At 42.8% G+C, this 287,976-nt stretch overlaps 2 protein-coding genes across 6 annotated transcripts; both read right to left on the bottom strand.

The window, feature by feature from the left end:
• Positions 1-45,376: 45,376 nt before the first annotated feature.
• Positions 45,377-147,438, bottom strand: LOC121290735 (sorting nexin-9-like). 4 transcript variants are annotated; one of them, XM_041211588.1, is made up of 18 exons: positions 147,331-147,430; positions 142,169-142,252; positions 132,459-132,533; positions 111,456-111,539; positions 109,569-109,608; positions 94,031-94,118; positions 86,055-86,136; positions 83,775-83,900; positions 80,607-80,724; positions 75,721-75,851; positions 74,824-74,924; positions 74,276-74,376; positions 68,497-68,574; positions 59,771-59,847; positions 59,517-59,606; positions 49,735-49,849; positions 48,312-48,403; positions 45,377-45,587 (listed from the first exon to the last, which is right to left on the bottom strand). In XM_041211588.1, exons 1-18 carry the CDS (start codon positions 147,340-147,342, stop codon positions 45,543-45,545), a joined length of 1,539 nt encoding a protein of 512 aa, XP_041067522.1. In that variant the 5' UTR covers positions 147,343-147,430; the 3' UTR covers positions 45,377-45,542. The 4 variants fall into 4 exon arrangements, with proteins under 4 accessions (XP_041067522.1, XP_041067519.1, XP_041067520.1 ...); XM_041211585.1 differs by lacking the exon at positions 45,377-45,587 and adding an exon at positions 45,964-46,907 and having other exon boundaries at positions 147,331-147,437; XM_041211586.1 differs by lacking the exon at positions 45,377-45,587 and adding an exon at positions 45,964-46,907 and having other exon boundaries at positions 68,497-68,571.
• A 4,995-nt stretch (positions 147,439-152,433) lies between these two features.
• Positions 152,434-207,234, bottom strand: paxbp1 (PAX3 and PAX7 binding protein 1). 2 transcript variants are annotated; one of them, XM_041210756.1, is made up of 18 exons: positions 206,662-207,234; positions 199,959-200,084; positions 197,838-198,011; positions 197,146-197,361; positions 192,142-192,245; positions 191,259-191,479; positions 189,239-189,425; positions 179,224-179,347; positions 178,030-178,132; positions 177,053-177,168; positions 175,432-175,631; positions 174,040-174,187; positions 172,627-172,748; positions 171,475-171,551; positions 157,030-157,096; positions 156,039-156,185; positions 153,949-154,103; positions 152,434-153,037 (listed from the first exon to the last, which is right to left on the bottom strand). In XM_041210756.1, the coding sequence occupies exons 1-18, from the start codon at positions 207,113-207,115 to the stop codon at positions 152,920-152,922; spliced, it is 2,859 nt and encodes a 952-aa protein (XP_041066690.1). In that variant the 5' UTR covers positions 207,116-207,234; the 3' UTR covers positions 152,434-152,919. The 2 variants fall into 2 exon arrangements, with proteins under 2 accessions (XP_041066690.1, XP_041066691.1); XM_041210757.1 differs by lacking the exon at positions 156,039-156,185.
• Between the last annotated feature and the right edge of the window lie 80,742 nt (positions 207,235-287,976).

Below are 287,976 nucleotides of genomic sequence, written 5' to 3'. Positions count from 1 at the left end.
TTCCATTTGCCACTGATCAGCCCATCTGACCAGCCCATCTATATCCTTCTGTAATCTAAGGCTATTCTCCTCACTATTTATCACCCCACCAATTTCCGTGTCATCCGCAAACTCACTGATCAACCCTCCTACATTCAAGTCTAAATCATTTATATATATCACAAACAGCAAGGGACTCAACATCGATGCCTGTGGAACCCCACTGGACACAGGCATCCAGGCGCAAAAACACCCCTCAACCATCACCCTCTGCTTCCTGCCACTCAGCCAAGTCTGGATCCAATTTGCCAAATTGCCTTGGATCCCATCGGCTCTTACCTTCATTATCAGTCTCCCATGAGGGACCTTTTCAAAAGCCTTGCTGACGTCCAAGTAGACTATGTCAAATGCATTGCCCTCATCTACACACCTAGTTACCTCTTTGAAAAATTAAATCAAATTGGTCAGACATGACCTCCCCTTAACAAAACCATGCTGACTGTCCTTCATTAATCCCTGCCTCTCCAAGTGCAGATTAACTCTGTCCCTCAGAATTGCATCCAATAGTTTCCCCACCACTGAGGTTAGACTGACTGGCCTATAGTTTCCTGGCTTATCCCTTCCTCTCTTCTTGAATAACGGTATCACATTGGCTGTCCTCCAGTCCTCTGGCACCTCCCCTGTGGCCAGAGAGGTATTGAAAATTATTGCCAGTGCCCCTGCTATTTCCTCCCTTGCCTCACTCAGCAGCCTGGAACATTTCATCCGGGCCTGGAGATTTATCTACTATTAAGCCTGCCAGACCACTTAGAACTTCCTCCCTTTCTATGCTAATTTCTTCAATTATATCACAATCTTTCTGCCTGATTTCCATACCCACATCAACCCTCTCACTTGTGAACACCGACACAAAGTATTCATTTAGAACCCTACCTACGTCTTACGGCTCCTCACACAAATTACCACTACAGTCCTTAATGGGCCCTACTCTTTCCCTAGTTACCCTCTTACTCTTAATGTACTCGTAAAATAACTTTGGATTTTGCTTTATTTTACCTGCCAATGTTTCTCATGCTCCCTTTTTGCTCTCCTAATTTCCTTTTTAAGTTCCCCCCTACACATTCTATACTCCTCTAGAGCTTCTGCTGTTTTGAGCCCTTGGTATCTGCCATAAGCCTCCCTTTTTCTCTTTATCCAATCCTGTATATCCCTCGACATCCAGGTTCCACGGATTTGTTGGTCCCACCCTTTGTCTTTACTGGAATTTGTTGGCCCTGTACTCTCCCTATTTCCTTCATGAATGAGTTCCACTGCTCTGATGCAGATTTCCCTAAAAGTAGCTGCTCCCAGTTCAATTTGGCCAAATCATATCTGATCTTTTTAAAATCAGCCTTCCCCCAATTTAGAATTCTGATTTCTGGCCCATCTTTGTCCTTTTCCATATCAACCTTGAATCTAACGAAGTTATGATCACTATATGCAAAATGCTCCCCCAATGATACCTCTACCTCTTGGCCAGCTTCATTCCCTAAAATTAAGTCTAGGACCGCCCGCTCTCTTGTAGGACCTTCTATGTACTGGCTTGAAACGCTCTCCTGGATGCATTTTAAGAATTCTGCTCCCTCTAAACCTATCACACCATGACTAACGCAGTTAATGTTGGGGAAGTTGAAATCCCCCACTATTACTACCCTATTAATTTTACACTTCTCTGAAATTTGCCTACATATCTACTGTTCTATTTCACAGAGGAGAGTACAGGAGAGTAAAACAGCTAACGTTTTAGGTCACTGATCTTTCATCAGAATTCATTTGAAGCTTGTTCAGGATCAAATGTATTTTTGAAAAAAGACATTTACAACAGCACAGCATACAGATACTTTTTGGCACGGTTGCATGAAAAAGGGTTGGGAGATTAATATAGAACACTAGCACTTCAAAGGGGGTGAGGCAGAGGTATAATCCTATGGAACACTAGATTTCCTTTGCCACGCTATTGTGTTTTTGTACCATATATTCTCTCAGACTCCATGTAAACTGTCACTACCCTTAAATGGAACTCAACTCCTTAACTGATTGCAATTGAGAAGCCTTATGCTGCATTAAAGCAAAATACGGCAGATGCTGGAAATCTGAAACAAAAACAGAAAATGCTGGAAAAACTCAGCAGGTCTAACAGCATCTGTGGAGAGAAAAAAACAGAGTTAATGTTTCGAGTCCGTATGACACTTCTACAGAGCTAAAGAGAAGTAAAATGTGTCATGAAGCTATTAGCATATATAATATTTTGGAAAATATTTTCTTTTAAAATAGAGATTTAGTCTGCGGACATATCTTAATTGGATTAAAGCCAGCTAGTCTGGGTGCTTTGATTTTTACTAGTTTTGATATGTAAAGGAGATATCGAGTATTTACATTTTTTGAATAGAGCATTCAAGAAGTGGGGTGAATACTTGACGCCTTTCTAACAGCTACCAAGCAATGGGCAGAATTTTTCTGTCGGCGAGCTGGGGTCGGGGCCCGCTCGCCAACATAAAAATGACGCGGGCTGACGTTGGGAGGAACCCCCGACATCATCCCGCCCCATTTAAACATTAAGGAAGGCAGGCAGACAGCGCGATCAGCTGTCCGCCCGCAGACCTGTTAATGGCCAATTGAGGCTATTGACTGGATAATTAAGCCAATTAAAGGCCCTGCCAGTCCAACCTTAAGGTTGGCGGGCAGGCCAGGAGCCCCAGCGGGCTTCTGATAATACATGAAACCTCATCCACTGGCGGGATGAGGTTTCATGTCTGTTTTAAACACTTTAATAAAGTTCATGTGATATGACATCTCGTATGACATTGTCACATGAGGGGGACAGGTTAATAATTTTTTTATTTTTCTCTTTTTCAACTTATAAAAACTGTCAGCGCTCTCCCTGAGTCAGCACTTAGTCTCAGGGAGATGTATGCTCTATAGTGCGTATGCGCGAAAGAGTGCACTCTGACCACTGGAGAATCCCTCCCCCCCGTACAGGAAGCGCATAGCACTTCCTGTCGGGCAGCCCGCTGGACGGGCCTTAATTGGCCCACCAACTCAAAATGGCGGCGGGGCCTGTTTCGGAGGCGGAACGATCGGCTGCCCGCCCGCCGCTGAGCTGGTGGGACCTGCCCGCCCATCAAGGGCAAAATTCTGCCCAATATGTTTATATTACTAATAAAATTGGTACAATGAATAGGGTTTCATTGTTAAAAGGTAAAGTTCAAAGAGACTGATGAGACAATGAGAATTTGAATTCAATCAATGGTAGTAGGTATAACTTCAGTAGTTTTCGGGTGTGCAAGCAGAGGCAATATAAGGCAGCTGCAAGCCTCCAACTGGCTCCAGTGTGAAAAGAACCTCATTTTGAATTCGTAAGGTGAAAATGCTTTGCCTGGTGTTTGGTTAAGTCTATCGGTTGCTGTTGCCTTAATGGATATTAGTTTGGGAATTTGTTAAAAGTTATGTTGGTAGCAATTTGTAGCCATGTGTACATATATTTTAACCTGTGTAAATTAATAAAATGTTTCATTTAGTTTAATGTAAAACCTCGAGAACTAGGGATCTGATTCCTGAGTTTAGAGTCGCATCTCAAACAAAACATTTAAAATTATTGGTTATGACAGTTGTTTGAAGTTCCCCTCTTGGATTTTTAAAATAACTCCGCTTTACCAACTGCATCGGTCATAACAAATGTGATGAAATTTATACTGTTTAAGGGAGGTGGAGCAGGTGAAGCTGGATAGAAGGCCAGTGATAGATGGAGGCAAAGGAGAGGTTGCCAGAAATGTAAATGGAAAGCAATGAAGGCGAACAAGGCAAAAGAGATAAACAGAAATCCTGTTGGAGAGAAGAGCACTACTTCTTCAAGGCAGGAATTCCTGGAAGAGAAGTGGCAGTCAATTAAACACTAAGTGAACAGCCTTACACTACACTCTGGCTTATATGCCACATGCCTCCACATGATTCTTCTTTTTGTCTCCACAGGCATGTAAGCACTTCCAAAATCAAGATGGAAACTTTGGACTGATTTTATTTAAATAAGACGGATGAATGAGCTACCATACAGTGAAATATGCATTTCTGTACACTTCCTAAAACAAAAATACAATGACATCATTCGTTTTGTGTCTCTTTGGAGAAACTTAAGTGTGCGTATTTGATTGATGAGTTTCCCTATTACATTAGTGATTAAACATGAAATTAGTTATTTAGTTGTAAAGTGCTTTGGGACATTTCGAGGAACTGAAAGGTGCTATATAATTGCACATTGCTTTCCCTTCATGCAGAATTTGACCACAAGTCTAGTTGAGTGAGAAATTTCAATCTAACCTTATGATTCAATTGGTTTGTGCATTTGTATACATTCCTAAGTCTCTATTGATATATTTCTATCATATTTTGTTAGTTTTAATTGAAAAATGCAAAAGGAACATCATAACCTTTGAGCCATATGCATGATGTCAACTAAATTGCAGCTGTTTCAAAGTGTATCTTGTTCTTGACTAAAGTGTCAGGGCAATTATGTTAAAATATATTATTTTAAGAATTTATGATGCCACCGAGCAGACATTTCTTGATAAACTGATTGCCTTGATTGCCCTGTTTTCAATGATTAATAGTATGTATGTTTTGTTTGTTTATGCATATATAGAAAACTGCAGGATTAGATCTCCGGGCAGATTTAGGATGTATACTTGGATGTTTTATAATCCTAAATTTTGGCATGGAATTTACATCACATGTTTTAAGGCCTAAGGCACTGTTGGATCCAGTGTCCTGGTTTGTTGGAGCTAAAGGATCCAGGTTGCACGCTTGTTTCAGGGTGACTGAGTTGGTACCAAGGCAGAGAAGATCAGTAGACTGTTTTTAGAAGAAACACATTCTGTTTATTTACAAAAGGAACTCAGTAGCTACACTTGCGTGCTTACAACTCAAATCTCTGTCTTTCCTCTTCAGATTCTAACTCAAGACTACTGACTACAAAGGTAGCCCGCTGACACTGCATGCAGTTTCTCGCTAGGTTTTCTATTTCTCCATCCATCCCAGGCCACCAAAGACAGCTGTGTGCTATTGCCTTCATTCTGGAAATTCCGGGATTTGCACTAATTTCAGATAACAATGGCTTTCGTCCTTTTGGAGGAACAATAACCCTCGTGCTCCCCACAATAAGATATTCCTGGCTAGTTATTTCATATCTTCTCTGGAGGTATGGTTTCATTTAATCAGATTCTTGATCTTGTGACCAGCCATGAAGAACTTGATCTCACACTTTGGATAAGACTGGGTCTGGATTTGTCCAGACTGTAATCTGTCTAGCACATGTTGGTGATGAATCCAGGAAGTTCAATAATAAAACAAATTCTTGAGGAATTGGAATATCCTCATCTTTTACTTGCAGGGGTAAATGACAAAAACTGCACTGGTTGCATCACTCCCAGTTTTCCTAATCTGTCCAGTTAGAAATCTACTTTTTCCTGCATTGCATAAGGTACTGGTCTTGCCTTCATGAATCTTGGTGATGCCTCTGGATCTACATAAATTTTTGCTTGTAGCCCCTCAATCTTTCCAAGTTTGTCCTTGAAAACTGAGGCATATTTTTGTAGTAGCTCTGATAGCCCATTAGTCCTCAGTTGGAAGATTTCAGCCCATTCCAATTTAACTTCTTTCTACCAGTTTCATCTGAGAAGACTAGGTCCCTTGCCTGCTACTACCATTAAGGGAAATTTCACTGTTTGACCTCTGTAGTGTACTGTGACTTTACATATGCCCTTGACTCGTTCATCTTCTCCATTGTAGGTTTTCAATTTGGCATCAGTTTCTTCCAAATTTAGTTTACCTTTCCCATGATTCAGGTATTTAAAAGTATGCTCACCTATCAACGTTGTGGCTGCTCCAGTATTCACTGCCATTCTGATAGGCCTGTCATTCACTCTCATGGTTACATAGATAGCTTCTGTTCTTCCTATCTTTAAATTATATAATGAATAAATATCAGACTTTTCAATACTGTTAGTATCATTGGGTTTTTGCTTTTGTCAGAAAGTCTGCCTGATTCTATCTTTACAATGTCTCATAAGGTGCCCATTTCGATAACAGAAAGAAACATTCAATCTTCTTAAACTGTGATTCATTATAAGGTTGTCTGCTTCCACCTCTGTTGCCTTTATGCCATGTTTTTGTGCTGCTAAGTCATCTCTTTTAATTTGTCTACTGGCGGTGGCTGCGTCCCACTTCTGAGTAAAGCTTTGCACTCTCGCACTCTTTTTGGCTGATTCTCCCCACCCAACATGAAGGACGGTGCCATTCTGCACTCCCTGTATGGCTTTCGGGTCCCTCACTGTGCCTTCCATTGCCAGAGCGATTTCCAATACCTTCTGAAAATCCAGATTTGCTTCAAACAGTAGTCTCTTCTGAATTGCATCTTCATTTATACCACACGCCAAATGATCTCTAAACATATCATTGATAGATGCACCAAACTCGCAATATTCAGTTAACTGTTTCAGACTTGTCACATAACAAGAAACTGTCTCCCCCACGGCTCTATTCCTCGAGTTAAATTTGAATTATTGCATTGTCACCGATGGCTTGGGCTGGTAATGATTCTTTATGAGGTTCACTAAGTCATCAAAACTTTTCGAATCTGGGTGCCAACAAATTTCAAATTAATCCAAGATAAAAGCAAAAAACTGCGGATGCTGGAAATCCAAACCAAAAAATAAAAATAAAATTTAAAAATAAATAAATAAATAAATAAATATGAAAATAAAAATAAAATAAATAGAACTGTCGGCGTGACATTAGTCGTCTCAATTTCTCTGCTCCTCTCATCCACTCTAACCTGTCTCTATCTGAACTTGCTGCACTCCGTTCTCTCAGGTCCAACCCTGACATTGTCATCAAACCTGCTGACAAGGGTGGTGCTGTTGTTGTCTGGCGCACTGACCTCTACCTCGCAGAGGCTGGGCGTCAACTCGCAGACACTTGCTCCTACCTCCCCCTGGACCATGACCCCACCACTGAACATCAAGCCATTGTTTCCAGGACTGTTACTGACCTCATCTCCTCTGGAGATCTTCCTTCCACTGCTTCCAATCTCATAGTCTCACAACCTCGGACAGCCCACTTCTACCACCTACCCAAAATCCACAAACAGGACTGTCCCGGCAGACCGATCATGTCACCCTGTTCCTGCCCCACGGAACTCATTTCTTGCTACCTTGACTCCATTCTCTCTCCCCTTGTCCAGTCCCTTCCCACCTACATCTGCGATTCCTCTGACACCCTACATCATGTCAAGAATTTCCAGTTCCCTGGCCCCAACCGCCTCCTCTTCACCATGGACATCCAATCCCTCTACACCTCCCTCTCCCACCGGGATGGTCTGATGGCTCTCCGCTTCTTCCTCGAACAGAGGCCCGAACAATCCCCATCCACCACTACTCTCCTCCGTCTGGCTGAACTTGTTCTCACACTGAACAATTTCTCCTTAAACTCCTCTCACTTCTTCCAAATAAAAGGTGTGGCTATGGGTACCCACATGAGCCCCAGTTATGCCTGTCTTTTTATGGGGTATGTGGAACATTCCTTGTTCCAGTCCTACTCTGGTCCCCTCCCAGAACACCTTCTCCGGTACATCAATGATTGCTTCGGTGCTGCTTCATGCTCTCGACTGATCTGGAAAAATTTATTAATTTTGCTTCCAATTTCCATCCTTCTATCATTTTCACAAGGTCCATCTCTGACACTTCCCTTCCCTTCCTTGACCTCTCTGTCTCAATTTCTGGTGATAGACTGTCCACCAATATTCATCACAAGCCTACTGACTCCCATACCTACCTCGACTACAGCTCCTCACACCCCGCTCCCTGTAAGGACTCAATTCCATTCCCTCAGTGCCTCCGTCGTATCTGTTCCGATGATGCTACTTTCAAAAACAGTTCCTCTGATATGTCTTCCTTCTTCCTTAATCGAGGTTTTCCACCCACAGTGGTTGACAGGGCCCTCAACCGTGTCCGGCCCATCTCCTGCGCATCTGCCCTCACACCTTCTCCTCCCTCCCAGAACCATGATAGGGTCCCCCTTGTCCTCACTTCTCACCCCACCAGCCTCCGCATTCAAAGAATCATCCTCCACCATTTCCGCCAACTGCTGCATGATGCCACCACCAAACACATCTTCACACCCCTCGGCGGCATTCCGCAGGGATCGTTCCCTTCGGGACACCCTAGTCCACTCCTCCATCACCCCCTACACCTCAACCCCCTCCCACGGCACCTTCCCATGCAACCGCAGAAGGTGCAACAACTGCCCCTTTACTTCCCCACTCTTCACCATCCAAGGGCCCAAACACTTATTTCAAGTGAAGCAGCATTTCACTTGCACTTCCCTCAATTTAGTCTACTGCATTCGTTGCTCCCAATGTGGTTTCCTCTACATTGGCGAGACCAAACGTAGACTGGGTGACTGCTTTGCAGAACACATTCAGTCTGTCTGCAAGCATGACCCAGACCTCCCTGTCGCTTGCCATTTCAACACTCCACCCTGCTCTCATGCCCACATGTCCGTCCTTGGCCTGCTGCATTGCTCCAGTGAAGCTCAACGCAAACTGGAGGAACAGCACCTCATCTTCCGACTAGGCACTTTACAGCCTTCTGGATTGAATATTGAGTTCAACAGTTTTAGATCATGAACTCTCTCCTCCATCCCCACGCCCTTTCCGATCCCCCCGCCTTTTTTTCCAATAATTTATATAGATTTTTCTTTTCCCACTCATTTCCATTATTTTCAAATGTATTTCCATTCATTGTTTTATCTCTTCCTTTTAGCCTATTTCAATCTCTTCCCTTCACCCCACCCCACCCCCACCAGGGCTATCTGTACCTTCCTTGTCCTGCTTTCTACCCTTAATTAGCACATTCCTTAGATAATATCACCATCTTCAACACCTCTTGGTTCTTTTGTCTAAGACGTCTTTTGGCTTTCTCCACCTATCACTGGCCCTCTATCCAGCTCTACCACCACACACCGCCCCCCCAACACACCCACCACCCCCCACCCCCCCACACCCACACCAACTTAAACCAGCTTATATTTCACCTCTTTTCTATTTTTACTTAGTTCTGTTGAAGAGACATACGGTCTTGAAATGTATTCCTCTCCGCAGATGCTGCCAGACCTGCTGAGTTTTTCCAGGTATTTTTAATTTTGTTTCAAATTAATCCATATGTCTTACTCCCACACGTGGATAAGAGGATCACATGCTTCTTCTCCTCCCCCACAACATTGTTCACCTGGAAGAAGAACATGAGGCATTCAACATAATGAGACCAGTCGTCCAAGGTTGAATCGAAAGGCTCAACTCTTTCAAATTGTGGCATGCTCTAAGGGGATTGCTTTGACGTTCAGGAAGGAAATTTTTCTTTACTTACAACTACCTTGCGAGGTATAGCCCAATTTCAGTTCCTCTGATTTCCTTTGTTCTTTCTTGCTTTTTACCTCATCCTTTTGTGTCTTTTCTTGCTTTTTACTCTCATCACCAGTTTATTGGATCCATTGCCCTAGTTTTGTGGGGCTAGAGAATCTGGTTGCATGCTTGTTTTGGGGTGACCTAGCTGATACCAAGACAGAGAAGATCTGTAGACCGTTTTTAAAAGAAACATATTCTCTTTATTTACACAAGCAACTCAGCAGCTATACTTGTGTGCTTTCAACTCAAAACTCTGTCTTTATTCTTCAGACTCCAACTCAAGACTATTGGCTGCAGAGGGAGCCTGTGCTACTCTGCTATTGGGTACCAAGATCATGTGATCTTATATTACAACATTTATCTTAAAGGTATATCACACATTAGATTACTACAGGCACCCAAGTTGAAAGAAGTGATTCAGCGTTCACTTGTCAATCTCATTCAGAAAGTTATTGACATTTCACATTAGCTCAATGGATGATACTTTTCTGAGGTTGAGCGCAAAATATGCACAAGACCCAGAAAGAAGCAATCCTCTAATGGCAATATAAAGCAGCTGCAGCTAGGTCAAGGACACAATGTCCACCCTAATTGCTTCAACTACGCGTTAAATGCTCAGGTAAAGTGAAACTGAGAATAACAACAAATGATAAAGATCAAGAAGTTGGCAATCAACTGTGTTTAAAAGTAGGTTTTGCCAACCACCAGCTCTAGAAATCCTCAGAGATTTGCCTTCAGCTTGCACTTGGCTTTGCTAGACCTATGTCAGGAACTGAGAGTGTTTGCGTGGGCCTTGCATAGTACAAAGGCAGTACATAATTCATGATTCACCAGCAGTTACCAGAAGGCTGAATATTCTATGGGTGACATGAGTGACAGATTTCACAAGTGCTTAAAGGCAACACTGTTCTCAATCAATCAATCAATGCCTCTGGCACTGAGACAAAGCTTCTTCACTGACACAACCTTTCCCCTCATTCCAGGACCAGTTTCCAGAGATTCATGCATCAGCAATAAAGTAGGGCTACGTAAAATCCAAAATTTAGTAACTAAATTTGCTTTTTATAAATGAAATCTGCTATATGCTTTTCTGTTAAAATCATAAAGCACATGGTTGCATTTGGAGAAAGAGGGGAAGTGTGTGGTTATGTTTGGAACGGAAATGAAGAGAGTGTGTTTTCTATTTTGGGAAAGGAAATGGAAGAAGTTTATGGTCACATTTGAGAAAAGGAGGGGCCAAATGTATTACCACTTTTAGAAAAAGGAAGGAGCACGTAGATAACTGAGAAATGAAGGAGAGATAAGAATTGTATTGGTATATTTAGGTAAAGGAGAGGCAAAAACTACATGAGCTTGTTTGGGCAAGGTAGAAGGGGAAAAATGTGAGGTTAAGAATGGGGAAGTCAGAAAAACTGGTAAATGCTGGCCCTCTAAAGGCAGAGGGCTAGAAATTGGTGTGCCTCGTTTTTTGGATGTGGGCTTCAAGATTCACAACCTGCTCGAGCCCATGCAGATTGAGGTCGGAAAGATACAAATTTGGTGTAAACACCTCATCTGGATGATTGGAACATTGGCACAAACAGGTCCCGTGCTCTTTTCTGTACCTGCAAACTGCCCAGTCCCTCTGCACTCAGTGAGGCTGGGGGTAGAGGCGCAATGGGTGGGTGGCTTGTGCCATAAGAGCATTAAAAATAGGAGCAGAGGTAGACCATGCTGCCCATCGAGCCTGCTCCACCATTCAATACAATCTTGGCTGATGTCAGCTTCAATTCCACATTCCCACCCACTCCCCATATCCCTTGATTCCCTTAGAGACTAAAGATCTGTCTATCTCAGTCTTAAATTTGTTCAACAATAGAGCATACACAACTCTCTGGGATAGAGAATTCTAAAGATTCACTACCCTTTGAGAGAAGAAATTTCTCCTCATCTCAGTCCTAAATGATTGGCCCCTTATCCTGAGACTGTGCCCCCGTGTTCCAGATACCCCAGCCAGGGGAAACAATCTCTCAGTGTCTACCCTGTCAAATCCCTTCAGAAAATTATAGGTTTCAATGAGATCACCTCTCAATCTTCTAAACTCCAGAGAATAAAGACCCAAATTACTCAACCTCTCATTATAGGATAACCCTCTCATCCCAAGAATCAATCTAGTGAACCTTCACCATATTCCCTCCAATGCAAGTATATCCTTCCTTAAACATGGAGACCAAAGCTGCACACAGTACTCCGAGTGTGGTCTCACCAAAGCCCTGTACAACTGTAGCAAGACTCCTTTATTCTTGTACTCCAATCACCATTCAATAAAGGCTAACATGCTGTTTGCTTTCCAAATTGATTGCTAACTTTCAGCATTGCATGCTAACTTTCTGGGTTCCCTGTAGCAGTACACCCAAGTCTCTCTGAACATCAAGATTTACAAGTTTCATGGCTTTTTAAAAAAATTCTATTTTTCCATTCTTACGACCATAGTAAATAAGATCACACTTCCCCACATTATACTGCATCTGCTGTCTTGTTGCCCACTCACTTAACCTGCTAACTCTCTTTGCAGCCTCTTTGTGTTTGCCTTACAGCTTACATTCCCACCTCGCTTTGTGCTCTCACAGTGATGTTGTGCAGCCAGTCTGCTCAAAGACATGCTGTATCTTAAAATAAATCTGCGTAAAAATATTTCTGTAATGTAAATTATTGAAAAGTGACACCAAGGCCAACAGAGGGATATATGCAATTCTGGCAAGTAGGAGAAGAGTCACCATGGTTTAGTGGAGGAGGCCAAGAAGCCCTCAAGGACCAACCTTAGAAAGGAGTGGGAGTGAGTGACCAGGAAGATCAACTTATGCAGTCTGGGCCTGAGGACTTGATAGCACTTCAATAAGTGGTCTTATTAACTCACACGGGTGCTTAAGGTCTGTACACGCATCTTGACATTGCATATCAACACCAGCCTCTCATACTGCTGAATGTGCCACAGCCCAGCACAACTCCCTGGTACACAGGACTCGTGACTAACATCCAGTTGGTCTACCTCACACTCACACACTTATCAATGTTGCCAGTCTCACACCCACCTCTAAATGCCTTCACATACCTTCAGCTATACAGCAATGTTAGGTACATCACACAAGCATAATGCTGTGACCACTGACATTCTGCCTTCTCTCTCTTACAGGATAAAGTGGCATACAACAGAATAGAGCAGAGAGAAAACAGCCTGCATCTCCTGAGCCTTAAAGTTTTTTGCATCATGGGGCTGACTGTGACAGGGCCAGTGGCATTTAATGTCACTGAGAACATTGAGGATGATGGTACACTCCTGACACATGACCCTTCCCAGCTCACACTCATCCTGCTATCTAGCATGCTGATCAAACCATTGATGGTGTGACCATAGCCTTCTTACTTCCCACCTCAGCCTCCTTCCCTAATCCCAAACTTCCAATTCTGAGTTCCTGCTTTAAGACACCCAAGAACTGCTGCCTGCCCTGCCACAGCGCAGCCTTAAGAAAACGAAAGAGGGCAACACCACAGCATTAATGAAGAGGTCCCATTATTTGATCTGACACTTGCAGCCACGAGTGGGGAGGGGGGAGGTGGGGAGGTATTGGGTAAAGATCATTTTGTTTGCCAAATTATCGGAAGCTGAGTATTGTTACTGAGGACTCAGATGGGAACCTCAATGTATTTGCATACAGGAGAGTTCTGATGGACATGCACTGAGATGCTTGGTGTGTTGGCTGAACTACCAGAAAGCCTTGTGTCACTGTCAGGGAATAAGGAGGAGCCTGGTCCAATTTGCAGAGGGCATGGTGCAGAGCTTGCTGGCTCTGCAGCCTCTGCTCCATCTTTCTTTCCTGGTGTTGATCCAGAGGAACTGCTGCCCTCATACCTGTAGAAGTTTTGTTGGACAAGTACCTGTTTCTCTGTTTCCCCCATCCTGGCCATTCATAAATCTGTGGCAACACTCTCTGGCAAATCCAAGAATGCACAAAACACCTCCAAAATCACTCTAGATCTCTTCCAGAAAGGTTGCAATAGAAAAAGTTCCAGAAAAGTAACTTTCTGCAATTTGGATCCACGCACTTTAAATAACACTAATGCAAGGCCCAATTTACAGCTTCACCCTGAGTGAACAATGAAGAGGTTGTCAACACATTCATTGCCCAAATTTGGAATCCTGGTGTTACATCAGCTGCGTGGCCTCAAGGTAGCATCTTCTCAAGGTCTTCCAGCACACGCAGGGGATGCACCTAGGTGCGCCAATCTAATCGAACAATGCCAGCTGGGCCACATAGAGCATGGCTGACAGTGTGGGGCAGACAGGGAGACTTGTGCAGGAGGTAACTTCTTGCCCAGAATTTCTTTTTTTTGAATTCAGTTAATCAACTCATAACAATTTAGTTTAATAACTTTATTGGACAGTACTGTGAAATACAGAAAGTTAATATTTACCTGAATTTTCTGGGTTTTCACTCAAACTCATTTATGGAGGGAGGCGGTGGCATAGTGGTATTGTCAATGGACTGGTAATCCAGAGACCCAGGGTAATGCTCTGGGGACCCAGGTTTGAATACCACCATGGTGGAATTTGAATGCAATAAAAATCTTGAATTAAAAGTCTAACGATGACCATTAAACCATTGTCAATTGTCATAAAAACTCATTTGGTTCACCAATGTCCTGTAGAGAAGGAAATCTGTTGTCCTTACCTGGTCTAGCCTACATGTGATTCCAGATCCACAGTAATGTGATTGACTTTTAAATGCCCTCTGAAATGGCCTAGCCACTCAGTTATACTGCTAGTAAGTCAAAAAGGAATGAAACCGGACAGACCACCCAGCATCGACCTAAGCACCGGAAACGACAACAGCAAATTCAACCCTGTCGACCCTGCAACATCGTCCTTACTATCATCTGGGGGCCTGTGCCAAAATTGGGAGAGCTGTCTCACAGATTAGTCAAGCAACAGCCTGACACAGTCATACTCACGGAATCATAACTTACAGATCATGTCCCAGACACCAACATCACCATCCCCGGATATGTCCTATCCCACTGACAGGGCAGAGACATCCGAGGTGGCGGCACAGTGGTATACAGCTGGGGGTCGTTGCCCTGGGAGTACTCAACATTGACTCTGGACCCCATGAAGTCTAATGCCATCATGTCAAACATGGGCAAGAAAACCTCCAACTGTTTACCACGTACCACCATCCCTCAGCTGATGAATCAGTGTTCCTCCATGTTGAACACCACTAGGAGGAAGCACTGAGGATGGCTAGGGCACAGAATGTGACAGGTGTGGGTGGAGTCTGCTTCCAGCACAACGTTTTTAAACTTTGTGTAAAAAATCGTGGAAACCCGAGGTGTGCTGATTGCAATTTACACTTAAGATTCCATGGTCTTTTGCGCTAGTTAGGCGACATCGGAAGGATCGTGCTGAAAAAGCCAGGGCAATTGGGTGGAAACTTCAGGCTATAAATTATTTTTCATTTGTTTTTTTCAGGTGTTATGGGCTGCAGAATTTGTAGACTTTTTAAAAATTGTAAAGTATTGGGTTTTTTTTACAAAGGATAATTATGTTCCCCTTTGTTACTCCATATTCACCAATTATCTGCAGGGTCATGGATCCTCTTTCCACGTAACTGAAACAGAGGTGAGTCAGGATATTAAGTTACTTGCACAGTCACCACAGTTGTTATTCCATATTCACCAATTATCTGCAGGGTCATGAATCCTCTTTCCATGTAACTGAAACAGAGGTGAGTCAGGATATTAAGTTACTTGCACAGTCTCCACAGCTGTAACAAAGCTAGTATTTCTTGATAACTAACAGTTTTGCTGGTAAAAATTGTTTTGCATTCTAGGAAAATGCATAGCAGAACGACAACATACTAGTCCCTTTAACAGAATCTCACAGGCCTAGAGTAATTTTCCAGCACAGCAAAATGTCACTATAACACAACTAGAATAATTCATGATGTTACACAGGAGGACAAGGTTTGTAATATGTGCATTAATTTATGGACATGTCATTCCAGCTAACAATGCAGGTTATATTACAAATCATTTTTTAGAAATCAGTTTCACAGAGGATTTGTAAGAGCAGTCCCAAGGAACTGAGGACATTTCTTTAAATTATGGCTTTTGGCTAAAAGTGGAGGAAAGCTTCATCTTTAATAGAAGCCTGAGGGATTAATGGGACATGAAATTGACTAAGAGACAGAAAGCAGAGTTTAGTGGTGGACTGTTGTTTTTCAGGCTGGAGGTAAATGTGCAGTTGTGACCCCAGGGATTAGTACGAGAAACTTTGTTTTTTTTCTAAATATTAACTTGGGTTTGCAGGACATCAAACATAAGAACATAAGAAAAGAGAGATGGAGTTGGTCATTTGGCCCTTTGAGCCTGCTCTGACATTCAGGTTGATCATGGTTGATCTTTTCCCTCATCTCCATATTCCCACATTATCCCCATAGCCCTTAATTCTCTTAGTATCCAAAAATCTACACAATCGCAGAAGGAGGCCAGTTGGTTCATCATGTCTGTGCTGGGTCTCTTTAAGACCTACTCAAATCTTAGACCTACTAGTCCCACAGCCCTGTCTTTTCTCCATAGCCCTTCAAATATTTTTCTCCTCCAATAATTATCCGATGCCCCTCATGATTGAACCTGCTTCTACCATACTCTCACACAACACATTCCAGACCCTAACCACTGACTTTGTAAAGAAGTTTTCTTCATGTTGCCTTTGCTTCTTTTATCAATCACCTTAAATTGATTTTTGACCCTTCTGCCAATGGGAGCAGTTTCTCTCTATCTACTCTCTCTAGGCCTTTCATGATTTTGATCACCTCTATCAAATCTCATCTTAATATTCTCTAAGGAAAACAGTCCCAGCTTCGTCAAACTATTCACAAAACTGAAATCTTTCAATGCTAGAGCCATTCTTGTAAATCCATTCTGCACCCTGTCCAATGCCTTCACATCCTTCTGTCTTGAGTATATTAATTGACCGAGCATCCACAGCTCTCTGGAGTAGAGAATTCCAAATATTCACAATACTCTGATTAAGAAATTTCTCTTCATCTCAGTCCTAAATGCAGACTCCTTATTCAGAGACTGCATGACCCCATGATCTAGACTCTCCAGCCAGGAGATACATCATCTACATTGTCAAACCTCTTAAGAATTTTATATGGTTCACTTAGATCACTTCTCATTCTTCTAAATTTCAGGGAATATAGGCTTATCTTATTCAATCTCTCCTCATTGGACAATTCATTCATCCCAGGAACCAGTCTAGTGAATCTTCGCTGCACTCCCTCTACGGTAAGTATGTCCTTCCTTAGGTAATGAGGCAAAACTGCACATAGTACTCTAGGTGTGGCCTCACCAATGCCCTTTATAATTGTAATAAGACTTCTTTATTCTTACACTCCAATCCCTTTGCAACAAAAGCCAACTTACTATTTGCCTTCCTAATTGCTTGCTGTACCTGCATATTAACTCTCTGTGATTCATGCACAAGGACAGCCAGGTCCCTCTGAATGCCAATAATTCACAGTCTCTGACCACTTAATTTTTTTTATTACTAAAGTGGATAATTTCACAATATGGGTGTATTCTATCTACAATGTTCTTGGCCACTCACCTAACCTGTCTATATCCTTCTGCAACCTCTTTGTGTCCTCCCGGCTTCTTACTTTCCCACCTAATTTTGCATCATCAGCAAACATGGTTACATTACCCTCAGTCCCCTCATTTCATTCATTAATATAGGTTGTAAATTGATGCAGTACCTTGTTAGTTTCAGCTTACCAATCCAAAATGGCAAGTTCATTCCTGCTCTATTTTAGTCCATTAACCAATCCTCAATTCATACTAATATATTACCCCCAATCCTATGAATCCTAATTTCAAATGATGATACAGATGATACAGAACTCTGAATATAACAAGAAGTAATGAGAATAATAACAGACCTCAAGAAGACAGTGGTAGACTGGTGAAATGGACAGACCAATGGCCAATGCAATTTAATGTAGAGAAATGTGAAGTGATACATTTTGTTAGGAAGAATGAGGAAAGACAATATGAAGTAAATGGTACCAAGCAATGATTTCTTTTTAACATGCCATGCGGTTTTTAAAAATATTTAAAGGGCAGGAGTATTAAATGCCTTGACAGTTTGACAGTTCCTTTTGACAGTTCCTCTTGACACTTTTGACAATTCCTTTTGACATTTCTGACAGTTCATTTTGACACTTTTGACTGCTCTCTTCTCAGTTCTAATGAGCTTGAGAGTTCTAATGAGCTTATGCACTTTTTACGCACATTCATGTCTAAGTTTAACAATCCTGAAGGGCACTTGACCTCTCCCAAAGGACCTGACCTCCCCAGAAGTGTCCAAGGACAATATCCAAAAGGGTACCCTACCTTTCCAAAGGACTCAGCAAAGTTTAAACCTGCTCCTATCAGGTCTAATCTGCACACACTGTGGCTGGTGAAATCAGACATGACTGGAGGCAGCTGCTGTTTAATGGGGCAGTGCCTCCGTGAGCCATGGATGTGCAATTTGGAACCCACACCCATTACCCCTTGCCCCCCCCCACCCCCAAACCCCCCAAATCTGCGCTCCCATATTGGGAGTGAAAATTCAGGTCGCAATGTTGCAAGGCAGCACCACGCTTCACTAATGTCTCCCTAGGGATGAGGCTGTGGTTATAAGGGCCCACAGGGAGATCCTGCTCCTTGCAAATGGAACGAAGAAGAGAAGAAGGAGTGTGCGGAAGCACTGAGGAGGTGAGCAGTATGAGTGTGGTGCCACACTGCTGGATACAGTGCCATAAGAAGTTTAATGACCTAATCAGGGCAAGAAAGGTAAATAACATGACACATTTAAGTATATCCTGATGTGGGTCTTACCACAGCCCCCGTCACTCTGCCTTTTTTTCATTCATTCACGGGATATGGGCTTCGCTGGCTGGGCCAGCATTTATTGTCCATCCCTAGTTGCCCTTGAGAAGGTGGCGGTGAGCTGCCTTCTTGAATGCTGCAGTCCATATGGTGTAGGTACACCCACAGTGCTATTAGGAAAGGAGTTCCAGGATTTTGACTCAGCAACAGTGAAGGAACGTTGATATATTTCCAAGTCAGTATGGTGAGTGACTTGGAGGGGAACTTCCAGGTGGTGGTGTTTCCATCTCTCTGCTGCCCTTGTCCTTCTAGATGGTAGTGGTTGTGGGTTTGGAAGGTGCTGTCTAAGGAGTCATGGTGAATTCCTGCAGTGCATCTTGTTGATGGTACACACTGCTGCTACTGTATGTTGGTGGTGGAGGGAGTGAATGTTTGTGGATATGGTGTCAATCAAGCGGGCTGCTTTGTCCTGGGCGGTGTCGCTTCTTGAGCATTGTGGGAGCTGCACTCATTCAGGCAAGTTGGGAGTATTCTATCACATTCTTGACTTGTTCTTTGTCGATGGTGGACAGGATTTGGGGAGTCAGGAGGTGAGTTACTCATCACACAATAGATAGCCTCTGACTTGCTATTGTAGCCACAGAACTTACATGGTTAGTCCAGTTCAGTTTCAGGTCAATGGTAACCCCCCCAGGATGCTGATAGTGGGGAATTCAGTGATGGTAATGCCATTGAACATCAAGGGGCGATGGTTGGATTCTCTCTTGTTGGAGATGGTCATTGCCTGACATTTGTGGGGCACGAATGTTAATTGCCACTCGTCAGCCCAAGCTTGGATATTGCTGCAATTGCACATGGACTGCTTCAGTATCTGAGGAGTTTCGAATGGTGGTGAACATTGTGCAATCATCAGCAAACATCCCCACTTCTGCCCTAATGATGGAAGGAAGGTCATTGATGAAGCAGCTGAAGATGGTTGAGCTGAGGACACTACCCTGAGGAACTCCTGCAGTGATGTCCTGGAGCTGAGATGACAGACCTCCAACAACCACAATCAACTTCCTTTGTGCTAGGTATGACTCCAACCAGTGGAGAGTTTTCCCCCAGATTTCCATTGACTCCAGTTTTGTTAGGGCTCCTTGATGCCACACCCTGTCAAATGCAGCCTTGATATCAAGGGCAGTCACTCTCACCTCACCTCGGAAGTTTAGCTCTTTTGTACATGTTTGAACAAAGGCTGTAATGAGGTTAGGAGCTAAGTGGCCCTGGTGGATCCCTGCCAAAGGTCAAAAGAATTCACTGCTGTGCTGTGGCAGCTGGCAATGCTTGTCCACCTGGGCCACTTGTCAGAGGTCTTCTTCTTGGAAGCTGAAAATGTCAGTGAGCACCTGAGATGAAACTCTGAGCCTCCTGAGGCACTGGTGCTCAGTCGTGCTCAGAAAACTTATCCTTTGCCTGTAAACTATGGGCTGGGCCATGTTGTTGTTTATTTGCTTATCCCTTCTCTCGTGCAGAGTGCTATGAGGACAAGGTTGCTGCTGCTTCTGCTGATGCTGCTCACCTTGTTCCTCATCTGACGTCCAAGGTAAAGCTGCATGTGACTCCTATATTGAACTGAGGATTGGCAGCTTGAAAACGTAGATCAAACACGCTAAACCCCAAAGTAGTATAAATGACCTCTAACATAGTGGAAGTTACCTTGAAAGCAGTGAAAGCATGCTCTCAAACAAAAACTTTGAGCAATCATTTTTCACCCAGGTGAGGAAGTAGATATGAGGTATCAGAATTTAAAGGGTTTCTTGATGGTCGCTTGTTTAGCCTCCTCAAAACCTGTTGTCCTCTTGCCTTGATTTCCCTGATGACTTCCACTGAACCTGCTAAACTCATACACACATGCACAGTTTATTCAAAAATCTTTGTTAAAACAGCTGCTATTGGGGACTTTGCATATTGTCACAAACCCGTTTATTATAAGGTTATTTTTAGTTTGGAAATTGTTATTTTTCAGTGCAGGATAAATGAAAAATGCTCAGTCGATCGTGGTACTGTGTCTCACTTTAGTATTAAATGAAAGAGCATTTTAATATAAATGAAAGAGCACCTGGTCTGAGGGGCTGGCAGGCAGACCTGGGGCAGGGTTTTCCCTTCATTGGGCAGGCACAGCGGGGGGGCCTGGGAAGGGCCATGAAATGGACCATCACCCACGTTCGGGCTTCGACCGCGATTTCACGTTGACTGGCCAGTTAACGGCCAGCCAGCGTAAAACACGCGATGAGAGCCTCAGCGCTGCTGGGATGGGGGCGGGAGGAGCAGGAGCGCTGAAGTTTGCGCATGCCTTGGGGTGCGCTTACTGAAAGCTCCCTGAAGGCACAGAGCTACCTCCGGGAGCTGAAGAATTTTAAAATGAAAAATAAAGATTTTAAAAACAAGGGAAACATGCCCCCACGTATGACTGAATCACATGAACAGGGACACATTAAAAATGATGTTTCAAAATTTTTATTATTATTTTAAATTACCATTGGAAACCTCATCCTGCCCGTGGATGAGGTTTCCTCAAAAATGCAAAGGCCGTCTGGCCTATTTGTCACTGTAAGGTTGGATGGGCAGTGAAAAATAGGATTAAATTAATTGATTAATGGCCTTACTAGGCCTCTTAATTGTTGATGGGCACGCTGCCGACTCTCATGCATGCCCACCGACCAAAATATCACGCGAGTGCGTGATGACGTTGGGATGCTCGCCGGAGGTCATCGTGCACTATTTTACTCCCGTTTGGGTCGAGTACACGCCCGCCTGTGGAATGTAAAATTCTGCCCCTGGTGTCATGACAGATCAAAAGGAGATCCATGATATGTTAGTGAAGCCATGATGTCAGGTGTTAAAAGTTAAACAATGGGAGCCTTGTTAACCATCTCTTGAGGAGACGGTCTGTCTCTGAGGGTTTATATTATTCATGTAATTTCCTCAGATCAGAGAAGGTTTGAGGGTCACTGGTAAAGCAGGAATATATAAGAATATAAGAAATTGGAACAAGAGCGGACCATTTAGCCCCTCAAGCCTGTTCCGCCATTCAGTAAGGTCATGGCTGATCTTCTTGTATTTCAATTTCCACATTCCCATCTACCTCAATAACCTTTGATTCCCTTACCTAACAAGAATCTATCTACCACTACCTTAAAAATATTCAATGCCCAGCCTCCACCACCTTCTGAGGCAGAGAATTCCAAAGTCGCACAATCCTCAGAGAGAAAATATTTCTCCTCATCTCTGTCCTAAAAGGGTAACCACTAATTTTAAATCAGTGCCCCCTAGTTCTGGACTCACCCACAAGAGGAAACATCCTTTCGACGTCCACCTTGTCAAGGCCTTTCAGGATCCTGTAAACTTCAATCAAGTCACCCCTCACTCTTCTAAACTCCAATGGGAACAAGCCCAGTCTGTCCAACCTTTCCTCATAAGACAACCCACTCATTCCAAGTATCAATCTAGTAAACCACCTCTGAACCGCCTCCAATGCATTTACACCCTTCCTTAAATGAGGAGACCAAAATTGCACACAACATTTGAAGTGCAGTCCCACCAATGCCCCTTATAACCGAAACTGAAGGGTAGGTTTTAAAGTATCCATATACTTTTCAGATCAAAGGTGAAGTTTAAAAATAAGTTATTTGCATTTCTACCTGAGGACAGGCCATGTATGTCATATTGCCATGGAAATGGGTTGAGAGGAGAAGTTTCCTTTGTTTTAATATATCTCTGCTATTTTCACAATCTGGGAATTAGTCAGGCCTGGAACAGTCTATGAGAAAGTAGTCAGAGTCTGCAAGAAGCTGGGGACCAGGGCAGCAGAAAGCAGGGGATGTTTCTGTGGGACACTGAGTGAGGTGTAAATGGTGCCCATGCTTAGAATGAAAAGTCCAAATTTATATGAGAAATTAAAGATTGGCGGATTTGCCTAGTAAAGCCAGTGGAAGAGAATGGCAGGGGAATCCTCACAGAGAGAGAAAAAGAGAGGTAGTTCTAGAAGTAATTACAAGACTGAGAAATTAAGGAGAATTGGAGTGAAGCCCTTGGAGCTGAGATTCATATTGGTTTGGTTCCAGGAGAAGTGAATGGACACTCAAACAACTGTAATGTAAAAAGGGATTCTTGACTGAAATTAAAATTAGGAGGGGAGAGTTCCATCCGGAATTTTCTTTTAAAGTACTAGTGCTTACTAGTTATTGTGTTAAGTTAATAGTGCTTACTCTTGTCCTTGTATGTTAGAATAAAAGTTTTCATTTAAAATTTGTGGCATGGTCCTTTCAGTTAGTAACTGGGAGATTGAATTTCTTTTTAAAAGTTACCGCTCTCTACCAAGATCGTAACAATATTAGAATTTCTAACCCACCTGTCCCACATGGGTTTCCTATGTGCAGCTGATTGCACTGAGGTTAAAGGCAGAAGATGGCAGGTTGCTGCCAGCTTTCCAATACACTGGCAATTTCAGACCTTTTAACCAGCTGCCTCTCACAAACCCACTCACTTTCCTCCAAAGTGTACGAAAGCAAAGGCATTATGCTAAACTTTTGGAACACATGTTAGGTCCAACTTGAATATTCTGGGATAAGAGCAAAATACTGCGGATGCTGGAAATATGAAACAAAAACAAAAATTGCTGGAAAAACTCAGCAGGTCCGACAGCATCTGTGGAGAGGAAGACAGAGTTAACCTTTCAAGTCCTTATGACTCTTCATCAGAATATTCTGGGCACAATTTTAGGGAGGATGGCAAGGCCTTGGAGACAGTGCAGAGAGGATTTGCAAACATGCTAATAGTGATGTAGAACTTTAGTTATATAGAGAGACCAAGGGCAGAATTTTGTGGAGACAACAAGGTTCTCAGCCGCTGGCTGGAGAGCCACCAAGACCCCTACATCGTCTCATTTCAAGACAGCCTGCTGCATCTTTTGCCACTCAGGCACTTAACAGGCAAAAAGCAGACTTACCCTGAGATCAAGGACTCAGGGGCAGAGGCCTGAGGTCCCGCCCCCTGAGAGCTACCAGCCGATCAGAGGCTGGCAGCCCTTCTATTCCCAGCAGCGTTACTACGGAGGTGGTGGCTGCTGCCAGTATGACACCCACCTAAAGCCTCAGATCAAGAAGGGATCCAGTCACAGGTGAATGATGGTGGGAAGGGGATCGTGGCACTGGGATCACCAGGGAGGGGGAAAAGGGGAGGTTGCCAGCAATGGCAGGAGTGGCTCTCAGTGGATCCAGCCCCCTCATGATGCCAGGTCCCTTGATCGAGCACCAAGTGCCTTTGAACAAGGGATGCCACCTGGGAGCCTACAAGCAGGCCCGACAGGGTTTGGTGTCCTCCCTGCATGGCAAGCCACCTGTCCATTGCTGGGTTAATACCAATGGTGACGAGATGATGTGGGATGATGTTAAAAATGATTTCCCTTAAGAAACCCATGTTGATTTTCTGAATTAGGCTGCATTTGTCCATGTGACTATTAATTTTGTTCCAAATTATTGTTTCTAGGGGGAGAACTTTCCCGCCGTTGGGGGCGTTGTGCTGGGGGGGGGGGGGGGAGCACAGACCTGTTCGAGGAGCGCGCCGCCATTTTATTTGGGTGGTACAATTAAAGCCCGCCCAGCATGACGTGCACCCGGAAGCGCTAAGTGCTCCTTGCGTGGGTGGGGAGGGTTCCCTGAGTCAGGGCCTGTGCTCTTTTGCGCATGTGCATGCAGAATTCTCCCTGAGGCACAGATCTGCCTCAGGGAGATTAGTTTAAGTTCCCAAAATTTTAATAAAGAAAGGAAAAAATTTTAAGACACGTCCCCTCATGTGACAGTGTCACATGAGTTGGGACATGTCAATGAACATGAATGAAAAAATTTATTTAATTTATAAACCCTTCATGAAACCTCATCCCGCCTGTGGATGAGGTTCCATGAAAAATGCAAAGCCGCCTGGGCTCTTCGCCTGCCCACCGACATTAAGGTTGGACGGGCAGCTCAGTTTATTAGTTTTATTGTTATCTAAATGGCCTTAATAGGCCTTTCACAGTTCGGCGGGCACACAGCCGACTCGGTTGCACACCCGCCGAACTGAAAATCTAAATGACACATGATGGCATCGGGACACCCGCCCGACATCACCCTGCGTCATTTTACGCCTCGGAGAGTGGGCCCCACCCCCACTCGCCAAACCGAATACTTAGGCCTAGAAGTTTCCCCACCACCAAAGTTAAACTGGCTCGCCTGAAGATGCTGGACTTATCTTTACTCCCTTTTTTGAACAAGGGTGTAACATTTGCAATTCTCCTGTCCACCAGCCCTGACCCTGGAAATTGGATATGTACTTGCAGGGGAAGAATTTGCTGGGGAATGGGACTAATTGGAAAGCTCTTTCAAAGATCTGGCACAGGCATTATGGGCTGAATGGTCTCCTTCCTCGCTTTTCTTTTGTTGTAGGGGGTCGCCACAATGCTGATGGATTACCCTTCTCCATCGCCATTCATATCAGGGATCATTAAAAGCAGCCCCGTGTGCTGCTAACTCTCCCCATTGATCTGGGCTGGGGAACCAGCACCAATACAAATTGGCTTGCCTACGCCAGTGGCTAAATTCTTCCTTGGCCAAATCCTGAGAGTCGAACCTGGATCATTCTGGCTCAGGAGCAGACCCTGAGCCTGAGCCTCAAACAGAACTCTGTCTGAGTGGCCTCCTTCTGTGCTCTCTAATTCTATCTATCTGGTTTATTATACAAAACCTGAGAGTACTTGATTCTTACATGGAGTACAAAAAGCAGGAAAAAATTTATTATTTAGCAGCAATATTCTGATATTCCTTACCCTGGTGAACAAAGAAAAGTCTTTTTTGTTGGGAAAACAAAGGACGTAAACTATTTAATATTCAAAGCTTTCTGTTGTTGGCAGCAAAGACAAAATAACTGGTCACGTAAGTTTTAAAAACAATACATCAGTACATTACTATTGTAAATCTATGTGGATATTTTGTGGCAGTTCGTGATGTCTATGGTAATGTAATGGGTTTTTCTGGCAGGACATCCATTACTCTGAGAGAGAAATATCTGTTTCCCTATGAAAGAGTCAGGATTTCTCAGCCTGAGGTTAGCTAATGAGGAAGATTTCTTTTTGCTAAGATTAGTGAGGGGGTGTTGCACATGTGGTGGAGGAGTGGAAAGAACAGTATTTCATCCCATTCAGTCCAATTCAATTTCTCATCCATCAGAATAAAGAAACATGAAATATGGCCATAAAACCTTTTAATCTATCCAGCCCTCTGCATCAATCAGACTCTGGTCCAACCATTTTTCATTGTTTCTATTCTGAAACTATGCTGACTAATTCCCCCGAGCAAGGAATCAATCTGACTTGAATACTAAGTATGACGGATGTAAAATTCATAAGCTAGAGAGGATGTAAACAGCATTTAAGTTTGGTGGGGCGAGGGGTGGGGAGCCGTCAAGAATATTGCTCATATCTCAGCTCCACTGAGATTTTGCCTTATTATGACAAGACTTTTAAAGTACAGTGGAGGGGCCAAGGCCAGATCTTCCATCCACCCTAGTATTTCAAGGGGCTTCCCTGGGAACCTCCTTCCATTACTTCTTTGAAAGGCCTCAGTGAAACACATGCAGATATTGGTCATGGGATGGGTCTTTTTGATGCCTTCTATTTGCATCAAACCTTCACCACTGCAGCGTAATCAAATCCAAAGAAGGTCAACTGCCTTACAATAGTTGAAGTGGCACCAATGGGAACCAAAGGATTTTTAAAACAAAACATCATTGGACCGTGTCAGCCTCTGGAGTATCCCACTCCATCTTAGAAGGACAGATTGGCCCCAGCCAATGAAATGGACAATCAGGAACATCTATAGAACCATAGAAATGTTACAGCATAGAAAGAGGCCATTCAGCCCATCATGTCTGTGCCGGCCAAAAAAAATCTAGCTGCCTATTTTAATCCCACCTTTCACCACCTGGTCCTTAGCCTTGCAGGTTACAGCACTTTCGGTGCAGATCCAGGTGCTTTTTAAATGAGTCTGAGGGTTTCTGCTTCCACCACCAAACCAGGCAGTGAATTCCAAACACTCACCACCCTCTGGATGAAGAGATTTTTCATTATGTCCCCAATTTATCCCTCTACCAATCACCTTAAATCCAGATTGATACTTCCATTAAATTGAGCTTGTTTATTGTTTATTGTAAATTGAGCATAGACTTGTGTCTGATCCTGCTTTGCACCACATATGCACTTCATTGATTCACTCTTGTCGTTTGTCCCCTTGAGAATACACTTTGCGTTTTCAGGCTTTTATTTTCAGTTTTCTGATGGAAAGCATTGATTCTCCTTTGGATACTTGTACTTTTCTAATTCCTTTTCACCTGCTTTTTATAGTTTTGTTTTCAGAACTACCAAAGCAGTTTAAAGTGGTCTCACTGATGCTTGAGAGCGTTAATTTTGTCTCCTTGAAACTGCATTTGTTTTTTAAATTTTATCTTACACAGTCAAAGAATTTAAGTACTTAGCCAACAATTGTATTACATCAAGATATTTTCCAGAGAATTGACACCAGAATTTAAAAGTTGACATTTTAATTTATGTTTATACCACCACTTTCTGCTGATGTTAGAAGCTTGGATTTTGAAAAAAGAGGGCTTCCCCTTTTACCCTGTATTGTTGCTGTTAAAAACCCTCGAAAAATTTACCCCATGCTAATGAGGTGTATTTCAGTTTTTAACGGCATGCTAATCATAAACGCTTTTGAACACTGCAGCAATTCACAAGGGATCTTTCGACAGCACCTTCCAAACCCACAACCTCTATCACCTAAAAGGACAAGGGCACCAGGTACATGGGAATGCCACCAACTGCAACTTTTCCTCCAAGGCACCCACCATCCTAACTTGGAACTACATCGCCATTCCTTCACTGGATCAAATTTGGAACATCCTCTCTAACAGCACTGTGGGTGTACCTACACCACATGGACTGCAGCGATTCAAAAACGCAGCTCACCATCAGCCTCTCAAGGGCAATTAGGGATGGGCAATAAATGCTGGCCTAGCCAGCGATACCTACATCCATGAAAGAATAAAAAAAAGCTGCCTAGCTCTGGAACATTAACTTTAAATTTGTGTAATGTAAAATGTTTCTGTTGTGATAAAAAGCCCTTTTTTCATCTAATTGATTTTTCTTGAGGTTTGTTTATGATATTTCAGCATCTAATGTGTATGTCCCAATCTTTATTTCACTCTCCATTTTTATAAATTTATAAAATGTGTAGGATAATCAGTGCATTTTACTTCCTGATTTGCTGTCTGTTAGAATTCTTCATTGCTGCTTAACCTGCTTGATGACATCACTGTTGCCGGATGTCTGAAGATCCCTTGATTTAGATTAGTGTCGGGAAAGGTGAAATCCATGCCGCAGAGATTGTTAAATTTTTATGGGCAGCTTTCTTCAAGGTCAACGGTCAACGCCATCACTTCGCCGCTGTCCGTAAAATTCAGACCATTGAGCTTTGAAAGCTATAATTGCTGTGTTTTATTGGTAATGATTGGCTATTTGTGGGCGTGGCCTTTTCTGGCAAACTGAATGTTGAACCATCTTAAAAATCATGGAAAACACAAATGATAAGTTGTTCTGGGTGCTACTTTTTTATATTCCACATTCTTTTGCACTGATTCAGCTGATTCCTCCCAAATAGCTTAAACAAGTGGAAATTCTTATATTCATCAGCTGACCATGGGTGATGCCACATGTAATTTAGTGGTCATATAAGTCTATTTTCAGTTGAAAAATTACTACATAGAAATAAACTCTTCGCCATGATGGGAAGATGCAGGGAAGAATTTCTGTGTTGGCTAATTTTAGCTAAGTTGTCAAGAGGTTATTTGAGATTTTTCTTTGAATAGTAAACAGGAGAACAACTTAAACAAGAGGTTCCAAAACCTCTTTTTATGGTACTGGCAAATGTTGCTGCTTTTAGGAGTATCAGCCCAAACATCTGGAAAAACCACGTCAGGTACCCAAATGAAAATGGTTCTATTATTACTTATGTGTTTATAAGTCATAAAATTCAGAAATCTGATAAATGACAGATAAAAATATGCTAACTTTAGGGACCCCAGCGAATCAGTTTGACAATCTGTGGTTTAAACTTTCTCTCACTGCATTACCTGATCTTGACTGTAGGGGACATATGCAGCCTTGTGTACTGATAGATGTGAGAAAGGGACTTTTAACAGCTGTTGTAAAATCTCCAGGAAGCTGGTGAAGCTATGAGGATGCAATTCAATTTGAACATATTCCCATTGTTTCACATAAACATATTGAACTCCATTTTGTTGAAAACTTCGTAAGAGACACAGAACAGATTTAAAATTTTTATCTAAAAATTGGTGGGTATTACAACAACAACTTATATTTATATAGCACCTTTAACATATTGTTGAAAGAAAGATACATGTCTCAGCTTTTCATCTTGCACTCATCAGGACACTCGCAAGAATACCAAAAAAAAAATGAGGAAAACAACAATTTATACTGTATGTGAAGAGAGAGCTGATTGGTTGACAAGTGGTATTGCCATGGAGAATGCACCACTGATGGTGATTGAAAGTTAACTGCCAAGCATTGTTTGAAACTTAAACCAGGCAGCTTGACCCTGATTGGTCAAGGCATTGCCCTGAGGAATGAATCAGCAAATGTCTGTCACTTATTTTGTTTAGCTGAAGTGGGCACAATGTATGTACATGTTCTTTCTGTTTGCAAAGAACAGGGCCCCATTTATTATTACATGTAGCTTCTAGTACACACAAATGCACCACATTGTGAGCCCGACTGACAATTCTAAATTGGTTGTCAGTGTAATTCTTAGCACATTGATGTTGTCCAATCACGGATTCACATCTAATGTTGGACACAAGAGTGTCCTGATGAATGCAAGATGAAAAGCTTAGAGGTGCCTCTTTTTCCAGCAATACTCAAGTTCTGTGCTATCAAATGACTACCTTTAACATAATGAAATGTCTGAAAGGCTCTTCACAGGAACCTCATAAAAGCAAGTATATCATTGAGCTGGAGGTGTTAGATGGAGATGATCAAAAACTTGGTCAGACGTAGCTTTTGAGGAGCATCTTAAAGGAGGAAATCAAAGTAGAAAGGCAGAGAGGTGTAGAGAGGGAATTCCAGAGTGTGGGACCCAAGTAACTGAAAGCACCGCCACCAATGGTGGCTCGATTATAATTGGGAACGCCCAAGAGTTCAGAATTAGAGGAGCACAGAGAGTTGTGGGGCTGGAGGCGATTACAAAGATAGGGAGGGTCAAGATCATGGAGGGATTTAAAAATAAGGATGAGAATTAGCACAACAATAAGCTATTTCAGGGGCTCAATTACTCTATCCAAACCTTTAGTTTGAAATTATCAACATCCTGTCAATAAAATTCCAGATTCATTGCTATTAGTAATTTATATAAAAAAACGTATTTTATTGAAAGGTTTTAATTATCTGAAACTTTAAAGACCTTAGCAAAATGGAAAGGGGAAAATGAAAAATCATTTGATGGATTCTGCTCTCTCTTGCCAAAACCATTACCGATGTAATCAGTTTGAGTGTCTTGCCTTTGTTAATCCTCTTGGTAAAGGACCAGGGTGGGAGAGAGTGGGAAATCAGGTAAATAGAAATATTTGGGAGAGAAAGTCCAGGGACTTGCATTCTGGAAGGACGTGACTTAATGACAATGAGCAGTAGGGTTGGGTCGGGTGCAATTGGCCACCATGAGCACTGGGTTAGGAATCAATGAAGATTAATAAATTCATAAAAGTTATTACACATCAAACTTTGGGTGTTGTCAATTCTTCAGCTGGAGCTACCCACTTTATCCAATTCATTTCTTTGCTGTCCTCAAATCCTTTTCAGAAGAACTCGGCATCACCATCACCTCTCTCTTTCAGCTTTTCCATGTTACGTGGGGTCACCACAATGCTGGTTGATGACCCATCAAATGAACTTTAATTTTTTTGGATTTGGCAGGAGGTTTTGCAGCTGGATGCCCCTCTCACGGCTAACCCTCCCCATTTATTCGGGCTGGGGACCAGCACCCATACACATTGGCTTTCCTGCACCAGTGACCAGGCATTTTTGTGACCAACAAGACCTGGAGTGGGACACAAACCCAGGGCCCAACTCAGAGGCAGGAGAGCTACCGCTCAGGCTCCTAAGAGTTAATTGTTATCTGGGTGGGACAGGGTTCGAGGGGGTGGGAAATCTAGGAAATAGAAATATTTGGGAGAGAGAGTCCAGGGACATGCATTCAGGAAGGAGGTGACTTGATGACAATGGGCAGTGGGGTTGGGTTGTGTGCAATCGGGGACTGTGAGCACTGGGATAGGAATCGTTAAGGTGAGGGTAAGGGAATGAAGCTGAGGCCTCTGCTGAGGACCGATATTTCAGTGGCCAACATCCACTATAAATTGGCCGATTCCCACAGGTACACCCTGCCTACACTTCCTCATACTCTGCTTCCTGTAACAATCTGTCCAGGTGAAACAGTGATTCATTTGGATTTCTTTCAATTTAGTATACTTCATCCCCTGCTCACGATGCAGGCTTCTCCAAGGGGAACGAAAATTTGGGCAATCATTTTGTGGAATACTTCTGTTCAGCTCACAAGTGTGGCCCTAAACTTCGGCTTGCCTCTCAATTAAATTCTCCACCTTGCTCTCACTCGGGACTCTCTGTCCTTGGCCTTCTACTTTTTCCAAAGAAGCTCAACATAAGCTCATGGAACAGAACCTCACCTTTCAATTGGGGGCTTTACAGCCTTCTGACCTTAACATTGAGTTCAACAATTTCACACCATAACCCCTGCCTCTTTGGTTTTGGATGGCAGTTATTGAAAATGATTCTGCTTTCCCACTTCCACCTTCTCTAGACACATCCTTTGTTTCTTTACTTATCCCATTATCACCTGCTTTTTACCTCGCTCCAACCATTCCTTTTGTCATTTAATCATATCTGCCTTACACCTTCTTTTCTTTTAGCTTCCCCTACCCCTTTCCCCGCCTTGTTACTTGCTTTAAACCTGTCACATCTCTAACTATTTCCAGTTCTCCTGAACAGTTAACTCTCTTTCTCTCTCCTCTAGATGCTGCCTGACCTGCTGAGTCTTTCCAGCATTTTCTGTTTTTATTATAAAAAATTCCATATTTAATCACTCCTTTTTAAACTTTCTTCAAAATGCAACATCCTATTTACAGTATCACTATTTATTGTACACTTAGCTGTACAGAAATGTTCCAACCTTGAAGAAACAATGTCTTGTACAAATTCAACATCACCTCCCTGCTCTTTGCACACATGCCCATATATGTACAAAGGACGAATTTACCACCCCTTCAATGTTCTAGTTCAAGAAACTAAACATTACAAACAAATAATCAAGAAAGGTGACAAAAACAATTAAAAGTCAACATAAAAAAAAAATTCAGGCTTGCACATTGTGCCAAGCTATGTCCTTGTGCAGTTTTCTGGATGCTTCACTATGGTTTGCAATGTTGCCACCTAATTAGGATTGTTAACAAATTACATTCTTCTTTCTTCAGTATTAATCTTCCTGTGCTTTTCTATGTGTTCATTAGTATCATCTCACAGTAGAAGCTCATAAATAATGGAGGCAAGACTAGTTGGAGCAAAATTTCCTGCTTATTCTTTTTGTCTGTCATTCTACAATCACCTAGCTTAATTCCCATGTTCAAGTTTTTTTTTTAAATTATGGTTGTGGGGAGTGGTAAGAGGGAGAAGAAGAAATGAGCGCAAGGGGCAGCAGTGAGATTAAGGGATGGAGAAGCCTGGAAATATACTGCAAGACCAGATGTAGGAATATAGGATTGCACCAGACTCAACAATAGCTAGCAGTGGAGCAGCAAAGAGCCCAATCAGTGAAGCAGTAGACACTGGATATAAAAGCAAAATACTGCGGATGCTGGAAATAAGACCATAAGACATTGGGGCAGAAATTAGGTCATTCGGCCCATCAAGTCTGCTCCGCCATTCAGTCATGGCTGATAAGTTTCTCAACCCCATTCTCCTGCCTTCTCCCCGTAACCTTTGATCCCCTTACCAATCAAGAACCTATCTATCTCGGTCTTAAATACACTCAATGACCTGGCCTCCACAGCCTTCTGTGGCAATGAATTCCATAGATTCACCACTCTCTGGCTAAAGAAGTTTCTCCTCATCTCTGTTCTAAAAGTCTTCCCTTTACTCTGAGGCTGTGCCCTCGGGTCCTAATCTCTCCTACTAATGGAAACATCTTCCCCACGTCCATTCTATCCAGGCCTTTCAGTATTCTGTAAGTTTTAATCAGATCCCCCTCATCCTTCTAAACTCCATCGAGTATGGACCCAGAGTCCTCAAACATTCCTCATATGTTAAGCCTTCTAGAACAAAAACAAAAATAAAAATACCTGGAAAAACTCAGCAGGTCTGACAGCATCTGTGGAGAGGGATACAGTTGATGTTTCGAGTCCGTATGACCTTTCATCAGAACTAAGACATATAGAAATGAGATGAAATATAAGCTGTTGGGGGGGTGGTGGGACAGGTAGAGCTCGATAGGGGGCCATAGGGAGACTGGAGCAAAGCAAGATCCAAAAATCAATGGTACCTTGAAGTTAGGGTTGTTATCAAGGGGAAGGGGCAGGTGATATCTGGGTTTTGCAGATACAATGGAAAGGACAGAGAGAGGGGTCTAGGGACAGGATTTTCACCGGGTTATGTTGAAGTGCGGGCGTGCAAGAGGCATGCTTCCGATCAACGCTCCCAATTGGGGGTGCGCCACCATTTTACATGGGCGGGCCAATTAAGGCCCACCCAGTGTGACGTCTGCACGGAAGCACTATGCGCTCCCTGTACGGGCAGAGGGGGATTCCCTAAACCTGAGAGTACGCTCTTTCGCACATGCGCACAAAAGAGCACACTCATCTCCCTGAGGCTAAGTGCTGCCTCAGGGAGATCGCTCTACAATAAAAAATATCAAAAATAGAAAAAAAAATCCCTGACGTTAGTCGGGGCATGTCCATAACTTTTTAGAAAAATTTAATTAAATTTTTAAAAACCTACATGAAACCTCATCCCGTCTGTGGATGAGGTTTCATGCTTTTTTTGAAGCCCGCCAGGGTCCCTGGCCTGCCCGCCAACCTTAAGGTTGGATGGGCAGGTCCTTTAATTACTTCAATGACTTTGTCAATGGCCTCAATTTACCATTGACAGATCAGTGGGCGCACAGCTGATTTTGCTGTGCCCCCGCCTACCTGAAAATTTAAGTGGGGCGCAGTGACATCGGGAGTTCCGCCCGACATCACCGCGCGTCATTTTACGCGTCGGCCCAGCTCACTGACGGGAAAATCCTGCCTTAGGTGTTAAAGATATCAGAAAAGAGGAAGAGTTAGAAATTCATTGCTTGGCATTTCTAGCAGAAGGGCAGGTGGACAAAATACAGGACATAAAATGACTGACAAGTTCATAAGATTCTAGAGTCAGGTTTTTAGGCATGGCCATTGGAAAAGAAGCACAAACTCTTATTTATTTAGTGCACAGAGAAGGGGATTTTGTGACAAGCAAAATGGTGTCAGGCATAAAGATCGTTCCTTTCTAGTTGTAACAGACTGTAAACTGAAGTGGCATAAAGCCTTGGAAATATTAGCTGGAAAGCCCATATAAGAGAAAGCTGCACAGTGCTTTAATCCTGAGGCAGTTTGGCACTTGCCTCCTGGTTGTCCACACAAGTTCAGCATTGGTGTGACATAGAAAGTTATTGTTGCCTTCTGATTCTTTGGGAATGGGGAGTGAAGCCATCTCACTTGCTTTGTAAGAAACAATAATGGAAGGCAGCTTAATTAAATATATTTCCCCCATCTAACTCAGGTTTATTTATTTGTGTATAGTTGTTCTTTTTGATTATTACACATAATGAGAATGTGGGCTGTGTTATTTTACATGTTCTTAGTGGGTTCCAGAGTCTGCTTCCAGTTGCTTCCCAGGTTCTGGAAGGGTCTATAATTCTCCCATTCTATTGGGCTGACAGAAGAACCTTAGTCCTTGTCAAGACTTCTATCACCACAACTTTGTGATTGTTTGAACTTATTATTGACTTTAAGCTTGTTTTGAGTATCTAGCTGTACTTAGGTTTATTATTGTTGCAATGTTGTCACCTTGTGCATGTCGTAACGTTGATTGTTTTAGATATTTTTTTATTGTGCTTTCATTTGGGTTGCTTTCCTCTTATTGTAGTGGCTGCTCTGCAATTCAAAATTTTCAAAAAAAGAGTTTAAAAAATAGCATACGGAAAGGTTTATGATCAGTAATTCTTTTTCCTAAGTTCAAACCCGTCTATTTCGTTTTTGCAAAATGTAATTAGCGCTGTAGTTCTGCAGTTTGTGTCAAGTGAAAATGAATTAAGCTGAGATTGCATAGATGATGTGTGAAAAGGAAATGGATACTAAAACAGGGATGTCGATATCAAACTGGGGTATTGTAGCAGAGTGGTTCTGTACCGGACTATTAATCCTTAGGCAACTACCTAGAGGACAGAGGGGTGGATTTCAATTCCAGGATCCTGATCTGGATGCCGGGTTCATATTCGGGTCGGGAACTCAGAAGTGACTATGGCACAATCCTGGAAGAGATTTTCAAGGAAACAGCCAATTAAGAGGTCGAGGCTTTTGGGTGGGGGGTGGGTAGGCAGGCCTACCAGGAGAGGTGCATGCTGCCAATGTGGGTGGGAAAACAAGAGGTCACCTCAAGATGGAGGCACCCTCTGAAGACTTCAGAAAGTTTACAAATAAAATGTGGCCACAGCTATCAGGTCATCATTGTGGAAATGGTGATGGGGTGGGCACAAGGTAGGGGGGAATTAAAGGAGAAATTGCTGGTTGGTTGGCCTGCCACTGGCAGTCTTCCATCCATCTGCTGGGCTTCAGCCTCAGCGAGGGGCCCATCTGGAAAATTCTAAACGGTGTGTGAAGAGTGGCCTCAATTAGCATTTTTAATTGGCATTAATGGCTACTGGCCGCCCTCACGCCCCAGAAGCAGCCTTGAGGAACATGCCAGCAAAACGCCACACCAACTGAACACCGCACCAATACCGCCTCCAAACTTACCACCTTCAGAGAATAAAAATCCAGCCCATAAAATCAAATTCCACCACGACAACTAGGGCATTCAAATTCAGTTAATTAATCTGGATTAGTGACCATGAAATTACCAAAAAGTCGTAAAAACTCACCTGGCTCACTAAGGGAAGGAAGCTTGCTGTCCTTTACCTGATCTGTCTCATGGGTAACTCCAGACCCACAGCAATCTGGCGGACTCTTAACTGTCCTCGTAAACGGCCAAACAAGTCATGCAGTTGTCTCAGGAGCAATTAGAGATGGCTAATAAATGCTGGCCTGGTTAGCGACACTCATATACCATGAATGAATAATAAAAATGGGCAACACCATTGTTTCTGGTAAGCAATCTGAATATTAAAAAGGAAGTTCCATAAACTTGAATGTTATAGATTATAACAATCTAAAGTAAAGCTGAGAAGTAACAGATATTTTCTTCTGTAGCACAAAGTAATAACAAAAACACTGTAATGCGTAGCAAAAATATAAAACTTTATTAACGATACTCCAAACAAATTACAAACTGTTATATTTTCTGTCTTATTATTCTAGAATCACCAAATCATAGCTGAAACCAACAGAAAATATCACAAACATATTTAATCATTTTTGTTTTGTATGTTAATATTCTTCAAAATATTTACAATGAAGTACAACCAAGTGGTGAGTAAACAAAGCAACATATGTGGTAATAATAACAAAAATATTTTTAAATCAGTATTCTTGACTTTACATTGACCAATTTCCCCTTACACGTGAGCATTCTGAGCAGATTTTTTTCCTCCTCCATTAAGTCTGCCAGATTGCGCAGTTCCCCAGATAAAGAGGGAAGAAAGATATTTAATTTCCCACTCATGTTAAACTTCTGGAATGCAAATTGGCTATCAAGTCCCAAAGTGACTCAGAGGCAGAATGGGACAGACATTTCTTATTCCTCTTGGCTTTTGGTCTCAGGTTGGATCCTGATGCCCTATGAAGTCACTTTGCACTAATTCTACATTATTGTGTGAATGCACATTTAGGGCTCTGACTGAACCACTATGTGACTGAATGTTAAGAGATTTTCCACCCTTGCCCACTTCCAATGAAGAAGCTCTCTATCTTTATCCATTACAGCTCCATAATTGACTTAACATCACTCCCTCACCACCTAGTGGGCAGAATTTTCCATTCCAGGACTAAGTCCCGGGGCAGGGGCGGGAACTGAGGCTGTTACCTGCCACGAAAGCCGATGGGAATTCGCACCATACCGCACGGTGCTGGCCTCATTAATTATGCAGTTGAGGGTTTCTCAATGTTTTTCACGGCGGGGAGTGGGCTGGATGGCGTGTGCCCCACCGTCATATCCGGGCACCATACTTAAAAGCTGCCCAGGCATCTCACTTATCCACTGTTGAAGGAGGAGATGGCCCGCCGATCACAGGAATTCAGTGATGCGCCCTTGGAGGTCCTTCTCAATGCAGTGGAGGCCAAGAGGGCTGCTCTGTACGCCGAGGATGGAAGGGGGAGGCATGACCAATCCAGCACGGGAGGAAGTCTCCAGGGATGTCAGAGCCCAGAGCCTCCACCAGAGGCCTGCCCTGCAATGACGCAAATGGATAAAGGACCTCATCCACTCCGCCAGGACAGGTGAACCCTCAACTGCTCACACTCACCTTACTGAATGGTAGTGAGGACATTTGCCTCAGTGACAAGGGCAGCATCTGTGCGGCCCATGCATAAAAGAGCTACCCAACATTATAAGGTGATGCCTTATAGCTCCATTGCGGTCCATCTAGTCTGCAGGTGGAGAGGCCGCCCCAACCCTTCGACACACAGAGCTCAGATGCTGTCTGGGAGGGGAGACGGGGGTGGGGGTATTAGATGTTGAGGGCATCAGCAAGCACTGCTAATTGCACGCCTCTGTGAGCCTTATCCTTCTATCTGCATGGGCTCACTGCTCTGGAGGATGCTACCCCAGAACTCTTCTGGACAACCTGCAGTGTATCAATCACATGGCACACGATCCAGTGAGTTATTTTTAAGACTGTAAGCATGAGAAAGATATCTGAAAACCAATTGCTCTCAACCCCATCTTCTCTCTTTGCACAGGAAAAGTTGAGACACAACAGGAGAGAGAGAGAGAGAACGCGAGTGCAAGGCGCGAGAGAGGGAGAGATGGCCTGACCTCAAGAGCCTCACCGAATCTGAGGAGTGAGCAGCCCAGCTGGCTTTGAGGAACCAGACTGAGCCTGGGGTGATGGAGAGATTGGTGGGCAGTCTCCATTCAGTAAGGATCCATGCATGATGTAAGGGTCATGTCAAAGGCAGCTCATGCAATTACTCGCTCTCTCCTCTCTCACTTACAGGTGCCAGCAAAATGAGGGCAAGAGAACAAGAGGGGACCCAGTCCAGCAGTTCCTCCAGGCCACAGAGGACTGAGGGCATTGGGGAGGAGGAAGAAAGTACATCTGTAGAGGCACCACAGCAGTTAGCTGCACCCTCCACCAGTGCAGAGACACAACTTAATTAGTTCAGGCCGGGTCTCACATTCTGGTGGACATAACATGAACACATGTCCACAACAGGAAGAGGCAGAGTCAGCCAAGCTCACCGACAGTTGGGGCACTGCTGGGGAAGAGGCATCTTTGATGTCCAAGTCAGCTGACACGTGTAATAACTCAATGGAGCAGCAGGTTTGGTGAAGAACGCATAAACTTTATTTAGGAGACATGTAGAGGTGTTTGCACACTAGACACAATCTCGCATTGGAAGCCCCACCCACAGGATTACCCACACAATAAGCTTATTGGTCGAAGCCCCCGTAATTGCATCGCATGATGAGTGATTAACAGGGGGGAGGGACAATACATCAAATTATTACATTTCCTCTCCCTTTAAGTTTCTTACATTTACAATAAAAAAAACTGTCAGGAAAACCAGCAAACATTGATACAGTCTCTGGTGATTACAAAATCAAATTTTTGAAGAGCTCTGCATAGACGGTTAGAGCAATATAGCTCTACCGAAGAAGGTTCCTGAACAGAATTAATGGGATCTGGAGCTGCACTAGTAGATACATCATTGGAACTGGGTAGTTCTGTATTTGGAACTATCCGTACGGAATATCAGCTCTAGACGATCACACTCCTCAGAAGTCGGCGGTGAAACATCAATCACAGGTTGATCTTGTGTTCGTTGAGATGTTTCTCTAGCTTTAATATGATCGACGTGTTTACGTACAATTCTATCTTCGACTTGCACTTGAAAAGGTAATAGACCAGTCTCTGTAAAGATGGCTCCTGGAGTCAAACAGGGTCCATTTCCAAAATTACACATGTACACAGGGTCGCCTACACGGAACGTATGAGCCTTGCTGTCTAGATCGTGGTTCAATTTTTGATTATTCTGACTCTGTTACCTTCCCGTCTAGATTTGGAAACAGCAGGTGTAAATGTGTATGCAAATAACGTTTCATCAGTAACTCCGATGGTATTGAGCCCATAGTAGTATGTGCATTGTACAGTAATTTAGGAAAAACCTGGAAAGGTGAGACTCCAGGGTGCCTCCGGATAACTTCTTCATACCAGCTTTGAAAGTCTGGACAGCTCTTTCGGCGAGACCTTTGGATGAAGCTTGCCAGAGAGCGGGTCTTTATGTGCCGGATGCCGATCGGGTCTGTGAATCTTTGAAATTCCACACTGGTGAAAGCTGTTCCATTATCCAAAACAATAATCTCAGGTAAACCATATATACTGAAGGAATGACGCAGCTTTTCAATTGTTGCAGCTGAAGTTGGCATTTTCACTTTGTAGACATCAAGCCATTTTGAATGTGCATTGATAATTAATAGGAATATGGAGCCTAGAAATGGTTCCCCATAGTCAATATGCAGTCTAAACAAGGTTGACCAGGCCATTCCAAGGGGCGAAGAGGAGCTGAAACAGGTAGCTTCCGGTGTTGCTGGCAAAGGGAACAGTGTTTAAATATGCTCTCAATGTCACTGTCTATTCCTGGCCTCCAGACATAGCTACGTGCCAGCACCTTCATCTTCGATATGCCTGGGTGTGCACTGTGGAACTCTGCCAAGAGTGACTCTTTATTCTGTGATGAGACCATAACTCTTGAACCCCACAGCAAAATTCTGTCTTGACAACTCAGTTCAGTGTTTCTGGAATAAAATGGTTGTAAGTCATCAGGCACAAGCGTTCTTGGCTATCCTTGTAAAACAAAGTCTTTGACTTTTGACAGTACTGGGTCTCTGTTCCTCCAATTCTTGGTCTGTCTGGCACATACAGGTGATGAATCCAAGAAATTTAACAATAACATTAACTCTTGTGGAATGGTTGTATTGACAAGATGACTAAGCACAGCTTCATTGGCTATATGCGAGCCAAGGTGGTACATGAATGTGTACTCATAAGCCCAATAGCGTCAAAGCCCAACGTAGGATTCTCGCTGAAGCTATAGGCGGAATAGCTTTGTCTTCGTTGAACAAACCTGTCAGTGGCTTATGGTCAGACATAATTGTAAAATGTCATCTGTGTAGGTATTGGTGAAACTTCTTGACACCAAATACAACTGACTATCCTTCCTTTTCTAACTGAGTGTGGCCATCGTCAGCTTGGGAAAGTGTTCTAAAATGTTGCCAATGGATCTTTGAAGATCCGTCCTCCATTTGAAGTGATAGAACGGCTCCTACACCATAAGGAGAGGCATCACATGTCAACACTAGCTCTTTAGATGGGCCATAATGTACCAACAAGCATGATGACTGAAGCAGTTTCTTCACTGGTACGAAGGCTTCTTCTTGCTATGAACCACATGACCAGTGGTGGTTCTTCCTCAGCAACAAATGTAGTTGTGCCAGTACAGTGGGTAGATTAGGTAAAAAATGGCTATAGTAATTAATCACACCTAAGAAAGGTTTAAGCTTTGTCACATTAGAGGGTGATGGTGCATCTTTAGTTGCTTGGATCTTGTCTTTAACAGGACGCAACTCCATGGTGTCCACTCTGTGACCCAGGTAGTTTACCTCAGATGCCTGAAGTGTGCATTTTTCTTGCTTCAAACTCACACCTGCTTCCATAAATCTTCTCAGTGCTTCCTCAAGGTTGGTTAAGTGTCCAGCTTCAGTCAGTCCAGTGATGAGAACATCATCTGAGTACACAACCACACGTGGAAGACCCTGCAAGAGACTATCCATGGTTCGCTGAAGAATAGTGCATTCTGACAAAACTCCAAAAGGTAATCAGGTGTACAGGTAGATGCCTTTATGGGTATTAATTGTCATGTATTCTCTTGACATGCTATCCGATTCAAATTGTTGATAGGCATGACTCAGGTCTGGTTTTCTATATGACTTGTCTCCTGCTAACCTGGTGTACAAATCATTGATTCTAGAAATGGGGTGCTTGTCTAACTTTGCTGCTCTGTTATCTGTCAGTTTGTAGTCACCGCATAAACGCATAGTCTGGTCTGGCTTGATAACTGGGACTATGGATGCAGCACACTCAGAAAACTGGAGAGGCTGAATTATTCCCAGGTTTTCCAACCTGAACAACTCTGCTTCCACTTTTTCTTTTAGTAAGGCACTGGTCTGGCCCTGAAGAAATGTGGTGTTGCCTGGGGATCGATGTGCATTTTAGCTTGCATGCCCTTCAGTTTTCCCAATTCATCTTGAAAAACAGTGTCATATTTCTTCAAGAGCTCTGAAATTCCATCGAACTTCAAATGGAATATTTCTGACCAGTCAAATTTTATTTTCTGCAACCAATCTCGACCCATGATACAATACATCAGTAGTAGCAGCTTCAGCCTTTGCAGGATCAGTTTGATCGATCAGATTCATTTGTTGTTTTGCGGTTTGCCTATCCTTTGTTCTGCACTACCTGACCAGGTGTCCTTTCCTGTGGCAATAATTGCATTCTGCCTCTTTGAATCTACAAACGTCTGCTCCATGATTTCCTCCACATCCGTAGCAAATGTGTATCTTATTAGCTGACGTGTTACCATTAGATTTCCTAAGTCTTCACATAGTGGGCATAGAATCACATTTAAAAACAGTTCTGTTTTTCATGCCATGCGCAGGGATAGGTTGCCACCCAACATGGAGTACAGTGCCATTATCCACATGCTGCTAAGCCTGAGAGTCTTTTGTGGCACTTTTCATAGTGAGAGAAAGTTCCAGGGTGCGCTTGAAATCGATGTTGGATTCAGCTAGTAAGCGGTGCTGTATGGTGTCATTCTTGACTCCGCACACAAGTCTTCCTATAGCATATCATTCAAGGCATCCCCAAACTCTCAGTATTCAGTTAACTGTTTCAGATTCACCACAAAAAGTAGGAATGGATTCTCCCAGGGCACAAACTCTCGAATTATACTTGAAGCGCCGCATGATCACAGATGGTTTGGATTGAAAGTGTGACTTCACGAGTTCCACTAACTCACTGTATGACTTCAAACTGGGTGTGTTCAGGGCAGTCAGGTTTCGAATCATGTTATACATTTTGCTTCCACATGCACTCAGCAGGATAACTTTATGTTTTTCTTCAGCAGTAATCTCATTCACAACAAAATAGAACCCAAATTGCTCGATATGCTGACTCCAATCTTCAAAGTCAGCATCGTATGAATCGATTCTTCCAAACAACGGCATGACTGGTAATTATTGTTCAATTTCATTTTAGTCACATCCACCAGGGTGAAGTATGCAGCAGCAGCAGTTGGTTTTATCCCTGTCACCAAATGTAATAATTCGATGGAGCAGCAAGTTTGATGAAGAAAAGGCTAAACTTTATTTAGGAGGCATGTAGAGGTGCTTGCATGCTAGAGATGGTCTCCTGTTGGAAGCCCCGCCCACAGGATTACCCACGCAATAAGCCCACAGGATTACCCACGCAATAATTGAAGCCCCCATAATCACACCACATGATGAGTGATTGACAGGACAGAGGGTCAATACATCTAGTTACTGCACTGAGTCTCTGAGATGCACCTTCCATGAGATACTGGGGAAGCTGCTAGAAGGGAACATCAGGCAGAGGTGTCGGAGGCCCTCAACAGACTGGCACATGAGGCGGAGGAGTCTGTCCACCTGCTCTCTGATGAAGTGGTGCAGACATGTGTGTGCATCAAGGTCTCCATGGGGAGAGTGGTAGACATTATGGAGACCTAGTCCAGCAAAACGTCCAGTTTCTGCTGGAGATGCACACAGACCTGCACTCCATCACTGTAGCCATGGGTGAACTTCTGCAATGGCTACATGAGAGAGGGATGGGGCACCTCAACCTCCCTCCAAGATGCCCCTTACCCTCACTCCAGGTGCCCCTTCCCCCCAAGGAGTCAGGCAAGGGCCCTCAGGCGCACAAAGGATGCAAGCAGCTGTTGGATGCCCCTGGGACTTCCACTCCTGACTCTGAGGGTGACCAGCTCCTTCGAATCCCCCTCGCCTGTGACCCCTTCAGCTTCATCCTTTGTGACCTCAGAGGGAACAGCTGCCCTACAGCAGGAGAGCCAAAGTAAGCCAGGCTTGCAGGCCTCAGGTCTCCAGAAGACATCCACCAAGGTCATCCAAGACAACAGGACAAACTGGTCAGCAGGCTGCCTCCACCCCTGCTGTGGATTTTGAGGGAGCACATAGAAGCAGTGATGGGGAGCGAAAGATTAAGAAGTTTTGATGTCCCATGTGGTTGTATGGGTGCACTATGATTGTTAATTTTATGACATTTTTGTAAATATAGTCCACTTGCACTTCAATGTGAAGTGATTTGGTTTATTTGTGATGTAGTCCTTAAGCCTTTGCGTGCCCACCCACCCCCTCTGACCCTACCATCTTCCAAGGGACACCCCTGGCTGGATCTATGTTCCCTGAAGTCATGCATGTGCAGGGAGGCAAAGGTATTTGCGAGCCATGTGCAAGAAGTCTCCCGCGCATGCTGAGCCTATGCCATTCACACGATCAGGTGTCCCAAGGCCCTAGCATTGTAAATACTACATGCTGAGGCTCCCCTTCAGTTGTCCAGTTGAGCTGACCTGCATCTCCGCTCATCCCTGATGACCCAACTCCCATGCAGCATCTTGAGGCCTCCACCACAAGGCTCTGCATAGTTTGAAGCAGCCACGGTTGTCGTGACCTTCAAAGTCAAATTGAATACCTTAACCCACTCCCCCTGTCACCTACACCTTCCCAACTCTCCACCCCACCCACCCCCCCCCAATAACCACTAACCCCTCGGGTGCAACATTTAACATCCCAATAGTTACTCTTCAATCCTCACCCATCACCCACCATCCCACGCAGGTGAATGTTGAAGTCCCCTGTCTTCCCAAGGAACCCACCTCCTTGACAATAGATCTGCCCCTCCTCATTTTGCTAACCCCCAGAATCCACCTTTCCTTCCATATCCCCTTCAACAACCCTTAGCTCTCCTTCACCCACCTCATCCTTCCACCCTACCAACTCCCACTGCCCCCTTTAACCCTCACCATCTCTTCCTATTGCCAGTTCTCTGAGTTTGCCTCCCAGGACTCCCCAGTAACACTACAGGCCCCTGCCTCTTAATCCCTTTCCCTCCTCACCACCCCCCCACCCCGCCATGCTCATTCACATCTGCACAACCTTCCCATGCCTGTTCACACCTGCATAACCCCCCGCCCTCACTCCAACACGATCCCTCCCACTCTCCCACTCTATACCAGCTTACCTATTTAACGCCCTGCAGCATCTCCCTCTTTCCCTTACCACTCCCAGCCCCCTGCCCCCCTCACCTCTTTATTCCTTTCCTCCCAATCTAATCCCACCCCCCCCTCCACCATCACCAGCCAACAGTACCTCCTGCAGCCTTCCACCTGCAGCTTGAAGGTCCACCTCCTGGAAGTTGCTGCAGCTGGAGGATCCACATGGTTGAAGTTTCATCCAGCCACTGCTGAATATGGTGTTCCAGGGTCCACGGTCGCTGGAGGTATCCATCCCGATCTCAGCAGGCTGCCTTGGGCATTCTTCAGGTAAGTGCCAACATTTGCAACTCACTGGCGGCACGGGTAATTGGGCAGTGAGGGACGATTCCAGTCAGGCCTTCATCTACATCCCATTAACGGGATGCAAAACGGTTTCACACTGACCTCTGGTGGGAATGGTGACCTGACATAACGGATGGGAGCCCACGTTTCCACTATCATTCTACGCAGGTGGGGAACTAACTTATTGGCTCCCGCTGTATTGTTTCCCCACCGCCCCCTCCCCCCATCCACTATTAAACCTGCTGCCAGGGGGGCTCTGGAAAATTCTGCCCAGTGTTTCAGTTGAGCATGCAGTGGGGTCATTGACAACAAATGCCTCATCAAGGTGCTGTGACATTCCTGCTATGCCATCAATACAGATTTACACTTGATCACAATTTGGTCAGTAGGAACAACTTAAGGTATGCAATTCTTCAGGAAATTCCAAATTTAGCTAAACATTTAAGTTTTAAAAATTGAACTCTTAGCATATAGGGAAGTTACAAAATGTAAGCCTATTGCAGAAAACATACACATCAGAATTAAGTTTTGGGAGTATTTATGAAGATTCTGTGTTGCACACAAAGAGTTCTGATATAACAAACTTTATTTGTATTTCTCTCACCCCAACTTATTTCAGAAGCCAGCTATTTGCAGTTATGGGCAAGTGGAATGGGATCTTTCATTTTTGCTTCCCTCACTGTGTGACTTGCTTGGCACTTCTGGTGAAAAGCCTCAGAATATTCGGATCTATTTGTCTGGAAATGTTTTATCTATGCTACAGAGGTTCAATCCGCATTAGGAGAGCAGATAAAGAAATAATTATTGGAGCTGCAAACAATTCAATCAGTATTAAAATAGAAAATATAAATTAAGAATAATTGGAGCTGAAAGATGAAAAGGGCCTTGACAGAAAATTCACATACCAAATTATGAGAATAGCATTTTTTGAGAAGGCTAAGGGGTCCCATTGGAACTATTAAAATTCGAAACGAGCATAGGCTTCCCTCAGCTTATCTGTTATCTGAAAAAGAAATTTAAAAATTCAGATTAGAAATTTATTTGTTACTATTGAGTCTCCTGTTGCATTGCCAGGGGTTAAAATAGTGAAAGTAAAATTATCTTCCTCCCACTATGGCTTCGAGTCTTACGCTAATTTTTCTTGCCTTCTTCATTTTGTTTTTGTCTTCCATCCTTTCTGACAAATCCTCCCTCTCTCTGGTATACAATAAAATCTAGGACTTTAATGGCACTGGCAAGGCAATATTTTTATAGTTGCCCGAGGCCATTAAAGATCGGCCATTTAGTCTGGGCTGGAGTCACATGGGCACCAGATCATTAGAGATGGCAGGTACTTTTCCTGAAAGGCATTAACAAACCAGTTGTGTTTTATGACAATCTGACAGTTGCTTTGTATTTTATTTTTCTGGTCTCAGCTCAGAAATTCCCACATTTTATTAACTCAAGAACATAAGAAACAAGAGTAGGAGTAGACCATACAGCCCGTTGAGCCTGCCCCCCCCCCATTCAATATAGAATTCACCAGCATCTGACATCAATATACAACCCACAAACAAATGGTGGTGTCAAAAGATTCAAAAGGATGATCAAGGACGGTCAGAGAGCCAGTATGTCAGAGGGGAAAATGTTTGAACAATCCATTCATATCCTACTTCACACATTTTAATCCATCCCGCACACTCTGATCGGAAAGACTGGTTAAACATATAACAGGTCGAACATATGATAGGTCACATGCTGTTGAACATTCTTAAGTCATCACCACTATCCAACAAGACTGTCAGAGTTAATTCAGAGGAAATTGCTAAAGCGTACTTTGACAAGCGAACACACTCAAGGAGACCACGGTTTGAAGTTGGAGACTGGGTTCACATCAGATGGCCAAATTGTAACCACAAACTTGCATCATCTCTATCAAGGGCAAAGCAGATCAAATGGTTGCTTGGTACCAACAGTTATCTGCCAGATGACAAGCTTGATAGTGACCAGGCCAGAATATTTCAAGGACAGTGATCATGAGGATACATTCCCTTTTCTGATGAGTGACAGCAACATTGATAATTCTCCTCATCGATCTGATCATGCAGAATGACGACTTCAAATTTGTAGATCTCAGCGCCGTTATCAACAACGTCCAAATCTCAAAGAGTACTGCTGCACTTGGAGAAAACAGATATGCTGAACTCTGAGCTTGTTGTTTAGGATAGTTGAATTTAAGATAGGGTCTTTTAGTTTTGCAAGGGGGAAAAGATGCAGTATTCAGTCGTTTGGCGTTTTGATTGTGTGCATCTGTTAAATGTTCTCGGTGTGTTGTTGGTTGAGCCTAGGTGTGGTTCACAAAGAAACAGAAACTAAACTGAAAGCATGGGGCTGTAAGCATGAGAGCAGACATTTTAAAAGCACTGTAACGATAGGTAATGTTTAGACATAGAAATTGGTGTGTTACAGACAAGGGAGGAGATATAAACTTAATCCCCAAATTCCCTTGCCTTCTGTCTGTAGTGAGTGTGGTTTATTATTGAAAAGCTAGATGTATGTTTTTCTAAACTTCCATCAGTGTGTGGTCAGTTTAAAGGTACCAACAGCAGTCTTTTATGAGTTTACACAAAGACAATTATCTATTTTCACACTTACCCTGAAAGATCTAAACACTACATCAGTCACACACCACACAGTCAAGGGAGATACAATTAAAGAAGATGGTGCACTTCTACAAGTAGTAAACCAAAAGAATAGTTAACAGTCCATGGGTCTTTGCGAGTCCAGTGAAGAAGGATGCCTTTCCCACTCTTGAATTATAGTTCAGGTAAGTCCAGTTGGCTGAGGATCAGGTATCAGGATTACTTCTAAGAGAACAATGTTCAGCAGATCATGAAGTCAGGTACCATGGCTGTTTTATCAGGAGGTCCAATTCCTTTACAGGTGGACTCAGAGCTTTGGAATCAGGCTAAGAGGCTTTTGAAAAGACATTTAAGCCCTTCAGTTCTTAAAAGACAAATATCAAAAAGCCTTTTACTGCAGCTGATGTCTTATCAGTGTTATTCTGCAGACTGACACCCAGGTCTCTTCTGAGTGTTGGGATAAAAGAATTTCAATATCAGAAAACCAGTTTTAGTCAAGTTGTCAATGGCCATTGATGTACAATACAAGGTAGATTATGGTCTTTCACATTTAACATGCAAATAACTGATCTCTTAGCTTTCCTTTGTTACATTGCAAACCTAGAGACATAGAGTCTAAGAGTCCATTATCTTTGTTTAGGAGTAAGCTTCAAACAATGTCAGGTGTGAATTCCACAAAGGAGTGCTTTATCCATTCAAGGGGGAGAGCCCCAACCATTATGATTAACTTTGGAACTTTCTGGAAACTGTGCTAGAATTGCAAAGATCACCGACCAGCTTGGCAGCCATCTTAAAAGTTCATCAGTGTCCATTTTTAAATAAACTAAGGCAGGTCCAGAAGCTTCCATTCGAACACAGTACAAGTTTAAAGTTATGAATATAACATGCCTTTTTCTGGGCATGACATATGTCATCTCCGCTTATCACCAAAGGTATAAAACACAACACTGAGTTTGGAAAATAAATGACCCAATATCCCAACTTCTACTTCTCATGGCTGTTTATCTTTTTAAAGCCCGGAATATATTTCAGTCAATTTAAATACAGAAAGAGATACAAAATGTTCAATAGGATTGTGGAGTAGCCACATGGATTTTGGGGTTTACCTTGTTATACATCTGAACCTGTTCATACAGAAAATGTTGAATTGTTTCTTTGTAGTCATTAGTAAGTTCATGGTTAAAATGGTTGATTTCAGCTGCAATCACAAAAACAAACAAATGTACAGTTACCGAACTGAAGATTCTCAAAAACAGCTATTAACTGAAAATTTCTCATTTATAAATGTGAGTCTGTTAAGAGACAGCACTTGGAAAATGCAAGCATTTATAGCAACAGTCTCTTCTTTCTAGTGGTGCAGTATTCACAAAGAAATGAAGCAACCAATGATTCTTGTATACTGAGGCTAACGTAAAAGGTTAGATCCTTAAAGAGATGATTGATCACTATATTTACATGCAAACAGCTTTTTTTTCTGCTCTCTTTGTGCTTCAAAAGTGATAGTTGCTAACTTCATCAGGCAACATTGCTTGGGAAAATTCCTGCAATAGTCAATCTGATTAATCTCGGGCACATTCATTTTATAGGTTTATCTATGTGTTTGTTCAACTGCCATAAGAAGGTTTTGGGCTTGATAGCTTATTTTGGGTCTTTATCATCTGTTTCTAAGTTTCTAAGTAAAACAGAGAATTTGCCAATGTAGCAGAGAACAATCAGTGCAGTCTCCCAAAGGCAACAGTTAAAATAGGTTTAAATAAAACCAAAGAAAAATGAATTTTTGGAAGGAAATGGATGAAGGAGAGAACTGTCTGGAAGTGCATTATTAATTAAGAGGGATGGGGGAACCCTCTGTGGCAAAGTCATTAGTGCTTTCTCAGTCATTTCTATAGGACTGATTTCAACTCTGGGCGAGAAGTGGAGGTGTGGGGAAGCTGAAGGAAATGGGGAACCACCTTATCCACCCTGGAGCAGCCCCTATCTGACCCAACAATGGCTCCTGCCTGAAGCCAGCGGGACTGCTAGCAGATGGGGATCAAAATTGGTGAGTACTCAGAGTGCTGCTGGTGATCCAGAGTAAGGTAAGTAAGGATTTGAAGAGGGTTGTGGTAAACAGGAGAGGCCAAAGGTACTCTTGTAGAGCTAAGAGAAGGACTCTTGTTCTCTTGTTTCTCCTGACCCAAAAAAACCCAGTAAAAACAATTAGAAATCACTTGCTCAACTGTCCCAAGACCAGGATGTCTATTGTCACCAGTGTGTAACCATTGGGCCAGTGATTAAAATGGCATGTGAATCACAAATAAAATTAGTGGGAAGCAACTCTACCATTTGAATTAGGACTTCTAGGTTGGGCAAGTAAAAATGGTGGGGGATGGGAACATGATGCAAAGCCCCCTCCCCACAGTCCCCCATAACCACCAACTTTACCTACCTTCCCACCCGCTCCATTTCTGAAAGTTTGATGAGGGAATTAAAATTGGCTCTTAAGAATTAAATATCAAGAAATCCTAGAAGATTTGAAAGAGCTCATACCCTGTATGGCTGAAGACACGATTCTAGCTTTGAAAACTATGGCTTCTTTCTCTTTCACTGTGACTTTGTTGGCTTGAGAAAGCTTTTCATATTCATGAGCCTTTTCTATTGCTCCCTGAAAAGATAAAATGGCAAAATATTTTTTTTTCAATTGAAACAAGTCTGCAAAACAGCTTAGGGTTTTAAAAAGACGTATTCTTTAATTGACCTCATGGTCAAGGTTATAATTGGTGGTACTTAAAAATAGGAAACAATAATTGTCTGCATTAAAGTCAGGTAACAATAATTTTGAAGATGACGGTAAATCCTAGTGCATTTGTGGAAAGCCAGCCTTTGTCCCTGTTAGAAGAACAGGGTGTAGTAGTGGGCTCCACAACCTCTCCTGAGATCTGAACTGATCACAGATAAAAACATTGCCCCAGTCTGAGATCTAAATAAAAAAATCAGGTTTATCTTTAGGGTACTTCTAACCCTTTTAAGTGATGCTCCTCTTCTTCCTGGACTGCAATAGGTCTCCTGCCAGGAGCCCACGAATCATGCTAAAACAGCCCCAAACCAGGAAACATGGGCCAGGGTTACAGCAGGCCAGGTCAGCGGGTGGAAGTTCTACATACGAACCAGGAGCAGGAGTAGGCCACTCGACCCCTCGAGCTTGCTCCGCCATTCAATTAGATCATGGCTGATCTGAATGTATCTCACTCCCACAATCCTGACTGCCCCTGATAACCTTTCACCCCCTTGCTAATCAAGAATCTATTTGGCTCTGCCTTAAACATATTCAAAGACCCTGCTTCCACCACCTTTTGAGGAAGAGAGTTCCAAAGATTCACAACCCTCTGAGAAAAAAACATTCTCCTCATCTCTGTCTTAAATGAGCGACCCCTTATTTTTAAACAGTGACCCCTAGTTCTAGATTCTTCCACAAGAGGAACCACCCACCTTGTCAAGACCCCTCAGGATCTTAAAGGTTTCAATTAAGTTGCCTCTTACTCTTCTCAATTCCAGTGGATACAAGCCTAACCTGTCCAGCCTTTTCTCATAAGACAACCCGCTCATTCCTGGTATTAGCCTAGAAAACCTTCTCTGAACTGCTTCTAACACATTTACATCTTTCTTTAAATAAAGAGACCAATACTGTACACAACCCTCCAGATGTGGTCTCACCAATATCCGGTACAACTGAAGCATAACCTCTCTACTTTAGCAATCAATTCCCCTCACAATGAATGATAACATCCTATTAACTTTCCGAATTACCTGCTGTACCTGCATTCTAAACTTTTGTGATTCATAAGTCCTGCCTATCCCTCCTCATGCAGTGACACTGCCCCAGAGGAAAATCCAGCCCAAAACTCTTAAGTTTGTCGCATGACAAAATATACCAGCATTTTGCCTCCAGAAAAGCATAATAGAATTTCAGTATAAAAAAAGAGCTGGAACCTATGTGGAAAAATTACTATCATTGACAGAGCTACTAAAAGATTGTGAAGTGTAAAGTAGATAAAATAATAAATGGGTGTATATGAAGTCAACACAAGACTGACAATATGGTGGCCTAAAAATTCAGCCATGTAACACCCATTTCTCAGGAACTATGTGACGTCCCAAAGCCTCCAGTATGACGGGTTAAGAGACACATGCTAATTAAGAGCCACAAAATCACCACATTGCTAAATGCCGAAAATTATACCTGCACTGTGTACACCTGAAACAGGTAATAGGCCTTAACGGGCCTAATACATGTTGATTTCCCCACTGCACGATTGGTTTGCCCTGAGAAACCCAGGGCGGAATCATCCCAGAAATCTGCAAAGTCCGATATCGGGCAGGGAAGCGGCATTTGACCTGTTAACGGCAATGGTGGCTTTTTCCGCTGTATGGGCAGCACTTTGTTTCAAAAATGCAGAGGCCTGGATTTCATGTCTGATGGTTGGCAGGGCGGCCTCCAATTCGCCCCCCCGGCCATCACCTCAGGCCTTCAGTAATCCAGGCGCCGTATTTAAAGGGCACCCATGCACAGAGCTAGCAATTTCTAAGGCATCCAGGGCTGCTGGAAAGTCATGGCTCCCAAAGGGAGGAAACATGCAGTTCCCCAAATTTAGTGACGCTTCCCATGAGCACCTACCAGAGGCATTGGAGGCCTGTCACCAAGTCCTCTACCCCCTCCCTGGACGAAGACCAGCAATCAAGGTTACCAATACAGCATGTGAGGTGGTGGCAGTGCTGGTCTGTGCCAATGCCCTGTAAAAGGGGACAACCACCCCATGCCACAACAGGATGAATAATCTCCTCCGTTCTGCAGGGTAAGTCACTCTACTCATCACTCTCAACTCACAAACCCATCATACAGGGATCTCACTCACTGCCAGTTCAAGGGACATCACCATTCACTCTTTCACACACACCTTCATCTGTATCTTCATCCCGTTCATGGCACCACTCACCACCCACACATGCCAGGCATCCTTCTTATCTGGCCTGGCAGGTGTCCTATTTATACTCTCCATCTGTATTCATGTAGGACAAGCTGGCACACAATAAAAGAGAGAGGTCGCAGGCTGGTGGAGGAATGCCCAAAATCAAGGTCCTCATAGACTTTGAAATTAGAGCCATCCAGCTGGCTCTGTGGGGTTCATCTTCTCTGTGTGCAGAGGAGGCAGTGCTGCCCCTTGGTCTTGAGGATTTTGTTGCTCCCTCTGTTGAGCCAGGTGCCTCCGTTGCATTTTTATCCTTCTTCTCCCCTGTCCTATAAGCAATTAGGCAGACAGCGAGATCACTAGGCTCCATTTTCCTGATAGTCTCCTCACTGCAGTATCAAAGAGAGAGATGTAAGGGTCAGCAATTGCCTCCAGTGGACCACCCTTGGTCAAGTCATCGCCTGCGGCTGCTTCTCAAGGCCGCTTAATGCAGGAGAGTCCAGGCCACCACATGGATGTCCAAATGTTTAGTACACATGTTGCCTCACATGCCCACACCCAGCACCACCCCACAGCACATGACCGAATGGCAGTAGCTTCGGCCACTCGACTGCATTCTGAACTCTCATCTCTGGCGCAGGCATTTTCCGAACCTGGACTCAAAGACTTCACAGTTTGCTTGGACCACGAGGGTGACTTTTCAATGTCAATTGAAACATAATGCAAGGGACTAGGAGCGCACCCCTCCGTCAGTGTTCAATGTCCGCCTTTCCCAACAGGATCCTCAGGCTTGCCCAATTGCGCATAGGTTCCACAGCACCATAGCAAGCATTTGAGTTTGAAGTGTGCGCACGAGGGGTTAACAGTAGAGGAGCAATCATTGGCACTGGGATCATCGCGAATACTGCACAAAGTTGTGTGCCCTCGTCTCCAAGTTGCCTTCAAATTTGAGGTTGCCAGGTTCATGCCTTTTAAAGGCAGTTGCAAATTATACCATTGTGGGATTTAAATTTGACATATGGGAATGATTCTGGCCTGTGTCCATAATAATTATATGCAAATTGATCCCAATTAAGTTCCTGATGTTCAACAGTGGGAAATGCGACCTGCCATTGATGGGGGAGGGGACAATCGCATCCTGGATTTACATCATTGGGAAACTTGACTAGGGCCTTCTCGCGAGATTCTCCAAACAGGGGGGGAAACTCCCAGCCCCAATGTCAGTTCCAGCTATGCTCAGATAAACCAGGGTGGTCCATTGGAGGCAATTGCTGACCCTTACATCTCTCTCTTTGATACTATCAGGATAGTCCGTTAAGGGATAGTCTGTCAGGTCATCACTAACAAGGCAAGTTTTTTTTTCAAATTCTCAGCTGCATTTGGAGCTAGGGTCCCATATTCAAAGAACAAAGGTCCTTGCCAGGCAGCGCCATCCAGTCCACCAACCCACACCCATGAGACCTGCTCTCTAGCACTCCGCCCTCATTGCCATTATCCTCAATCCACCGATTTGCCCCCCTGTCTCCCAAACCAATTGCCTCTTATTCCTGGCTGCCCTTCCTTCTTCAGTTACCTGAGGGCTGGCAGCAGCCTGATCTTCAATTGCCATATAAATGAGAACCAATATTAGAGGCATTTGGAGCCTCAGAATAATTTTTAAGAATCATTTTTTGCAGCTAACAGAAGTGCAAGTGCTAAAAGACATCACAGAATCACAGAATTGTAACGGTGTAGAAGGAGGCCATTCAGCCCATTGTATCTGCACTGGCTCTCTAAGCATTTTAACTTAGTGCCAATCTCCTGCCTTTTCCCCGTACCCCTGCGCATTGTTCCTATTTAAATAATCATCCAATGTCCTCTTGAATGTCTCAATGGAACCTGCCTCCACCACACTTCCAGGCAGTGCAGTCCAGACCCTAACTACTTACTGTGTGAAAGTTTTTCTTCACCTCACATTTGCTTTTTTTGCAGAACACTTTAAAACTGTGCCCTCTGATTCTCGATCCATTTACAAGTGGGAACAGTTTCTCCCTATTTACTCCATCCATACCCTTCATGGTTTTGAAAACTTCTATCAAGCCACCTCTTAGCCTTCTCCTCTCCAAGTAAAACTGTCACAACTTCTCTAATCTTTCCTCACAACTAAGTGTCTCACCCCTGAAACCATTCTCGTAAACCTCTTATGCGCTCTCTCCAAATTGTTCACATCCTTCCTATAGTGTGGCACCCAGAACTGTACACAATATTCCAGCTGAGGTCTAACCAGTATCTTATATAAATTCAGGGGACAATTTCAAAGTTTGTGGATGACACAATACTTGGGAGAATTGTAGACTGTGAGCAGGACAGTGTAGAACTTCAAAAGGACATTGACACATGGATGGAGTGGGCAGATAGGTGGCAGATGAAGTTCAATGCGGAGAAATGTGAGGTTTAACATTTTGGTACAAAGAACATGGAGAGACAGTATAAAATAAAGGATACTGTTCTAAAGGTTGCGCAGGAGTAGAGGGACCTGCGTGTGTATATACATAAGTCATTAAAGGTGGCAGAACAGATAGAGAGAGCTGTTTCTAAAGCATACAGTATTCTAGGCTTCATTAATAGGGGCATAGACTACAAAAGCTTGTATTCTACTGTACAAGATTTTATACCTAGCTCCCTAAATTCTGATTGCAGGACCACATCCCCCTTCCTACCTATGTCCAATGTGGACACGACCTCTGGCTGTTCACCCTCCCCCTGCAGCCGTTCTGTGACATTCTTGACCCTAGCACCAGGGAGGCAACAAACCATCCCGGAGTCACGCTGATGGTCGCAGAAATACCTGCCTGCCCCCTAAATGAAGAATCCCCTATCAGTACTGTCCTGCCGCTCTTCTTCCTCCCCTCCTGTATAGCTGGGCCACCGGTGCCACAGGCTTGACTCTTGCTGCACGCCTCCAAGGATCCATCACCCTCAACGATATCCAGAATGGAAAATCAGTTAGTCAGTGGGACCTCTGGGGACTCCAGCTGGCCCTGCCTGTTTCTCTTGGGACTGCCTGGCAGTCACCCATTCCCTACTTGCCTGCTTGCCCCTAACTTGCGGTGTCACCACCTCTCTGAATGTGCTATCCACGTAGCTCTCTACCCCACGGATGTACCTCAGTGACTCCAGCCGCTGTTCAAGCTCTGAAGCATGGAGCTCAAGCCTGTGCAGCCGGTGACACTTCCTGCACATGGGCTTGTCTGGGTCACGAGAAATGTCCACAACTCCCCGCATGCCACAGGATGAGCATTCCACTTGGCTGAGCTGTTCCTGCCATGCCTTAACCTTAAACTTTTAAATCATTTTATTTACTTTAATTTAGTTACTTTTACTTACTTTAATTTTACTCTTGTACAATTAACTATAATCTGGAGATTAGTAGAAAGTAGAAATTCTTCACCCTTACTCACAAATCAGCACCCTCTCCTGTGCCTTAAAATTCTTACCTTCTGTGCGCTTGTTTAGAAATTTACATTTCTGTATTTATGCTGTTGTCAATCTCCCAACTGTATCTCCACTCATGCTGTTTTATATCCCTGAATTCTCGTTGTTTTACCTCCCTGAATTCTCGCTGTTTTATCTCCCGAACTCTCACTGGTTTACCTCACAAACTCTCGCTGTTCTATCTCCCTGAACTCTCGCTGTTTTGTCTCCCGAACTCTTGCTCATTCAGTTCTCAAAAGGGTTAATTTGCACCATTTCATTTCAGTGATATGTGGTTGTGGCAAAACACTTACTTTGGCTATTCCTTTCTTATTGCAGTTTGCTGTTGTTGTGACCAGTTTATTCTGAACTTTCTAACTTTTTTTGAACCTGACTGTATGTTAGCAAATTCAGAAATTCTAATCAATGGGCTTGGAGTATGGCAAGATAGAGTGTAACATATACAGGGCTGCTGTTTCTGATTTGTAGTGAGTGGAGGCAACGTTCTTTGTGCACCCAAATGGATGCACCCAAATTTCTAGACCAGCACATCTTCAAAATTCCACTAACACCCTGAGCATATATTTCAACAGAGTAAAGGAAATCTACTGTATGGGATTAGCAATTTGTTTTATCAAGGGATCTCAATATATGTATTTATAATAAATTTAGATCTTATTTTTCAAACAAAATGTACTGAATTTTCAATCAAAATGGTGATATGATTGTGACATATAGTGATGTTAGCTTGGGGATATTATTCAAGGGTGAATTCAGTTTTGGTTGGTATGAAATAGAATTATCCTATTTTCAATTGTAGGATATCTGAAAGCAGCTATCTTGAATGAAAGATCATTATTAAATAAGCCAATAAAAGCTGCATCACTTGGTGCCAGGTTTGCATTTATTCAGCGTACGAGCAGTCAGCACTAGGAGTAGGCGGGAAAATTCCAGTTGTGTGTGGGAAGGAGAATTAAAGTGCAAGCATTAAAGTGAAGTGCAACGGAGTGAGTTTAAAGTTATTTTAAATTTTATCTTAAAAGCAAGACTTTTTTTTAAACCATTTGGCTTCAAATATGGGTGTTTCAAAGAAGAGGATTCCCATTCTGCGCTGGTTGGAACTATTGCTCAGTTTTGCCTGTTTTTTCCTCTTCAGTCTGAAAGGTCCAGTGGATTTTGAATGGACAGCGTTCTGCCTCTTCTGTGCTGTATTGTGCATTACAATGAACAGCACTATTCTCTTCCTGGAGACTGGTGCTAGTAAGGATCAATGTCGTCATCTGTCACATTTCACAGAAGTGGGCATTTTCAGTCTTGCTGTAGCATTCACTACTGGGGCTGTTGTTCAAATTATCAGTGCTATTGAGATGGGTATGCTGTTGCAACCTGACCAGTATCATTTTAAATCTACTCCAACTTGGCTGCCTGACTTTCACTTTATAGTAATCTCAACTTCATGCATATGCTTTGCTTCTTTACTGTACTGGATGGACCATTATCACCACAGACATTGGATTATGCAACAAGGACTGATTGTTGTTACACCAAAATCCATATATGGAATGAAATTAACATTTTCTTTTATTCTGCTGCTGCTACTGTGGGATTCCGAAGGAAAGGGAATCTTTTCAATGATGTGCTTTTACTTAATAGCTCACATTATTTCTGTATTCAAGGCTGCTACATTTATGATTCCTTCAGAAGTGTCCAAACTAAAGGTTGGATTAGGAATCCTTTGTGCTAATGTAGTGTTGATCATTGTTCATGGCCAGACCCTGTTACTGTGGCCTGAGCATGTTGTGATGCAATGCAGTAACAAGGTACATGTCAAACTTTGCGCGACAAAAGAAACTCATAACCTGTGTATGATTTCCTTTTATAATTTGTGTGCTGGAGGAGTTACTTTCACAGTACTATCAAGTATTAATCTCCTACTGCTCATTTATGATTCAATATCCATACTTAATTTTCATAAAACCAATGTAGATAATAGTATCCAAAATGAAGCAGCGTAATGCATTCTATTTTAATGTATTCTTGGTGAGTAAATGCAAAAGACTTACTGATTTGGACAGCCTATCCTACTAAAGAACTTAAAGTTTAAGATGAAGGAATAGGGTTTTGCTAAGGGAGCGGTTATCAGCAGTAGGACAAAAAAATATGGAAAATTATTAACGTGCTCATTAATAATATGATACAATTTAGCACAATTTCAACTACAAAAGAGGGAGTGAAAATGGATGTCCCTAAGAAAGATACTTTTGACAGCAAGGTTATTGAAAAGAAGCTATCAAGAAAATACAACTGACATATAATGCAAAGCAAAACTAATTTTAAAAATAAATCTTAATTTTGGTTTGCAAAACCTAATTTGAGAGTGTTTTATATTTCATTTAACACAAGATTTAATCCATAATGTAAACATTCACTGTTACAATGACCTGGATTTTCCAGGTGAAAATCACCTGATTTCAGGAAGGGTGTAAGGGAAAATGGGGAGGGGGCTTTCTGCTATGACACTACCCCAAAGAATGTCTGTCACAATGTCCTTCCTATTGCCTTAGCTGTCAGTACCACCACCCAGCTGCTTATAATCGAAGGTGGAGGGATTTGTCCACCTTCCCTCAGAGATTTGCTAAGTTAACATTCTCGTTGGATTTCTTTAAACGCCTCAAAGTATCTTGTGTGAGTTCATAATGTATGAGTATTTAGGGTAAAGGAATACACCACTTCTTGATGTGCCAAAAGATTCCCCAACATTTGCTTATTAATGATTTATACAGGATCAGGAAAGAAGCATTTGTTGATTTAGTTTTAGGGAGTGAGGTGTGACATATAACTGAATGGAGTACTTGTGAGTGGCATTTTATAACTAGCAACCACAATATAGCAGGGTTCAATGTGAAATTGCCATTGAAGAAAGACAAGGAAAACCAAAGTGTCCTTTGGTCTTTCTCATGGTGGTACTAAACAACTGTATCCAAGGTAAAGTTGGCACCCTCCAAAGCTCTAAGCAATGTCCATTCTATCTTCCAATCAGTACTGTTTAAGATCTGCTCTTGAGCTGTGCGAACACACAGTACTTTTTACCTGGAGGCATTTACCACCATATTCCACTGACTGGCCCATTGCTTATGATAAGAAGTGAACTGTACTCACTTCCCAACTGTCATTCTTTCAAAATACCTGCAATAGAAAATCTGAATCTTTTCAGCACATTAATAAAGACCTTGAATAGGATGAGTCACAATGGAAAGCTTGCCTCACTTCTCTTTTGAGAGAAATAGGTTCATTGAGTCTCCCGTTTGCTCTCACACAGAATTTGTGCAACACAATCAACCTTGGAATCTCTGGCTCATGAGGGTTCCTGCTACTGTTGGTTGCCTAGTGATCCCAGCTGAAATTAGTGGTGGAATTACATTTAAATCGACCTTTGAAGCCTTCAAAAATCCGTACAAAAACAGGGGTTGCCTTATTTGCCGAGTATAAAAGTGAACCACTAGCATGGTTGTGTGTGGTCACCATTTTGAAATGTCATCGACATCCGGTGCAAAGAGTGGGCGTGTCTTAAGCTCCTACGCGTCTTTGCAGCACAGCCTATAATGCCCGCTTGACTCCTTGTGCCCAGTTATAAGATACAGAAAAGTAAAATTCACATTTGTGGGGTAAAACATTGAGGCTGCCTACTAATGTATAGCATGTCATAACTGAAAATGGTGCTGATTAATGCATCGAGTATACACAAAAACAAGATTTTTGGGGCCAGAGAAATAGGGCCATTTTGAACACTGGGTTGACCTACACCGCAATTTACAGTATATTCTAATAACTACATAAATTTCTAGCAATCGTTGTTATCCTCTTTAAGCACACTTGTTTTATAATTCAGAAAAAAATCAACCTGTAACTAACCTTGAGGACGTGTATAATGTCAGGGAAACAGGTCAGCAGCCCTTTGTATTCTTTACTGATCTCAAGCAAGCAGTGGACATCTTTCTTTGGCTACAAGACAAACAAGGCTCATGCCAGGTACTTATAACACTGCAACTAACTATTTATGAAACCATTAATTAAAAAAAAAACAGCAGAGTTTAATATGAATTAACAAAGAATCAATAAAATGAGATAATATTTTCAAATAATTACATTTAATTATTCCAATTTACCTGATCAAAATAAAGATTCCCAATATCATCATATGTTTTTCCAACAAATGACAACGCATTTCCAATGGAGCCTTTCCCTTTTGAAAAATAATTAAAAAAAATTTAATCTGTATTATGCTGATATCAATGACGCCTGCAAAGTAGCATTCAGCAGTACTGTTCTTTAGTGCTGCATTTATACCTATCTTGCAATTTTTATTAGTGGTTCTGGTCAAGCAGGATCTCATTTACCTGGCTACAACTTCAATCTCCACTCTTTGAGATAGATCTACACATGTATAGACGACATGCCTAGAAATTTAATTGCTCAAAAAGCACTGGATCTGTGTCTACACTCTGTTAGCACTTAAACACTGTGTCTCCTGCCAATGCAACATGGCCATCGATATCAATCTGCACATGTGCACTGGTCCACGCATGCACAGAAATTCAGTAACAGGTTAGAAAATTAGGGCTTCAATAGCTTACTTTAAGAGATAGGCTATTATCATTGGTAAAAGATGGGCAATGTATGTATTGATGAGTAATCATTGGATTGTGTACACTTGAGCTGCCAATCCATGTACCCCTGCATTCCACTGAAATCATTTGAAAGAGAGAGAAAAATGGGTTTCAGATGCACTATTCTTCGATTTACACACACACCCTTAGACCTATCCCACAAACTGCGAATCAGCTTGAAACAGTCTCCAAGCTAGTTGCTTTTACATTGCAATGGCTGCTAGTTATGCCTACTCTTGACGCTTGCAATTACATCATGGACTGGGCATGCATGACATTGGCAGCAAACACAGCCACACTTAAATTAATTGCAGGTTGGCTCAAAATGTGCACAGTGGTCTGAGGGACCTGTTAGACATTGTATAAATATTATTTGTCATCTTTTCAAGTTGTATTCCATATGGTGCCAATCCCAAGTAGTGTGAGATCACTTGCTCTTGCACCACTTCTGTCCCAACTCTGGGTTTATATTGATTTGCTCTGCAGGAACAAAGTTGCACCATAACTGAATGCGAAGACTCGACATTCACTGCTAGATGATGCGTGAATTCAATAGAGGAAAAGAGGTTTTAGGATTCCTTTGTTTATTTGTGTTGTTCAGGTTGCTTTCCTAGAGCTACCCATCTGACTGTGTTACAATTAGAATTGGCTAGCTGACCAGTGAAAAGAGGTCAATAACTATACATTACCAATGTTGCTGTGATAAAAGCGAAATATTCTGGGTGCTGGATACCTGCAACAAAAACATAAAATGCTGGAAACACTCAGCAGGTTTGGCAGCATCTGAAGAGAGAGAAACAGATGGCAGAATTTTCTGTGCCCACTGGCGTCAGGCGTGTTCAGTGACGTGAGCGGATAATATAGTGAGAAGACCAAAAATCGATTTCACAACGTTGTGAAACCAGTTTGCGATCATCTGCTCAGCCCATTGGTAACGGGCTGTGTTTTCTGTCATCAGACATTGGGACCTCATTGTAATACATCAGCATATCATTATAAGGAGAGCCCGCTGGACTCATTCCCCACCCACTGGATTGTCCGCCCACCTTGGCGTGATTGCACACCGATGTGTTTCACAACAGCATATAAAAGGTGTGCACTTGGCAGGCTGCACTTTGAGGGGAACTCGGAGGTCAGTACACAGTAACGTTATGGAGTGCTCGCCAGAGACACCTTTTGGATTCCAAGGTTGTGGGGGTTGGGGGGGGAGGGGTGCCCAAGGTTGAAGGTAGTGCATAAGCACATGTGGGGTGATGAAGGGTGGGGGGGTGGGGGGTGGGGGGGTGCGAGGGAAGCAGCCATGCATTAGGGACACAATATACAAAGTCACCATTCCTATGCAGCTGAGACAGCTCAGGCACAGCCACATTGATATGATTGAAGTCGGGCCTCCAGCTTATCTGTCCACTCAAGCAATGCAGAGGCATGAAAGTGCCACCAAGTGCTCCAGAGCTTTTCATCCCTTGGGCATAGACTGTAAACTAATGAGTGTTTTAGTGGACTGCAGAACAGTTGAACGACTGGGCACATTGTACAACCTCTTTGTTACAGCTGGCAATGGAGCAGTCACTGATAGAGATGCTCACAGCCCCTTTCAATGTCATCATCCCGGTTTGGACCAGTCTCCCCCATGGTTCAAGCTAACAGTGCAGCCTTGCAGCAGGGATTAGGAGAATGCCTGTGTCTGAGCTGAAAGCACAGCATGCAGTCCAATGGGCAAAGCTGCCACCAATCGGTCAGACGGAGTGGGGCAGAGGAGGGTGGGGTTTCAGACAGACATGCAGTGCACTAATCTCTGGCCATCCAAGTGTTGGCCAGTACTCTCCAGGATGCATTAAGGGGCCTTCAGACTTAACCAAGAGAGGTACTCAGTACACTCAAGCTAACTTTCATCCTGCAGGAGAAGTACATCATGATCGTGGAGCCTGATGAACTAGCGAAGACAACGGAGGAGAGAACAACTGAGGCACCTGGCTGCAGAAGGAAGAGCAGCACTCTCAGGAAGAAGGGGCGCCGGGGCTCCCACACATGCCACTAAAGAGCCACAGTGAGCCATCGCTGGTCAGGACCTAGCTGGACCCAGGGTCTATAGACGCGCCTTTCATTCCTGCAGATGACCGACAGCCAGTGTTGCCAAAGACTGTGCAAGTCTAGGGAACTGGTCGCTCACATCTGCCAGCTACTGCAAGATTTGGCGCCACATGGACATGGAGGGCATCCACTGCCAGTGGCTGTGAAAGTGAAGAAGTGAGAAGTGAGAAGCTCAATTTCTATGCCAGTGGCTCCTTTCATGACTCCACAGATGACCTCTGTGGGATATCAAAAGCCTTCACCCACAGATGCATCCATGAGGTCACGGATGTCATCTTTGCGAGGCTACACGACCTTGTGCATTTTGCCCGGGAGCAGGAGAGCCAGGATGTAAGAGCGATTGGATTTGCCCAGATCTCAGTTTTCCCACAAATGGAGGGTGCAATCGACTGCACTCAGGTGGCACTCAGATCTCCATTGCAACACGTGGTCAATTATATCCAGCGCAAGGGATTCCGTTCATTGAATGTTCAGCTGGTGTGTGACCATTACAAATGCATCCTGCATGGTTTCCAGAGAGTGTGCATAACTCCCACATTCTCGGTTGGTCACAGATCCTTGATATCTTCCAGGATCCACAGAAGCTGCAGGGATGGCTCCTCGGGGACAAGGGCTACCCGTATATGAAGTGGCTGATGCAGCAGCTTCAGACTGCAGCAGAGCAGAAGGTATAACAAGGCTCATGCCGGTGGAGCAAACCATCGGGATGATGAAAATGACGTTCTGGTGCCTCCCTGCAATACAGTCCACAGAGGGTGTCATGCATCATCATCGCCTGCTGCACTCTTTACAACTGGAATGCAAGAGAGAGAGGAATTGGCTGAGGAGGAGATGGAGGAGCTGGAGATCTCCTTCGATGAGGAGGAAGTCGACAGTGATGAGGGTGAGGAGGTCCTCAGAGGCAACGATGATGGCGAACAGGCCCTCGCACTGGCCAGATGAGGCAGGCACGCTCAGGAGGCCCTCATAGCTTCTAGATTTATGAAGGATGATGACGACATGCAGTGAGGATACACCATAAGATTCTCACATTGCATCTATGAACGTTTGACTCCAATCTGGTTTATGGTGGCGCACATACCCTCTGTGACAATGCTCTTGCCATGGAGATGCAGTGGAGGCCCTAACAGTCACTTGATTGCAGGGAGGATGATGACAAAATGCAGTGAGGACACTCCATAGATCTTTATATAGCCTCTGAGAATGTCTGACTCCGGTCTGGCTGAGGGCAGCTCACTTGCACTCTGCGATCAGGGTCATATCAAAGAGACACAGCCATGAAACTTTACAAGCATCTGATCCTTTGTCAGCCTTCAGCACCTGATTCCTTCAGGAGCACAGCATCAGTGGTCAGATACTGAAGAGATGGGGACCGGCTGAGAGCACACAGAGAGAATGACGGTACACTGTGATGTCTGCCCATAACACACTGGCAGCAATGACAAGAACTGTCGAGGTGCAGACATCAGTAATGTGTCCAGGGAGTGAGAGGCCAGACTATCACTTTGGTCTGAAGGCTGCACAGAGCACAGGGAAAAGGCCCTGAACTTAGATACCTGCCTTTATCTTGTGCAGAAAGGTTTCACATCCGAATAACATGAACACTGCTCATCAGAACAAGGAGCCATAGGCAGGGAGACATTCTTGGGAGTTTATTGACAATAGTGAACATTATATACAAGTGATTAACATCCATGCCCAGGCTGTGCAACTAATTCTCCTTAACTTTCCCTACCCTGCCATTACGTCTTGGTGCTCCGCAAACATCCACAGTGTAGGTGGAGGCAGCTTGCTGACTGTGACATCCTGTCTGTGATGACCTTGGTGGGCATCCTCTGGAGGGCTGAGATCTGGAGGGCCCCAGCCTGCTTTCATGGTCCAGAGCAATCACCTAGCCTGAAGGCAGATGGACTCCTCCATTGTACCTTGCAATCTGAGGAGTGCAGTGACATCCCTTCCTGATGTTCCCGAACTTGCCTTTGCAGCTCCAGCAACTGAGGTATGATTGAGTCCAGAGGCTCATCATCTGACTCGGACTCAGCAAATTTCTGGCATTCAGCAGGCCTCCAAGTGCCAGATACCTGGGAATTCCCTGTTGCCGCCTGCTGTGGATCAGAAAATGCGGTGTGCTCATCAGATTGTGACCCCGAGGCAATTCTGAGGTGTATGCCTCAGCACTGATGGAGGATGTGGGTGAGCGCTGTGATGGGATTTCAAGGAGGATGCCTTCAGATTCCACATCAGAGGTGTCTTTGGGGCTTGACTGGAGGCCCTAGGTCATGGACCCCCTTGGCTGCGGAAGCAAGGGGAGATAATTAGCACATGGCAGTGGTCTGTGAAACAGGACTCATCACTCACAGCATGGTTGTCAGATGGATGTCACTTGGTAGAGCAGTGCCGACCTCACTGTCAGCACAGGAACGATCCAGGTCATCACCAGCCAGCTGAGTGGCTTTGTTTTCAAATTGGTGAGGACCTTGATCTTAGGCATTTCTCCAATTGGTCTGTGACCTCTCCCTCTTGTTGTGTGCCAGTTTGTCCTGCATGAATAGAGATGGAGAGAGCATTAGCAGGATGCCTGCCAGGCCGCAAGAATGACCCAAACCTCCCTGTCGCTTGCCATTTTAACACTCCACCCTGCTCTCTTGCCCACATGTCTGTCCTTGGCTTGCTGCATTGTTCCAGTGAAGCCCAACGCAAACTGGAGGAACAACACCTCATCTTCCGACTAGGGACTTTACAGCCTTCCGGACTGAATATTGAATTCAACAACTTTAGGTCGTGAGTCCCCTCCCCCATCCCCACCCCCTTTCTGTTTCCCCCTTCTTTTTTTTTCCCAATAAATTATAAAGATTTTCCTTTTCCCACCTATTTCCATTATATAAAATAAAAAAAACCCCACTAGAGCTATACCTTGAGTGCCCTACCATCCATTCTTAATTAGCACATTCGTTTAGATAATATCACCAACTTTAACTTTAACACCTATGTGTTCTATTGTACTATTGTTGTTGACATCTTTTGATGATCTGCTTCTATCACTGCTTGTTTGTCGCTACAACCACACCAACCCCCTCCACCTCTCTGTCTCTCTATCTCTCCGCCCCCCACACACACACCTTAAACCAGCTTATATTTCAGCTCTTTCCTGGACTCGAACTCAAGTTCTGTCGAAGGGTCATGAGGACTCGAAACGTCAACTCTTTTCTTCTCCGCCGATGCTGCCAGACCTGCTGAGTTTTTCCAGGTAATTCTGTTTTTGTTTCAGATGATAAGTATGCCTGGCCTATGTGGGTGGTGAGTCGTCCGATGAATGGGACGAGGACAATGAAAGTGTATGAGAGAGAGAATGGTGATGTCTCTTGAACTGGCAGGAAGTGAGGGCTCTGTGGATGTGTGATGGGTTTGTGAATGTGTGAGTTGAAAGTAATGTGAAGAGTGACTTACCCTGGCTGAATAGAGGAGATCATTCATCCTCTTGTGGCACTGGGTGGCTGTCTTCTTTTGCAGGGCATTGGCGCTGACCATTGCTGCCACCACCTCCCAAGCTGGATTGGTGATGTTGCTGCCCATCTGGCGGCCAGACTGGGGGTAGAGGACATCATGGCGAGCCTCCATGGCATCCAAAAGGCGCTCGAGGATGCATTATTGAACCTGGAGGCTGCAGTCTGTTTGCCTTTCAGGACCATGTCTTCTTTGCAGCAGTCATGGGCTGGAAGCACTGAGAGGTGTGTGTGCACGGCTGCACTTTAAAGAAGGTGCCCAGTGTGATAATGCGGTGAGATAATGGCACGGCGGACAAGTGAGAGCTTGCCTGCCTAGGAAACGGCGTGTTTCCCAGGTTTGCATAATTACAACAACAAGAGGGAGGATACGACGTGAAAAGCCGCCATTGCAGCTGGCTAGTAAAACGTCATTTTACCCGCTCACTACCACACTTTGTGCAAATCTGGGACAATTCCGCCCAGAGTTAACGTTTCGAGTCTGCATGCCTAAGGACTCGAAACATTAACTCTGTTTCTCTCTCCACAGATGCTGCCAGTTCTGCTGAGTTTTTCCAGCATTTTCTGTTGTTGTGTTGTGGTACTCTGTCACAATTGTCCATAAACCGAAAATCATCCAATTCTGCTCATGCAGATGTTTTTGAAATCACACATTGGCTGTTGCAAAATGACTGGGCTGGATTTTGCTCTGAGCTGAGAACATATGGTGCTAGCTATTCATTGCACTTTCCTAGTGGTTCCCTTATCGAGCAGCTGGGACCTATTTGAACTGGGCAAACAACCATGTACCCCCTTAACCAATCAGACCGGTGAATCAATAATGAGCAATGCAGAGTCTGAACTGAGAAGTGTCATTTAGAATATTGAATTCAATCTAAAGTCAGGCCCAGGAAGCAAAACAAAGAGAGGACAAAAAAGACTGGATAAGAAAGAGAGAAAAAAAGAGACTGAAAGAGAAAGTAAAAAAAAAAACATTTTGAAAAATCTCCACCATTCATTAAAACCTGAAGAAATGAAGCTCCACTTTGGTGAAGGTTAATTTTCAGTGTCTAGAGTGCTTTTTTTTGACAGTAATTAATACTTATGTCATTAAAGGGGTATTTCCACTGGAATGGACAAGTCTTAAATTTTTCTAGTGAGTTTAGTTCGTGTCTATGTTGCAAGTACATCAAGCTCATGCTATTCAATGTAATTAAGTGTAGAGTTATATGGCAAGATGCTGTTTCTGTGAAGCTTTCGGAGGGATGTTGGATATCGGTCAGCCACTTTAGGAGTTCTAAATTTAGTTATGCACGTGCTGTTGCCTGAAGTCGCTGTCCAATTTACAAATAAGTAACAGTGAATACTTTTAGCCTCATTGATATTTCTACAGCAAAATCTGGTCCATAGCTCAATGTCATTTTCTCTTTTCTAAATTTTTGTTAATCACATGGCAAAAATTCCAAGTGAATTGGATCTACTTCAATGGTAATTAACACGGTATGAGCTGCAGTGTGTGTCAATCTAAGATTCATTACGAAAATTCTGGTGGTTTTGTAGGCAGGGTGGCTTGTTAAATCCAGAGGGCAACCTGCCCACTGCCTACCTGGCCCCCACTGCAATTATACCAGTGGCAAGGGGTGGCACTGGGCAGGCCAACCATCAGTGGACCAATTGAGGCCCTTGGGCAATTAATTCCCATTTAAGTACCTTATCCCACTGCAACCAGGATTTAACCAATGACGGGAGAGGCCCATGCCAAGCGCCAGCCCGGCAGGTTTCCCTGTGCAGACTGGTAGAGAGCAAGGGATTTGGAGTGGGTGGGGGGGAGGAGGGCTCCCTTCCTTAACAGGCCCCCTGGGTCCACTGAGGGGCCCCCCCAATGATTTACCACTTCACCAGTTGCCTTCCCCCCATTGGCCTCTCAAAACCCAGCCCCCCACCACTCTCACCTGCAGCCTGTCAGCTTGGCACTTGGCAGAATCCCCAAAACCCCCAAACATTGGCCCAAATCCCGCTCCAATGCTGCTCGCCTTGGTCCTGAAGTACTGGAGAGCTGCTGGCCTCTGATTGACTGACAGCCCTCTGAGGCGGGACTTATTCCTTTTCCTGTGGGGCAGAAATCCCGCCTCCAGTGTGTTAACATCCAATTAGCCATTAAGCGGCTCCGCTTGGTGGGCTCCCCCTGCACCCGCTCCCCCCACCGACTTTTTAGCTGGTGAAGTAGGGAATCTGGCACCTCATAGAGAAAATGGACAAAGCCTAATGGTTGCACTGCAGAAGTGGGAAGAAATAATTTTAGTCATTTTCAAACAAGAGAGTAACATATAAGATACGATGTAACCATTGCACAATGACCAAAATAGGTGTATTATTGAAGAGATATAAAGGTTAATGTTTTCTAGAGTCTTGCTAGCAGCTTGAAAGGCAGTGGAGATTGAAATCAAAGCATCCAAGCTTCATCCAGCAAGTTGGCTACTTGTTAGTAAATGGATGCGTATCACTTGCAGTTTTACCATGACTGATGTACCAAATTGAGACACACAGGGGTTAACTCTTATTTTTCTAAGTAATGTATTAAAATTGCTGAAACTAGATCCTTGCGCTTATTAATAAGGTGAGGCAGAAATAAAACCCAGCAATGTACTTTACCATGATAGGTGCTTTTCGCAAATGATGCTGAGAAATCGGAGAAGGCCTTTCCTATTTTGAGATATTCTGACTTCACTGCTGGAAAAAGAGGTTTAAAGATGGCACCATCAAATCCATTTTAATAAAATTCAAAGCATGCTGCAGCAACACAGAGAATATCACCATCTTACCAATTTTGCATAAATTATAAAATTGATAATGTAATTATGTAATTGGAATAACCCAAGTATCCATAGTCATATGTAATTTTTACAAGCTATGGTTACCTGACTATGATGTAACAATTGGTGCAATAGTAAGAAACTCTTGATGAAAATTTCCAGTGGTTTATTGGCCAAGCGCAAAGGGTACTCATTGGTTTGCTTTTTTAAAACATATTCTTTCACGGGGTGTGGGCATTGCTGGCTGGACCAGTATTTGTTGCTTACCCCTAACTGCGTTTGAGAAGGTGGTGGTGAGCCGCCTTCTTGATCCACTGCAGTGCATGTGTAGGTACAACCACAGTGCTGTTAGGAAGGGATTGCCACAGTATCACAGAATTGTTCTGGTGTAGAAGGAGGCCATTTGGCCCTTGTGTCTGCACCAGTTCTCTGAGCATTTTAACTTAATGCCAATCTCCTGCCTTTTCCCCATAACCCTGCACATTGTTTCTATTTAAATAATCATCCAATGCCCTCTTGAATGTCTCAACTGAACCAGCCTTCACCACAGTTCCTGGCAGTGCATTCCAAACCCTAACTACTCACTGTGTGAAAAAGTTTTTTCTCACCGCACATTTGCTTCTTTTGCAAAACACTTTAAAACTGCGCCCTCTGGTTCTCGATCTGTTTACGAGCGGGAACAGTTTCTCCCTATCTACTCTGTCCAGCCTCTCATGATTTTGAAAACTTCTATTAAGTCTCCTCTTAGCCTTCTCTTCCCAACAGTCCCAACTTCTCCGATCTTTCCTCATAACTGAATTGTCTCATTCCTGGAACCATTCTCGTAAACCTCTTCTGCATGCTCCCCAATGCGTTTACATCCTTCCTATAGTGTGGCACCCAGAACTGTACACAATACTGCAGCTGAGGCCTAACCTGTGTCTTATATAAGTTCATCATAACCTCCCTGCTCTTGTACTCTTATGCACCTGTAGATGAAGCCTAGAATACTGTGTGCTTAAGAAACAGCTCTCTCTACCTGTCCTGCAACTATTAATGATCTATGTACATATACACCCAGGTCTCTCTGCTCCTGCACACCCTTTAGAATAATATTCCTTATTTTATACTGTCTCTCAACGTTATTTGTACCAAAGTGTATCACTTCACCTCACCTCATGCTTCTCCTAGTAGAGGTTGCAGATTTGGAAGGTGCTGTCGAAGGAGGCTTGATGAGTTGCTGCAGTGCATCTTGTAGATGGTACACACTGCTGCCATTGTGCGTTGGTGGTGGAGTGAATATCTAAGGTGGTGGATGGGCTGCCAATCAGGCAAGCTGCTTTGTCCTGGATGGTGTAGAGTTTCTTGAACATTGTTGGAGCTGCACTCATCCAGACAACTGGAGAGTATTCCACCACACTCCGGACTTATGCCTTGTAGATGGTGAACAGGGTTTGGAAGTCAGGAGATCTGTTAGATCCACATGATGGAACCAGTAGGAGGAACAAACTATTTTTATGATTGGATCTCATTAAAACAGTCAACAAGGTCCCAGAGTTCAATGGCGGGGGTGGTGCAGTTTGTGGGGGGGGGGGTGGGGAATGTAAAACCTGGCTGCTGTGCTGTTAAGCCAGAAGCAAACCTTTAATTTCAAGTGGTGGCAGCAACTCGTCACACTCCCTTCATCAGAACCTTCCAAGCCCGCAACCTCCACCACCTAGAAGGACAAGGGCAGCAAACACATGGGAACACCACCACCCGCAAGTCCCTCTCCAAGCAACACGCCATCCTCACTTGGAAATATATCGCCGTTCCTTCACTGTTGTTGGGTGGCCGTGAAGGGAGGAGGCAATCCTAGGAGGCCAACTGAGCAACGGGATTGGTGCAAAAGTTTTTTTGTGGGGCCAAGAGAAGCATGAATGTGAGGAACCATTTTGAGTTTCTTGGGGTGGACTGTAGTGAAACGCTCAATTAAAATTGTGTCAGGCTCCTACAAACTGATATTGTACCCCAAATTAAATATTTCAACAAGGCTTTTATCTGTTTCGAGCAATTTCACGCCCTACTCAAAAAATGAAGCCAGGAAAGTCTCAGCTGGGCAGTGGGCAACAGGCGTTTAAAATCTTTTTTCATGTCTGCTTCCCACCCCCTTTCTCAATGTGAACAGGATTTTTCTACCACTGAAGCACATTAATGCAATCCTGTTCCATGGCTCATATTATCCTGCTCATGATCAATATTGGTGCTAAGTACCTAGTACCCACTTTATTAGTACTGGAAATTCTGGAATCAAACTTGTCCCAGTGGTGCCATCCCTGAACTGTTGTTGGAAGTATACCACAAGACAAGATGATTCCTGGAGATAACGATATTATATCAGAAGTGATAGCAGTAAAATATATTTAGTAAGTACAGCAGGCCAACGTATTGGGCTTATTTCTACTGAATTCTTGCAAATTCAGTGGACCTAGCAACCTTTTGCCACTCTTTTGGAAACTCTTCCACATTAAAATACATTCAACCAATGCTTTCGACAAAGTTGTAATTAAAATTTGCAGAATTGGAATTCCCAACATTTCATGAGTCATTTACGGCACAGGAGGAGGCCTTCTGTCCCACTTATTTTAATATATATCTTTACCAAGTAATTATATACAGAACCTATACATTGTTTTTATTTGAATGTAATATGCCGAAAAGTTTTATGTTCAGCTGTCTGATTCTTATTTATTGTGGTTTATTAAGTGAAAGATTGTATTTATATAGGGCCGAGTATGCCCTCAAAAACTCCCCAAACATTTTACAGCCAATGAGATCCTTTTAAAGCGAAGCCACTTCTGTAATGTAGGAAATTAAACGTTCACTCAGTTATGCTTCAATTTCTCTAATCAGGTTCCTGGCCCTGCCATGGTACTGAAGCAGCATTAACAACGTCACAAATCACATCCTCTGTGACTGTGACTATGGTACAATATCCCTTCTTGCCCTTCTCAACTTCTCTGCAGCTTTTGACATGGTTGATCTGGTCCTGATATGATCCTCTAACGCTTCTCCTCAGTTACCAACTCAGTGGGATTGTCCTAGCTTCGGTTCCACTTTTACTTATCTAGTTGTGGTCACAGCATCTCCAGCAAGGGCTTCTCTTCCTATTCCTGTACTGTTATATCCAGGGCTCCCAAAGGATTTATCCTTGGCCCTCTCCTCATCCACATACTGCGGCTTGGTGTTATCAATTAAAAACGTTAAGGTCAGTCTTTAAATGTTCACTGATGATAACCAATTCTATTAATTCAGCACCAAGCTTTGCTCAATCATTTTGTCTTTGCTGACCTACAGTGGCTCTAAAATTCTGGAGCTCTTTCCCTATCAGCGTTGTGAAAGCACCTTCAAAACATGGACTGCAGTCTTTCGAGATGAAGGCTCACCATTACCTTCAGAAGGAAAATGAGAGATGGTCAATAAATATTGGTCAACAGTGATGCCCAGATCCCAAACATATTTTTTCTTACGAGGTCATGTTTTCAATGGTCTCGGCCCTTGGATCTGGAATTCCCACTCCAAACCTCTATACCTCTCTACATTAGGGTCCACCTTAAAATTCAGTTTTTAAAATTAGCTTTAGGCATCCCTAATATTTCCTTCTTTAGGCCACTGGGGGAGAAAGTAGTTCACAAAGGGTGGTGCTACACAAACTTACCATTGATCACTGAAGAACAGTGCACAGGCAGGGCGAATAGTGGATCACAACACTGCCTGCTCCCAAGGAGCTGATCTCATTCTGTGTTGGATGCACCACACAGATAAATTTCTCCCACAATATCTATTGTTGTTTGACCACAGCTCTCCAAAGCACTTTGACATATTATTCTGTGTCAAAGATGCTAAATAAATGCAAGCAGTTGCAAACAAAAAAAAATTAAAAACATCTAAAAGAAGCTAATAAGAAATTAAAGTTAATGGTTACACTCAAAATATAAAATAGCACATACAATGTGTGGCACCAGGCATATGAGAATCTCTAATAGATACCCTTAACATAGGACTTAGGAGCAGGAGTGGACCACTTGGCTCTTCAAGTCTGGTCCACCATTCAATAAGTTCATGGGTGACCTGGTTGTGGTCTCAGCTTCACTTTCCTATCTGCCACCCCCACCACCCCCCCACCCCCAATAAGCCCTGATTCCCTCTACCAAAAATCTGTCTCACTCAGCCTTGAATAATTCAATGACCCAGCCTCCACTGCTTTCTGGGGAAAAGAATTCCACAGACTAACAACCCTCTGAGAGATAAAAATTCTCCTCATCTCGGTCTTATAAGGTCTTAATCTTAAACTATGTCCCCTAATTCTAGTCTCCCCCACAAATGGAAACAACCTCCCAGTGTCTACCCTATCAAGTCCCCTCAGGATCTTATATGTTTCAATAAGATCACTTCTCATTCTCCTGTACTCCAGTGTGTATAAGCCCAACCAGTTCAACCTTTTGTCATAGGATAAGCCCTTCATCCTAGGTATGAGTTGAGTGAACCTTCTCTGGGCTGCTTCTAATGCAATTATGTATTTTTTTCAAATAACTGTACTCAGTAACCCAGATGTGGTCTCACCAATGCCCTGTAAAGCCGCAGTAAAACTTCGCTACTTATATATTCTATTCCCCTTACAATGAGCACCAACATTCCATTTGCCTTCTTAATAACTTGCTGTACATGCATACTAACTCTTTATGATTCAAGTACCAGGACACCCAGATCCCTCTGTACCACCAAGTTCTGCAATTTCAAGTAGTATAATGCTTTTCTATTCTTCCTGCCAAAGTGGACAAGTTTACATTTTCCCATATTATATTCCATCTACCAAATTGTTGTTCACTCATTTAACCTGTCTATATTCCTTTGCAGACTTTCTACCCCATCTTGACAATTTACTTTCTTACCTATCTTAGTGTCATTGGCAAATTTAGTGACCATACATTTGGTCCCTTCATCCAAATAATTGATATAGATTGTAAATAATTGAGGCCCCAGCACTGATACTGTGGCACTCCATTAATTATAGAAAAAGACCCATTTATCCCTACTCTCACTTCCTGTCAGCTAACCAATCCACTATCCATTTTAACATTGACAGCAATAACAGTGCCATGTATACGTGTAACTGATAATACAGGTTTATAGGGTTACATGAGATTTCCAATGAAAAATGTTCTGCAAACACTCTATTTAATATATAATAGATTCTCAATTGTTACTGCATATTTTTTATCCTACTATGGATGAGACAGACTTGTGCTGGGTTATGGAAAAGGCAAAGCATAAGGTTTAAAAACACGTATTCATGTCATAGCAATGCCATTTGATCTAAATCTACATTGTGTTCACTAATTAGATGTTAGCAAGAGAACAAATTACTTTTTAACCACCAATATCTTTGTGCTAAACTGATGAAATTTAAAACACTTTTACTGATTGGTTGGATGTAGTGTTTGACATTGAGGATACTGGTAATACAGTAATTATTGTTAAATATTATTTACAGATATATTAGTGGTCTCAGTACCACTACTGGGGAATACTTGTACCATTGTATTTGGTCTGGCACTGAAGATGCCAGTTTTACTTTTACCAAACATTAATATACATACTTCCAGTGCACCGTGCCATGTGTTCCTCTGTCACTGTTATAAGATTTCTAACGCTTTCTCCCATGTATTTGGCAAAGGTCAAATATTTTTCTGTTTCTTCTCTGCCAATTGAAAGAAAAAAACGTCAAAAAATAAAAAAACCTGACCAACCACATTGAACATTTTAACAGACAAATGTTTAAACCTTAATTAATATTTTTACTTTCTTAGCTCGTTATATTTTTGTGCTACAGTATTATTAAAGTGCACTTGGTACCATCCCAGGACAGCATGACAGAGATAGAATCAACAACTTGTGGTATATGCAACTTAATGTGCCATATAATCAACCTTAATATGTGGACAAAGAGGCACCTTGTTATGCATCAAAGAGGCCCACAAAGCTATGTTTTGCAAACTGCTTTTTTAAACCATGAGAATTTAGATGTATTCATACTTTTAAAAATAATCCTACTTTCTTTAATCCTTGCAGTAGTTTCAGAACTGATAGCTGTTGGAATTTATTGTTGATCAAATAGTTTGTACCTGTATGGAAACAAAACACTTACCCATCCAGCAGACTAAACTCTGATGATGGCATTATTTCAGAGAATATCATGCCTCCAACAGCTTCATCTTTCTCTGCACTTCTTTTACCAGCTTTCCATTCCTAGAAGGGATTAATGCTACAATTTCATTCAGAAAAATGCACAGCAGTAAGCAAAAACCTGTACAAATTAAGAAACAATGATCACAAGGCATTGTTGGGCTTGATGCCGAACAGTGTGCTGCTACAATCTTTTCAATAGTATTATTGGTTTTCTTAAGTTTCTATCTTTTTTGTGAATTGTCACATGAATGAAAGCAAAGGAATTACTTTACCATTGTTACTACCCAATGTCATAATCAAGGACTCTCCAGCCAGGTTTAGCACAGAGAAAATGCAGAGGGTTTATCTGATCTCACTACATACCAACACACACACATTTCAATTCAGGTATTGGGCGTGTAAAAAAAAAATGTGGATCACGTAAACGTAATTCTTCATTCCAACAATCCCCTCTTCTTGGGAAACAGTGCAGACATCACTTCACAAACAGTTTGGATTGGGAACTGAGTCGAGTGGGATTCAACCCTCCAGGGGCCTAGCTCTATTGCACTGAGCAATGCTGTGCTATTGCCCTCAACAGTGATGGTTTTGTCCACCTCCTAATAAAATGTTCCAGGCTTTGAAAAATTGAGCATCTTTTACCTAAGCTATTTAGATGTATATTATTCCATTTTAGTTTGGGCTGTCATTGATTATCCCAGCTCAGAATATCAAAAGTGCTTAATAGGGCTAAGTGGGAAAGCTGTGAATAAATATGAAGACAAATAGTCAAGGCAGGGTAGGCCACTTCGGAATGATTTTCTACACACAATGGTGGTTTTCGCTCTTTAAAACATGGGTTTAAATACTCACTCACTTTTTCATCTTTTCTTCTGATAAAGTGCTGAAAGATTTCACTCTGTGAGATAATAGGGTGACGGGATATGCGGCTAATCCAGGCCTGCAAGCCACCCATCCGAGCCTGAACAAAATCATCGCTATACCTCCCTGCAGATAGCAAGTATTAAAAAGAAAATCATTCAAAAATATAACATACAGTAACAGTTCAATCAATCCATGGATAGTAATAAATTGTTTATAGCATCTGAGAATCAAAAGGCATGGAAGACAGCCTTTCAGCCCATAGTGCCTATCCTTGTTCCTTGTAAGAGCTTTCCCATTAGTATCTTCTTTATATCTTTCCCCATATCCCAGTAAATCTGTCCTCTTCAAGTATTCATCCAATTCTCTTTTGATAGTTCCCATTGAATCTGCTTTCACCACTCCTTCAGGATATGTATTCCAGGTCATAACAACTTTTATTAGCTGCCAGCAACAGAAAAATTTGAATATGAAATAGTTTACTTGCTTTGCTTTTGCAAAAGTGAATTCTTAGCTGGTCAAGGTAAGGAATATCAGAATGTTGGTGGTAAAGAGCTTTTCACCCCACTTTTTTTTAGTTCATATTGTCATGACAATGGACATAACTGAATGAGATATACCTATAACTTCACCAGCTAACCACAGACATATTGAAATGTTTAAAGATGACCTGTTTTAAAAAAAAGTACAAGTAGACACTGATCAAAAGATGGCTGCCACGAGTCACTTGATGGCGGATACTGTAAAATTGACCACTTCTCTGGCAAATCTACATTAATTGCATTGCAGAACTGTTACATGGAATTTGATACCTGGGATGTCAAGGCCCACTTTAAACAGGACTCTTGAAAGGAAGGCATTAAAATGCAAAGTACTGGACTCTTAATCCACTGAAATTCTGTGGAAGACAATGGGACTTGCTACCCAGCAAGTCACACCCACTGGACACTCAAAACCTCCTGTGGAGGATGAAATAGCCCCATCCCCTGCTGATTTATATCTCAAAAATGTGTCAAAAGGTTTCTGAGATGAAAAATCAAAATACAGGCATTACTACAACACTGGATGCAAGACATGATAATTGGATTCCCTTCTGGGAATACATAGAAATGAGTTTAAAAATTGGCTCTGCCAAAAAGCAGAGGGGTGCAAGCTGGATGAAAGAAACATGACAGTCATCTAAGAGCTCTGCTGGAAAAGAGCAGGAAAGATCTCTCCATCTCTATCTTGGAAGCCAAAAAGTAGTATCTTCAACAAAGTATAGACCAGAACAAATTCAACTCCAGGATTCTACCATAAACTACCAAACTTCAACGACCACAATGTTCCATAATCTATGCTTCATGTGTGTGGGTGTGCGTGCGTGTGTGTCTATCTTTTAATTTTTTTCTCGGTTTTAGGAACTAATAAACTTGCTCTTTCTTTGACTCAAGAAAACATGGTTTGACTGCCTCCTTGTTAAAAAGTAAATGCATTTGGATTGGAAAAGCTATCTACCAGGCAAAGGAATTTTAAAAAACCTTTGTTGTGACCAACCAATAAAAGGGGAGCCAGCTCACTCCCCCTCACCTGGTCGTAACAATATCAGCATCAAGCGCTCTCTGTTTATATTAACAAACAAGACAGACAGAATCAGAGAATTCTGCAACACAGAAGGGGGCCATTCAGCCCATCTTGCTTGCGCTGTCTTTTTGAAAGAACTATTCCATTAATTCCATTTCTCAACAGATTTGTCCCAAGTAATTACCCAATTGTCTTTTGTAAATTACTAATGAACCTGTAGCCACACCCTTTCAGCCAGTGCTTTCCAGATCAGAACAACTCACTGTGTGAGAAAAACACTCTCGTCATCCTCCCTCTGATTCCTTAGCCACTTATTTTAAATCTGTGTCCTCTCATTCCTGCCAGTGGAAAATGTTTCTTTCTATTTAATCTATCAAAACCTTAATGATTTTGAACACTTCTATTCAATCTCTCCTTAACTTCTCTGTTTTAAAGGAAAACAATCCCACCTTCTCTATTCTCTCCACATAACTGAAGACTCACACCCCTGGTACTATCCTAAAGGGTGATATCAAGAATTGGACACATACTGCAGCTCAGGGGCCTAACCATTGTTTTATAAAGGTTTAGCACAGCGTCTTTACTTTTGTACTCCATGCCTCTATTTATAAAGCTATAGATCCCATTTAGACTTTTTAAACAGCTTATCAACTATTCACATTGCCTTCAAATATTTGTGTCCATAAATTCCCCAAGCCTCCCTCCCGTTAAAATTGTGCAATTTTGTTTATATTACGTCTCCTCCTCCTGACATTTGCTACTCCTCCTCACTATTTACTACGTTATTAATATAAATTATTCACATATTTAGAGAATGTTTGGGGGAAGCTTTACAAAAGCAGGAATGCCACCATTTACTACTGAGCAAAAAATCCTCAGCTCTGTTAACGTTGCATTGTCCCCTCAAAAACTGCTTTCACAGAGTGGTAAGGGATTGTCATCAAAAAGAACAAAATATCCAATGATTTGGGCTGAATTTCATTAGAATTCTTTTCAGGGCCATTTTATGATCCAAAAACTGATTAATCCACAAGTTAGTGGTTAACTGGGAAAGCAGTCAAACGTGTAATTAAACAAAAAGGGAAAAATAATATCAAGCTGGGAATGGTTTTGGAGATTATTGGGGTAGATAAAAACAAGGGTCCCCAAGTTGCTGAGGCTGAGAGCGTGGGAGGTTTTTCTAAGCAGGGCAACAGGTCAGCAGCCAATAATGAAGATAGAGTTTCAATGAACTTTCTGGAGTTGAGTTTAAAATAGGCAGTGCTTTGAGAACGCATACAGAGTGAGTAGCATTACTAGCTTTTGGTGACGATTTTTAAATATCCACCAACCTTTTTACCTTTTGGCCAATAATACAAAACATATTTTATTAAAACAAGTGCTTATTAAATACAAGTGCCCATAGCTCCGTGACAGATGGAAGCTCTGACCTCCTTAATATCACAGGATTCCATAGAACCATAGAAATATACAGTTTAGAAATTGGCCATTCAGCTATTTGTGTCTATGCTGGCACTTTGCTACAGCAACCCTTAGCTAGTCCCAAACCCTTAGCCCTCTAAATACCTTGCTTTAAAAGTTTAAGCAATATTCCCTCAAAAGCCACAAACTCTCCCTGTGGCATCGTGTCCATGCTGCAACAACCATCTATGTAAAATTTCTCCAAACCTCTCTTCTCACAGACCATGATGATTTTACATTGATGATTCCTTATCACTGGCTTGCAAAATACTGAGCACTGCTGGGGTGGGGACAGGAGGAGGGTGAACGTGGAAGTTTGCACATATGTGCACTGAAAGCTCCCTGGCGCACAGAGCTGTCTCAGAGAGCTGAAGATTTTTAAAAACGCAAATAAAGATTTTACAAATGTTAAAAATATGTCCCCTCATGTGACTCTGTCACATGTGCAGGGACATGTTATAAATGATATTTCAACATTTTTATTTTACGGAATACATAATATAATGCTGGAAATCTCATCCCGCCCATGGATGAAGTTTCATAAAAAATCCAAAAGTTGCCTGTCCGATTCGCCTGCCTGCCAACCATAAGGTACATTCAGTTGTGATTTCAAAGGCCTTAATAGGCCTGTTAATTGTCGGCAGGCACGTGTGGGAGTTGGCGAATGTGTGATGACATCAGGGCGCTTGCCCAACATCATCACACGTCATTTTACACTAGAGCAAGTCGGGCACATGCTCACCCACTCAGCAAAAAGTCCTGCCTATGGAGACGGAGATAAGCAAAGAAACATTTACCGGCAGAGAGAAGTTTTTTTATGTTGATTATGAGCAATGCCATTAGTGACCAATTAGTTAAATTGTAATTGCAAAATTTAAATTTTTACATCTGGACATTGTTGTAAATCTGGTAACCAAATTTAGTGTTCCAATTGATTTACCGTGGTTTGGTCATGGACAAAATATCTTAAGCTTATTTAATATATTATGTATTCCGTACTAAATATCTTCATATGTTTCATACTATTCTGTTTGTCACTTGCAACATTTGATATATATCACTATTTATTTTCGGTTTACTTCTCTAATATCATACTTTTGAAGGGTGATTTCTTTTGTAGCCGAAAAAGCACCAGTAAAAGCTGTTACTTTATTATTGTAAGTAAATTCCCTGTATTGGTCAAATGATCACCAGTGACCAAGGACAGATGAGATGTGTTTATTATACAAGGGGTGAAATTAGTCAAGGCTGGCAGCGCAGAACAGGCCAAAGTGAACTAGCAGCCTGATTTACACCCCACCCAGTTTTGTTTCGCATGGACTTCAAATGAAATTTTAAAATCAGGCAAGGTGGAGAATTGACTGCCAATAAGCTATCGGCCATTTTGCACTGCCATCCAAGATCAGTTTGGTGATTATTGTTCCCATGGTTCAAATACAGCATTCAAAAAAATCGAAAAATAACATTCAATAGGTTCAACTTTTTAAATCCATTAATGAAGTTGGGTGTTATTATTCCATGTAATGAAAAATATATCACACTGTTGCAAATGTGGATCTATGTTCCTTTAAGGACATTAATTATAATAGCTGTTAAGTAAATGTTTACTCAATTCGAGTTCAATCAGATTAGGTCAATCAAATTAAAGACTGAAATTATCAAACATATACTAAGTATGTATGTAATGTATATGAATGCTAGATATGAGTAGACCTAGTAACTGAAAAATTGTTATGTTTTCTCCTCCTTAATTTGCTAATTCTGTAACTTCAGTTCTATGATAAGCAGGTATTGATGGTGGTGGTCAGCATTAAAACACACAGGATCTATTCATGACATATTTCATTCGGTACTTACATGGAATGTCTTTTTCTGGAAGTAGAGGGATTGGGATTACGGACCCAAACTTCTGTATTAGTCGACAGTATAGCCAGTCAAAATGTTTGTATCGATGGTAAACTGAAACACTTGTGTCCTATAAATGTTGATAAATTAACTTTAAGAACATTCTGAGAGCAAATTATTTTTTGCGAAAATATGAAATGAATGTGAATATTAAATCCAGGCATTTTGATTAGCAAAACAGCAACAGTTCAACACAATTTTCAAACATAGCACTAAAATGTCTTCCTGATTACCAAATTCAACATTCATCTGTGTTAATGCAAAGTTTTTGTGGTAATACATTAAAGCCGGCACTTGAACATATGATCCATTGGTGATACATTTGTGCTGTGGATTGCAAGTTCCAAACAAATATTGATCTGGGAAAAATCTGAAGAGGATGAAACTTGTATAACTGCCTGTTGAGAAACCAAAGAGATCTAACTGTAGCTATTCACTAAGTTGCACAAAGGTTGCTTAGACAATGATTCGAGCTTCTCATATTTTTATTATTCCACTTTTATACCTTTCCTTACTACTTCTTCATTTTTTCTGGGCCACATATCACAGCTTTGCTGAGATCACAAGATGGTTTGTTTCCAAGCTTCTGCAAATGTCACAATGTAACTAATAGCTAGAAGATGCGCCTAGTCCCTCTGTTGCATCATCCCTGAAGGTGAAGCTGCAATGAAGGAATCTTACGAACATATGAAGTAGGAGCAGAAGTAGGCCTTTTGACCCCTTGAGCCTGCTCCACCATTCAATAAGATTATGGTTGATCTGTTTATGTTTCGAGTTCCACATTCCCATCCACCCCCATTAACCTTTGATTCCCTTGCCGAACAAGAATCTTTCTACCTCTGTCTTAAAAATACTCAGTGGCCCACTGCCTTCTGAGGCAGAGAGTTTCAAAGTCACAAAGCCCTCAGAAAAAAATTTCTCCTTATCTCTGTCCTATAACAGTGACCCCTAATTTTAAAACAGTGCCCCCTAGTTCTGGACTTACCCACAAAAGGAAACGTCCTTTCCACATCCAGCTTGTCAAGACCATTCGGGGTTTTATATACTTCAATCAAGTCACCCCTCACTCTTCTAAATTCCAGTGGAAACAAGCTCAGCCTGTCCAACCTATCCTCATAAGACAACCCGCTCATTCCAGGTGTCAATCTAGTAAACCTCCTCTGAACCACTTCCAACACATTTACATCCCTCCTTCTCTAAGGAGACCAAAACTACAAACAGTATTTGAGGTGCGATCTCACCAATGCCCTGTATAACTGAAGCGTAACATCCTTATACTTTCATGTTGAATTCCTCTTGTAATAAAGGATAACATTCCATTAGCCTTCTTGATTACATGCTGTACCTGCATACTAATTTTTTGTGACTCATGCATGAGAACACCTAGATTCCTCTGCATCTCGGAATTTTGCAGTCGTTCCCTGTTTAAGTAATATTCTACTTTTGTATTCTTCCCATCAAAGTGAACAACTTCACATTTTCTCACATTATGCTCCATCTGCCAGATTTTTGCCCACTCACTCAACTTATCTATAAACTCCTTATGTCTTCTTCACAACATACTTTCCTACCTATCTTTGTGTCAAATTTAGCTACCATGCCTTCACTCCCCTCATCTAAGTCATTGATGTGAATTGTAAAAGGTTGAGGCCCCAGCACGGATCCCTCCATTTGTTACATCCTGCCAATCAGACAAAGACATATTTATGCATACTCTTTATTTTCTGCCAGCCAGCCAATCTTCTATCCAGACTAATATGTTACCCTCTACATCATGAGCTTTTATTTTCCACAATAACCTTTGACGTGGCACCTCATCAAATGCCTTCTAGAAATCCAAGTACACTATGACGTTATCCATAGCACATGTTACACCTTCAAAGAACTCTAATAAATTGGTTAAACATAATTTCCCATTCACAAAACCAAGGTGACCCTTCCCAGTTATCTTGTGTTTTCTTAAGTGCCCAGCTATAACCTCTTTAATGGTCGACTCTCATACCTTCTCCACGATGGACGTCAAGCTAATCTTGGGCACAAGCTTGTCTGCGAGTGGTCTGTGGCAACACATTGACAATCTAACATACTGTATTGCCCACTTCACCTGCTATTGGACTTTCAGAAGATTAGTAATAACCTGACCTAGAATCTTAGAATGGTTACAGCACAGAAGGACTTTCAGCCCATCGTATTTGGGCTGGCTCTTGGTAGGAGTGATTCATCTAGAGTCAGTCCCCTACCTTCTTCCTGTAGCCTCCAACTCTTCCTCAGTTAAACCTGCCTCCACCAGAATCTCAGGCAGTGCATTCCAGATCCTAACCACTCACTGCAAGGTAAAGCTTTTCCTCAAGTCACCATTGATTCCTTTGCCAGTTACCTTAGCCAATTAACTCTGGTTTTTGATCCTTCACCAATGTGAACAATTTCTCCCTAGCTACTCTGTCCAGACCCCTCACCAAATCTCCTCTCAATCTTCTCTTCTCCAAGGAGAACAGTCCAAACTTCTCCAATCTATCTAGGTAACCAAAGTTTCTCATCCCTGGAACAATTCTTGTGAATCTTTTCTGCACAATCTGTAATGCCTTCACATCCTTCCTAAAGTGTGGCACCAAGAATTGAACATAATACTCCAGTTGAGGCCTAACCAATGTTTTACACAAGATAACTTATTTTCTTTTGTACTCTTTTGTCCCTCTGGATGAAGCACAGGATACTGTATGCTGTATTAACCACACTCTCAACCTATCCTGCCAGCTTCAATGATTTATGCACATATAAATCTAGTAGTTATTGGTATATGAAAACAGCCATGAATTTAGTAGAAATTTTCCATTGTCCTGTTACATATTTGTTAGAGGGAATAATGCACTGCTATAGGGAATAGTGTTTAGGATGAGTTTCAGATTATAACGTAGAAACTACAGAGGGTGAGAATAATGGTTGAAGATTAAAGGCATTCATATGGTATTCTACTCTATTATTTTGATGCTGGTGTTAATATTTTAAATAAGCATGCTAAACTTTCATCCAATCCTGCAATAATTTCCAGCCTAACGATTTGACCAGTTAATTGCGAACCCCATCACACGCCCAACTACATAAAATGTTACTGATACTTACTTTAGGTGTAATTTGATAAGAAATGTATTTCTTCATCCCTGAATATTTAGTTTCTATCTGAGGATTGGCTATCATGCATTCCAATGGTACTATTGGATACACCCAGGATGCACCATTTTCATTGAACTAAGGCAAAAATAGAACAGTGAAAATTTAATTCATTTTGGATGTAAAATAATCATACAGACAGCATATATTAGCTGTGGCAATCATCTTACAAATTATCAGTGTGCATATTATTATGAAGCATAATGAGAATATATAATATGGGTACAACCATGATGAGAATTAATTAAAAGAAACATTTTGAAAATGCTAGCAATTTAAAGGAATGCCTCACCATAATGTTTTGATACTGGAGTTATTGTAATTTTGGGTATGCCTGATTGTGAAATCAGTGTCTTTTAAAAATAAATGGAGTTATGTAAATTAAAAATGACAACATTCTCTGATTCTGTAGCCCTCCACTTGATCTCTAAATTGAGGCAGTTTGAGGCACACTCTGGTGATTTCTTGGCATGAAGCCATTTTGAAACCTCCAGTGGTGAAGTTTGTCTTTGGAAAAAATGTGAAAGGAAAATCAGGCAAAGTAAAACTGGCTGCCGATTCATGAACTCCAGTGTTACATTTTTGGCAAAGACCAATATCAAACACGATTGTGGCAGCACTAAAAAAAGGATCCAATGGCACTTTTTCAAAGAAAAGCAGGAATTCTCCCAAAGGCCTGGCCAACATTCATCTCTCAACAAACACTACCAAAACAAATTAACTGGTGATTCAGCTCAATGCTAATGTCTCGGGGTGGGGTGGGGTTGGTGGTGAGACAAAAATTTTAAAAGCTTCTGGCAATCATTAAAAGGCATCCCAGCGTAGCGCATCAAAAACATTTGGCAGAGCTGAAGGGGCATGAATGAAAGGAACTGTCGATGCAGGCGTAACCTATAGGTAACTGAAAATACAGCCCATCATTAGCTAGGCCTTCCCTTTGGCAAACGCTGAAGTCTAGGTGGTGCTGCCCAAACAGTTTGTCAGGAGGGCTTCCTCAGAAGCACTCTGCAGAAACAGCCCATTGGTCAGTGCAGCAGCAGCCCTGCAAAAAGGTACGATCAAGTCTCAGGCCACAGCTGACGTTTACTATATGCCCATAACAGCAAAATACCATGAGTCACTTCCCCACCCAGCTTTGCGTATCACTCACTCCTGCTTTGACTTAGGATATGAATAGTGCAGAAGCAGTGGGAGTTCCAAAAGGTGGGATGTAGCAGCTAAAATATCTCCCATCAATCTTGCAGTAGAGGGGGTGATGCACTGAAGGCTGTAGTCAGAGGACACAGGAAATGATAATGGAGAGATTTGAAAAGTATTTTAAATGCAACACATTTGCAGCCAAGGAAGCAGTGCAGATTGATGAAAATGTATGTGTTAGGTGAGCAGCACGTTGTGTGGAACAGGATACAGGGGTGTATATTTTGAATGAGCTGGAGTTTATGAAAGGTGGATTGCGGCAAATAGAAGTATGGCAAGGAGGATTTGGAGAAATTAGGTTGAGAGGTGACAGAAGTATGAATAAGGCCATCAGCAGTGGAAGGGGAAGAAAGCAATCTTGATGTTGGTCAAGATGTTGGTGTTTGAAGCCAAGACCTGAGTCAAAGAAGATGCTACGGTTTTGCAGAGCTCAATTTAGCCTCAGCATGTGGAAGTGGTGTTATTGAGAGTGAGTGCAACAAGTTTGGAGTTTGTGTCAGGGACTGAAGACAATGGGACAAGGGGATTTCAACTTCGGTACAAAATGAGTGGGAGTCAGCAGTGTGCTCATCCAAGGTCACAGGCAGGGGTCCAAACCAGTTTTGGGTGTGGGTGCTATTTGAATATACGAGTTGAGGTCCACATGTTTTTAGGTATGTCTAACGAACACTTCCACAAGCTGAGTCGTGGTGATTACAACCTAGAGCCAGAAGTCACTGAACGTAGAAGTAACAGCATAAGAAAAAAAATTAACAAATTTTCATTGACTTGACCTCTTCTTGGATGCTAGTTATTGTTAAAGTCCATGATATACTCTTTTTCATAAATGGGCAAAAGATGATAATATTGAGGAACAAAGAAACTGTACTTCTCCTTTGAATTCATTTCCGTACTCACTGGCCCCCAACAATCTGGTACCATTTCTGAAACATTACTGGCTGCACTAAGTGAACAATTTATATCACAAATTGTACACATGCTAGAATTTAGCATCTAATTTAAAATAACAAACCCAAAGATAAAACTTTTACTTACTGTCAGTTGGATTTTTGTGGTTGTCTTGACAGTTTTTCCTGCTATGAAAGGCTCTGCTTCCGTTTTTGTAAAATGGTACAGCCTACAAATGTCAGGAAAAAGTGCTTAACTTTTAATTCGGAACCAAGCTGAAACCTGCTTTTAATACTGAGTATAATTTTCATATGCATACAAAATAAGGACAAGGATAGACAAGTTTGCTTTTAATTGTTTTTTTTTTTAAAATTATGGCACAGACACAATTTAGAGTTAATTAAGGTGACAGGTAAATCAGCAATAACCTGCATTATTGAGTATCTTATGCTTGAGGCTGTCTTAGGAAAAAGTGGCTACAACCTATGTCAAAGAGGAACCTAGGAACCATGGTAAAAGTATCTAGTGGAACATTTCAGTAGATTTGCAAACAGAAGGCCCTTTCAGCACATTGGTTCATTAAAATTTCCTCAATTACAATGTTACGATCCCTGTAGAGACAAATAACTTTGAAAATGTATTTGAATTTCCAGTGACTGACAGAGAAGATTACATGACAAGGTTTCAAGTTTTAAAACTCTAACTGTAGCAAACAAACTAAAAGCAACATTGCCTAAACAGTATCCAGCAGGCAACTTATACTCTAAATTACAGAAAAGAAATTCCCCATTTAACACCAAAATTCCCACGCCAAATTTATACTTAATGCTGTCCCTTAAGTGGAAATTTTATTGTCCTAGATCCAGTCCAAAGCTATTCTCCCACGGGCTTGCTTCCATTTTCCTTTTCCAACTGGATCATCCCAGAACTGACTTTCACTATGGGGGTTACAATGGAGATTCTTTCCCTCTAGCCCAAACTAGCAAATCTTCCAGCCTTTTTTAGATCCTCACAAATTTGGTCTCTTTAATCCAAGCAGAAGCTCCCACCCATGCTGTGCATGGTAAACAACAGAATCAGCATTTTCTCTGCTTCAGGACTGGCTACCTCTATTTCCAGTTCAATGTCTCTCAGATGGCTGCAGACTGATTTGTGTCTGTGAGATTCAGTGATATCTTAGAAGTCCTGTAACCCAATACTGCAATGACTTTCTATGGACCTTTCCCTTTTCAAAGCCCATCTCCATGCCAATGAAAATCACATGGGCCTTGAATCCAAGTACAAATGCTAATTTGCTATCCCAAACTCCATTCTATCTTGGAATTGAACAGACTGTTTAAAGTACGACCATTTATAAAACCTGACATTCTTAATAGCTCCCTGTGAGTCTTGGAGACCAAAGCCTGAATTTTTACTCGCAGAGTCAAGACACCTCCCGGCTCCGCAAACCCGACCTGAGAAAAAATGCCCCGGAAGATCTGATTTTCGGCCGGGTGGAGTCAGGTGAAGATTGAAGTCATGGTGGATGACTCTGGAATGAAAGCATGGGCTGCCGATTAGGGTGTGGGCTGGGCCTTGGTGCACCATCACTGCATCAAAATTAAAAAAAAAAACAATAAAATAAAAAATAGCCCTCCAGCCCTCACCCCTCATACCCTGTCACTCACCCCACACACTCACTATGCCCCATCCTTGCCAACTCATCTCAACTCATGCCCCCACACACCCCTCATATCCCATGTGCCAATTTATGTGCCTCTACCCAACCCCATGGGGATTGGTTAGCTCAGTTGGCTGGACAGCCAATTTGTGATGTAGAGTGACGCCAACAGCATGGGTTCAATTCCTGTACTGGCTAAGGTCATCCATGAAGGCTCCGCCTTCTCAAACTCACCCCTTGCTTGAATTATGATGATCCTCAGGTTAAACTCACCATTGGTTGTCTCTCTCTCTCAGAGAATAGCCTATGAGAATATGGGGACTTTCAATTTCACCAAACCCCATGGCCCCTCATACCCTCCATGCCAACCTATACCCCTCTACCCATCCCCATGACAATTTATAGTTCCTATGCCAACCCATGCCCCCAACAACCACCCTTTACCCTTACATATACCAGGCCAACACACCCAGGATCCACCAATGGCAGACCCATGCTGAGATGAGATTAAATAAAGTTCTTAAGTGTCTACTGAAGAATCCATTATTTTAAAAAAAACACTCATTGATAAAAACCCATTCACTACATTTAGCTTCCTTTAATACTTTATAAAAACAAGCTTTAGAATTTATAATCCCACATCAAAGCATATATAACCACCTGGAGCTGTCAATCAAACTCTAAATTGAGACACCCCACAATGATAATGGCAGTTTGTGAAATCAGTCATGCAGTACTCATCCAATAATGGAAACCCTTAGGATTGAAAAGACAGAGTAAAATAGAAAGCATTGATCTTTTTTAAAGCAGCAGGTATTTTTTTCTCAAATATTTAAAGGAAGGGGTTTTAAATGTCTTGACAGTTTAACAGTTCTTTTTGATAGTTCATTTTGACTGTTCCATTGAGCTTGAAAATTCCAATGAGTTTATGCACTTTTTACACACATTCATGTCTAATTTTAACAATCGCAAAGTGCATCTTACCCCTCCCAAAGGTATCCTGGGAACATATTCAAAGGGGTACCTTACCTCTCCAAACTGGTACCCCACCTATCTAAACAACTCCACAAAGTTCAGATCTGCTCCTCCCAGATCTATCTGCACATGTCATGTTTCCCACTCTTAGCTGATGAAAATCTGACATGACTGGAGGCAGCTGCTATTTTATATGGGCAGCTGCCTAACCTAACCATGGATGTCCAATTTGGAACCCCACCTCGGTACCCACTCACCCCCACCCCCACCTGCGAAAATAGTTCCAAGTAGGTGTTAAAGTTGTCATCTTTACGAAACTTCAGACCCAACTGTTCACCCACAGTTAGCACAGCTGCTCTTGCTATTGTCTACAGGTATGAACACCTAGCACTTTCTTCCCTTTAAGAAAACACCCCTCTGCCCCCCATTGTCCCCATAGCAACCAAGTCACCCAAGCTTGTTGTGGGACAAAATTCAGAACAGGTCACATGATCTCCTTCACTGTTCCATTTTACCTTAAAGAAATATTCCTAAAGCATAACCATCTCATAAGCTTTGCATTTGTAACAATGGCACAATAGCAATGACAACACCTTGCATATGGTGCCTTTAAAGTGATAAAAGTGTCCATTGGCACTTCATAGGATATCTATCAAACAAAATTTGACACCGAGCCCATGCTAATGGTGGGTGATGAAAATAAAAAATGCACAAGAGGCAAGAATTGGAGGAGCAGGATTGTAGGGCTGATGGAAGTTACAGAGATGGGGACAAGGCCATGGTGGAATTTGAACACAGGGTTGAGAACCACCTTATTTATCTCATTTTACTCACATGAGCAGCACTTGGGTAGCCCTCACTCTTTGTCCTTGCTTTCATCCTTGCTTTCTCTCAATGACTGAGGATAAATATTGGGTTGGTGACATGCTGGCAGTGATGGTTTTCAGTGCTTGATCTCATACAGCCAATGGCAACACTAAAACAAGCTTGCCATATTTACTGAGGGTGATTGCAGAGAAGATTTTGGGCTGGATTTTCCCATCCTGATACGGTTTTGATGAGTGGAAATTGAGGCATACATATTCTGCATGCAGAGCTCCTGCCCTATTCCCATTGCAGCTATTTTGGTTTATTGGGAAAGGGGCAGGTCACGAGCCTGAACACAGCACTCTTGTCCTGGCTGGCTCCATTGTGAGTGTGGCCATTTTAGAGCTCCCACTATCTTCATAGGGTTGTGTCAGATTCTGAATGTGACGTGGTTCACAACAGTTCAGTGGTGTCATGAACTATAGGGAAACCCCATATTTGGGAACCTTTTGATGGGTAGGTTCAAAAGGTGTTGACAACTTCACAGGTCACAATATAATGCTCTTAGGTAAGTTAAGTATGTTTTTAATGCAGTGATTAATGATAGGGATTTGTTGTTAAAAGATATGAGACCATTAAATTGACCAGCAGTGTGAAAATAGAAAAATGTTCAGATGCATTGGAGTACATTACCCAATGGATAAAGTACGCTTCTACATTGAACAACACTGATATTTAGACATGACTGTCAGTTGTTCCCTGTGATTTAATCTTTTAATTGATTGACAGGTCATACATCTGTTCTCCTTTTTAGTTTGAACAAATGGTTGAGGTCTTTCACTAACTTCAAAGGTTTTATTGTTTTCAGCTCTGAAGATTTTGTTCATACAGTTGTGAAATGGCATCCAATCATAAATGCTTGAACAACAAACCAAATAGATTCAGCTCAGCTGGAATTATTGACACAGCTGTCAAGCGGACTGAGAGTTTATTTTACCTTGACAGTTTTATGACCACTTAAGTAGGTTATTTTTTTTGAAGTGGTTTTTGAATGAGCATTTATCTTAAAAGTTTCATGCATATCTCAAAGACTTATCAATGTTATTAAAGGGCTCAAGAGTTCCATGCATTGTGGATATGGGTGAGTAGGCTTGGCAGGTTGATGAGGTATGAGGGTTGGGTGAGTGGGCATGGGGATACGGAGGAATAATGGGAGGCATGGAGGTGTGAGGGGAGGAATGGGGGACAAGGGGGTGTTGTGGGGAATTTTCAGTCAGGGAACATGGTTCCTTGGCTCTGTGGTGGTCCCCCCCCGACATTAGCTAGATGAAAAGGTATGTAGGGACAACGCCTTGGTCCCGGTGCTCAGACCCCTGCTGCCTGTGAGCCAACCTGGGGCAGTTGAGAACAAAGGTAATAGGCTGAACTAGTTACTAGCGTAAATCTGTGTAAGATAGGGACAGACGTTGACGTGGATTGCATGTGTATTTTGTGTGTTTAAAATAATCAGGATCATCTGGGCATTGTGAACACCCATAACCTTGTTACGGGAGGGCAGTTAAAGAGAGATGGATGTCTGTAAGTAGACAATAGTAGACTATCAATATTCATCGGAGTTTACCTCCGATCATTAACAGGCTATCAATACTTATCAGAGTTTACCTCCGGCTGCATTGTAACATGAACTTGACTGTGTACAATCGTTAATTTGAAATGGGAAGCAATCTCTGTGTATTGTTTACTATCTCTGCTGTATTGTTAGCCATAGCAATGAATGAAGTGGTCTTACTATAAAAACTGAATACATGCTTGTATTCATTAGATGTGACTTATTGCAATGATAATAAAATCAACAGTGTCTTCACCTCCAGTTGGGGTCTCTTGGCTTTCTCTTGTTTTCTCTGGGCCACACTAATTCGACAGGAAGCCCTCAGCAAATTAATAGACCCCAAGAAGTGTAATTGAGAAATCCCACAACAGGGGTGAGGGTGGGTGATGGGATTTGGGAACAAGGGTTAGGGGGCCTCACACTCATCTACAGAGCTGGGCTGATGTCCCAGTGTCCCCTGTTCATCAGCCGCCCATCTCCACTCCTGCCTCAGCCCTGCTTCAGGAAGCTGTGGCCCCGACTCCTATCCGCTCCCGACTCTTAGGGGGAAGATATGGTAAGCGGGAATAGCCATTCAGGAGGTGGGATTGTGGCATCAGGAAATGGCCCAACCTGTGATTCCTGCGTCAAAGGAGAAAAGGAGGAAAGGCCTCTGTCCTTAGTGATTCCAGCTAATTTATTGTGGAATTCCTGCCAGTTGTCCGAGGTCCAGACCATAAGGTATTCACTCCTGCATTCCACAAAATCCAATGTAAAAATAATCATAACAGTAGCCATTTTGGATCCATTGCAGCCCAGTTGTCTAGGAGTGCAATAGCATTGGCTACAAACAACTTGTTGCATACAGTTTTGGAATTAATTGTAGGTTGGGTTGGAAATGTACAAAATTTGTCATCAAATGTGATTGTTGTACAATTAAATTTACCTGAATTCATCCCTAAAATGATGGGATCAGATCATTCTCAAATGAGAAAATCACAAAAGCAATTTTGCAGCCCTTGTTATGTATGGTATAAGCATTATATTTCTAAATGTAGGAGGTAACAGAAAAATCGTATTACAAAGCTCTTGAGAAGATGCAGTGGGTGGAATTTAATCCAGGCAACAGTGGTTTCACCTGCCAGCTGGAGAATTGGCAAGAGCTCCGCATTGCCTCCTTGATGAGGGCCTCCTAGACAGGCACAGGCTCCTGGCATCACCCAAGCCTGAAGGAAGCTGCACATGATTCAAGTTTCCACATTTATTTACAGTAGTATTAACTTTTCAGGGACTTAAGTGGCCACCAGTGGACCTTCTCCAGGATCAAGGACCCTAGGAGGTGGAAACTCCGCTTCTTGAGAGTTATCAGCCAATCAGAGACCAGCAGCTCTTCAATGCCACCAGTGCCACCTGGGGAGAGGCAGTAGCTACCAGCAATGTGAGCACCAGAGGCTCAGGGCCAATGAAGGTCCAAGGCCATAGGTGGGTGAGGACAGGATGGGGGTCATGGGGAGGAGGTTGCAAGCTGGAGAGTGGGGGTCAGGGGGGGATCAAAAGAAAAGGCAGTGGGGTAGCTCTCAGCCGGTGCTCCCCTTCACGATGCTGGGTCTCTCAATCAAGCACTAAATGCCTTTGAACAAGGGGACCTCTTCACCCCGGAAGCCCACAAGCAAACATAACTGCCCAGCCTGCTGTAGGTTGAATACCAACGGCTTAGATGAGGCCCTTAAGTGGGAATTAATTGTCCATTTGAGGGTTTCAATTGGCATTGGAATGGAAAGGCTGTCCACAGGCCCTCCCACCCAGGACTTAATAGGAGCAGAGGTAGGAAGATGGCGGGGTTCCCACCTGGCATCCTCCCGCCCAATTAAATGTCTCCCCCACCTCCAAACTTGCCTTGGGAGAGGGCATTAAATTCCACCTAGTGATATAGGCTGATGCATACCATGGTGAGCTCATATGTTGTTGGCCTCATAGTAAACTATGAAGGTAGACAAAAACTTCTTTCCCTTTATCTTCAATAAAATCCTCACTTGATTGTCTAATGCTGCTATGGCTATCTGTTTTCAATGATGGTGGAATGTCCCATGACATCAATTTAATATAGCCTTAATTGTGCTTGTAAGCTCAAAGACCCTTGACACAGATGGCAATGAGGTATTTATCGTAACATATGACAGGGAATCTGAGCCACACTTAGAAACATAGGACATGTTGCAAAGGTTGAGATAATCAATAGAAAAGTGAAGAACTAGAAAGACTGTGGATATGAAGAAGCAAAGTCTTCTGGAGATAACATTCATTGAAATAACATTCATATAAATGTAACAAGCAGTGAGTAACAAACTTCAGCTGGCATGTTACAATGAACAGAAGAAACTGTCAGTATCCCAATAAAAATAAATGATTCATATTCTTATAATGCTATCATTTCTCGTTCTGTATTATTTGAAGATTACACTATCCTCTTCCTTAGCAATTGATACAGAGTAACAGTAACTGCAAAATCATCATCTCCTGCAATAAATAAAATAGAAATTCAATAGTATCATCACTCACTTTTAAAAATGCTTCCAATTTTATGAACTGCTTAAATTTTAGCCATATGTTATTGTGTGCTATTCAGTTTTTCTTTAACATGCAACAAAAAACAATTGATCCTTTCTGACTATTTAAAAAAAAACTCCCTTGCAAGTTGATTACCAGAACCGGCCTTCGTTAGGAAGCTAACCTGTTTTGGTAGTTGATTTTGTATGGCATTTAGGAGCTGCTGGAAGAGACCTTTTGTTTAATTCCAGATAGCCAGACATGAAGGATTGATCTAGAGTCAAGTCTTTACACACACAAGTTTTTATTTGCAGGGACACACACACATTAGAAACATAAACTTCCAACGCCAAGCAACACAGTTTCAGTCTGCTCCCATAGGAGCACAAGTCCCACTTAATCAGAACTGAATGAAGGGTCATCAACCTGAAACTTTAACTCTGCTTCTCTCCACAGATGCTGCCAGACCTGCTGAGTATGTTAAACATTTTCTGGTTTTATTTCAGATTTCCAGTGTCTGCAGTATTTTGATTGTGTATCTTTTACCTGGATATCCTTTTAGGAGTTGATTCGATACTGCTTTTCTTGTCCTCTAGCTGAGGGATTATCATCTCATAATCTTGGTCAATTGATTCTGTATGAAAATGGCAAATAGTTTCAGGCACATACTGATAACTTCAAATACTGGTATTTGACTCGGCCTTTATTTAGTTCTTTTCCAAGAACTTCTCTTCTGAGACACAATAGCTCATGCTTTTATTTGTAGGTACTTTAAAAACTGCAGTTTGAAAATTAGTATAGGGTATATTTATATACAAGTCGAGACCATTTTCTTGTCTCTTACCGGTTACAACATGAAGTTATTCATTGTAAGTTGGTTATAGAAAGCTAAAAAAATAAAAATATTAACGACTTTACTGTAAAATTGTTCCTCGGCAAGAACATATATAAGGCAATGATGACCTATGTATCAAAGATAAACATAGGGATACAAGAATTAAAGCAAAGAAAAAGGCCATTTGGTCCTTTAAGCCAGTTCCACTATTCAATATCATCATGGCTGATCATCTACCTCTACCTAATTTTCCTGCACTATCCTATTATCCCTTAATCCCCTGGTATCCAAGAATCTATTGATCTCTGCCTTGAATATATTCAATGATTAAGCATCAACAGCCCTCTGGTGTAGAGAATTTCAAAGATCCATAATTCGCTAAGAAATTTCTCCTCATCTCAGGCCTTATTCTGAGAACACGGCCCTAGTTCCAGATTCTACAGCAGATGAAACATACTCCCAGCATCTATCCTGTCAAGTTCCTTAAAAGTTGTATATGTTTCAATTAGATCACTTTTCATTCTTCTAAATCCCAGGGAATATAGGCCCAATCTACTCAATCTCTCCTTATAGGACAAACCCTTCATCCCAGGAATCAGTCCAGTGAACCTTTGTTGCATTGAAAATTTGAAGGCGCAAATAGGTAGGTAAATGGGTATGATTTAATTGCCATTGGTTAGAAGGTGAACAAGACTGGGAACTGAATATTCAAAGATATTCATCATTTAGGGAGGATAGGCAAAAAGGAAAAGGAGGCAGGGTATGTTAATAGGGGATGAGATCAGTACATTGATGAGAGAGGATCTTATGTCAAAGGATCAAGATGTAGAATCAGTTTGGGTGGAGCTAAGAAACAGCAAGGGGGAGAAAACATTGGTGGGAGTTATTTACAGGCCACCAGGCTGGAGTGGTAATGTTGGGAATGGTATAAATTTGGAAATTAGAGCTGCATGTAACATGGATAATACAGTAATAATGGGCGACTTCAATTTACCTGTCAGTTTGGCATCAGTAGTAGGGAAAATGTTAGAACCTATTATAAAGGATGTGATAACTGGACACTTAGAAAATAATGATATGATTGGGCAGAATCACCATGGATTTATGAAAGGGAAATCATGTTTGACAAACCTGTTGGAGTTTTTTGAGGATGTTACTTGTAGCATAGATAAAGGAGAATCAGTGGATGTCCTGTATTTGGATTTTCAAAAGGCTTTTGATAAGATCCCACACATGAGGTTAGTAAACAAAATTAGAGCATATGGGATTGGGGTAATATACTGGTATAGATTAAGAATTGGGTAACAGACAAAAAACAGAGAGTAGGAATAAACAGGTTATTCTCATGATTGCAAGCTGTTACTAATGGGGTACAGCTATGATCAGTGCTGGAGGCACAGCTGTTCACAATCAATATAAATGATTTGGATGTGGGGAACAAATGTAATATTTCCAAATATGCTGGTGACACAAAACTAGGTGGGAATGTAAATTGTGAGGACGATGCAAGGAGGCTTCAAGGGGAATTGTATAGGTTAAGTCAGTGGGCAAGAGCATGGCAGATGGAATATAATCTAAATAAGAGTGAAGTTATCTACTTTGGTAGAAAAAACAGAAAGGCATTTCTTAAATGTTGAGAGGTTGGGAAGTGTTGATGCCTAAAAGGACCCAGGTGTCCTTGTGCATGAGTCACTAAAAGAATACCATGAAGCTGCAGCAAGCAATTAGAAAGGCAAATGGTATGTTGGCTTTCATCGCAAGGGGATTTGAGCAGAGGAGTAAAGGTGTCTTGCTGAAATTGTATAGATCCTTTGTGAGACCGCATCTGGAGTATTGCGTACAGTTTTGGTCTCCTTATCTAAGGAAGGATGTACTTGCCATAGAGGGAGTGCAATGAAGGTTCACCAGACTAATCCCTGGGATGGTGGGACTGTTTTATGAGGAGAGATTGAGGAAACTGTGCCTGTATTCTCCAGAGTTTCAAAGAATGGGAGGTGATCTCATTGAAACTTACAAAATTCTTACAGGACGTGATAGGACAGATGTGGATAGGGTGTTTCCCCTGGCTGGTGACACAGTCTCAGAATAAGGGGCAGGCCATTTAAGACTGAGATGAGGAGGAGTTTATTCACTCAGAGGTTGGGGAATTTTTGGAATTCTCTACCCCAGAGGGCTGTGGAAGTTCAATCTTTGAGCATGTTCAAGACAGAAACAGATTTCTGGATACAAATGATATCAAGGGAAATGGGGATAGTGGGGAAAGCTGTTGTAGAGGTAGATGATCAGCCATGATCTGTTTGAATGGCAGAGCAGGCTCTTCAGGTTGAATGGCTGAATCCTGCTCCTATGTTACCTCCAAGACTAGTTTATCCTTCCTTAGGTAAGGAGATCAAAACTGTACACAGTACTCCAGATGTGTCTCAACAAGGTCCTACACAATTACAGTAAGATTTCTTCATTCTCATACACTAACCCCTTTGTAATTAAGGCTAACATCCCATTTGTTTTCCTAATTGCTTGCTGTATCTGCATGTTGACTTTCTGTGAATCATGGACAGGGATACCCAGGTCCCACTGAATACCAGCATTTCCCAGTCTCACCATTTTAAAAAATATTGGTTTTCTATTTTTTTCTTCCAAAGTGGCGAACTTCACACTTCCCCAAATTATATTCCATCTGTCATGTTCTTGTTCACTCACTTAACCTGCCCATAAGTTTTTGCATCCTTCTCACAGCTTATTTTCCCAACTAACCTCGTGCATTAGCAAACTTAGATAAAATACACTCTGTTCCCTCAGCTATGTTATTGATATTGATTGTAAGTAGCTGAGGCCTAAGCACTGATCCTTGCTGTTTACATCCTGTCAACCCAAGATTGACCCATTTATTCCCATTCTCTGTTTTCTATCCATTAATCAATCCTCAATTCGTGCTGACATATTATCCTATGAGCCTCAATTTTGTCTAATAAATTCTTGTGTGGCATCTTATCGAATGCTTTTTGAAAATCCAAATACACCACATCCATTGGTTCTCTTGATCTACCAAGCTAGTTACAATCTCAAAAAACATGGATATATTTGTCACCAAAACCATTTCGGTTTCATAAATTGGTGTTGACTCTGCCTAACCACGTTATGATTCTCCAACTACTCTGTTGCCACATTCCTACTAATATTCCATCATTTTCCCTATTATTGATGTTAGTTAGTCTGGCCTATCAGAATCATATAATTGTTGCAGTCATTTGGCACGTCATGTCTGTGGTGGATCTCTAAATGAGCAAAGCACCTAGTGCCACTCCCCCACCTTCTACCCAAAATCCTGCACATTCTCCCTCTTGAATAACTCGATTGAACATGCCTCTACCACACTCTCAAACAACACGTTCCAGATCTTAACCACTCACTGTGTGAAAAGTTTTTCCTCATGTCTCCATTGCTTCTTCTGCTAATTAGCTTAATTCTATGCCTTCTCATTCTCAATCTTTCCATCAGTAGGAACACTTTCTCCCTATCTACCCTGTCCAGACCCCTCATGATTTTGAATACCCCTATCAAATCTCCTCTCACCTTCTCTTCTCCAAGGAAAACAGTCCCAACTTCTCCAATCTATCTATGTAATTGAAGTCCTCATCCCCGGAACCATTCTCGTGAACATTTTCTGCACTTCTTCTAATGCTTTCACATCTTTCCTAAAGTGTGGCACCCAGAACTGGATGCAATACTCCAGTTGAGGGTGCACCAGTGTTTTATACGTGTTTAACATAACCTTCTTGCTCTTGTACTCTATGCCCCTATTAATAAAGCCTAGGATACTGTATGCTTTATTAATCACATTCTCAACCTGTCCTGCCCACCTTCAATGACTTATGCACATATACACCCAGGTCCCTCTGCTCCTGCACTCCCTTTCAAATTGTAGCCTTATGTTGTCTCTGTGTTCTTCTTACCAGAATGAATCACTTCACATTTCTCTGTATTGAATTTCATCTGCCACTTGCCTGTCCATTTCACTAACTTGTCTCTATCCTTTTGAAGTCCTGCACTATCCTCACAGCTCACAATGCTTCCGAGTTTTGTATCATCCGCAAATTTTGAAATTGTGCCCTGTATATTAAAGTCTAGGTCATTAATGTTTATCTGGAAAGGCAAGGGGCCCATCACCGACCCCTAGGGAACTCCGCTACAAACCTTCTTCCAGCCCAAAAAAAATCCATTAACTATTACTCTCTGTTTCCTGTAAATCAGCCAGTTTCATATCTGTGTTGCTACTGTCCCTTTTATTCCATGAAGTGTAAATTTGTTCCCAATTCTGCCAAGTGGCTGAATTACCTCCTCCTTCACCACGACCTGGACAGCATCTCCTTCCTTGGTAAAGACAGATGCAAAGTATTCAGTTAACAAATGTATCAAATGTATTTTGGAAGTCATGTACACCACATCAACAGCATTACTCTCATCAAACCTCTCTGTTACCTCTACAAAAAAATCTCCAGCAAGTTAATTAAAAAAGATTTTCCCTTAAGAAATCCATGCTGGCTTTCCTCAATTAACCCGCATTTGCCCAATTGACTATTAAGTTTGTCCCAACTTATTTTTCTAGTAACCTACCCACCACCGAAGTTAAACTGACTGGCCTATAGTTGCTGGGTTTATCATTACACCCTTGTTTGAATGAGGGCGTAACATTTCCAATTCTCCAATTCTCTGTCTGGGTCTCTCCCCTGAGTCTAAGGAAGATTGGAAAATTATGGTCAGTACCTCTGCAATTTCCACTCTCACTTCCCTCAGTATTCCTTTGATGCCTTTGGTCCTGGCACTTTGTCAACTTTAAGTACCGACAGCCTATCTAATGGCTCTTCATCAATTTTAAACTATTCAAGTGGCTGAATTACCTCCTCCTTCACCACAACCTGGACAGCATCTTGTTCCTCGGTAAAGGCAGATGCAAAGTATTAATTTAACACCTCGGCTGTGCACTCTGCCTAAATCTCATGCATAAATCTCATTTTTGGGCCCTAATTGGCCCTACTCTTCTTTTTACCACCCTTTTACTATTTATATACCTATAGAAGGCTTTGGGATTCCCTTTTATGTTAGCTGCCAGTCTCTTTTCATACTCTTTCTTAGCCTCTCGTGTTTGCTTTATCACTTTCCCTCTGAAACTTCTATATTCAGCCTGGTTCTCAGCTTTATTATCCACCTGACATCATCATTCACCATTTTTGCTCTTCCTTCTTCCTTGATTAGCAGGGTTACATTTGCAACTTTCCAATCCATGTGGCTGCTCCAAAATCTAGGAAATACTGGAAGATCAAAATCAATACATTCACTATCTCTATTCCATCTCTTTTAAAATTCTAGGATGCAGGCCATAATGTCCAGGGGATTTGTCAACGTTAGGTCCCATTAATTTCTCCAGTACTATTACTTTATTAATAGTTATTCTCCAAATTCCTCACTTTCACTAGACCTTTGGTTCCTCACCATTTCCGGAATGATTTTGTGTGCTCTTCCATGAAATACAAAAGAAGAGAAAAGGACAGAGAGGCAGAGATTAAGCCAATAAAAATAACAGAAATATAATCACATTTGTTGCAATGCACCCTATTTGAATTTTGGATGTCAAGGATTCCTGTTAGGCTGCTAACTCCAGGAGCTAACGACAGCAGAGGTCTCTTCAGAGAGGAGCTAATACATTCAAATTGCAGGAACAGCATGTAAAAGGAAAACTTAACATTTTTTGGACAGGAATTACGTTCCCAAACCCACATACTTGACTCCATAGTATAACGCAGCAGTAGAAAAACATCACACTGTACCACTGCACTCCATTATTCATGTATACTATCTGTCGGACATTAATGTAATGCACATTACTTTGTATATAATCAAAGAGAGAGGGCTTCAACTGTCAGCTGAGGTCTTCAAAGCCGGCAGACATTTCCTCACTTCAAGGCTCCATATGCTCATCCTCCAGTTATGAGGGAAAAAAGAACTCCCACCCACCAACTACAGGAATGTGACAATTTTAACCATCTGTAATGAAGGGTGATACTTATGCTGTGGAAACTATTGAGGTATTTCCCTCTTTGCCCCATAGCTGAGAAAATCCTGATGCACATTCCTCTGAATTGCCTACTCTCTGCGGCTGAGGTAATCATTCCAATGACACAATGTGGCTTTACACCTTCCACAGGGATCTCCAACATGGTCTTTGTTACCAGACAAATCCAAGGAAAACATTGAGGACAACACCAGGAATTCTTCATTACATTCATCGACCTGACCAAAGCATTTGACTCAGTAAAATGTGAGGCTCTGTGAAGTGTGCTCCAAAGATTTCAACGCCCAAGAAACCTCATCACAATCCAGCAATTTCTTCATAATGATAAGACTGCAACTGTCTCGAGTGGGAGATCTGAATCAGATGCCTTTGGAATCTGGATTGGGGTCAAGTGAGGCTGTGTGATATAGTCCCAACACTATTTATAATTTCTCGGACAGTGGCTATTCACCTTAACTAAGACGAAAATGCCCTCTGGTGTCTGTATCAACACGACCTAGAGTTTGTGAATGACTGCAGTGTTGTTGACCACTCTACACCAGATTTACAAGCCACTTTGAATCTCTTCAATTCTGCTTGCCTTTGGATGTTGTCAAAACAAAACTCATATCAACCCATATCTGGTCAGGCAAATATTCCACCTCCCATACATGTTGAAGGAGAGACTCTGGAATATGTTGAGCAGTTCCCACACCTTGGCAGCCACCGCTCTGTAAAGGCCACCCTTGACAAGGAAATCTAACACTGGATCAGCTGTGTCAGCTCAGCCTTCTACAAACTACGGCAGTGAGTGTTTAACAACAAAGGGCTCCACAAGTCAACAAAAGTTCTAGTGTATAGAGTAATTGTCGTCACCACTCTCCTGTACTGCAGTGAGACCTAGACTGTGTATCAGCGACCAGGACCCAGGAGAGGTGTTGCCCAAGGTGCAAAACACCAGGGCCCAGGGTCCAGAGGGGCCCAGACTCATTGTTATAAAGTGAGAGCTGATCCAGAGGGATCTGCAGAGCTCTCTGATCATCTAGCGTGCCTTGTTGTTATGGTTGGTGCTGCTGCCAGGGTTTCACTGCGTGTCGGTATAGAGTGAGCTCGACATTTTTTATTGAAGGAAAGAGAGAGAGGGAGGCTGAGCCTGAGAGAAGCAGGAAAGAAAGCAGATACTAGCAAATGAGTATAGGGAGTGGGAGAGAGAGAGAGAGGGAGGGTGTGGGGGTGTGGAGGAGGAAAGGGTGGGGGGTGGAGAAGCAATCAATCTCTGAGGGATCAAAATCCTTCAGAGTGAAGAGCATCTGATTCCCTGTTGGCAAGTAGCATTCTTTTTCTGGATACTTTGGCCTGTTAAGGGTCTTTCCCTCCCAGGCTGGCAGCAGGGTATGGCTCCACCTGGCTGGATGGCTGAATTCTCTCTCTCTATCCTTTTGATCGATGCAACCCCATGGTAGAGTGCTGCTTCGATTTTCTACTAGCAAGAGAAGATGCCTTTATTGCATCTTTGCAGACATGTGCCCTCAGACCCAATATTAAAGGCTCCAGATAGTAGCAACCTAAGCCTCGGCTACAATGGAAATGATTGGGCCATTCCCCCATCACAATCTGCAATTCTGTAAGTAGCTAGGTAGCTATCCTTCACTTATTGCATTTTGTTGGAGAAATAATCCTGCTGCATAGTTACTTTGCTCAATAGTTTGAAGACTCCCAGCCTCCAACTCGCTAGCTGACACAGCAGAGTCAATGTTCAGTTTGAATATTAAAATGACCACATTCCTGGGTTTTCAGATCTGGTCAACAGCCTGGGCACCTGGCAGACAAAGGCCTCCCCTCTTCTCACTTCTGGTGGCAGAGTGCCAGCAAGTCTGGGCATATTTTCATTACACAAGGATATAATGCTGCTACATTCTCATCAGTGCAACCAATAAGGATTGAGGATGGAAAGTGCACAGCCTATCAGAAATTGGGAGTATCTCAAGCTGCCACAATGTAGCTTAAATAGATTGAACAGGGATTATCCTCAATGCAGCCATAAGATTTCTGTAGGTTTGAATGAGTGGTCCGGAACATCTCACCCTGATTGAAGTGAGTGGGAATCCAGTACATCAAATATGACAGTGTGGACATAGATGTGTTGGGTAAAGTGCTAAACCAACCCAGGTGCTGATTACAGTTGAAAGCCAAACATCCAGGAACTGTCACAGAACCTGGAGTGTGCAAATATGGAAAGAGACAAGAGAGAATAAGCTGGAGTGGGATCAAAGCAGTGCAGGAGAGGCTCCTAAGGTAGGAGCCTGAACCCCAGGCAGTGGATAGCTCCTGGGAGCTGATTCTGGAGCTGCGGGTCCCCCAACTGCCTTTGTCTTCTCGTGCCAGTAGGAGGGGGAAGCTGTGAGCACAGCACAGGCTGTGGAGTGGGAACCCAGAGCCATTTTGCCCAAGTGGCAGGGGTGGGGAGGGGTGGTCTCTGTATAAAATATATAGTATATTCCCTCAGTGACTCTTCCATTCTTCCTTCCTTCCCAGGCTGGCAGCAGGGTATGGCTCCACCTGGCTGGATGGCTGACTTCTTTTTCTCTATCCTTTTGATGTCAGCTACATGATGGGGTTGGCAGGCAGAGGTGAAGCTCTGAGTGGCCTCATTGACTGTTCCCGCCTGGAGAGGGAGGAGGGAGCTCAGGCAGCAGCAAGTTAATGGAAGCGTCCCTGCTCCTCCTCCCATTCCTCCCTCCCTCCCATTCCTCCCTCCCTCCTTTCTACAATTCTCCAACAATAGAACAATGCAAGCTACAGCATGGAGATGCTCTTTCTTTTCTATGCAGAACAGGTGGTCAAAATATAGAAAACAAAATCTGAAAGATTTCCTTGCAATCTGTGTTGCATCCTTTCTCTGAAATATGAACAAACTGTTCTGATGAAAGATCATTATCCTGAAACACACTGTTTCTCTCCACAGGTATTCCTGACCTGCTGAGTTTTCCCAGCAAATTTTGTTTTTATTTCAGATTTCCAGCACCTCTTTTATTCATTCAGGGGATGTGGGCTTTGCTGGCTGGGCCAGCATTTATTTCCCATCACTAATTGCCCTCAAGGAGGGAGTGATGAGCTGCCTCCTTGAACCACTGCAGTCCATGTGGTGTAGGCACACCCACAGTGCTGTTAGGGAGTGAGTTCCAGGATTTTGACCCAATGACAGCGAAGGAACGGCGATATATTTCCAAGTCAGGATGGTGAGTTAGTTGGAGGGGAACTTCCAGGTGGTCGTGTTCCCATCTCTCTGCTGCTCTTGGCCTTCTAGATGGTAGTGGTCGTGGGTTTGGAAGGTGCTGCTGAAGGAGCCTTGGTGAATTCCTGCAGTGCATCTTGTAGATGGTACATACTGCTGCTAATGTGCCTCGGTGGTGGAGGGAGTGAATGCTTGTGGATGGGGGTGCCAAAATAAAGTGGGCTGATCTGTCCTGGATGTTGTCAAGATTCTTGAATGTTGTGGGAGCTGCACTCATCCAGGCAAGTGGAGAGTATTCCATCACACTTGTGACTTGTGCCTTGTAGATGGTGGACAGGATTTGGGGAGTCAGAAGGTGAGTTACTCATTGCAGAATTCCTAGCCTCTGACCTGCTCTTGTAGCCACTGTATTTATATGGCTAGTCCAGTTTAGTTTCTGGTCAATGGTAACCCCCAGGATGTTGATAGTGGGGGATTCAGTGATGGTAATGCCTTTGAACATCAAGGGGTGATGGTTAGATTCTCTCTTGTTGGAGATGGTCATTGCCTGGCACTTGTGTGATGCAAATTTTACCTTTCACGTGTCAGCCCACGCCTGGATATAGTCCAGGTCTTGCTGCATTTGGACATGGACTGCTTATATACTGTAGTTTTTTGTTTATGTATTTACTGTCACTGTGCATGGTGCAATGTATGAAACAGTTAATGAGGCTGAAATCAGAGTTATCATCTGCACAGTGTGATAAATAGCTAATGGAATATTTTCCTGTCATATTAACAATATTGCACAATGCTGCTAAAGTAAAATTTGTACCCTCTGATTTGTTTAATACTTGTGGTGCAATCACCTGTAGGGCACCCACAAAATAACATTACACTTTATTGTTGCTGATCTAAATGGCCTATGCGGGATATATATCAGACAATATTTGTAACTGGATGCCAACGATGAGCATTTAACTCAGACCTTTCTGTGATTGTTTGGTGAATTGATTCATGAATCTTGAAAGGAGGAGAAGAATAACATGCATGATTTAGGGGGAGAGTTCCAGCTGGAGGGGGAGGAGGGGGGATGTGGAAACAGGAGAAACACAAAGGTCCATGACATCTCTTCTTGGTCTTGTCTGCGACATATAAGAGAAATGCCATTAATAATGCCTCTGCCGCATCCTTTGGATTTAATAGGAGGACCATCAAAAAGTGCTATTGTCCTTCTTGAAGCCAGCTCTCTAAACATTCAGGCAAGACTCTTGCAAAGTTAACTTCAATGGACTCAACATATGGCCAAAAACCATCTCCCCCATCAGATCCTGTTTGTTTCTCAACACTCAAATGGCCACTGATCCAGGGGAGGGCAAAAAAAATGCTTCAAAGACACTCTGAAGTTCTCCTTGAAGCGTGGCAGCATTGGCCTTAATGATTGGGAGGTGCTTGCTACCAATTGTTCAGAATGACGACAACTTGAGTCACAACGTCTTAACAATAAGGCAGAGCCGCGGCAGAGATAGAAAGAAAAGGAAGAATTAAAAAAATTTGTTCATAAGATATGGGTGTTGCTGGCTAAGCCAGTACTTATTGCCCATTCCTAATTGCCCTTGAGAAGGTGGTGGTGAGCTGACTTCTTGAACCGCTGCAGTGCTGTTAGGGAGGGAGTTCCAGGATTTTGACTGAACGACAGTGAAGGAACGGAGATATATTTCCAAGTCAGAGGGGAATATCAGGTGGTGGTGTTCCTGCACTCTGCATCCCACTACCTCATGGGGCATCCTTCTCCATGTGCCCAAAGATCTGGGGAATGGGGTGGGGTGGAGGGGCGGTGGGGGGAGCGGTTCCGGGGGAGTGTGGGGGAGAGAGAATTGGCCAGCCTCAGTCACATGAAAACCCATAGCAGAAACTTGTGATGATGAGTAGATGTCATCCTGAATCGAATGACAGCCTACGACTAAATCGAAGTACACTATCCACATATAACAAAACAAACTTAAGAATAATGATAAAAATTGGCATAACACTCCAGTGTTATTCAGGCTGTGATGCATTGCTTAATGTTTCAGCTATACAAACCCTGGGACAGGCCATTCTTGGAACACTGTGAGCCGTTCTGGGCACCACATCTTAGGAAGGGGATATTCGCCTTGGAGGGAATGCAGCATACATTTATCAGAATGATACTTGGACAACAAACCTTCTGCTGTAGAGGTTGACAAAGCCATCAAACCCATACCCTCAAGGAGAGCTTCCAGCTCAGATAGGATCCCAGCGAAATTTACACACCTGGGGGATCCCAAAATTATATTGCAGAATGTGGGATTAACAGACCATTCCCCAAGAGTTCAACGATGCCATGATTGTTCACTTATACAAAATGAAAGTACAAAAATCTGTGTGCGGCAATCCCAGAGGATTCTCGCTGCTTGTGACAGCTGGTAAGATTCTAGCAAAAGTCCTGCTCTACAGACCGGAAGCCTCATAGTAGAAAGGGTTCCCACCAGTAAGTGAAAGTGGGTTCAGGAAAGACAGAGGCACTTGCGACATGATCTTCACCCTTGGGAAAATACAAGAGAAACGCCATGAAAAACAGATGGGATTCAACTTTCGTTGACCTTGTGAAGGCCGTTGACATGGTAAATAGAGAGACCTTGTGGAAAGTCTTAGTGAAACTTAGGTGTCCTGATAGAGCTGCAAATCAGATGCAGCAATTTCACCATGGAAATACGGCCAGAGTCTGTGATAAATCCGTTGACCCCTTTGACATAACAAGTGATGTTAAATAAGGATGTGTCATGGCCCCTGTGCCCTTCAGTATACTCTTTGCTGCCATACTTTGGATATTTGGTGGAAATACTGATGGAATATACATGCAATTCAGAACAGAAGGCAATCCCTTCAACCTGAGATGACTGGAATCCTCAAATAAGGTACCAGAGATGATGATATGAGAATTGCTGTTTGCCGAATACTGTGCCCTTGTGTCATGCTGTGACCATGGCCTTCAATGGACCATGGACTGTTTTTCAAAGCAGCTGATGACTATGGGCTAACCATCAGCTTAAGGAAGGCAAAGATATGTACCAATCACCATCAAATTCTGACTATACTACATCTACTATAATTACCAATGACACAACCCTGAAGGCTATAGATAACTTTACCTATCTCAGACACTGCCTGTGAGGTAGGCCAATATCAAAGTCCAAGAAGCCCTTGAAGAAAAACCTCAGGAAGTGTGGCACGTCCATCATGGACTGGTAGAAAAAGGAAGAACTACCTTGGGAGTGATCTCAAGTAGTGGTATTGCTTCCTTCGAACAGCAAAGAATACAGACAGCTAACAAGAAAAGGCAAGCTAGAAAGACTGGGCAATTTCAAAAAAAACCAAATCAGACAATTCATCCTTGCTCACAATTTGTGAAGCTGACACATCATTAGAAATCACAAGAAATCTATGAAGGAATGTGACCCAGAATTGTATGTGTGATAACTAGTAGATCTCCCAGGACAATCATTATGATATGTAAGAGAATAGCTAACTTTACAAAGACTATATAATGTAGTGCACAATATATTGTTCTTCTTCTATCTGCTAAGTGACAGCTGTGTGTAAAGTTACCTGTTCCTTTAAGGCCATAAAGTCCATTTACTGTAATATCCTACGATATATTAAAGCCATGTTACTTTTAGTGATATTTAGCTGGTTTGTAGGTTGGAAGTGGCTGAGTTTACTTTTTTTTCAACTGAAATGCAGAAACTTGCATAGGCAACAGTGTAACACCTAAAGTGTGACAGTCATACATGAAAACTTTGATTTTAATCAATTTTAGTTCAATGATGTGAGCATCATTTTTCGTTACTGCAAAATGGCCCCATAATATGCAGGCTCTTGCACACAAAATTAGTATTCCATCCCTTGAGGGGCCTGGGCAGAGTAACTAGGGAGAAACTGTTCCCATTGGTGTAAGGATCAAGAGCAAGAGGGCACAGATTTAAGGTAATTGGTTTAAAGAGCAGTGGCGACATGAGGAAAAGCTTTTTCATGCAGCGAGTGGTTAGGATCTGGAATGCACTACCTGAAATGTGGTGGAAGCGGGTTCAATTGGGGCAATCAAAAGGGAATTGGATTATTACATGAAGCAGAAAAATGTGCAGGGGTTCAGGGAAAAGAAGGGGGAATGGCACTAGGTGAATTGTTCCTTCAGACGTGCACAGACACGACAAGCTGAAAGGCCTCCTTCTGTGCTGTAACCATTCTATGATCTGCTGAGCCATACAGCACAGGAAGCTCTTTGGATAGATCTCCTTGCTCTTGCTGAAGTTCGACGACATCAGCCAAGTTGGCAGGAGGACTACTACAGTTGGCCTCAGTGCCCTTGGTTAAGGAGAGGGAAATCAGTTAGGATTCCTACCCTTGACTGCTAATCTATGACACAAGTTGGAAGTCCATGTTGGTGATCATGAACCGAGGACAGAATAGACTGTTATGTTAATTAGTTTTCTGTCTCCCCATCTGTCTAGGCTCACTAACAAAGAATGGTCACTTGGGTGAGGGGCAAAAGTACAACCAGCTCTTCTAATACCAAACCACATTAAAAGTCAACTTATTCAGAATAGAAAACGTGGACAAGAAGAAATTGATGGAGAAACAGAAGTGCTAGATATCTATGCAACCTATTAATTCAGGTTTCTCACAAAATTGACAGCTGAAGTTTGCAAGAGAACCATCAACAATTTGATTGCAGCCTTTGACAGGAACTATGCATTGACAATACTCATCCCACAGGCCCAGGACTGATGCCACTCTTCCTGCTTCTTATCCAACATTAAGAATTGGATTAGCCAAAATTCCTAAAGCTAAACATCAGCAAAATCGAAACCCAGAGGTGTGGGGCCTTTTGTCTTGCTAGACCTAAAAGCTCAGCTTATTCCACCACATCTGATTTATAACGAAGACTGTTTTCTTTCAGTCTTGAAACTTTGCTCAGCTTGGCTCTGCTTTTACCTCTCCATCTCTGTAACTGAAACCATAATCCAAGCCTTTATTTTTCAGTGCTCGCCTTTCTGGCCTTCCCAATCCTACTCTCCATTAACTGCAAAGCATTGCAGCCTATGTTATCGCCTTGCATTAAGAACATCACTCCATCCTTTAGCCAGAGTACTGATTTTTAAGATTCTCATTGTCACCTTTGGAGAATTCTATGGTTCACCCTCCCCACTCCTCCATCCATATAGTCCTGCATGCGATCTCCACTCCTCTTATACTGGCTCACACGTTGTTTCCAGTTCCCTCCATTCCCACCCTGACCATTCCTACCCGTTGGAATTCTGTCCTTCAGCATCTCTATGTTATCGCTTACCTCACTATATTCAAAAGCATCATAAATTGACTTCTCTTTGAGTAAGCATTTGTTCTCCTCTCATTCTCCTTCCTTCTCAGTGTTAACAGGTTGCCTACTGCCCTTTAAGGTGTTCTGAGATGTGTTTAATTTATGCTTTCATGGAACTTGGGTGTCACTGATATGGCCAGCATTTGTTGCCCATCTCTGGCTGCCCTTGAACTGAGTGGCTTGCTAGGCCATTGCTGAGGGCAGCTAAGAGTCAACCATATTGTGTGGGCCAGACCAGGTAAGGATGGCAGATTTCCTTTCCTGAAGGACATTAGTGAACCAGATGGGCTTTTACAACAATGATAGTTTCATGGTCATTACGGAGATTAGCTTTCAATTCCAGATTTATTAACTGAATTTAAATTCCACTGGCTGCATAAAGGGGTATTCTAACAATGTAAGCTGTTACAAGTTATCCAAAATTACTCTCATCAACTCCTAAAACTTGAGTGTAGAGGCTCGGAGACAGGTTGTCTCACCAACTTTGTGGCCCAGGAGACAGACCAAGCAACAAATAACTGCAACAATGAGAAAATAAAACTAGATTAAAATAAACTCAGTAATATAAGAATGCAAGGCACATACCAGAAGTGTCCGAATAACTGTTAGAGTTCTTTGATCTGAGCTGTTGGAAGAAGAAACATTGTAATAAAAAAAATGTTTGCTATTATCAAGTGAAAGAAACACACTGTGGTCAACCACTGAATTAGTGGAATACAAAGAAATCCGCAGTGATTTACACTACTCAGAATGACCATTTACATTTCCATTTAAGCATTGAGAGTTCCAGGAATAACAATCCTCACTCAAGAGGGACAGGAATTCATTTTGTTTGCTTTAGCACGCAGCTTTATTTGCATTATTAAAAAATTCTTTCAACAGTGAACATTTAGAAGCATAAGACTTATCTCAGGGTTATAGCAAATGAATCAATGTTGTGAAATTTTATGTTTCCCGTTTAAGATTCCAGAAGCTGGAAAACTACATTTAAGTGCGTATCCCATGGAGGGGGAGGGTTGGGACCTCCTCAAACAGTAGGACAAAATACCATGGCCCAAGACGTCCTGGTCAGCAGAGAAGGGATGGTGATCGCCACTTGAGAAACACTATCCTCAAAGATTTAGTGGCCTGCAGAGCATCAATTCCCTCTCCCCCGACATGACTTTAAATCTGGTGCCATCTACAGGGAATCTGTGGCATCCAGCAAGAGTGAAGTCATCAGGCAAACTGATCAGCCAATTAGATAGAAGAACTGTCACAGAGAATAAAACCTGGAAGAGCAGCGATTATAATTCATTTTTAATCATTTTACAGAAAGGGAAATGAAGATTGAGAGATACACATGGAATTAAGATAGAAAATGAAATATCAAAAATATTATTTTTAAAATGGTGTAATTTTTAAATATTATTCTGAGGGAATGACACTTCACATTTAGATAATTAGCTGATTGGGGCCAGAGAAGTTGTTCAGCAGGAACTATGACCATTAAAAAAACTCAGTTAGGCTTCATTCAGCATAGCTTAACAATTTCAATTGTTTTTTTAACAGTGAAAATAGTGAATAAAAAGTTGAAGTTCACATCAAATGACTGTTTTGTGTTGATTGCATCTGTGAAGACTGCAACAGCGCACCCTGTGGAGAGGCAGGGTATTACTGATAGCAACTTCAAGATTTCAGCATTTAACTGCACAGGTGCAGACGCAAGAAGTTGCTGTCAGTTTCGTAGCAATGTCGGCAAGGGCTGACGGTCTAGCCACGATTAAAGCTGCAAATTCCAGGCCCGTATTGTGCATCCTGCATGTGGTCAGGGTTCAAGGGCCCTGATCAAGAGTAATGAGCTATGTTTAACTTAATGACCCTGAATCATTTGGAGAAATAAAAATAAAAAGAAACATTGTTTCATAATATGGAAAGGAGAAAAGTGAAAAGAAACAAATAATAGAGGACTATAAATAAAACTGTGTGTTATGCTGATGTTTCAGTCTATTCCCTGATAAAAGTTGTGTGTCAAAACTGCAGTATTTACCACTGCCAGGCTTACAGTTTCAATTTGAGAACAGTACTTTCCTTTTGATGCTACTGGGTTGATTCAAAATGAATCCAAGGCTGTGACGGTTCATTTGCTTTACCAGAATCAATGGTTGTTGAATCTGTTCACAAACATTTTGCCACAGGTTACTTTAAAGTGAACTAATAGGGGCGACAGGTTCAGTTGTAGACACGAGCATGCCTGTTGTATTTGCAGCGTCATTCTGCAATGCTGCTATTGACCTGGCATGGAAGGCCTATGCACTATCTTGTTACATGCAGTAAAAATATAAGCGCATCAGGACTATATTGATGTGTCCACTGTACAAAGCTCCTGTGAGTGTCACAGTAGTGCATCAGGAAAGCCTATTTAACATCTCCCTGATCAAAACAGAAAATGATGTGGCGTCCCCTTAATTGTGTTTTTGCATCTCAACATACCTCAATTACATCTATTTCTTCATAATTTGACTCGGCAGCACATGCTTCTTCAATCTCAACAGCTGCCACAGAGTCCATCACCACCTAGAGAATGGTTTAAAAAAATGGCATTTAGATGTTAATCATATGAAGTATTGAATAAACAACTACAAGAACAATACCTACAGATTGATAAATTTAGAAAATGGTCGTTTGCTAAAGGAAAGGACCAAGTAAAGCTGACAAACGTAATTAAGAGGAAGCTAGATAAGTGCACAATGGAGAAAGGAGTAGAAGGATATACTGATAAGGTTTGATGAATTGGAATGGGAGGAGGCTCATATGGAGCTAAAAATACCGCTTGGGTCAAATGGCACATTTGAGGAATAACAGAAAATGCTGGAAAAACTCAGGGGGTCTGGCAGTATTTGTGGAGAGAGAAACAGAGTTAACATTTCAAGTCTGTATGACCTCTTCAGTACTGAAGAGAGGTAGAAATGTGATGGTTTTTATATTGCTGAAGGGAGGTGGAGCAAAATAGAAGGTCAGGGATGGTTGGGAGCTCAGGAGAGATTTGACAAAGATGTCATGGAACAAGACAAAGGGAGTGTCAATGGTAGTGTTTAAGACTAAAGAAGGTGCTAATAATGGCATAAAGGTAAGATAGCAGAATGTGTTAATAGCAGGACAAGGGTCAGTGCTCCGTGAAAGCAAAGCATAAGAACAAGTTATAGGTGGCATTATGGGGGGAGGGGGTTGGGAAAAAAATTAAAAAATATCAGAATGGAGAACAGAGTTCATGGTCTGAAGTTGTTTAACTCAGCGTTAAGTCCAGAAGGCTGTAAAGTGCTGAATCAGAAGATGAGGTACTCTTCCTCCAGTTTGTGTTGGACTTCACTGGAACATTGCAACAGGTCAAGGACGGATATGTGGACATGACAGCAGGATGATGAATTGAAATGGCAAGCAACTGGAGGGTCTGGGTCATGTTTGCAGACTAAGTGAAAGTGTTCTGCAAAGCAGTCATCTAGTCTGCATTTAGTCTCCCCAAGATAGAGACCACCACACTGGCAGCAGCAAATACAGTAGAATAAATTGAAGGAGGTGCAAGTATATTACTGCTATACCTGAACGGACTGTTTGGGACCTTGGACAATGAAGGGGGAGGAGGTAAAGGAGGGAAGGTGCTGTGGGAAGGGGATGAGGTGTTGGGGATGATGGAAGAGTGGATCAGGGTGTCATGGAGGGAATGGTCCCTATGGAATGCTAACAGGAGAGGTGAGGGGAAGATGAGTTTAGTGGTGGCATCATACTGGAGTTGGAAGAAATGTTGAAGGATGATCCTTTGATTGTGGAGGCTAGTGAGATGAAAAATGAGGACAAGGGGGATCCTATCATGGTTCTGGAAGGGAGAAGGAGTGAGGGCAGAGGCGCAGGAGATGGGTTGGATGCTGTTGAGGATCCTGTCGACCTTGGTTGTGGGGGGATCTTTGGCTCAGGAAAAAGGAAGACATGCCAGAAGCTCCATTTTAGAAGGTAGCATCATTGGAACAGATGCAATGGGGGCAGAGGAACTGGGAGAATGGGATGGAGTCCTTTCAGGAAGTAGAGTGTGAGGAGGTGTAGTCGAGGTAGCTGTGAGAGTCGGTGGGTTGGTAATGAATATTGGTAGACAGTCCATTACCAGAAATGATGACAGAGAGGTCAAGGAAAGGAAGGGAAGTGTTGGAGATGGACCATGTGAAGGTGAGAGAGGGGTGGAAATTGGAGGCAAAGAAAAAGACCAATACATTTTTCCAGGTCCAGACAAGAGCATGAAGTGGCACCGATACAGTCATCAATGTACCCAAAAAACATTTGTGGGAGAGGGTCTGAGTAGGACTGGAACAAGAAATGTTACACATAGCCCACAAAAAGACAGGCGTAGCTGGGGCCCATGCGGGCACCCATAGCCACACCTTTTATTTGGAAGAAGTGAGACAAGTCAAAGTGGGCAGCATGTTGGCGCCATGGTTAGCACTGCTGCCTCACAGCTCAAGGGACCCAGATTCATTCCTGACCTTAGGGGTCTGTCTATGTGGAGTTTGCATGTTCTCCCTATGTCTACGTGGGTTTCCGCCAGGTGCTCTCATTTCCTCCCAGCACCCAAAGATGTGCTCGTGGATTGGCTAAAGTAAATTGTCCCCCAGTGTGTGCGAGTGTGTACCCTGTGATGTACCCTGCCTAGTACCCATTGTCTGTCGAGATAGGCGCTGACTCCCTACGACCCTGAATTGGATGAAGTGGTTCTGGAAAAAAGTGAGTGAGACAAGTTAAAGGAAAAATTGTTTAGTGAGAGAACATGTTCAGCCAGGCAGAGGAGAATGATGGAGGATGGGGACTGGTCGGGCCTCATTCAAGGAAGAAGCGGAGAGCACTCAGATCATCCTGGTTGGGGATGGAGGTGTAGAGGGATTGGACGTCCATGGTGAGGAGGAGGCTGTTAGGGCCAGGAAACTGGAAATTGTTGATATGATGAGGAATCTCAAATGTAGGTGGGGAGACACAAGGCAGGAAGAAATGTGTTCCGTGGGGCAGGAACAGGCTGACACAATGGGTCTACCAGGACCAGGACAATCCTGTTTATGGATTTTGGGAAGGAGATAGAATCAAGCTGTATATGGTTGGGAGATTATGAGGCTGGAAGCTGTGGAGGGAAGATCTCCAGAAGATATAGTGACAGCCCCAGAAACAACAGCTTGGTGTTCGGTTGTGGGGTCATGGTCCAGGGGGAGGTATAAAAGGAGTGCTTGATAGTTGGCGCTCAGCCTCTACAAGGTAGAAGTCAGTACACTAGACAACAGCACCACCACCCTTGTCAGCAGGTTTGATAACAAAATCAGGTTTGGACTTGAGAGAACGGAGTACAGTACTTCCAGAAAGAGACACGCTGGAGTGGGTGAAGGGAGCAGAGAAATTAAGATGGTCGATGTCACGCTGACAGTTCTCAATGAAAAGATCGATAGCAGGCAAGAGGTCAGAGGGAGGGGTCCTGGTAGAGGGAAAATACTGGAGACGCATGAGAGCATCTGTTGAATGGAGAGAGGATTCCTGCCCAAAGAAGTGAGCGGGGAGACGAAGGCGACAGAAGAAGAGTTCAGCATTGTGCTGAGCCCAAAATTAATTGAGGTGAGGACGTAAGGGGGTGAAACTAAGTCCTTTGCTGAGCACTGAATATTCAGCATCAGAGGGAAAGGTCAGAGGGTATAGTGAATACACAATGAAAGCTGGGAGTAGAAGAAGGGATGGGGGTCAGAGGGACAGGACGGATTGGAGGGTCCTGGATGGTTGTTGGTGTCAATAAGTTGTTGGAGCTTGCGTTCCTTAACATCTGAAAGGAAGAGAAAAAGTTTCTTGTTAAGACGAAGAATGAAATGGGACTGGGGACAAGGGCAGCTTTGAGATAGGGTGAGTCTGCTGCTGGAGAGAGGTCAAGTGTGTACATATGGTCTTGCACAACACTGAGTGTGGACCTCAGGATGCAGCGAGAACAGCAGTCTAAGGAACATTGTATGTCCTGGAGATACCTGTAACCCTGGGTGGATTCGAAATATGAAGGATGGAACTTCAGTTGGAATCCACATGAGATAAGTCAGAGACAGACAGTCACTGAGAAAGGAGATGTGGCTGTGAAAAGCAAGTTTTGATAAACACCTTATCAAACACCAGGAGGGAAATGGAAAGCAATGAAAAAGGAGATATATTGCCATATTTCAGGGCTGTAAATTCTATGTAAACCTATGTATTATATGCACCGGAAAACTTGGGAATGGATTTAGTTACTACAAGATGGATCTGTAAAGGAATGAGAAAAAATTAGAGACGTTTATGCTCGACATTGTCAGAAAGAAGATAGGGAGAGACCTCATTGAGTTATATTAAATTATATTATATTCTATGTTGTAACTTCTACATCATAACTAGAAGGACAAGAGCAGCAGATACACTTGGGACTTGGAAATATATCGCCGTTCCTTCACTGTCACCGGGTCAAAATCTTGGAACTCCCTCCCTAATAGCACTGTGGGTGCTACACCACAGGGACTGCAACGGTTCAAGAAGGCAGCTCACCGCCACCTTCTCAAGGGTAATTAGGGATGGGCAATAAATGCTGGCCTAGCCACCGATGCCCACATCCCATGAATGAATGAATAAAAAAAAATCTTCAACTACACTTTGAAAGTACTTCATTGATAGTAAAGCAATTTGAGATGTCCTGCAATCAATAAAAGTGCTGTATAAATGCAAGTCTTTTTTTTTCTTGATATATTGGGATCACTGTGATTGACCATACCTATTGTGGCAGTGGAAACAAAAATTCCTCTCAAAAGCATTCAAGGTACTCTACCTGTTAAAGTTGCAATCAAAGATATTAGGGTTGGATGGGATGAAGAAATAAATAGAGAAGCTTTGATGGACTTTTATTCATCCTTGCATTTTGTATATTTCTTATGTAAGTCTATGTTGGAAAATTGCTATTTAAAGATCAGAGGTGAGAAATTCGAGTGTCCTGGATTTTGGGCATGGGAGCTGCAATGTATGTTGTGCCTGGTCCAGATTGGGATTAGGTGGGTGGCAAGGGAAACTGGTGTACCCAGTTCATTTCCATGACTGTAGCAATGCCCCAAGAGGCTCCTGTGCTGCATTCCCCTCTGCAATGTGGCCAGAGGACTCTGCACACCTTGGGGGCTGACTAGCATGGAGAGAGAACCACATGCTCCAGGCAGTCTTCCTTTTAACAAGATACAATTCCTGTATAAGGGAAGATGGACTAATTGACTGAAAGCAGCTAGATAATCTTTGGAGCACTCTGGGTGAAGCGAGCCGTTCCAGCTTGCGTAGCTCCCCCTTTTCAGCGACACCACCCTGAAAACAATGGTTTGAGAAGTAGAGCCTGTGAGAGGGACCCTGAGAAGGGAATGGGAACGTGTGGCAAGGGCGACTAATGTTGCCCCAGGACAAGGCAGTAGTGTCAGAAGAAGTTTATTGACCTCACTCCTATGGTCAAAGCAAGTAATTTTTTTTGGCTGGCCCAGCATTTATTGCCCATCCCTAGTTGCTCTTGAGAAGGTGTTGGTGAGCTGCCTTCTTGCAGTCCATGCAATGTAGGTACATCCACAGTGCTGTTAGAGAGGGAGTTCCAGGATTTTGTACCAATGACAGTGAAGGAACGGTGATGAATTTTCAAGTCAGGATGGTGAATGACTTGGAGGGGAATTTCCAGGTGGTGGTGTTCCCATCTATATGTTGCCCTTGTCCTTTTAGATAGTAGTGGTCGTGGGTTTGGAAGGTGCTGTCTAAGGAGTCTTGGTGAATTCCTGCAGTGCATCTCGTAGATTGTACACACTGCTGCTACTTTGCATAGGTGGTGGAGGGAGTGAATGTTTGCGGATGTGGCACCAATCAAGTGGGCTGTGGTCAGTGTCAAGCTTCTTGAGTGTTATGGGAGCTGCACCCATCCAAGCAAGTAGAGAGTATTCCATCACACTCCTGACTTGTGCCTTGTAGATGGTGGACAGGATTTGGGGAGTCAGGAGGTGAGTTACTCATCACAGGATTCCTAGCCTCTGACCTGCTGTTGAAGCCACGGTATTTATATGGCTAGTTCAGTTCAGTTTCTGGTCAATGGTAACCCCCAGGATGTTGATAATGGGGGGGATTCAGTGATGTTAATGCCATTGAACATAAAGGGACGATGGTTAGATTCGCTCTTGTTGGAGATGGTCATTGCTGGACACTAGTGTGGCGCGAATGTTACTTGCCACTTGTCAGCCCAAGCCTGGATATTGCCCGGGTTTTGCTGCATTTGGACACAGACTGCTTCAGTCTCTGAGGAGCCGCGAATGGTGCTGAACATTGTGCAATCATCAGCGAACATCCCCACTTCTGACCTTCATTGATGAGGCAGCTGAAGATGGTTGGGCCGAGGACACTACCCTGAGGAACTCCTGCAGTGATGTCCTGGAGCTGAGATGACTGATCTTCACTCAAAACCTTTAGCAGCACACAGCAATGTGAAAAAAAATGAACTAATTACCCTTCTGCAGCTGTTTAGTGCCTGTCTTACAGGTGCCTTTGCATATCCTAATGCTCCGCTGCAGCCCCACTCCAGTCACTGCAGCATGACTGTGAGGTTCACTACAGATGGCCTTGTAGAATGGCCAGGAGTAGCCCTGGGCATCCCCGGACTGCACCACCTTGGCATTGGTGACAGCAGTCTGGTTTGGCTAGGAGGCACTTGCAAGGACACTGACGGAGTGGTAGTCATGGGAGCACAAATGTCATCCTGGGAGAGGGCAGCAGGTTTGTACACCACGAAGCCACTGCCACTACCACCCCCAACTCCGGAATGGCATCTCTGAAATCCTAGTAATCTGCTGGAACATAGGTTCCTGGACTGCTGTGAGAGCCTGAATGTCTTTTTGAGCACTGGAATGTTCACCCACAATGGTAGCAGTCTGAAAGCAGCAAGCATGGAACTCATGACATCTCGCTGCACTTCCAGTGCATGAGTAAGGCACTGGGGGTCTCCAACTGTGCTGTAATTAACAGTGGCCAGCAGATGTCCTATCATGGGTATGGCCTTGCCATGAAGTTGCCCACAAATTCTACTGTAGAAAGAAAGGCCTCAAAACTCTGCATAAAACCAGCAGCCACACTGGTGCCGGGTTCCTCAATGCTCCCAGCCAGCATCTGGAGGCTATCTAGCAGGCCATGACTGAGGATGCCCTAGTCATGTTGGTGTGCTTCATCATCATCAGCTTTTTCCTGTAGCCTGCCCCAACAAGTTTTTCATCTGAAATAAAATCGAAAATGCTGCAAAAACTCAGCAATTCTGGCAACAATTGTGGATAGAGAAACAGAGCTGATGGGCAGGATGCACTGGAGTGGGGCTGCATCGGAGCATCAGGACAGGCAAAGGCGCCTGTAAGATAGGCACTAATCAGTTGCAGAAGGGTAATTAGTTCCTTTTTTTGCATCACTGATGCGCTGCTAAAGGTTTTGAGTGAAGGTCTTTGCTTTTGGCCTTTATGAATTGATGGTGACCCACAAGGGCTTTATAATGGAGATAGTCACATACTCCCTTTGGGGACTGATGTTTCTATGTTGGGTTGAGAAGGTCCTTTTAGCTGAAGTGCAGCCTCACAAGATGGTCCCTTTCACTGCATCCTGTTGCATGTGGTCTCAACCCTGCCTCCTCTTTTCCATAGCCAGGTCATATGACAGACCATGAGGCACTGCAACAACTGCCCCTATTCCCACCTCCCTCATTTCCTCCCTCAGTGTCTACAGCAAACATCTCCACATTGCTCCAGCAAGTCAAAACAGGGCTTCCACAAAGCTTGACTTAGCAAAAGTTGCTCAGATATATCTCTCCTACATTTTGCTGAGCAAAATTTTAAAAGGCCGATGAACAGGTTCCATCTTGCTTTGTGACACTGGCTGTTTCAGGAACGGAATAACAGAGGCGAGCTGCAAATGCGTTGCCCAAATTTGGTATCCTGGCACAGCATCATCATGTTTAGATCACTCATGTCATGATAACGTCCAGGGGCTGCACTTGCCTGCACCACTTCAATTCATTAATGCCATGTGGTCTATGCATGAATTGGCCTATGGCGTATTGGAATCCTAAGGGGCACATGAAGGCCATGAAGAGACCAAGCACGCTCGGGCATGCAGCCAGCTAAAGCTGTTTTGTGTGTAAATGTATGTTATTGTAACTGCTCTTTGAGATGCTTCAGTTTGCTGAAGCATTCCCCGGCATATTTGTCATAAAGATTCCCGAACTTTAACCAACTCCACACTCCAAGTGGCATTTGTCCCACAACAAGTTGGTATCATGAATAGGATTCACTCATGGCTCGATTAAAGGAAAGTCCCCGCAGGCAGCAGACACCAGGGTGATTCCTATTTATTTTATACCACCCATGTATAGTTAGGTCTGACTAACCGCTGGGACCTCCTTGGAACCTCAGGGATCCCGAACAGTTTAACGGAGTTGGAGTGGATGAAAGTAAGAAGTGGGGAAAGGTAAAGAACAATAAAGTAAGACAATGTTGGGTAGAGTATCGCTGATGGCTGGCAGAGACCTAGAGGAGGGGACTTAACAGATACTGAAGTGAGGGGCCTTTTGACTGTAATGATGCTCTGATCCAGGGATGGGCAGATGGGAATACTTAATGGCATTCTCAAAGGTGAAGGGCCTTGTGCATAGGATCGCTAACAGCCAACATACAGGCTGGAAGAGGGAGGCTTAATGGGTGCCTCTTTGAAGTGAAGAGTCTCGTGACTGTTAGTCACCCCAAAAGGGTTGAGGTGGGAACACTTAACAGGTGCTCCCCAAGGTGAAGAGCCTTGTGCAGGAGAAGAGACAGGTTGCAAGCACTAGACAGGTGAGAGCCAGTCATGCTACAGAACATAACCTGAAAATATGGCAGGAGATGGGCACTCAGGGGCCCCTCACAGAATACCTGCTAGGGAAATTCAGAAAGGTAAAGAACAATATGATAAAGGATGGTTGGGACCTTGGCTGGATCGCAGGCCAACAAAAGGGGTAAACTTGTTTAAGTTGCTGTTCGTGTATTTCATATTCTGAGATTTTCCTGTGTTTGCATGTCAATGTCAAGCATCTACGAGTCTCTGCACTAAAGGTGCACTTTTGTGTTCTGGCCTTCCATGTTGTAGTTTAAGTGATTGTATTTTAAATTGGTGTAAGTGAAGGAGAATGGATGTTTCAGTTACTGCAGCTTGATATTTCGTTCGGAGTATGTTTTGAGAATATGAAAATTTTGTGCAAATTTACTTTTCATCTTAGTTTCAATTGCAGTGTTATTTGAAGAAAGAAAAATCAAGACCACCTTTCTTAAGTTTTGGGTTGTTAAGACAGATGTCATATGAATGGAGAATGGAAAGTGTGTAATAAAAAATCTGTGTGGATAATGTGTGCGTGTGTGAGAGCTTCAATATGTTTTCTTCCCTGAACTGTAATTTTGCATAGGAGTCTCAGCACTTGAGAACGGAGCAGTTTAATGAGTTGGATTAAAGGAAAACACAATTAAAGAAACCAACATTTTAAGTTATAAGATTCCAGTTGAGATTTATGGCCAAAATCGCAACTCGAATATGTGTTGATAAACATGTGGGACTTTTAATCTGGACACCGATTCACATATGTGACAATGGGGCAGTTGAAATATTCCATAGCGTAAATTCAAATTTTGAAACAATTGATCCTGAGTTGGATTGATTTTGGGTTAGAAACTTTTTACAAAGTTTAAAAATTTAAGGTTTGGTCCCTGACAAAGTTCTCAAAAGAGGAAAGGGAATTTTTTTTAAAGTTTGGAAACAATTGACATTAATTTAAAATGCTGTGAGTTCCCATGATGAACTTAATAAAGCAACACAGTTTCTTCCCAAAATGTTAAGATAAGCCTGAAGGCTTGAGGAAGTTTGGCAGCAATCCAATTTGAACTTTGCAAAATATGAGAGTTAAAAAAGAACTGTTAAAAATTAAAATTAACAATATGTTTTATTAACTATTTCTTTTAAATATGGTTAAGTGGCAAAAACGGGTTGTTAAATTATTTTAAAGGAGAAAAAGGATAAACCCAAGAGATATTGGGCAGAGTTTTCCCGTACCCGCTGGCAGCGGGCATGATAGGAGGCCTGCGCGGACATCATGGCACGATCGGTTACACAATGGCTGGAAGGCAGGTCGCAATCTTCCGCTCAGCTCGCTGGCGGAGGGCCGCGTTTCCCACCAACGGTCGTCGGGGAGCTCATTGTAATACGTCAGCATATCATTAAAAGGCCATCCTTCCTGATCGACTGTCCACGTCGGCGGGAAAGCACGTCGATGTGTGTCACAACAGCACACAGGCTGCGTGCACTTGGCGGCCTTCATTTTGTGGGAACTGAGGTGACTGAATAGCACCGTTTTCCACAGCTGGGCAGGGTTGCCTGTTGTTTTTCAGGCTTCAGGGGTACCAGGAGGAGGTCGGGGTGAAGTGCTGCCCTGACTCGGAGGCGACTGTTGCTGTTGTCGGGAGGTAGGTGGGGGTGGATTGTCAACTGCTGCCTTGGAGGCAACTGTTGCTGTTGTCGGGGGTGAGGGTGGGTTGTCAACTGCTGCCTTGGCGTCGGGTCCTGTGCACAAGAAATCAAGGTAGGGGGCAGGGTAAGTGAGGAAGTGGCCATGCAGTATGAACTGACCATTCCTCTGCGACTGGGACAGCTCAGGCACAGCCACAGTGACACGATTGGGGTTGGGCTCCTAGGCTGCCCACCCAAGCAAACAGTGCAGAGGCACCAAAGGGCTGCAGTCCTCCAGATCTCCCCCCCAACCGCCCCCAACCCCTACCCTAGCACAGGCTACGAGTCTGCGACCACTTTACTGGACCGCGGAGCAGTTGGACTACATACATTGTGTAATTGCCTTGACAACACTGGCCATGTAGCAGTCACTGATGGAAGCACTCACAGACGCTTGCAATCTCAGCATCCCGGTTAGGAACAGTCTCCCCCATGTCGCAAGTTGACAGGGCAGCCATGCACCACACTCATCTCTGAGCCATCTGAGGGGTGACCAGCGCTCTCCGGGAAGCATTAAGGGGTAGTCACATAGGGCCAGGAAAGGTACTAAATTCACCCATGCTAACCGTGTCTTTCTCTCTTTCATGCCGCAGGAGGACCACATCAGGATCATAGATCCTGGTGACCTAGCTGTATGGCTAATGGCCTACAGAGAGCAATGATGACGGAGGAGAGAGGCAACTGAGGCTCCTGGCCGCACAAAAGCAGGAGCAGCAACCTCAGGAAGAAGGGGCAGCTGGGAGTCCTGCACACGCTGCCCAGGAGGGACATGAGCCCTCACTGGTCAGTGCCTAGCAATGCCCAGGGTCTATAGATGCTGCCTGCCATTCCTGCAGATGACCAAGAACCAGTGTCGCCAATGACTGCACATGTCTAGGGACCTAGCCGCTCACATCTGCCACTCACAGCAGGACTTGGTGTTAAGGTGACATGGAGGGCATCCACTGCCAGTGGCTGTGAAAGTGACCGTGACACTCAATTTCTATACCAGTGGCTCCTTTCAGAGCTCCACAGGTAACCTCTGTGGGATTTCACAATCTACCAACCACAAATGCATCCATGAGGTCATGGATGCCAGCTTCTCCATGGCACACAACTTTGTGAATTTTGCCTGGGACCAGGACAGCCAGGATGCAAGGGCTATTGGATTCGCCCTGATCTTGGGCTTCCCACAGCTGCACATGGTGGACTACATCAACTACAACTCACAGAACGTGCAGCTGATGTGCGACCACCAGAAACGCATCCTGCAGATGTGCGCACAGTTTCCAGGAAGTGTGCACAATGCCTGTATCCTTAGTTGGTCACAGATCCCTGGAGTCTTCCAGAGTCCACAGAATCTGCAGGGCTGGTTCCTCGGGGACAAGGGCTACCCGCAGAGGCCGTGGCTGATGACACTTGCGCGCTGACCTCAGACTGCAGCAGAGCAACGCTATAATAAGGCTCACGCAGCAGCTCTCAACTTGGTGGAGCAGAGCATTGGGATGCTGAAGATGAGGTTCCGGTGCCTGGACTGGTCTGGTGTAGCCCTGCAATACAGTCCACAGAGGGTGTCAAGCATCGTCGTCGTCTGCTGTGCCCTCAAAAACCTGGCGCAGCAACGGGGAGACGAGCTAGCTGAGGAGATGGAGGAACTCCACGTCTCCTCCTCCTCCTCCGAGGATGCCATCGGGGATGAGGGTGAGGGGGTCCTTGGAGGCGACAATGATGGTGATGAGGCCCTCGCACTGGCTAGATGAGGCAGGTGCACTCAGGAGGCCCTCATAGCTGCTAGATTTGTTGAGGATGATGACAACGTGCAGTGAGGTGACCCCATATATCCTTGCATTGCATCCGGGAATGTTTGATTCCAGTCTGGTTTATGGCAAGACAAATATTCTCTGTGAGAATGCTCCTGTCATGGAGATGCAGTGGAGGCCCTAATAGTCGCTCAACTGCAGGAGGATGATGACAACATGTAGTGAGGACACTTCATAAATCTTCACATAGCCTCTGAGAAGGTCTGACTCTTGTCTGGCCGAGGGTAGCTTGCTTCCGCTCCGTGATCATGGTCATTTCATAGAGACACAGCCATGAAACTTTAGAAGCATCTGATTCTTTGTCTGCCTTCAGCACCTGACCCCTTCAGAAGTGGGGCACAGCATCAGTGATCACAGATGCTGAAGAGATGGGGGCCAGCCCCATCTTAACAGGTGCTGAGAGCATATCGAGAGAATGAGAGAACTCTGTGGTGCCAGCCCACTACATTCTGGCAGCAATGACAAGCACCATTGAAGGTGCAGGCATCAGTAATGTGTCCAGTGAGTGTAAGGCTAGACCATCACTTTGGTCTGGAGGCTGCACAGAGCACAGGGAGACGACCCTGGACTGAGACACCTGCCTTTATCTTGTGCAGAAAGGTTTCACATCTGAGTGACAAGAATACTGCTCATCAGAGCAAGGAGTCATAGGCAGGGAGACATTCTTGAGAGTTTATTGACAATAGTGAACAGTACGTGCAAGTGATTAACACCCATGCACAAGCTGTGCAACTAATTCTCCTTAACTTTCCTAACCCTGCCACTACATCTTGGTGCTCCCTGGACATCCACAGTGAGGGTGGAGGCAGCCTGCTGACTGTGATGCCCTGTCTGTGATGAATTTGGCGGGTGTCCTCTGGAGTGCCGGGACTTGGAGAGCCCTGGACTGCTTTTGGGGTCCTGCTGTGTGGCAATGGCACCCTCCTCGGCCTGTGGAGCTGGAGCTGCTGAGGTCACAGGAAGAGGGAATTTGGATGGGCCGGTCACTCCCGGAGTCACCTGGGTGGATGGGCCTGGAGTGTGCACTTAATGATCCTCCTCCCTATGGGTGCCTGAGGGCCCCGGCTGACTCATTGAGAGGAAGGAGTAGCCAGAGTGAGACCGAGCTGTCCTGCATCCCTCTTGCATACACACTGTTGGAGGCCAACTATGGCATCAGCGATGGAGTTGAGCCCACACAGCAGTGCAGGAGTGACGTCCTGGACCAAGGTCTCCATGGCAGCTGCGATCCTACCAGTGTTGACCTCAGTGCATTGGCATGCTGGCACTATCACCTCAGCCTGAAGGCAGTCGGACGGACTCTTTAATCGTGCCTTGCAATCTGAGGAGTGCAGCAGACACACCTCCCTGGTGTTCCTGAGCTTGCCTTTGCAGCTCCAGTAAATGTGATATGACTGAGTCCAGAGGCTGGTCACCTGACTCAGACTCAGCAAATTTCTGGCCTCCAGCAGTCTTCCGAAGGCCAGGGACCTTGGAAGTCCCTGCTGTGGATCAGAACGTGCAATATGTTCACCAGATTGTGATCCCGTGTCTATTCTAAAGCTAGGTCCTACCAAGGTGTGTGTCTCTGCACTGGTAGAGGTAGTGGCAGAGCATTGTGATAGGACTATGAGGAGGGTGCCTTTGGGTTCCTCTTCAGAGGTTTCTTAGGGGCTTGATTGGAGGCCCTGGGTCATGGACCCTGTTGGCTGTTTCCCAGATGTCGCTGCGGAAGCAAAGGGAGATAATTAATGCATGGCAGTGGCCTGTGAAACAGGACACATCACTCACAGCATTGTTGTCTGATGTATGTTGAACAGCTGGGCCCTCATTTGGTAGAGCAGCACCAACCTCACCGTCAGCACAGGATGGGCCCAGATCCTCACTGGCCAGTTGAAAAGCTTTGTACCCAAAGTCAGCAAGGACCTTGATTTCAGGCATTCCTCCACTGGTCTGCGACCTCTCCCTCTTGTTGTGTGCCAGCTTGTCCTGCATGAATAGAGATGGAGAAACTGTAAGCAGGATGCCTGCCAGGCCAGATGATAAATGTGCCTGGCATGTGTGGGTGATGATTGGTCCCATGGATGGGCGGAGTAGAATGAAGGTGTGTGTGAGAGAATGGATGGTGATGTCCCTTGAACTGGTAAAGAGTTAGGGCCCTGTGGATGTGTGTTGGGTTTGTGAGTGTGAGTTGATAGTGATGAAGAGTGACTTACCCTGGTGGAATGGAGATCATCATTCATCCTCTAGCAGCACTGGGTGGCTGCCTTCTCAATGCATTGGCACTGACCACCATTGCCACCACCTCCCAAGCTGCATTGGTCAAGCTGCTGCCAATTCTGCGGCCAAAGCGGGGGTACAGGACATCCCAACAGGCCTCCACGGCATCCAGCAGTTGGTCGAGAGACCCGTCATTAAACTGGGGGCTGCATTCTTTTCTCCTTTGCTGGCCATGTCTCCCGGGCAGCGGTGGTGAGCTGGTGGTGAAGAGTGCTGTGAGGACAGCTTCCTTTTAAACATGAATGTGTTTTGCTTGTCTGCTCTTTCCCTTAAACAACACGGCGGGGTGATGGTGGGAGGGCAAATGAGAGTTCGCCCGCCATGGAAATGACGTGTTTCCGGGAATGCATAAATAATGAAGCGAGCTTGGGACTTTATGGCGTGAAAACCCGCCATCGCCGTCGGCGGGTAGGACGCCATTTTGCCCGCCGGCAACAACACTTAATGCAAGTTTGGGAAAATTCTGCCCATTGGATGAGGAACATCTTACAAAACGCTGAAAGATTTCGAAACAATGGAATTTAATCCAAAATTTGGGCAAAACTGAAGAAAAGGGAACAAAAGAATTAATAAAGCAAATTTAAAATGGAGTTGGGTTTTTGATTGGGGAAGTTTTTAAGAAATTAGGTAAAGTGACATAATTCTGTACCAAACTTCCTCAGCCACATAGCCTCTCCTCCACCTCCCAGACACACAGCAGAGTTAACCCTTTTGTGCTGACAGCTGCTTCCTTTTCAATTCATCACAACTTTCGGATTACTAAATGTATATTGGGCATTATTAGATCTCAAGTTTCTAAATTTACAGGTATGATTGGACATATTAGCCCATTTGGCTCTTGGTCAAAGCCACCATGGATTGACTGTGCATTTTTAAAAAAAAAACAGGTGATGATGGTTTCCGGCTCTGAGTGAGCCCAAGAACTTTGCGAATCAAAGCACAGCATAAAGGCTTTGCCCTTCAGAGACTTTTCAAAACCACCATTTAAAGCCAACAGGCCTGGGTATAATTGTTTCTGAAATTGGAATTGATAAACAACTGGACATGAGTTGCTATTTCAAGCATTCAAAGGGAAATTTACCTAACATTTAAGGGAAGAAACAAATTCTAACTTTCAAAAAAAGTCTAATAGAAAAACACAGTCTAGGTGGTTTCTTTGTTTAAAAAACAGGTTTGTTTCAGAGAGAATAAATTGAACACTAACAAAACCTAACACACTGCTATTTCAATTTGGGATAATTTTAAAATGAAAATGTCAGACATAAACTAATGGGTCACTTTTGCGAAAATATATGTTGTTTAGGAAAAGAGCAGACAAGCAAAACACATTAATGCCTGGAACCAAACATAAATGTTTGATTTCTCTTTCAAAGATATTATAAAAACTTGTCATTGGACTGTAAAGGCTCTCCAAGCCTCATGACCGTGATAAGATGGTAACTATTGGATGTGTACACGGTGTGAGGAAATGATTGGGGGTAGGAGATAGAGTTAGAGAAAAAGGCCACAACACCAAATAGGAATTTGAATGACTCACCTTGGGTGTCATACAGTCATAGAGTTATACAGCACAGAAACAGGCCCTTAGGACCATTGTGTCTGTGCCGGCCATCAAGTACCTATCTATTCTAATCCCATTTTCCAGCAATTGGCTTGTAGTCCTGTATGCTATGGCATTTCAAGTGCTCATCTAAATACTTCTTAAATGTTGTGAGGTTGAGTTCAATGGAATATATCAATCTGGTATTGGTGTACGTTCTAGTGAAAGGAAAGTGTGGATGAGACGAATAAAATGACAGTTTTCTCTTGGAGGTATTTGTGTCTTTGCCTACGAACTTTTTAAGAGAACTGAATTTGATAACCTGGTCACCATCTGAGACATTGGGACTGCACAGTGGGGGATAAGCAAAGATAATTTATTTGAGAAGATTACTTGAGAGTCAAGAAGAATTATCGAATGGTGCATCCTTTTAAGGCAGTTAAATCCCAGGTGAAGTTGGTTGGCAAAATACACAGCACGATCCCTGTAGACCTGATAACCCTTCCACAAATGCAAAATAAGGATTTGTGGGAAAGGTCAGGGAGATTATCACCAAGCATGATGGGTGAAAGGAAGCTGTTCAATCAAAGCTTTGGGAGCAATCCTACAGATTGGGAAATTGTGAAGTAACTAACATGCGAGAGTACATGGTGCAGCTATACTGAAGAATGGGTCCCAGACTTGTTCAGTTGCCTGACAAACAACGTGACACGAAATGGTTAATATGGCTTGAAGAGTAAGAAAACATTTTTAAATGATCAAGGCACTGACACATACTCCATAGAGAAACTGATTTTAAGAGAAACTTAAGATGGTAATGGTCAGAGGAGTAACATATAAGTGAAAGTGACAACTGAAGGCAAGGGGATTGTCCACAAGATGGATACAGGTAAAGGGAGCACTGGAGAATCTTTTAAATCCATGTATAATCTGGTGTTTTAATTACTTATATGACATTACTTATATGGTAATAGCCCAGAGGTTAACAACAATCCTGCAAAGGAATAAGGAATATCACTGAATGAGGTGCTATGTGCAGTTGGGGAGTTCCCCTGCCAATGGATCCTGACCAAAGAACCCATATCACAAGCAAATCCAGGGCATAAAAGCAGAAGTAAAATAGCAGCAAAAAGCTGCTGACAGGGAGATACAAGGAACTGAGTTTAAACCACATGAGCTTCCTGAGATATGGGGCAGAGTAATGGTAAAGTTAGTGCCTTCCGAACTAGGACTGACACCCCTTCAGATAGGGCCTCATGCAGTCCACTGACAGCCAGTAACATTTACGTGTATTTGGATATGCTAGGGGGAAGTAGATGGAACCACTGGTCTCAGGTTAAACTTTATGACTCACATTCTGTTTCTGCCAACAGGAGGCTCTGCAGCAGTTCTCTGAATTATTTATTTACAGACAACCATCCCCCACGCCCACCGCCCGGTAACCATGGCAGCATGGGAGGCGCTCACCGTGCATATCAACACAAGCATCTGTCGGCATCCTGGGCAGTACGTTGAGGCACGGGAGGGTAGATAAAGAAACCCAATGTGCGGATATCAGATAAGATCACCCCAAGTTCACAGACACAACCCAAACAATTGTAGCATCCAAGGGACCGGATTTGGGTAAGGGAAAAGACATTATAAGAGCCACCCTGCATCAAATGGGCATGGCATTGTGCTTGAGGAACCCCGGCTGCAACACAATAGCAAGCAAGGGCAACCCAGAGGAATGGTATTTCTTCCCCCAGACATGTATGGACAGAACCCGTGGAATTCAACAGACTCGGGGTGGGTTAATTAGCCCCCATTTATTTGGGAGGTGGAACTTGAAGCACAATATTTCCAAGAACTATGTACTGATGTCATCAATCGATTAGGATGTATTGATGCAAGATGTTTTAACTGAACAACTTGCAGTTATCAGAAGCTGACACAATGTCCCACCACTGTTCACAATTAGGGTAGGGAACCAGAAGACATTGTTGCATGATGTTACTATGGTCACGTCAAAGGTAACATATAACTCTTCAAGGACAAATGTGGTAATCATACCGAATCAGTTGCTTGGGTAGAACACAAGTTGCAGCAGCTAATCAGTGATTATAAAATTCATAGAGCTCCTGGAATAAGGAGCCTTAAAAGTAGAAGGAAACCAAGTACATTTGGGGATGTGAGAAGAATAGTCACTAGTACTAATTCAGTCTTGAATTCATGGCAACTCTTGTGTATTAATGATTACGTCTCATGGGTGGTGCAAGAATGAGAAGGCCTGCAAGTTACTACCCAAGGAACAGAATATGCGTTTTCAGCCGTAGAGCTGCAAGGAAAGGGGTTACTCAAGGGAATGTATAAGCTGGGAGGGGCCAAAATAAAGTCAACTGATTCGCAGTCCAGGGGATGGACCTATGATATATTGGCCCAAGATCTAATTGCTAACGTGGAATTAGATATTGAAGATATTGGAACTGGAACTGTACCCTTGCATGCACACGGGAAGAGCAGTAGCTTGAGTTTAATTAATTTGGTGCAAGGAAGAGGCAAGCTACTGACAACACAGCTGGCCAGCAGCAGAAAAAAGAATACTTAGATTTCAACTTGTAATGCCACAAGGTACTAAGAAAGCACCTGGGGAGAGGTATGAAGTTGAATCTCTGGGAGTGATCGCAGATGGTCAGTCTATAGAATGGGACCATATGGACATATGGTAAAAGAACCTGTTAGCATGTTGCTCATGAATACAGATGAGTGCTGCACCGAATCACAACATTGTATAGTGTGTACCTGTAACATCCTTAAGACCAACAAATGGTAACTTCCCAGTGACAGTCACAGTAGATCCCTTGAAGAAGGCCTTTTGGGCATCTCCTACCCAGTGGTACTTCCTGACTGCTGAGAATAATTAGCTCTATGAAGGATTGGGCTGTAGGAACAATAATACATTCTGTCTTCGGGGTTCTGCCTCCCGGGGAGATTTCCACCGCCAGGGAGGAGTCTGACAGGAATAGGTTTCAGCCTTTGGTGGGAAAACGAGTTAACTGAGGATAACACGTCAGGAAGAGCAGCTCGAGAAGCAGTTAAAAAGGCCCAACTAACAGCTACATCGGTCAGAGTTGGCAGTTACGGCGAAGTGGAGAGTGCAAGTTGATTTAACCAAAGGGAAGGCCAGGTTATTAATGGACTCTGCTAGTGCTAGCACTGTGGTCAGCCGCATTCAATATAATTGGTGAGAATTAGGCAGAATAGCTGCCACTGTTGCTTCAGTTCTCATCCTGATCATCAGCTTCTGCATTTGTTGTTACCAAAGGTTGATGATCTCGCACACTGTGCAAATGGTAATGATATCAAACAGGGGTTTCATCCCAGTTGCTGCCTCAGCACCACCTCTAGAGAAGGGATGTCAAGGTGATATTTATAGTGTTTAATCTGGCTATTCATGTTCCAATGCTAGGTGGGCATCACTAGGATGACCAGAAAAGTGGCAAGAGAACTGCAAATTGACTCGGGATGTAAATAGGGCTAAGGACTTGATGCCCACAGGAGTCCAGAAGGATTCCTGGACAACCCTGCAGGTTGAGAGTCCATTTAGATGAGTTGTGTCCTCCTGGGTCAGATGTATTCTGACCAGGGGCCAACAGGAGGGATTGATGTGGGGATCAAAGGGTTGACACAATTAATGTATGTTATAAAGGGAGTTATATTCATGAAAGCTGCCTCTCTCACTGTATTTTTCCACCACAACCCTTGCCTATACATCTGCCATTGATTTTCTATATGTGTACAGAAATGAAGTCACTGTAGCTGATAAGCCTGAGCTGTTTTCTGTTTTGCTAGTCTGCGAGAATATTATAGTACGTGTTTACAAGGTGCACATGAAGACCATAAGCAGACAAAAAACACTCAGGCATATGACCAGCTGAAGCTGGATTGTGTATAAATGTATGTTATTATAACTGCTCTTTGAGATGCTTTGGTTTGCTGAAGGATTCCCCTGCAAACTTGTGATAAAGATTCCTTAACTTTAACCAACTCCAGACTCTGAGGGGGATGTGTCCCACAACATGTCAGTCAGCCAATTTCTTAAACCAATCAATAATTTGCCTTCAATTCCATGAGCTTCAACTATAGATAACAGGACTTTACCAAATGCCTTCTGGAAGTCCATATAAATAATATCCGGACTTGCCCCTGTCCATTAATTTAATCATCTTATCAGTTTCATCAGGCATCATTTCCATGCTGGCTCTCTCTGATCAGCTGAAAATTTTCAAGGTGTTCAGTCACTCTATATTTCATTATAGACTTGCGCAATTTCCTGACAACAGATGTTAGGGTAATTGGTCTATAATTCCATGGTTTTCCTCTCTCCCCTTAGCTAAAAAGCAAAGTGCACAATTTCCCAATCTAAAAGAATGGTTCCTGAATCAATAGCTTTTTGGAAGATTATAGTTAAGAATTATATGTTGGCCGCCATCTAGTGTGTGCCTGGGCATCAAAAAGATGACAAAAGAATACAACTTGAATAAATCAACAAAGGAATGTCTGCTGGAGAAAGACAGAGAGAGAGAGAGAGAGAAAGAGAGAGAGTTGAGGATAAACAGAGAAGAAAGGAGACAATGATACTAAGAAAGAAAGAGAGGCATCAGGAATGAGAAAGAGCATTGGAGGCAAAGATACTGACAAATGAGCTTTACAGAGAGAGAAAGGGAATACAATTACAGAAATAGAATTCACTCACTAAATTACTGGCCTTAGCTACATTGCTGTGGGGAAGTGGCATGTGGATACTCATGGTTCTCACCTTTATCCTTATTTTAGTTCATAGTTTGCATGAAGACTATTCATGTGATTCTACGGATTATTTATTTAATCACTTTTATAATAAACTGCATTAATAATTATGGGAAATCATCTTAATGAATTTGTAGACCTTCAATAATTCACTTCTTAATTGTAACTTATTACCACTGAAAAAGTACCTTTTACAATTTTGGTCTCATATTTTAAAGAACCTACCTAATAATGAAACAACTAGTAGTCTTGTGGTCTGACATGTGCAAATTATTTTACTTTCAATGTCTGCTATTGCTCTACATAATTGGAATGATGCACAGATAATGGGATATGCAAAGTATTGAAATATGATTCACTAAAGCAAATGTAAAACTTGGATCAGGAAGACCAGATAATCAGGCAAATTAGAATCAATACAGTATTTTGGGGTTACTTACTTGGCTAAATTTTGTATTTAATCATAATTTATAATAATTGACACTAAATTTTCCTGCTTCTTACCTCAACATTTTGGCCAGGGAACAGTCCACGCTCTCCATTAGAGTTGATACCTTCATACCAACCACTGTCATTATCCTGAAAAAACAATCGCATCAGATGTATAGGTATGCCTTGTAAGTTGCAATATTCTTTAAAGTTAAGGACATAGTTTTGAAGAACCACCACTTTCTGAAGTGCAAAGTGCATCTAAATAATACAGAAATTGATTTAAAAGTACTTTTACTATATTCTTTTGCTGGAATAAAGATTCTGGAGTAGAAATTCAATGCTGTTTTGCTAATTTTTCAACCAACAAAAAGTCATTCAAAATAACAATATCTTGATGGGACGTCCCACCCTGGAAGTGTACCTGAAATGCACTGACCACCATATTGGTCAATAGGTTCTTTAGGTATCCCTGGTGACCGCCTGAAATGAATGCCGAGCACATTAAAATATGAAATAGGGATACTGTGCGTGTTTTAGGACCCCTTTGTGATATTGGCGCCTGGGAACATTTGACCTGATTATTCTTAAGCCTGCCCAGAAAACATAGTGCAAATACTCAGAAAGCAGGCCACAACTTCAGGGCATCTTCACCTCAATTGAGGCAAGGCTCTAGATAGTTATTTTAGACTGACAGAGTTGTAAAACAAATTTTTGGCTCTTCTTGTTGGATTTGGGAAGTTTTTGATATTGCAGAGCTGTTGGAGACCAACTTTTAGCTGCAGATGCACAATTACTTCACTGGCTATAGCAGCGCTAGGAAAAAAATTGAAACGTTGCAGGAATTGCCATTGTGGCTGCCACATAAAGAATGCAAGGGCACAGGAGGCCTCACAGGATGCAAGTCTTCTGGAACAAAATGTCTTATCAGAAGATAACAGAGGAGCAGTGTATGAGGAGGCTGCGCCTCAGTAGGCAGGCAGCTACTGGCCTATGTAGCAGGAACTTGGAGTCAAACACCAGGGGATACACAGCTGGAAAAGTTGCAAAGGGCTTCAACTCCTACACCACATAATCACTCATTCGAGGGTACAACAGGTTGGAATCAGCAACTTCAGTCAGTGTTCTGTCCGTAGTGCCATCAGGGAGGTGACAGATGCTCAATTAGCAGGGAAACAATAATACATCACCTTCTCCAGAGAGGCTGCTGATCAGGATGTAGAAGCTCTTGGAGTTCTCATTACTCCCCCCCAAACTCACCAACAGTCACCGACGAGCTGACCCATTTTCAATGGGCTTTTTTCTCCAATAAATTATAAAGATTTTCCTTTTCCCACCTATTTCCATTATAAAAAAAACCCCACTAGAGCTATACCTTGAGTGCCCTACCATCCATTCTTAATTAGCACATTCGTTTAGATAATATCACCAACTTTAACTTTAACACCTATGTGTTCTATTGTACTATTGTCGTTGACATCTTTTGATGATCTGCTTCTATCACTGCTTGTTTGTCCCTACAACCACACCCCCCCCTCCACCTCTCTGTCTCTCTATCTCTCCGCCCCCCACACACACACACCTTAAACCAGCTTATATTTCAGCTCTTTCCTGGACTCGAACTCAAGTTCTGTCGAAGGGTCATGAGGACTCGAAACGTCAACTCTTTTCTTCTCCGCCGATGCTGCCAGACCTGCTGAGTTTTTCCAGGTAATTCTGTTTTTGTTTTAAAACAGTCTGTCCTGATCTTCTAAATATTTTTTCTACATCAAACATATCTCCACTCTTCATTGAATAAATTGGTCTAATTGCTCTTTGAGTATAGTGTGGTGGTCAAAATTTATGACACGAATCAGGAACCTAGATTTTCCAATTCAACATAAGTTCAACCAGAAGTTTCCCAGTGTGAGCATTACACCCATTTGACCGGTGGTCTTTTGACCCTATGTGAATTTTTGGGAACAGCCTAATAGCAAATTGGAGAACTGAAAGTCATGTGGTAATGCATGGTTTAAAGAACTGCAACAGCTAAAAGGCACCAGCAACCAGAAATTCCAAACCAGGTGTTACGGACAACAGGGGGATTAATTTAAACAGCCCAGATTTCGCCTCTCCACTGCCTGTCCATAAACAGAAAGGCATTTTTGATTTCTGATTCCTGGCATATTTCTCCATAGCAAACTCGTGATAAGGTAAAATAAGAGGGGCAGTTTATTTTACACACACATGCAGACACACACATGCACACAGGAAGGGGCTTCACAATGTCCACCATTTTGCATTCATACAATAAAAAAAAGAGGGATGAAGAAAAGAAAGGGGTTCAGGGCAAAGATCACGCTAAAAATAAGAATTATGGTTCCACATGAGTCCAGAATCCAGAATCAAAAGTCCAAGGAAGGTTCTTTTAGATGGCTTTGTCTGGCAGAATTCCTGGTCTTGGTTCTAGGAACTCAATTGCAGGCTAAGTCTATTGAAGATGCAGCAAAGTATTCGTATATTAGTTCATTCTGTAGGCAAAATTCTTTCTTAAAATCAGGCTTGGAGAGAGATGGAGGTCAAAGGCAATCTGGAGTCTGGTTCTCTTCAGAGGTTAAACCACAACTGAAGATAAAATTCAAAAGCTGTATAATTAAGGAATTCAGACAGCTCAAGTCTTGGTCATGTGACAGGGTGGTTTCAGGTTGAGCTATTCAGCTGCCAAGGCACCTGGTTGAAACCCATTATGCTTTGGAAGCAGGTAACTGTGGGGCCATTAGCACAACATTGGACATTAGGTGTCCCAAATAGCTCTCCCTTTGTCCATAGCCAGCTGGTGCAGACACCTCCCTATTGGAGAAAAATGACATTAATTCAATTTCAATTTTTTTTATATATATATATGCGATCTAATGAAGGAAGAATAGAATGTTATGATCCCAGCTGATGTTACTACTGGACAAGCCAGATCGCAGAGTGGAACCCAGCTTCATAGATCCTAACCTTCATTTTTTGTTTAGAAACATGGAGGGCAGCTATTGAGCAGAGTCACAGGAGTCAGCTGATGAATTTTTAACAAGAGAATAAAATGTTCATCAAACAAGAAAAGATGAACTCTGCTCCTTCACCCACAACTATACCTTTACAGATATTTACAGATTTGTAAGAATAACATAAGTTACAAAAACTATCTTATACCCTAATGTTCACCGTAAGTACACAGTCCATGTAAACTGTGGTCAGGCGCACCAAACTCTGAAACCAAGTGACAGATGCCATCCCAAAACAAATGCTGTGAATCTCTCATCTACTTCCGCAGATGCTTATCACACCATGAGCCAGCTGGTCTCATTGAACTCTGTCTTTCATGCGAGGGTTTCCAATCTCCACTTTTGAAGAACTCACTTTGGAATCTTCTCCCAAACGATGCTTTCACTCGGACGCCTTCCACAAGCATCCACCTTCTGTGTTTCGAACTCTCCTTCCAATGCTCCTCTCCCCTGGATCGCCACATGTATTCATGCCTTGCTTTCAACACACTCTCTCTCAGATACTCAGCCATGTCAGCAGAACACCACTGCTTCACATGCCCATAATAAAGAGTAAGTTTGCACCCTGCAGCTTTCTCCCTTTAAGCTTCAAGCCTTCCTCTGCTCCTCACTCTTCACAGGACATTTTCCAGATTTCTAGAAGGTCTTCTCGAAATCCCACCCCGCTTTATGTCTCACTTCCTGGCTTTGGGAGCTTTTTGGGAAATCTGCTCTTTCTGCAGTTCTGTCTCCTGTGTCCAGCTTCTCCTGGCTCCTGGTTTCAACTAAACTAAAAAAACTGCTGTTCTGTTTCTCCTTGTTTCTGTAGGCCTCCTATTGCTAAGCAACAGACAGATTTTCTACTTAGTGTTTGTTTTAACTTCACTTTAAGAGTCATAAAATCTCATTAAAAAGCAGGAATCTTTTAAAGTGAAACTAAAACTCAAGTACCTTCTTTCTTAACGCACAAATACAGAACCACAAATTAAACTTAAAGCTAAAACTCATTCCTAACACCTACAAATACAAATATAACTAACTTAAACCATCTCTAGTTCCTAACACTCTCCACTTAAAAGGCAGAAAGCTTCACAACAGTGAAGGTTTCTTTACAATGGCTTTACATCCACCACGCACAAATTTATCATAAATCTCGAAAAATACCTTATTACATACCATACAAATACATTTTCTATCTCATTTAACAACTGCACATCACATTGTACAATTACAAAAATGTACTTAAACAAATTCAATAAATGTAACAAGATTAGCAGTGTTTGTACATCATAGCATTATCATAACTCAACCCCTTTGTTTCTTTTTCTTCTTATTCCCAGACTTCAACTCAGCAAAAAAATGTTTCATTTAAGTCCATAGCCTGATTGACCTTTTCATTTGCTGTAAGCATAATTCCATCCCCAAGATCATTTTCCGAACTCAAATGCGGTAAATTCTCACTTCAATTTAGCAAAGTCAAAATGGCACTTTTGTGCATTAACATCTTTCTTCTCTGATCAAAATCTCTTTCAGCCATTTCAAGAATGTTATTGAGATTCTTTTTATATTCACACAAAAAGGTTTCGTACTCCTGCTTGGTTTGATCTGTGATCTTGTTGTTTTTTCCTAATCCTATTTCAAACAGGTCTTTTCCACTTCTCTTCAAGCTACAATGATTTTCTCCCTCTGGAGTTTCACAGTTCATTCCAACCCTTCGACTCTTTTGCATAATCCATGAACTATATCATGCCTCTCCTCTACAGGTTTTGAATGGTCTTTGCAAACTGTCCACTTGCCTGGATTCCAACTGCTGTATTTTGTGTATTAGTACCAGCAAGCACTTGTATGTCAGTGTCTTAGGTCATTGAAAACAAAAACAGAATTACCTGGAAAAACTCAGCAGGTCTGGCAGCATCGGCGGAGAAGAAAAGAGTTGACGTTTTGAGTCCTCATGACCCTTCAACAGAACTTGAGTGAGTCCAAGAAAGGGGTGAAATATAAGCTGGTTTAAGGTGTGTGTGTTTGGGGTGGGGGGGCGGGGTTTGGGTCGGGGGAGAGAAGTGGAGGGGGTTGGTATGGTTGTAGGGACAAACAAGCAGTAATAGAAGCAGATCATCAAAAGATGTCACAAATAACAGAACAAAAGAACACATAGGTGTTAAAGTTGGTGATATTATCTAAACGAATGTGCTAATTAAGAATGGATGGTAGGCCACTCAAGGTATAGCTCTAGTGGAGGTGGGGGGAGCATAAAAGATTTAAAAATATTTAAAAATAATAGAAATAGGTGGGAAAAGAAAAATCTATATAATTTATTGGAAAAAAACAAAAGGAAGGGGGAAACAGAAAGGGGGTGGGGATAGAGGAGGGAGCTCAAGACCTGAAGTTGTTGAATTCAATATTCAGTCCGGAAGGCTGTAAAGTGCCTAGTCGGAAGATGAGGTGTTGTTCCTCCAGTTTGCGACAACGCAAACTGGAGGAACAACACCTCATCTTCCGACTAGGCACTTTACAGCCTTCCGGACTGAATATTGAATTCAACAACTTTAGGTCTTGAGCTCCCTCCTCCATCCCCACCCCCTTTCTGTTTCTTCCCCCTCCCTTTTGTTTTTTCCAATAATTTATATAGATTTTTCTTTTCCCCCTATTTCCAATATTTTTAAATATTTTTAAATCTTTTATGCTCCCCCCACCCCCACTAGAGCTATACCTTGAGTGCCCTACCATCCATTCTTAATTAGCACATTCGTTTAGATAACATCACCAACTTTAACACCTATGTGTTCTTTTGTTCTGTTGTTTGTGACATCTTTTGATGATCTGCTTCTATTACTGCTTGTTTGTCCCTACAACTACACCAACCCCTTCCACTTCTCTCCCCCAAGCCAAACCCCACCCCCCGCCCCCCCCCCCCCCCCCCCCCCCACCCGCCAACACACACACCTTAAACCAGCTTATATTTCACCCCTTTCTTGGACTCACTCAAGTTCTGTTGAAGGGTCATGAGGACTCAAAACGTCAACTCTTTTCTTCTCCGCCGATGCTGTCAGACCTGCTGAGTTTTTCCAGGTAATTCTGTTTTTGTTTTGGATTTCCAGCATCTGCAGTTTTTTTGTTTTTATCTTAGGTCATTGACCTGGAAGGGTCATTTTGCACATTTTGTTGACATTTCTTAATTTCCAATTCTGCAGGCACTTTAGTTGCTTTCACTTTGTCCATTACTGAAGTTGATACATCAGTTATATTACTTGGATCAGTTCTTTGCTCAACTGGACCACAATGTAGCAAGGAGTTTTTATTCACAGGAACAACTTCAGAACTGTGGCGCTCCATACCACACACCTCCCCTTTCTCCAATATTTGCTTTGAAGTTCAAGAATCTCATTGTTCTTTTCACAATGATGTTCAAACAGTTCATTTGTTTTGGTTTTTAATTCTGCATTCAACCAATTATCCTGAATTACCAACAATTCCTTATCTTGATCAAGAAATTTTCCATGCTATTTCATAGCAACTTGTGATGCTTGAAGTTCATCAAGTTTTAACTGAAGATTGACCTTCATTAAAGTTTGCTTCTATGTGTTTATCATTCAGACATTTCAAGCCCTCAGTTAAGTATTCTACTCTCTGTGACTGATTCCCAATTGTTCTCACCAATTCTCATTTTCCATTATTAAACTCCTCTTTTACACATGAAAGTTGGTTTTCTACTTTAATCAGGTTTTCATTCAATTGCTTGTCAACTTCGATGAGAATGTTTCATTTTTGGCCACAGCAATTTTCTGAAGTTGGTTAAGCTCAGCATAATCAACTGCCTGCTGCAACACAGTTGTTGCCGCACTACTGTCACCACTAACCAAATCATTACCCAGAATAAAATCTACCCCTTCAATAGGTGATCTATGAATAATTTCCATTGTTAAATTCTGTTTACAAAGTGACTTTGTAAGTTGACTTTACACAAAGGAACAGGTTTATAAATTCCATTAATGCTTCTTATTAATATTTTCTCCTTCATAAAACTGCCTGAAACACAAATTGTACTATCAGCCACCATCAATGATTGATCTGCCCCAGTATCTCTCAAAATTTTGATAAGAATTATGGTTTCATATGAGTCCAGAATCCAGAATCAATGTCCAAGGAAGGTTCTTTTAGGTGGCTTTGTCTGGCAGAATTCCTGGTCTTGGTCCTAGGAACTCAGTTGTAGATTGAGTCCATTGAAGATGCAACAAAGTATTCTCGTATCCTGGGTACTAGTTTACTCTAAGTGAAATACAGGATTCTTCCTTAAAATTAGACTTGGAGAGAAATGGAGGTGAAAGGCAAGCTGCTAGCCTGGAGTCCGGTTCTCATCAGAGGAGGATGTGGTGGCACAGAGGTATTGTCACTGGATTTGTATTCTAGAAACCCAGGCTAATGCTCTGGGGATCTGGTTCAAATCCCACCATGGCAGATGGTGAAACTTGAATTTGGTAAAAATCCGGAATTTAAAATTTGATGATGCCCATGATTGAAAGAAATTTGCCGTTCTTACCTGCTCCAGACCCTTAAATGCCCTCTGAACAAATTGCAGTCCATGTGAGCCATGGTGTCCCAGAATAAAAAAAATTGAAGCTAAATTGAATAAAGTTCAAAAGCTGTATAATTAAAAGAATTCAGACAGTTCAGGTCTCAGTCATGTGACAGGGTGGTTTCAGTGTGGTGTCCTGGACAGGACACAGGGAAACTAGAAAGCTTTTACATCAATATGTTTCAAAGGAGTTGAGTAGTTTTGAGTCTTGAGATATAAAGAAGGATGCATTTTAGTCAATATTAAAATGCAACTGAAGACACAGCGTATTGTTCATTTAAATTGTTTAAAATGCCAACTGATAGTCATACAACCATTATTGGGGTAGAGAAGGAAAACAAGTCAAAATGGAGATGACAAGCCAGCTTTCAAAATTAAAGAGTTCATAAGTGTCTTCGAAACAAAAGAAACTTAAAGTTAGATGGTTGCAAAAGCTATTAACATTGGTCTCTTAATCAACCAGGGAGAATCACAGCCGTCAGAAATACACCTGTAAGCACTCAGGATGAAAAACAATTATCCATCAAGTTGGGTTGAAGGGCAGGAGTCACTGAACAAGCAGGAAAACAACAAAGTCCCCAGCATTTATAGCATTCCAATCATACTGCTGAAATCTTACCAGCTAAGGTCTAGAAATGTTGGGAGTAATTTGGGAAACGGTTGGAAACGGATGCAGTTTAAGTGCTGATTCTACATCCCACTGTATTTTACTCTCTACTGAATACAGTGGAATGTAAAATTATGGGTGGTGCAAAATGAAACAGCCAAACTGAATATGGACAGCTAGCGAATTAGGTTAAGATGACCCCCATTATGTCAGAAGAACAAACATGTTTTTGGCATGATGAATCTAATACAGGCTAAATACAAATGATAGTGATGATTTTGCAATCCTGCACTCCAAGAGGGAGCATTCTGGATGCCTCACATGTTACTTGTGAGCGAGCATACAATCTACGCTGGGAAAATGGAATCACTCCTTAAACGACAAATGCACAAATCAGCACAGCAATTCAATAAGCTTGCCTTCTACTATTCCAGGGCTTTCAAGCCCTCACAAGGGGGAGAACTGCAGATTGCTGCTAGGCATAGAGGATCAGTATTATGTTCGCTCAATAGTGCATGAATTGTTCAATGTTATAAATACAAGCACTGGACAAGGTTAGTATCAACACAATATGACAAGAGATCTACTATCATTTAGTGCTCACAATGCTTGAGTAGCAGCCAGCCCTTAGGCTACATACCTCAGTACATTGTAAACAATTTTTACAACAACAGGAGATCAGACTCTCTGGTTAGATGCAATGAAAGGAGTCCTTGCCTCATTTGAGGTCAGGGCCAATGCAAGAGTATTAGGTGCCCAAGGCAAACCTTCAGCCTTGCATCCCCCCACAATTAACTTTTGAAAATGAATATTGTGCATTACAAATAAAAATTCTGCACTTATAATCACAGATTTATTTTACATGAAAAAGGAGAATATTAAGATACTAATTGCACATTCTCATTGTTCTACACATCTTATAGGATATGTACTGGAAGAAATGCACATTAATATAGCTGACATGATGTAATACTACCTGCTCCTGCAATGCTAGATGATTTTATGCGCAATTTACACAGTTAATAATCATTACGATAGAGTGGGCTAGATTAAATTACATCCCTTGATATTATTTACTGGTTCACAGTTTTGGAAAAGTTATGTAGATTTAAAAATTCGTAAAACTGTCACATAAACAGATTGAGGAATGTAATACAAAATTTTGGAAAAGGTTGCAATGTAAATACATGGAAATCTGTATGTAGTATATCAGTATATGTGGATGTATATCAGTAGATCTAGACCTTTCATTCCCACTGCTGAAGCCTGTCTGATTACTTACATTGTTTTATGAATAGTTCATTAAGTTTTTTTTTTGCCTAAATAAAACCCCCTAAGTTTTGCTGCTCTAGGCAATTTCTTGATGTACAACAGCACAGATATCATCCAGCAGTGATTGTGGAACATGGAGGGTTGTTACAGCTCTTTTTGCTCCAGATGACCATAACCATTTGGAAGAAGAGAGAGGATTAGGCTTAAAAATACCTAGACAATACACAAAATAGGTGTCACACACTGTGCACAACTATGTGTTGACTTTTCATGATAGCTTTCTCATATACATGAATTTATTGTTTGAGTGATGAAGATTCTTTACCTGGTTGGTAACTGTAATAACCTCTCCTGGTATTAGAGTCAGTTCACCTGCTTTGCGACGCTTGAAGATGCATCGAACTACTGCCTAAGTAAAGCAAATGAGCTAGGTCAAGTCCAGTTCTTATATCCTGGCCAGTTCCACTGTAGTTTGGCATGAAGATAAGATGGTAATGTTTAATAATTCTGCTTTAATTTTTTGTGTATTGTCATAGGACAACATTTTTTTTATTTTAGGTGCTGATTCAAGAATATTAAAACACAGTAACATAGTCCCTCAAGTCTGATCTGCCATTCAATGAGATCATGGCTGATCTGCAACCTAAATCCATGTACCTGCCTTTGCCTCATATCCTGTATTATCTTTGATTAGCAAAAATCTGTCAATCTCAGATTTAGAATTAACAATTGACTTCACATCAATTGTTGTTTGCGAGAATGCCAAACTTTCTTCATTTCATCCCTGAGAGGTTGGAGTCTAATTTTTGACTACGCCCTCTTTGTTCTAGACTACCCAATCAGCAGAAATAATATTTCCTTTTCTACCTTATCAGTTCACCTAAATATCATGAAAACTTAAACCAAATCACCCCTTAATCTTTTAAATTTTAGGGAATACAACCCTATCCATGGAAGAAGACATCATCACTATGGCACGAGGTAGCATTCCATTAATGCTTGAAGTGGAATCTTGCAATCTTGCTGGTTGGCAAGTGGCCTTTTCAGTTGTTTGATGATGAATGGGAAGTTCTGAATTGACAGCAACAAATGGCAGGATGTGAAGAGGATGTTTGGTTATTTGCAGGACTGCAGTGTGTTATTGACATTGCAGGGGGTTGGAGCAAGCCAAAAGTGGCTTTTGTGTGAGGTTGCAAGATTCTTTAGCTGGTTGGTAACTGGTGGAACCTAAGTGAACCTCAAAATAATCAGGCTTCCCAGGCATCAATGCATGCAGCTGGTGGTGCAGGTCCCACATCACCTTTTGCCTTTTCCTCCTCCTCGTCTTCCCCATGTTCATCCTCCTCAGAATTCTCTGAAGAGGCTCTGTGCTTTGGTCCTCCTACTAGTCCATGCCTTGCTGCTGTGCAATGTTGTACAGAGAGAAGCACCCCACAACCAGTCTGGATACGTGGGCTGATTCGTACTGAAGGGTACCACCAGAAATGCATCTTGAATGTGTCAATGGTTCACTCGATGACAAATCTGCTATTAATAAGGCATTTATTGTAACATTGGTAGGCTTCATCTCTCAGGTTTCTGAAAGGTGGCATCAACCACATTTTAAGAGGTTACCCCTGGTCTCTGAACAGCCAGCCAGTAGCTCTGCCTCCAGGTGTGAAGAAGTTTAGGAGGGTGGACTGCCACAAGACAAAAATATCATGGCAGCTGCCCAGAAATCTATGCAGGTTTGTGTAAACGATTTCCCACATTGATGGAATGGAAGCCTTTGCAGTTGATGAACACTCCTGGGTGATCTATGGGTGTGTAATTGCCACATGTATGCAATCCATGACATCCTCTATGAGCAGCCAGCAAAAGATGCACAACCAAGCATCCGCTCATTCTGACTGGCCAGGGAAGTTGACATAACAGACAGCTCTGCCCACCAAGCCTTTAGTTTCTTCTGTTATGCATCTGTGAGCCACTGAGCACAAAATCCTGCAAATGTCTCCATCCAGAGGTGGAAAATGCTGATGATTGTGGTGACTTTGACAGCTACTGGTAAAGCATGATTATCAAACCCAGCTGGCCGTAGGTTGTGGCCTGGCAGGCTGTATATGTCTGCCCCTACTTGACTAGACACTCTGGGGCTACTGAGACACTGGTGCTCAGGCATGTTGAAGAAGCTTACCCTCTGCTTCTCGACCCTGAGTTACAGATATGCCCTCCTGCGAGCTGCACCTCTCTCTCCTGTGGAGCTACAGGTCTATAATCAGCAGGCTGCTGCTGCTGCAGCTGCTACTGGTCATTTTGGTCCATATCTGAGATCCAGCCTCAGGCAACCTCAAGCAGCACCTATCCTGATCTGATCAATTAGACCTCTGAATTGGTCAGATCTTCAAATCATAGGTGACAGCTCCAAAGTGTTGAAGAAAACTCCAAAAGGTGTAAACTCTCAGCACAAGTACTGTGAGCAAAACATTTCCTACAACTCGGTATGGAAGCAGTTGTAAGTACTAAGTATTTATTGGTGCATTTCCCTGAGATTGCTTCTGCTTCCTCAATTGTCCCTGTGTACTTGTCTGGCTTTCATTATCAAGTTCCAGAAAGACTGGGAAACCACTGGACTCAAAGTCAAACTAAAAAAATCAATGTCAATATCACACAATTAACATATGTTAAGTGGTAACCTTACTTTTCTGGAAGTTACTCACATGCAGCCTTAATGCACTGCCGTAAAAGCTGGAGGTCAGCTGATTGGAGTCGGCTTCCCAACACACTGTCAATTTTGCTGGTCTTCCCTCCACACAGCCTCAAACCCACATGCTCTTGTATATTAAAATCCAGCCCAATGTACCTAAAAATCGTGTTGTGAGTGGCCAGGAAGAACAGTTAAGTTAACTTAGAGGCAGGAACAGAGTGGGGTGGCTGTTTTCAGGTTGGGTTTCCTGCAGGTCCTACCGAATTTAAGGGCAAGTCCTGATCAGCAATTTGTTTTTCTCTGTTTCTGAGCTGCCAGCCAGACTGAGAGGCTGCCAGCTGTTGGTGGATCGGCCTGTGGTACCAGGTTGCTGTCAGAGAGCAGAGAGGCACCGGAAAAGATTGGCGAGGCCTAGGGTTGAGGAGAAGGAAATCTGAGTGTGCAGGGGTCATAGCAGGGGGGCAATCAAAGGCTAGGGAAAGATCAGAGATTGGGGGGGGGGGGGCAGGGTGGCAGAGGAGATTGGAGGCCAGAGGCCTGCAACTTGGGAAGATCAAGGAGAGGAAATAAGCATACAGAGGCAGGCAACAGGCTACATCAGGGACACCTGGGCCAAGGAGACCAGAGGCAGATCAGAGGCGCCATGGAGGAGACCAGGAGCCTCATGAAGGAGGTCTCATAGTGGGGTTTCCAATTGTGGGGGTGGTGGCTGAAACAGGTATACTGGGTCTAGCAGGGAAGTAGAAAGGCACTTACCACCTGGATGCAGCAGTGTTCATGTTCCTTTAGCTGACACACTTTCTGGGCGTTAAATTTAAAACAGGAGTTAATATGAGGCAAGTAGCTTCGTCATAATATTGAAATTGCCAACCTGTCTCCTGTGAGGGGGTTGATGGCCTGCCCAGTTCCATTTCCATTAATGGACAGATTAGAGGCAGAAAAGGATCAGGATTCAGATTTTTAACATGCTAACGACCTAAATCTGCCTTTTTGGGTGTTTAAAATTCCCCCTGCCTTCCATAGCTTCACATTCCTCATCAGAGAACATACAGAAAAGGTTTATGAGAATGGCTCCAGTGATAAGGGGCTTCAGTTATGTGGATAGATTGGTGAAGCTTCTCCTCAGAGAAGATTAAGAGGAGATTTGATGGAGGTGTTCAAAATGGTGGTGGGGAGTGGGAGAGAGGTGTTCAAAATGATGGTGGTGGGGGGTGAGGGTGAGAGATGGACAGAACTGTTTCCATTGGTGGAAACATTAAGAACCAATGGCCATGCCCATTTATTGTGACTGCCAAAAGTAGTGATGGTGAACATTTTTAGGCATGGAGTGGTTAGGATCCAGAATGCACTGAGAGTGTGGTGGAGGCAGATTCATTCAAAAGGCAATTGGATAATTGGGGGGGGGGGGGGGGGGGGGGGGGGTGGAATTCAGGGCTTAGGGGAGAAGGTCGGGCAGTGGAACGAGCTGACAAAGCACGGGACAGGCTGAATAGCCTCCTTCTGTTCTGTAACCATTCGATATGATTCTAATGATTTTCCAAGAAAGTGGAAAAAGTCTTTTTGTCTGTATGAAAGTGGGGAGATATTCACAATTATTAATTTATTCTTGTACCTAGAGGAATGATCCAAAATGAATGTACCTTTAAACCATACAATTTAAAAACAGTACAACTGGCTGGATGGGGGTGTAGTGGTTTTGTTGCTAGACTAGTAATCCAGGGTAATGCTCTGGGGACCAGGGTTCGAATCCTGCCAGGGCAGATGGTGGAATTTGAATTCAATAAAAATCTGGAATTAAAAGTCTAATGATGACCATGAAACCATTGTCGATTGTTGTAAAAACCCATCTGGTTCACTAAGGTCCGTTAGGGAAGGAAATCTGCCAGTCTTTACCTGGTCTGGCCTACATGTGACTCCAGACCCACAGCAACGTGGTTGACTCTTAACTGCCCTCTGAGCAAGGGCAATTAGGGATGGGCAATAAATGCTGGCCTAGCCGGCGACTCCCACACCCCATGAATGAATAAACAAAAGATGATGCACTGGCCAAATAACCGTAAGAGTACCGAAAACTGCAGGAACTGACACAACCCCGACCTGCGGAAAGCTCTCTCCTTGTCAGCCTTTAAATGAAAGGACGAGGGAAAACTCCACGTTTAAACCGGGATTGAAACGTGCAAAGTAAAATACAGCATTTTCTATTTTTATTTCCGATTCCCAGTGGCCGGAGTACTTGGCCTTGGTTTCAAAACTGTACTCGTTATGTTGCTGTTAAGAGGAGAAGGTAAAGGCACAAGTTAAGCCGCCAGCTTCATTCCCGAAATTCACCTCGAATGAAATCAATCGCCCTCACGTTTACTTCGCCAGGTCACCTCCTCGATACAAACAAATCCATTTGGATTTAATACTTGATCGTTACTTTTCGATCTTACAATAACGAGCAACTCACTACAGCCTGGCACAGAAAACCTCAAAACGTTCCTCAAGCCCAATGAAGATAACTTACTCTCCTTATTTACTCCTTTTAAAATAGCTTCGTCCTTGCATTAGATTGACAGTCAACTTTAGAGGATAGCCGTCACTTTCTGTTAAAAAGCAAAACCCTAATTTTGTCCAAGATAAAAGCAAAACACTGAGGATGCTGGAAATCCTCATTTTGTCCAGCGCGTTTAACTAAAATTCGCCTTTTAAGCCACAGCTTATCTGAACGTATTCCCCTAAACCAGGGTAGCGAAATGGAAAGTGACATTTTTCCCATTAAATTGTGAGAAAGCTCAATGTGTCCAGATCCGAGAGTCTCCTACCTTGGCGGACATTCTCTCCGGGTACCCCAGAGTGTGCCTCGAAACTCTTGATCTTTAAAGGCAACCGCGCCAAGCAGCTAAGACGCTGTTCCGAACATCAACGCGCCGTTTGCTCACCCTACAACGTTCACGTCACTGGCTCACGGCGAACTTTCCTGGTGTTTCCCCAAAGGCGATGCTGCCCCTGACATCAACAGGATTTAACACCCCTGCTGGATATCAACCAGTGTCGTTTGGCAACAGCCAGGTTGCCCGAATGCTCATCGAATTTAGCAAGCCCCTTGCATTCCAAATTGCAGACTCAAAATAACATTTCCAAGCATAAATTACCCACCAATTACTGCAAAAATACAAGAGCAGATCAACTTAGAAAAACGCCCTCAAACAACTTAAAATTGGTTGTGCTGAACTGCGCAGGACCGATAATAACACTACTACAGTAATTGTAGATATTTTATTTAATGCTACATATAAGAAGCATTGGTCCTACCGCCCCGCACCCCCCCCCCCCCCCCCCCCCCGCCCCCAAGAGAATGGGAAGCCAGGCAGAAAGAGGGAATGAAAATATTTAGGCTGCATTTGGGAAGTTAGCTACAGGAGTTATTCATCATATAGTACAATGTACATGCGGATGGGACACACTTGAAAATACTTGGCCTCATTTTGAGTAGAGCGGCTGGCCGAATTCTTCAAAACAGAATTTACACTTACCAAATGATCTTGTATGGTATTGATCTCAGGGCAAAATTAAAATAACACATGCTTTGGCCTCTCTCTCACACACAATTTTATTTCTTCCCTTTCTCTCTTTTCTGAAATTGCTCCTCTGTCTCATCTGGAATGTCCTTGCAGGAGCCTGTGGAACTGTACTCAGTGTTCAATAGACAAGCAAACTGGAAGAAAGTTATATTAAAAAAATCTTGAAGCACTTTTACCACCAACAATCTGATAAATTGGACAATAGGTCTTTTTCCTCCTAGTCCATTATGGATTTTAAAAATGATTGGTGATGGAGTACCACTAATGTTTTATTGTGGTAGCAACGGTGAATTGCCAGAAGTTTGTGAAGTTAAGTAACAAACTCCATGTCAAATGCGTATGTGAGCTTTACTTCCAAATTAACGGTTGTCTTATATGATGTTTGGGGTGTGAGAATGAGGAGAAACACACCGGCCTTAGTGGTTAATGCAGTTTTAGAATGATTTTTCCATGTACGGTGATTGTGCCTATTTCCTGTCAGAGCCCATCCCCCAGTTTCTCTCTCAACATGCATATTGCTTCCACTCGCTTACGTTCTTTGTCTGCCTCATCTGATTAAAAAAAAATCTCTGGCTCTAAAAAATACTGACCACCTGGCTTCCAAGGGCTTGAAAGGCCACGCAGTTCACCTGGCTGGTGCCAAACACTAACGATTTTCAATCACCTACTCCATCGAATATGAACCAATTCTCTCTCAAATGTTATACACGAACAACCTCCACTTCCTCCTATAGTATTGTATTCCGTATATTCACCACCCTATGTGTAAAGCAGTTTCAACTATTGTTCCTCTTCTAAGCTGGATCTCTTGTCATCTGGTTCTAGTGTTTGCGACAATCTTGAATATGTTCAATTTATTTACTCCCTTAAGACTTGAATAGTATCTCACCAAGTCTCTTCTCCAGAGAATCAGAGATTTCTCAACTGCTTCATCAACAACTTGTGTTTATATGCCTTTAACAGAGAAAAACATCCCAAAGTAATTGCAAAATGGACACCGTCAAAAGGGATATTAAGAGAAAGCAAAGCTTTGTCGAAGACAAGGATTTTACAGCCTTAAAGGAGGTGAGGCAGCTGGAGAGGTGGTCGGCTAAAGTCACGATCACCAATGGGGGAAGGACTTCATGAGAGATATGTCACAGAAATGGAGATTTCAAGCGGGTTGTAAAGGAGGATTTCACAAAGGTAGAGAGAATCAATGCCTTTAAGATTCAAATAGAACAAAGAGAATAATAAATTTGAGCTAATCTGCAAGATTAGGGGCAACACGTGAACAGGACTTGGTGTGATAGGAGGTAAACAGTTCTGGATGAAATGGTGTGCGTAGAGGATGGTAGCCTGGTCAGTTGAGTATTGAAATTGCCAAAATTAGAGATGGATAAAGGTTTCAGTGGAGATGGGCTGAGATAGGAGTGAAGGCAGATCATGACAGTAATCGTGGAAATCTTTATGAGGCAGGCAATATGGGGGACAAAAAATCAAGTCTGTTCAAGCTTGCAACAGTGGGCGGAGGGGGAATTTGAGTAGTTGGCAAATGTACAGAAATTGTGCTGGGGGCTAAATTTTCCTACTCCCGGGTAGCAGGCTTGGAAATGAAAGGTTGCCAAAAATGACATAACTGAATTGGCATGACACCCCAGCATATTCTCACTACCAGGGAAGTTTCCCAGTAGTGGGTTGGAATACCTATTGGCTGCCCACTGAATGGAGGTAATGTCTCTGGCTCGCCAGCATTTTGCTGTCTATGGTGCCCCTCCTCCCTGCCACTAGCTCTATGAAGGTAGCAGGTTCAGGTCTTTTGGAGCCAGAGGCTACATTGCACTAATATGGGGCTGCTGATATCAAGGCCATACCTATTCCCTCCAGAGGGGTTTCCCCTCCTCTCCAAGTAGTCTGCCTGCTTGGCCCCTCTGAATTTATAGGTTTTTATGCCTCTGAGGGGTGCCTCCACTTTGCAATGCCCTCAAAGTATCCTACCTGTCTCAGCAGCATCCATCGCTCCCTGATTGGGCTAGCATCTAGAGCCCATCCTGTGTTTTTGAAAGGATAATTAAGCTGCCTCAGTCTGGCTCCTGACAAGTACAGGCTCATGGCCCTTATCTGATCTGAACGTCAGCATCCCAAAGCCAGTGAGAAAATCTAGCCAAAACAGAATTACCTGGAAAAATTCAGCAGGTCTGGCAGCAACGGCGGAGAAGAAAAGAGTTGACGTTTTGAGTCCTCAATGACTTTGGTCTTCCCGATACTTATCTTGAGAAAATTTGTCTTTGACACCGCCTGGCAGAGTGCAGAGCTTAACTGAAAGTTATTGAAGAGGTAGATCCGGATACCATCAATGTACATGTGGCAATCGACCCTATATTTGTGCATGATTTCTTCACGCAGCAGCATGTAGATGACAAATCAAGAGGGTCAAGAAATAGTTACTGTTGCCAATGTTAATAATTTCTTCTAAGAACTCCAGCATATTTATTAGGCAGGGCCCTCCTTTCTGTATATCAATGCTGACCGCCTCTTACCATACAGCCGCTGTTACTAACCCCTATTTCAGGATGCCTTCAGATGTTTGGTTCACAGGCCTATATTATCCCAGATTGCGCACTGTTCTAAGATTGGCGTATTGTTAGCTACTTTGAAATCCTCTGGCACCATTCCCCAGCTGTGATTTCCTTAAAGATGATACAAGGTCACTGATTTCACCAATCCTTTAAATGCTTGTGTAAAGTCCACTGCCTTGTCAACCTCAGCCTACCAACAGCCACCTTATCTGATATTTCTATTTTCCAATATTCAATTTCCAAGCTGGTAAGACTAATAATGATCTTTCCCTTTAGCACAGAGAACGTATTGGCCTAGATTTTGCAATCAGTGGTAGTGACTATGCTCTCAACCGACCTTGAAGAAAGTAGCCCACAAAGATTAAGTGATCTATAGCATGGATTTCACCTTTCCCAATATTTTCATTCATTCCAGTGACAGTTCAAGGGGATCTCTGATGTCCAGCAAGTGATGACTATGCAGGTTAAGAGCTAATCACATTGAATAATTCTCAGATAGCAAAGGAAGTTACAACCCATTATCATTCACTGTTTAATCATTTTACAGACAGCAAAATAGATTGCAACAGACACATGGGATGAAGGTAAAAGATGACAACAGGTTGCTGCAACTTATTTACAACTCTAAGAGCCCTGGATTTAAAAAAAAATTGCAATTTATTCTAGATTACCAGTTTACAGAAGGAAATTTATGCTCATCAATTATCTGCCCATTATAACACTGTATACTAGTAAGAATACAATTTTAATTTGTTCCATTGGTTACCCAAGTCAGAAAACTAATGATTGATCTACAAACAAGCCAAATATTTTCTTTAAGAAATATAAGCCAAGGCCCATAATGCAAAACACATCATGATTGATCGGGAGAGACTAGGCAGATGAGTAATAATGGATAACATCAAACTGGGACTTCAAAAACCTGCAGATTATAGAAGGGAAGATTGAGCAGTTCTAAAGTTTTGTCATCATGGAAAAGGATGAGTTAGAATAAAAGACAGTACGAAGAGTCCTGATAAACAAACAAGGATGCAGTGAGTAGGAAGATTGTGCAGGATCTCATATTTAGAGCAATGTGGAAAGTTCTGTGATAGCTATAGCAGAAAGAGAGATCAATAGACATTTGTAGATTAGAAATGGTAAAAATGACTCCATCAGACCCAATTAAGTTCAGTTACACATCTGACACTGACAATGGCTAGATGTTAAAATCCCTTGTAGAGCATTTTGGCTTTTCATAATTTTCTATTGCTCAAATGCAACAGGAATCTGATGATACAAATAGTTACTAATTAGAGTTGTGAGCTCTGACTTGCATTTTAGCCCTTGTTTTAAAGATATGGCACATCTAAACATATGTAAAATGGTACTAATGATGGTATTTATGAGTTTACATTATTTTCTCAGCATGCATAGAGGAGAGCTGCTGTTCCTAGCATGCATCATCTTCTAGGCTTTTGTAAATTATGCAGAACATTCCAAGGAAGGAAGTAATTCAGTGAGTTATGGCGCATGGCATGGCAGGTTGTGTATATCAGTGAAACAAGTGATGAATGGCCTTTTCTCATTCCATTCTTATCTCAAGTATGATGCAATGTCAATATAAAAGAATAACAACTGGGGGGGGCGGTGGGGAGATGTCGGGGGAAAGAGCAGGGTGATGGGTGGGAGAGAAAGGGGCGAGGGGAAAGAAAGTGATTTCTACGTAGAAGTCCCTCAATAAACCAAGCAGTTCAACTTGTGCCAAATCTGGATTAGCAGACAAAACATCACAATTTCAACACACTGAATAGCCAGTTTATTTTATTATGTTTTTAAAACCATAAAACAAATGCCATTCATCTTCTACTAAATTAAACAAATGCAACCCAGCGAACTTAAACTCTCTCTGCAGGTTGGACTTGTATTTTCACAGTTTGTTCCCAGTACTTTTGTAATCTTCTCTGGTCATTGTCCATAATTAATTGGACAAAAACAACCAAAATCTTGTAAATTCAGTTGCTTTTGATAAGAGAAGTCAGTGGATATTAAAAGGTAGAAATCCAGCCAAAGTTGGATTTAAAAAAATTACATTCTCAGTTTGTTGTGCACAGGTTGCTGGCTGTAGGAGAGTGTTTTTCAGGAGTTTAGCTGTACCTTTGAGCACAAGAGATGGAAAATATTAAATATCAACAAATGTTATTGACGCCATCAATTTTCTTTTACGAAACATCTGTACATATGTACAAAATCATACAAATGGCAGGAATGTTCATGTTTCTGTCCTACAATCTCATTTCCCATCAAGTAATGCCTTGATGTCCTTCACTCCATATTCATTTGCTACAGCTGATGCATGGTCCAAAGCATGGATGATGGCCAGAATTTTAATCACTTGCTTGATATTCTCCCTAAAAAGTATATCAATTTGAAAAAAGACAAATTACATTCACAAAATTAATACAAATACACACAATTACACACAGCCCTCAGAACACTCTTGTTTAGTTACAGGATATTCAATCTTTCCTCTGTTTTCAAAAGTTTTGGACTAAAACAGACTGCAGAGACACAGCAATTATAAATATAACAAAATGACAACTTAACTTTTCAGTTAATTTTGTATTATTTTATACATCAGCAGGGCCCTAAATCCAACCTGAACTGCTATCTGACTATAGACCCCAACTTCAGCAGGCTTTAAGACAAACCATACTGCATTCATTTCAGGAAGCAGAACACCTAATTCTTTAGCTAATGTCAATATGCGTTTCCTGCTTTCACGTTTATGCACTTATGAAATACTTCATGGTGTAGAGGAGAGGCATAAAGGAGAGGTTTAAAGTAATCAGTCCAAATCAGTTTTGAAGGAAAAAAAAAGTGCCTGGAACACGAGGCTACAGGGCAAGGTACCAGACAGCAAAAGAACGTGAACCCAGCTGTGTTGTGTGGTTGGACCTTCTTTGCATAAAAGGGATCAGAGAGAGGGACAACTACTCTTGGAGATCTTGGAACAGGTCATCCATTTTACTAGCCATGGATAGTGCGGAAAAGGAAGAAAAATCAAATCGGACTTGAGGGGGGAAAAAGTATAAATACCTAAAAAGGCAAATTTATTCCTAGTCACCTCTCTCAACTAAGGCACACTGCACATTACCACTGCCCTAAAGGCAGCTGCTTTATGGCATCATACAAGTTGTCAAATTATAAACAGGTACCACCATCTAGATACAGAACATACCACCTTTCCCAATAACTGTTTTAGATCCAGACATTATTGTGGGTGGTACATTTAAAAGGTATTTTATGTCACTGTACGTACCTTGCTGTACGTTTTTCTACATCAGAACACCCAAGGCTTAGCCGGTAGATAGTATTGGCCAAGTGAACAAGGTAACAGCAGAAATTTTCCATCTGTGGGATGCTCTTATCTCCTTTTAGGTTGACAAACCAGTGCTTTGGTAAACAGGTGATGAGCTAAAAGGTAAAAGTAGCATCATGAAATTCAGTCTGGTGACCGTCTTTTGTTTTATGTTAAAACCAATATAATTTTTACAGTTATGTCTCTAAAACATAATGAGAGTACGCATTGCACTTTACATTATGTTGGGTCTGATGCAAGAATAATCAAGCTTTAGAATTAGAGAAACTTAACAGCACAGGAGGCAACCATTTGGCCAGTGCTGTTGGCACTTTGATAGAGCAGTCATGCTTAGTCCCACACCCCCACTTTTTGTCCTGTTATCTCAAGTATCTGTCCAATTCCCTTTTAAAATTATTTATGGATCAGTTTTCACCAACTTTTCAGGTAGAAAATTCCAAATCCTGGCAACTCAGTGAAAAAAATTCTCACCTTCCCTCTAGGTCTTTTACCAGTGATTTTGAATCTATGACCTCTAGTTATTGACCAGTCACCAGAGGGAATAATTTTTCTCTATCTATTCTATCAAAATCTACCATGAAAATCTCTATTAGGTCACCTCTTAACCTTCTCTGTTCCAACAGAGCTTTTGAAGGGAGCTTTTCCCACCTCCCCGCATAACGGATTTTCATCTCTGAGCACCTCCTGGTAAACCTCCCCTGTACCCTTCTAAGGCCTTTTATCTTTCCTAAAGTGTGGTACCCAGAATTGTTCACAATACTCCAGCTGAGTTCTAACCTGTGGTTTACAAAGTTCTAGCATGATCTCCATTTTTATACTCTATTCTTCTATTCATAAATCCAAGTAACCGACATGCTCTTTTAACCATCTTATAACTGGGTCTAGAATTAAAAGTATAATTAGCATAAATAGGAGAATTTTTTTCCCCTCAGAGGGCCGTGGGACCTTGGAACAATCTTTCCCAGAAAGCAGAGGAGGTAGGCTCATTGAATGTTTTTAAGGCTAAGTTAGATAAATTCTTGACTAACAAGGAAGTCTAAGGTTAACGGGGGTAGATGGGAAAGTGGAGTTGAGGCCACAATCAGATCAGCCATGATCTTATTGAATAGCGGTGCAAGCTCAAGGGACTGAATGGCCTACTCCTGCTCCTAATTCATATGTTTGTAGTCTCATATTAGGATTTTAATTCCATGAAAGAATATGGCTGAGTCTGCCTGAATAAATGTAACAGTAAAAATAAAGCACTGAAGAGGTCAGAAGTACTATTAGCTCAAGAACTGGTACCTATTAAGTGAACAAATTACTTCAGCTTTTACTCAGCGGTAGCACTCTTGTATCGGAGTTGGTCGGTTGTAGGTTCCAGCCTCACTCCATAGACTTAAGCACAAATTCTAGGCTGACACTCCAATGTAGTACTGAAAGGGTTTTATACTGTTAGGTGCCAGCTTTTGGATGAGATATTAAACTAGGCCCCAAGTACTGTCTCAAGACCTGATTGCTGGCAATATTTCAAGAGGAGTAGGGGAATTCTACCATTCTGACCTCCATTTATCCCACAACCTATACCAGCAAAATTAGATTTCATTATTATCTGTGGGACTTTGCTATGTGCAAATTAGCTGTAATGCTTTTCTACATTACTCTTAAAATACTCATTGCTGGTGTGGCTTTGAAGTGGTTTAGAAATTCTGAAGATGCTATTTATATGCTAGCTCTTTCTTTAGTAAATATAAGTCTGCAAAGTAATTGTAATGCAGTATTTTAAACGTACTGATGTCAAGAACACGGGAAAGCAAAATCAGGTATAAAGGTGGAACCTAGAATCAACTTATTAGTTCATTGACCTCAGACTTTTGACAAGTGCCCATCTATTGGTGTAAAGCTTGGAGCATTAACTCTGAAATAAGCAGCAGGGAAACACAATACTACACAAAATTTCAATTTACTGAGATTCCAGATTTTCACAGGTGTTTGGATCTTAATGGCCTGGGATCCTTAAAACTTTTCACCCTGTACCTCAGCTTACTTACACTCTGACATTTCTTCAGGCTGTCATCTCCTGGATCTGAGTTCTGAAGAGCGAGAAGGATGTAGCGATTTAAAAGACTATCCACAGTTAGCTCCTGCAATACTCGATTTGAGATTATGCCAGTCCATTGCAAGATGTTATCCAATAACTGAAAAGGTAGTATAGGGTTTAAGAAAACAATAGCTTTCAGCTGAACTTTGGTAGTAGTAAGGGTTCTATTTGGTTACCTGCATTTATTGTGGGGCAATATTTTCTATTCAAACATATCATACGAGACAGCACAATTTTCTGCAGCTGATGGAATCCGTAATTAATAAGAAATAATAGCAGCAGTAGGCCATATGGTCACTCAAGCATTCTCCATTATGCAAAAAGATCTTTTAAGAACAATAGAGAAGCTAACTAAACCCCTTCCCTAACACAAATCTACACAAAACATAATGCACTCAGATCATGTTAATTTACTGCTTTTTTATCCTAAAATGGTCCTTTGAAATAAATTAAATTTATCTGTGGAATGTTCTGTGAAACATGCTACTGAAACTGATTTAATGAAAATTGTAAGTTATCGAAGAAAATTTATTTGCAAGTTGACTGAAAACTTGCCGTTTTGCAGAATCACGACAGCCTTATGGTTAATGGACTAAATTATGCAGGCTAAGTTGTTGCCCTTCACTCGAATCAAATAATTCTTAACATGCAACAAATCAGTTTCTCACCCAAAAAAATTGTAATATAAACTCAAGCATTGCAACTGGCAAAAATAAAATATCCTCAACTGAACACCCCAACCTCCGCCCTTGGATTGGCAGTAATCTATTAGTAGATTCAGATTAATGGAACTTCTGCTGTCCCCCTTAGAAACCAAAGAGGAATCCAGTTCTTCACAAACTGAAGAATAGCCCTCGAAGTTATATCTCACAAAAATGGCAACCAGGTACAGTTAAATGAAAGAACAGTGATATTAAAACAATCCATTTTTAAGCTCTCACCTTAAGTGCTGACCAAAACTGTCGCTGAGAAAACAGGTAGGGTCCCGAGTTCTTGTTCTCCAGCACACTACAATAACACAATAATGAATTACTTAAATCTAAAAATTAATGACATGGCATGAAATATGCAATTAGAAATATATTTAATCAAAATTTCTTTTGGGAGTAGGGTGATGAGGGTAGAACACTTGGAGGTGAATCTATGCTAATTAAGGTGAGGAATATGAGCACAAGCAAATTACCATTTCTTCTACTCTGTGCCTAATGCAGCAATTGTTGCCAGTCAAATATAAAAGTTATTAAAATCAGGGCAAAGGGCCAAATCTTCCGGTCTCCGGATTGTCGGAGACTGACCTATGACCAAAGTAGTGTGTCGGGGACCTGCAGAAGTCCTGATGCACTGACCTATGTGAGAATTGCCCAGGAAGTCTGAACTTCTGATGAGCCATTCCCCCACTGCCTAGGACCCTGTGCAAATGTCTACAACTGAAAGTTCTGATGTGCTTACATGGATGGTTGCCTAGGAAATGTTAAACAGATTAAAGCCTAGTCTAAAGCCTGCTAACTCCAGAACTGACCCTCCCCTACCCACTTACCCATTCACCCATTCACTAACATTCAAACACTGGACATTTAAAGTTACCATGCGTGGAGGGGGGCATGTCCTGCCTTCCCCGACTCTTCTCTGCTTTAATGGAGTTTCCCTGAGGAGCACTACACTTCACATTTGTGGAAAAGCTGGACTTGGAAGGTCCCATAAAAAATGAAGGGCAGAGTTGAATTGGTAAATTTGAGTAGACTGCCAATCCGACTATAACTGCCGCTCCTCGGAAGATCCGGGCCAACATTACTTCCCTGACCTAATCTCCTAATATATCTACCATGCACTACTCACACCAGTTATCTTTGGAATCTTCACAAGGTAGCTAAAGGTGAGAAAGGAAATTTGACTCCACCTTAGCTTATCTATCCAAAAGACCCTACATATTACTTCTTCACAAATATTTCTTAAATTATTCTGGCACTTTTACTACCAATACCCTATTGGAAAAAATTGAGCTGTCCATGAAATGCATTCCATATATTCAGTCTGCGTGTGAAGAATTCCCTGATATCAGAGCTACGTTTGATGCTCACTTGTGTGAACCCATTATCCTTTTTCCAGCTTAATTGCTTATTTTCTTTCAAGTAACATTCCAGATCCATCTTTTCCATACTGTTTTGTATACCTCCACAAGTGCTATAACACAGCCGATGGTTAAATGCCGAGCTGTTCAAATTCCAGAGGAAAACTTGAAACAACTGTCACAGCTTATTTTCAATACTTATAAATTTCAAGATGCGTGCCTTGAATTCAGTAGTAATAAGACCAAGTCTTATAGGTTTTATAAAACTAGATTAAACATTTATTAATAAGAGAAATTATTTGAAACACATACATACTGCCATGATAACTTCTAAATCCCCTACTCCATCTAACTTCCAGTTACACTTTCATTAAGGCAACAGTCAGACACACAGATTTTAGAAGACTCAGGCAAAGAAACATGATACCCAAGTGAGTTCCATGTCGACTTCCAAGTGGGCTTTCTTATCTTCAATCCTTTGAAGATGGCAGCTTGAGACATAGATGAAGACTTTTCATACTTGTAAGATCTTAAAAATGCCTTCCCCTACACACAGCCCTTGCTCCTTCTTTATACATATCTTTCTCTTTGAATGCAAATACCCATTGTTTCACTGTCTTTGGACTTTATCTTCCTGATAATAAAACCCTCTCACTGCACTAAGTTTTACCAGTAACCTTTGGGCAAAATAAACAGAGTTTCTAAACCTCACCTGGCTGGGTGCCACATTTCACCCCTCCTTTGAAAACAATCTAGTCTGGTTTATTTCAAAATGCAAATATTCCCTTGACAGCCATGTTTCTAAAGTTCCCCATGTTTTTCTAATTAACATTTCAAACCTACACTCTCTTCTTAGATCAAAGCACCCAGACTAGCTGCCTCTAATTCAATTAAATCTCTCACACACACACATCCCACTATTACTCAATTATACAATAACATTATGAGAATTATATCTTCTCCGTATTGTAATTATCATAATTTAAAAAGACGGCTTCATTCTTATTAACCCATCTTATACACAAGCCCTTTGCATCAACAGAAATCATTCCAGTTCAGAGTCCAGGCTTTTAAATGTCCAAATTTCCCTTTAAGCTTCAAACTCTTGATAATCAGATTCTCTCGTTCAGCGACATGTATAATCTGTAGATTATTAAATGGTGGCAGTGATGAACTCCATCTGAATTGCCTTGCACTTCAGTCTTGAAATTTGTCCAGAAACTTTAAAGGATTGTGGTCTGTACAAACAATTGTTTTTGACAAATTGTTTGCCACAAAATTTCAAAATGCTGCAATACTAACACCAAACCCAAACCCAAAGGGAGAAGGCGGGAGAATGGGGTTGAGAAACTTATCAGCCATGATTGAATGGCGGAGCAGACTCGATGGGCTGAATGGCCTAATTTCTGCTCCTATGTCTTGTAGCCTCCTTTTCGATCATTGAATATCTTCTCTGTTGTGCATTCAACTGCTATGAAAAATACCCCATTGATTTTTCAATTCCAGTGTCATCATCTTGTAACAGAATGGCCCCAATGTCTATTTCACTTGTGACAACGGCCAACCCAAATTGCTTGGTGTATTTGGCTACTGTCAAAACTAGTGTCGTCATTAATACAGTTTTCAAATGGTTGAATGCCCTCTGACATTCCTGTATCCATTTAATCTTCTTGTTCTTTTTTAATAGTTCAGTCAATGGAACAACCATACTGCTAAAATTTGGTACAGATTTCCAGTAAAATCAACTCATGTCCAGAAATCTCAAAATTTCTCTTTTTGTTGTAAGCATGTGGAAATCCATAGTAGCTTTGACTTTCACATCTCTTCTAGATATGTAATTTGTGCTTTTGTAAATTCACTTTTAGCCAACTTCATCACCAAATTAGCTCCTTGTAGTCAACCAAATAATTCTTGCAGATGTTGTAAATGCTCCTCCCACATTTGACTGAAAACTAGTAAGTTGTCAATTTAAACAGCACAATTGCTCAGTCCTACAATTACTTTCTTTGTCAGTCTTTGACTTGTTGGGGTTGCATTTTTAATACCAAATGGCATGACTTTAAACTGATATAGTCCATCTGGTGTCACAAAAGTTGATATCTCCTTTGCTTTCTCTGATAATGGTACTTGCCAATATCCTCTCAGCAAGTCAATCACTGTGATAAATTTTGATTGTCCCACTTTCTCAATGCACTCTTCCAGCCGTGGTGTAGGATACAAATCCACTTTTGTCACTGCATTCACCTTTCGATAGTCCACACACAGTCTGTGTGTTCCATCCGGTTTAGGTATCATCACAATAAGTGAACTTCAGTTACTGCAACTAGACTCATTTTGAAGCATGAATTCAATTTCTTTCTGTACCGGTGATAACTTTGCTGGATTTAATCTATAAGGATGTTGCCTTACTGAATATGAAGCTTCTACACACACATCATGTATAGCTACATTTGACCTTCCCAGCTTGTTCCCACAAATAGCTTTGTATGACTGCAATAGCTTCTCCAAATCACTTTGGCACTTGTCTGGAAGGTAACTCAATATTACATTTAAAATTTCAAATAACCTCTTATTATCTAATTTGATTAGAGGAAGATCAATTTCAGAATCCTTCATTTCTACCTCTCTTACTTTATCTACCATCACTAATACCTCCTTTTGATCATCTTCCCTGTCAAAGTACTTTTTAAGCATATTTACATGACGCACCCTGGGCTTCTTCCTTCTATCTGGAGTATTTACTAAATAATTTACTTCACACAGTTTCTTTTCAATCCCGTAAGGCCCACTAAACTTAATGAGTCACCCAGTTCTGGTAACAAAACTAGCAACTGTCCCCCCAGCAACAAAACTACGAGCTGTTGCTTTCCTATCTGCCTTCACTTTCATCACTTGCTGTGATATATTTAAATGTTCCCCAGCTAACTCACATGCTCTGTCCAATCTTTCTCTGAAGCTTGATACATAATCCAGGAGAGTAGTTTTCGAATTTTGACCCACCAATTTCTCATGAATCAATTTCAGTGGTCCTCTTACCTCAAGACCATGGACTAATTCAAAAGGACTGAATCCAGTTGATGCATTAGGAGCATCACTAATTGTGAATAACAAAAATGAAATTCTCCTATCCCAATCCTGTGGATAGTCCTGACCAAATGCCCTCATCACAGTTTTTAAAGTTTGATGCCATCTTTCCGAGGCCCCATGTGATTCAAAATGATAAGCTGTTGACTTAAGCTGTTTTATCCCCAAACTGTTCATTACTTCCTTAAACAGCTGTGACATAAAATTTGAACCTTGAGCAGATTGTATTTCCTTAGGTAAACCATATCTTGTCAAAATAAAAATTAGTTAACTCTTCCACAATCTTCTTGATTGTAATGTTTCTCAAAGGTGTTGCTTCAGGAAATCTGGTAGACATATCCAATATTGTCAGTAAATAAAGATTTCCACTTTTAGTCTTAGGGAGGGGTCCTACACAAACAATCATGACCCTAGTAAAAGGCTCTTCAAATGCTGGAATTGGAATTATAGGTGCCATCTTAAACATTGCTTGTGGTTTCCCTATCAGCAGGTGTGACATGTTCTACAGCATTTGACTACATCCTTATGCAATCCAGGCCAATAAAAATGTTTCTGTACTTCCACCAGTGTCTAATTCCTAAATGTCCCCCCATTGGAATTTCTATACCCTTATGGGATAATAATTTGATGTACCTCCCTCTAGCTTTCATTTGATGAAGCATGATATGGCCTCCATTTTCTCATTAAATTATTACCCTTAAGGTAGTAGCATTCTGGAATAAATGTTGTATCTGTTTCTGGGTAAGCTGTCTGATACAAATGTTGTATTTGCAAATCTTTTCTCTGTAACTCTACTGACTGTTTTGAGTTAAACACTTCAACTAAATGGTCCTTTAGTCTTTCTTTCTGAACAATGTTATCAAACACAATTCTGTTGAAGGGTCATGAGGACTCGAAACGTCAACTCTTTTCTTCTCCGCCGATGCTGCCAGACTTGCTGAGTTTTTCCAGGTAATTCTGTTTTTGTTATCAAACACAATGTCAGCTGATTGGATTTCAACACCTCCTTCCTGCCTTTGAAATGCCTGTCCTTCCTGTTTTTCTTGTTTCAACCCATGAGCCTGTGATCTCATTATCACACAATCTGGAAACAATCAGAATGCTCTCTCTGTAACATTTCTGTTGAAGACACCGCTACAGGCTGTTCAACTACCATAGGCATCACCTACATTTGTAATCCAGCTACATCATTACCCAGAATAAAGTGAACCCCTGCAACGGGCAATTTTACGACTACTCTAACAGTCACTTCGCCTGTTTTCCACTTACTCTTTAAATTTACCTTCCATAATGAAATAGTTTTAGCATCTCCATGAACCCTACTTATTATCACCTGTTCCTTCAATACTCCCTTCTGAACTACAAATATCACTATCCCACAACATTAAGGATTGACTAGCCCCCGTGTCTCTTAAAATGTTAACATCTTTACCTACTCCATCCTGTACACGTGGAAAGACTTTCCCTTCACACACAAAATCTTTAAACATTTCTGCAACCTGCTCTTCCGAATTCTCTAGGGTAAATTGTGAACACATTCCCACTTTACCTTTCACTGATTCTCTGTTTTATCTGTAAACAAACCACTGATTTTTCCTGTGCCTGAGCCTCAGAACCCACAATAGTCTTACTTCCAGAACTTTTCTGCACCCCTATAATTCCAACAGATTTTCCCTGCAATTTCCAGCATACTAACTTCATGTGTCCAACTTAATTACAATGAAAACACCTCAATTTTTGAAAGTGACTTCTACCCTCAGCACCTTCCTTTTTATTCTGAGAAAAAACTTCTTGGGAATTTCCAGCTACTCCTTCTCTTCCCTGACTACCCACCTTCCTTTCACCTTCCCACTTTCTATCCTTATCTAATTTGAAAGGGTGACAAAAAAAAGGTTTAGCTCTTATGAACTAACTCAATCATCAGCTATCTCTGCTGCTTGTCTTACCGTTTCAACCCTCTGTTCCTCCGCAAGTTCTCATTACTGAAGGAATTGAATCTTTAAATTCTTCCAAAAGAATTCTTTCTCTAAGAGCTGCATATGCTGTCACTATTTTTAATGCCCATATCCACCGATCAAATTTACTTTGTTTTACTTTTTCAAACTCATTATAAGTGTGCCTAGGCTGTTTTCTCATATTCCTAAATTTCTGCCTGTATGCCTCAGGAATCAACTCATATGCACTCAAAATAGCCTTTTTTTAACCATATCATAATTCACCGACATTTCTTCTGACAGTGAAGCATAAACCTTGTGTGTTCTACCCACCAACCTGGATTGTAACAACAATGCCCAGTTTTCCTGTGCCCATTTCGTCTGTTTAGCTATCTTCTCAAATAAAATAAAGAATGCTTCAACATCTTTTTCTGCAACTTTGGAAGAGCTTGTACAAATTTAAACATCTCCCCACTGAGTTTTAGGTTAAAGGTTTTTTCCTCAGAGCTTCCCTCATAATCTGAGATTTTTTTAAACTTCCAGCTTTTAAACTGGTATGTCCTCTTTCCTTCTCTCTTTCCCTCGCCTCTTTTTATCCTTCTCTCTTACCTGAAATTCCAGTTCCTGCTTCTTTTCTTTCTCCCACCTTTCTGCTTGCTCCCTTTGAAATGGCCTTTCTTTTTCTCTTTCTGCCCTTTCCTTTTCTGCTGCCTCTAGCTCAATTTTTTTTTCTTTTCCTTTGTTTGTTCAAGTTCAAGCTTCTTCATTTCTAACTGAAGTCTCACTACCTCCAGCTGTGACTTACTAGTGTCAGGTATCGCTTCCAACTTTAAATGCTGTGCTAAACCTTCATTGATATCTGCTTTCTTAGCTCCTGTAGGTAACCCCAATTGTAATTTATCCTCCAATTCCAGCAGCTTAACTTGTTACCTTTTGTAAACCAGCCAAAGTTATAACTTCAACTCCCAAACAAGTCTGAGCAACTGCCAAAGCCATATTACAGTCTCACCAGTACAAAAAAACCGCACACCAGCTCCTGAATTAAAAGGGCTTCTCATACTCATAACCTTAAGATTCACCAACTCCAAAAAGAATCAAGGGGTTTCAAATATATCCCGCAAAGAGCATCAAACTATGTTATGACACACCAGATGGCAAATGCCGAGCTGTTCAATTTCCACAGGGAAACTTGAAACAGCCATCACAATTAATTTTCAATTTGTATAAATTTTGAGATGCATGTCTTGAATTCAGTAGTAAGACCATCAAGTCTTACTAGGTTGTTATAAAACTAGATTAAACATTTATTAATAAGAGAAATTATTTTAAATACATACATAGGTCTACAAATTACTACTATAACTACTTCTAAATCCCTTACTCAATCTAACTCCCAGTTACACTTTCGTTAAGGCAACAGTAAGACACAGACTTTAAAAGACTCAGGCAAAGAAAAACAATACCCTGAACAAGTCGACTTCCAAGTGAGTTTTCTTAACTTCAGTCCTTTGAATACAGCAGTTTGAGGCATAGATGCTGAAGGCTTTTCATACTTGTAAGATCTTAAAAATACCTTCCCCCACACACAGCCCTTGCTCCTTCTTTATACATATCTTCCTCTCTGAATGCAAATAACCATTGTTTCACACTGTCTTTGGACTTTATCTCCCTGATAATAAAACCCTCTCACAGCACTAAGTTTTACCAGTAATCTTTGGGCAAAATAAACACAGTTTCTAAACTTCACCTGGCTAGGTGACACATTTCACCCCTCCTTTGAAAACAATCTAGTCTGATTTATTTCAAAATGCAAATGTTCCCATGACACCTATGTTTCTAAATTTCCCCATGTTTATCTAAGTAACATTTCAAACCTACCTTTCTCTTCTTAGATCAAAGCACCCATAGCTGCCTCTAATTCAATTAAATCTCACATACAGATACATCCCATTATTACTCTTTTTTTACAATAAATTCCAATAACATTGAGAACGATATCTTCTTGACAAAGGTTAGCTCTCAGATGCTACCGTTAAAGTTTGAAAAATCCAAATTCCACCAGTCTTTTCTCATTATTCAGGTCTTCAAAACTTACAATCAATCCGTATCCTCAGTAAATTGCCATCAACTTTTTAATGTGTCTCCTTGATCAAAACTGAACACAGTACTCAAGCTGTGGTCTGACTAGAACACTATATAGATCTAGCAGGATTTCCTCCGATTTGTACACCACTGGTTTGACTATATAGCTCAGCATTTGTTTTTTTTTTATTTTTGCTGTTCTGCAATAATAAATAGTGGTCAATAATAATAGTGGTCAGATATCTTGAGCATTGTGTCTGCTAGAACTTCTTGATGATTGTAAGAAAAGCTCTAGTGTGACAGATCTTGACAGCATTTGACATATTTATGGACAAATAGGTACTAAAATTTAAAGCATTGGGGATTCAGAGTCAAGACATGGGACTGGGTTTTACAATTTTCAGCAATCTGAGGGGAGCAGAATGGAAAGTGAGTGGTCCACTCGCACCTGCACCCCCCTGCCACCATCTCAGCACAGCAAATCAAGCATCAGATAGCCCCTTGCTCCCAATCAGGAGTCTAGGCTGCGACACCATGCAGCAACAAGGTTATGTCGTGAACAGGAAATCAGTCACGACTACAAATTTAAAGGCCCCTTGCCCTCTCAACCTCTCTTTACTTGTTATGCCGAGCTCAAAACAATGAATAAATGAAGATAAAAAAGTATACAAACACTGCCATCTTCACCAGCAGACTCAGCTGCTACATTCAGCCATGGTCCCAATAGCAGGCCTTTGCTCCTGCCTTTATGTCACATCCTTATACCCGCCTTAAAGCAATCTTAAACTTCTTCCTATCCAACATCCAAAAAATGGAGTGGGCAATGAAAAATTGCATACAATTTGGCCTTTAACAAACTTAATAGCATGTTAATTGGGTATCTAAAAGTGGTAGATGGGCTTCCAATTTCCACCAAGGGCTGCCCTCACTGACCATGTTTCCAAATGTCCCAATCAAGGACATAACACCACACAAAATAAAGCTTATTTTCCTTGAATTCATGGACACCAGTAGCTTGCTCTTAGTTATCCTAGTATGATTTAGCAGTTGGTCAAGCGGCCAACTTGTGTAAGTGACTACATAGATTAAACTGTAGCAGGAATCATAATGACTCTCATTCAGGTGATATTGGGCATCTAACCTATTGCTGATCGATATTTTTGCAATACAGGTCAGACATTTTAATTAACAGGGTATTTCTTTAAAACGAGCTTGAGATCATTTGTCATTCTTCAGTAAAAGGTTTTGAAAACATGCAAGTTCTTATCTACAGAACATTAACACTGACATGTAATCCACTGAACGGACTGTTATTTTGCTTGTTTCTGTAGGAATGCTAACATACCTTACAAGTGTGTGGATGAAACTTGAAATATTAGTCAAATTAGTAAACTACTAAAATTAACCTGGCCAAACTGATTTCCCACTTAACAATACCATCGACACTGCAGAAACTCACCAAGGCTCCTTAGGCAGCACCTTCCAAACCCACAAACATCTAGAAGGACACATGAGAGCACCACCATGTGGAAGCTCCCCATCAAGCCCTCACCATTCTGACTTGAAAATATATTGCCTGTCGCTGGGTAAAAATCCTGGAACTCTCTTCCCAACAGCACTGTGGGTGTACCTACGCCACATGGACTGCAGTGGTTCAAGAAAGCAGTTTACCATCACCTCCTCAAGGACAATTAGGGATGGGCAATAAATGCTGGCCTAGCCAGCAAAACCCACATTCCATGAATGAAAAAAAATAGAGCACTTATGTCGTACAGAAAACTGGGAACACAAAAGGCAAATGTAGAAAACAAAAGGAACCTCACATATTCAATAAAACATGCTTTTAGGAACAGTATGGCTTACATTTAAAAAATGTTTCATATTTGTTTTGATCTCAGTAGCAATGAATAACTTCTTAAAATTTTAAATCCCAGTTATTTGCTAAAAGAACAAAGTCCCAGGATTTCAAGTTAAAAACAGAATTTACACTATACAGGAGTCAACAAAGCAAATACCAAATACTATATATTCTATATTCTAACATTCAGAATTAACATGAGGTAAACATGAATTAACAGGCAAATGCTGGATGAATATAAACTATAAATTGCACCTTAAATAGCAGATATAGCCAAGACAACTTTACGAACTGGCTCAGTAGTTCATTCATTTTACTGATCACAATGAATCACAAAGTCATTTAAACTATTCCTCAAGAGGAATTTCAGCTTTTCACCGTCAAAGATTTAGCTTCTGATTGCTATTCAACAGCAACTATTCGAAAGCCAGGAGGCTTTCTTGCTTCTTCTGTCTGCAAGTATTGTCAGGCAACAGGGCTCAAACTTAGAATTCCCGTGACTGCTCACCATACAGCTGCTCAATCACTTCTACCAAGACTGTGTCCCACTGAGTTGGCCAGGCTGCACTCCAGGATTTATTCATAGGCGCGATTCCGCTCCCAAGACATGCTGAGCTGACAACCACTGCTCACTGGTTTTTATCCCTGCTTTACCTTTCCAGCCATGCTGAGCCAACAACTGCTGTTCACCCAAATCTAGTCATGTAGGCTAGTTTTCATGCTGCAGCACCACATCACGCAGTCATGTTTTGCACTACTCACCGGGGTCACATGGTCCCACCTATAGCTCGGCCTCCAAAACAAGGCAGGGTCCACCCCAAGACACACAAATTCAGTTTTAAAAAAACCTGCATATAATTTTTCTGTTTTTCCTCCCTATGATCAAGTGGCTACCTTCTACTTGGTCCACTAAGTGGGTGAGACTAGCAAAGGAGTTATTTTCACAGGAGGGGTTCACCTGGGTCACTGACTATCTGAGCTGATCAACTCATGGCTTTCAACTAAGAAATTCATGTATGATTTTCCATTACTAAATAAGGGAGTAAAATCTGACAGTAATAGCCATATTGTTTTACCATGTAATCAAAGTATGTTTTTCAAGCAGCAACACATAAAACATTAAAAAAGAAAACTGCGCTCAATTTTACCAAATGATGCTAAGTTCAACCATGACCTATTTGAATGGCAGAGCAGGCTCAATGGGCCGAACGGTCAATTCCTGCTCATATTTCTTACGGTCTTATCAGTAGCCGGTGACCAGAGCTTGTGGCTTTGAGATAACACTCACGAAATGGTGACTGGTGAATGCAGGGCTATGGTGAAAGGACAACTTGGGATGTCTCATCACAGGATCCCTGACAGTGATGAAGTTTCATTAAAACCATGCCATCTACATGGAGACACTTCATGTCCAGTGGGGTGATAGGGATTCTGAACTGAAGTGTGTGCAAATGAGGGAGTCACATGGTAATGGCCTTCATTCCCTCATGTGCACAGCCATTGCACACCGGGTCCAGACACATTGATCCCTCATCCTCCTCCTCAAAGGTGGCAGTGTGCTTACTATAGTTGTTCACTGCCAATTCATCTTCTCTCTGCTGCACTGGGCTGTGCACACCATCACAATATGGGAGGCCTTTAAAGGGCCATAATGGAAGGTTCTCCAGAATGATCTATGATCTAGGCAGCTCAATGCCATTTTAGAAGGCCAACTGCCTGCTTAATGGGTGTCCTTGTGGTTGTACGCTTCCTCTGCTTTAGCCTTGGTGCTTTTCACTGGTGTGAGCAGTCATGTCTTTAGTGGATAAGCCGTCTCCCAGGATTCATCCATAAAGACATTCTGGTGATGTAAACAATAGAGACACCAGTGATCATCTCAGGATAAACAAGTCATGGCAGCTTCCTGGGAACCTTGTGTATGCCTGGAGGATCCTTGTGCAGCGGTCACAGACAATTTGAACACCGAGGGAATGGACCACCTTCCTGATCATAAAAGCACCTGGCTACTCTGAGGGAATCTTGATGACTGCACGTGTGCAGTCTGCAACATCTCCCCTCCAGAATACTGTGTAGTTAGAAACCCACCCCTGTCTTGACAAATATAGTCTCCTGAGATAAAAGCAAAATAACGCGGGTGCTGAAAATCTAAAATAAAAGCAAAAAATGCTAGAAAAACTCAGCAGGTCTGGCAATGTCTCTGGGAGAGAGAAACAGAGTTAACGTGCGAGTCCAATATGACTTTTCCTCGGTCTCTTCATGGTCTCCAGAGACACTGGTGCTCCATTATGTCCATGTAGCTTAGCCTCTGCAATCCCTTTGAGCTGTGTACCATCTTTTTTGAACATTCGGCTGCCTTGTGACTCTCATGTGCCTTCCACATGCATGTCCCATCACTGCATCGTGCTGCTGGTGCTCCTCTGCCAGCTGCTACCCCTCCCCATGTGGCTGATGCAACTTCTCTCTCTCTCTCACCCAATCTCCTCTAGGCTGGAGAGGCAAACCTGGAGTGTAGAGCAACCATTTCTCTTTGACGGCTATATGGTGCAACGGCTCTCACACCCTTGCATGGCCTGTACACACTGCAGGGGACCTTTGGAGATACTCTTCCAATAATAACCCTCCACACTGGGAGTCCACTAAGTGATCCCTCTAAAGGTCCCAGTCTTCTAGTCTCTCACCTGAAATTTCCTCTTGTAAACACTACAAAACTCAACTACTGCTATTTACAGCCAACACTCACCCCCTGCTCAGCTCGTTCCTCCTTTAAGTATTGCTGACCCTCCATGGAACCTGTGTGCGTCATGGAAAATACTAAAAGCGTATAAAATTCTGATCAATTGACTGCTTAACAGGCTCAACTAGATGTCTGCCACCGGCCTGCTCCATCATAATCCCATTGCCCCACCACCCTGGGAAATTCGGCAAGTAGCAGGAAAATGGTGGGGATCTGTTTCAATGTACTCTCCACCATTTTACTGCCTCCAAGCTCATCACCACGGGGGCCAGTAAAAGTCCACCCAATGGGTCAGACTTCATAACAGAAGGCTTTACAAGGGTGTTCAGATGACATCAAAAATTGGAATACTATATTTTAACTGCATCTAATGCACTATATTATTTTCACATGCACAAGGCATAGCACATTCCCACACTGACAAAAAGGTTCAATGGCATAGAATCCATATGTAGAAAGTATGTGGAGAAGGTTAATCCAAAGGCAAAGTATTTCACACATTTTATTCCAGCTCACAAGTGGTATACCCTCACACAAGTAATAGATACAAAAAGATGTGAAGTGCTAAATTAAATCTGATGTTTTAACAGTACACACTCCACGAACAGGCTTTCATAATTCCAAGCACTCAAACTCCAAAGTGAACACTATCAATAAACACTTGGCACACCAAGTTCCTACCTTGCATGTGATTTCAAGGGGATGACATTTGAGCTGATAAACACTTAAGTTCTTCCTATTCTCTTATGAAAATGTCACAATTAAATTACTATAAGCAGCAACATACCATAATATGGATGTGGGGGACAACAATGATGAACAGAAAATTAAGCCCAAGCCAAGTAAACAGCCTGAGTATTAAATATTGTTTAATTGAAAGAAGTGTGTAAAAGGCAGATCATCACTGACGACAGTCATGCTCCTCACAATGTAATGGGCATGGAGACAAACATGAAGCAGTTAGATTACTCACTGAAGAAATAACCAACAGGCTATGTATTTTCTTCAGTTAAGCTACCAGATGATTTGGTTATCATCTAACTAAATTATCAACTAGGAGCTGCTCATTTCTATGATTGTGTCAACGCAAGTTTGGGGGAACCATATGGTAGCAGGGATTTACTAGAAATCCACATCACCTTGTTGGCTGCATTTTACAGAATTCAAACTTGCTGGAATAAGTCACTGAAAGCAGGAAAATCACACAGAATCAAAATCTCATCCAAATAATACTGTTGGCTCTAACATCAGAAATTCTGTTACATTCCTGCCAGATAAATTAGCATGATAGTAAAACATTATGGTGATGTTAAGATAAGCAGCTATGCTGGAAAACTCAGTCCACTAGCTGCAAAAATAAGCTTGGACCAATCTTGGTAATTATTAATGTAAATTTAAATTTGGGAAATAAGTCCATGCCCAAAAATTGATTGGCCTTACTGCAAGAAAGCATGTCATGAAATCCTGTGCTCTATGTATAGCTAAAGATAAGCAAATAACATAGTTGAAATGCATACTGTGTAAGATAAGCAAATAACATTTGAAATACATATTAAGTAAGATCTGAGATTTTGAAATCCAAGGAACAAAAATTTGACAATCACATTTGAAAACAGAAAACCATACCTTTTTGGATAAAGTGGTACAAACACATCTTCATCCACTGTTTTCCTGATCCTCAAGACAATTGTCTTTAGTAAAGTCTGAGGGAAATTTTGAAGTGTTTTATTCATTTAACAATTGAAAACAACCAGAGACATTTTTATACATGGTAGCATCATACTGCTTTAACAGCAGTTACAAAATAAAAACAAATAATTTCAACAATGGACAAAGGATTAGTATACATTTAAGCATATATTAAAAATCACCAGTCAACAATAACAGGCTAACCTCGGACTAGAATTGGGTTCACACTACTCCAGAGACTTCAAAATATAATCTGTGCAGTATGGGCAGATGTGCAATCTTTCAGCTGAGCCAAGAAACCAAGATTTGGCCTTGAGGTGGGCATAAAAGATCCCACAGCACTATTCAAAGGGAAGTTTTTCTGGTGTCCCAATCAAATTTTTCCACAAGAACTGGGTGTGTGTGAATTGCTGTACATCATTAGTTGCTGCTGTCAAATGTGAATTAATCTATTGCAGACTCCATCTCCCACACAAAAACATAATTTCAAATGTTCAAGATTCTCAATGTGTTTTGCTTATTTTAATGGCTGCTATTGAGAGTAGCAGGGTAAACTCGGAGAGAGGCACTGTACTTGGGAGCATAGGCCACACACAGTCTACCTGGATAACCAGTGTGCTTCTCTGGGATTACTTCTGAAGCATTTTTAAAAATGTTTGTTTTTGTTCCTGTCCATACGTAAATTCATAGCTTCATAGAATGAAACAGCACAGGAGGCGGCCATTTGGTCCATCATTTTTTTTTGTACAGCTATCCAAATATTCCCATACTCCTGCACATTCCCCCATAATCCTGCATTTTTTCCCTTATTTATTCTTTTTGAAAGTCACTATTAAATCTGCTTCCATCACCCTTTCAAGGCAGTGAATTCCAGATAACAACTCACTGTGTAAAAAAAAAACTTGCCTCATGTAGTCTCTGGTTCTTTTGCCAATCAGCTAAAATCTGTGTCCCTTGCCTAACAACTCATCTGTCACTGGAAACAGATTCTCTTCATTTACTCTGAACACCTCTATCAAATTTCCACTTAACCACCTCTGCTCTAAAAGGAACAAAAGCAGATGAACAGAAAAGGTAAAAAAGGCATACCTGTGTGTATTTATTTTCTCCATTTACAACTGAAGGATATCCCTCAACTAACTTCAGTATTAATTTGACGAGTCTGGACGTCTGAGATGATGACAAAGGATCCCAAACATTTTCCGCTAGACCTAAGGCAAAGATTTAAAAAGATATTTTTTTCAGCTTGAGATTTTCTGCTACTCATATAATTATTTAGCCTTGGTGGAAATTGTTTGAAAGAGGAAAGATGGTGGCACAGTGGTAACGTCATTGAACTAGTAATCCAGAGGCCCGGGCTAATGCTCATGGGTTCAAATCCCACCAAGGCAGCTGGTGAAATCTGAATTAAATTAATTAATCTGGAATATAAAAAACTAGTCTCAGTGATGGTGACCATGACAACTATCATCGATTGCTGCAAATACTTATTTGGTTCACTGCTGCCTTTAGGGAATGAAATCTGCCATCCCTACCCGGTGTGGCCTTCATGTGACTCCAGACCCACAACAACGTGGTTGACCCTCAACTGCCCTTTGAAATGGCTAAGCAAGCCAATCAGTTCAAGGGAAATTAGGGATGGGTGACAAATTCCAGTGACACCCACATCCCATGAAAGAAGGATTATTTGATTCCACTTTTCCTTTTGTCAAAGACAGCTATTTCAAAAAATTACCTCATCAGGATCACAGGATTGTTGTGGTGCAGGAGGAGGCCATTTAGCCCAACGTGTCTGCACCGGCTCTCCGAATGAGCATTATGATTTAATGCCATTCTCCTGCCTTTTCCCTTAACCTTGCACATTGTTCCTACATAAATAATCATCTAATTGTAAAAATGGTAGCTCCATTATGGCAAAGGACTGAAACAGAATGCAGATCTTGAACAGGAATATAACTCACATGCAAATATAATAGTACTCATAAGGACAGCTTACCCAAAATAGTTAGAAGAGTCAGGATCACTTTTTTAAAATAACTGAGTAACAATTTTACTTTTCTGTCACTATTCCAATCGATTACTTTTGTAATAATTCTGTACTTCTACAGTGCAACTTTGTATGGCAATTACTAGTAAAGTGAAACTCTGCTTCAGAGGAAGTCTTGCAATCAGTATCTCTTTAAAATCAACCAATTAAAATTAGGAATAACTTTTATTTTTTTTTTAATCTCACCATTTCTTGATTTAAAAAAAAGATATACTCCTGCCACCTAAAACAGTTTACATTTCCTGGCCTATTATGCAACATGTGCCAGTAAAATACAATGTGAAATTGAATTTGTAAAGATTTCTGTAATTTGATCATAATTGTTACCTCAATAAGCAACTGGAAACAAACGAATAAATTATACAAATACTGAAGTGAGGAAATGTTGGGCAAATTAGAGAATGTATTATTTGGATGCATTCTACCATAGGTCTAAGGCATAAAACTTCGATTACCTGTCAGTTTCGGTAAAACCACTTTTTCTACAATTGCAGGTAACAGGTATGTGTCAACATCATCCATCTGTGGATCTTGCCCTTCTTCACATCCATAAAACAGTAAAGATTCGAACCAGAGCATACTTTCAAAGTCACGACAATTTGGCTATTAGAAAAACACACAAAGTGATTTATGCAATGTGTATTTATCTACTACAGTTAACATATAAACAAGAAGTAAAACAGAGTAATTAATCTTCATTTCCATGTCCAAAAAATGTTAACTGTTGGGATTTGCACCTTAAAGTAAATACATTTTACCCAGGTCCTGCATGATGTAAAGTTTATTTTTATTTTCCACTTTACAACAGGAAATATTAGATGAATTTTCAGGATTACTATAAGATTTGCTTTTACAAATAGTGATAAAGAAACTTGACTTCTATTGGGCAGTTTCTACAAAGGAATTCAGAGATTAATCAAATCAGGCTGAAATGTCATGAGCGAGATCATTGAAAGGATGCATTCAGACTCAGGTACAGATAGATAGCACTAATACATTCACCAAAAACACTACAAAACAAATAATTAGTCATGAAACAGAAAAAAAGCTAGAAGTAGTACATTCTGCTCTCAAGGTGGGGAAAGAGGTTGAATCACTCCTAGCTTGCAGAATTTATTGAGTCCATGTTGGAGCTCATGAACACCTCCTAATTTGGATCTTCGTTCCCTCCCCAAATCATACGGCAACAAGACAATCTTACAGAACATCTTTGCTGAGATAAAAGGTAATCAATGTTTTAAACTTGTTTCAGTGAGTGGTCCATGACCTGAAGCAACAATTATGGCAAAGAATTGAAACAGAAAGGAGATCTTGAATGTGAACATAGTAACTCACGTCAAATATAATAGTACTCATAAGGATAGCTTACTTGAAATAGAAGAGTCAGGGTTACATTTAAAAAATACTATAGCTTGGTGCTGCTGCAGATTCAACCCCCATAACTGACATTAGAAGTACTCGCTTTTCATCCTCCTGTCTCCTTCAATTAACAGTATATTTATTTAAATAAACAAAACATACAGAAACATATTTTCAGCTGAAAACAATTCTGTAGAATTTATATCCATTTCACTTTATTCGTCATCAGCTGCACTATTTCCTGTGTCGACCATCTGTTCTCTGCCACTGCTGTTCCCTAACCATCCATGTCAGAATGCTGACAAACATCCCTGTTGATTCACAAAGCAACTTTTTACCCCTCTGGTGGGAAAGTTTGGGGATTTTCAATTGGGAAAATCACATTCACAAAACGAAGGCAATACACACCTACACAATGCTTCCATAAACTCAGAGCACCTCATAGCCATAAGTATACTTTTTTCCCCCGAGTAATTGCCAGTTCTCACCTCAAAAGGATTCCATTTGATGAGTTGTAACCGAATAAGTGGATTAAGCAGTTTTGGAAGGCAGAGACCAATATATGCGTCTTTATAATGAGTATAATACATTTTTCGCCAGATTTCAAATCGGGTCTTGATACAGTCAAGTGTGCAGAAATCATCTAAGACGTCTTCAAACACTTTTCTTGATTCGTTAACAATTCGATCTACAAAAAATTTGGTATTTTAACTGTTCATTCAAAAATAGTTGCTTCATTATACACAGTTGAATAGTTGCTTCATTTACACATGCTTAGAGCATGCATTTTTTCTTTTATTCTTTCAAAGGGTGAGTGTGTTGCTGGCAAGGCCAGCATTTGTTTCCCATCCCAAATTGCCCTTGAACTGAGTGTCTTCCTAGGCCATTTCAGAGGGCAGTTAAGAGTCAACCACAATGTTGTGGATTTGGAGTCACATGTAGGCTAGAGCGGGTAAGGACAACAGATTTCCTTCCCAGGAGAACATTAGTAAAACAGATGGGTTTTTAGCAACAACCAATGATAGTTGTCATGGTCACCATTACAGAGACTAGCTTTCGTTCCTGATTTATTAATTGAATATAAATTCCACCAGCTGCCTGGTTTCCCCAAAGCATTCCTTTGGATTGCTAATCCAGTGACGTTACCGCTATGCTTCTGTCTCCCCATAATTGGTATTAATGCAATTAGCCATGAAAATCACTACATAGTGTAGTCTTGTAGACACCAATAGAAAACAGGAACAGAGAAGGAAACAAACACTAACTGGTATCTAATTCCATCCTTGCTGTTATTGTAAACAAAATTTATGAAAAGTGAGGGACAAAGTGCATTTAAAACAAGGGTTTTCCAATGTTTCCAAATTACCAATAGAAGAATCAGGAGTTATATAAAATCCAGGAAATGAAAGAGGACAGAATTTCTTAAATCTCTATAGCAGTTACTGGTAGCTGAAGCATGGGTGGGATTCCAATTCAGGATGTTAATTGTTAACAATAAGAGATTGTGGGGTCAGGACAGACACAGATGATCCATTGCAGTATGTAAATAAAAACATACAAAATTTCTTAAATGCATTGCCTGAAATAGCCAGCAAGCTGAACAATGTAAACAGTGCCATTGCCTCTTATGTACTGCTATTTGCTCTATGGGTATTGTTGCCTATGACATTATTTTTAGAACAATTCAAATAGCTAATGCATAATAATTAAATTTAATTAGTTGCAAATATTTCAGCTTGGGGGTTTACATGCTAAATTTGCATTTATTTAAGACCTACATCCACATGTCTCTTTAAAAGGCAAAAGGGCTGTTTCAGACAAATTCAGTTTGTTAATTTATAATTTCACAGCAGATCCTTCAACTCATTTGCTGAAGCAGCCCTTGGGCAATGTGTCCCATCAAAAAAAAATTAGAAAAGTCAACCCTGAGTTAACTCAAAGAAGTTCATCCTTTGCATGTGATTATAATTCCTAATATGAAAAGGTGAATTTCCCCAGTCATGTATCCTGCTTGTCAGCCATATATTAAAGTTTACAGTTGTCAAAGCATCTCCTTCCTTGACTTTGCAATTGAGTGTGGCATTTCAGTATAGCTTGCATTAGGCATACCATTTTCTATTTTAAAGCTGTTGATATCTGTGGAAGTTTCTTCATCATCACTTGACAGTCCTTCATGATGTTCAGCCATCTTTCCTGCTTGTTCTCTGGCCAGTCTTCGACGTGCTCTAATTAATTGAAGTCCACAGTTAAAACCTGGCATTTTCATCAGGGCTGTTTTCTTATCCATATCCATTTTCTTCTAAAGCTATAGAACTATAGAAAGTCACAAAAGTATATCTACTTCACTCATTTACTAATTTCCTAAATATTCCTTATTTCTTTGATTTTCTCTGAACAATAGATCAGATACAGAATCTTAGTCATTAGATACTTTTCTACATATGTGCAAAATGTCTTTGGTACTTTTCACTAGCAAACACTAAATCTGTTCCCTCGTAAGACAACTTCTTCACAGATGGGTCACTAGGCTAATTCCTGGAATGAACTGCTTCCAATGTAAGTATGCCCCTCCTTAAAACAGACCAAACTGTACATAGTACTCTAGGTGCAGTCTCAGCAAGTTGCAGCAAGTTCTTCCTACTTTTATGCTCCATCCCACCTTGCAATAAAGGCCAACATTCCAATTGCTTCCCTAACTACTTGCTGTACTTGCATGCTGAGTTTTTGTGATTCATATACAAAGACACCCAGATCCCTCTACTGCAAAGTTCTGCAGTCTCTCTCCATTAAAAAATATTCTGCTTTTCCCACATTATAGTCCATCTGCCAAATTTCTGCCTACTCACTTAACCTGTCTATATCTCTTTGCAGGCTCTCCGTATTCCCCTCACAACATACTTTCCTACCTATCTTCATATCAGGAAATTTGGCTACAATACAGTCATCCAAATTATTAATATAGATCAGAAATAATTGACCCCAGCACTGATCAACTAGTCTCCCCAATATTTAGTTGGTGGAATTTTCTAGATGTCGAACAAGTCGTTTTAAAATGTAGAATGGTTGACTTTAATATGCAATCATACCTACGAGCCTCTCTCTCTGCAATCCTTCGCTGTTTGGCATTTTCTTGATACAAAGCACGGTCACGACCAAATGAATCTAGACTTGGTGCCATAAGTGTTTTGCCTGCAAATGTAAAGTGGACAAAATTACCAAAAGCTTTCTCAAAATAGTATCAAGTAACAATTAATTAAGTTCAATTTTCATTGACCACAAAATTTAAGCCGACTGAAACCTACACCATTAGGAGCTTGTAAACTGAGTCAGGTTGAGTAAGAACTAATACAACTACCATTGAAGCTAAATTGGCTAGAGGTAAGTGAGGAGAAAGAGAGAGTAAAACTACATTTTTGAAATAAAATGCATTCATTGTTAAATTAAAACAATTTAATTCTTGGCAATATACAATTTCACAGGCAATGATGCAATATTCTACCAATTAATGTGTACGCATCTTTTGAGTATTCAAAATTAGAAAGCGCTATGAAATAAGCAAGGATATCTTAAAAGGCTTTGTTGAGAGATCAGCTTTATGACACTCGGAAAACTTGAAGCACAGAACAATCTTTTCCCCTCAGCTCTACCACCAATTAATAGATTTTTATATTTCACACTGAAGTGTGATACTACACAAAAAGCTGTATTAAAATAAGCGAAGGGAAGGATTCTTTGTATTGTGATACTTCGGTGCTGAAGGAGATCAGCTGGTAAAAGCAGCTGTTCATGCAAGCCTCAGAAAGCCGTTACGCTCCTCTAAGAGTTTACTTTTGTTCAAATCATAACCTGATAAAACAGGGAATAATTCAAGGGTGAAATGAACCCTCAGTGCAAAAAATATCAAGCAATACAAATCATACTTAAAACTATTCCTCTCTAGCTGAATAAATTGTTTTTAAAAGTATACTTGCCATGTTATCAGTGTACTAGCTGTATCTAATCCAAAATCAGAACCTAAGTTACCTTTCACGTAATAGTAAGGCAAGTCTCCAAACAGCATTTTCCCCATAGAATTGGAACACCTTACATCCACTGAATAAGCTATTTTGTTGCACTTACCCTATCTGTACTAGATATTTTTTTAAAAATCGTATCAAACTATTCCCTCAGTAACTTCAACCAGTCTTGTCTGCTGGATTAATATGCATTTTTATTAATCTAATGTATTACAATGAACAAGGCTGTTCAATGAAAAATAAAAACCTTCAAGATGGACTGACTTGAATGGCTTGAATATTCCGATGATTCATCTTTAATATCATCTTGCCGTCTCTGGACAAACCGGGCAGCCCGCTGTTTCAGCAGCTGGTGCATGGCAGATTCAAGGTCATTAACCAGGGGTACCTGAAAAATATAACACACAACGTAATACCTAGGCCCTTTATAATAGGCCCTGGTCTGCGCTAGTTATACCCTGGGTACAGTTTTAGATTCAAGCTAGTCTCTGCAAATCTTCAACTACAGTGGCCAAAGTGATGAAAAATGAAATAAGGTTAAGGAAATCGTTTCACATCTTTTTACTGAAATAATTTCCATACTTTTAGTCTCCTACATAATAGTTACCAAATGTATCTGGAAAATTAATGGCATAGTGATATTTTACAGTATAACTGGAAACCAGAGTAAATGAGCAAAAATGGTTATTTAATTTTTGTCACCAATACCTTTCACAAAAAAAAGCCGGTACATATATATATAATTAAAATGAATGCACATCAAAATAAAAAACCATTCAAAATATAGTGAATCTTCCCATGTTGAATTTTTGATCATCTCTCAATATTCCAGAAGGATCTATACACAACACCAGCAGTCATGTACCCTGATACTACAGTTTAATCCAACAATGAATTTTCTGCATTACTGTAAAGTATAGCATTATTAAACAAAAATATTTAAGCGGTGTTTGTGCTGAGCTGCAACATAAAGGCTGAAAACTGTGTGCCATAATGGAAATTTTTCTCAGTGTTATAGTCATAGAGTCAGAGGTCTACAGCACAGAAAAAGGCCCTTCGGCCCATCGAGTCTGCGCCAGTCAAACAAGTTCTAAGCCCATTTTCCAGCACTAGGCCCATAGCCTTTATGCCATAGCATCGCAAGTGCACATCCAAATACTTCTTAAATGTTATGAGGGTTTCTGCCTGTACCATCCTTTCAGGCTGTGAGCTCCAGCTTCCCACCACCCTCTGGGTGAAAAAATTCTTCCTCACTTTCCTCTAAACCTCTCGCCCCTTATTTTAAATCTATGCCCCCTGGTTATTGATCCCTCCACCAAGGGAATAGTTCCTTCCTGTCTACCCTATCTATGCCCCTCAAAGTTTTATACAGTGGAAAGCAATTTAATAAAAGTCTTTTCCAGGTTTGGCCATTTAAACAAAATTCTAATGCTTTATGTTATAAATGTTTGGAAAATTAAATATCCAGTGAAGGATGCAGAATTGGGCATACAGTAGTTTAGTCTAAGTGGGTAATGCAGCTCTTCTACATGAAAAAGAAACATTTATCTGTGTTTATTCTTCGTTATTTGAAAACAGACTTCCAAATTCCACTGCCATAATGACTAGTGATATACAAGAAACAAATAAGCTTTATAATTTCAATGTTTCATAGAAGCAGTACAAATTACACCTTATTTATGGCAATAAGTGCCTCACGTGCAGGTCCTCTGAGCAGCACAAATGTCAAGAAAACGCCAGTTTTCCTTTAAAAGAGGCATCTATCGATAACTTGCTTTACTCAGGTTTGTTGTCCACTTTTTCCCCTATTTCCAATCACTAGATGAAACAGTCTTTTACTTCTGAATATTGTCAATATACTGAAATTTACACAAAGCTTTTCAAGCTTTTTAAAAATTTATTCATGGGATGTGGGTGTCGCGGGCTAGGCCAGTATTTATTGCCCTTCCCTTATTGCCCTTGAGAAGGTGGTGATGAGCTGCCTTCTTGAACCGCTGCAGTCCATGTGGCGTAGGTGCACCCACAGCGGTGTAAGGGAGGGAGTTTCAGGATTTTGACCCAGCAACCGTGAAGGAATGGCGATATATTTCCAAGTCAGGGTGGCGAGTGGCTTGGGGGGGAACTTGCAAGTAATGGTGTTCCCATGTGTCTGCTGCCCTTGTTCTTCTAGATGGTAGTGGTCGTGGTTTTGGAAGGTGCTGTTGAAGGAGGCTTGGTGTGTTTGTGCAGTGTATCTTGTAGATGGTATAAACTGCTGTCACTGTGCGCCGTGGTGGATGGAGTGAATGTTTGTGGATTGTGTGCCAATCAAGCAGGCTAATTTGTCCTTGATGGTGTCAAGCTACTTGAGTGTTGTGGGAGCTGCATTCAACAGGCTTTGGGGAGCTAGAAGGTGAGCTACTCGGCGCAGGATTCCTAGCTCTGACCTGCTCTTGTAGCCACAGTATTTATATGGCTAGTCCAGTTCAGTTTCTGGTCAATTGTAAGCCCTGGGGTGTTGATGGTGGGGGATTCAGCGATGGTAATGCCACTGAATGTCAAGTGGCAATGGTTAAATTCTCTGTTGTTGGAGAAAAGTCATTGCCTGGCACTTTTGTGGCGTGAATGTTACTTGCCACTTGTTAGCCCAAATCTGGGTATTGTCCAGGTCTTGCTGAACTTGGACATGGACTGCTTCAGTATCTGAGGAGTCGTGAATGATGCTGAACATTGTGCAATCATCAGCGAACACCCCCACTTCTGACTTTATGATGGAAGGAAGGTCATTGATGAAGCAGCTGAAGATGGTTGGGCCTAGGACACTACCCTGGGGAACTCCTGCAGTGATGTCCTGGAACTGAGATGATTGACCTCCAACAACCACAACCATCTTCCTTTATGCTAGGTATGACTCCAACCAGCAGAGAGCTTTCCCCTTTGATTGCCACTGACTTCAGTTTTGCTAGAGTGCCTTGATGCCACATTCGGTCAAATGTTGCCTTGACATCAAGGGCAGCCACTGTCATTTAATCTCTAGAATTCAGCTCTTTTGTCCATGTTGGTACCAAGGCTGTGATGAGGTCAGGAGCCAAGTGGTCCTGGCAGATCCCAAACTGAGCCTCAGTGAGCAGGTTATTGCTAAGCAAGTGCCACTTGATAGCACTGTTAATGACCTCTTCCACCACTTTGATACTCTTTTGAGTAAACCTGTTTCCATCTGTTTCAGATGAAGTTACATTGTTTCATAGTTTGCCATTGTGAGATTTGAACTCTTGATCTTGGGGTTACAAACCCAGTACCATAACCACTTGGCTATTTAGGCCAAGCTCCACCACTTTGATGATAGAGAGTAGACTGATGGGTAGTAATTGGCCGGGTTGGATTGGTCTTGCTTTTTGTGTACAGGATATAACTGGAAATTTTCCACATTGCCAGGTAGATGCCAGTGTTGTAGCTGTTCTGGAACAACTTGGCTAGGGGTGTGGCAAGTTCTGGAGCACAAGTCTGCAGTTCTTAACCCAGAACCTACCGTTAACTCCTGTCAAATGATCACTTTGAGGCTAAGTTTACGTTCACAAGTCTTCTGACCTAGTAAAGCTCTTACCCTAAATGCTGACAGGCCTCCACGGCATTTCCAGTATTTTATTTCAGATTTGTGTCATTTCCAGTTTTTAAAAAAATCTACATGTTCATAACTCAGCACAATCTTACAAGATGTAAACAACTAAAAAATGTGAAAACTGCCATGAATTATCATCCTTAACTATCACAATAAAATAACTTTCCATTGCAATACATAAACATCCCACATCTATTAAAGAGCTTTCATAACTTAGAACAACTCTCATCCATTGCAATCTGATTTCCAAATGACAATGAATACGCTATCCAGCTGCTTTAGGACAAAAAACAAATTGGCACAGACCACTGTCAGTAAGTAGTCTACTGGCAGAGTGTGAAACAACTAATTGCGATGAAGCTTTTGCTTCAATCTGTTCAACTCAAGATATGACGTCCCATTCTGGAATTATTGGCTGTACATTCTGTGACAAAATGAGTAATTTCACTCAACCAAGAGTCTTTTGACAATCCAACATTGCAATCATAATTTGATATTACCCAAAGGAAAGTGCAGTGTTTCAAAATATATTAATTAGACACAAATTTCAATTTTAGGATAAATGCTACATACAGAAAAGATAGTCATGTACTTGAAATGAAGCATCACTATGTAAGACTTCACTACAACATTGCAGACTACTGCAAAACCACTCCAAATTCATGGCCAATTATGCAACATGGTTTGAATGATATAAGCAATTCCTCCTATACTGTATGATCTTCAAGATAATACAAACAGGAAATTAAAAACATTGACCTGATTGCTCAAATTGTGGACAGTACCATCAAGCATGGCTCACTACCCTTCAGCAAAAACATTAGCTAACAGTATAAATAAATCCTGTGATTACAACAAAGTAAAATTGCTTGTGAAGCTCTGGAGAAAAATGTATTTTTATTTTTTCTACAGGGTGGCTTTTAAAGCTAACATAATTTCAATGCTGCATGTTTGCTAATTCATCAGTTTAGTTTTAGACGAACAAAATAAAATGCTGAAAATTGATAAACTATTTAGCAGCATGATCAAGGATTGCAGCATTGTGACAGTACTGCAAGTAATGGCCTCAAGGAGGGGAATACAAAAATACTGCAATTTATTTTACAAAAAAAGGGGGGGTTTAAACTTACATGTTTTAAACAGCTATCTTTCTCAAAATCAAGATGATAGGTAAATTAACACTAACTAACTGTAGCTTTGGGGGTTGAGGACAGATACTGAAAATGTAGGCCAGAAGAGCTCCCCAAAGTTATATATACATGGGTTCATTTTCTGCCCCACCCTCTCCCCAGCCATGCCAAAGGGGAAATAATTTTGTTAAAGGCAGCAAAAGCTGAGAAGTGAGGTGAGCATTTTATTCGCTCATTAAAATAATGAGAATAAGTTTCCATGTATAGGCTACTGGGTAGGATGTATTCTTTCCAGTCAATGGGTGCACATTTCAATTATCCTTCAATCTCTCCAACATGGATGAACATGGGAACAATTTAAGATTTGTCTCACTCGTGCGAGATAGAGTGGCTGGTGCAGGTACAAAATGGTGATGACCAAACGATAAACTTTACTGAACTTCAGAAACTAAGTGGACTTGTAAGAATCCCTAAAAATAACCTTTAATTTCTTCTCTCACTCAACCTCTCTTCCAATTCCTTGATGGGCCAATAAGCAAATTCTATTTGCACATGCTGTTGAACGATTAAGGAAGAAGGTCATCTGTCAAATTAACTTCTACAATACTTTTCCTGTTTACTAGGTCGCCCAACAGTTTTAATTAGCGTTAATTTTTGTTATTGCTATTACTTATGACCTGAACAGGTTCTGGAAACAACAAACTTACATTTATTTAGTGCCATTCACATCCATAGCCAATGAATTGCTTTTGAAGTGTACTCACTTGTGTCAGGGTGATCAATTACTTTAAATCTGCAGCTACAGTTTATTATATATACAAAAGAGTCATATTTCTAAGAAGTGTTATCATCAGTAAATGCCTACTCAGATAACGCTAGCTATTATTTTATATAATCTTTTTAAGATTAGCAATGCAGCAGTGCACAGCAGTAGTCAGTGGCCATTATGGAGGTAGAAGAAACTTCCCCAGCAGAAAACTAAGCCAGCAGGGAATCTCAATTTATTTAAAATCAAAAAATTAAGTGTGGTTACTCTGAAACCCATATTATTTTGCAACCTTGCAAAAAAAATTGCCATTCTTGTCGCTAGTCCATATTAGTAGTTTTAACATGTTTGTTTCTTCCTGCCATAATTAAGGTTAGGGTAAGACATGAGCAATAACTGTTCCATCTTCTAAAAACACTTCATATAGATTTAATTTAGTTATCACATTTACCCTCAAATGCGGACATTTAAGTTTCTAGCAATTTTATAACTTGTTGGTTCTTTCTCCCAATAATAGTGCTGCATTTTGTTTGATTCATGGTTCAGGATTTAAAGCACAGTCTCATTCAATGTTAAAGTAAATCACACCACAAAATGTGTATGCTCAATAAGCTGAATGTTTTATTTTGTTAATATCCTGGGTTCTCAGAATAGGTATCAGCATTTCTTAGGTTTCAGTAAAAATTTAAGATAGCAGAACTATCCTGTACAGTTTATGGATTACGGGCAATGTGGTAAAATATGGTACGTTTTCAGAAAAGAGCTAACTATGTCCATCATAAATTGGCAATCTCCAAATGGAGCAGTTACCAAAGTGCATCTATTACAGAATAGCAACTACAATGAGGACGTTTCATCAAGGCATTTTGAACCGTGTACTACTGAAGAACTCGTATTTATATAGCATATTCACATCCTCAGTGCTGCCCCACAGCACTTCACAGCAAATTATTTTTGTAATGTAGAGGAATACAGTAGCCAGGTTCCACAACCACCATTGACATAAATGGTCAGATAATCTGTTTAAATGGTACTGGCTGAGGCATAAATATTAGTCAGGACACTAGGAAAACTCCCCTGCACTTTTTTCAAACAGTGCCATGGAATCTTTTGTCTTTACCCAAGGGAGCAGATTGGGCCTTGTTTTAACAGCTCTCAAAGATGGTACTTCTGATAGTGCAGTTACACTAAAGTGTGTTTGTGTGTCCAACAAGTTGATGTGATACTTCTAATGTATGGGTGAAGTACGCTTTCCACTTTTTGTGTGCTAGTTTGTTTCTCATTTTCAGCCCACACTGGCTAGCAGCAATGCAAAAAAGAGAGCCAAATGTGCAAGTCTCTCCTTGTCAATATAATCGCTCCTTCGGCAACTCCTCAGCTGTGTTTCCTCATGGCAATACACAGAAACTGGATCCCTCATGGACCAGATGTGGACATACTTTGGTACTCATGAACCAAACTCCCAGCCTGGTGGATACCTTGGGAGACTTGAAGGCTAAAAAAATGAGAGGAGTCCAAAGGTGGACTGATGTCTAAATATGTCATCTTTCCAGAAACTCCTGCAACCAAGCCAGTGCTAAATGTAGTGCTCTGCATTCCTTTGGGCTTAACTGGGGAGGTTCAGAGGGGGACCCTGACGTTTGGGCAGCCCAGGGTCTCCAAATAGTTTGTCCAGGCTGGCGAGGCGAGGCTGTTCCAGTTTCACTGCAGAACTATTATAAGCGTTAAACTCAACTCGAATGGCATAGAGAATGGGTGCTGTGGACTGTCTCCGATGGTGAGAGGGACCATCGTGTCCCACTGGTCAGCCACGACCCACCTCAAGTCAGGCAGCCCCAAATAGTAAGGTGCTGACTCCTGGTCCATTTGCTTCAATTGAAGATTGGAGTCTCTGTTCAACAAGTGGACAGAATCCATTGCACCAGGCAAACAAACTGACTATTTGGGAGGGCATTGGAAGAAGTGGGGTGAAACCAAAAGCTCAGCTGGCTGAGAAGAAGGTCCAGAGTAAAGAGGCCAGCGAATTGTGCGGCTTCTCAGCCCACTATCTTCCTCTGCCGCAAATGTGGCAGAGACTACCATGTCAGAGTGGAGCTCCTGAGCCATACCAGGTGATGCTTAACAGAGTTGACCACCAAGGTGCAAACCATTGTCTTACAAGACAGAAGGCTGCCACACTCAAGTGTCAGCCTCGATACGTGCTCAAGTTTCTGGAATAAAGATGCAGAATGCAGCTAGGAAAAGACTTAACTACATAAAAGTTTCCATTTAAAATGTACTTTGGACTCAATACTTAATATTTGGAAAGAAAAATGTGCATACAAATTTGAATAGCAGGCTCTTTCTAATGACATGCAAAAAGACAAATGAACCAGCAACTTGAGAGGCTGGAGGACATTCTTTAATTGCTGGCTTCTACCAAAACACTGCATTAAGCAGTTTTGCTTCATAATATTTACCGAGAAATTAAAAGGTATTCATTTTCTTAGTCAATTATACACTCCAAGATGACCTGTATTTTTGAGATTGTAAAGGAGATTGACAATGCACATCAAGATAACTTGTACACTGCTTTCAACTGGGTATAAAAGCTTGGGAAATAAAGAAAGGAACAGATTGGAATAAATAAGGAGAGCTATTCTTGGAGACAAACAGCAGGGGTACGATTCATTGGACTAAATGGTTGTTTTGAATTCCTAGGTATTGTACTTAGGCACAACTCTTGACATATATTGATGAAGAATTAACATCTCCAGAGAATGTGTTATACTTTTAAAAAATTAGCAGTTTAAATTTAAGAATTTCACTTACTAGTTAGTTACCAGATTTCAGATTTGAAAGCTGACGTGCAACCTAAAACTGAAATGGCCATTTATTTTAAGGAACACCATCAACAGAAATGCTTGACTAACAATCTAGAAAGTTCCAATCAAAACTCAAACCAAGTAAGTTGCAAACTTAAAGCATATCCTGTTTGAAGTTCAAAGCTTAACCTGTCACATTGACTTCAAGTTTTACCTCAGTGTACATATAGCTGAGTAGTGCCAAGTATAGAAACTATTCTGGGTGGGTAAGGGAAGGGATACATTATGTTTTGGTTGCTTTATTGCTCTTCCATTTGCATGACATTTCACAGTTCATTTCCTTCAACAAATGTATTGAGAGTTCTCACCACACTACTTACTAGAAAATATATTTTATATTAATTTATCTGGCAAGTGGCAAGTTTTCAATGCCAGAAGGTATTTTGCTACCTCATGAGCTGGAACTCTTAACTGGCTAAGAATTCAACAATGAGTTTAATACAAAAAGAAATCGTTTCCATGCAAAGGTCATGAAGGTTCAGCTTTCAAGCAAACTGCCAATGAATTCACTGAATAAACACTGTTCGTTAGACAATCCATTTTAGAAAAGTGGTACAGATGACCTAGAACCCAAGATATCCTTCAAACTCATTTAGCTTGAAAGTAGAATTTAATTTCAGTTTAACTCATCCAGATTCCTTTCAAGGTTCAATGGGAGGATTGTAAATTCATCCCGAAATCACAGGAACTCTAGAATCAAACTATTCTGTGAAATGGTCTCGGCGGGTTAGATAATGGTTATTAAAATAAGAGATTGCCTTGCAGCTCGACAAAATATGTTGATGCAGAAAAAATTAATGGTTAGAAACAAAAATGACAGCAATGATAAGCATTTGTCACTTTCCCTCTCTTTGAAGTCATACTTTCCCAAGAAATTGCCTGAAGATCTCCTCTATAAAGCTGATGGCTTAATTGAGTACACCTAATTTGCCGCTGCAAAATATATTTGTTGCCCAACATAATGAACTTGTTTTCTGATTTGTAAACTAGTTTTCATTTAGTGAGCATGTCTATTCTCTAGTTTTTCCCAGTTACTTTCAACTCTTTTTTTATCCTCACTAAGACGCCCAGAGGTGCCCAGGCTGCTCGAGTTGACTACTTGGAACCATGAGTGTGGCCCAATGGCAAAACAACCCCTCTTTTTGGAAGCGATTGCTTTCACCACAATAACAATACCCAGTGGACGATAGGCACAAGTCCAAGTTCATCACTCAACAATGTAGTCATTTTTTTTGTGAATGCATCGATTTGATGTTTTGAACAATTCTTTAGCTCAGAAACAATCAATTCAAACATCAACACTGGGTGGCAGATATATTAAATAGAAATCTCCTTCAACGCATTAGTGATCTGTACTATTTCACTTCACCAAATACATGAAACACCCTTCAATTACTGTTTTCTCAGGAAACAGAAAATGTTAAAAAACACAAATAAAAAGGCTAAGTACTTACATTCTAAGTGATTACCTGGATAGTTACATTAGGTTTTAGCAAATACAAAACTTTTAGATGGCTTTTCTAGAATTAGTTATGAACCCTGGTAGTTACCCAATTTCACAAAACACAGGATGATTATGTGAATGGAGATTACAACAGTTTTTTCCTAATACAAGGAATTACTCTTGCTATTCCAATAGTTCCTCCTCTTGCTTTAAAATATCCAGCTACAGCAAACAGTTACCCACCTACCTTTCTCTAGCACTGTTATACTGAAAGGTGCGGTATTCACATTTTTGAAAGGAATCTGGTGGATGGTGGCTGGAATGTCAAGTACCCAAGTACAAGAGGTTGCAGGCAGGGATTACCATCAGTTTATTTCATCGGTATAGTGGCATCTGTGGTGAGGACCCTTAATACATAGAATGTAATTTTTTTTTTACTTACAAGCAGGAAGTCCATAAACAATTACTTCAACTTACCTTTTCGTTGAAACACTCAAGCAAGTCTCGGACATACCCTCGCATTTCTTGAAAAAATCTATACCGTCCACTATCATCTGTGATGCCTTCGAGTCTTTCTATTGTTTTAGATGAGTTTTCCAGATCTTCATGAAGTTTGTCAAGCCGTTGCTGATTTGTTTTGTGCACTTCTTTCATTGAATCCAACCTAACAACAACAGCAATCCATGAAAATTATTTTGACCATTGACCTAAAAGACTAAATAGGAATATTTCAATTACCAGTCAAAATTGAAGTATCAAATCTATTCGCTAACCAAATTTTATTACATATCTTCTATGATATAGCATTGTGAATAACCTAATAATTCAACTAAGAAACAATCCCAAGCATCTGTTTACTGTTGAACTTGGTCTCAGCGGTGACAAATATACGTTCAAAACAATACACAGGAGCCAAGTGCTTTGAGCTGCACCATTAATAAATACAAATTCTAAGGCTACAGTATTACTGTGCTACTGGTTTGAGACTGCTAGCTGAGAAGTCCAATTTATCGCCGGCAAACCTGGTAGATGAAGGCTCTTTGCATGTGTGTTTACACGTGGAGAGCTCTGGACCTATTGGTAAAATCTGAATGTTTGAGCGCGAAGGTAAGTATATACTGCACTCTTAAGAAAATGAAAATAAACCTCTAGTTTATTTTACAAAGAGCTCACAACGCCTAATGGATTACTGTACCTAAACACATAAAATCTGGGTCAATACCACTGTGGAATCAAGGCTTAAGGACAGCGAGAAACAGAAACCTTGAAGAAATCACTCTGCAGCAAGCAGCAGTACAACTTATCCCGAGTATAACCAGACATTTCCTTTGATTTTTGTTTTAAACAAAAACTAATTATAAATGCAATCCCTTCTGAGGCAAAATCTCTTCCTCCTTGTTTTCTATATTGTTCTATTCTTTTTGATTCAGGAGTAGAAACTGACCCAAAAGTATTCACGGATCTACTGACAGCAAGAAATAAAACAAAGCCAAGAGTAGTAGCCTTCTGAGTGTAAGGGAATTATCAAGCTACAGCAAAGACTAAAATGATCACTGAATGGAATAATGTCTTCTGTTAGGCTGATCGGGAGAGCAACTGCCATAAGTTTTCACTGATTTGTTTAACTGATGTCAATGAAGAAAACAGTTACATGGTAATAGATCAGATTGGTCCTAAGATTATCTCACAATATAGGTGACCCTTTAGTGTTTTTCAAGAATATACATTTCCTTGCTCATTTTGAAATAAAATTAAGGACCCAATTAACTGACTCTCTATTGGGTCAAAAAATTTACATCTACTTTAATAATTTCACTGTACCTATACTGTCTGTTACAGATTTCAGCCTCTCAAGACATTCTTCACCACTATTGCCATACAAATATTCTCCACCCTCACACCCAGCAACATATATTGTAGACTTGCAGCTGCAAAGAACCAAGATGTTTTCATACAAATTACCTCTATTTTAGAAAGCTTAGATTTTCCCTTTCTTGGACTTCATGGATAGATGTGAATGGACTTTATAATTCAAGTCAACTGAATCAAAACAGCTGCTGTTTTGAAATAAACTTAATCTCACTGTACTAAAAGTTTCAACTGATTCAGCACAATTGGTCAGATAAACTTCCACTTTACAGTAGAAATGTGTGATACATTTTCAGTCAATTAAATCTTGCCTTATGTCACACTTGCACAAGACTGTCTAAGATCCAATTCTTTATAAGTTATTAGGAACAGTTTCAGAAGTGCAAATATGATATTGCATTCTTAAAACACAAAAGACTGCAGTCACACAGTCATAACCGATGTCGTGTTCCAAGACAACATCGAATACAGTACTGGATGATGTCTTCTTATGTAGGATGTGTGCTGTTTAGTGAATGTCCCACGACACAATTCTGTCACTTCTTCAGCAGGCTGTTTTGTGCCTGAAGGATAAGAAAGCTACAGCACAGGTCTCAGAAGCCTGTTTGAGAGAGCTGGTCTGCCCTACCTGTCTTTAAGGCGTTTCTTTACCAAATCAATAGTAACAGGAGGCATCTCATTAATGGAAGGTTTGAAAGCAATTGCATTATCTGTCTTGATTGGTTTGGACTCTGTTGTTCCATAGGTGCTATATGTATATGGAAGGCTGTAGGAAGAACCATATGGCATAGCCTGGTAGCTGTTCTGGTAGTAAACATTAGCTGGGTCTGTAGGATGGCTGCTTTGCACCTATATAAAAAAGATACAGACAAATACAAATACTTAGAGCTTTTCTGTATAAAATACACATTTCATATACACACACACACACACACACACACACACACACACACACAAGCTTTTCATAGGAGCAACAAAGCAGCAAAAGGAAATTAATTCCAACTCTTCAGCATACTTCATACTTACACACACCTGTGTATGTGCACATCCCCCTTTCTCAAGAGCTTTGTAATTTTTTTATACAATGAAAATTCATTAGACACAAAGATTTTATTTTTTAAAAAAATGCTATACTTTGGGGAACTACAAAAGTTCCAGGATTTAAAAAATAGTTTGCACTAATTGACCCTTCCACAGTGATTGTGTCTCTTGTAGAAAGTTTGTTCACTATTTGAAGTAGCCAATTGTAAGATGAAACGATGAATAAATATTTAAAGTTTACTTTAGGATGCAAGGCTATCAAGTTGTTTTCACTAGAAATATTTTAGTATTGACTGAAATAATGACTGAAAATGCCATTAATGTTCATGTTAAAACATGTGATTCCGTAAAGATTTCTAGAGAACTATTTAGAAAACTGAAAAATGAAACTAAATCGAAATTTCCTATCTGAATTACTAACAGCATCACAGTCTACATAAATTAACAGGTTAAATAGTGCAAAATGTCACCTGAGGGACACTAATTCCTTTCCTGATCTGCTCCTGTTCCCACATCTTTAATTCTTCATCCTGTTCTGTCGTGTCCAGTGCTTCATCATCACTTCCTTCAATCCCTTTTCACAAACAGAAGCAAGTAAAGAAAACACTGAATAGAGCACATACCTCCACAACACTGTGTTAACTCAACATTATTACAATTATGCAGCTTTTTAAAAAAAATACATTCGTTCATGGGATGCGGGCATCGCTGGCTAGATCAGCATTTATTGCCCATCTCTAACTACCCTTGAGAAGGTGACAGTGGGCCATCTTCTTGAACTGCTGCAGGCCATGTTGTGTAGGTACACCCCAGTGCTGTTAGGGAGGGAGTTCCAGGATTTTAACCCAGTGACAGCGAAGTAACAGCGATATTGTTCAAAGTCAGGAAGGTTTGTGGCTCGCAGGGGAACTTGAAGGTGGTGGTGTGCCCACGCATCTGCTGCCTTTGTCTTTCTAGGTGGTAGAGATCGTGGGTCTGAGGCTTACAGGGTACCAACTGGAAAGGTTACACCTGGGCAGGACTGGGACTGATGTCCTAGGGGCAATATTTGGTAGAGTGGTTGAGGAGGGTTTCAACTAAAATGGCAGGGGCATGGGAACCTATGCAAATATTCAGAGAAGGGGGAATCAAGGACAAAAACAAAAGACAGGAAGGGGAATAAGAAGAAGTGCTGGGCAGAGAAATCAAGGGCAAGAATCAAACAGGACCTCAGTGAAAAATAATGGGAACGGGACAAGTAACGTTAAAAAGACAAGCCTTAAGGCTTTGTGCCTTAACGCAAGGAGCATTCGCAATAAAGTGGATGAATTAACCACGCAAATAGATGTAAACAGCTATGATATAGTCGGGATTACGGAGACATGGCTGCAGGGTGACCAGGAACTGAACATCCAGGGGTATTCAGTATTTAGGAAGGACAGACAAAAAGGAAAAGGCGGTGGAGTTGCATTGCTGGTTAAAGAGGAAATTAACGCAATAGTGAGGAAAGATATTAGCTCTGACAACGTGGAATCTGTATGGGTAGAGCTGAGAAACACTAAACGGCAAAAAACAGGCCATCCTAGACTGAATATTGTGTAATGAGAAAGGAATAATTGGCAATCTAGTTGTGCGAGGCCCCTTGGGGATCAGCAACCATAATATGATAGAATTCTTCATCAAGACGGAGAGTGACGTAGTTGATTCTGAGACTAGGGTGATGAATCTTAATAAAGGAAACAATGATGGTATGAGGTGCGAGTTGGCTATGATGGATTGGGAAACATACTCAAAGGGGTAACAGTGGATAGGCAATGGCAAACATTCAAAGAGCGCATGGGTGAACTGCAACAACTGTTTATTCCTGTCTGGCGTGAAAGTAAAACAGGGAAGGTGGCCAAATCATGGCTTACAAGGGAAATTAGAGAGAGTATTAGATGCAAGTAAGAGGCATACAAATTGGCCAGTAAAAACAACTGATTTGAGGATTGGGAGCAGTTTAGAATTCAACAAAGGAGGACCAAGGGATTGATTAAGAAGTGGAAAATAGAGTACAAGAGTAAGTTTGCGGGGAACATAAAAACTGACTGTAAACGTTTCTATAGGTATGTGAAGAGAAAAAGATTGGTGAAGACAAAGCTAGGTCCCTTAGGTCAGAAACAGGGGAATTTATAAAGGGGAACAAAGAAATGGCTGACCAACTAAATACATACTTTGGTTCTATCTTCACAAAGGAGGACACAAATAATACACCAGAAATGTTGAGGAACACAGGGTTTGCTGAGAGGGAGGAACTGAAAGAACTCAGTATTAGTAGGGAAATGATGTTGGGGAAATTGATGGGATTGAAGGCCGATAAATCCCCAGGGCCTGATAATCTACATCCCAGAGTACTTAAGGAAGCAGCCCTAGAAATAGTGGATGCATTGGTGGTCATTTTCTGAGATTCTATAGACTCTGGACCAGTTCCTACAGATTGGAGGATAGCTAATGTTTAAAAATTTTAAAAAGTAGGTAGAGAGAAAACAGGGAGTTATTGGCCAGTCAGCCTAATGTCGGTAGTGGGGAAAATCTAGAGTCCATTATAAAAGATTTAGTAGCTGAGCACGTGGAAAACAGTGGCAGAATTGGACAGAGTCAGCATGGATTTATGAAAGGGAAAGCATGCTTTACAAATCTACGGGAATTCTTGAAGAATGTAACTAGTAGAGTTGATGAGGGGGAGCCAGTGAATGTAGTTTATTTGGACTTTCAGAAGGCTTTCGACAAAGTCCCACATAAGAGATTAGCATGTAAAATTAAAGTGCATGGGGTTGGGGGTAGTGTAATGAGATGGACAGAAAACTGTTGGCAGACAGGAAACAAAGAGTAGGAATAAACGGGTCTTTTTCCAAATGGCAGGCAGTGACTAGTGGGGTACCACAGGGATCGGTGCTGGGACCCCAGCTATTCACAATATGTATCAATGATTTAGATGAGGGAACTAAATGTAATAGCTCCAAATTTGCAGATGACACAAAACTGGGTGGGAGGTGGGGCTGTGAGGAGGATGCAGAGATGCTTCAGTGTGATTTGGGCAAGCTGAGTGAGTGGGCAAATGCACGGCAGATGCAGTATAAAGTGGATAAATGGGAGATTATCCACTTTGGTAGCAAAAACAGGAAGGCAGGTTATCTGAATGGCTACAAATTGAAAGGGGGGAATGTGCAATGAGACCTGGGCATCCTCGTACACCAGTTGCTGAAGGTAAGCATGCAGGTGCAGCAGGCGGTAAAGGCGGCAAATAGTACATTGGCCTTCATAGCCAGAGGATTCGAGTACAGTAGCAGGGATGTCTTGCTGCAATTATACAGAGCCTTGGTGTGACCACACCTGGAATATTGTGTGCAGTTTTGGTCTCCTTATCTGAGGAAGGCTGTTCTTGCTATAGAGGGAGTGCAGCAAAGGTTTATCAGACTGATTCCTGGGATGGCGGGAATGACATAAGAGGAGAGATTGGGTTGGTTAGGATTATATTCACTGGAGTTCAGAAGATTGAGGGGCGATCTCATAGAAACAGATAAAATTCTAACTGGACTAGACAGGGTGGATGCAGGAAGGATGTTCCCAATGGTGGGAGAGTCCAGAACCAAGGGTCACAGTCAGAGGATACAGAGTAGACCATTTAGGACTGAGATGAGGAGCCATTTCGTCACCCAGAGAGTGGTGAGCCTGTGGAATTCGCTACCACAGAAAGTAGTTCAGGCCAAAACATTGTATGTTTTCAAGAAGGAGTTAGGTATAGCTCTTGAGGCAAAAGGGATCAAAGGATATGAGGAGAAAGAGGGAGCAGGCTATTGAGTTGGATGATCAGCCATGATCATGATGAATGGTGGAACAGGCTCGAAGGGCCGAATGGCCTACTCCTGCTCCTATTTTCTATGTTTCTACGTTTCAGACTTTTCCCTGACTGTTGATGCTCTGTAACTACAAAGTTGAAAGAAAGAAATCGTTTTATTAAGAGCTTCCATCTCACTGAGGAAGCTTCATCCACATCCAACAACCTGCCCTAAAAACTCTGCTCACGTTTTGTCAGCTATGACAAAATCCACAACAGCAGCTGAAACAACCAACACCATTCTAAAACACTCCACAACATTCTAAAAAAAAATCAATTCACCCTATCTCCCAACGTTAACGAATGCTTTAAAAATTCCAAGGTCCAGATCTACATCTTTGCCAAAAGCTAAACAGTTCTTCCTTGGGCCATATCCGATTTGTGTACCAAGTTTCGTTAAAAGCCATCCATTAGCTTTTGAGACATATTGTTTACAGACAAACAAGTGAAAACATTACCTCCACCTCAAGTGGCAGAGGTAACAATAGTAAACCACTACAAGTTAAAAAAAAATGGTGAATTCCTACAGCTTAAATCAATAACTCTACAATGTATTGCAATACTGTAGTGACCCTGGAGCACTGTTAACATGTCAATGCTAATAATGACACCACAAACCAAACAGATCTGTACAACAAAACAACGCAGCCATATTGGACGTTTTGTCTACCTTTGGTTATTTAAAGTAAACTTGGAAGATCATTTAAAAAAAAACTAAATAAACATATTGCGGTGCCATTTGAATTCCTGACCTTACTGAAGCATACAGTTGAGGGAAGTAAAATATGATACAAAACAGATGTAAGGAATTTTAATTCCAAAAAACTATTTTTTAATAATATTCAAAACACCTTGGCTCGGATTATGCAGTAAAAATTACAGTGAAACCATCAGCCCTCAGCTGTTAACAAGTAAACTGGGCATCAATTTTCAATCACACACATGCAGCTAAACTTAGAAATCAGGAAGATGTCCAAGTTACCTTGTTCTTCTAGAAGCATCACTAGAGTAGTAACTCACCCAAAGACTCAGCATTCAAGTACATGGAAGGGTGTGAACTTTCAAGACTTATGTAAACTCACCAGAAAATATTAGGGCTTGTCCATTCCAGTATAAGAATTTTTTTAATGCCACGCTAAGTTTAATTACTGCCAAACAACCTCTATGGCACTGAAAATTAACTCTTACAATGATGGAGTCTCATTCCTTCAGATTTTAATTACTGGAGATTTTTTAATAAGTGAATTATCTATTGGTCTCAATCCCATCTTTCTTTCAGTCTCTATTTTTCTTTCAATACAGATTTGGCATTGAATAAACTATTCTAACTTAAACTTTTTCACGCTTTCTGGTTCAGACTCTGCACCTCTCAGTAAGGATTCTTCAGTATGATTAGCTGAGGAGATACATAATTGTTTTCCCTGTCAACACAGGTTCCAGGTCCCATGTTTAAGGCGCATGGTGAAATTGATTTCTAATTAGTACATATTCCAATGCAAAAGCTCATAGAAAGTTTGTAAGCAAATGTACATAATGAATAGGTGTCACAGTCTGTTCATCAAATCCAGGCCATTAAATTATGCTCTACATACTATAGTTGCTCTGAGCAAGTACTGACCTATTTCTTCTGCAATCTTTTGCCTTTGTGTTTTTTCCTTCACCGAAAAAACAATCCTGCGTTTCTCATCATCATCATCACTAGCGTCATTCTCATCTTCACGTACTAATCGGTTTGTACTTGTCTCAATTTCTACAGCTGGGCAATCCCCAAGTTCACGAGCCATTTGCCTCCTTTTGCGAGCAGCATGGATAAAAGCAGCATCTGGAATTTCACCTAAAAAAATAAGCTGCATTAGCACGTTTTTGAAACTGCATTGTTCCCTTTAAATTAACACATATGGTTTTTATTTACACCCCTGAAAGTTATATACTGCACATATCCAGACAATTAACTGGTTTCCAATGTCCTTTAAATCTTCAGTATGTGGTAGAAAGTCACAAAAGTAGTTTAAAAATACTTAATATAATGGTAATAAAGGGTAACTTCAATTTTATTTCCTAAGAAAAGCAGATTTTGTATTGTAATATAGTCGAGCAGTTTTATAAAGGGTTGGAACAAAAAGTGATTTGTAGCGAATCATTGCTCAGTTCCTTTCGTAAAATATTTTTACTGTTGCCAGGACATTTCATGGTAAATTTCAGTACAGTGGCAACAAAATGCATTATATGGATTATGTTGAGAAACTTGCAAAATGGTCATCTGGATGTCAAAATGAAATTAAACTTTTCATGCTTCTATGTATTTCATACCTGGTCGAAGTGCATTCAGTGTAGATAGAGTGTTAGCAAAGGCTCCCACAGCTTTTGCTTTGCCTTCTTCATCCTGCTCATCACTGTCTACCTCCATCTCCTCCTCTCCTTTCTCACTTTGACCATCATCTTGTACAGGTTCCTTCACCAAAGCAGGTTTCTCTACTGTGACATCTGCCAAGAAAGGATAATGCAGCTGCAGAAATTCTCATAATTGAAAACGTGTTTAAGGGAAAGATCATCGGATACTTGTCAATTCACCATGAAATTTGTATTTCTACAAACAGGAAATTAATCAAAACCAAACTGTAACATTTAGCATATCTTGGCATGTTAAACAGGATTTTTATTGCTCACAATATATAACCTAAAATGAGATAATGCTATCAAGTTGCTAGGATGTTGCAAATCACAAGTGTCAACTTTATATTTGTTTTAACAAGCTGAACGATTGTTTTCACTGCAACTCCTGGTTAGGATGAATGAATTCATGATGGGGGGCGGGGGGGTGGTTGCCTCAGTTTTGGTAGTCACTAAATATAAATTTTAAAAGTTTTCAAGTACAATTAGGAAATAATATTGTCCAGTACTACAACACTGTCATGAAAAACTTAGCTACGTTAATGGGCATAATCTGCAAACAGTGCACAAAGATGTTAATTCAGGTTTGTTTTCTGTTATTACAGATTATTGTTCAAACTTACTTCTATGCACTGCAGAAATGAAACTGGTTGTATACATTAAATTTTCAAAGCAAATATATGCAAAAGCTATATCAGAAACTGGACTATTCTTCACACAAACAGATGGTGCAGTAGTAATTGCTTGCTAAATTAAATTATTTTAGAACAATAAGTTTTGGGAGTTATGTTAAATAAGTGTTTGTTCAGCATCAATGAACAATTCCATAAGTGAACTTGCATTCCTTATTTTGCAAATGTAACGGTTAAACAGAAGGTTTGCCACTATATTTTGGTTCACTTGAATATATCATGTGTCATCATGATTTCCACAACTTTGGTGGATGACAAATATACACTTTTCAGACCAAGTCTCAACTATAAGCTGACAAATTTATTTCACATTAAATGAGTAAATGAACAGCATTCATTATAAACAACGTATTTACAGTAATTTACAAACAACACTATCTTCATGGAAATTCCAAAACAATAAACATACTTTCCCAATACTATCAACATAAAATCCATCTGCAAAACTTGGTCATTCCCTTCATAAATAGTCATACACCATCATGGCCTAACTCTGCCACCATGCTGGCTTCAGATTGACCACTGACTAACAAAGTCGGACACTTTCTTCATTCAACATCTTTGACGATGTACTGAAACAGGGACTTTAAGCAACTGTATTGTATTCTTCAATTACATCTGGTGACAGCTGTCAGTTATCTAAGATACTTATCCAGACAACCATCCCCTTATACTGGAAAACCACAGTGCTGGTAATGATAGGGAGGGGCAAGAACACATAGGGATTTGAGCACAAGGAAGAGAATCTTAAGTTTGAGATGCTCCTGGAGTGGAAACCAATATAGGCCAGTGAATACAGTAGTGATGGTTGAACAGGGCTTGGTACAAGTTGAGATACAGGCAGCATTTTTTTTCAATGAGCTGAAGTTCATGAAGGGTGGAAGATGGGAGGCTGGGCAGGAGAATAGTAGAACTGTTAATAGAAACTATGGTAAAAACAAAAAACTGCGGATGCTGGAAATCCAAAACAAAAACAGAATTACCTGGAAAAACTCAGCAGGTCTGGCAGCATCGGTGGAGAAGAAAAGAGTTGACGTTTTGAGTCCTCATGACCCTTCAACAGTTCTGTTGAAGGGTCATGAGGACTCGAAATGTCAACTAGAAACTATGGGTTGGTTGAAAATGCACAAACTTACTTTGCTCAGAAGTCTAATTTTTTTGTTAACTGGCAGACACTGGATTTAAACTCATATCCTAGAGGTAAAATTCTACAATTCAAGGCCAGCAGTAATGAAAGTAGTAAATAGGGAATATAAAATTAATTTGGTGACAATTACAACCTCCACTATTCTTTACATCAGTAATGAAGAAACATTGAACTGTGCACCTCTGCAATGTTAATACTTACTTGAAACCTGAGAGTTCACATCACTTTTCGCCAAAGATTTTTCAAGATCCTCCTTGTACTCTTTCTTGAGTTTATTTACAATCTTTTTACTGTAATTTGATTTCTTGACTTTAAAAACCTCTTCTTCTGTCGAAGGAAAAAGAAAAGGTAAATCAGGGTACCTTAACAGCAGGCAATGGGGAATTTACAACCAGGAATTTTTCTGCTATCAGCAAACATTTTATTTGAAAGTTCAACTTACTTTTAAAAAAATTAATTTTAATCATCTAAGGAACAGAACAAGAAATAAAATTTCAACAAGCTCTAACCATTAAGCTCTCGCACAAACACTTCTCCCTTTCTCTTTCTACTGATGGCCATTGTTTGATCATAAAAGCTACTATTCTGTGATATCTGTTGCCAGTTAAGTATCTATGAGGTCAATCATGCTTACATTATTAACTCACCTTAATGGTCTTCATTTAAATGTTAATTATAATAAAACCATTAATTTTTTGGTCAGACTACTACACATTTCACATTGCAAAATCTAGCCACAAATTGAATTAAATTTTGTTTGATAAAAAAGTAAGCAACTATAGCCTGAACCTCTGCAGAGATGGAAAGGTCAAAATGGCATTGGAACCCCAATTCCAGAAGTCCAGCCCCCGAACCTGGCACCAACCACCCGTGGTTGAGGGAGGCAGCTGCACATGTAAAAGTAGAGCTGCTTTCAAAGAGATGCAATTTTCATTACTGGGATGTCCAAAACACAACTCGTGGGTCTTAGACATTTGAGGAAAAGGTCTAAAGCTGCCAGAGTTATTTGGAAAAAGTAGGGTATCCTTTGGGAGAGGTCCAGGTGTCCCTTTAGGATTGTTAATGACATGAATGTGCTTAAAAATTGGATAAGCTCAGTGGAACTGTCAAGCTGTCAAGTCATTTAAATCCCCAAGCCCTTTGATTTTTTTGAACAAAACCTGTCTGCTATGGCTGCTTGCAACTTCAAGAGATGTTTGTTGATATAACCCTGAGGGCTTTCATTATAAGATTAGTGCTGCATGACTGATTCCATAGCCTATCATTGTCCTTGTGGGGGAGCATGTAAGTTCACAGTTTGATTGACAGCACCAAGTGGTTACAAAGTCTTTGTTGTGGTGTATGAATGCAGATGTTTGTTTTCATAAGGAAATTAAATATATTGAATGGGTTTTTAAGAATGAATGTTTTTTTTAAAATAATGAATAGAACTTTATTTTATCTCATCTCACCATGGCTTCTGAGGTCTGCCCAAGGTGGATGCTAAATGAGTTGGCCTGGAGGGTGTAAGGGCAAAGGGTTGTGGCTGGGGGAGCATGGGTTGGCACTAAGTTGGCATATGGGGCTATAAAGGGCCATGGGGGTAGGTAGAGGGACATAACTTGGCATGAAGGGTCTGGGGGACCATGGGGGTGGGCAGGGTGCATCAGTTCGGATGGATGGGCATGAGGGGGTGTGAGGGGTGAGGGCTATTTTTGTTTTCTTGTTTTTATCATGACTGGGACCAAGTCCCAGAGCACTGAGGAGGGCCTTTTGAACAGGCTGCCTCAGCACCCAGCCTGACTCTTGTTAGCACCTGCCATTGCCCCCCACCAAATGAAAATCCAAAGATCTAGGACACTTTCTCCTGAGTAAGGAATTTTCCCAACTCTGCGCTTCAATTCAGGAGTGGTGAAGGAATTTTAGTATTTTAGTAGAATTTTTGTTCAGTAAAAACTAAACAAACAAAGTGATTTTGGCCTTAATCTTTTCTCAATAACTTGAATTTCTGATGTTGACACTAAGGTTTGCAAACACAAAAAATACTTATTGTACAATCACATCAATACCTTTTTTTGTAGTTTGAGTACCTTAAGAATGTTTTTACTCTGAAAATTTGTGATGCAGTTGATAACCTAACGAAAACTATTAGTCTGGCAGTTGGAGATAGCAACCACACTTTGTGCCTACAATTCTAAGATGATCCCACTTTTATATAAACAGTTCTCAATACTGCTCCTATACTTTCTTTCTTCCCACATATTCAAAGTATTCATCCACAGGTGTGGTCTAATTCCTTAATTCTTCTCACCTCAAGAAATACTCAAGCCATCAAATCAATCCCCTTTCTCCTAAAAATGAAACCTTATAGGTTGGTAAACATTAACTGTGGTGCTACAAGATGCAAAATTAATCTCCAAGAGACTGAGAATTTATCTTATATATTGACTTCTATTTAGCACTTCATTTTGATTTCTTTTTACTGTGTTGCCAGAAATACTGAAAGGCACCTGTGTGGGATACGCTGCGGATTGAATCAGTAAACAACTAGAAGGAAAACTGTTTTAGCTATTGTGGAGCCACAGAGCTAAAGGCTTAAACTAGGTCAATAGCAAACTGCAAGGATTCAACTTGGGTATGCAATGGACTAAATAAACTTAATTTAAAATGGCAAATCATCCACTGAGGGGGAGCAAGGAAGCATGAAAAGTGATTTTACAAGATAGTTTGATGGATAAAGAAAAAATTGTCCTCCTTTACATCACAAAATTTATGATCTATGTTAATGCTTACAATAGATATCACCAAAGTTCTGTAAAGACGCAAGACGTGTTCAAGGCCATAATATATCCTGAGTTTTAGTGACTGTGAATCACTTAAGCTTAACTTTTATCAGCTTCAAAAACCCCTCATGAGTTACAAATTATTTTGCAGCATGGTGCATGGTACTTGTGTCACCTTCATGATGTTAATATCAAAAGGAACTGCAACACACAAAGCAATGAAAAGGTAGTCCCAATTTTAACACCTTCAATTGCAATTTTAAGAGCAACAGTCACAATGATCCCTGCCAGTTTAAAGTCAGCCAATTCTCTTTGCAGAGTGCCAGCTAATCTGGCTTTCTTCTTTCACGTGTTAAAGCTATCCTTGGTTTCTGATTGCCCAACAAAAAGCAGCCTTTAGTTTCAAGTTGTCTTTGCTCTAATCTACCTCTGCATGTCAACATTTTCAGATCTCTATGACAGCACTAAAGTGTGTACAAATACCCAAAATAGTGCAAGCCTCTTCCAAGAACTCAGAATATGAAATTTTGCAGCAATGATCATTTTCAGAAAGGCTTGTCTGTCTGTAAGCAAAAGTCTAAAATGTAGATTGACAAGATTGTATTAAAGTCAACCTTTAAATGTAAAAAAAGGCGTGGCAATTTATTTTCTAAATCCTGGCAACAGAGAACACTAGAAAATGTAAAGGTCAAATTGGAAAGTGTACAGGTTGAACAACAATTTGGAAATGCTTCACAGGTTATTGTTACACATTTCAATGCCTCCATGTTGATGTTCGGCATCACTTCATGCAAGTTACAAAGTTGAAGCCTTTTGTTAAAAAAGCTGGTAAACGTATGCATTTTTGTAGCAAAATTACAAGTTTCAAAGCTCTCTTGCACCCATTTGTATCTGGTGTTCCTGGTTTTGCTCATCTTTGCCAACAACTATACATGGCTGAGTTTTGCTGGGTAACTTAATACCACAACACAGAACACGTGTGACAGTAAGGAGGGAAGAGGTGACAGTAAGGAGGGAAGAGAAGATTTGCATACACTTGCACCATTTTATATTGGAATATGATTGCAAAGCTCAGCTGTCGTACATGTTATGCATAAGCACATTCTTCAGGAGGTAATTGTACTGTGTGTATGAAACATAACAAGCTATATAAAACTTCTTCTCCTGAACATGTGGTTCAAGATCTTTGCAGGCAAGAGTGTATTAAAAGACTAGAGCAAGACACTCATATAGATAGTTTGAGCTTTGGCAGTTTATTGTAGCACTCTACAAACACAGCAATCTTTTATAGCAAAGATGACAATTTTCAAAGCTCTCAATTATTTCTGATTTTTTCCTCACCTGTGTCAACAACCAGATATGGTTGTTGAATTTTGCCGAGTAGCTTCACATTGCAACACAGAGTGGATGTGGCCAAGACATTTATAAAGCTGATACTAAACAATTGTGGAGGGGGAAGGAAAAATGAAGCTCAAGCAATTTACAGATCCATTTGAACTCTATATTGAATATGCTATAAGTGACTGTTCTAAAGTTTCCTTCTGAGTTTCGCTATTCAAATTAATTTATAACAGGAGTGCATCAATCGGCTACAACTCACTTCAGTGGTTTGAAGGTCATTATAAATAGTAAGAGCAAAACTTATGTGGCTCAGGCACTCAAACTTTGAGAATGCAATTTAGGTCAGAGATACAGCTTTAGAAGGAAAGGCATTTTTTAGCTTTCTCTACCCCATTGAAAATAGGCCCAAGTCTTTCCTTATAACTGCAGTTATACTGGGAAATGTGTATTGTTTATTCACTTTTGTCCTTTCTATAATAGGATATCCAAACCTGCACACAGTACTAACTGTGGTCTTATTTCATAAGCTTTTCATAATTTAAATACTTTACTTCTGCACTCTATGCCAATATTGTTACAAATGCTGGACTCAAGATGGCTATGTTTAAAAATATCTGCTTTGACTTAAGATAAAATTGGGAATTTTGGAAGAACCCCAGCTCAGAGACATGACTATGTAATCTGGTTGCTATGGGGGTGGAACTCAAATAGAAATCTATTGAAATCAAGTGGCAATCTTTACACCTGTATACATTACCTCACAGAAAGTGGAGAGCTGCTTTTTGAAACACAGAGGCAAGGTAAATTGTGTGAAGAGCAACAGCTATTATGGAGAAGCAATATCCTTCTAAGAGTTTTTCTGTTCAAAAGGAAAGGGACAGAACTGACAGGACTTTAAGAGATGTAAGGAACAAGGAGTTGCTGAGGTAGGCCTCACTGGTGGAAGTCAGATATGGAAGACTCAAACTGAGTGGAATGATTTTTGAAGGACATTTGTAGCTTCAAACTAGCACAGCAGGTTGAAGTGAGACTGCCTGAGGGCTGGGAGAAACTATGGACTTGTTCTTGTAATCCTACACATCTGCCAGAAGTTACAGGGGTTGTAAGAATATTTCAATTAATGCGAAAGTGCCGTTTCTTTAGCTGGGTGTATCAGTTGCCTGTAAGGTTTGTTCTGTGTTGATTTTAGTTTGTCTGTTACAGCAAAAGACTTAAAACATGAAATCTTCTCCTTTGGTTATTTCCGTTACCATAATTTGGGAAATTCATCTCTTTTTACAAGTCCAGCTTCTGTGGGGATTGTAACAATATCTATACAACTAAAATACTGCTACCCTTTTGATAGCTTTATATATTGTTATTCTCATTTTCAGGAACTATATAGTTAACCACTAATCCCTGGTCTCTGTTTATCCACATCATCTGTTGTCTTTTAAATAAGTGCACATTTTCAACCTTTTGCCAAAAATGTATTACCTTACATTAATCTATCCAAATTATTGCTTGACCATTCACTGCATTATCTACACCTTCTTACAGAGATCTGAATGCCAAGCCTCACTTAAGTACCATTAGACAAATTTGAGATTGTAGTTTACATATATAAAAGAACAAAAATAAATACAATAAATATATCCTTACAGTACATCATTTCCAACCATTTGCTAATCCAAACAACACACATTCATCCTACAACAAAATAAAACACAAAATGATGGGAATACACAGGTCAGACAGCATCTGTGGAGAAAAAGAGAGTTAACATTTCAGATCGTGATGACCCTTCAGCAGTACATTACACATTTACCCTAATTGTTTCTTGTCCGTTAGCCAACTTTCTTCCATGAAGTATCAGTTGTGATTAAAAGTCATCAATCTGAAACATTAACTCTTTCTCCATAGATGCTGCCTGACTTGAGTACTACCAGCATTTTCTGCTTTTATTTCAGGTTTCTGGCATCTGCAGTATTCTGCTTTTCTATCCACATTGCTACATTTCTTGTATCATACATTTCAATTTTTCTAACAAGCCTCTCTTACCTAGCACCATCTGAAAAGGTGAGACTATAGTTACTGCACTCCCTTTACCTTTCTGAGCAGTCACTTCAAAAAAATTACATTGTCAAAGGTGCCATGCCTTTTGCAAATTAGAGCTGGCTGTCTGATTTTAAATGCTTACTAATTTGATCTGAAATATGGAGCCTGAGTGTACAACACAAACATTAAACCGCAGTTTGGTTAACTAGTTTATCCATCCTTCCTTTCTTGAACACTGGCAACACGAAATTGTATTGATCATCGACCTAAAACATCCACTCTGTTTCTCTCTTTCGGCAGATGCTGAGTGTTTCCAGCATTTTCCGTGGTTAACAACTGGATCTTAAGAGGGTTGAAAGATTGTAGACAGAACCCCTTGCTATATCTCCAACTCCAAATGTCCAGGGTGCGTATTTATCTCACATATATATCTTAATGCTCTGTTCCCCGCCACTTCTCATACTGAGTACACGTTACAATCAAACGATTAACAGTTTGTCCAAGCAAAGAGAGAGAGAGAGAGATCCATGAAATTCACCCCACACAATTTCAAGCCCTGCGAAATAAAATGGAATTAAGGCTCTAACTAATAGTCATATACTGGTTAAGCAGTGATATGTAAGTTTGACATTAGTCATTAATTATTTTAACTAGCTACAGGAGTTTACAATTTCAATAATTACTACACATTCCCTGAGAAGCCTCCATCTTTCCCACCCTGCACATTAATCCGAGCCCCAGGCTTGCGGCCTCTCCTCGCTCACCTTCCTCTTCGTCCTGGAAGCTGAGCAGCGCGGCCCTGGGCGCTTCCTTCTCGCGGCCCCGTTTCTTGTCTTTGGGAGCGGGTTTGGCTGCAGCAATGCCGGGTCCGGGTCTGATAAGATTGAGGCCCGAGGCGGCTTTGGGAGGCCCCAGGCTCGGCACTGGTTTGATAGGCCCAAGAGCGGCGGGCAGGGCATTGACAGGCCCCAGGCCCGGTAAACAGACCGCGGGCCTCGACGGCGCCTGCGGGCCCAGGCCCGGGCCCGGCTCGCTGCAGCCCTGAGGAGGTGGCGGCGGCAGCGGAGGCGGCTCAGCGGTTTTCTCGTGGCTGTTGTTGGTGAGCGGGGCCTCGGCCGCCAGGCCCGGCTGAACTCCCTCCTGACTTGGCCCATCTTCCCGCTCCTCTTCCTCGGAGTCGTTCCGCCGCCTGAAATTCCTCCGTGATTTTTTGAACATGATCGCCCGGGGGGGGGTGTTGCGGATCCAAAGTCGGCGCCTCCGAACCGACAGCAGAACAGAGCAAACAGTGACGGCGACAGCACCCAGTGAAGCCCAGTCACCGCCCGCCCGCCACAGCGCCCCCCAGAGTCACCGCCCGCCCGCCACAGCGCCCCCCCCCCCCCCCCCCCGAGTCACCGCCCGCCCGCCACAGCGCCCCCCCCCCCCCCCCCAGAGTCACCGCCCGCCCGCCACAGCGCCCCCCAGAGTCACCACCCGCCCTCCACAGCGCCCCCCAGAGTCACTGCCCGCCCTCCACAGGGCCCCCCCAGAGTCACCGCCCACCCGCCACAGCGCCCCCCCACAGTCACCGCCCGCCCTCCACAGCGCCCCCCCAGAGTCACCGCCCATCCGCCACAGCGCCCCCCACAGTCACCGCCCGCCCTCCACAGCGTCCCCCCAGAGTCACCGCCCATCCGCCACAGCGCCCTCAACAGTCACCGCCCGCCCTCCACAGCGCCCCCCAGAGTCACCACCCGCCCACCTATCACAGTGCCCCCCCCCCCCCAGAGTCACGGCCCGCCCACCCATCACAGCGCCCCCAGAGTCACCACCCACCGCCACAGCGTCCCCAGAGCCACCGCCTGCCCACCCCAGTCACCATCCGCCCGTCGCAGCGGCCCCACAGATGCACCGCCCGTCACAGTGCTCCACAGATTCACCACCCACCCGTTACAGCAGCCCCCAGAGTCACTGCCCATCACAGCGGCCCCTAAAGTCACCGCCTGCCCATCACAGCAGCCCCCAGAGTCACCGCCTGCCCATCACAGTGCCCCTTCTGAGTCACCATCCCTCATAGCAGCCCCGGGATCCCCACTCACCCATCACAGCGTCCCCCTCCCCCCCCACAGTCACCACCTGCCTGTCATTGTGCCCCCCCCCCCCATCCCGAGTCACTGCTCGCCCATTACAGCACTCACAAGAATCAGATTCCATCACCCCCCAGAGTAATAGATACTGAGACCATTGCTTTTCTGGATCTATATTGATGACCTACATTTATGTGTAGAGGGCACAATTTCAAAATTTGCTGAAGAAACGACATGGAAGTATTGTAAACTTTGGGGAGGTTAGTGATAGACCTGAAAAGGAAGGGGACAGGCTGGCGGAATGGGCAGACACATGACAGTGGAAATTTGAAGCCGAGAAGAATGAAACTAAATAAAAACTGAAAATTCTGGAAAAACTCAGCTGATCTGGCAGCATCTATGGGGAGAAAAACACAGTTAACAGGCGGAATTTTCTGTGCCTGCTGTCATCAGGCGTCCTGGCTGGCGTGAGCGGACAATATGGCGGGAACGCCAAAAATCAGTTTCACGATGCTGTGAAACCAATTTGCAATTGTCTGTATTGCCTGTCAATAGTGGGCCATTTCCGCTGCTTGTTGGAACTTCATTTTTGTACGTCTGCATGTCATTATAAGCCCAGCTTGCTGGAATCATCCCCCCATGCTGGATCATCCGAGCACTCTGACATGTTTCACAATTGAACATAAGCAACGTGCACCTAATGAGCTGCACTTCACTCGGAGCTTCGAGGTTTTTTTGCCTACCTTGCTTCGGGCAGCACTCATGGTCATCAGCGCCAGGCTTCACAGACAGCGCCACATCACTTTTAAGGGGGCTCAAGGGCAGATCTCTACCTACCAGACAAGCCATAAGGCAGGGGTGGGTTTTTTAATGGCTGTAGGACTAGGGTTTGCTGAGGGAAGGGGAAAAGTGGCTTCAAGCAAGGGAAGAAACTGCAGGGCTACGACATTACTGAGGAAGGGGGATATCCAAGTATGTGTGTGGGGACACATGTTGATCTGTGCAAGTGGCCTCAAGAGGGTGAGGGCTGAGGAGGCAGTCTCCAGAGGAGATGAGGACAGATGGAGATGCGAGGGTGTGTGCGAGAGAGTGAGTGGTGATGTCCCTTGAGCTGGCAGTGAGTGAGATGCCAGTGAATGTGTGCTGGGCTTGTGAGTGTGTGAGTTTAGAGTGATGAGATGGTTGCCTTACCCGGGATGAGATTATTTATCCTCTTTCTGCACTGGATGGCCAATCTCTTCTGTGCAGCATTGACACTGACAAACTCTGCCACCGCCCCCCCAAGCTGGCGTGGTGACACTGATAGGCCTCCTATGGCTAGAGCAGGGGTAATGGACATCGTGTTGGGCTCCAACAGTGTTGCGAAGGCTTCCCAGGGATGTGCCAATGAATCAGGGGGCTGCAGTCTTCTTGCCTTTCAGGGCCATGTCTTCTGTGCAGCAGTCCTGGGCTGGAAGCACTGAGAGGTGTGTGCGCGACTGCACTTTAAATATGGCTTCCGGCATAAGGGAGCGGCCAGTTGATGGTGTGGCGGGCAAATCAGAGGCCGCCCGCCAGCGAAACTGTGTGTTTCCCAGGAATGCATGATTAATGAAGCGGGATTGGGATGATACGGCGTGAAAAGCCACCACTGCGGCCGGCGGGTAAAACATTCTTTGTCCCATCCACTATTGCACTTGGTGCAAATCTGGGCCGATTCCACCAAACGTTTTGGGTCCAATATGACTTTTCTTCAGAAGTTGGAAGTGTTACATTTTAGGAGGATCAACAGGGGGAGACAATATTAAATAAAGTGGTTTAGGAACAGAGGGACCGGGGACGTATATGCACAAATCATTGAAGATGGGAGGAGAGATTGAGAAATAAGTTACTAAGGCATAAGGAATCCAGGGTTTTATGATTAGAAGGATAGAGTACAAAAACAAGCAAGTTGTTATGTTGAACCTTTCTAAAACACTGGTTTGGAGTATTGTGTCCAGTTCTGAGCATGTCACTTTTGGAAGAACGTGAAGGCAGTGCAAAGAGTGCAGTAGAAATTTACGAGAATCGTTTCAGAGATGAGAGACTTCAGTTACGTGGATAGATTGGGGCACTTGAAAATCAGCCTCTGATTCACCCGCCACGGCACCATATGTAAAGTGCAGCCGTGCACACGCCTCTCGGTGCTTCCAGCCCACGACTGCTGCACAGAAGGCATGGCCTCGAAAGGCAAGAAGACTGCAACTCCCATGACGCATCCCTGGGACGCCTTCTGGACATGGTTGGAGCCCACTGTGATGTCCTCTACACCCAATCTGGCCGCAGGAGGCCCATCAATGTCTCCACTCAGCTTGGTAAGTGCCAACGCTGCACGGGGAAGAGAAGGTTAAAAGAAGATTTAATAGGCATGTTCAAAATCATGAGGATCTGTACAGAATAGATAGAGAGAAACTGTTCCCATTGGAAGAAGGGTCAAGAACCATAGGACACTGATCTAAGCTGCTTGGCAAAATAACCAGAGGCGACATGAGAAAAAAGCTTCAGCTCATGCAGCGATTTGTTAGGAACTGGAATGCACTGCCTGAGAGTGTGGCAGAGGTGGATTCACATGGTTTTCAAAGGGTACTGGTTAATTATCTCAAGAGGAAAGATTTGCATGGCTATGGGGATAAGGCAGACGAACGGGACAAACTAAGTTGCTCTTGCAGAGAGCCAGTACAGGCATAAGGGTCCGAATGGCCTCCTTCTGTGCTGTAACTATTCAATGATTCCATAACGTTGATTTATACTTTAGAAAGGTACGGCACAAGTAGAGTTTATTGCTGACTGTCTTATGTGGTGTTGGGCGGAATTTTCCCAGATTTGCACTAAGTGTGGTAGCAGGCGGGTAAAACGACATTTTAACCGTCGGCGGTGATGATGGGTTTTCACATCGTATCATCCCAACCCGCCACATTATTTATGCACTCCCGGGAAACACGCCCTTTCCATGGCGGGCGGGCTCTCATTTGTCTGCCCGCCATCACCCCACCGCTGTATCACGCCAGACATCACGTTTAAAGTCCAGCCACAAGCACACATCTCAGTGCTTCCAGTTCACCACTGCTACACTGAAGACAGGAGGCCCTGAAACTGAAGAAGAGTGCAGCCCCCCAGGTTCAGCGACATACCACTGGAACGCCTTTAGGATGCCGTGGAGTCCAGCCGAGATGTCCTCTACACCCGCTCTGGTCGTGGGAGGAGCAGCAACATCACTAAACCAGCTTGGGAGATGTTAGCAGCAGTGGTCAGCATCAATGCCCTTCAAAAGAGGACAGCCACCCAGTCACAAGAGGATGAATGACTTCCTCCGTTCCGCCAGAGTAAGTCACTCCTCTCATCACTCTCAACTACACACTCACAAACCCATCACGCATCCAACAGGGCCCTCACTCACTGACAGTTCAAGGGGCATCACCATTCACTCTCTCACACACCTTCATTGTCCTCATCCGTTCCCTGAGACCACTCACTGCCCACACATGGTAGGCATATTTATCATCTGGTCTGGAAGGCATCCTGCTTGCACTTACTCCATCTCTATTCATGCAGGACAAGCTGGCACACAACAAGAGTGAGAGGTCACAGACCGGTGGAGAAATGCCTGAAATCAAGGTCCTCACCGACTTTGAAAACTGAGCCATCCAGCTGGCCATTGATGATCTGGACCGTTCCGGTGCTGATGGTGAGGTTGGCGCTGCTCTGCCAAGTGAGGATCCAGCAGAGCAACGTACATCAGACAACCATGCTGTGAGTGATGTGTCCTGTTTCACAGGCCACTGCCATGCACTAATTATCTCCCCTTGCTTCCGCAGGGACAGCTTAGACATAGCTAATGGAGTCCATGACCCAGGGCCTTCAATCAAGCTCCAAAGAAACCTCTGAAGAGGAAACTGGAGGCACCCTCCTTGAAATCCCATCACAGTGCTCACCCACACCCTCCACCAGTGCAGAGAACACACACCTCGGTTGGACCTAGCTTTAGAATAGCCTCAGGATCACAACCTGGTAAGCACTTCGCACTGTCTGATCCACAGCAGGTGGCGGCAAGGACCTCCCTGGCATCTGGCACTCGAAGGACTGCTGGAGGCCAGTAATTTGCTGAGTCCGTGTCAGATGATGAGCCTCTGGACTCGGTCATGTCACAGTTGCTGGAACTGTAAAGGCAAGCTCAGGAACATCAGGAAAGGATGTCCGCTGAACTCCTCCGATTGCAAAGCATGATGGAGGATTCCTTCAGCCTTCAGGCTGAGGTGATAGCGTCGATATACCAATGCACTGAGGTCAACACTTGTAGGATGGCGGCCACCATGGAGGCCTTGGTCCAGGACATCGCTCTTGCACTGCTGCACAGGCTCAACTCCATCACTGACACCATAGTTGGCCACCAACAGTGTGTACATGAGAGGGGTGCCGGGCAGCCCAATCTCACTCCAGCTGTCCCTTCTCCTCAAGGAGTCAGCCTTGGGCCCTCGGGCACCCATTGGGAGGGGGATCAGCAGGTGCACACTCCAGGGCCATCCTCCCAGGTGCCTCCGAGAGTGACCAATCCAAATCCCCTCTTCCTGTGACCTCAGTAGCTCCAGCTCCACAGGCCAAGGAGGGTGCTGCTGCCACACAGCAGAACCCTGGAAGCAGGCCGGGGCCCTCAAAGTCTCGGCCCTCTAGAGGACGCCCGCCAAGGTCATCACAGACAGTCAGCAGGTTGCCTTCACCTCGGCTGTAGATGTCCAGGGAGCAACAAGACATAATGGCAGGGTTAGGAAAGTTAAGAAGATTTGTTGCACAGCCTGGGCACGGGCATTAATCACTTGTACATAATGTTCACTGTTATCAATAAACTCCCAAGAATGTCTCCCTACCTATAACTCCTTGTTCTGTTCAGCAGTGTTCTTGTCACTCAGATGTGAAACCTCTCTGCACAAGATAAAGGCAGGTGTCTCAGTCCAAGGCCTCTTCCCTGTACTCTGTGCAGTCTTCAGACCACAGTGATGGTCCAGCCTCACACTCCCTGGAAACATTACTGATGCCAGTACCTCGGCAGTGCTGGTAATTGCTGCCAGAATGTAGTGGGCAAGCGCCACAAAGTTCTCTCGTTGTCTCGGTGTGTTCTCTAAGGTGGGGCTGACCCTCATCTCTTCAGCATCTGTGACCAGTAATGCTGTGCTCCTGAAGGGGTCAGGTGCTGAAGGTGGACAAAGGATCAGATGCTCCTGACTGTGTCATGGCTGTGTCTTTATGAATTGACCCTGATCACAGAGCACAAGCGAGCTGCCCTCGGCCAGACATTCTCAGAGGCTGTGTGAAGATCTATGAAGTGTCCTCACCGCATGTCAGCATCATCCTCCAACAATCGAGTATCTATTAGGGCCTCCACTGCGTCTCCATGACAGGAGCCTTATCACAGAGGGTATTCACACTTCCATAAGCCAGACTGGAGTCAAACATTCACAGGTACAATGTGAGGATCTATGGGGTCACCTCACTGCATGTCATCATCATCCTCCATAAATCTAGCAGATATGAGGGCCTCCTGAGCATGCCTGCCTCGTCTGGCCAGTGCGAGGGCTTCATCGCTGTCATCGTTGCCTTCAAGGACCTCCTCACCCTCATCCCCGTCAGTGTTCTCCTCATGGGAGGAGATGTGCAGCTCCTCCATCTCCTCCTCAGCCAGCTCCTCACCCCGTTAAAACAACAGGTTGTAAAGGGCACAGCAGACGACAATGATGTGTGACACCCTCTGCGGACTGTATTGCAGGGCTCCACCAGACCGGTCCAGGCACCGGAATCTCATTTTCAGCATCCTGATGGTCTGCTCCAACAAGTTGCAGCATGAGCCTTGTTATACCTTCATTCTGCTGCAGTCTGAGGCCGCCACATGGGTGTCATCAGCCATGGCCCCTGGTCCCCGAGGAGCCATCCCTGCAGCTACTGTGGACCCTGGAAGACTCCAGGGATCTGTGACCCACTGAGAATGTAAGCGTCATGCACACCACCTGGAAACCATGCAAACACCTTCAGGATGCATTTCTGGTGGTCAGCTGCACATTGAGCTAATAGAAGCCCTTGTGGTTAACGTAGCCCACTGTGTGTTGCCATGGAGATCTGAGCACATGGGACTTCAGTCGATTGCATCCAGCACCTGTGGGAAACCCGAGATCTGGGTGAATCTAATTGCTGTTGCATCCTGGCTGTCCTGGTCCCGGGGTAAGTGTACAAAGTTGTGTGACCTCGCAAAGATGGCATCTGTGACTTCTTGGATGTATTTGTGTTTAGAAGCTTTTGAGATCCCACAGAGGTGGAGCCATGAAAGGAGTCACTGGCATGGAAATTGAGCGCCGCTGTCAGTTTCACGGCCATTGGCAGTGGATGCCCTCCATGTCCCCATGGCACCAAATTCTGCAGTAGCTGGCAGATGTGACTGACCAGTTCCCTCGACATGTGCAGTCTTTGGCAACACTGGTTCTCGGTCATCTGCAGGAATGACAAGCAGTGTCTATAAACCCTGGATGTCACGAGGCGCCGACCAGTGAGGGCTCACTGTGGCTGTTCAGCAGCATGTGCTGGAGCCCCAGCCACCCCTTCTTCCTGAGGTTGCTGCTCCTGCCTCTGCACAGCCAGGAGCCTCAGTCGCTCTCTCCTCCATCTTCTTCCTGCTCTGTAGGCCATCAGGCATAGAGCTAGTTCACCAGCCTCCATGATCCTGATGTACTCCTCCTGCAGGATGAAAGAGAGAGACATGTGGTTCACATGGGTGTCCTAAGGACTTGTCCTGGTTAAGTCTGAAGGCCCCTTAACGCTTCCCGGAGAGTGCTGGCCACCACTTGGATGGACAGAGATTAGTGCGCTGCATGGTTGCCTGAAACCCCACCTACCTCCGCCTCACTCCACCTGACTGATTGGCACAGCTCTGCCCACCGGGGACTGCATGCTGTGCTCTCAGCTCAGACGCAGGCATTCTCCTAAACCGCACTGCAAGTCTGCCCTGTCAGCTTGAACCATGGGGAAAGCTGACCCAAACCAGGATGCTGACAGTGCAAGAGTCTGTGAGCACCTCCAGCAATGACTGCTCCATAGCCAGCTTTAGTGTGCAGTCATCCAACTATTCTGCAGTCCACTAAAATGCTCATGACTTTGCCGGTGGATGGGAGCAGGATTGGGCGGGGGGGGGGGCGGGGGAGCGGGGGGGGGGGGGGGGGGGGGGCACACGCGGCGGGGTGTTGGTGGTGAAAAGCTCTGGAGCACTTGGTGGCATTTTGATGTCTCTGCATTGCTGGAGTGGACAGATAAGCTAAGAGCCCACCCCCCAATCATATCATTGTAGCTGCGCCTGAACTGTCTCAGTTGTGGAAGAGTGGTCACTTTATACAGGTTTCCCTAATGTGTGGCCACTTCCGTCGCCCACCCTAAATGCTTGTGCACTCTACTTAATGGCTGGGCTGCCATGTCGCCCCCCCCCCGCCAACGTGGTCAGACGATCCAGCAAGGGGGCGGGGGAGACGATCCTGGCAGGCTGGCCTGATGATGATGATAGGCTGATGTATCACAATGACGTTCCCGACACCATCGGCAGGCTGAGCAGACAATCGCGAACTGGTTTCACGCCATCGTGAAATAACATTGAGTTCACAGTGCTCGCCAATATTAGCCCTTAAAATAAAGCAATTTGTGATGAAGAAGGGAAAGATCACGAGTTCTGATTCCCCACAAGTTGCTGGATAATTTTTGCCCTTCTGCCATTAGCCCATAAAATCTGGAAAAAAAAGGAATGACAATCTCATCATCAGCCTCACCTTTTTGTGTCATGAAATTACTGGAATTGAGCATTAATATGAATTAGTTTCGCTCCATTGTGGAGATAGGCATGTCCTGCTCCTCCGCAATTTTAAAGAGTCGTGATTCATGGCACCTCAGAGGAGTCATGAACCTTAGTCTGCAAGAGGGAGCCTTTTAAGAGGTGAGTTCAAAAGGTCCTCCTCATGCCCCCATGCCAGGCTATCCCCCCCCAAACAACACTTATGGCTCCTCATGCTAAACTATGACAGTTCCATGCCCATTAGCTTTTTTTTTGCACATCCTATTGTCACTACATTGGTTCTATACCCTGTAGTGACAATAGGATGTGTAAAAAAAAAGCTTTTTAAAAAAGTAATTTATTCATTACTTTCCACTATGTTTAAAAAAGTTATTTCACTACAGGGCAATAAAATTATCATTCATCTGGACTCTTTAAAGTATCTAGAAGAGAAAAAATAAGTCCTTGAAACCCCTTAACCTTGTGTAGGTAAACATTGTGAAACTGACAGCAGAAGTCAGAGAGCCCAGAAATACATTATTCGGATGAAACATCTGAGCCCCATAGAAAACACTGCTTGACTGACAGCTCTGGCTTCCTGATTTCACAATGTTTATTCACACAAGTTTAAGAGGTTTCAAGGGCTTGCAGTTTCTGTTATTGATGATTTAACGTGTCTTAATGATTGATACTTTTATTGCCCTGTTGGGAAATAACTTTTTTTAAAATAGTGGTTAGTAATGAATGAATTACTTTTTAAAGCTTTTTTTTAACACATCCTATCATCACTATAGGCTTCATTGGTTCTATACAGTGTATAGGGTGGGCCAATGGGCATGGAAGTGCTATAACTTGGCACAGGGGGTATGGGGCAATAATGATTGTTTGGGCATAGGGGCCATGAGGAGCTGTAGGGAATGGGTGGAGGGGCAGAATTTAACATGGAGCATGAGGGATAATTGAGGTTGTTTAGGGGGCATGCTTTGGCATGGGGGCATGAGGCAACATGGATGGGTCATGGGGAATGTGTGGAGCTGAGGGAGTGTGAGGGGTGAGGGCCTTTCTGTTTTTATTTTAATTGGGATGAAGTCCCACAGCACCGAGGCAGGCCTTTTAAACAGCCTGCCTCCACACCTGGCAGCTTCTGTGGCTGCCTCCAACCCTTTTCCAGGGTTGGCTGGCCTGTCTCCAGCTCGCACCCACCACTCCTGGCAATGAAAATCCCGCCTTTGCAGTCACTTTCTCCAAAGACAGGCGGGTCAAGCTGGGGATTTTCCCACCTCCCACTACCCGCCTCCAAAAATGAAAATCCAAGCCCATGGGCAGAATGTTGCCGTCGGTGAGCAAGGGGCGGGGCCTGCTCGCTGACGTGTAAAATGACACCGGGGGGAACCCCCAACGTCATCCCGCCCCATTTAAATTTTCAGGAAGGCGGGGACACAGCTAAATCAGCTGCGGGCCCGCCGACCTGTCAATGGCCAATTGAGGCCATTGACAGGATCATTAAAACAATTAAAGGACCTGCCCGGCCAACCTTAAGGTCAGTGGGCAGGCCAGGAGCCCCGGCAAGAATTAGAAAAAACATGAAAACTCATCAACCTTATTATGTAAATTATGAACACGTCCCATCTATCACATGAGGGGGACATGTTAGGGATTTTTGTTTTAGAGTTTTCATATTTTTAGAACTGTCAGCAATCTCCCTGAGGCAGCACTTAGCCTCAGGGAGATGTGTGCTCTTTGGTGCGCATACACGAAAGAGCGCACTCTCGCTTTTGGGGAATCCCCCCACCCTGCCCACACAGTAAGCGCATAGCGCATCCCACCAGACATCACGCTGGGCGGGCCTTAATTGGCCCGCCCACGCAAAATGGCGGCAGGACCCATTTCTCCAGCGGGGATCGGCTCCCCGCCCACCAGAGATTTGGCTGGGCCCACCCACCCGGCGGGCGGAAAATCCAAGCCCATGTCTTCATCTCTCTCATTTGCCTCATTTCCGCCTTTGCCTTTGGCTCTCAGATGCCCCATGGACATCAACATGCTTTTACCAACTCACATTTCCATCAATTTGTAGTTCAAAAATAAAATGACTTTAAGGATGAGGTTAAAAAAAAAATCCAATTTATGATGGTCACCATGAGATATGGCAGTCCAGTAATTTTTGGGCCATTGTTTTATTTCGTGCTATCTCAACTTTAAGTGGAATCAGCTGAACGCAGAATAAGAATATCTCATCAACTCATGCGAAAGGACAAAGATGTTCAGGATATAAAAATAGTAAACCTAATTGAAAAGTTTATGGAAACGTGAAATAATCTGTTATTTTGTTCCGTGCTGGGCCCTGGCACCTTGGATGTGTTTCTGACATTGACTGCGGCACTCCTGAATTGCCGCGCTGATCAGTTCTCCAGCAAACGTTGGTGTAAACTTGCCACAGAAGTTGCTCGATCTCACAATCATCTAATTCAAGACGTCTGGCGTCAATGCCATTGCTCCAGGAAATACCAGGCTATTGTCAATTTCCTGTTTTTATCCTGTTTTCAGTTCCTCTGCCTGCCCTTTTATTTTGATTCGACTGACAAGCTATTTTCGGTTTTACCTTTCAGTGCTGGAGTCGAACCCTCTGCAAAAACTTATTCCGTCTTTTATCCCTACAGACACTCTTGTTTCCAGGTTTTTATTTTGAACGACTTCAGCAGGCGTTTGTAACATCAACTCAATACTTTAATGTGTGACTGACCCCAAGGGGCTGGGTGGGGGGAGGGGTGGTTAATTTCAACTCCCACAGGATGAGTGAGAGGAGAGGCTCTGGGGAGGTGGGGAATAAATTTTTTTTTTAAAAACAGAAATCTGACCGCAACTTCCCTCCAACATGCCCTCTTCTGGTTTTAATGGAGGTGGTTTGGGGGATTGGATAACTGTCCTGCTTTCCAAAGGTGGGGCCTGAATTTAATATTTGCAGTGAGGTTGCATGCCTCTGATATTACTTCTAATTAAATTTTAAGCTGACTGGCCGGGTTACCAAGGCCTCGGGAAACCTGACAGCTGAAGGGCTGTGAGGACAAATAAATGCGACAGGCAGGTGACTTTCCAGCACTGCTTGTGGAGCCAGGAGGAACTGAATTGCTTCTCCCTGACTCTCAAAGCTTAGCCTTTAAACCAGCCTGCGATCAGACCTCAACAATTGGCTGAAACCTCCCCCACCGCCCCACCCCACCCCACCCCCATACAGCCCATGATTTAACAACCCACCCCTCATCTGATATCGTCCTCCCAAAATCAGAGTCAAGTGATCAGTCAACTACCATCACTATGATTGGGACCCCCTCCTCATGATTGGGACCCACCCTCCCTCCCCCAATTGGAACCCCCCCCCCCAACCACCGCACCTTTGCACTGTGATCAATATTCTGATGTCTGCTCCCCTCCTGATGCTTGACCCCGATATCCAGCTCGCACCTAACATCTGACTATATACCAATATCTGCCTACCCACTTCCCCGCATCACAATTATTATCAGGGCCAGTATATATAAGGCCTGCATACTTGAAATGAAACAAAATGTTATCTTTCAAGTCCAAACAAAATCAAGTCCAATTTTGCTGCAATTAATGTTCAGCTTCAGGCCAATGTCTGTAAAAGATACAACTTACTGAAAAACAATTTATATTTCTAGAGCTTTATTAACATAAGCTATGTCCCAAGCTACTTCACAGATGGGCATTAGAACAAATACTGAAGCAGAACGATAAAGAGAGGCTAAAGAAATGATTTTTGAGGAGGGCCTTAAAAGCGGATCAGGGTGGAGAGAGTTTCAGAGAACAGGATCAGTGCAGTTGATGGTTTAAGTACCAATGATGGGACGAAGAGAGTGGGAGGGTGTATTGGGGGCTGGAATCAGAGGAACGTTGCATTTAGGAGAGATGAGAGAGCTTTTAGTAGCCCGGCTGGGCAGCTGCATCCTTGTCTTTAAGTCCCTCACAACCCAGAGGGAGATTTTAAATACGTTGAAGAACAGGGAGTCAATTAAGATGGGGTGATGGACGAATATGGGACTTAGTGCGGGACACAATTTGAAGGCTGGGCTTGTGGAGGCACATTGGTACACTGGGCTCTGACCCAAATTATTCAAACGAGGTTGGCCAGGCTTAATAGCAGGATATACACTTAACATGCAAAGGCAAATCCATCGAGTCTACTCTAGTTTCAGTTGAAGCTGAAATTCCTGGCTATATATAAAGCACAGCTAATTTGTGTAGTACATGCTATCATTGTGCAATGCTATATATGACTCACAACCAGAGTGGTATTATTGTATATGTGGCAGATACCTAGAACTACATTAACCTTTGTACTTTGTGTTCAGTAGGTGAATAGCCAAAGGCTGTAGACTGTGGGAAATGCATTGCACTTGATGGAACGTTCCTTTCCCAAACTGTCCACCTGGTGGCAGTGGAGCTCTATTAGAAAGTGCCTTATTATCTGGTTTTCTACCCTTTTCCCTTGTCTCAATTTGTCTTTATCTCTCTTTGGCACATTCAATTTTCAGCAAGCATTGTTCCCCCTCTCTGGCCCAGCAACACTGAGGACAAATGCAGAACATCTCTGCCAGTCTTCACTGAGATCTGTCTAACCTGCTATCCAAGCTTTAGAAATACCAAATGGTACATTAAAGAAAGCATTTAGAAGGCGCCAAGAGATGGTTCTGTCTGTGCATAAATCTGATCACACTGAGACCAATTTGGGAGGATTTGTGTGAAATTGCACTTTTTGGTTAAAATATTTTACAATAAGATACCATATATTTCTGCTGCACTAGCCTATAATTGAGGTAAAAGAAGAAAGGTCAGTGCACTGAAGTGACTGAACCAAATAGAGTAGACTAAGCTATGAGACAGGCACTCAACCGAGTGGTTCTGAAAATGACTTAAAAATTGATAAGCTTACTAACTTCTGGAAAACTCCAAAAGTGAATTGTTGCTTTAACTGCAGTCATACTCTGCCACTGGCCCAAGAGCTGTGTTCTGCTGGCGTATGGTAAGCAGTGAAAGAGTGATAAGGTCATGTGAGGGCTTGGCACGAGGCAGCAATAAATGTTTAACAGATGGTCAAGTAGTACTTTGTGATAAGTATATGCAGCCATGCACCTTGTAAATGGTACTCTTGGATATCTTTGCCTTGGAAGTTTCCTTGAGATACGCCATCTTTTTCCAGGTGCAATGGAAATTCTACACAGCGACGACCCTGGATGTTATTCCCAGAAAAGCATGTTGCACTGTTGTCTTCCCAAGATGCTGCACTGGAGTGTCATATCACTCGATGGTGCAGTGGCCATCCTCACCCAGTGATGTAGTGGCTATTTTAAAAGCGGATATACCTGTATATTTTGTAGAATAATCTTTAGGAGATCCAGCGATATGCCTTCCTCCCAAAAGAATTAAAACCTCATTTTGGTAGATTTTCCAGCATTTTGGACTAGGTTGTTTATCTACACATAATTAATTTATGTGCGTACATAAGAACTTGAGGAAAAGGGGCAAGAATTGTCCAGACAGCATCTCAAACCTGCTCCACCGTTCAATAAGGTCAAGCCCAGCATTTTCTGTTCAGCTTGTGGGGGGCGGGCCCCGCATGCTGACACGTGAAATGACGCGCGGTGACATCGAGCGTGCGTCCCTTCATCACCGCAAATCACTCCGATCTTTCGTTCAGCGGGCCCGCACCGGAGTCAGCTGCACGCCCTCTGAACTGTCAAAGGCCTGTTAAGGCCATTAACACAGCAATTGAACTCAATGACAGGGCTGCCTGTCCAACCTTAAGGTTGGGGGGGGCAGGCGAAGAGCCCAGGTGGCTTTCACATTTTTCATGAAACCTCATCCACCGGCGGGATGAGGTTTCATGAAGGGTTTATTAAATTAATAAATATTTATTAAACATTTGATAAACACGTCCCAGTTCACGTGACGCTGTCACATGAGGGGACATGTGTAAATGATTTTTAACTTTTTTTATTTTGAAGTGTCAAATTCAACTAAATTTCCCTGAGGCAGCTCTGTGCCTCAGGGAGATTTCAGTGTCCTTTTGCGCACACAGGTAGCGCTGAGCGCTACCAGGTGTGCGTCACGCCAATTAAGGCCTGCCCACGTAAAATGGCGGCGCGCAGCTGATCGCGGGTGGCTGACGGTGGGGGAGGGTGGGGGGGGTGTGGAATTCTCCCCCATATGTTGATGGGGGTTAGATGAGGAGGATTGGAGGAGGTTGATTGGGACTGTAAACACCAACATGAACCTATTGTGCTTTGTAGTTACTTTGTAAGGGCTGGCCTTCTATCTTATTTTCACTTTCCCATCCTATCCCTATATCTTGATTCCCTTAGTGTCCAATAATCTAGCGATCTCAGACTTGAATATACTAAATAACTAAACATTCCAACTCTCTGGGGTGGAGAATTCCAAAGATGCGCAGCCCCCTGAGTGAAGAAATCACACCTAATCTCAGTCTTGCATGCCTGACCCTTATCATGAGACTATGATCTGTAGTTCTAGACATTCCAGCCAAGGGAAACAGCCTGTCAGCATTTACCCTGTCAAACCCGCATAAGAATTTTACACAACTTCATCATGTGCAAAACCCAAGCATGTTTATATTAAATATTAACATCTAATATTAATTAAAATGAATTAATATTAATTATAGACAAAACATGTGAGCTTATCTAATGACTAGCTACAGTGTACAAAACAAAAAACCTGCGCTGCTAGTCACCCATCACCACCAGCCACCTGTGGGAGGGAGGGAGGATGTCGATGCTCAGTCATTGAATACATTTAAGCCCAAGATTGACAGAGTTTTGGATACTAAGGGGGTTTTGGATAATTAAGGGGTGTGGGGATAGTGTGAAATGATGGAATTCAGCCAATATCATATTGAATAGTGGAACAGACTTGGAGACAAAATGGCCTATTCCTGCTTCTATTTCTTCTGCTCTTATGCCAAGGTAGAATGTAATTTCATATCGTTTACCTTGATTCTGATGAGATGTTAAACTGAGGGCTCCTGTTTGCCCTCTCAGGTAGATGTAAAAGGTCCTATGTCACTACTTCAAAGAGGAGCAAGGGAGTTCACCCCAGTGTCCTGGCCAATATGTATCCCTCAGCCAACATCACTGAAACAGATTGTTCATTATCACGTAGCTGTTTGTGGAAACTTGCTGTGTGCAAATTGGCTGTCATATTTCCTACATTACAACGGTAATTACACTTTGCAAGTACCTTTGTTGGCTGTAAAGGATGTCCTGAGGTGGTGAAACTTGCTCTAAATAACTGTGGGTTCTTTCTTTCGTTCTTTTATATATCTAGGGGTGATTTCAGTGCCCTACATGGAAATGGGGGCAGTAGCATGATGGGTGTTGCAGCAGAGAACTTAATGCCTCATTCCCACTGCTCCTCCAACCTCTAGCATTTTGGCCAGTGTCTTGAAGTGAGTGACACAGATGTCTGCTGCAAATGACCGGGCACCTTATTAACCCCTGCAAATCTGAATCTTTGGCTGTGAACTGAATCCTGATGTGATATTGAAGTACTGGATGGGTAGTGCATTGTGCTGCGTATGCTCCAGCCAGCGATGTATGGCAGAGGTAGGCATAACCAGTGGTCCTTAATAGTTGGAGGTTGTTCCATAAATCTCACAGGTAAAAGTTAATTTTTTTGCGGTGGGGGGTGGGGGGGTGTGTGGGGGGTGGTGGTGGTGGTGGTGGTGGGGTGGTGGTACCGAGGAGGAACAGTAACAACCCAGGTTTTTTATTCCCTCTGATCAGCAAGTTGCCTATCAGCACTCATTTAGTATTTGTAGGTCATCTATTATATTTAAATGAGGCCTAAAATGATAATACTTCAGGCTTTTGATCACTTCCATCAGGCAGACTGCAGGCTCATTAGACCCACCTCCTGCCCAGTGGAAGCAGCCACATGAAATATTACTCCATTGTCTCAAAACTGAAAATCAACGTACATATCGCATCGTCATCATCAACGGTCCCCCAGAATTGAGGATGATGTCCGCCAGGCTTGGTGAGACTTCAGGTGACTGAGGATCCCAATTCTGGATCCACGTGTTCTTCCGCAGTGTGGGGTATGTTGTTGTGCAGGGGAGTGGAAATCGCAGCCCCGGATTGGATTCCTTCTCCTTCCTCTGCCACTGCCATTCCACCTCGCTGTCAAGTCGCTGAGCCTCGAAGTGGCTTGCGCCTGGATGGTGCCATACCAAGCAATTGGCAGCATTCTCCTCCTGGTCAGTGGTGTTAATGCCTCCGTGCTTTAAGGTGACCTTGAGCGTATCCTTACACCTTTTCCTTTGGCTGCCCTTTGAGCGTTGGCCAATGGAGAGCACCTGCCAAGGGAGGTGGTTTGCGGGCCTCTGGATGCAATGGCCTGTCCATTGGAGTTGGTTCCGCAGGAGCAGGGCTTCGATGCTGGTAGATGCAGCTTCATGGAGGACACTCTCGCTAGTCTGGCGGTCTTCCCATTTGATCCCCAGGATTCAACGCAAGAACCACTGCTGGAAGCTCTCAAGGATCTTAATGTGGCGACGGTAGACAGTCCATGTTTTGCTGCAGTAGAGAAGGGTGGTCAACACATGGTCTTGTAAACCAGAACCTTTGTTGACTTCCAAGGTCCATGTTGCCAAAGATACATTGGCGCAGCTTGAAGAAGACAGTGCTGGCACAGTTAACCCGGTATTGGACTTCCTCATTGATGCTAGTCCCTTGGGAGAGGTGGCTGCCGAGATAAGGGAAATGCTGCACATACTCCAGAGCTGCCCCATCTATGTGGATGGCGCAGCGATGGTCACCTGGCCCAGGGAAGGTTGGTGAAAGACCTTCGTCTTGGCGATGTTTAAGGACAGGCCTATCACATATTTCATCCTGGAAACACATTTGTTGAATATTAGCCTAAATTGACCTTACTAACATTTATGGGGGAGTTTTAACTCCCAAGTGGAAAGTCAACAGGCGGGAGCCACCCATCCAAGAGGGAAGCCAGGTCAATTTTAACATCTTACTGGCTAGATTCCCACCTGAAATGAGTATCCACAGGCTCCATCCATTGGGTTGGGTTGGGGTCTTAAAATGGGTGGTGCAGGTGCCCTGCTTTAGATTACATAGGAACATAAGAAATAGAAGTGGGAGTAGACCATAAAGCCCATTGAGCCTGGCTGCCATTCAATACAATTATGGCTGGTCATATGTCTTAACTCTGGTTTCCTGCCCACTCCCCATATTCCTTGATCCCTTGAGAGGCCAACGCTTTGACTATCTCAGCTTTAAATAGAGTCAATTATGGAGCATCCACAACCCTCTGGATGGAGAATTCCAAAGATTCACAAACCCTTTGAGTGAAGAAGTTTCTCCTCATCTCAGTCCTAAATGGTTATTCCCCTTACCCTGACACTGTGCTGCCATGTTCTAGATACCTCGCCAGCCAGGGGAAACAACCTCTACCTTATTAGGTCCCTTCAGAATTTTGTAGGTTTCAATGAGATTAGCTCTCATTCTTCTAAACTCCAGAGAATATGGACAAAATTTACTCAGACTTTCATCATAGGACAACCCTCCCATTCCAGGGATTAATCTAATGAACTTTCACTGTACTGTCTTCAATGCAAGTATGGCCAAGGTACAGTCCCACCAAAACCCTGTACAGTTGTAGCAAGGCTTCTTTAATCCTGCACTTCAATCCCCTCACAATAAAGGCCAACATATACCATTTGTTTTCCTAATTGCTTGCTGTACCTGCATTCTAACTTTCTGTGTTCCTTGTACAAGTACACGGAATAATGACAATGGGCTGGCTATCAGGCCAGCAGTCAAGTACGTTGCGAAGAGGAGAATTTGAGAGGCTCTTGCAGGTGGGAAGTAGGCAAGGGAGACCATGGGGGTGGGGGTGGGTGGGGCAGCAGCCAAACTTCCTTGTGGGGCTCAGAGGAACATGCAAAGTGAAGCTTTGCACTTACCCTACAGGCCACCACTGGATATCCAGCATGTTTAATGGAGAAGCAGGTCAAGACAGGTGCTCCACTCAGTGGACAGTTAAAGTAGCATAGGGCTCCTATGCAAATAAAAGCATCCCATTTTGCAAACCTTTACGAGGCTCCCATCAGCTAAGAAAACAGTGGCTAAAATGATGCAAAGGGGCGTAAAAATAATATTAACTCCCGATCTACCAGATGGAAGGAGTTATAATTCCCCTGTTAAACATGGAACCTTGTCATTTCAAACAGGCGCAAAAATAGCATCCTGGAATGACCTGGGAGTCTACTGACTTTAATTTACAAAATTGGGTCCTTGGGGACCTATCACTGCTGGTTTCAAATTACTGCCCATATGATTCCAAATCTAGTATATATTCGGAGGGGGGAGGGGGTGGGTCATTGGAAAAAGTGTTGAATTAAGAGGGAAGTGCAATAATCACAAGCAGTCAGGTAAATTAATTCCCTCATGTCCTACTTGAAATCGAAGTAACAGGTGTGGTTTTATTATTCCAGGTCCCATCGCTTCTGTAGAGTACTCAGTAATGATCCTAATAGTTTAACCTTCAAATGCTTGTCTTGGCAGCAGTTACAATCAATTTTGGTCTTCAAAAATCTTGACTTGTCCAGCAGAATGAGTGAATTATGGAGCTGTTATGATCAATTGGTGAGCAACACAAATGAGCAGTAGTCTATGAGTACGAGGTCCATGCCTTTTGAAGTTGTTTACCTCATTTTATTTCATCTATTACCATTTTAAAAATGACTAAGCTTCTCTGAGATAACTCATAAAAATAGTCAATAAATTGGAAAGATTGCTTATACTATTCCTTTGCTAAAAATACAGTCAAATGCTGTGGGAAAAATCAGACTTCTCCCATATAACCTTTTGAAAATACTCAACCATTTACATACTTACACACCGTGCCATGGCTCAGGGCCTCAAATGACAGGGGGGCCCCAAAGTGAATAAGTTTCAAAACGTTCAAACTGGGTGCGCAAACTGATGCGGCATTTGCAAAGTTAAAAAGGGAAGCGCAGAGTAAATGAGTTAATTTTGGGAACGAGTCCCATGCGTGACGGGAATGACAGGCATTCCAGAGTGGTCTCGACAACATCTCTGTCTCCAATCAGCTACAAAAATGTACCTGAAGAAAGCGTCTTTCAGATGTTGAGTTAGCGAATCCTAACGATCATGCCGGTTGGGTGACATCTACTCTGATCTACGCTGGTAATCCTGGATAGTCTCTTTTTGAGAAACAAAAACTCAGTAAATTAAACTAAAAATCAATAAATTAAAGGGGGTGACAGCCTCTGGTGGACCACTGTAACTAAAACAAGACTGTGAAAGGAAACTTACAAAATTAAATCAAAATGTCGTTTTGGGGGGTGATGATGCACCCCCAGCCCCTACGGTTTCACCGATTGCAGAAGGTCTCTAGTGCACCAGTGGAACTGCATGTGCCCTCTCCAGGGCTACCTGGCCGTGAACATAGCCAGCATAGAGGGGCAGACTGTCAGGCCAGACGACCGCCTTGCGGTAATCCTGTATACTTGGACTTTTGGTGAGGACTGGATTAAATGTGATTTTAATAACAGCAAGCTCACACTTGAAGGATGGCTATTTGAGTGAAGTACAAATAAATTTCAGAGTTAGCTAAATATAGATATCTAGATGATTAAATAGTTATTGCAGAGTATTGTAGTGTGTCATTCAGAACATGACAGCAATATGTCAAGCAAGTTAATTGTTTTGGCTTTTTGGTGTAAATCTTCTCCCATAGGATTGGATTAGATCATGACATTGTAGCTGTGCATGACATGTTGGAGGGGCTGGATCTAGGGGAAGATTAGCTTTTTCCCATTCCATAGTTTCTTCCATGCACATGAATTATGTTGCTTTTAGCTGCAGACTCATACTTACACTGAAAAACCATTGGAGGAGCATTAGTTTAGTCGCCCCACAACCGGGAACAGTAGGTAATTGAAGCTGTAAGGTGACTAAAAACATTTTTGGGTGTCAAGTGGGGGAAAATGAAGGGTGTGTTATAACGTATTTTTAAAAATAAATATCACTACCTTAATTTATTACTTTCTTTCCTTTTCTCTTGATCTCTTCACATTGTGCATCATTCCCAGAAGAATTAATAGGCATGCAATCCACTCCTTGGCTTCTGCCAATGATGCTGTGTGAACTGGCCGCAAGGGTGAACTTGAAGGTTGACCACAACAGCGCAAGTGAATCTGGAATTAATTCTGTGATGAAGCACAGAAGCACCATGCCATTATGCAACCCAAGAAAGATATATGCTAGTGGGAATGCACATCTAACTATGTACCAGAAAAAGGGTTAGCAACAAATAGCAGAAAAGAATTGTTGAATTTTAAAAATGCCAACATTTTCACACAAAATTGGATGCAATCACAGAATGCATTCCCCAATACATTTGGATAATTTGGACATCCTGCCTGATGAAATCAGAATTTAACTTAGTTAGTTATTGTAAACTAGTGTTCTGTAAGGGTATGAGAGTCCCTTGTGGAGTCTCACTTAAGTTCGGAGCCGTACACTGGATGAACAGGAATGAGTAACTCAATACCAAGCAATGAATGAAAACAACAATCTTTATTAGACAATTATTAAACAATTATAGTGATTAAAAGAAAATGAAAGAAAGATAACTTTATCAAAAAGAAAGGAAGAAAAAACACTAAATATATTAAACAAAAGGAAGAAAGATAACTTTACGTACATACGATATATACTATATTACAAATACATGCTATACATACTATGTTACAAATGTTAACCCCAAATTGGTCTATTTATGACAGCTCCACAAAATGGTGAAGTTCCCCTCAGTTCATACATCACCAAGTCTCTGGATAACCTTACATAGGGGGTGGACATTCCAGTCAATCACTCAATTGATGGTCCTCAGCCTCCTGTAGTCTTAAGTGGTCGACTAATCCATTCTAGCCACAGCCCCGGATGTTGGATTCTGTGCCCTTTTAAGTATAATTTCTTGCTCGATTCCAGCTTTTCGAGGCTTTACCCAGACTTTCTCAGAACAAGGGTTCTGGGAAGGGTTCTGGAGAGGGAATAGGTAGGTTTACAAAGCAAAAGGATATGGCAGCATTGAAGGGCATCTGTTCAGGAAATGATACTCAGAGTGTGACAAGAAGAGACAGAGTGTACAAACTTAAAAAAAAGCAGCAAATAAGATCAAAGAGGGAAAAAATGATAAAAAGGCAAAATTAATGGCTCTTTACTTAAATGCACGTAGTATTTGGAACAAAATAAATGAATTAATGGCACAAATAGACGTTAGTGGGTATGACCTTATGGCAATTACGGAGACATGGTTACAAGGAGATCAAAGCAGGGAACCAAATATTCAGGGTATGTGACTTTTCGAAAGGACAGGCAGGAAGGAAAGGGTAGTGGGGTAGCTTTGTTAGTACGAGATGGAATAAGAATGATAGCAAGAAATGATCTTGGATCAGAAAATGTGGAATCCATATGGGTGGAGGTAAGAAATAATAAGGGGAAGAAGACACTGGTGGGATTAGGACAGAGAATAAATCAGGAGATAACAAGGGCATGTAAAAAAGGCAGTATATTAATCATGTGTGACTTTAATCTTCATGTAGATTGGGAAAATCAAATTGGCCGAGGTAGCTGTGAGCATGAATTTAGAGTGTATTTGGGAGAGTTTCCTAGAACAATATGTTGTGGATCCAACCGATCTGGTAAGGTGTAATGAGGCAGAGTTAATAAATGATCTCAGAGTAAAAGATCCCCTAGGAAATAGTGACCATGGTGGAATTTAGCATTCAGTTTGAGAGTGAGAAACTTAGTTCAGAAACAACTGTGCTAAACTTAAATAAGTGTAACTACAAAGGAATGAGGACAGAGTTGGCTGGAGTGAACTGTGAAAGGAGTTTAGCAGGAAAGATGGTTGATGAACAATGGCAGACATTTAAGAAAATCGTTCATGAATCACAACAAATATATATCTCAGCAAGGAAGAAGGATTGTAGGAAGGGAATAAACCAACCAAGGTTAACCAAGGGAATGAAGGATAGTATCAAAGTGAAATAAAAAACATACAATGTGGCAAAGATTAGTAGTAAGCCAGAGGATTGGAAATGTTTTAAAAACCAACAGAAGATGACCAAAAAAATAATAAAGAGGGGGAAAATAAACTTTGAGCAAGTAATATAAAAATGGACTGTAAGAGCTTCTTTAAATATATAAAAAGGAAGAGAGAGGCCAAAGTCAGTATAGGCCCCTTAGAGAATAAGGCTGGGAAAATAATAATGGGGAACCAAGAAATGGCAGAGAAGTTGAATAAATACTTTGCATCAGTCTTCACAGTAGAAGACACTAATAGCATTCCAAAAATACTAAAAAAATCATGGGGCAAAAGGGGTGGAGGAAATAAATAAAATAACTATCACTAGAGATAAAGTACTAGGGAAACTAATAGGGCTAAAGGCTGATAAGGTACCTGAACCTGATTGGTTGCATCCTAGGATATTAAGAGATAGTGGATGCACTGGCAGTAATCTTCCAAGAATCCTTAGATTCTGGGAAAGTCTCAATGGATTGGAAAACTGCCAATGTAACACCCTTATTCAAAAAGCGAGGGAAACAAAAAACAGGTGACTATCGGCCATCCGTCATTGAGAAAACGTTAGAGTCTATTATAAAGGACGTAATAGCAGAGCATTTAAAAATGTATAATCTAATTGAGCAGAGTCAGCATGGCTTCATGACGGGGAAATCATGCCTGACAAATATATTAGAATTCTTTGAGGAGATATAAAGCAGTATAGATAAAGGGGAACCAGTAGATGTAATATATTTGGATTTCCAAAAGATGTTCGATAAGGTACCACACATAAGGCTACTTGATAAGATAAGAGCCCATGGCATTGGGGGTAGTATATTAGTATGGATAGAGGATTGGCTAACTAATAGAAGACAGAGAGTTGGGATATGGGGGGCATTTTCAGGTAGCAACATGTAACTAGTGGAATGCCACAGGGATCAGTGTTGGGATCATAATTGTTTAAAATATATATTAATGACTTGGATGAGGGAATTGAATGTACTATCGCCAAGTTTGCAGATGACACAAAAATAGGTGGGAAGACAAGTGCTGAGGATGACACAAAGAGTCTACAGAGAGATATAGACAGGTTAAGTGAGTGGGCAAAAACATGGCATATGGAATATAATGTGGGAAAATGTGAGGTTATGCACTTTGGCAAGAAGAATAGAGGAGCTGAAGATTACTTGAATGGAGGAAGACAGAAGAAAGCTGCAGCACAGAGGGTCTTGAGGGTCTTGTGCATGAATCCCAAAAAGCTAGCATACAAGTTCAGCAGGTAAGGCAAATGGAATGTTGGCCTTTATTTCAAAGGAATGATGTATAAAAATAGGGAAGTCTTGCTAAAACCAAACAAAGCACTAGTTAGACCACATCTAGAATACTGTGAACAAGTTTGGTCCCCTCATCTAAGGAAAGATATACTGGCATTGGAGGCAGTCCAGAGAATGTTCACTAGGTTGATCCAGGGTATGGAGAGATTTTCTTATGAGGAGCGGGTGGGTAGGTTAGGCCTGTACTCTTTGGAGTTTAGAAGAATGAGAGCTGACATTATTGAAACATATAAGATTCTTAAGGGGCTTGACAAGGTAGATGCTGAGAGGTTGTTTCCCCTTGTGGGAGAGTCTAGGACCAAAGGGCATAATCTCAGAGTGAGGGGTTGCCCATTTAAGACAGAGATGAGGAGGAATTTCTTCTCCCAGAGGGTTGTTAATCTGTGGAATTCTTTACCACAGAAGGCTTTAGAGGCTGGGTCGTTAAGTATATTAAAGACTAAGTTAGATAGATTTTTAATCAGTAAAGGAATCAAGGGTTATGGGGAAAAGGCAGGAAAGTGGAGTTGAGGATTATCAGATCAGCCACAATCTCATTGAATGGTTGGGCAGACTTGATGGTCCGAATAGACTACTTCTGCTCTTACGTCTTATGGTCTAAATATGAATCCTTATCAAAGTGCCCTCAAAGGGACTGCAAGGCTTTGCAGCCTTTGCAATATTCAATTTGTTTATACATCTTTTGATGGTGTCTCCTACCTGCCATCCATCAGGTTGTATGTCCAAAAATCAAACTCCATCCCCTGATTCCACACCATAGTTCAGCACCTCACATTCAAGGTAATTCATTGTCCTGGCTTGTAGTTCAAGGCTCATTGAATACAGTAAGAAAAATGACTTCTGCAAAATACTTTTATTTTAGTAAGTCTAGCTTAGAAACATAGAAAGTAGAAGCAGGAGTAGGTCGTTTGGCCCTTCGAGCCTGTTCTGCCATTCAATATGACCATGGCTGATCCTCTATCACAACACCGTACTCCTGCTCCCTCCCCATACTGCTTGACATCTTTACAGTCCAGAAATCTATCTATTTCCTTCTTAACTATATTCAGTGACTTGGCCTCCACAACCTTCTGTGGTAGAAAATTCCATAGGTTCACCACCCTCAGAGCAATGAAGTTCCTTCTCATCGCGGTCCTAAATGGTCTACCCCATATCCTGAGACTGTGACCCCTTGTTCTAGACACCCCAGCCAGAGGAAACATCATCCCTGCATCCAATTTGTCCATTCCTGTCAGAATTTTATGGGCAGAAATTTTTGCTTGGTGGGCAGGTGCACAGCCGACCTGCTCGAGCATGAAATGACGCGCATTGATGTTGGCCAAGCGTGCTGATGTCAATGTGTAGTTGCATGATAGTTCAGTCGACGGGCACATGCCAGAGACGGCAGTACACCCATTGACAATTAAAAGGCCTATTAAGGCCATTAAATAATCAATTAAATTAAAATTTCCATTGCCCATCCTACCTAACGGTTGACAGGCAGGTGAAAAGGCCAAGCGGCCTTTGCATTTTTTTGGAAACCTCATCCACGGGCAGGATGAGGTTTCAAAAAACAAAAATAAAAATGAAATAAAAACTTTAATTTTTCATTAATAACATGTCCCTGCTCATGTGACAGAGTCACATGAGGGGACGTGTTTCATTTTTTTTTAACTATTTCTAAATATCTCTTCATCTCCCTGAGGCAGCTTCATGCCTCAGGGAGATTATGAAACGCTCACTCGCGTGCATATGTGAAGTTCGCGCTCGTGCTCCAGTGAATACAGGCCTGGTCAGCACAATGTCTTCGCATATGACAATCCTGCCATCCATGGAATCAGCCTGGTGAGCCTTCGCTGCACTCCCTTTATGGCAAGTGTATCCTTTCTTAGGAAAGGAGACCAAAACTGCACACAATAGTCCAGCTGTGGTCTCACCAACGCCCTGTGCAGCTGCAGTAAGACATCCTTGCTGCTGTACTCAAGTCCTCTCACAATAAAGGCCAACTTACCATCTGCCTTCTTAAATGCTTGCTGCACCTGCATGCTTGCTTTCAGTGATTGGTGTACAAGGACACCCAGGTCCCTTTGTACATCAACATTTCACAATCTATTATTATTTAAATAATACTCTGCCATTCTGGGGAGAATTTTCTGGGGCCAATTAAGGCCCGCCCAACGTGGTGTGCACCCAGAAGTGCTCAGCGCTCCATGTGCGAGCAGGGGGAGGAGGGAGAGTCGGGACCTGGGCTCTTTTGTGCAAGTGTGCGAAAGAGCGCAGAGATCTCCCTGAGGCACAGAGCTACCTCAGGCAGCTTATTTTCATTCTTAAAACTTCTTTTAAAATGGAAAAAATTATTCAGACATGTCCGCTCATGTGACAGTGTCAATGAATTTTAATAAAAAATGTATTGGATTTATAAACACTTCATGGAAGAGGTTTCATGATAAATGCGAAGGCCGCCTGGGCTCTTCCCTTGCCCACCAACCTTAAGGTTGGACAGGCAGCTCTGTTAATTGTTTCAACTACTTTTTAAATAGCCGCCTAACTGAAGGTTGGAATGACGAGCAGTGACGTCGGGACACACGCCCGACGTCACTGCGTGTCATTTTACATGTCGGCGAGCGGGTCCAGCCCCCGCAAGTCAACCAGAAAATTCAGGTCTCTGTTTTTCCTACTAAAGTGGATAACTTCACACGTATACATGTCATACTGCATCTGCCATGTATTTGCCCACTCACCTAACCTGCCTAAATGGCCTTGAAGCCTTTTAATACCCTTCTCATCGTTCACATTCCCACCAAGTTTCGTGTCGTCAGCAAACTTGGAAATATTACATTTGGTTCCCTCATCCAAATCATTGATATACATTGTGAATAGCTGGGGCCCAAGCACTGATCCCTGCAGTACCCCACTAGTTACCACCTGCCACTCTGAAAAAGACCCATTTATTCCTACTCTCTGTTTCCTGTCTGCTAACCAATTATCAATCCATGTCAATATATTATCCCCAATCCTATGTATTTTAATTTTATACAATAACCTCTTCTGTGGAACTTTATCAAAAGCTTTCTGAAAATCCAAATACACCACATCCACTGGTTCTTCCTTACCTATTCTGCTTGTTATGTCCTTAAAGTACTCCGGTCAGTTTATCAAATATGACTTTCCTTTCATAAATTCATGTTGACTTTGTCTAATCCCATTGCTATTTTAAGTGTCCTGTTATGACATCCCTTATATTAGACTCTAGCATTTTCCCCACTAGGCTAACTGGTCTGTAATTTGCTGTTTTCTCCCTCCCTCCTTTTTAAAGTAGTTGGCTTACATTTGCCACCCTCCAACCCGCTGGGACCATTCCAGAATCTGGGAAAGGGAAAACCATGATGGAGATGAAATACATTGGGAAAACACATCTACAGTTAATAATATCACCACTAATTACTATCGATTATTTTTTAAACTTAATCAAAGCACAATGACACTTAGTTTTAAATCGAGGTCTACAAAGTGACTTCACAAATATCCAACACAGGTTTAAAGTCAAGAGCAAAACAGAAGTAAAATGCAAAAATACAAAATAGCAAAAATTAGTGGCTGCAGGCATCAGGCCTATAGTTCCCAATGAAAAGGGACAAAACGTCTTTGTAAATTTTACGTGGCAAATTGTAACTCTTTCGAGTACAAACCTGTTTCCATCTGTTTCAGATGAAGTTACATTGTTTCATAGTTTGCCATTGTGAGATTTGAACTCTTGATCTTGGGGTTCCAAACCCAATACCATAACCACAGAAGTGACCCCCCAAAACCCTCATAACAGTGACAGATTCTCACAAAATAAAAATTTGATTTATTCAGTCCCTTAATCCAGTGACTCCAACAATAACCACTGCCAGACTGAAAATAACACTTGCATCTTTAAATAAAAACAAAATACTACAGATGTTAGTAGTCTGAAATAAAAACCTCTAGTTCTGAAGAAGTGCCATATTCCACTCAAATCATAAACTCTGTTTCTCTCTCCGGAGATGCTGCCAGACCTCCTGAGTATTTTCAGCACTTTGTTTTCAATCTTACATCTTTAATTTCTGACATTTATTTAATTTACCCACATTATTCATCATATGTAATATTCATAAGAAATACAAGGAGTAGGCCATTCAGCCTATCAAGCCTGAAGAATAACCGGCTCAATGGGCTTAAATGCTTACCCCAGCTCTATCATTCAATAAGATCATGGCAGATCCAATTGTAACCTTAACTCCACTTTCCTGCCTGCACTCTATTACCCTTGACATCCTCGTAGATCAAAAATCTATCTAACTCCACCTTGAAATTATCCAATGACCCAGCCTCCACTGCTTGTGGAAGAGAATTCCAAAGATTAACAACCCACTGAGAGAAGAAATTTCTCCTCGTCCCCGTCTTAAATGGGAGCCCTTGTTTTTAAACTGTGTCCCCTAGTTCTCTCCCACAAAGAAAAATATCCTTTCAGCATCCACCTGTCAAGCCCCCTCAGAATCCTAAACAAAAACAAAAACAGAATTACCTGGAAAAACTCAGCAGGTCTGGCAGCATCGGCGGAGAAGAAAAGAGTTGACGTTTCGAGTCCTCATGACCCTTCGACAGAACTTGAGTTCGAGTCCAAGAAAGAGTTGAAATATAAGCTGGTTTAAGGTGTGTGTGTGGGGGGCGGAGAGAGAGAGAGAGAGAGGTGGAGTGGGGGTGTGGTTGTAGGGACAAACAAGCAGTGATAGAAGCAGATCATCAAAAGATGTCAACAACAATAATACAAAAGAACACATAGGTGTTAAAGTTAAAGTTGGTGATATTATCTAAACGAATGTGCTAATTAAGAATGGATGGTAGGGCACTCAAGGTATAGCTCTAGTGGGGGTGGGGAGAGCATAAAAGATGTAAAATAAATAAATAAATAAATAATTTTTTTTTTTCTCTTTTTATAATGGAAATAGGTGGGAAAAGGAAAATCTATATAATTTATTGGAAAAAAAAGAAAAGGAAGGGGGAAACAGAAAAGGGGTGGGGATGGGGGAGGGAGCTCACGACCTAAAGTTGTTGAATTCAATATTCAGTCCGGATGGCTGTAAAGTGCCTAGTCGGAAGATGAGGTGTTGTTCCTCCAGTTTGCGTTGGGCTTCACTGGAACAATGCAGCAAGCCAAGGACAGACATGCGGGCAAGAGAGCAGGGTGGAGTGTTAAAATGGCAAGCGACAGGGAGGTTTGGGTCATTCTTGCGGACAGACCACAGGTGTTCTGCAAAGCGGTCGCCCAGTTTACGTTTGGTCTCTCCAATGTAGAGGAGACCACATTGGGAGCAACGAATGCAGTAGACTAAGTTGGGGGAAATGCAAGTGAAATGCTGCTTCACTTGAAAGGAGTGTTTGGGTCCTTGGACGGTGAGGAGAGAGGAAGTGAAGGGGCAGGTATTGCATCTTTTGCGTGGGCATGGGGTGGTGCCATAGGAGGGGGTGATGGAGGAGTGGACCAGGGTGTCCCGGAGAGAGCGATCCCTACGGAATGCCGATAGTGGGGGTGAAGGGAAGATGTGTTTGGTGGTGGCATCATGCTGGAGTTGGCGGAAATGGCGGAGGATGATCCTTTGAATGCGGAGGCTGGTGGGGTGATAAGTGAGGACAAGGGGGACCCTATCATGTTTCTGGGAGGGAGGAGAAGGCGTGAGGGCGGATGCGCAGGAGATGGGCCGGACACGGTTGAGGGCCCTGTCAACGACCGTGGGTGGAAAACCTCGGTTAAGGAAGAAGGAGGACATGTCAGAGGAACTGTTTTTGAAGGTAGCATCATCGGAACAGATGCAACGGAGGCGAAGGAACTGAGAGAATGGGATGGAGTCCTTACAGGAAGCGGGGTGTGAGGAGCTGTAGTCGATATAGCTGTGGGAGTCGGTGGGTTTGTAATGGATATTGGTGGACAGTCTATCACCAGAGATTGAGACAGAGAGGTCAAGGAAGTGAAGGGAAGTGTCAGAGATGGACCACGTGAAAATAATGGAGGGGTGGAGATTGGAAGCAAAATTAATAAGTTTTTCCAAGTCCCGACGAGAGCATGAAGCGGCACCGAAGTAATCATCGATGTACCGGAGAAAGAGTTGTGGAAGGGGCCCGGAGTAGGACTGGAACAAGGAATGTTCCACGTACCCCATAAAGAGACAGGCATAGCTGGGGCCCATGCGGGTACCCATAGCCACACCTTTTATTTGGAGGAAGTGAGAGGAGTTGAAGGAGAAATTGTTCAGCGTGAGAACAAGTTCAGCCAGACGAAGGAGAGTAGTGGTGGATGGGGATTGTTCGGGCCTCTGTTCGAGGAAGAAGCTAAGGACCCTCAGACCATCCTGGTGGGGGATGGAGGTGTAGAGGGATTGGACGTCCATGGTGAAGAGGAAGCGGTTGGGGCCAGGGAACTGGACTCCTATTTGTTTCAATAAGATCAATAAGATGTAAAAGTGTAAAAGGTAATTATAGATTGAGTAAAGCGCCCTGTAACACAGGAGTTATTAGTAATTGGTGTCACAGGTGAATGAAAAGAAAGAACTGAAGATAATTTGAGATAATCAAGTGCTGGTCCTGTAATGAACTGATCATCACCCTGTTTAGTGGTGTTCATTAGTTATAGTCCTGTATATTTTCCAATTAAAGAATCGGTTCATTGGGAATAAGACACCAACACAGCTTAAAACGCTTAATTAGAATGGGGAATGAGTATTCCTCTGGCAAATTTAATTTTTATGACATTAATTATTCAATAACTGTGGTTAAAGTTATTCAAATAATTCAGTTTCAACAGATCAAAGAGGCTGTGTTATCTTCAGAAGTGCATGAGTGGCAGGGAGGCTTCAGCGTGCAAATACCCAACCACCTGTACGCAGTGTGATCCATGTTGTGGATGTGTTTAAAATTGAGGCAAGTCACTTTATAGCAAGATGACATAGCTCCCTTAAATAAGATAGATGCTGAGGGCATGGTAACATCGGGCAGAATCTTGCCCTTGGATGGCGTGCGGGCCCCACCGGCTTGGCAGAGGGCAGCCAGCCGAACCCCACCACTGAAACGGGGCCCGCCGCTATTTTAAGTGAACGGGCCAATTAAGGCCCACCCAGCGACATCTCCGACGGGGAAGCGCTATGCGCTTCCTGTTCCAGGAGGTGGCGGGGGCGGGGGAGGTTGGTGGGGAGGGAATCCCCATCAGTCAAAGTGCACTCTTTCACGCATGTGTGCAAAAAAGCCCACTTCTCCCTGAGACAAAGTGCTGCCTCAGGGAGATTCGTGACAGGAAAGTTAAGTGTAAAAATAGAAACATTAAAAAATTATTAACTTGTCCCCCTCATGTGACAATGTCACACGAGATGGGACATGTTAATAAAAAACACATAAACTTTATTACTTTTTAAAAAAACGGACATGAAACGTCATCCTGCCAGTGGATGAAGTTTCATGAATAATCTGGAGCCTTCTGGGGCTCCTGGCCTGCCCGCTAGCCTTAAGGTTGGCCGGCCAGGTCTCTAATTACTTTAATTAGCCTGGCAACGGCCTCAGTTGGCCATTGACAGGTAGGCGGGCGGACAGCTGATTTTGCTGTCTGTCTGTCTGCCTTCCTAAAAATTTAAAGGGACTGGGATGACTTCGGGAGGAATCCCCGATGCATCTCGCGTCGTATTCCACTCGGCAAGCGGGCCCCACCCCCAAATCGCCCAGGGGAAAGTCCTGGCCATAGTCTGCACTTGTGAATTCCAGATCTTGGAAAAATAATCATCACTCGATTTAATCCAGAGATTATTTCTACTTAAAACCAGCCTCAGCATTGCAAAGGGAAGTCAAGATGTTGGAGCTGAAATGATGCTGTCATTTCTTTTTGGAAAATACATTAACCTAATTATTTTATTTTGACAGGTTAAATGGCATTTTAAAAATATTGATTAGAGGAATTTTATTAAAATGAATTAATGTTGCATCTTACCATTTCATTCCAATGTACTTTTCTTTCCATGAAAAGTATACAATTTGTGATATAGTTGTATAATTTGATGATGATTTCTGGTGCTGTCCATTAATGTCTTTCAATCCTTAGTTTCAATTTAATTAGGCCAAAATATGAAAACCAAACTCGCAAAGGCTGTGGACTATCAGAGAAAACATAACTATACCACACACCCAGCAGGATGACCATGCAGCTGGACTACTGCAGGAGCTGGAGTTTGCAAAAAAAATAACTCTCCCAAGGTTTTGGTAAACCTCTGATGTAATGTCATTATGCACTCATAGGTTCAGATGAAGAAGACCCTTCAACCAGAATTGGGCAACCATAAAGTACTGCCATTAGCAGAAGCAGTATTGTATATCACCATAATCTGCAATTTCATGGCCTGACAGTCCTCACTCCTCCATTATCAGTGAGCTGGGAGACCAATTCTGGTTCAATGAGAACTATAAAAAGGCAAGCCAGAAGTTGTACCAAACCTAACATTTTCCTATTAAAAAACTCTTAAATTAATCAATTTTCTGGGATCCATCCACCCCTTCTGGCAAGCCCATCCAGTTTTTGATCACTGTCTATACTGAAATCTTTCCTGACTTCTGGCTTAAATTTTCCCTTCAGCACTTGTGTGGTTTTATTGTACTTCTCAGTGGTATTTGTTTTTTTTCATTAACTTCATTACGAAACTCTAAAGTTCCACTTTGCAATATCGCTACCAAACTGACTAGTTCTGCCATATCTAGTGTTATTAATACCTTTTCACAGTGACACTGAAAATTAGTCTTTGTTCCTCTCCTCTGACCTGGATGCCCCTAATTTCATGGTGATCAGAACTGTAGAGAGTTCTGTAAGCATGGCTTGACTAGGACATAATAAAGCTTCGTCATGACTTCTGGGAATTTGAGCTGAACTGAATTAACAAGATAACCCAGCATTGTCAAGGGTATAATGAGAGTATAATAATTTTCATAGTATTTTTCTGGTTTATTGTAAAGTAGATTTATGGAGAGATGTGTTGTTCTGTCTGTATGCATGGTTTAATTACATTTTGTAGCCAAGCATACTTCAAGTTGTAGTTATCAAAAGAAGGTGTAAAAGTGTCTTTAATATGCTAATGAGTAAACATGGTTGGGGTCTTAGCATGTAAGGTGTAAAGGGAATTTGTATTTTTAGATAGATGAAGGGGGATTTGGATTTCAAAGGGATCTCAGTCTGTTTACAAGTAGCCAGACAAGCAAGCTAAGGAATGTGTTTATTTTTCTTAAGGGTTACTGACAGTATATAGTGACAACATGAAAGTTTTTATGTTATGAGGGAGAGTCAGTCTCAAAGACTTATGAAAAACAATGTTACATATTAATAAGCGAGAAACATATATAAAGGAGAATGAGGCTATGTATCAGGGGAAGGCATTGCAAGATCTAACAGAAGTGTGTGATGCCTCCAGTATTTGTGCATAAGCGTGCTGTCTACAGAAACCGAAGTTGGAGAAAGCCATTTTGAACTCCACTGTCCAGAGTATTGTGTTAATTTTCTGGATCTGTTTAAAATCTAAAATCTATTTTTGGACAATTGCCTTAAATGGGGTATAACTGGGAGTCAGGTTAATTAGGAATTTTAGGAGTTATTAAAGCAGTAATTTGTAGTCCTATGTATGTGCTTGAACTCTTCCCTTTTGTTAATAAATATTTTAATTTAATTTTGAAAAAAATCTCTAAGTTTTGGTGGACTTATTAGTTCTGAATTCAGGGCATGCATCTCAAAATAAATATAAATTGAAAAACCATTGTGATGCGTGATCAAGTTTCCTTCATGGATTTAATCTGCCTGACACACATCATCTGCTGCTTCATAACAAAGGGTTAAGAAGTTTAGTTCATGTCCCTTTGAAGTGTTTTCACTGTGTAAAGTGTTTACAAATGTTACCTATGAAATTTACAAATCACATATCTAGAAGTATTTTTAAGGAGAGTATTTTCATCACAGTATTGCTGTAGAACATTTCTTTTGATGTCCTTTCAACTCCATTTTCTCATGTGTTTTTCCTTCATGCTGGGCAGAATTTTCCCATTGGAGTGCGGAGATGGGCCCCGCACGTCCGCGTGTAAAATGGCGCACGGTGACGTTGGGCGAGCATCCCAACATCCCCGCACACCATCGCGATATTTCGCTGGGCAGGCGTGTGATGATGCCCAATGCATGCCCGCCATTAATTAACCGGCCACTTAAGGCCCTTGACTCCCCAACTGATGCTGATTTTTCGGTGCCAGTGCAATCTCTGGGTTGGCACATGGGCGCAATGAGCAGTCGGGTAGGATACATTTGTATTAACCTCATCCATGGGCGGGATAAGAGGGCTCTCTGGGGTTGTGAGTGTCCACAGTCAAGCATTTATTTTTGAAAGTTTTTGAAACTTGCCTGTGTGATCTGCAATACTTCAAAATGCATACCAGCTGCTTTTTCTGCACTCTTAACCTTCAGGTCAGCACTCTGCAGTGAGGAATCTTTTCTAAATCTGCAGATTTCAGGAAGCCTTCCCTTAGCCTGGGAATGGGAGTTGTGCTTTCCACTGGAGGCACCTCCTCTGAGGAGGAAGGGAGGGCTAGAAGGGAGAGGAGGCCAGGAGTCCACATTCAGCCTCCAGGGGAGCCACCTTTGGGAGGACAGGCTCAGGCACAAGGGAAACAGGGCCAAGAGGTAGTCCAAGGCAGAAGGGGCTGCAGGAGATGTCATTACCTTGCTGCCAGAGTATACAGGCTGCGAAGCAGCTACCTCAATATGTCTGAGGTGCAGTGCCGAAGGAGGCTCCGTCTCTCAAGGGACACAGTCAACTATATCTGTCAAATGATAGGGCCTGAGATCTCCGCTAGCTCTGTGGGTGGACACCTCATGCCAGTGGCTCTAAAGGTCACAGCTGCCCTCAACTTCTATGCCTCTGGCTCCTTCCAGGAGTTGGTGGGTAATCTTTGTGCTATCTCCCAATCAGCTGTCCACACTTGTGTTAAGCAGGTTACAGACGCTCTGTTCAGGCGTACTTTGACCTTCATCCACTAATGCTGGAACCAGGCAAGCCAGACACAGTGAGCCAGAGGCTTTGTGGCAATTGCTGGCTTCCCCCGTGTCCAGGATGCAATAGGCTGTACACATGTGGCCATCAAGGCGCCAGCAGGTGAGCCCGGTGCCTTCGTCAACAGGAATGGATTCCACTCCATGAATTTGCAGATAGTGTGTGATCACAGGATGCTGATTCTACAATTCTGTGCAAGGTACCCAGGCAGCTCCCACGACGCCTACATCTTCAGACACTCCCAGGTGCCGAGGCTCTTCAGTGCTCCAGCCCGGCTTGATGGATGGCTGCTGGGTGACAAGGGCTCTCCCCTCAGAAGGTGGCTCATGACGCCTCTCCACCATCCAAGAACAGAAGCTGAGCAGTGGTACAATAGGAGCCACAGCACCACAAGGGCTGTGATGGAGAGAGCCATCGGTCTTCTCAAGATGCGCTTCCGATGCCTGGACCGCTCAGGGGGTGCACTCCAGTACCCCCCAGATCGTGCCTTGGTGATAATGGTTGCATGCTACGCTCTACACAATCTTGCGCTGGAAAGGGGGACGCAGTGGACGATGAAGACGTCAAGGCAGTGGCTGCGGTTGCACATGATGAGTCCAGCAGTGAGTCCGAGGATGAGCATGCACAGGAAAATGCTGAGAGAGTAGGCACTGACTCGGGCATACTCCAGGGAGGCAGGGACACCCGGGACGCTTTAATTCAATGAACCTTCAGCTAGCACACCACAAATGGACCAACAGGACAATCCTGGGCTGTAGGCTCGATACTCGACACGCAAGTGCAAAATCTGCCTAGTTAGAAACAGTCACTAAGGGACTTGATAATAAAGCTGAATGTCCAACATAGTACTCATTACAGTTTTGGAAACCATACACATGCAGAAGAAAAGAGGCACCCTCAGCCATGGTGACATCTGAATTTAATATGTCAAGCAAACCAACTTATTCCAAAAAAAAGGCCAATAGTGTTACAAATCAAAACAAATCATAAGGACATCATCTCGGGCAAACACAAAAGCACCAGTGATAAACCCGTGGTGTGCCTAAGGTGCCTTATGTTTTCGTTTCCGGATGCTACACCTTGGTGCTGCCCCATTGTTCAGAGTGGCATCTGAGACAGCCTGCTGACTCTGCTGTCCTGTTGGCCTCGATGACCTTGGCGGGTGTCCTCTGGCCCTTGGAGCCTGTGCTGGCCCTGCCTGGGAGGAAGCTGCCAGTTTCACAGCTGGCATCTCCCCAGTCATCACAGCCTCAGCGGATGCACTGGGAGAGGGATGGAGGAGCCGCCGCCCTCATCTGGAGCGTCCTGAGAGGTGCCCGCAGAGACGCCAGGCAGCTGCTGCACCGTCGTGATGTCACTTCAGACCACCCTGCTCACCGTGGATGGATGGGCACCGAGCTGGGAAACTTGATGCCCAAACCATCTCCCACACTGGCACTGACCAGCTGAGGTCAACACCGATGTGAGGGCTTGCTGGTCAGAGCACATTCCCAGGAAGCCCTGATGGGTCTCCTGAAGTAGCCTCTCCATGAGAGTCGCCACTCTCTCCATTGAGGACGCATGGCGCTCAGACATGTGGCTCATTGCTTTGGCGATCCTCTGCATAGACTCCTCCACCACGGAGACCAAGCCAAGCAGAGCCTCATGTATCTCCCCCAGATACTCCCGCACACCCGGCCGTGTTTCCTGCCCCTGCTGCGTTGCGGACGACTCCAGAGGCTCATCATCAGGCACCGACTGAGCATGTGCCTGGTCCCCTGCAGTCCTCCAACTGCTGGCGCCATGGGCATTCTCTGCCTCTGCCAGCTCCTTCAGCGACTGTGAAGTACCCTCACCACTGTGCCCCAGGACACTAGCTGATTTTCGAATTCCCACCGAGGTGCTAGTATCTGTGCTGGTGCCTGCCCCACAAAAATGGTGTGATGCTGGTGAGACTTCAGGCCCCTCAGATGTGAGAGAGGCCTCTGCTGCTCCTCCTCCTGGCCCTGCTCCGATGATGCTGAAAGGAAGGATAAGGGCATTGGATTAGTTAACATGGAGACAATGTCAAAGTGCATCCCTGTCCCCCAGATCATTATGCACTCATCCTTCCATAAGCAATGTTGCAAAATTAAATAAATTAACATTCAACAGTGCTACGACTGTTGGGAGAGCAATGCTGACTTCACTGTTGGACATAAATATCTGGCTGTGTCACCCCAATCTCACCGACACCAGTGGACCTGGGCGCATGGCGTCTCTCCAGGTCCAGGACCTCCTGCTTGAAGTGGCTAAGAATGGCGATCTGCCGCCCCCAGTCCTCGCACGCTCTGCCATGTTATGAGCTTTCTTCTCCTGAAAATGAGAGAAGAGCATTGATAAGTGCAAATTGCACATGGACTCTCTCCATGCACAGGCCACCCCAACCAGAGTGGGACATATCACGGCTCCAGAGCCTCCTCACCCCGCTGCTGCTGAACACTCACACAAAGATGCTTAGCCTGTTCCCCACTCCCCCCCAGCAGCCCCTTGGCCACATGCTGCCTACATCACATTAGGCATAATTCGGTATATCCTTCCATAGCAAGGAGGCACAAGCACGTGGAGCGCAGACCGCAGCAGATGGTTTGTTGCCATGCCACCTTGAAGCTTCCCTCCCAGCATGTCATCACCCTGACTTGGACATGTCCTGGAGTTCAAACACTGCGCCTAGGTGCAGCTCCTCCAGGTTGCCCTCAAACCAGTCATGTGGGACTCAGTGTAACACATGCTGCAGGGGTAAAACACATCTCTTCACCACCCTGTCAGGCTGACCTCAGCATGGGCAATATCTATTGGCCCACCCAGCAAAGGACAAATGCTGTCAATGATTCAATGCAGCCACTACATTCAGACTTGGCAGGGAGGTGGTGGGCAGCAGGGGGTAAGCCGACTTGCTGGGTTACATGACCAAAGCCAACATGGTACTCACCCTGCCAGAGCGCAACAACTCATTGAAGCGCTTGTGACACTGGATCCAGGTGCGCCTATTGTCATGTGCCTGCCAATACTATTCTGAGCTGGTCCTTGGACAATCAAGCAATAGAAATAACCAGATACTCTTGATGTAAGGAGGCAACATAATCCTCCTGACATGAGGGCACAGATTTTCATTCTTAGGTCTGGTATACAGAGACGGGAGAATTCCTGGATCTACAAACCTGACCTTTAAAAATGGCCCCCGAAAGCAGGAGCTGCCAGATGCGGAGGTAGGCTGCCTCTGTGCTCCGGCACTGTGTGGAATTAAATAAACAAAATGCATAGAACAAAAGTCATCCCTCCAATCCTCAATCTCAACCCCCCACACACTCCCTATGCCCCATCCATGCTAGCCTATGCCGTGTCATGTCCTCCATCCACCCCCTTGGCCCCTCATAGCCACCTATGTCAACCAATGGCCCCTCTAACCACTCTCCATTGCCCATCTACCTGCATGCCCCCCATATCCCCATGGCCCTTAATAGTCCTTATGTCAACTCATGCCAGCCTATGCCCCCCACCACATTTTTCCCTTACCCCCCTCCATGCCAACTCACCTCGTATCCTTTGACAGCTCCTTGACAACCTTGACAGCTTTGTCATTTCCTTGACAGCTGGACAGTTCTTTGGCAGCTGGACAGTTCTTTGGCAGCTGCACAGCTCTTTGACAGCTTGATGGTTCCAATGAGTTTGTGCATGAAAACTGCATAATCATATTCACTTTTAATGATCCCAAAGGGTGCCTCCCTTACCTCCCACAGAGGTGTTCAGGACCTGATCCAAAGGGGTACCCTGGCTACCTAAACAAATCTACCAAGTTCAGACCTCCCGTTACCTGTTCTAACTTGAACACTTCAAGTTTCACACTCCTGGCCTACCAAAAGCAGACTTCAGTGGAGGCAGCTGGTGATCTAAATGGCCAGCTGCCTTCCCGTAAACCGTGCATGTGCAAGCCCCGGCCAGTCTCCACTCCTACCCCTGTGAAAACGGAATATGCCGTGTTCAGTGGCGGGACTTAGAGTTTTCTGCCGTTGCTTCTTTTGTCAATCATCTTAAATCAGTGTCCTCTGGGTCTGGATCCTTCTGTCAATGTGAACAGTTTCTCTCCATCTACTCTGTCCTGACCCCTCGTGGTTTTGAACACATTTTCCCTAATTTTTTCCTCTCCAAGGAAAACAGTGCCAGCTTATTTAATTGTAACTGAAGTTCCTCATCACTGGAACCATGCTTGTGAATCTTTTCTGCACTCTGTCTAATGCCTTCTCATCTTTCGTGAAGTGTGTTGACCAGAGCAGGACACAATACTCCAGTTGAGGCCGAAACAATATTTTACACAGGTTTATCATAACTTCCTTGCCTTTGTACTCAATGCCCCTATATATAAAACCCAGGATCCTGTATGCTTTATTAACCTCTTTCTCAACCTGCTGTTCCATTTCATTGATTTGTGAACATATACCCCGAGGTCTCTCTGCTCCTGCACTCCCTTTAGAATCATACTCTTTATCTTATATTGCCTTTCCTTAATCTCCCTACCAAAATGAATCACTTCACACTTCTCTGTATTAAATTTCATCTGCCACTTGCCTGCCCATTCCCCCAGCCTGTCTTTGTCCTTTTGAAGTTTAGCACTTCCCTTCTCCCAATTCACAGTACTAAGTTTTGTGTTATCCGCAAATTTTGAAATTGTGACTTGTACCCCCAAGTTTAGATCATTAATATAGATCAAGAAAAGCAGTAGTCCTATTACCAGCCTTGGGAACCACAATGTATATCTTCCTCCAGTTTAAGAAACAACTGTTTTGTATTCATGTTGCTACTGTCCCTTTTATTCCAAAAGCTCTAACTTTGCTGACAAGCCTATTATGTGGCACTTTATCAAATGTCTTTTGGAAGCCCATGTACACCATATCAACTGTATTACCCTTATCAACCCTCCCTATTACAAATATTTGTAAGTAAAAGCTAGCAATATTGGGATGTGTGATGGGGTGATATTGCAGCACAGATTGAAGGTAATTTTTGATTTTGAATAATACTATAAAATAGGCAATATCAATTCAGCTTCTCCACATACATTTCCCCTGGTTTTCATTTATTGAGGAAATTGCATAATGAGCGACTATATCAATAGTTCCGTTTTACACGATCATCCAAAATCAAAATTAACCCGTGTGTTCAAGTTAATATGTATGCATTGTTAAATAAGTTTTTAAACATTTTTTTAAATGGCTCACAAAAATCACACTGTGAAATTTATGTAAAAATCTTTTAAATCTTTTAAACTTCTTCTCAAACTTCTTAAAATCATCTTCAAGACCCTTAAATGAATGACAGTGGTAATTAAAACACAATTAATTAGTTTTTTTTTCACCCAGGCACAGTAGATAATACGCATTAAGGTCTAACCTCAACTTCCCTGGTTCAATCTGTGAATATGATAAATTATCTGGGATAGCGGAGGAAACGCTGTCCCTGGATCAGGCAGATTAGAAACAATCAAGCTCCTAATTTTTATCTCATAAATCCCAATGAAAAGTGCTTATGCGTATATATTATTCCTTGCCCAGAATAATTGAATAGCCTGCTGACATCTACTACCTGTACTAATGAAGCCTGACCATTTAGGCATCATCCATGGAACCTTGGCAAATTCTGTAAACTACCCTTACATCACACTTGTAGACAGGAAACAATAGTTTTCTTTTGATGCAACTAATTGAGTCTTTCAGTATTTTTAAGGCAGAGCTAGATAGGTTTTTGATAAGCAAGGGGCTGAAAGGTTATCAAGGGTAGGTGGGAATGTGAAGTTGAGGTTAGACTCAGATCAGCCATGATTTTATTGAATGGCGGAGCAGGCTCGAGTGGCCTACCCCTGCTCCTAGATCATATATTCGCATGTATGTTCGTAATTATTATCAATTTCTGGGTTCACCACCAGGGAGAACCTCCAATTCTCATTTCTTTCCTCATGTTTTTAAGGAAGGAGAACATGCATGATGGCCCAATCTTTCAGTGGCAAAAGGACAGTAATGAGAACAAAATTTAAAAGAAAAACATGCACTTTGCACCAAAGGTATGCATCCCAAAGTTTTTAAATAGGCCTCAATCTAGGCAGTCAATTTTGCCACGGGAAACAGGCAGGAACCTCAGTATGTCTTGTAAATCAGAAATGTATGACATTATTAGGATCCCAATTATATTTTTTGAAGTGCAGCATGACCACTACACAGAGTAGGAAACAGTCAGGCCTAGCATTACTTTGATCTGTTGCAAGCAGGTCTGAAAAGATTTATAAATGATGAATTTGGCAGTTTTGTGGCTTCTGCATTAATTTCATTGCACTTCTTAATCCTTGTTCAAAGCTTTTAATGTTAATTCTCTCCATCGCATGCTTCTCCCACATCACCCACTACCCCTCAATGGTTCCATGATCCCGCGATGGTCCTACCCCATACCCTTTAACCTGTTGCTGTTGGCCCATGGTTGCTCTGTCCTATCCAATTTTTAGCTCCAGGAATATCAATCATTTATTTATGTAAAAGGCAATAAGGTTACAGCAATTTTCTGGAATTACAAGTGATTGCTGTTCACCTAAGCACACCAGAGAAGAAAGAGAGAAGACAAGGCAGTCACCTGATATATCACCCAATGAGCCACATGACCAATCGCAATGTTCAAACGCCATGCACTTACAACCAACATTATATCATACGTAATGCATACATCCTGAGCATTCTGAAAATACTGCTTTATTGCACAGAGGGAGATTTTAACCTGGTACATTGGAATAAAATGGATGCTAGAAAGTTGGCAACCAGTTTTATACCTCCCCAGATTTTTATTTCCATTGACGGAATGTTTTATTATGTTAAATAAATGCTAGTTATTGCTGTTGTTAGTTGTTTATTAAAAGGTAAACCATGTAAGGAGTTATATCCATTTTTAAAAATAATTAAGACTTCTGACTTACATACATATATGATTGTTGGTGCCTTTTTTCTTTGAACTGCCTATATGACTTCCCCTTCATAAGCAAATTCAAAGTACTGCAATATGGAGTTAACAATCTGCAAACTAATTTAGTGATGCTGAGGGTGAACTATTGCTGTTTAAATGCTGATGGTGTTCCCAAAACAGCACACTCGATGCTAATAAGGGGAAGAAAGCTGCCAAAAATATAGTCTCATCTGTCTGTTGTGCAATGATAAGCATTAACATCAGTGAAAGAATAACAGAAGCTGGGGCTGCTCAGCCTAACACTGACACCTACTCAAGCAATACATCTCCTAATCAAAAGCACAAAGATAATGTACAAGACAAAACTGACTGGATTCCAGCGTGGAAATAATTGTTCAGTGATCAAATGAACAAGTGTCTCCTCAGTCTGAAAAGAAACAACAAACAAGTTCCCTGTTGGCGTGACTTGATTGAATGGCCTCCCTTTGCTTCCCTTCCCTGAAAGACACAGATGCAAACAAAGTCCATGCTTGGTTTGAAACACACACACAAAAAAAGTAATCTGCACTTGTGCTTTTGTCCAAATAATCTGTTTCCTTAATTGTGATCCTTCTGAAATCCATAGGGTTGTCAGTGCCATCTGTAACATTTAAGGAGGCGGGATATGGTAAGATAGTCTTACTAATGGAATCATTTAATTGGGAAACTAAAAAGATGGGCTTTCCTCACTATTCTGCACTGATTGTTTTGAACACAAGCCTCCGTTGCATGCACATATATCAGGTGCTGTTATCTTTAAACAGGGCATATCTAATTTAAGGGTAGAAGTCCAATACAAAAAAAAACATCCTTTCCAGTCACTCAGTTGCATAGAAACCCAAATTCATATCACTGTGTAATTCTGATGTGTCATTTTGCTTTCTTCAATTATTTCCAATAACCAATAATCTATTAATTCATATTAGCTACAAAAGGATAACTGATTATTATTTCCAATAACTAATAATCTATTAATTCATATTAGCTACAAAAAGATAACAGATCTTTATCAGAACAGACTGTATAATTTCTTCAGTACACCTAAGGGCAGACAAACTAAGGGTTAATCATTTGTTTACCCCATTTTTCAGCAAAGGGGTCACAATTTACAACCTGCCCACATTGGTTTCAGAGAAGGTAGGCAACACACAAATTTGGTGCTACCACCTCATCCAACTGATAGTAGCTGTTCCCATGCTGCTGGCTGCCTGTGCATCCATCAGGGAGTCAGGGAGCATTGTGGCTGATGTCACTTGGTGCAGCCAACCTTCTTAAAGGCAGTCCATCCCTCTTAAAGAGATGTCCTGAATTACTGGAGGCTGCTGCTGAATAATATTGTTGCAATCCTAAACAAGGAAATTGGAACACTAGGGCAGACAGAAACCCCCAGGGTCACGGATGCAGCACTGAAAGCCTTAGTGGTGGAGGTGGGAAAAGGAGAAATGCCATAGTTCCGGGGTTGGGGGAGGGGCAGGATGCCCTCAAAGACCATGGTCAGAAGGGAGTGGGAGCAGGTGATGAGGAAGGTCAATTCCCAACATCATGCCCCAAGGACCTGACAGCAGTGACTCAAGATGTCTAATGACCTCGTATGGGTGGTCAAGGGCAATTAATGCATCTTCACATGACATTTCCTACCCCAAAACCATCAATGTCTCAGCGCAATGCATCACAACCACATCCCTCACCCAGCAGCATTTACCTGGCACTCAGGACTCACACTCAACATCCAAATACTACACTTCACCTTCACACACCTACCACTGCTGCCAGCCTCACACCCACCTCTTGATGCCTCCACATGCTTCCAGCTATTCAGCAATGGCAGCCACATAATCCAAACGCGGTGCTACATATACACTGATATTCTGCCCTCTCTCCCTTGCAGGATTAGGTGGCACAAAGTAGAAGGAATCAGTGGGTGACAAAGGCAAATTATGAGCCAGCCTGAGGAGATAGTTTTCCACACTATGGGGCCTTCTGTGACAGAGCCCATGGCACCTGGCATCATGCAGAACATTGACAATGACGGTATGTTCCTGCCTTATATCTCTTCTCAGATTCCAGCACATCTGCTATCTGGCATGATGAGCAAGCTTCTGATGGTGTGACCATGGGCATTTTGCTTTTCACTCCAAACCTCCTTCCCTTGGCCCAACTTCCCTCTTCTGACTTAAGCTTTCATACACCTAAGAACTAGCACCTGCGCAGTCACCGCATCCCCAGGAGGAGGATGGAGAGCTAAAGCACTTGATCTGACACTCGCAGCCACCAGCTCAGACATTGGCATTGCAAGTACCTTGGAGGCTAGCATAGGTTTTGGATCAGTGCATGGTGAGCTGCCAGGCACAAGTAGGCTGCAACCAAGACAGGGTGAAGGATGGTTTGCATGCCTCACTGTAGGGTGAGGCCACAGTCTAGTTCTGCTTCAGGACACTCAGATGACGATCTCAATACTGGAGAACACTGATGAGCATTCACAGTGAGATTTTGGATGATTTAGCTAGTCTGTCAGACAACCTCCTGTTGCTGTTAGCAGAGGCCATTGTGCAGAGCTTACCCTCTCCACAGTCTCTGCTCCATACCTGCTGCAACCTTGGAAAGGTCACCTGCTCCTTTACCCTCCCTGTGAGGATGCAGCGACAAATCCAGGACTCACCACATCTCCACATCTCCAGAAATATTCCACAGTCCTTCCAGGCACTTTGCAATAGAGGGTCTACAAATTCACCATCAAGTAGAGTGCCTGACCCTTTAAATAGTGGCCGTGCTGTGCCTCTTGCAGCTGAGCACTCGACATTTGTCTGATGTATGAATCCGTTGACTGGACCTGCGCGGTCCAAATTAGGACAATGGGCATCACATCAACTGGTAGACCTGTGTGACATCTGGATGGTACTGATTCAGACAGTGGATGCCCAGACAGGCACCCTTCTGAAGGTGTGTACACCACACTGAAAGAGGCTGGTAACACGGCGTGCACCACCAGGAAGATGATCAGCTTCCGTGGTACCACTTTCACTAAACTCCGCAGGCTCAAACTTAAAGCATGAACTCAAGGGGTTTCCAGAACTGATGGAGCCATAAACACTATGATCAGGAGGAGAAAAAGGTTGGTGGGGTGGGGTGGGGCGGGGGGGTGGGGGTGGGGGGGAGGGGGTTTGAATTGGGTTGGCCAAGAAGGGGGATATTACATTTTGTATCATTTTACTGCACTGCAGTTCAGTCTTCATTACTTAGTTAATTTGTTATTTCTTAAGGTGAAGTATATTAGAATTTTCCACTGTACCATTGGATACTGCTCATTTCCCATGCCATCAGCAATCCTGTGTCCTCTCTGAGTAAGATTGCCCAATTCCTCACTCACCTACCACTGAAGCCTCCTACAAACCCCATAGCCATGCAGACTTTGGAAGGAAATAGGAAGACCCAAAAGGCAAGTAAGTTTCAAACTTTTCAGAAGCTGAGTTTTTATTAGCCTTTGGGAAAATAGGATTTGAGTAAAAGGGTCTGATTTTAGGATTGACTGATGCAATAATTTTTATTGAGATTGATCATGATTCCCAAGTATTGCCAATCCTCAGGATTGAACAATGCATGAACAATTAATTGATTCTGTACTTAACACATGGAAATAAAGAAAAAAGGTGAAAAAGATCAATACTTTACTCTTTCCCAGGTGATCTCACAGAAGAGCTTTCTTTATTCATTCATGGGAAGTGGCCAGCGTTTGTTGCCCTTGAACTGAATGGCTTGCAGAGAGTTAAAAGTCAACCACATTACTGTGGGTCTGGAGTCACATGTAGACCAGACTGGGTAAGGATAGCAGATTTCCTTCTCTAAAGGTCATTAGTGAACCAGATGAGTTTCAAGACAATCAATGATTCATGGTAGCATTACTGATGGTAATTGGTAACTCACAACTAAGAGGGTTACACTACTCACTCACTCTTGAGACTAGCTTTCAATTCCAGATTTATTAACTGAATTCAAATTCCACCAGCTGCCATTGTGGGATTTGAACCCATGCATCCAGGGTATTAGCCTGGGCCTCTGGATTACTGGCCCAGTGATATTACCAACACACCACCATCTCCCCTTGATAAGAGGAGATGTAAAGTGTGCAAAGAGTGCAAAGTAAATGAACAATGAGCAACATTGCAAGTATTGACAATTTTAGACACCAAAAGCTTACTGTGGTTCTGTTGGTAGCACTCTACCCTCTAAGGCTGTGGGTTCTAGTACTTAGCCATAAAGAATCAAGACTAATTCTCCAGTGCTGAGTGAGTGCTGCACTGTCGGAAGTGCTATTTTTTGGGTGAGATGTGAAAATGAGGCTGTGCCTGCCCTCTCACTTGGCTTAAAAGATCCCATGACACTATTTCAAAGAAGGGCAGGGGAGTTATCCCTAGTGCCCTGGTTGATTTTTTTACCCCTCAATCAATATCACAAAAACAGATTATCTGGTTATTATTTCTTTGCTGTTTGTGGGAGCTTGCTGTGCTCAAATTGGATGCTGCATTTCCTACATTACAACAGTTAGCAATACTTCAAATAGTATTTCATTGACTGTAAAGCGCTTTGGAAGATCTAGTGCTCATGAAAGGCAGAATATAAATGTAACTTTTTCCCTCGTTACTGGATTAACATCTGTCATCTGGTAGCTGAATGAATAAAAATACAATGTAAACTTGAATATAAAAATTTTTGGCTGAGAAATGTTTGTTAGGGTTTGACTAAAGTCTAAGTGCAGAGTTGTGTTTATTTTGGCAAATGCTGACAGTAAAAATTCCTTCACCACTGAAGAAATCACAAGCACTTTTGTTTAAAGAATTCATGCTGCTTGCATCTTGCATTGTTTTCAAAAGTTGCCTTTTGATCAGCTTGTGTTAATAAGTTAATATGAAACTGTGGAGGTTAAAAGATTCTGGGCACCATACCGAGCTATCAGCCCGTCGTTTTCCTTTGGAAGCTGCAGTCTGATCCCAGTTCACTGTTTGGAACATTTCCTTAGGAGTGCCAGCTCTGAATTGTTGTACTCATTGAACCGTGGAAACTAATTTGGTTTGACAGCCACCATTTCTACAGATGCTGGCAGTTGAGCCCAGCCAAAGAAGTGGACTTGTACTTTACGAAAAGAAGACACTGTATGATGACCCCCCACAGCTCCAAGCACCATGATATGAGACTTTTCCTTGTGTGTTTCAGTTACGCACATTATGCACTGGGTTACAGCAGGGTATTTGCAATATGCTTCAGCTTGCAGCCCCCGCGTTGTACAGTTGGTTAATTAAGGCAGTCTGCATTTGTGACCATCTGCTCGCAGTAAATTGCACCGTTTTACTTAGCATGACCTGAAATTAAAACATGTACGGTCACACACAAATATAAAAGTGCTCTCATTCTGTGCAGATGGATGAGCAATCCACTGGCATTTGCACCCACTGTCTGAATGGCAAGAACTGTTGCTACAGCTTCTAAACAGATGGAACGTTTATTGTTTGATAAATTTATTCCATATTGACATTACAATTTAAACTAGTGTGTCAAAAAAATGTAATCAGATATATGATTTTTACACAGAAGGTCTCCAGCTTTTGGTCGAGTCCTAAAGGACATAGCTGCTAGGTTGTGTCTGCGCCAGGTGGTGAAGGAACAAACAAGCGGGAAAAACCTACTTGACCTCGTCCTCACCAATCTACCTGTCTCAGATACATCTGTCCATGGCAGTAATGCTAGGAGTGACCACCAGAGCAACAGTCCTTGTGGAAACCAAGTTCCATCTTCACATTGAAGATAACCTCCATTGTTGTGGGACACCACCACCATGCCTTTTTTCATTCATTCATGGGAACATGGGCTTCACTGGCTGGGCCAGTATTTATTGCCCATTCCTAGTTGCCCTTCAGAAGGTGGTGGTGAGCTGCCTTCTTGAACCGCTGCAGTCCATGTGGTATGAGTATACCCACAGTGCTGTTAGGAAGGGAGTTCCAGGATTTTGACCCAGCGACAGTGAAGGAACGGCGATATATTTCCAGGTCAGGATGGTGAGTTACTTGGAGGGGAACTTCCAGGTGGTGGTGTTCCCATCTATCTGCTGCCCTTGTCCTTTTATATGGTAGTGGTCGTGGGTGGAAGGTGCTGTTGAATGAGCCTTGGTGAATTCCTGCAGTGCATCTTGTAAGATGGTACCCTCTGCTGCTACTATGCATCAGTGGTAGAGGGAATGAATGTTTGTGGGTGTGGTGCCAATCAAGCAGACTGCTTTGTCCTGGATGGTGTCCAGCTTCTCATTCAGGCAAGTGGGGAGTGTTCAGTCACAGTCCTGACTTGTGCCGTGTAGATGGTGGACAGGCTTTGGGGAGTTAGGAGGTGGGTTACTCGTTGCACTATTCCTAGCCTCTGGCCTGCTTTTGCAGCCACAGTATTTATATGGCTAGTCCAGTTCAGTTTCTGGTCAACCCCCAGGATGTTGATAGTGGGGGAATTCAGTGATGGTAAATTGAACATCAAGGGGTGATGGTTGGATTCTCTCTTGTTGGAGATGGTCATTGCCTGACATTTGTGTGGCGCAAATGTTACTTGCCACTTGTCAGCCCAAGCCTGGATATTGTCCAGGTCTTGCTAAATTTGGACATAGAATGCTTCAGTATCTGAGCAGTTGCAAATGGTGCTGAACATTGTACAACCGTCAGCGAACATCCCCACTTCTGACTTTATGTTGGAAGGAAGGTCATTGATGAAGCAGCTGAAGATGGTTGGGCCTAGGACACTACCCTGAGGAACTCCTGCAGTGATGTCCTGGAGCTGAGATGACTGACCTCCAACAACCACAACCATCTTCCTTTGTGCTAGGTATGACTCCAACCAGCGGAGAGTTTTCTCCCTGATTCCTATTGATTCCAATTTTGCCAGGGCTCCTTGATGCCATACTCTGACAAATGCTACCTTGATGTCAAGGGCAGACACTCTCACTTCACCTCAGGTGTTCAGCTCTTTTGTCCATGTTTGAACCAAGGCTATAATGAGGTCAAGAGTTGAGTGGTCCTGGAGTAACCCAAATTGGGTGTCAGTGAACAAGTTATTGCTAAGCAAGTACCGCTTGCACTGTTGATGGCCCCTTCCATTACTTTACTGATGATCAAGAGTAGACTGTTGGGGCGGTAATTGACCAGGTTGGACTTGTCCTGCTTTTTGTGTACAGGATATACCTGAGCAATTTTCCACTTAGCCGGGTAGATGCCAGTGTTGTAGCTGTACTGAAACAGCTTGGCTAGGGGCATGGCAAGTCCTGGAGCACAGGTCTTTAGTACTATTGCCAGAATATTGTCAGAGCCCATAGCCTTTGCAGTATTCAGTGCCTTCAGCCATTTCCTGATATCACATGGAGCGAATCGAATTGGCTGAAGACTGGCATCTGTGATGCTGGGGACCTCCGGAGGAGGCCGAGATGGATCACTCACTCGGCACTTCTGGCTGAAGATTGTAGCAAATGCTTCAGCCTTATCTTTTGCACTGATGTGCTGGTCTCCTCCATCATTAAGGATGGGGATATTTGTGGAGCCTCCTCTTCCAGTGAGTTGTTTAATTGTCCACCACCCATTCACGACTGGATGTGGCAGGACTACAGAGCTTAGATCTTACCTGTTGCTTGTGGGATCGCTTTGCTCCGTATATCACTTGCTGCATTTGCTGTTTGGCACGCAAGTAGTCTGTGTTATAGCTTCACCGCTGATGCCTCATTTTTAGGTATGCCTGGTGCTGCTCTAAAAATGAGGTGTCAGCCTAGTGAATGGGATAGAGTTCATACAGGTCTAGAAACCTAAAACTGGGCATCCATGAGGCACTGTGGGCCACCAACAACAGAAGAATTGCATTCAACCACTAGCTGAAACCTCATGGCTCAGTGCATCACCCACTCTGGCATTACTATCAAGCAAGGGAATCAGCTCTGGTTCAATGAAGAGTGCAAGAGCAGCACCAAGCACACCTAAAAATGAGGTGTCAACCTGGTGAAGCTACAGCACAGGACCACATGCATGCCAAACAGTGGAAGTTGCATGCGAAAGACAGAGCTAAGCAATCCCACAACCAATGGATCAGATCTAAGTTCTGCAGCCCTGCCGCACCCAGTCATGAATGGTGGTGACAATTTAACAATTCACTGGAAGAGGAGGCTCGACAAATATCGCCATCCTCAATGATAGGGAAGCCCAGTACATCAGTGCCACTAGACAAAACTGAAGCATTGGTAACCACCCTCAGCCAGAAGTGCCAAATGGATGATCCATTTCAGCCACCTCCTGATGTTGCCAACATCACAGATTCCAGTCTTCAGCCAATTCGATTCAGTCCATATGTAACAAAAGATGGCTAAAGGCACTGGATACTGCAAACTACTACAACACTGGCATCTACTTAGCAATGTGGAAAATTGACAGGTATGTCCTGTCCACAAAAAGCAGGACAAATCCAACCCATTCAATTACCACCCCATCAGTCTACTCTTGATCATCAACAAAGTGATGGAAGGGGTTGTCAACAATGCTATCAAGAGGCACTTTCAGAGAAAAATACATTTCACTGCCAGGGCCCCTCAGCTCCTGACCTCATTACAATCTTGGTCTAAATATGGATAAAAGAGCTGAACTTAAGAGGTGAGATGAGAGTGACTGCCCTTGACATGAAGGCAGCATTTGAACTTCTGTGGCATCAAGGATCCCTAGCAAAACTTGAGTCAATGGGAATTGGGGGGACGATCTCTGTTGTTGGAGTTCCACCTAGCACAAAGGAAGATGGTTGTGGTTGTTGGAGGTCAAACATCTCAGTCCCAGGATATTGCTGCAGGCATTCATCAGGGTAGTGGCCTTGGCCCAACCATCTTCAGCTGCTTCACCAATGACTTTCCCTCCATTATAAGTTCAGAAGTGAGGATGTTTGCTGGTGACTGCACACTGTACAGCATCATTCATGACTCCTCAGATACTGAAGCAGTGCATGCCCATATGCAGCAAGACCTGGACAACATTCAAGCTTGGTGTTATGGAGTTGATTTTTCAGGCAACTTTTCTTGTGGAAGCATTGAACTTTATTTACAAGACAGCAGTGCATCTAACTCTATAACTAAAGGAGAACTCCGTCCTAGAGCTCCCCGTGCTGCTAACCCATTGGTTTACACAGATCATGTGATCTGACAACACAGGATTATTCTTAAAGCTACAGTCCTACACTTATCAAAACTATAATTACTACATTCCTCCCCCTTTAACCTTTCTGTACATTTTGTATTTACAAAAATATTTATCTCATGACATTACAATACTTACACATGTCATGAAATTAAAAGTTCTCTCATTCAGGTAGTATCCTGATCTGTGTGGAACGTCGCAGCTCCACGACCTCTGGTTCTTTTGCAGGAAACACATTCTCTGGAACCACAATAAAAATCAGGTGCCTCATTAGTCACATGCAGTTCAGCGTCGTCCACTCCGACAGAGACATCGGGTATGTCTATCCTTGGTTGAGCAACTTCAATGGGAACCACAGGTTCAGCAATAGTTACAGGCGGAACATCATTTTGTTGGGGTATCTCCCTTCTTCTTAAATGATCCACATGCTTACGGGTTATCCGGCCCTCTACTTCCACATGGTATGACATTGGTCTGGTCATAGAGCTTACTTTATCAGATAACCACTTCGGTCCTCCACCAAAATTTCTTACATATACTGCTTCTCCAAAAGTAAATTGTCGCTCACGACTATGCAAATCATGAGTTACTTTTTGGTTCCCTTGGCCAGGATTTTGAGGTTGTCAGGCGGGCACAGCTAGCGGGCCCAGGAGCTGTCGCGAAAGGGTCCACCACCTGTGATTTCACACTGGCCAATTAACAGCCAGCCAGTGTGAAACGTGCACTGAGAACATCAGCGCTGCCGGGGCAGGGGTGGGAGAAGCGCGAGTGTGGAAGTCTGCACATGCGTGGGGTAGCATGCGCTGAAAGCTCCCTGAGGGCACAGAGCTGCCTCAGGGAGCTGAAGAATTGGAGAAGCAGAAATAAAGATTGTAAAGATGATATAAATATGTCCCCACATGCGATCCAGTCACATGAAGAGGAGCATGTTTAAAATGATGTTCAAAAATATTTAATGGATTTTTATTTATCATTGGAAACTTCAACACGCCTGTGGATGAGATTTTGCTAAAAATGCAAGGGCCTATTCGCCTGCAAAAAATACAAATTAATTAATTGCTTAAGGGCCTTAACAGGCCTCTTAATTGTCCGCGGGCACGCTCCCGACTCTCGCACATGCCTGCCAACCGAAAGATCGAGAGAGTGCGTGATGACGTCGGGATGCTTGCTGAACGTCATTGTGTGTGATTTTACAACCGATCAGATTGGGCGCCCACCCGCCTGATGAACATAAAATTCTGTCCCTTGACTTTTCTCAACCTTCCCCTCCAAATTGGGGAGTATCAGGCTTAGTGTTGTTCAAAGACGGTGCCTCATCAGTAACTCTGCAGGTGTTGCACCTGTCATGGTGTGGGATGTTGTTTTATAGTGAAATAGGAAATGAGCAAGTTTAGTTTCCAATGCTTCACCTGTTAACATTTTCGTGCCGCCTTTTATTGTCTTTTCGGAAACTTCTTCCTTTTTGGCTTCTTCTTTCTACCACAAAGTTTAGTCTCGGCCTTCTTTTTGACTTCGCTGTTGACCAAACTTCTCTCAGGTGAAATCTCAACTTGTCTTAGTTTGGTAATTGAGCTACCCATGATTTCATTATCTACTCGCATCTTGGAAAGTTCTACGACTTTTGCTTTCAAAGCCTCTTTAGCTTCATTCAGCTGATCCTTCAGCTCTTCTGTCTTCTTGTATCTGTTGGCTTCTCCTGGAACCTTGAACATTGCTGCATCTTCTCTGCCAACTGGCTCTTCAGTTTGTTCAGAGTGACATTAAATTCCTCTTGTTTTCTTCATAATTTTCCAGAGGCACAAACTTTGACCTGAGGGATCTTTATAGTGTGTGAAGGTCTTTCAATAGATTTTCCTTTTCTTTGCGAAACTCACTCCCTTCATCTTGAATTCTGTCATTCAGCAGAATCTCCTTGAGTTTCTTCTGCTGTTCTTCCATGTCATTGTTTAAGACAGCCTTCATTTCTTCAGGTTTCTGAATGGCAACACACTCCTTTTCATCCAGTTGTGGTCCTTGGACTCTCCAGGCTCTTTCTGAAGTACTTTGCCTTGTCCCTTTTCCAACTCAGGAACTCCTCCAGCTTTCTTTTGAAATCTCACTGGCCAATCAAGGTTAATTTCTCTCAACCAATTTTGACCTAGAAAGCTTGGTCCTCTGCCTTCTAATACCATCAGTGGTAGTTGTACTGATTGGTGTCTATAATAAACAGTTACTCTGGTGATACCTTTTACTTGGATTCCTTCGCCTGTGTACATTTTCAACTTGGCAGAGGTTTGTTCCAAATTTAATTGTTGAGTACTTTTATTTAAATATCTGAAAGTGAGTTCCCCTACAACAGTGGTAGAAGCACCAGTGTCTACTTCCATTTCTAACGGTTTACCGTTCGTTTGCAATGTGACAGTAATTGGCTCTGTCTTCCCAACTTTCATTTTGAATAAGGAATAAATGTCAGAATTGGTTGTTTCTGGCTCTTCCACACTATATACTTCGTTGGACTTCATTTGTTGCCTGGAAGCCTGTTTTAATCTCGCTTTGCAATGTTCCAATATCTGTCCTCTTTTGTGACAAGAATAGCGCCCCACCTTTTTAAATTGCCAATTGCTAGGAGTGTGATTGTTTCCACATCAATTAAAATTAGTTTTTGAATTTTCTGCTAAGCAATTTCCTCTAAATTTTCAGTTAGCGGGGGCTGTTTCCCGCTTTGTGATGGGGTCCTAGCTCTTTGTGCCACTTTTTGGCTGACTGTTCCCACCTAACTAGGAAAATGGCGCCATTTTGCACACCTTGAATCACTTACAGCACTTTCCATCTCAAGTGCGATTTCTAATGCTTTCTTAAAATCAAGATCCATTTCAGCCACCAATCTTCGCTGAATAGCATCCTCTTGCATGCCACAGACCAAACGATCCCTGAGGATATCATTCAGGGTTTCACTGAAATCACAATACTCCATTAGCTGTTTTTAATTTTGCCATGTAGGTAACAATGGTCTCCCCCCGGGGCTCTATTCCTTGAATTGAACCTGAACCTCTGCATTGTGACTGAGAGTTTGGGTTGAAAATGTCCCTTAATGAGGTCTACTAATTCACTGAAGGTCCTTGAATTATATTTTCTACCTGACACCTGTCCTTAAGCACACTTTTTCTTCTTTATCTTAATTTCTACCTCCTTTATTACCCATAGAGATCTGGGTTTGTTTGCCCCACCTTTCCCTTTTTGAGGGAATAAACCTTGACTGTGACCAAACCATTTTTTCTTTGAAGGTAGCCCGTAGTTCAGCTACAGTTTTCCTGCCAACTTTTGGTTCCAGTCTCCCCGCCCCAGCTCCATTCTTGCCCCATTGAAATCGGCTCTCCCTCAGTTAATTATTCTTACTCTGGATTACCCATTGTCCTTTCCTATCAACATCCTAAACCTTATGATTCAATGCTCACTGCCTCCTAAATGTTTCTCCACTGTCACTTGATCTACTTGATCCACCTCATTACCAAGAACCAGGTCTAGTGGTGCCTCCTTTCTTGTTGGACTGGACACATACTGCTGTAGGAAATTCTCTTGAACACACTTTAAGAACTCTTGCCCCTCTCTGCTCTTTACACCGCCACTATCCCAGTCCATATCCAGGTAATTAACAGGAGATGTAAAAAATTTGAATATAAATCCTCCGCTGTGGGAAATTAAATGCTAATTTTGCTGAAATTGCCAGCAAGAATCATTCATTGCATTTAGTTATGAGCATGTTTAGGATAAAAGAACGTTAGGAAAATCTGGAAAAATATGGTACGTTAACCCTCCTGATTTAGCGTAAGTGTAGTAGCGTGGTATATCAAATACTGGATTAGTAACCCAAAGGCTTTGTAAGTTGTCAGTCTGAATTTAACAATTCTGATGATCAGTTCACTGGTTCACTTGGAAAAGAAATTGCCATGAAAACTTCTAGATTGTTCTAAAGCTGCTTTTTGTTCTCTAATTTCCTTCAGGGAAGGGAGCCTCCCACCCCCACAGTATTGTGTCTGGCTGACACTGACACACAACTCCAAACCTTACACTATGTGGGTGAATCTTTAAGAGTTTGAGGTGGCCCAGTGAGTCACTCAGTCACCAAGACTCATTTCCATCTCCTTCCTATGGCAACAAGGGATGTCCAATAAGTGTAATATTGCCCACAGAATGAGAATACCAACAGGATAAACAATGAGGAGAAATTTTTTCACCCAGAGAGTGGTGAGCCTTTAGAATTCGTTACCACAGAAAGTATTTGAGACCTAAACATTGTATGCTTTCAAGAAGGAATTAGATAAAGCTCTTGGGGCGAAAGGGATCAAAGGGTATGGGGAAAAAGAGGGACCAGGCTATAGAGTTGGATGATCAGCCATGAATTTAAATAGCCATAATGAATGGCAGAGCAGGCTCAAAAGGCCACATGGCCTACTCCTGCTCCTAGTTTCTATGTTTCTAAAACAACTAGTCACTTTTACAAAATACCTTTAATGTAAAAAAATGTATAAAGAGGCTTCAAAGAAGTGTAAAAGACAAACACTGCAGCCAAAGATAGAGGAGTGACAAAAATGTGGTCAAGGAGATGAGTTTTAAAGAGTATCTGAAAGGCAGAGCAGGAAGTGGGCAGGAGAAATGGTTTAAATAAAAAATTCCACAGCTTAGGGCCTAGTGGTTGAAGGCATAGTTCCCATTGGTTTGGCAAAGGGAATAGAGGATGCACAAGAGACCAGAGGTGGAGGAAGGCCGAGTTTTCAGAGAGTTGCACTTTTGGAGGAAGCTATGGAGATGGAAAGGGAGGCTATGAAGCAATTTAACCTTGAGGATGAGATTTTAAATTTGAAGAGCTGGGGAGAACCAGACACAGAGGACGTCAGTGAGCACAGGGGTAATGAGTGAGTGGGAGAGTTTTGGATGAGCTGGAGGTTATGGATGGTAGAGGGTGGAGACCATCCATAAGGGTAAGGCATAGAAGAGGGTTTTGACAGCAGATGGGCAAAGACAGGCAATGTTGCAGAGGTGGACTTTATGGTGGAGAGGAAGTAGGGTCAAAGCTCAACATCAAAAGAATCTAATTTTACTTTGATAGGTGGATGCAATTACACCGTGAGTACATCTCAAAATCACCTATCAGCACTGCAAAAAAATGGAAAGCAATATTCAGTCAACTGCAGCCAGTAATGTTTAATTGCAGACAATAATTTTTAATTGTCTTACTTATCCAACACTGACTGAAAGCAAGGGCAATTTGTAAAACATGACAGTTGCACATAAGCCACTGTAATCTGTCAGCAAACTGCCTTTTTAGATAGATGCTATAATTGGCCTTATCTGAGCTCTGTAGGCTCAGGAGGAGAAGGGCTTCTGCTCCAACTCTGTTGGAAGTACATGTGTGGACATTTGGTGAAGGCACGGTTAGAATCTGTTGTAAACCATTCCCTTAGTTTAACAGGCCACCAATAGTCATTGTCTGGATTCACATACAAACGGTAGGAATTAAGGTAAGACACAGAGGGTCATCACTGCCATTGTGAAACTCTACATGAGGTTAGCTAAGAAAGTGAAGCAATGGCAAGTAAATTAAAAAGGGGAAATAAAGGTGCACCGTGCCCTTTGGAATAAAACTTGTTTGAGTTCTACTTCATAGAAGTTGCAGGTGAAAGAAGTTCACATTATTTTATGTAAAAAAGAAAGACATAGCACATGCCTCAGCTGACACAAAACCAAAAACAAATGTTACAAATGCCTGTGGCAGAGGGAATATTAAAGGCAGTAAAATCCAGAATTAAATGAGGCATTTTACTTCAAAGTCCCAACTAGACAAATTATTAAATGTTGCTGGGGCCTGTGAAAAGATGTGCTTATCATGACCAAATTGCTTTAGAACATCAGCCCCAAAAATGGCCCATGGTCCCAGTGCTCCTGGGTGTACCCACTTCTTTTGCACGTTAAACCAGGGGGTCAGCAAATTCAAGTAATTTGTTTAAGCTCTCTGTGTATTTTTTTTAATGTGTACAGGGAGCACTGAGCCGTTTTAGGAATCAAAAAGCACAACGGGCTTTAAAGGGAAGCTTCGCTTCAAGGGCACTGAACCCCTCTTGGTAGAGGCTGACTGTTGGATAAAGGCAATGGCTAGAGGAACGGCGAGAACTGGGTCCTTCACGGGAGAGAGCCTGCAGATCCAGATGGAGGAGGAGATGCTCAGGTAAGTTTCAAATTTTGAAGGAGAGAGAGAGAGACACTCCCAACACAGCTACTATGCAAGGAGGCAATACAAAAAGTGATCATTCATGTGAATGCTGTCTTCTCTGTGCTTTGCTCATGGGAGGAAGAATGTGAGGAAACCATGCACTCCAGACAGGCTTCCCTTTTAAAGGTGTAGCCCTAATAACAAGGAAGCTCCAGAAATGCACTGCAGGTGGCCTGGGTAACCAGTTTGGAACACTCCATACCAATCCACAGAAAGATCTCCCTGTTTAGATGAAGCCTCCTTGGAGGCACTGGTCAGGGAAGTGGAGGCCCGAAGACACAACATGGGATGCAGGAAGCCTTCCACACAGAGCCTCAGGAGGGAATGGAAAGCAGGTAGCAATGTTAATGCCCAGAGTGTTGCCCCAAGGGCCTGGCAGCAGTGCTGAAAGAAATTTGATGACCTCACTTGGGTGGTCAAAGTGAGTGGATGCATCTGCACATCACATTGTCCACCCACCACATCACCTAACTCTCACTGCTCAATGCATTACACCCCCATCACTCACCCAGCAGTATTCCCTGGTACTCAGGATTTATCCCTAACATCTTTATACTATTTTAATAAAAACAAATTCCAGATGCTGGAAATCTGAAATAAAAACATGTCCTCTCTTTTTCAGCATTTTCTTTTTTTATATCTTTATCCTACTCTTCACTCACACACACCTTACATTCATGCTAAGTGTGCACACACCTCTCCGCTATTCTGCAGACCTTCAGCTATTCAGCTGTGGCAGGCATATGCCCCGGGCACAGTGAAACAAACACTGCCCCCTCTCTTGCACACAACAGCTGGGAAAGCTGCAGAACCAGAAGAGGATCAACAAAGCTTCATCTCCTTGGCACTCTCAAAGAGATGTTCCATGGAATCATCAGGACCAATGCACACAGCCAGCGGTATCCAACGTTGCCATGGCCATCCTAGGGTGATGGTAAGTTGCTGCCGTATGCATTTTCTCCAATTGCACTTCATCTTCATCCTGAAGGTGCCATGAAAACTTCCACTTTCCTCCCCATTTCCCTCCAAGACCCTTCCCTCAACCCTACCCTCTACTTACACATTTGTGCTTTCAGATAGTCACGAACTGTTGGTTGGTCAGCTTCCAAAGTGCTGTGAGAAAGAGAAAGAGCAAGCTAACAACAGTGAAGAGAAGGCAGTGTCACTTCACCTTACACTCACAGCTACCAGCTCATTTACTGGCACAGTGTGAATATCAAAGGCCAGTTTAGAGTTAGGATCAGCATTTGGTAAGTCACCAGGCACCATTGGCCTGCTGCCAGGGGTTGAGGGCATGGTTACAGATGAGTTCTGCTGCTGGGGACTCAGATGAGGACCTCATTGGCGCAGACTACAGGAAACATGCTGATGATGATGCACACTGAGGTACTTGGTGCATAGGCAGGCCTGTCAAATATTCTCCAGTCAGTGGCTAAGAGTATTAAGGTACCTAGCTCCAATATGGCACATGCATCATGCATAAGTTGGAACCCACCCTTTCCATTGTAGAAGTGGTGGGCAACTCCATGGTAGCACTGATGTACTGACCCAAAAGGAACATCTACTGGCTGCTGACTCAGCTCCCATTGCAGCACAAGAGGAAGCTTCCTGATCAGAAGGGGACCATGTGATCCCTGGCTGCTTGGCATGCAGGCTCAGGCCGCTACTATCATGGATGCAGATCTCAGTTCTCAATGGAACATAGAGGTTCTCTCAGCAGTGCTGGAACCTGTACTCCAGCAGCTTACAAGGATTGCTGAAGCACCATCCTCGGTGAGTGGCACTGGCTCCGTGGAGCATGACCCTGCTGCTTTCCCTCAGGATGACAGCAATTGTCCTCCCACCAATGCCTTTCTACCAGTAGCCTTATTGTTGTCTCTCAGTGAGCCAGACCAGGTTGCTGCTGCCCATCCCACGTAAGAGCATAAGAAATAGGAACAGGAGTAGACCATTCGGCCCCTCGAGCCTGCTCCGCCATTCAATAAGATCATGGCTGATCTTCTTGTGTGTCGATTTCCACATTCCCACCTAACCCCAATAACCTGTGATTCCCTTGCCTAACAAGAATCTATCTATCTCTGCCTTAAAAATATTCAATGACCCCACCTCCACCGCCTTCTGAGGCAGAGAATTCCAAAGTCGCACAACCTTCTGAGAGAAAAAATGACTCCTCATCTCTGTCCTAAAAGGGCGACTCCTAATTTTAAAACAGTGCCTCCTAGTTCTAGACTCACCCACAAGAGGAAACATCCTTTTGACTTCCACCTTGTCAAGGCCATTCAGGATCTTGTATACTTCAATCAAATCACCCCTCACTCTTCTAAATGGAAACAAGCCCTGTCTGTCCAACCTTTCCTCATTACATTACAAGCTCCGATCCTTGAGGGCAAGTCTGGTTGCAATCTCCGCATTGTGATAGTTTTTCGATTGAGTTGCTGAGTGAAGGTATTTGCTGTTGGTCTTTATTGAATGATGTTGCTCAAGAGGACTTTTTGATGGGCAGTCTGATATAGATGTGATGTTGGACAATATTAGGCCCATGTTGGGTGGGGAAGTTCCTTTCAACTGAAGCAAAGCATCACAATGCGGTCCCTCTCACTTTGTCCACGTGGTGGATGTGGTCTCCTATCTGCCTCTTTCTCTTCCCCACCACCTCCTGAGGTAGCCTTCAGATCCCAGGATGTACTGGCTGGGCCCTCAGAATTGCAAGGTGGTGGAGGACACAACACACCAGCATAAAAATGGACACCTGCTCAGGTACTGTAGTATCTGATCTCCCCTGAGTGATTTAAGCGATGAAACTGTTGCTAAGAAGCTTGATGGCTTGCTCCACAGTTTTGTGGATTGCTCCATGGTTTTCACTGAAGATCATTGCATGGTGGGATGGCAGATAGGAGTCCTCAGTACCTTGTAGAGGGATTAGCTCTTGTCATTCTTGTCCAGCCCAAAGATGCAAGATATTACAGGCTCGTGCAGGATAAAATTATCATTGGCACTGCCAAGATAGCAGGCATTCTCTAAGGTGAACTTCTTGGTGTGGTGGCCCTTTTGGTCACATGCATGCAGCCAATGACACCCTGCACCTTTGGGTAGCTTGCTATCTTCACAAGCCCACATGCCCTTTCAACTTGGTGTTCCTTCCCAGGGGGAAGAGGGTGAAACCCCTCTTTTCGCACAGAGTGCCCCGTCACCTCCCTGATCCATCTACGCACAGCAAACTGTGGTATGTTGCTGATGTTGTGTGCTCTGACTTGGAAGTATCCAAAATGTAAGGGTGGTGGTGACCTTCAGAGCCACTCGGAGAGCCACTTTCACCCTGCTTTCAAGCTCCAGGTTGTTGTGAAGGAGGTGGCACAACTCTGTGATGACCTCCTCGGGTACTGCTCCTGACTTATGGCTAAGTTGGAGTGGTGCTCCAAGAAGATCCTTTCTGGGCAAGGCCCTCTAAGGAGACAACATCTTCTCCTCCCTCCTCATAGAGCTTGCTGCCTTCTCCTCTCCATGTCCCGTTCATGCTGCAGAACAAGGGGTACCGCATTAGCCACCCCAATACCTATGTAAGGCGCTGGTCTTTCCTCTCTTCGTGTGCTCAGCAGAAACCTCCAAACTGCTGCAGCAACTCATGGCAGTGCTTCCACAAACGTAACGTCAGCAAAAGTTAATCAAAAGAACCTCAGTTGCAATTTGTTGAGTGTCCCTTTAAATAGCCCCAGAGTGAGGCATTACCCACTTCATAAGGCTTGTTGTTTCAGGAGTGATTGATTCTGCTTGTACATGCGTTGACCAAATTTGATATCCTGGCATTGCATCATCACTTACATCACAATATTATCCATTCAAAGTCTTTGGGTACACACAGGGAACACGCCTGCATGCGCCATTCCAATTCATTAACGCTGTGCAGTCCAGCCAGTGAAGCATAGTGCACATGGAAACATCTGGTAGGCCTCTGTAGTACCTGTGAAGAGGCACTACCCAACTGAATGTTGTGCCCACAGTGGGTTTAAGAAAGGTGGATTTACTAACTCAGTTAATCCTATGATCCGCTGCTGGCATCAACAAAGCTGGTGGAAAGCTGTCTTTCTTCATGTTATGACACCTGAGATACTTGTGGCCAGTGACTTTGTGAGGATCTGGCTGAAGAATGCCCAGTTGGTTTTCTGGCACCAGGAACTGTATTATTTAAATGCATGGTGAAGATGCAGATGTGCTGACATTTTGAGGGAAGGCAAAATGTACTCCTGCCATTGTCATTTCTGTGGTACTTCCACACACCTGCAGAAAATGAGTAATTTCTTGAAAGCTGTTTTCTATTCAGTCCTCTAATTTCTCCAAACTGGAGCAGAGATTGCATTAATTGCTGCCTTTTGAGCTTCCAGTAAAGTTGCACAGACTGTTGACAGTAATTTCCATTGTGAGGGCCCAGCTGCAGTGTCCTTAGAGATGACAACACTCTCCAGAGTGCAGAGTGCTGATGCCCTGTAAGATGACAGTATATATACGGGAAACAGATTTTTAAAAATTCATTAACGGGATGTGGACGTTGCTGCAGCATTTATTGCCCATCCCTAATTGCCCCTGAGAAGGTGTTGATGAGCTCCTCCTTGAACTGCTGCAGTCCATGTGGTGTAGGTATACCCACAGTGCTGTTAGGGAGGGAGTTCCAGGACTTTGACCCAGCGATCCAGTGAGAGAACGGTGACGTATTTCCAAGTCAGGATGATGAGTGGCTTGGAGAGGAACTTCCAAGTGGTGGTGTTACCATGTATCTGCTACCTTTATTCTTCTAGATGGTGGCAATCATGGGTTTGGAAGGTGCTGTCTAAGAAGCTTTGGTGAGTTCTTGCAGCATATCTTGTAGACGGTACACACTGCTGCCACTGTTCGTCGGTGGTGGAAGGAGTGAATGTTCATGGATGGGGTGCCAATCAAGCGGGCTGCTTTGTTCTGGACTGTGTCAAGCTTCTTGAGTTTTGTTGGAACTGCACTCATCCAGGGGTTCCTCCACACTTTTAGCCATAGCGCGGAAAATTTCTGGTACACTTTCCAATACCTGATATCAATGCTTGTAGTTTTATTTAACGACTGGACCCTTGTGATTCTCACGTCTGCCCACTGATATTGAAGCCAAATCCTAGGGGTGCCGGCTAGTGATGCTGACTCTGTCAGTTATCTCCTATCATGCCTGTACAACTATGATGCTAGGAGTGCTTTTGCTGCTTGTGGGGAAGGGAATCCCCACCTATTTCCTCTATTCAGACCTCTAGGGAAGCATATGAAAAGCAGGGAGCAGGCCTAATCATCTCAGTAGCAAACTAGTGCTCCAGAGTTGGACAAATGAAAACTCAAGCAGAGGGCAGGGCCTGGCTTGAAGAGGTGCCTTCTGACTTTAAATAGTCCTAAGTACTCTTAACGGAAACTGCACGTGGCAAGTGGATGGAGTTTCTGATTCCCAACACGATCATTAGGGAGCCTGTCAATCAAATCAAAATGAGGCCTGGGAGTTAAAATGGTCTGGACCTCATAATGGCATAGCCCCTCAAGCCTGGCGCTTGCACTCCGTGGTTAGAAACAGGCTTCACAGTTTGGGTGAACAACTCCTTAATATTAAAGGGAAGTTTCTTTCTCTATTTATTAATTACAGATGGTGATTCCAAAGACAGGAAGGCAATATTCTATTAACTTAATGCCAGTTGTCTTTCAGCTTCTTTGCAACATGTTAGAATAGAAAATAATCCCTGTACATTGTGCTGAACCATTATGAGGTAGATGCATTCTCATGAAGCAACTTGTAAACCACTGTTGAAATATTAGGCTACTGTTTGCTGTAATCTGGCCAGAAGGCAGCAATGAGCCAAATATAAACAGAAGCATCTGGTCACCCAGCATGGACTGGCAGACCCATGAAGCACAGCAGATGCAGCTTCAGCTGTTATTGGGTACAGAACAGCAGCAGCCTAGCCAACGTGTCGCATGAAGGGCCCACATTAACAGTGACAAAACAGTGTCAACCTGCCAGTCATCCGACAATGCAGTCTGACAGATCCAGATACTATACTGACATACACCACTGAGCCCATTTAGTAGGAGTGATTGTACAAAGACATTAATATGTGGAACTGTTTATTATGATATTTCTAAATCTTTTATCCCAATGAATTTGTATTTAGAGAACCAAAGTATTCAGAAACACAATAGAACTAATTTGGATCATCAAAAATGGCAGGATTTTTAACATCCCTTCCTAATCCGTCTGAATGATATCAGTCCAGCTCATGTTTCACCAGTTCCCTTTCAGGTTGTATCAGAAGATATTTAACATTAGGATATTATATAGTATCAAAATTGCAGTCTGGTTGTAGTCAATACACGTGACTGAATTCTGTGCTACAATTTTAAGTCGGTACCAATACAGGCATTAGCTGCAGCAGTTCAGTTCTGTTATTTATATTTATCACCGAATCTCCAAAAGGAAGCCTTTTTTTAATGGGATTCTATTACATACTGGACTTTTCAAGTTGTCTTCTCAAGTCCTACAGATACAGTTTTATAAGATTCATTGGAATTTCTCCCCTCCCATTTTTTTGTTATTCATTCCTTTACAAGTTCCTTTTACAAGGCCTGCATTATGCACCATTCTGCTTCTTAGAAGGCAGGCAACTAATCTCATCCAAGGTCTCTGCCAATGGCATATTTGAGCTGGTTGCTGGGAGAGGTGCACAAGAGAATTACTGATCATTGACACCCAGAATTTTTCTTCTCTCCTTGTGTGGAAAGAAGATCTCTGCCTTTAATCATTATTTCAGCCTACAGTGAGGTTTGGAAACTTGTGAGGGACCACTATGCAATGGTACAATGTGTATATATGTAATGTAATATATTCTACAAAATGATCAAGGAATGGCTGTCATACAATCTAGGCTGAGTTGACAGATAATTAGCAGTACAGCTTATTATGTTGATGTAGAAGTGAGTTTTGTGCCTCAGTGTGACAAGAGCCTTAAAAGTTTTTACGTTATGTGAGACCATGCAAGCACCTTTGGGTCCTGACACAAGGGTATCTTACAACCGGCTGCAACCTGAGGGTAAATCGGCCAGATTGCCAGAAAGACCGTTTAGAATCGTTGTAACAAATTCCAACAAGCTCGCCTTTAGTTTGCAGCTGGTTGTGCAAGGCCCATTCATCAGGAATAATGCTGCCTCATGCACCAGGAACTGGTGGTGCTAGCATTGGTCTTACGGAGTATAAATGCAGCTCGACCCTCAGTGAGTTATGGGCCGGGTTTTGCACTCAGTGGCGAAGTGGCAGCACTCACCACTGACATTGCAGAAAGCTACCCACAAAGATCTATTGATCTCAGTGGTGTGGATTTCACCTTTCCCGTTGTTAATTTGACTGTGGTACCAATTCTCAACAATGTCTGGTATCTGTGAACAACAATAACAGCAAGCAGGCTAAGCAACCATTTGCATTAAAGAATTCTCACAGGTTGCAAACTAGGAAATAAAATGCACTGATTATCCATCATTTTTAATAATTTTACGGAGAGTGAAATAAAGATTAGTACATTAACAGGTCATGAAATATTAGGAACTTTCTTTTAAGTATTTCTGAATTAGAACCCAATAAAAAGATTATTCAACTAGACATGAACTGTAAAAACTCAGAAAAGTTAAGTAGAGCGTAAAGGTAGAAGTTTACATCAATTCAAGTGATTTCTAAACATTTATATTTGTGGGGACTTCACCAGTGCACCCTGTGGAGGAACAGGATATCACTGACAGCAACTTCTAGATTTCCATGTTTAAAAGTGTATGTGCAAATACCAGAAGTTGCTGCCTGTCTCACAATTTGCAGTGATGGCAAATGCTGACAGTTTAATTGACATTACAATTGCAAGATCCAGGCCATTGCCTTAATGTGTGACTATAACTTGTACTCAATCAAGATTTACAATGTAATTAGTCAACTGAGATACAAATAGAAAGAAAAAAACTATAAAAGCTGGAAATCAGAAACGAAAATAGAAATTGCTGTAAATACGCAGGAGGTCAGTCAGTATAGAAACATTTGAAAATGACGGATAGGCAACAAGCAGCCTGTCCATCATGCCTATCTCACACTGGAACAGAATTACTGACACCTTCTTATTTCCAGCAGTCTTGTAATCTCCTGGAACTAAGATAAAACAGAAAAGACGCAGGGCTAATAAGTGAAAAAAATATAGAAAATCCACTCCGACTTTCCCTCCCCTTCCCCATCTGACTATCAGAATCAATCCATATCTATACTGACTGTATCCACTAGTCTTCTATATGATGTGATCTTTGCCCCAGCCAAGAGCAAACCCCTTCTTGAAATCTTACATTGAGTCAACTTCCACTGCGCAAGCTGACAACACAACGACATGCATGCACAGTAACAATAGGTTTCTGCTTTGCTGAAAGTATGGGGGAAAGGTAAATAGTAAATGTGTAACACGTTTCCCAGCAACACCTTGTGGCATACTTGCTTGGGTCATCTACATAGTGATTGGTTAGGCTTTCCCTGGCAGCTTTCTCACAGTTTGCCAACTATTTTGACATCTAGTTCTAGGTCTCACAGTCTAGATCTTGGCTACCATCCCCTGCCAGAATGCATACAACCATCTCATGCAGCAGCATACCTACCTCACTAACCATCAAAACAAAGATGCTGCACCTCTACCGCTGACCACTGGCTCCATTTGCTTCCTCCACATTATTTTATCAGCCATTGTTTTTTGACAGCCAATGTTTGCTCCATACAGCTACATAAAGATTTTTGTAAAATTTTACACATTTCATGCAATCTTTATGAAGACCTTACGCATTTCTATCACATGTATTTATCTTCTTCATTTTTCCGCAGTGTAACATTGCTAATTCCCAGCACCTCTCTGATGAACTCCAACACCAGGTCCCAATGGGCTGGCAGCTCGCCAACTTAGGTTAGAGTGCAGAAAATGCCAACCACAGGAAATTCCCAGAAGTCAGCTTTTGACCAAAGCAGCGAGAGTAAAGGCCCAGCCCCATCGAATCCCACATTCTTAACAGCAGAACTAGAGCATGGATCAATTTCCACAACCCTAAACAATTTATTGGAGAGAATGTGTTTTAACGATCAGAGGTGCAGTAAATTAATTTGGTTCCCAGGGATCTGAATTAACTCCAATCTATAGTGTTGATAAGATACTGAAAACTGATTTAAATTGTGGATTACTGTTGATAACATATAACTTACATAACTTAGTTCTTAAGGCTCTTTAATTACTATTGGCATAACATGGTCCATAGCAACACCACCTTAATACATCGCCTCCCCCCAGCTCCCCCCGCCATCCAGCAAAATCTATACTTAATTGTCACCTTACTGTAGTCCCTGTACAGTTGTTTAGCAATGCGTGAAAGAGCAAATGCAAGTAAACCAAGGCCTGGCATGGCAACAAGAAGGAGATTCATCACCTGGTGTTATGAAAGGTTCCTTTCCTTGCAAAACAGCCGGTCCCCTGGTAAATAGTTACTGTTACCATTTATCGCCTCCCAATACCTCTGTGGAACAAATGTTACCCTGTGCTGCACACACTGCTGCTGGTATGTTCTCAAGTTGTTGCGGTGAGCTGTCCGTATGATGACAATTAGGAGCTGTTAGTGTGCAGATGAGGCTCGTAAGTGGCAGAGACTCAATTAACTAACAGGCGAAAAATCCTTCCTAATGAGACTGGGGCACTGCTGATTTTAAACTGAGGAAGAAAAAATGGTAACAGGTAGTCACCACTAATCAATGTTCATTATAGATTTAGATTCAAGTTAGACATTATATTGAATAATCATAATTCCATTCCATATGTTTTCGTGTGCGTCTACTATACTGAACACCTTAAGTAAAAAAATCCTGAAAATCATTTTACTCCATTTAAATTGCTGTAATTAATTCGACATGACTATTTTGCTTGTAAATTTGACTTGATATCATTGCACATGGGTGATTTTTTGATGATTACTCATTGAATGAACACCTTAATGATACTGGCATAGAATTAACAAGTAAATAAAAAGGAGTCTAAGGACGGAATTTTCCATGCCCGCTGGTAGCAGGCATGATAGGTGGCGTGAGCGGACAATATGGCGCGATCGGGTTCACGATGGAGGGGAGACAGGTGGCGATTGTCCACTCAGCCTGCTGACAGTGGGCCGCATTTCCCGCCATTGGTCGTCGGGAACCTCATTGTAATTCATCAGCATATCATTATCAGGCCTTCTCGCCAGGCACAGCAATGTTCTGCACAGAGCTCACCAGGGTCGCCTGTTGCTTTGCAGGCTTCAGGGGTGCTGGGGGGGCCAGGGTTAAGTGCCACCTTGCCTCGGAGGCGACTTATGAGGGTGAGGGGAGTGGGTGGCAAGTGCAGCCTTACCGTTGAGGTGACTTGTGTGGGGGGCAACTGCAGCCTTGCTGTTGAGGCGACTGGTGCTGGGGTGGGGGCTGGTGGTTAAGGGCAGCCCTGCCTCTGAGGTGACTGGTGGTGGGGAAGGCGGGGGGGGGTGCTGCGGCCAGGACAGCTCTGCTGTTGAATAGAGCGCACAAGTATTTGGGGTGGGGGGCAGGGTGGGCGAGGGAAGTGGCCACGCATTCGGGAAACCTGTAGAAAGTGACCATTCCTCTGCAACTGAGACAGTTCAGGCGCAGCCACATTGATATGATTGGGTTTGGGCTCCTAACTCATCTGCCCACTCAAGCATCAGTGCCACCAAGTTCTCCAGAGCTTCCCCCACCCTCCCCCCTCCGGCACAGACTGCAAATTCACAAACACTTAAGTGGACTACAGAGCAGTTGGACTGCACACATTGTACAATCGTCTTACTAAAGCTGGCCATGTAGCAGTCACTGCTGGAGGCGCTCACAGCCTCTTGCAATATCAGCATTCTGGTTTAGACCAGTTTCTCCATGGTTCAGGCTAACAGGGCAGCCTTGAAGTGTACTAATCTCTGTCCATCCAAGTGGTGGCCAGCGCTCTCCGGGAAGCGTTAAGGGGCTATCACACTGAACCAGGACAGGTTCTTAGGACACCCATGCTAACCACGTGTCTCTCTCTTTCATCCTGCAGGAGGAGTACATCAGGATCATGGAGCCTGGCGAACTAGCTGTATGCCTGATGGCCTACAGAGCGGGAAGAAGATGGAGGAAAGAGCGACTGAGGCTCCTGGCTGTGCGGAGGCAGAAGCAGCAACCTCAGGAAGAAGGGACGGCTGGGGGTCCCATACACACCGCCCAAGAGCCACAGTGAGCCCTCGCTGGTCAGCGCCTAGTGACACACAGGGTCTATAGACGCCACCTTTCATTCCTGCAGATGGCCAAGAACCAGTCTTGCCAAAGACTGCGAATGTCTAGGGAATTTGTCGCTCACATCTGCCACCTGCTGCAGAATTTGGTGCCACGGGGACATGGAGGGCATCCACTGCCAATGGCTGTGAAAGTGACCGTGGCGCTCAATTTCTATGCCAATGGCTCGTTTCAGGGCTCCACAGGTGACCTCTGTGCGATCTCTCAATCCTCCAACCACAAATGCATCCATGAGGTTACGGATGCCATCTTCACAAGGGCACACAAGTTTGTGCATTTCTCCCGGGACCAGGAAAGCCAGGATGCAAGGGCAATTAGATTCGCCCAGATCTCAGGTTTCCCACAGGTGCAGGGTGCAAATGATCGCAATCCTGTGGCACTCAGACCCCTGTCGCAACACACGGTGGACTACATCAACTGCAAGGGCTTCCATTCACTGAATGTGCAGCTGATATGCGACCACCAGAAACGCATCCTGCAGGTGTGCGCACGGTTTCCAGGGACTGTGCATGAAGCCTACATCCTCAGTTGGTCACTGATCCCTGGAGTCTTCCAGGGTCCACAGAAGCTTCAGGGCTGGCTCCTCAGGGACAAGGACTATGCACAGAGGCCGTGGCTGTTGACACCCGCAAGGCAGCCTCAGACTGCAGCAGAGCCCTGGTATAATAAGGCTCAGGCAGCAGCTCACAGCTTGGGATGCTGAAGATGAGGTTCCAGTGCCTGGACTGGTCTGGTAGAACCCTGCAATACAGCCTTTAGCGGGTATCACACATCATCATCATCTGCTGCACCCTTTACAACCTGGCGCTCCAATGAGGAGATGAACTGGCTGAGGAGGAGATGGAGGAGCTGAATGTCTCCTCCGATGAAGAGGACGACAACAGGGATGACGCTGAAGAGGTCCTTGGAGGCAACGATAACAGGGATGAGGCTCTAGCACTGGTTAGATGAGGCAGGCACACTTGGGAGGCCCTCATAGCTGCCAGATTTGTGGAGGATGATGACGACCGGTGAAACTGGAGCTGCTGAAGCCACAGGAAGAGGAGAGTTGGATGTGCCGGACACTATCACACAGTAGCAGCAGTGTGTGACATTTACAAGATGCACTGCAGGAATTCACCAAGGCTCCTTCAACAGCACCTTCCAAACCTATGACCACTACCAACTAGAAGGACAAGGGCAGCAGGGACATGGGAGCACCATCACCTAGAGGTTTTCCTCCAAGTAATTCACCATCCTGACTTGGAAATATATTGCCGTTCCTTCACTGTTGCTGGGTCAAAATCCTGGAACTCCCTTTCTAATAACACTGTGGGTGTACCTACACCACATGGACTGCAGCATTCAAGAAAGCAAATCACCACCACCTTCTCAAGGAAAACTAGGAATGGACAATAAAAGCTGGCCCACAACCCGTGAATGAATAAAAGAAAAAATGGATGGGCCCGGAGTTCACACCTGTTGATCCTCCTCCCTATAGGTGCCCGGAGGCCCCAGGCTGACCCCTTGAGGAGCAGGGGTAGCTGGAGTGAGATTGAGCTGTCCGGCACCCCTTCCACATACACACTGTTGGAGACCAACTATAGTATCAGCAATGGAGTTGAGCCCCCGCAGCAGTGCAGGACCGAAGTCCTGGACCGAGGTCCCCTTGGTGGCCGCCATCCTACCAGTGTTGACCTCGGTGCATTGACATGCTGGCACTATTGCCTCAGAGTGGAGGTGGATGGACTGCTCCATCATGCCTTGCAATCTGAGGAGTGCAATGGACATCCCTTCCTGAAGTTCCCGAGCTTGCCTTTGCAGCAAAAACAAAAACTGTTGGAAAAACTCAGCAAGTCTGACAGCATCTGTGGAGAGAAAGACAGAATTAACGTTTCAAGTCCGTATGACTCTTCTTCAGAACTAAAGAGAAGTAAAACTGTGATGCAATTTATACTGTTTAAGGTGGGTGGGACAGGTGAAGCTGGATAGAAGGCCAGTGATAGGTGGAGGCAAAGGAGAGATTGCAAAAGATGTCATAAACAAAAGGTCGAAGGGGTGTTGATGGTGATGATACTGGGTAAAGGAGGTGCTAATGGGGACATTAAGAGTAGAAAGCAGGATGAGCAAGTGGCTTAGCTGTAGGAGACAGAAGGTGATGACAGAAGAATGTTTTAGTGATTAGAAGCCAGTGTCCAGTGGCGTACCACAGGGATCTGTGCTGGGTCCCCTATTATTCGTCATTTATATAAACAACAAAGATGACTATGTGGGGGCTAGGATTAGAAAGTTTGTGGATGACACAAAGATTGGCCAGTGGTTAACAGTGAGGTTAAGTGTCTTGGACTACAGGAAGATATAGATGGGATGGTCAAATGCACAGATAAGTGGCAGATGGAATTTAACCCTGAAAAGTGTGAGGTGATACACTTTGGAAGGAGTAATTTGATAAGAAAGTATTCAATGAACGGGATGACACTAGGAAGTTCTGAAGAACAAAAGGACCTTGGCGTGTGTGTCCATAGATCTCTGAAGGCGGAGGGGCACATTAGTGGGGTGGTGAAAAAGGCATATGGGACACTTACCTTTATCAATCGAGGCATAGATTACAAAAGTAGGGAGATCATGTTGGAGTTGTATAGAACTTTGGTGAGGCGACAGCTGGAGTACTGTGTGCAGTTCTGGTCGCCACATTATAGGAAGGATGTGATTGCACTGGAGGAGGTGCAGAGGAGATTCACCAGGATGTTGCCTGGGATAAAACATTTAAGTTATGAAGAGAGGTTGGATAGACTTGGGTTGTTTTCGTTGGAGCAGAGAAGACTGAGGGGCAACCTGATCGAGGTGTACAAGATTATGAGGGGCATGGACAGGGTGGATAGGGAGCAGCTGTTCCCCTTAGTTGAAGGGTCAGTCACAAGGGGGCATAAGTTCAAGGTGAGGGGCAGGAGGTTTAGGGGGGATGTGAGGAAAAATTATTTTACCCAGAGGGTGGTCACGGTCTAGAATGTGCTGCCAGGGAGGGTGGTGGAGGCGGGTTGCCTCATATCCTTTAAAAAGTACCTGGATGAGCACTTGGCATGTCATAACATTCAAGTCTATGGGACAAGTGCTGGTAAATGTAATTAGGTAGTTAGGTCAGGTGTTTCTCACGGGTTGGTGCAGACTCCATGGACTGAATGGCCTCTTCTGCACTCTGTGGTTCCGTGACAGATGGCCCTGATGGAGGTGGGGTGGGGGGAGGGGTTGATGTGGGAGAAAAGATGAAATAGGCTAAAAGGTGGGGTAAAACAATGAATGGAAATAAATTTTAAAAATAATAATAGAAATAGGTGGGAAAAATGTATATTTAAAAAATAATCATTTGAAAAAAGGGGATCAAAAAGGGGTGAGGATGGAGGAGAGAGCTTATGATCTGAAGTTGTTGAACTCAATGTTAAGTCTGGAAAGCTGTAAAGTGCCTAATCGGAGGATGAGGTGCTGTTCCTCTAGTTTGCGTTGAGCTTCACTGGAACATTGTAGCAGGCCAAGGATGGACAAGTGGGCATGAGAGCAGGGTGGTATGTTGAAATGGCAAGCGACAGGGAGGTCTGGGCCATGCTTGCAGACAGAGAGAAGATGTTCCGCAAAGCGGTCACCCAGTCTGCGTTTGGCCTCTCCAGTGTAGAGGAGACCAACTTTACAGCCTTCCAGACTTAACATTGAGTTCAACATCTTCAGATCATTAACTCTCTCCTCCATCCACACCCCCTTTTTGATCCCCTTTTCTCAATCATTTATTTTTAAATTTTTATATATATATTTTTCCCACCTGTTTCTATTATTATTTTAAAAATTTATTTCCATTCATTATTTTATCCCCATCTTTTAGCCTATTTCGATCTTTTCTCCCATACCATCCCCTCCCCCCACCCCACCCCTACTAGGGCCATCTGTCACTTGCTCATCCTGCTTTCTACTCTTAATGTCCCCATTAGCACCTCCTTTAGCCAGTATCACCACCATTAACACCCCTTCGAACATTTGTTTATAACATCTTTTGCAATCTCTCCTTTGCCTCCACCTATCACTGGCCTTCTATCCAGATTCACCTGTCCCACCCCCCCTTAAACAGTGTATATTTCACCACATTTTTGCTTCCCTTTAGTTCTGAAGAAGAGTCATACGGACTCAAAACGTTAACTCTGTCTTTCCCTCCACAGATGCAATCAGACCTGCTGAGTTTTTCCAACAGTTTTTGTTTTTGTTTCAGATTTCCAGCATCCGCAGTATTTTGCTTTTGTCTTTGCAGCTCCAGCAACTGTGACATGACCGAGTCCAGAGGCTTGTCATTTAACTCAGTCTCATCAAATTTCTGGCCTCCAGCAGTCCTCCAAGTGCGGTACATCTGGGAAGTCCCTGCTGTCACCTGCAGTGGATCAGACAGTGCAATGTGCTCACCAGATTGTGTTCCAGAGGCTACTGTAAAGCTAGATCTCTATGAGGTGTGTGTCTCTGCGCTGATGGATGGTGTGGTGAGCACTGTGACGGGACTTCAGGGAAGGTGCCACCAGATTCCTCTTCAGAGGTTTCTTTGGGGCTTTATTGGAGGCCCTGGATCATGGACTCTGTTGGCTGTTTGGCAGATGTGCCTGTGAAAGCAAGGAGAGATAATTTGTTCATGGCAGTGGCCTGTGAAAGAAGACACATCACTCACAGCATGGTTGTCTGATGGATGTTGTACAGCTGGATCCTCACTTGGTAGAGCAGCGCCGACCTCACCATCAGCGCAGGAATAGTCCCGGTCATCGCCGGCCAGCTGGATGGCTCTGTGTTCAAAGTCCATGAGGACCTTGATTTTGGGCAGTCCGCTATCGGTCTGCAACCTCTCTCTCTTGTTGTGTGCCAGCTTGTCCTGCATGAACAGAGATGGAGAAAGTGTAAGCAACATGCCTGCCAGGCCAGATTATAAATGTGCCTGTCCTGTGTGGGTGGTGACCGGTGCCATGGACGGGCTGAGGACAATGATGGTGAGCGTGAGAGAGTGAATGGTGATGTTTATTGAATTGGCAATGAGTGAGGGCCCTATGGATGTGTACTGGGTTTGTGAGTGTGTGAGCTGAGAGTGATGACAAGAGTGACTTACCCTGGCTGAATGGAAGAGATCATTCATCCTCTTGCGGCACTGGGTGGCTGTCCTCTTCTGGAGGATGTTGGCACAGATCACCACTGCCAACGCCTCCCAAGCCAGATTGGTCACATTGCTGCCCATCCTGTGGCCTGAGTGGGGGTTTAGGACATCCTGGTGGGCCTCCACGGCATCCAGCAGTTGCTCAAGGGACCCGTCATTAAACTGGGGGGGGGGGGCTGCAATCTTCTTTCCTTTGAGGGCTGTCTCCTGGGCAGCAGTGGTGAACTGGAAGCAATGAGTGTTGTGCATGTAGCTGGCCTTTAAAGATGGCGCCCAGCTTGATGCAACAGCAAGGTGATGGTCATTCACCCACTGGCCATGGAAATGGCACATTTCCTGGGAGTGAATAAATAATGAGGTGGGGCAGGGATGATACAGTGTGAAAACCCACCATCGCCATTAGCAGACAGCACACTATTTTGCCCGCCCGCTACTGCACTTAGAACAAATTTGGGAAAATTCCACCCTAGGTCTTTTGAGTTGTGCTTTCAGCTACCTGGAATTCCCTCCCTGAACCTCTCTGCCTTTCTAACTCTCCATCCATTTTTAAGATGCTCCTTAATACCTACTTCTTTGATCTCATCTTCCCTAATATCTCCTGATGTGATTTAGTGTCAAATTTTGCTTGGTAATGCGCCTGTGAAGCACCTTTGGATGATTTTCTATGGTTAAAGGTTTTATATAAATTCAAATTGTTGTTGTTCTATTAAAGATCTAAACTAACATTAGAACAACTAGGAAATGGTGCATAAAAACTCAACTAAAACTTGAGTATCTTGACCAGCAAGCATCACATTTGCTGCATCAAAAACATTTCATAATTGTTTTTGTTATTTGCTTATAAATTTAGAATATTAGAATAGCCCCTGTACATAAATTCACACCTCTGTTTTCAAATCTGATGAATGTTTTGCAAAATACTTTATCAAATTACCAAAACTACTGCAAATACTGAAAAACATAACAGATGAAAAGAGACAAGTGGTTTAACATTTCCCTATGACTTTGAAAGGGGAATGTAGCGCAGCCCCATGACCAGAGTAAATGGGAGAATGGGGAACAACAGATATTGCTGTACACAGCCTGTCTACCAATTCAGAGATATGATAGTACAGGTGGTTTGTGAGGTAAAGTAAACAGATGGAAGGAACCTGGTGGAAAAATTGGAAGAAAGATATTCAGATTTAAAAAAATGTAAAATCATCCTCCAGTTTAATTCCTGTATGGCTAATTTTGGAACTTCCTCATCATGCCTAATTTTACCAGACCATAAAGAGTTGCAAGTTGCAGGAAAGTTATTTACATCATTATTCATGCCATGAAAAATGAGAAACATGCACTGAATGAAAGAATATTTTTTGAAAGCTTACAAGAAATGAATGCATGTGTCAAAACAGTGAGGTTGGACATTTACGCTGAGAATATAGATATTTCTGACCCACAGTTTGCGGCCAGGGTTGTGGTGAGGGATTGCTGTCACCTTCTATTTTATTTAATTTCTCCTACATCTGCCCCACCCTCCCCCCACCCTACAAAAAAGCACATATATTAAGACCTGAACAAGGCAAGTTTTCCATTTGCAAAATGATTTTCAGCATAGTATGTAATAATACATTTGGATAAGCAGGAGCATCACTAGAAAAGCTATTTAAACAGCATATTTGTTCATTCTGCTGCTTCAATGTACAGCTTTGAAACCTGTCAAATTACTGAAAGCAATAAAGCTGCGGAATCACAAAAAATAGCATTGCACATCCACCATCCTATCTTGTATAAAATTTGTACAAAATGGGAAAAGGAGAAAGAAGAAAGTTCTTTTGAATAGCAGGACCCTATTACATAGAATCATAAAATGGTTACAGCACAGAAACAGGCCATTTAACCCATTGTGCCCCTGCCGGCCCTCTGGAAGAGTAACACAGCTTGTTCCAAGTTGAGAGAGCGGACTCTGACTCAACGGGCCAAATGGCCTCCTTCTGTGTTGTATTATTCTATGATTCTATTTTAAACGCAATCGCCATGTATTTTACAAATGTTTGATTGATAGCTTTTTTTGAGGTTAAAGACGTATATTTAAATTTATTTGCCCAACCTTTAGCCAGTCTTATTCAAATTGGGTTATCTGTCTTATAAGGCACCAGAAATAATCCAGTGAGGCTTCATGGACATTTAGCAACAAATCATCAATGTAAAGGTTAATATTCAGGGATCTTGAGACTGGTCCAGTTTACATTGCAAGTAAGTACAACAGATGTTATTTCTCCATCTTCTAAGGAAGCCAATGTAACTACTGTAAATCTGTTGTTTTTCACTGTTTCTGTTCACTGTTATTCATGAATAAATCTGGCATTTAAAGCTGTAGTCAGAAGAACTTTTTATTCCACAAAATGTACCAGTAGCTGAAATTCAATAATGAGCATTTTCTTTTTGATAAATATCCCTAATGTTGGGCAGATGAGAGGGAGCAAGGACTCACCTATGAATGATGTCTGAGATGTTGTATTTGGGAAAAACAAATTGAAGTAAAATGGCAATTATGTTACAAGTGAGACCTATTATGATTTACCATTGTAGAGCTTGGTGTCTCTGTGCATAACAGACTTAATAATAATGTACATCATCTATACAAAATAGATTTAGTCAAATACAGATTAACAAAATTTAAACAGAAAAATTGAATTTTAGAGAATATGGAAATGGTTCAGATAATCTAGTCACTGAACACATTTCAGATGCAGCAACCATTGGGATGACTCCTGGATGTGAAACCCAAATTTTAAAGCTCAACTTGGGCAATTACAGATTTAAATTACCTACACGGCACATGTTTCTCTACAGTTATCAGACACAGTCATGCCAAACGTTGTCTCCACAACTGCGGTTGTCAGCATCTAGAGATAACTGCAAAGCTAAATGTAAATTTACATATCCTGGAAAATTACATCTGTGAATTAGCCTGGAGCAAAGGAACATAGGAAATAGGAACATAACAACACAGGAACAAAGGAACAGGAGTAGGCCATTTGGCTCATCAAGCTTTCTCTGCCATTCAATTAGATCATGGCTGATCATCTACCTCAATGTTACTTTCCTGTGCTATCTCCATATCCCAGGTGTCATTAGTATCCAGAAGTCTATCAATTTCCATCTTGAGCATGCTTAATGATTGAGCTTACGGAGCCCTCTGGTATAGAGAATTCCAAAGATTTACAATCTCTGAGTGAAGAAATTCCTCCTCATCTCAGTCTTAAATGGCCCTGGTTCTACACTCATCAGCAAGGAACCTCTAATATCTGTTGCAACAACCTTGAGATCCCGAGAAATGGTAAAATGGAGTTATGAAGAAGAACAGGAGGTAAGTGACTATACAAGTCAATATCCATGGCATTTTGAGGGGTTGGGGGGGGTGTGGTGGGTGGGGGGGGGGGGGGGGTTGTGTGCGGGGTGGTGGGGGAGGGGGGGTGAGCTGTCGCCAACAGGAAAAGAGAAAGACAGAAAGTACTGTTCCAGTTGCTGGCTCTTGTCTTGCTCCTTCAGAGAGCCAGTGTGTGCATAATGGGATGAGTGGTCTCCTTCTGTGCTGTAACCATTCTGTGATTCGGTCTGTTACTTCTTAGATATACATAACCAGGTTTTGAGCTTTATTTGGAAAAAGTTGAATACTCCTTTCATCAGTGCTATATGTCAATTCGGTAAAGCAAACTACTTTTTCAGCTTGCAAGTAACATTGTTATGCTTCAGTATGTTTGTCTCTACAGCTCCAAACTTTTATCACTTGCTTCTTTATCCTTCCATTGCATCTGGTCTCCCTTGGGCTGGTGATCCTTTTCTCCCACCTCCTAGTTCTTTACTTGCACCAAAAATACATTTGAGCTCTTTCATGAGACTAATTTCTTCTGGTTATAGCTCAAGTGATAGCTTGGTACAAGTAGAAAAGTTAATTTACATGCCAAGATCTTTAATGGCAAACCAACAGTCCTATCCTGGCACAACCAAACTCCCTAGACTGCCAATCGGGTCCGCCCCGCCATTTTATGTGGGCGGGCCAATTAAGACCCACCCAGCGTAAATTGCGATTCCTGAGGACAGCAGGGGTGGGCAGGCGGTGGCGGAACTGCAATGATCGCCGGGTCCAATGGCGGCCTGGCCGCTTGTTTTAAAAAGCTGCTGCAGCCTTTCAAAGGCTGTGAATCACGGCCAGTGGAAGGGCTCCCCAGAGCGCTGCTGCTGAGCAGGCCAGGCAGGGGGGGCACTGTGCCCCTCGTTTTTCTGACGATTGCCTTGCTGCCCTCCTCAAGAAGATGGCAGCATGACAGGAGGAGCTTGTGCCCCAGGACGGGAGGAGGAGGCCCCCTCCACATGACCAAACGTGCCTGGGAGGAGGTGGCGGAGGAGATGAGCTCCCACGATGTGGTGTGACGCACCTGGATCCAGTGTCGCAAGCGCTTCAACTTGCATTGGGCTCGGGAAGGGTGAGTACCATGTTGGCATTGGTCACTTAACCCAGCAGGTAGGCTTTCCCCCTGCTGCCCCCACCACACCCCGACACGCTCCACACCCCAATTCTGAGTGTAGTGACTGCATTGAATCATTGATGACGTATGTCCTTCGTTGGGTGGGTCAGCAAATATTGCCCATGCCAAGGTCACCCTGAGAGGGTGGTGAAGAGATGGATTCTGCCCCCGCAGCATGTGGTCAACAGAGACCCACATTACTGTTTTGAGGGCAACCCGGAGGAGCTGCACCTAGGTGCAGTGCTGGAACTCCAGGACATGTCAAAGTTGGGAGGAGAGCTTCAAGGTAGAGTGGCACCGATCGATCTGTTGCCCTCTGCGCTACACGTGCTTGCGCCTCCTTGCTATGGAAGGTTAGACCGTATGGTGCCTAATATTATGTAGGCAGCGTATGGCCAAGGGTGGGGCACAGGCCTGGCATCTTTGTGTAATTGTTCAGCAGCTGAGGGGTGAGGAGGTACTGGACCCCTGCAATGTCCCACTCTGGTTGGGGTGGGCTGTCCTCGAAGAGAATCCAGGTACAAGTAGTACTAGTCAATGCTCTTCTCTCTTTTTCAAAAGAAGAATGCTCATAATGCCGCCGGCGGGTGAGGACTGGCAGAGGGCTGGCCCAGTTGGCAATTCTCAACCACTTCAAGCAGGAGGCCCTAGATTTGGAGAGGTGCCTTGCACCCAGGTCTACTGGTGTAAGTGGGGCTGGGGTGCCACGGGCAGGTATGTTTGCCCAGCAGTGAGGTCACCATTGTTCTTCCAACAGCCATGGCAGTGCTGAATGTTCAGTGATTGAAGTTTGCAAAATGGCTTGACCGTTGCTTATGGAAGGATGAGCACATAATGATCCGGGGAACAGGGATGCACATTGACATTGTCTCCACGTTAACTGATCCAATGTCCTTGTTCTTCCTTTCAGCATCAGCAGAGCAGCGCTGGGAGGAGAAGCAGCAGGGCCCCCCTCACAGCTGAGGGCTGTGAAGTCATGGACTTACCAGCGTCACATCATCTCTGCCAGGCAGGCACCAGCGCAGCTGCTAGCACCTTGCTGGTAATTAGATCATCGGCTAGTGTCCCGGGGCACAGCAGTGAGGGCACTTCACAGTCACTGGAGGAGCTGGCAAAGACAGAGAGTGCCCATGGCGCCAGCAGTGAGAGAACTGCAGGGGATCAGGCACATGCTCAGTCGATGGTAGATGATGTGCCTCTAGAGTCGACCGCGACACAGCAAATGCAGGAAATGCGGCTGGGTGTGCGGGAGCATCTGGGGGAGATACCTGAGGCTATGTTTGACTTGGTGTCCGTGGTGGAGGAGTCCATGCAGACCATCACCAATGCAATGAGCTGCATGGCCAAGCCCCATGCATCCTCCATGGTTAGAGTGGTGACTCTCATGGAGAGGTTCCTGCAGGAGACCAATCAGGGCTTCTTGGGGATGTGCTTGGACCAGCAAGCCCTCACATTGGCATTGACCTCAGCTTGTCAGTGCCAGTGTAGGAGATGGTCTGGGCACAAAGTTTCTCAGCTCGGTGCCCATCCATCCACAGTAAGCAGGCTGATCTGAAGCGACCTCACGTCGGCGCAGCAGCTGCCTGGCGTCTCTGTGGGCTCCTCTCAGGACGCTCTGGATGAGAGCAGCAGCTCCTCCACCCCTCTGCCAGTGACCGTTGCATCTGATGAGGCTGTGATGACTGGGGGAATGCCAGCTATGGAACTGGCCGCTCCCTCCCAGACGGGACCAACACAGGCTCCACGGGCCAGAGGACGGCCGCCAAAGTCATTGAGGCCAACAGGACAGCAGAGTCAGCAGGCTGGCTCAGATGCCACTCCCAGCGAGGGGTCAGCACCAAGATGTAGCACTTGAAAGCATAAACATAAGGCACCGTAGACACCATGGGTTTATCACTGGTCTTTTGTGTTGGCCTGCAATGAGGACTTTATAAGTTGGTGTGATGTTTAACACCTTTGTCATCTTGATCTCTTAAGTTCCTTTGATTGTAATATTAAATTCAGACATGTCACCATGGCTGAGGGTGCCTCTTTTCTTCTGCAGGTGGGTGGCTACCAATAATGTTATGAGCAATTTGTGGGACGTTCAGCTTTATTAACAAGGCCCTTGGTTAATGCTCTTATCCAGGCAGGTTTTGCACTTAGGTATCGAGTATGGAACCTACAGTTCAGGCTTGTCCTGGAGGTCCATATGTGGTGTGCTAGCTG

The sequence above is a fragment of the Carcharodon carcharias genome, chromosome 18 (genome assembly GCF_017639515.1).
Source record: "Carcharodon carcharias isolate sCarCar2 chromosome 18, sCarCar2.pri, whole genome shotgun sequence".
Classification (NCBI taxonomy): domain Eukaryota; kingdom Metazoa; phylum Chordata; class Chondrichthyes; order Lamniformes; family Lamnidae; genus Carcharodon; species Carcharodon carcharias.
The sequence above is the reverse complement of the archived record's forward strand: the minus strand, read 5'-3'. Positions and strand labels throughout refer to the sequence as shown.

Excerpts from the sequence above, each read along its gene's own strand:
- LOC121290735 (XM_041211585.1), bottom strand. Across the intron at positions 94,119-109,568 it reads CAGTTATTCGGACACTTCTG|AATCAATTGACCAAGATTAT; the intron begins GTATGTGCCTTG and ends ATTTTCATACAG. Across the intron at positions 75,852-80,606 it reads TCCAGAAAAAGACATTCCAT|GGAGGTATAGCGATGATTTT; the intron begins GTAAGTACCGAA and ends TGCTATCTGCAG.
- paxbp1 (XM_041210756.1), bottom strand. The coding sequence starts at position 207,115 with ATGTTCAAAAAATCACGGAGGAATTTCAGGCGGCGGAACGACTCCGAG. Across the intron at positions 200,085-206,661 it reads CTTCCAGGACGAAGAGGAAG|AAGAAGAGGTTTTTAAAGTC; the intron begins GTGAGCGAGGAG and ends TTCCTTCGACAG. Across the intron at positions 171,552-172,626 it reads GAGAAAATAAATACACACAG|ACTTTACTAAAGACAATTGT; the intron begins GTATGCCTTTTT and ends AATTTCCCTCAG.